Raw genomic sequence first — 288358 nt, 5'->3', positions numbered from 1 at the left:
GTTATGTTAATCACCATACATTACATCATTCGTTTTTGATGTAGTGTTCCATGATTCATTGTTTGCGCATAACACCCAGTGCTCCACGCAGAACGTGCCAGAAGAGGGTTATGTTTAAGCTGGACCTGAAAAGAGAATAAATTTTCTTAGAATAGATTTTCCAGGTTGGCGCAAGACAAAATTTGGAAATTATTTGGCATATTCCAGGACCAGAGCTTTGAATGAGGGACAAGAGCGCAAGTCCGATAGGAGGAAAAGTAGCTGGAAGGTAAACTACCAGGGCCTGGAACGTTCTGTTGTGGTGTTTAAGACTACACATAAACTTGAAGGTTTTTGAGTTGCAGAATCCTAGAGACAGGTTCAGATTATTATTAATATCATGTATTATTTATTATTTGTATTCATTATGAAGAAATCAGTATGAAGGATGAATTAGAAGGGGGGAGGCATTTAAAGGCTGTTATAACAGCTCAGGGGAAAAGTCGTGACAGTCTAAAGTAAGGAGTTGCAGAGAAGAGGGAAAGGAGAGGTAGGATGATGACAGGGGAGTAAGGGTCTGACGTAGCTAAGAGTCTGTCGGCAACTGTGCTGATGGTGATGTTGTTTCCCGATGTCAAGAACACATGAGGAAGGGGCGCCTGGGTGGCTCAGTCGGCTGGGCATCTGCCTTTGGCTCGGGTCGTGGTCCCCAGGTCGTGGGATCGAGCCCCGCATCTGGCTCCCTGCTCAGCGGGAAGCCTTCTTCTCCCTCCCCTCTTTGCTCATGCTCTGTGTCGCCATCTCTGTCTCTCTCTCAAATAAATAAATAAAATCTTTATATTAAAAAAAAAAGAATACATGAGGAAGGGCAGGATCAGTTTAACCTCGGAAATGTTGAGCTTAAGGATGTCTTTTGGACGCTTTGCCAGAAAGAGGCGATTGATGCCCCAGAAGATATCAGAGCAGAAGAAATGGGATGTGTCAATAATGCTTCCTCGTTAATGAGATGATCAAGGTTGATTTTCTAAGATGTTTACAGTCAACATAATATATGGAAATAGAACCACCTCAGATCGATAGGGAAAGATGAATTACTTAATAAATAGCGCTGGTGAAATTGGCTGGCTATTCAGTAAAAAAAAAAAAAAGACACCCCATCTCACACAGTACACAAAAATAAATCCCAAATGACGTAAATGTGGAGCTGAAAATCTAAAACAGTCAGAAAAATATTTAGGTGAGGAATATGTATGTATCTAAGTATACACACAAACGTATATGTATATGTATGTAGACATAGATATACATAAACACACTTATATCTAAATTTATTTCCATTCCTCTGTCTATTTATTGATCTGTGAGCTTATACCACTACCTCTAATACCACTTCAACACCACACTGTTCATTCTTGTTCCTCCAGTTCCTTATTTCTAATTCTCTTATACAACAGTAAGAAGCCTGGCTCCCATTATTTTTAACATATTTATTTATCCAGTGAACTCCCTGTATGTTGGCTGCCCCTTTCCCTGAATAGAGTCCTTCCCATCCTCCTTGGGCTCTGACACCCCACACCAGACAACCCACCTGAATAATGCTCTGTGTCATCTAGGACTGGATTGTTCAGAAGGGGAAAGAGAAGAGGAAGAGGAAGGGAAAATAAGAGAAGGAGAAGGCGCTTCTGTTCTTTGTCTATTAAGGATGTATCAGTGGGGTTCACCTTGGCAATTTAGATGCCATACAAAAAATATACACCTTGCAGCATCACAGCGTGGCCCGGCATAACCCAGACACTCCAACCATGGCTTTTTGTTGTTGTTTTCAGAACACATGTCCAAGTGATCTGTTTTGAATGGGACACTACCCTGAAGTGATAGATTAAATTATCAACGTATTGCCCATTGGCTACAACAGAAAATAAGAAAATAAATACCAATTTTTGCCAAATCTACCATTACATATATGATGGATTCCATTCCATTCAACTACCATTCATCACACACTTGCTGTGCTTAAAGTATTCTGGGGGAAAATAAGGACATATTTCCCAGGCCATCAGTGATGTCCAGAAGTTTACCATCTCACGGGGGAAATGAAACACAGAGACTTAAAGCAGATAGATAACACAAATCAAAACTAGCAGTTCAACACAATACTGGCACAAGCTGGTGCCAAATGCCCGATTCTCACAGATCCAAGTGGATGAAGACATAATTCCTGCAAGCCTGTCTTATCTAGGGCTGGGCCCCAACAGAATTAGCCTACCCTGGTTGGTCAGTTTGAAGAGTCACTCTTAGTGAGAGGGAGACAGCCCGTAAGGGCAAGGATTCTTTCAAAGGACATTTTATCCTAACCACTTCTTCCCACCAGCCGAATAAAAATTGCTACTGTCCCATATTATACACAGAACCATCTGCAAATCCTAATGGATCATTGCCCCATTCCCGAATAGAACACAGTGTATGATCCCAAGGCCCCCCAGCATTCAGACTCCAAATGAGAGCATCGCCAGGAAAAATGCACGTGAAACTCTGACAGCCTCCTTTTTCATTTTGTTACATAAGTCATAGAAATTTTTTTTTAGAAATGATACACAGGCAAAAGAGCAAACATCACCCACCATAGTCTTACAAGTTTTAGAACAAATACTTCCAGAAATTTCTTTCTACCTATTTGTATAACCTCAGGTAAGCTATATAATCAATGGCTGTGTGTCAGTTTTCTTACCTGTAAGACAAAAAGAAAATAATAATAATAATATTATCCACCCCATGGAGTGATTGAGGGCAAAACATGAGTTAATATACACAAAGTATTTAGAATAGTAATGGTGCATAGTAAGATCTAGAAGGGTAATATCTATATCTAACATTTGTCCATCTAGATTCAGCTATATATTTTTATAAGGTGGGGAGGAAATATTCACATTTCTTTGTAGCTTGCTTTTTTCATTTAATGATACAGCATGAGCTTCTTCCCTCATGTGACAGTTTTAAAGACTGTTAGATAACTTGAGTGATTTTCCAAAAATGAAAAGTAGTGTAGGGAATGGGTGCTGGTCCTGCAAGGGTATTTGTTCAAGGTGATGAGCGAGACTAGAGCAAGGCTTGAACTGAATACTTCTTGGAACTACAGGTTTGGAAGCGCTTCTTGGATATAATCTCAGATCCTGACCGCTGAGCACAACCTCGAAGCCTCTCTTGCTCAATAATTTTCAGAATGTTGTTATGGTTTAAAGAGTGAAGCCATGTCTCCCCCAACAAAACAAAACCTTCTGTGGAATTCTACCCAGGAAGTGAAACAATTCTAAAACAACCATAAAACATAAATTGAGTTTGTAAGTTCAAGTGTATAATGTTTGCTTGTTGTAAAGTTTATTGGTAGGATCATTAAGGCTGTCTGGGAGAAGCTGGAACTCCAAAGACATGGGTGATAACTACAGTCTTATGTCAACATCAGGTTCCATGAAATGGGAGAAAACGTTTGTGAACTCTTGCAGCCCCGGTGCCACAACACCCTTGTCTTACAGACAAGAAAATGAAAGCCTGGAGTTATCGCATCCTGCTTGGGCTTTTAATACTAAAAATAACACATAAGAGGGCGCCTGGGTGGCTCAGTCGTTGGGTGTCTGCCTTCGGCTCGGGTCCTGATCCCAGGGTCCTGGGATGGAGCCCCGCATCGGGCTCCCTGCTCGGCGGGAAGCCTGCTTCTCCCTCTCCCCCTCCCCCTGCTTGTGTTCCCTCTCTCGCTGTGTCTCTCTCTGTTAAATAAATAAACAAAATCTTTAAAAAAAAAGGAACACATAAGGTAAATAAAGTTTAAAAAAAGGTTTTAAAATCATAAATAAGTAAAATAATCTGGTAACAGGATGAAAATATTTTACTGAAGAAAGGGTCTGGAACAGTTAAATGTATGACCCACAAAATACAGTTCTTTTGAATTTAAATGATTGCCATATAGTTCTCCAATTAATAAAAACAGAAACGGTCAGTTAACGAGGCTGCTGTCTTTACTGTTTTGTATTGTCCTCGTAGCTTGTAAGCCCTGAACTGTGCTGACTACGTAGTTTGTATTTTATTCCATTAGTGGATGTAAAGATTTACTGATTATCTCTAATAATTAAATTATGCATTTCAACTTAGGAATCAGCCGTGGGATTATGTAGGGGATGAGTATTTCTGGCAGAGAGAACAGCAACCGGAGAGCTGGCTGCTGGAAGGGAGAAGTGGTCTCTTCCCTCTGGGGTCACCACGCTGGGATGACGCAAGCTGGACGCGCTCCGGCCACCTCCTCCCTTTCCCACTCCTGATTCCCTAGCTCCCACCTCCTCTGCCATCAGAAAGAATAAGGCAAATACCCAGAAGAAAGCTGAAGGATGGAGAGGGAAATAAAGATGCAGGGCCGGCACCTGACAGTTCTTTCTGACTCTCAGGCATCTGGGGCCAACTGCTTCCTGGTCTTCCTGGTTAGAGTGCCCCCTTTTTGCTCAAGGTCATTTGAGTCCAGTTTCTGTCTCTCGCCCAAAGAATTCTGACAATTACAGCAGGTCGAAGAGGGAAAAGGAAAGTCAGTTGACAGGGACACACCCGGGGTTAACACTGACACGCCCAGGGCTCCCTGCGGAACTCTTCCCACCACTAGAAACGGAGCTATGTGGGCCACCGGAGATGTCAGTTTCCCCCACGAAGAAACTTACTATTTGTAAATGTTTCAGTGACCACCCACACTCGCTGCCTTGCCTCCAGCGGAGGTGTGCCGATAAACTAGATTCGAGAAGGGGGCGTGGGGTAGGGGGGAGATGCTGCTTTGTAGCTCAGGCAGTTTCTGTTCTATAAATTCTCCCCCAGGGCAGACTAAGCTACCTGAGGCTTGACAACCAGCTAGCAAAATTCCTGACTATGAGAGGGATAGGGCAGCACACCACTGCTTCCCTGTCTTTTTCTTCAGGCGCTGTCTCTCCTCACCCTTCCCTGCTGGTCTCAATTTCCCTCCCTCTCCACCACGTATTTACCCAGTTTCACCTAGGATTTCCTACCGACCTCTGAATCTCACCAACATTTTCAATCTGTCCCATACCAACAGCCAAGGTTACTGGAAAGAACAGAGGCTTTGGAGTCAGATTTAGATTCGTGGCCTTGAGTAAGTTACATAATTACGTTGAACCTCTGTATCCTAATCTATGAAGTGATAAAAAAAAAAAAAAACCGCCACCAACAACAATGCCTCCCTCATAAGGGATATCAGGAGGACTATACGACACAATTGAGCTAAGAAATGTCAAGTTAGAGCTTTTGTCTTTCCCTTTTGTCACCGCCTTCAGAGGAAGTACAACCCTGCCGCCCACCTGTGCCCCCAGCACATCCCCAGGTGTTAGTTCTCACTGCTTGGCAGAGCAGGTATCTCTCCCAACACTCAGAGAGCTCCTCGATTGCCGGGCTTTTGTCTTACTCATCTTCCTACCCCAGATCCTAGCCCGGTGTCTGGAACATGGAAGATGCCCAATACATAGCAAAGGAACGCCGTCTTTCTTACCCACTTCCTATTTGGTCGCAAGAAGGGCTAGGACAGAAAGGATTGGGCCGGAGAAGGAAACGGGAGGAAGAGGTTTGGGGACACTGGAGACTCGCTGGTCTGGATGTGGGCCACCAGCGCAGCAGTTGGGCCAGGGTGGGAAGGATCGCAAGGAGAGCCGATTAGTTAGCATATGGATCACCGAGCTTTCTCACTGGCCCAGCTTGTTAGTCGGCTTGGTACACAATGCTGAGCAGAGCCCAGGGGAAAGATAATTCACTCCACAACATTCGCTCTTCCTTCCTCTCTTGTTTATCTTCGTTGCTGGGGTGCTCATGTCATATCTTTCAGTTTCTTTCACTGAATGCCTTTTTGGTTTAAATCTTTAAGTTATTTTTTCTTTCCTGTCCTGGAGATACGTGAACCAGAGCCAATAAAGTAAGAGCTCTCCTTTTCCTTCACAGCTCTGAAAGCTTTACATAAGTGTTTCTTCACTTCTATTTTATGGCCAGGACCAGATGCAGAAGTGCTAAAATATTTTGATAAGAGCTGTCCTGGCAGTACTTCTTGCTTTTACAGCTATCCAGAGGGAGAGAAATAGCTAGGAAGTCAGCCCACAGAGAGGAGAGAGAGAAGCTATGAAATGTCTCTACGGACCGAGATTCTCAATTAGTTTCCAAGATCAGTTGGATGAGGAGAGAAAGAAAACGTGTAGGCCATATCACTGTCTAAATGAAAAACAGCATGTCAGTTTGAAGGCCATAATAATCCCTAATGTTTATGGGGGTGGGTCCCTTTGAAGTTTAGAAAACGTTCTTACATACGAACCGATATTCTGAGACCTCACGAGTTGCACTCATGCTCTCCGACCACATAGTCCCTATAAGGTAGGAACCATTCACATCCTCATGGAAACGTTGCAGCTAAGTCCCAGAGAGGTTAAGTGACTTGCCCAGAGTCACGTCGCTGAACAGCGGTGATGCTGGAATTTAACCACTGTGCTTGACTGCCTCCGGTGTTTTCTGCAGGGAAGGGGGCAGAGGTGCAGGGAGGTCCAGGGAGCCGCAGAGGGTCACGTAGAGCCACATCACTGGGCTTCAGTTCTGGCATTCCCCACTCTGCCATGGAGTCACTGCCTCACTCTGAGCCAAGCATTTGCCTCATATTCTTTTCCACCTTATAGCTTTCCCTTCATTCTGCCCATTCTTTTGTTTCTCTCCATTCCACCTCACTGTGCCCTCTCTGTGTCCTTTGGGGAGGGGGCTCTGCTTTTATCCCTCCTGCTGGGTTCCACATAGGTGACTGGGTTTCACCTGATGCGCCTGACCCCGGTCCACCTGCATGCAAACATTAACTCACTTATATTCCCCACCACAAACCTGGAAAGCAGATGCGATGATTATCTTCATTTTACAGATGAGAAAACCAAGTCACCTTACTTGCCCAAGGTCACACAGCTGGTTGGGAAAGAGCCAAGATTCTCGGCTGGGCAGTCTGGCTTTAAAGCCCCATCCTCAGTCATTTGACTCTAGCTGCCTCTCATTCGGGCCTTGACTGTACCTCTCTCTCTGTCCTTCAGGATACGTTCTTAGCCAGCTTTGCCCAGATGTGGTGCTGTGGCAAGCATAGTTCTCCACTCTTTTCAGTCTGCCATGTGAATTTAGACAGCGTGGGCTGGGACCCTGGGAAGGGACTTTGGAGAAAGGAATTTCTATAGGCTACAGCTGAGATGAACTTAAAACTCAGGTTTTCTGAGCCTCTGAGCCTGGGTTTCTATTTATTTATCAGTTGGTTTGTTCATCAGCCTGATGCTGCCTGCTACCTGCTTGAGGAATAGCAGCAGAAACTAAACAATTAGGCTACTTAAAGGATGGGTTCATAGCGACGAAATAAACTATTTAGTGAATAGGCCATGATATGTTTGCAACCAGAGAAAACATGTCACTTTCCAAAGGGAGAGAGGGGTTCAGCCTGAAGGTTACTCTTCTTGGTATCCCCCCTACCAAAAGCCTGGCACATAGCAGGTGCTCAATAAATGTTTATTGAATGGAATTAAAAAGCAAACATTCACTACTTATCAATTCTACATTCACCCCAGGAGAGAAAAGAATGAATGTGATGTTATGCTCTATTAAGTGCAGAGATGAAAACAAATACCATGTCAAGGTTGGTAATTAAGGATGTGAGGACTCTGAAATAAAGCCTCTCCACGATGGAGAATTGCTTGCCAAGCACTTTCTATATCAAGGGGTACTATGACAATACCGCAGAATAGCCCAGAGCCTTCCTATTATCATTCCAACTTGTCCAAAAACAGAGAACAAAAAAACCCCAGGAAAAGACACAAGTAGTCATTCATTATAACTGATCTCAATTTAAAGTTTGGTTTTTTGGGGGAGGGGATGGGGTGGGTGATATATAATATCCCTGTCCTTCCCACGGACAGAACCAGTTGTGTACGAGGGGTCAGAGAGAGGTAAATCAAAAACATTACCTTTATTATCCATAAAGAAGGAATTTAGAGAAGGTAGTTTAAATCAGTTAGCAAGTGTGCTTGCGAGTACTCTGCCCCAGATTAAGCTTACTACCACCCTGCTACGGCAGACTTGCTTGAAGCTGAACAGCCTCAAACCTCTGCTAGAGGGGGCCTGCCCCTTAAAACCTGATGGCATGGCAGATGTAGGAGGCTCCATACATGCTCGCTACAGGCATGCGGATCCAAGGGAAGGACGGCATAAGCACGCCCAGTTTGGTCTTCCAAATAGAAAGTCACTCCGCTTTTCCTGGAAGAGGTAAGGAAAGGGCTGGAATGAGAGTCTTGGAATGTTCTGTGTGGTCTCTCCACACAGAAGAGCAGGGAGTAATTGTTCCTTCCAACACATGACATGTTTTACAGCAGATGTAGTCCAGTGCCAATAACTTGTAAGTCATTTGAATTATACCTTTTAGCAATGATTTACTGAGTCCTGTGCCAGGCACTATATTAAAAGCTTTACAAATGCATTGGCTCATTTGATCCTGAAAATTACCCTGCAAGGGAAAACAGTTTGGCATCTCCTCAGTGAGTTAAACTTGGAATTCCCATATGACCCAGGGATTCCACTCCTGGGTACACACCCCCAAAGAACTGGAAACAGGTGTTTAAACAAAACCTTGCCCGCCCGTGTTCAGAGCAACACTATTCACAATAGCCAAAAGATGGAAACCACGCAAATGTACATCAACAGGTGAGCAGTTAAATAACATGTGGTATATTACAGCAGAATATTACTCAGCCAGCCATAACAAGCAACGGAGTGTTGACACATGCTACAGCATGGATAAATCTTGAACACATTATGCTAAGTGAAAGAAGCCAGGCACAAAAGGCCACAATTGCGTGATTCCAGTCCTATGAAATATCCAGAATAGGTGAATCCATAGAGACAGAAAGCTGATTCCTGGTCACCTGGGGCTGGGAGGAGAAGAGAATGGGACTGACCACTTAATGGGGACAGGTTGCCTTCTGGGGTGATGAAAAGTCCTATAACTAGATAGTGGTAATGGTGGCATGACTCTATGAACTTAACGCCACTGAATAGTGTACTTTAAAATGGTTAAAATGGGGGGCACCTGGGTGGCTCAGTCATTAAGCATCTGCCTTCGGCTCAGGTCATGGTCCCGGGGTCCTGGGATCAAGCCCCGCATCGGGCTCCCTGCCAGGCGGGAAGCCTGCTTCTCCCTCTCCTACTCCCCCTGCTTGTGTTCCATCTCTCGCTATGTCTCTGTCAAATAAATAAATAAAATCTTTAAAAAATAATAATAAAAAAATAAAATGGTTAAAATGGTAAATTTGTTATGTTATTTTACCAAAATGAAATATAATCCTGGAAGGTAGGTATCATTATCCCAATTTTACAGATAAAAAGACTGAAGGTCTAAGCAAGATCAACAACATTACTATCAGACAGGGCATGGATCTAAGTTTTGTGTGGTCTAAATATTTTGCAATTTGGGGATCTTTATTTAAGAAAAATAATATAAAATTATTATGACAAAATTGTTAGGGTCCCTCCAAATTTTCTTGCAAAGGGTCTTTGCAATGGAGGAATCTGAAGCTTAGGTCTTATTAACTCCAAGCTAAGTTCACATCTGCTGTTAGGAGATAGAATTGGAAAATGAAAAAATATTAAAACCTGTAACTCCATTTTCAGTAACAGCAAAAATATACAATACTCAGGAGTAAATTTAACCAAAGATGTGCAAGACCTCTACAGTGGAAATTACAAAACATTGCTGAGAGAAATTTAAAAAGACCTAAATAAATGGATAGATATACCATGTTTATGAATTGGAAGACTCAGTATTGGTAAGATGTCAATTCTTTCCATATTGGTCTATAGATTCAAAGCAGTTTGGATCATAATCCTACCAGGGTTTTTGGTAGACCTTCTCAAACCCACTCTCCCATTTATGTGCAAACAACCAAGAGGGCCCAAAGAAATACAGAGAAAGAACAAGAGTTGGAGGACTTGCATTGGCTTCAAGATTTACTTTAAAGCTATGCTCTCAAGACAGTGTGCTGTGAGGAGAGACAAATCAATCAATCAAAGAAACTGAATAGAGTGCCCAAGAATAGACCATTTATACATGCAAATGATTTTCAACCAAGGCACTAAAACAATCCAATGGGGACAGAAAAATGTTTTCAGGAAATGGTGTTGGAACAACTGGATATCTAAGTGGAAAAGTAAGTGGATAGAGCTCGAATTTGACCCTGGGTCTGTCTGCTCTTTATACTTCCCTTCACCACATCTGTGTTTCTTCCCACCCTTGCCTTGTCCTTGGCTTCCCTACCCTCTCTGGCCACCGTCTTCAGAGAGGTGAATCTAAAGGTTGAGATATTGGAGCAGCCGAAGAAGTCACAGTGTCAACTGTTTGCTGGGGAGATTGGAGGAGTGGGGTCTGGACCGTGAAGTTTGCCTGCCTGAGGTCTGGAGGTGCCCGGGACTCTACTGCCCGTTGTCAGAGAGGAAGGTGAGAAGTCTGTCGGAGGGGTAAACTAGAAAAGTCACAGTACCTTTCCACTGTCCGTGGAGCAATCAAAACCTGCTATCAGAGGTCACCTGGGGTCACCTGGAAAGAATGCTGAACTTGCCTTCAGAATTCTCAGGTTCTGATCCATCTCTGCCTCTCGATGACTGTGGGTGTGTCACTCTCACCTCTCCAGTCCTTAATTTCCTCATTGGAAAAAAGGCGAGGGGACAATAAATACCCGCTCTGCCTTCCCCACGGGGTTGCTCTTAAGTTCAAATGAAGTATCCCTCGAAAACTATGAAATATTTCACGCATACATTTTATCGCAGCTCCGTGTGTACTTTTTGCAAACTGAAATGAATAACAATATTAACTTATCTGTTTTAATATCAAATTTTACCTATCAAGTTTATTCTGTAATTATTTTTCTTGTCCCTTTTGTGTTTACAAGAGATATCGAACATGCTACTAATGATTCAAGATTGTCTCATTCATGCAGCTTGAGACAGAGATACCTGGGTTTTTGAAATGTCATTTCATTTCTTTCATTCAATGAGTTTTTAAAATGTTCACTCACTCATTCATTCCTTTTATTCAACAAGTTCTTATTGAGTGCCTACTATGTGCACACTGAATTAATTTTTTTAAAGATTTTATGTATTTATTTGAGAGACAGAGAGAGAGACTGAGAGAACAGGTGGGAGGAGGAGCAGAGGGAGAAGCGGACTCCCGGCAGAGTCTGGGACCCTGGGACCATGACCCGAGCCGAAGGCAGACGCTTAACCAACTGAGCCACCCAGGCACCCGAACGCTGTATTAAGTGCAAGGGATTCAATGGGTAAAAAGAGATATGAACTCTGTCCACAGAAAGCAGTCTGATGAGGCTGCAGACACACGCTTAAAGAGCCGATTATGGTATACTGTCATTGCTACTATCAAGGAGCTGTTTACCAGGTACTGCACTGTGGGAGAAGCTTCTAAGCCTGTGGGTATCAACAGTCTTCACAGAGAAGGTGATGTTCTAAGTTGGGACTTGTAGGGGGAAAAAAGACTTTCCCAGGGCAAGTCCCGTCTTGAGTAGGTGGTGAAGGTATCAGAGTCCAGGGAGGCAGCCCGTCCCAAGGCACAAGGCAGCAGGTCCTGTGGGAGAATTGCAAGAGAGTGTACCACGCATGGAGTTTCAAGTTAGAATGAATGGGTGTGGCCAGAGAAGAGCCTGGAGAGCTGGCAGGACCCAGGCCCCCCAGGGCCTTGTAAGTCACACAGGGCAGTTTAGTGTTTGTCCTGTGGACATCAGGGTCCTAGGAGGTTTCTAAGCGGTAGAATACTAAGAGAGCGCTGTGTTTTAGAAGTGAGCAGGCGGAGGTAGTCACATGAATGGGAAGGCAAAGAATGCCGTCATTCCGACGATCTGAACAAGGCTCAGGGTGATAAGACTGGCCAAGAGGAAACAGATTTGAGACTTATTTAAGAGGCAGAACCCATAGGATTTAGCAATTGAATGTAATGCATGAGAGAGAGAAACTCCACTCTATCCCCTTCTTAGTGACATGGCCTTGGGCACAGTGCCTGACCTTTCCAATTCTCACTCTCTTCATTTAGAAAATGGGGAGTCATAATACCTAACTCATGGGTATTGAATGACATCTGTGGGCTGGGTGAGCCTTAAAAGGGCTCCCTGTAAAAGCACCAATCACAGGGCCTTACACAAAGCTGATTTTCCACAAATACTGGTTTTCTTTCTCACTTCCTTTTCTTCTCCTTGGGCCATCGTGCAGAAAGGCTCTTCTCAACTATGAAGATTGGCTCTGAGAGATACTCATGCTGGACACCAAGAGCGAAGAACGTCTGGGGTTTGAGGCTTTGGGGGGAGAGCATGCCTTCCCACCATACATCTCAGAGTTTTCACAATAAAGCACCTTCTAGGCTCAATGGATCATGTCTTGGCCCCTGTGGCAATTTTCGTATTCTTAAGCTAGCTGAGGAAGCAACTGGAATTTCCTGGTAAGTCTCTGGAAGTCCCAAATGAGGCATGACAGTGTGGACCATGTACTCTGGGTCCTCACTCCAGACCTCTGTGATACAAGGCCGTGGGAGCTGGGACCCTACAGCTCTCCTAGTTTCCAAAAGGGTTCTGGGTCTCTCCCTACTCCAGCTTGGGGCAAATGAAGGACGCTAGAATTTCCCTGTACCCCAGCATAAGATCTTGGTACTCACCATTTAAAGACTCCACACTTTTCTCATTTTCCTACTGTGATAGACGCTACCGGGACCTTGAACATGATGACTTTAGGAAACTATTCCAATCCTCCTTTTTCCTCGGTTGAGTACAAACGGAAAAATCTGCAATTTCTTCCTCCCAGTGTCCTGGCTGGATGACCAGGTGGCTTTAGAGAAAGCCGCACCTGAAGATGGACAAGCTGCCATGTGACGCATCCCTAGGAAGCAGACTCTGGAGAAAGTAAGCTGACTACAAAGCTTCAGGCTGTCGAGGCCTGCAGTCTACAGAGGCTAAGCTATTTAAGAATTTAAGAGCTTTCTTAAATTAAATGTCTCCTTTATTTCTGACTGGCATTTCCTGGGTGTTATTGCTGAAAAGGAGAGTCTTGTGGGTAACGCATGATGTTCTTATACATGAATAATAATTAACCACCTCCCGCTTCCATGGGCACTACCTGATCAGGATTTATGCCACTCTTTTTAAAAACTAGAGCTGGTCTGAAATTTTTCCTTTGTCAACCCATTTCCCTTTACTAGGCAGATTAGCACTACAGACCACTCAGCTCCTGAGCTCCTGGGAATCTTATTAAGACACACCAGGGCGAAGTCATTAATGATCTGTCTGCAGAAAACCTAAGCTCTGCTTCGCAACCCTGGTGTCTTCCCTTGTGCTAGGTTCTCGTCTAATGGCGTGAAATCATGGCCTCAACTTGGAGGGATATGGAGTTCTCCCACAGCGACTCTGGGCTGAGGGGCAGTTCAGTCTCCCGAATGGCATCTCTGGAGCAGGGACGCCTGGGGACACTGCCCCTTCTAGATAATTCCAGGGGGCTGCAGGACGGGGAATCATGATTAAATCAGGAACAGTGAAAGATGGTAGCAGTCCTTAGCCTGCGACTCAGCACCCAGCCCACAGATGTCATCAGAAAAAGTAAGTCTGTGGTCTTATAGGAGATGTAATTCAGGGTAGGACTAGGAGCCAAGTTATAATTATTATAATAAAAATTCACACACAATGAATTCTTAATTATCTGATAATGAAGTTCAAGGGAGGACACCAGAAATTGCAGAGCAGAGATAATCCAAAAAGCTCATTTCGGATACATGTTCTTTTTCTTTTTTTTTTAAAGATTTTATTTATTATTTATTCATGAGAGACAGAGAGAGAGAGAGAGAGAGAGAGAAGCAGAAGGAGAAGCAGGCTCCCCGCTGAGCAGGGAGCCCGATGCGGGACTCGATCCCAGGACCCTGGGATCATGACCTGAGCCGAAGGCAGATGCTTAACCATCTGAGCCACCCAGGCACCCTCAGATACATGTTCTTTTTCATCTAACATTTATGCAGAGAGGTGAATTTACCCTGTAATGAGAATAATTCATGTTTATCCTCCCAAGGAAAAAACTTTTGTAACTGTGAAGGGTGATGGATGGTAACTAGACTCATTGTGGGGATCATTTCATAGTGTATCCAAGTATGGAACCATTATGTTGTACACCTGAAACTAATATAACGTTATATGTCAATTACACCTCAATTAAAAAAATCATGTTTATGTATGGCCCTTTCACATACATCTCGGTGGTTTTCAAGGATGTTTTCAGCAGCAGATACATAGTTTCAAACAAAATCTCCCTTGGCAGCTCAGTATTTACAGCCGATAAACAGCCGATAAAAGTGGAGCTTATGGAAATAAGTCAATCAGAGAAAGACACGTATCATATGACCTCACTGATATGAGGAATTCTTAATCTCAGGAAACAAACTGAGGGTTGCTGGAGTGGTGGGGGGTGGGAGGGATGGGGTGGCTGGGTGATGGGCATTGGGGAGGGTATGTGCTACGGTGAGCGCTGTGAATTGTGCAAGACTGTTGAATCACAGACCTGTGCCTCTGAAACAAATAATACAGTATATGTTTAAAAAAAAGAAGAAGAAGAAGAAGATAGCAGGAGGGGAAGAATGAAGGAGGGGAAATCGGAGGGGGAGACGAACCATGAGAGACGATGGACTCTGAAAAACAAACTGAAGATTCTAGTGGGTAGGGGGGTGGGGGGATGGGTTAGCCTGGTGATGGGTATTAAAGAGGGCACATTCTGCGTGGAGCACCGGGTATTATGCACAAACAATGACTCATGGAACACTACATCAAAAACTAGTGATGTAATGTATGGTGATTAACATAACAATAAAATTTTTTTTAAAAAGTGGAGCTTATGTGTGTGTGTGGGGGGGTCAGAGCCCTGTCCCTGTAGGTTAAGTCCCATCCTCCCACCCCCTTGTACCTGTGGCCTCCGAGGGAGCACTGTGAAAGCCCAGAGTCCTGAAGAACACAATTTGAAAAACACCACAGACATTCGCTCTTGACTCTCATGTGCCTTGTGAGGTAGCAGGTCAGGAATTAATATTCTTATTTTACAGAAAAGCACGGGTTCAGGAAAGCTGTGTCACCCAGGTGGTACCCAGTGGTGCTGGGACTTGAACTCAATCTTCTGATGCCAAATTTAATACTCTTTTAACTAAACCTTAAACCCTTTGCTCTTTGCTCACTTTTCCAGTGAGTGTCTCCTCATGTGGGAGACACCAGGAGAAGAAAATTCACCAAAGCAGAATAAGGGATAAGATAGATGCGATCAGTTAAATAGAGAACCTTCCATATTTGTTGAGTTGTCCTTTCTCTTCCAGAAGTGACAAATCAACCACAGTCTGATGACGAGAGTCAGGTTGGAATGAGAGCTGTTCTCTGTTTCACTGATCACCTTTAGTGATTGGAATTTCAATTTCTTAATAATTTCTGTCACTGCTTGGCTGTGTCTAAATATTTAGGCAGGTCTGTGCAGAGTGGATTTGCCTGTCTGATGTGTTACATATATTTTTGTATTCTGATTGTCAGTCAGTGAGGAAACCACGCCACAGAAAACAGATGTGATCTGACAGTTGCCAAGTGTGGCTCTCCCTTTTTCCAGCAGACCCTGAGCCTCTCAAAGGCAAGACTGGATTCTGCCTTTGGACCACAGTCTCCTGGAGAACTTGACCACCTGCCCATTTACCTTCCATATTCATTTTCTGTGCGGTCTTAGGCACACGAATTACATTCCCAAACTCTGGTGATTCTTGATTCTATATCCCAATCCTAACCGCTCAAGTTCCAGACTACATTTTTTTCTTTCTTTCTTTCTTTCTTTCTTTCTTTCTTTCTTTCTTTCTTTCTTTCTTTCTTTCTTTCTTTCTTTCAGAGAGAAAGAATGTGCCAGTGCATGAGCAGGGGTGGGGGGGAGGGAAGGGGCAGAGGGAGAAGGAGAGTGAGAATCTTAAGCAGCCTCCACACCCAACACAGAGACGCAGGGCTCAATCCCACGACCCTGAGATCACGACCCGAGCCAAAATCAAGAGTCAGATGCTTAACTGACTGAGCCACCCAGGCAGCCCTCCAGACTACATTTCTAATTACCCACTGGACATGTGTAATTGAAAGCATCCATATTTGCATATTTGAAATTAAACTAATTTCTAATTAGAACGTGCCCTCTGAATTTCCTATCTTGGGTAATGCTGCTACCACTCACCTCCAAACAAAACCAGAATACTCCATTTTCTTGAAACCTTCCCTTCCTTCACCATTCAGTAACAAGGCAAGTCATTCAGATTCAACATTTTTAATATCTCCTGTCTCTCACTCCCCTCTTCCCATCCTAATTCCCACAGTCTGGTTCAGTACTTCAGCCTGACTGTTGTAATAGTTTAATGGGTGTTTCTCCAATTAGCCTAATTGGTCTCTTTCTTTCTCTTCTGATTCATCCTTGATGCTGCCTTTCTATGATTAACTTCCTATAAAGGCTTGCTCGGTCCATCCCTGATCCATCTGGCCAGGCTCACCTCCCAACACAGCCCATTCTTCTCTCTCCCTCAACCGCCGCATCCAACCAGGCAGAAGTTCCTCCTGTCATTCTATGAAAGGTACCTCATAACCACCCCTGCTTTTCTGCCAAGAGAGCACCAAGCCTCCTCATTCTCTGCCTGCCCTGCTGAAATCATCGGGGACTGCAACTGAGCACAATGCCCCCGGTCTACATTCGTGGGTGCCTTTTAGCATAGCAGTATATTTGTCTACCTTAGAAAACTTTCCAAAGAAAAGGTTTTTTTTTCTTCTCTATTACATTTTGTTACATTCGTAATGACAGAATACAATAAATAAAATAAAGAATATACTAAATATTCTAAGTATACTGAAATACGTGTGTATATATTTGGTTTTCTGGATAATATTTAACTTTTTGAGCCAATAACTTGACTCATTCATTTTTGGTGCAGGAGTATTTTTAGGAGTGGCTCTTGCATATTAAGGCTCCCGTAGCTTTGTTTACCAAAGAATGTCTTTATTAAATCCTCACATTTTAAATGGGATTCTTTGGCTCTAGTAAGAAGTTCTTTTGAATTCCTTGAAAATAATATTGCATTGACTTCTTGATTTCAGTGTCACAATTGAGAAAGCTGATGTCAAACTAACTCATGAACTTTCTACATGCTTATAAAATTGGTTCTGTGAATTTGAAGTTATTGCATTTACACTATAAATCCTCGATGATTTTTTTTTTGTTCATCCTTTTCACACTGGACTAGGCTTTCAGTCAGAAAAAGTATTTGTTTATTTTAGTCTAAAATCTTTTACCTTCATAAATTTAGGTCATTATTTCTTCATACCTCATATCAATTATCTCTTGCTACAAACATAATAAATGACCCCCAATATAATGGCACAAAAGAGCAGCAATGATTTCTTGTTGAGTGTGTGAGTTGGCTGGGTGTTCTTCTGTTGGGCATGCTCATGTGGGTGCTTTCAGCTGTCCAAAGTTCAAAAATAACAGAAGTAAAGCCAATGAGTCACCGAAGCAATAATTAGCGAAAGTTTATAGTGCACAGATCAAAAAAAAAAACCAGTTTACAAACCAGGAGCACTCAAGCCAAAACGTGGAATGAGGCTCAGGGTGATAAAGCAGCTTTTACAGTGAGAAAGTGATGACTATTCTTCACAGTGATTGGTTATAATATAAGAATTTTCTGAAATGATGGAGAATTGGTCAATGATTACCTCCTATCGACCTTGGGAAACATAGTAAGATTTGCTTCTGATTTTCAGGGGCAGAAGCCAGAAATGACCCAGGTCAAGTTAACCTTGTAAAATAGCTAAATTAAGCTTTGCTTGTATGGCTAAATGGGTTTCATGTGCTCAGGCAATTTTCAAGGCTGGTCTCCATTTGTTTTTGATGTTAACCCGGCGGAACAGGAGCTGGGCTCCTCTGGACAGCTGGGGTGACTGGGCCTCACGTTGGGACAGACATCTTTCACGCTCAAGGGGGCTACACGGGGCTGCCTCACATGGTCAGGGCAGTGTGCACAGTGCTCCCTAAGTCTCCGCCCACTTCAAATTTACTGATGTCCCGTTAGTCAACGTAAGTCACGTGATCATATTTGTCCCGACCTCCCGACCCCAAGGCCCCTGTACTCACATGTCTGCTGGCTTCCTGTTTATTGAGATCCCAGGGGTCAAAGTGAGGCACGCGATCAAGCTCATTGTGAGAGGGTATAGACTGTTGTGGGAGCTGTGGCCCGAGGGGGCCATGGTGTTACAACCCGCCACATCTCCCTCTGAGCAGTTTTTTTTCCTTTCCTTCTGGAACTCCTTTTATATGGATGTTAAAACTTCTATGTCAAGCTTTCTTTACTCTTACCTTTTCTAATATATTTTTCTTCCCTTTTTTTTTTTCCCAACACCTTGGGAGATAGTTCCTTACCCTCATCTTTTGCTCACTAATTCAAATTTGTCTCTACTCTGTTATTTATCTCTTGGATTGAGTTCCTTAGTTAAACAGTTATGTTTTTCCTACCTGGCATTTTTACTTGAGCTCTAAACAAAAATTATCATATTCACTTCATGTTAGCAATATCCTCTTTGAGAGTATATATCGTCCTTACTTCAATCGCTTTTCTCTGTCTACCCCATGTAGCATGGGTAACTCAGTGGATCCCCTTTCTTTTATTAGTGGTCACGCTTCTCCGCTATCTGGCATTTTTCTCATGATTTTTTTATCTTTTTTTATTTTCATTCCATGTAGGTGTCAGCTACTTGGCTGTTTGTGTGCCCTTATAGGTGGGAAGAAGCCTAAAGTCAGCCTCTTCGTTTGTGTCATTCCTGCTGAATTAGCAGAGGATGGAGAAAGCTCCCCAGGGAGGAGAATCAACGGATCCGAGTCCGGGGTTGGCCATCCTTGACGGCTGCCTCCTCATACGATGACCTCGTGCCCCTGTCCTCACTGTTTTCTCTTAGGAGTTTTACTCCCTTGGCAGGAAAGCAAGAAGAAGGAACTCCCCAGTCTAACCTCTGTTTCTGTGGCCATCTCTTCAGTCCTCCTCACGTCAGGCTTCCGACGCACATAATGCTAATAGACCAACCCTCTGTTGGCCGGGGGGATTCTATTTTCCGGTCTTGCAATAATGTCGGGGCAGGTAATGATCTATCCCGGGCACTTCTCTTTTTAAATCTTTTAGAAATCTTTCTCCCTTTTGGCTATCCCTGTGAAGAGGAGCTGGCCACGTGCCAACTACCAAGCACTAAGTGGGACCCGTGTAGACCCTTCACAGTCTCAGCTGGGCCTGTTGGGCTTCAACACCTTTGTGAAACCCCTCCTTTCCAGGGTGAGTCCTTATTAGTAATCTCTAGGTTCTCTGGCTCTTAGAACTGTCTTCCTTCTGCTGCCTTCTGGTCTGGCGGCCTGCTTCTTGTTTGTTTGTTATCTTAGTTATTGTCTTTATTTCTGTTGGGGGCAATCAGAGAGATTAAAATGCACGATTCATAGCCACCATCTTGCCTCTATTCCTCCATCGAGCTCCACCTTTTAATCTCATCGACAGGGCAATTTTCTGACACACTAAACTAATTAGACTCTTTGTCAGCTCAAATACATTCAAGAGCTTTCTTTCCGTGATTGGACAACACCCCAAATCCCTGAGGCCCTCCACTGTCCCGAGTCCCTTTCTTATGCAACTTTGTCACCTCACACATAGCCCTCTCTTACTTGAAGAACAGATGAGGCTCCTTCCTGCCTCTGCCCCTGCCCCTGCTCAGAATGTTTCCCTAACCCAGAATCTCTCAGCCTTCCCCTCCAGCTATTTGAATCTTCACCATTCTCCAGGAACCGGTTCAAGTCTTATCTTCCCCAAGATTTCCCCTCCCGGGCCTCTCCTCCTTCAACATCTCATCACTGTAAACAGTTACATCTATTGAGTACTTATATTTAAGTGCCAGGCACCAGGCCTGCCAAATGCTTTCCATACATCCATTATCTTAGTTAATCCTATGACAACCCTGTGAGATGCTACAATTACTACCCCATCCTAAGAAAACTGGAACTTGAGGGAGGCTGAATATAACATGCACAAGGTCCCATGGTCAGTGGCGGAATTGGGATTTGAAGGCACTTTGTGTCCTCAGAGATTATACTCTTAATCATTTTGCTACACAGGTGTCAGAGACGGCTACGACTAACTTTATGGTGAACATCCTTCTAGACATTTCTTTTTCTGTCTTTCTCTTTCTAGAGATACAGACATATGTGCCCTTCTCTCTCTCTCCCTCCCTCTCTCTCTCATACAGACACACACACACACACACACACGTAGTTAGAAAAAGGTTTTGCATAAATTTTATATAAAATGTGCATAAACCACTCCCTGGATTCTTAAAGCTATTAGCGATAGAATCAGGAGCAGTCCTGTCTAGTTTTGCCTTCCAAATAGATTTTAAATTCCTCGGTAGCTTTTTGCTTCTCCGTTATCTCCCTTCACTACAATTAATCAATACTGAGCAGGTGCTTTATAAATGCTTGTTGACTGACTAAACCAAGAAAGGATATAACAGAAAAAGGCTCATTTGCAGATAGAGTTACCAATATATTGTCACGAGGGCCTAAGAGATGGAGAGAAATGCCTGCATCTCCTTCTGGTTGCACACTTCTGGGTGACTTTAGGCAAGACCCTTAGTCAGGGAGGTAAAGCAGTGAGGCTCCTGTCTCCGCAGCCATGAAGGAAGGCCAGGCATACCCATCATGGTCATCAGACCCCCTTCCACGGAGCGAGGTTCAGAGGAAAAGCGAGGTAACATCTCTCAACCACTCAGAGCTTCCCTCAGAAGCTGGACCACACATGGACCGAGGATAATTGCTGGGGGGAGGCGGGGGGCAGGAACTGGAGAGCTGGTCCTTGTGCTCACCCAGCAGGATGTGAAAAATTCAGCTGGGTTCTTTTTATAGTTTCAATCATCCCTGGTAATGAAGATTCTGCAATTAGAACTCAGCTGGCTGTTGTGTTGGGGATGTGTGAGGCCGAACAGAATCCTGGGTCTGCGGGAGGGCAGGCCTGTTTGTCAGGAAGGCTTGACGGCACCGCTGGGAACAAGAGATGTGATGTAAGGACAGGAGCTATTTTTACAGACCATTTTCTAGCCATAATCACTCCTTAAATAAGTTCCACTTGGGCATTACATTTTATTTAGACTACATTCAGCTCCACCACATTCAGCTCTCAATTATCGGTACAAATGGAGGGGAGTATTAACACAGATAATAGAAAACAGCGACACTGCATTTATTTAAGCCACCGCTAATTTGGAATTTATGATCATTTCACCTGGGCTTGATTAGCGTTGACTTGTGTGTATTCTATGAAGAGAGGATTTGTTGAAAAATATTCAAGGTGGCTTAGCCTATTTAAGAGGACATACTGTTTTCAAATACTTGAGAATAATAAGTCAATTTGGATGAAGCGCTTACTCTGTCCTAGGCACTGCGCTAAACCCTTTACATAGATTATTATCCATAATCCTCTTAGACACCTTCTTAGGTAGGTACTATTATCAGCCCCATTATGGAGGTAAGGAGATGGGCCTCTTGCCTGAGGCCATAGAGCCAGGAAGGGGCAGATCCTGGCTCCAAACCCAGCCAAACTCTACTCAGCTCCTCCTGCTCTCAAGTGTGAAATGATAAGATGGTTAGAAGCCAGGCTTCTCTAATTGCAAAACAACTCGGGTCACCTCTGCGTGGCATTGCCTTTCACAGCTGGAACTACCATCCCTGCTTTTTCAATCTCTTTGCAGTCCAGGGTGAGGGGGAAGCATCAGTTTCTTGCCAAATTATGAAATGCCTTGCTCATTCCTTGCTTGTGTACACAGCTCCCGCTTAGTTCCCTCTTGAATTTGAAACACTCATTCAAACTCCTACACTATGACAACCATCCCATCTCCCTAAATTGTATTATAAAAACAGAAAATACATCTGCTCCAATTGACATTTCTGTGCCGATGAACGTATCTGGTGAGCCCCAAGCTGCAGCTAGCTGTTCCAGCCCCGAGTCTGTGCCTGGTTGGTGCTGATTCCATCTTTACCTTCCCCGGCATGCACCCTAGGGTCATTGTAGGATGTACACCTGCCACGTGTGGGGGAGTGGAGGCCCCATGGAAATAAGGAAAAGAAAAGCACAGAAAACTTAATCCTTCTCAATGCTCCAGTAGGCATAGGAAACACTGTTCTATTTTTCTTAAAGATTTATTTATTTATTTATTTATTTGAGAGAGAGAATGAGAGAGAGAGAGAGAGAGAGAGAGCACATGAGATGGGGGAGGGTCAGAGGGAGAAGCAGACTCCCTGCTGAGCAGGGAGCCCGATGCGGGACTCCATCCCGGGACTTCAGGATCATGACCTGAGCAGAAGGCAGTCGCTCAACCAACTGAGCCACCCAGGCACCCAACACTGTTCTATTTTATACTTTTTAGAGGACGGGTCATATGCATTGGCCCTTTCATGGAAATGGGAACTTAATGCTTTTTTTTATTTCTTAGTTTTTATTTTTTTTAAGATTTTATTTATTCATTTATTTGACAGAGAGAATGAGAGAGCACAAGCCGAGGGAATAGTAGAGGGAGAGGAAGAGGCAGGGTCCCCGCCAAGTGGGGAGCCTGATGCGGGGCTCGAGCCCAGGACCCTGGGATGATGACCTGAGCTGAAGGCAGATACTTAACCATCTGAGCCACCCAGGCACTCTGGAACTTAATTCTATGGATATATGCTATGCCGATAAAATGTGCCATTATTCTAGATCATGCATAACCATCACAAAAGAGGAATGAACACACACATAGTGCCCATAATTAATGTATTGGAAAACCTCATTCTCCTGGTACCCTAAGTCTGAAAGTCAACAGTCACCATATGAAATTCTGATTATGTTTGTAGCTATGACGATGCAACGAGCCTTACTTAATGGCAACATGGTCCATCATCCTAAAAGGTCATGAGCAGGTGATGCCCACTTCAGAAGATTAGACTGGAGAAAGCAGATGAAGCTGACTTAGAGATTCAAGTGGGTCCTACTAAAATAAGACAAGATTTGGGATGCTTTGTAAAATCCAATTCACTAATACTCCCCCCCCCCCCACACACACACATACACATTTTATTAAAGATAAGAAAATATTTTCAAGAAAAGCTACTTTGGCCTTAGATTGAATATTTAGCTTTGCAGAAAGGCTGCTATGTAACCACAGGAAAAGAGATGTTAATTGTGTTTGTTGAGATGGTGAACTCAGCCCTCCATACAGATTATCCAAATAAATCTTTAATCTCTGGTAGATTTGCTGCATGTTCCTTCAGTCCTACTACATTCCACAGATACGAAACATAAAATACGAATTGATTTTAATTCCAACAGACCTATGGTGGGGAAAAAAAATCTGTATTAAAAAACCACTGATCACATTCTAAGGACAACTATCCAAAGCCCTAATTTTGAGATCATCTGCTGTTTTGGATGCTATGTGCCAATGCTCACTGCCATTTGTGTGGATAATCAAGAGCTGACTGTCAATAAATGATGCATGATAAATATTAGCACACACATATGCTGGAGTTGGGTCATCATGAATATGTTTGCCTGGCTTCACTCCAGTTAAGTCAAGTGGGTTGGGTGAGTTCGTGCCTCACTGGACATGGCAGTGGATGAATCTGGAGTTTGACTTAAACCTACATTAGGGGGTGGAAGGCCAGGACGTGAAGGATGGTCTGAAAATGTAAGTTGAGGGGGACAGGTTAGGAGCAAGAACCTAATCAAACTGTGCTGGAAAGAAAGGGTTGCCAGCGGTGAAAGGTAACGTCAAGGACTGTGCAGAGCTGCCACCAGCCCATATGGCAGCATTTGGGGAATTAGGAAAAGATGTGCCTCTGGGTGTATGCAACCTGGCACCAGGGTTCACAGCTAGGCAAGCACACCTCAGGTTGGATTTTGGCCCCCACATGTCCCCTGGGGTAGGTACTTGTGTTCAGGATATAGCCTGTACAACCATAGAAGGTTGCCCTGGAGTCAAGAGGAAGAGCCTGGAAAGATCCTCTGGGAGATGGTCAGGGAGCAATATATACTTAGCATTAAAAAATAGATGGAAAGAGGGGCACCTGAGTGGCTCACTCGTTAAGCGTCTGCCTTCGGCTTAGGTCATGATCCCAGGGTCCTGGGATCGAGTCCCGCATCGGGCTCCCTGCTCGGCGGGAAGCCTGCTTCTCCCTCTCCCACTCCCCCTGCTTGTGTTCCCTCTCTCGCTGTGTCTCTCTCTCTCTGTCAAATAAATAAATAAAATCTTAAAAAGAAATAGATGGAAAGAAATAAAAGGAAAAATCTCTATTGCCCCCCCACACAAAGGAAACCACTGTTGAGGCTTTCTTGAAGATCCTAGAAAAAAAATTATGAATGTACTAGTCCATATATATACACACCTATATTCACATATTGTATTTACATAAAGTGTTCCTATTGTACATACTTTCCGCACCTTGTTTTTTTCACCTAATGTATTTTGAAGTGATTTCGTATCACCGTAAATTAACCAAATTCTTTCTTCTCGCTGGCTAGATGGTATCACATTCCATAGATATAATCTAGTTTATTTGACCAGTCTTTTCTTATTGGCTATTTAGATTCTTTCTGAGCTCTTATGATTCTGATACTTCAGTAAGTGTCGTTTATGTCTTTCTTGGTACATTGCTCCAGGCAGGAGAATGAAATAGAATCAGTGCCATGTCCAATTCAGGGTCCTGGGACCCAAAAGCCCAGCAGGGCATCTGGCAGACACATCTCTCGCCTTCTGCGAACTTGGCTACTGATGGCTGCTGATGCTAAATAGGCTCTGGGGGTGAGAAGGAGGTGGGCAGGGCATTGGAAAGGCGTATTTTGCTTCTTGTGGGTCTGACACACACTGCAGCCCCTTCTAAAGAGATCCATAGGGTGGTACATGAATTTGCCCCCGGAGTGCCCACCAACTGTGAGCTGGGGAAAAGCCTCCTTTACATTTTACCGCCGGATGGATGATAAAGCAGGTGAATTTGCCAGAATAGCCTTCTGAGGAATACAGACCTTGAGGAGCAGCCATGGATCCAGCTCTACTTGGCAGACTTATTTCCAAGAAATGGGTCTTCTGAGGATTTCTCTCTGTGGTTACAATCCATTTCAGAACTTCTGTGCTCTGTTTATACTTTCTGTGAAGAGTGGCTCAGTGGGCTGAATTATACTGAATTATGCCTGGCTCTGCTTTCAGATTCCCTAAAATGAGAAATTGAGGAAGAAGGTACATTAATGACCTTCCTTCTTCCTGAAGGTCCAATCAAATGATAGGAAAGCAATCTGCATAGTAATTGCAACACTTCTCCAAGTGAATCCCTCTGCCCCAGTGGAGGAGAAGAGCACGGAAGTCTTATCTATAATGAAATTCAGACCCATCAGCTTCTAAATCACGAGAAGGTTAATTCAGCCCGCGCGATCACAATCAAAGGTGGTATAATATACTGGTCACGGGACAATTCACGTTGTTCTCAACAGCAGACGGCAACAGGAAGTAAGCTGTCACGTGGACAAGGCTTGTGCTGACAGAGACCTTAATCTAGGACTGCTGGGTCAGTACTTTATGAAGGTACCACTGACCATTCTGAATTATAAATGGAAGCATTGCCTTTTCCATTGTCTGAGCAGAAAATATAATGGCCAGAGTCCTTGCCTTGAACCCTCAAACCAAAGGATCACAAGACTGATGGATACTAATATAGTTAATGGATCATCCTTTAAGAGAGTTAGAAGTGTTTGGGGGGAGATGTGCATATCCCTAAGCTTTTTTTTTTTTTTTTTAAGATTTTATTCATTTGTTTGCCAGAGAGAGAGAGAGAGCACAAGCAGGGGGAGTGGCAGGCAGAGGGAGAAGCAGGCTCCCGGCTGAGCAAGAAGCCTGATACGGGACTCGATCGGATCATGACCCGAGCCGAAGGTAGATGCTTAACTGACTAAGCCGCCCAGGTGTCCCATATCCCTACCCTTTTGAGAGTATCCACCTACAAACCTCCAGTCGGGGATGCCGAGTGGGTTTATTCATTCTCTTCTCTTGACTTAGCATAGCATTTCTCATGCTCTTATTGGTAGTGCTCATGAACTTAAATGAAGTCTTTCCTTTCTGTGGTTAAGTAATATTTACCTTTTAAAGATTAAATAAATCTTCCCTCTCCTCAGGGCTCTGATGGTAACCAAAATTGAGACCTGGAGTCTATGGCCTGCCAGCGTGTGGCAGGATTCCTCGGCCCCAGGTCACCCCCACCCCTGGAGCCCACTTCCCTCCCCATTGCCGGGCTATCTCCAGCTCTGGCCAAGGCCAGCAAATCAACAAAGTCCTGGCTGGTGCTTCTGCACATTGTCCAGCTCGGGTCTTCAAACAAGAAGTCAGGTTTTTTTTTTCCTTTTCTGTTCACCTCTAACAAGTGCTCCAGCTCCAGCCATATTGCCAAGAATGGCTTCCTTCCCAGAGCCTCAGCTCAACTCTTGTCTTTGTTGGGCTCAAGGTTCTGCGCGGTCCTCGTGCCGGGCCTTGTCACCACAAGCGGTGTCATGTGTGTGAGGTGAGCCCATAAGCAAGTGCTGAGTGGGAGGTAGCCAATGATCACCGCTGGTGCCACATGAACTAAGCCACGTGCACATAGGAGTCTGCTGCTGGATGGCGTGCACTTCAACGCTGGATTTCACCTGCCACCCTGTATTGTTTTATTTTGGTGTGCAGGTGTGTGTGCATGGTTCTGTAACAACTAACTACAAATGTGGTGCCTCAAGGCCATAGTAATTAATTTTAACATTGTTTTGGAGCTGGATATCAAGGCGCTGGCGGGGCCACACTCCCTCCGAAGGCTCTATGGAAGAACCTGCTCCTTGCTTCTTTCGGCTCTTGGTGGCTACCGCCATTCCTTGGTTTGTAGCTGCATCCCTCCCACTTTCAAGGCCAGCATCTTCAAATCTCTCTCTGTTATGTCATCATCACCTTCCCCTCCGTGTGTCTAATCTTCCCCATCCTCCCTGTAGGAGGGTATGTGTGTGAAGATACATGTGATTACAGTCAGGACCCACCCAAAGAATCCAGGAGAATCTCCTCTCAAGATCCTAAATTTAGCCACACCTTGCAAAGACCCTTTTTCCAAATAAGGTAATAATGCAGGCTCTAGGGATCCGGACCTGATATCTTTGGGGGAATCATTCAGCCTACTACGCAGGTTTCTTCTCTATATTTCCTGTGTTGCTGTGTGTATACACAACAGGTGCTTTATAAATACTTCTTTCACTGAATCAACCTTTCACTGGAACGAGCCCCAGAAGTGTGAAAGAGAAGCCCATGCGAACTCACTGGACAGAACCTCACACCAGCTTTCCCTCTTCAGGAGGAAGGAAAGCAACATGCATTTATGTGAGGCTCTGCCCTGGGCTTTCTCCATACTCTGAGTCCCTGAACTCTCACTCTAGCCTCTGCCCCCGACTGGAGTGAACCTCAAAAGAAGGAATGGCAAGAGAATGAGCTAATTAAGTAAACGAGGAAGTCGGAAGGTGGCTTGGGTCGTTTTTCTCCGGCTGAGAAGGTAGAGGATAAAATCAAAGCCTTTGAGAAAAGGACTTGAACTCTGATTCACATTCGTGCTGTGCAGCCACCTGTCAAGGCACATGAATAGTCACAGGGAAGGATGGGCACAGGAAGTCCCATGGGCACAAGAACCTCTGAGCATGATGGTCATGGGCATAGAGTGCACGTCTGCAATCAGGCCCCTCCACCGGTTTCCTCTCAATGACCAATTAAGAACTCCACTTTTGCTGTGAGTCTGGGACAGCTTCTGGACCTTTAGCCTTCTGCTGTGTAGTCGATACGTTCATAAGTCAACAGAACGCACTTGAACCTCCCCCAGGGGAGAGAAACTGGCTTTGGCTTTAGAAGGTACAGAAAAGTCCAAGGAGAATCTGAAATTTGGGGCTGGAGGAAGAAAATGTTTAGGCTCAGGGAAAGATTGGGAATAACAAGAACGCAGAGCTACTGGACGACAAGGAGGAGGGAGAGTTACCAGACGGAGAGGAGAGGAGAGTAATATGTTGCCTGAGGACACAAGGAAAGTTGGGCACACAAAGACAACCATTCAGACTGCAAGGTAGCCAAGTGGAGAGAATTGTTGTCTGTTCTTCAGTTTCAAGCAGAATTACCTTCATGATAAGAAGACTCTCTGGACCCCTTCACACAATGTTTCCTCCACCTCCGGATTTGGCATGGAACTGCGCTCTCTCCTGACATATACTTGGATTCCTATGGTCTCCTGAATAGAGGCTGAGACTTTTTCTGAGCCCCATGTACCCTAGAGCTGGAAGATGGGTGGTCAGTCCTGTCCCAGTACCCTATGCTCCTTCTAGACCAGAACTACTCTATATTCATGCCATTTGGCTATTGTTCTCCACCATTCCTTACCACTACCCCCACCAGAACCTTGAAGACTACCTCAAATTCACTGAAAACTTCAGCAGCTGGCTTAATTTCTTTCTCTCTTCTCCAAACTCCGCCATCTTCCTAGATGATGTCCTTGTGGAAAACCCATCTCAGACCTGAGCGGGCCACTGATTCTGCTCCCACCAGAGTCACTTGTGACCCGGCTATCACACCCAATGGTGACTTCTGAGGCCTTAACTAGCTTTTTCTGTCTCTGGCATCGGACCTTGTGGGCCATTCCCGCCTCTGAAAGTCTCTTCCTGTGGTTTCCCTACCACTGCTCTTTGGATGCCTTCACCTCCGTCATGAGCTTTCTTTCTGTAAGTCTTGGTAATCCTCTAGTTCTCTCATCACACTACTTTGTACCTGTCTGTGGATGATTTCATCCACTCCCATGGTTTCAGTTACTATCACTACACTTGAGTCCCAGATATCTCTCTCCAGCCCAGCTCCCTCCCTTGAGCCCGGGACCCATTTACTGAACATTTGTGTCTGTGTATCCTTCCGGTTTCAATATATTCAAACTGAACTCACTGTCTACCACCCCAACATAGCTTTAATCCTGTATTACTATTTTTTTATTGATTTATGTATACTCATTAGCATCACTATGAGTTCTTGAATTCATGATTCTTATCACTATTTTTAAAAACAAACTTTTAGGGCACCTGGGAGGCTCAGTTGGTTAAGCAGCTGACTCTTGATTTTGGCTCAGGTCGTGTCCTCAGGGTCATGAGATCGAGCTCCATGTCAGGCTCTGCACTCAGTGGGGAGTCTGCTGGAGGATTCTCTCTCTGCCCACCCCCCACTCTCTCTCTCTCTCTCTCTCTCTCTCTCTCAAATAAATAAATAAATCTTTTTTTTTAAAGATAAACTTTTTATTGACGCCTAAGATATGTACAGAAAACTTGACAAACCCTGACTGTGCATCTTGATGAATTATCACCACGTGCACACACTCATGTAATCATCCAGGTCTAGAAGTGAAACACTCATCAGTATCTCAAGGGCCCACCCTATACACTTTCCCAACCACTAACTCCTGCCTAAAGATAACGAGTATATTGATACCTAACATCATAAATTAGTTTCATCTGTTTTTTTAACTTTATAAAAATATAGTATATATTCTTTTGTGTCTGGCTTCTTTTGCTTAACATCAGTTTGTGAGGTTCATTGAAGTAATTGCTCTAGTGTAGTTCACTTGTTTTCATTCCCGTATAGTCCTCCATTCTGTAAATATGCCATAATTAATTTGTCCATTCTACAACTGATTGACGTTTGGGCCGTTACTAGATTGAAAATATCATGGATAATGCTACAGTGAACATTCTAGTGCATACGTTTTGGCACATATGCCTCTGAAAGCTTCTGTCCTAGAGTCTGTCATTTCAGTATAATTAATAACATCAAATCCATGAATCACATTAGTACATTAGCAAAGTCAAAATTCAAAAAGCTGTTAATGTGTTGCAATAACCGGCCAAAACTAATTAAGTTAAATGTAACAGGGATAAATTGTAAAGTTTTACATTTAGCTTTAATGAATGTATCCTTAAAGCACATTATCAGTTAAAATTGAAAAAGATCTAAATACCAATAATATGTAAATGGTTAACTAAGTTATTATTTATCTTCTCAATGGAATACTAAATATTATCCTCAAATGAAAATTTTGAAGGTTTTTTAAGCACTGGAAAATTATTTCTTATACATAAAAAACACAAATGTGCACATATATTATGATTACTACTCAGAATAATTATACATCTATGTGGCAAAACCTTGGGAAAATGTTTAAATGCTAGATTGGTAAGATTAGAGATTAAATTTACTTTCGAAATTCCTTTTAATATTTTTATGGCGATATTTCAGTGAAAATTAAGAATAGATATTTTAAAGATTACTGGACGTGTCTGGGCCGGGGCAGGGAAACAGAGACAGGAAAATGAGGTACATCATTTTCTCTAGCCCATTTGGGGATAAAAATGCACCAATCTTGTAGGTCATTATGAAGGTTAAAAATGGTAAGAGCCCAATAAACATTGGAGAATTCCCTTCTTGCTGGCCCTGGGGAGGCTGTGAAGGGCAGTATGAGTATGATGCAGGAAGAGTCCACGGACTAAGCATCATGGGCAAGATGTGAGGGGCACGCCATGATAGGAACTTTTCCTTTCCTAGTGAACGCCAAACCAATCAATCAACAAACCCTCTTGGTAGCATGAAAGTTGTGGGGAAAGGGCAGCCTCACAAGAGTGTGGAAGATGCCTGTTCAAAGCAGAAATGATTGCGGTTCCCACTGGACCAGCTGGAGAGCAGGTCAGTTGCCCGGGGACAGTAAGCAAGGGGCATGCTAGGAACAGAGTGTGTCCAGTTGGCAGAGGCTCTGTTGACTGGCACTCTCCATGTATCGCTTGAGTTTCTCCCCTGCCAACTGTAAATTTGTGGAGCAAGGACATCCACTCCCAAACAGACATTCTAGGAGACTGTTAGCCCTGATAATTTATAACGTATGGATTTAAGGTTTGCTACATGTTTTCTCTACAATGAAACCCTTTTCTGTAAGTTACACTAATAGAATGTGTAATGCGGTTGGGCAAGACACCACTAGCCCCATCTAGTAGCAAGTCTCCTCAGTGTTTGCTCTAGGATGGTGATCATCCTTAAACTGAAGACCTCTCTTAAGAGAGAGATCTCCATGACTTTGGACTTGAACAATTCTACTTCTGATCTTGCTGTATTAATTTCTATCTCTGCCCAGTAAGTCTGCATATTCACTCATGTGTGTGTGTATAATATAACAAACATACAGAAAGCTTTAAAAATAAAGATATAATTTAACAATGTGTAAAATGAATCCTTGTGAAACCTACCAGTGAAAAGACATAGAGCATTACTGACACTCTAAAAACCTTTCCTGATTGTTACCCCTCCCTCCCCTCAGGGCTAAATACTTCCTTCATTTTTGTAGTCTCTACTTCTTTTTTTTTTTTAAAGATTTTATTTACTTATTTGAGAGAGAATGAGATAGAGAGAGAGAGAGCGCATGAGGGGGGGAGGGTCAGAGGGAGAAGCAGACTCCCCGCTGAGCAGGGGGCCCGATACGGGACTCGATCCCGGGACTCCAGGATCATGACCTGAGCCGAAGGCAGTCGCTTAACCAACTGAGCCACCCAGGCGCCCTAGTCTTTACTTCTTTACTTTTCCTTATAGTTTTACCACTAAAAATTGTTTAATTTTTCCTTTAAAAATGTTTATATAAACTCCATCATACAGTATGTGTCTTGTACCATTTGGCTCTTTTCACTCAATATTGTCTTTAAGATTTGTCTTCTATGTGTCATGTAGCTCTACTTCCCCCCCCCCATCTCTCATGGTATAGTATTTCATAGTATGAATATAACACAGTTTCTTGTTTACTCCACTCTTAATAGACATTTAGGTTCTTTCCAGTTTGGAGCTATTCTTCAATACTGCTATGAACATTCATAAACATGGATATTGGTGCATATAAGCATATGTTTTATGGGGACATATAACTTGGAGGGGAATTGCTGGGTCATAAATTACGCATATCTTCTATTTTGCTAGATGATGTCAATCTGCTTTCCATAGTAATTGTGCCAATTTACACTTCTACCGTCAGGGTATCAGAGTTCTTGATGTTCAATATCTTTGCCTCACTTGGTGTAGGCTCTCTAGTGAGCATGTAGTGGGATATCAGTGTGATTTTAGTGTACATTTCCCAGCTAACTAATGAGGTCGGGTACCCTTTTTATGTTTGTCTCTTTGGGTTTCTCTTTTATGGGGTGTGCCTGTTCACATCTTCTGGCCATTTCCCTTGTGTGTTATCTGTTTTTGTTTTTTATTTTTACATTTGTAGGAATTCTTTATATACTCTGGATATGAACCCCTTGTTGATTAGACTCATTGCAAAATGTTCCTACTTTGAGATTTGCCTCTCTGTCTTTCAGTGGTACACTTTAATGAATGGAAGTTCTTAGCACAGTCAACTTTTTTTTTTTAATCGCAAATGCTTTGGTACCATGTGTAAGAAATCTTTGCTGTTCCCTAAATCATAAAGATATTTTCTAATATTATCTGTTAGCCTTATTGTTTTGGTTTTTCCCATTTGATCTATGATCCAGCTGGAAATGATTTCTGTGTATAGTTTATTGATCGCTTTTAAAATGATTCTTCTATCTTTTGGTGAAACTGAGCTTCTGCACCCTTGGTTCTACATACTCCAAATTTGAGGCTAATCAAGATGTCACGTCTACAAAATACCTAGACAGTGAAGTGATATACCAGGTCCTTTTAAATGCCAAAAAGAATGTATACATATAGTACAATTTACATGTGCAATACATGCATGAATATAAAAAATAACAGTGATGAATATCTACCAAGAATAGAAAAAGGTATCCCTTTGCAAGAAGACAGAGATATGATGGTGAAAGTGAGTATGCTTTTTTTTTTTAAAGATTTTATTATTTTTCAACAGAGAGAGAGAGACAGTGAGAGAGGGAACACAAGCAGGAGGAGTGGGAGAGGGAGAAGCTGGCTTTCCGCGGAGCAGGGAGCATGATGTGGGGCTCCATCCCAGGACCCTGGGATCATGACCTGAGCTGAAGGCAGACGCTTAACAACTGAGCCACCCAGGCGCCCCGGTGACTATGTTTTGAGAGAATACAAAAGACAAGAACTATAAAGGACTGGCTATTGACGAAAGTCAGTGTCTAAGGGAGCCTGGATGGTTCAGTTGGTTAAACGTCTTACTCGTGATTTCAGCTCAGATCATGATATCATGGGTCATGAGGCTGAGCCCCACATCAGGCTCTGTGCTCAGTGTGGAGTCTGCTTGGGATTCTCACTCTCCATCTCCCTCTGCCACTCCCCCCACTCATGCAAACACACACACACTCTCTCTCTCTCTCTCTCTCTCAAATAAATAAATAAATCTTTAAAAAAAGAAGAAGTCAGTGTCTAATAGTTGGTCTAATAGTTATTGACAGAAGTCAGGCACAGTGCATGTCTATTGCTTCTTCTGTCTAGAACAATAGCCCTCTTCTAAAAGCCTTATTAGAATTCTGAGATCAGAGTCTTGTTGGTCTTGTTCATCACTCTGTGTTCTTCACATTTGTCCAGTGCCTAGCACAGCAGAAACACCCAGTACTATCTGTTGAATGAACGAAATACTCTTTCTAATACCATGGATCCAAATGGGAGCTTTCATCTTTTCACAGATGACCTACATAGCCTTCATGATGACTCCTGTTGCATGCTAACTATGCACTAGGCAAGATGCTAAATGATTGGCTTTTATCATCTCATTTATTCCTGGAAATCACCTGACAATGCAGGAACTATCATTGCCCCCATTTTATAGACAAAGAAACCAAAGTCACAGAGCAAGTTAAATAAGTAGCATAGGTAGAACTGTAAGTGTGGAAGTTGGAATTTGAAGCCAAATCATCAGACCATGGAGTTTATGCTTTTAATCTCTCCATTAAATTGCCATAGTGACTGATTCAAGCATGACCTCCTAACACTCCCAGCTGAACCAGGAATAATTTTTGGTTGCTTACCTTGTGGCAGGTACTACATAAAATTCTGTACATATTTTATCTCATTTAATCATCACATAAAGCCTATAAAATAGATGCCGTTATTATCCTCATTTTACAGATAAGGCAACTGAGGTAAAAGAGCTGAAATAACTTGCCCAAGATCGTACAGCTAGGAGGCAAGGGAGTCAATGTCTGGACCTCTTCCCTACCATGCTATCAGCCTCTAAGATCCTATGGCCCTTGTCTCAGAAAGGAACACCCCAACATGCAATGCCAGTCAGAGCCCTTCTTCAGGACTTTTGAACATTTCCCAAGCAGAGACTATTCCTTTCTGCAGGGGGAAGACGTGAGGCTACAAGCCAGGACTGGCCAAGCCCCATGGGGTGGCAGATCCTATCTGCCGTAGAAGAGAGTAAGCTGACTGACAGAAAATAACACACAAGAGAAAGAGGGAGAGTCCTGCCAGCTCGTTCACCTCTCTCCAGCTCTTCCCTTTGTGATGAGAGCTTTCCAAGAAATTACTCCCTTCACTCCTTTTTGTTCTGCCTAAGCCAATGCCATCTGGGTTCTTGTCTCTAGCAACCAGAACAGTCTTAGCTAATAGAGAAGGTCATGGTGCTCTCCCAAGTGTGCTAACGTTTATGAAAAAGCATCAAAGCACTTTGGAGTGTAACACAAACTCCATTTCCTGGCTTTCCATTCGACGTTTGAATGAGGATGAGGACTTTCATGAAAGTGCCCCCTCGGAGTTTATAGATGAACAATAAATCTGATCTTGTTTTGTCCAATGCTGCAAAATCTTTCCAGTGAAGGGGTTGGCCTGATGTATGCTCTTCTAAACTAAGTATGTTTTTCTACCTGCTAATCCAATATGTAAAAATGCAGACTCTTTGCAATGGAGAGCTCCTCTGGGCAAAATCGTCATAAGTCCTAGACTCCCACAAACAGATATTATCATTGTATTTCTTCATGGGTTTTGAGGCTATACCATCTTTCTAGCGCTCTGAGTCTCAGTCTTCTTATCTACAAACTGAAGGGTTTGGACTGCACGGGATCTTTAGGACCTTTGGGGTCCTTTTCCAACTTTGAGCTTAGGGATTGAAACTGAGTCTTAAACAATAGCCCAGGAGGGATTGGTCATTTGCTTCGTGGGCTCTGGTGTTGGCTTCGGTGAGATAACACACTGTCATTTCATACTGTGAAGGTCTCTCTTTCTTAGTTCACCTCTTTGATGTCTGGCATTGCATTTCCCCGAGGGTGTTCTGCAGGTTGGAACACTAGTCCTTGGGATGCTCCTTAATAAAGGACTCAATGATCAAAAACTATACGTCCCCTCCCCCTCAAGGATTCCCAGTGGACATCAACAACTTAAAGGCCCAGGGAAATTTTGTAGTGAAGAAACCTGTGTAACTTACTTCACCCTACTTAAGATTTAAATGCACCTTGACGTCACATTTAGGAAGTGCTGATTTAACTAACATCTTCCCTCTAGGTCTATACAGTAGAGTAGCTATCAGGACTGTCTTGGTGTGAGCATATTTGAAATGTAATAATGTTATCTTTAACAATCCCACTCCCAGGCCGTAGCTTTTTGTGAATTGAAAAGTGATCGTACGGAGCTTATGATTTGATTTGATTATGAGCTCCCATCATATTACTGCTTTCCCTGAACTCTAAATGGCTATAAAGATTCCCCTCAGTTGACCAGAAGAGGGAAGCAGAGGACCTGGGATGGCATCTCAGGCCCCTGTGGTGACTTGGGAACAAACACCTAAGATAAGGCAGCTACAGTCTAGAAGCTTGCCTGGAGAGCACCATCTCCCAAGCAGAGTGACCCATTCACATTTCGACCATATCACCTGCAGAACATGAGGTCCTGCGGTTGGAGGCCATCATCCCAAGCCAATATGAATTTCCCAGAGCTCCCACAGGAGACAGGTTGGGGAGCTCCTGGAGACCATCAGGAAAAGACTGATGGAGACAGCCGAAATCAGTGAAGCACGGCCAGCGAAGAGGCGGATCTGGGATCAGAGTAACAATTCTCAAGAGCAGGGCCTCCTCACAGTTGTGTGTTTGCTCCCTCTGATCCCTATGAGCAGCTACGGCTCAGCTGGCTCAGAGTCCAGCAGTCACCTGCCACGGCATTAGCCACAAATGGTCACAAAATGGCAAATCTATTATCACCTATGTTGCTTGTTCAGGTGACATGGTATTCCCTTGGGGGGTAGTATTGGGGTTGGGCCCAAGGTTCCAAACCCCAGACCCATTCTTCCCACAGCTGTGTGCCCTCGCCCATGGGGTCCACAATAGAGACATTTTCAGAGGACAAGGCCAGGAAAACATGTGCATTTTATTATGGTATTTTGGCCTCAAACACCGTGCTAGGTCATTGAGATGCTGAGAGTAACCACTGAAGGATTCTTTTCATCTAACCTAAAGGTGAAACTCTACCTTAAAAGTAGACCAAATGAACTCCTCAGCATCTTTTCCCTTAAGTTTATACCTCTTCACATATACCTTTCTTCGACTTCTATACTTTAACTTTCTGATGGCAAGAAAAGATGAATCCAAGGAAAAGCATATCAAGGAGAAGAGAAAGAAATGAGTTTCTTCTAAAGCTCTGGAATACAGATGGCATAAATTACTGACTACAACCCTTCCCGGCACATCGGAGGTACGAATGAGAAATTCCCAAGACGTACATTCAAGAGAGGGATGTGGCCAATACAATACCTATGAACTTGACTCATCCTCATTACCTTTTTATCACTCTCTGCCTTCGATGTGTGGGTGGGAATTAATGGAGGGGGAGTGAGGTAAGGAAAATGGAGTGGGAAACACAGAGGAAGCCATTTTCTTCTCTTTTCTCCTCCCACTCGTCTCTTCTTCTCTTTCTTTCTACCTTATTCCCATTCATCAGAGTCCCTAATTTTAAACTTGAGGATCATTGTGTTGAAATGTCAACAGCCATGCTCTGTTCTCTTTTACTTTCTGCTTCTCATTTCTTGGTGGTTCTAGAAGAATGAGAATCACTTGATGTGTGGCATTACTTTATGATGTGACCTCTTTTCTCCCCCCAACCTGGGGAACCCAGGAATACATGAGCCCTGCCCTTCCAGTGTGCCTTCCTACTATTAGTTTCATAAGGGACTTCCCTGCAAAGCAAGGAACAGTAGCAGATACAAATCAATAGCTAGGTCAGCACCTGATAATCGTCAGTGCAGGGTTTTCTGGTAAAAGATAAGCTTGGGTACATGGCTTCAGCTTTGATGTCTGTGTGGGATCTTTTACTTCTCTTCGGTTTGAAATCTTAGGCACGTTGGTAGATAGAGAAATCCAGGCTCTACAAGGAGAACTAAACTCACTTACCCTCCTAGCACTGTGTTGAGGAAGAGATAAAACTTCTTCTGTCTGCTTATCCCAGGAAGATAGGAAGCAGAAAGTGTAAGAACAGAGCATGGGGGCTGACATGTCAACATAGTGGCCCTTGCTAATAATTGGGGACCAGTCAAAACTTGGACTGTGACCAGTCAGTGTACAGATACTCTTCCCTCAAGTTGGGGAGATCGGGGAGCCCTACAGGGAGTGTGAACAGAGGCAGAATCTCCTTCATATATGAAAAGGAAATTTCCTATACAGTTTTAATATCTGAAAAGGAGTCATTATAGATTTTTGAATCCTAAGAAGGAAACCAATATCGTGCATTGAACATCTATCATGCTTTACATTGTGCAAGGAAGTTTCCTCCTAAATAAAGCTTTCTTTATTTGCAAGTAACAAAAACCAATGCTAACCTATTTAGCAGAAGAGGACTTTATTTAAAGGATACTGGATAATTCCTAGAATTGCTAGCCAGAATGAGCAAGCGGGCTCAGATACTCAGTAGTCAAAATCAATTCCAAAATTCAAATTATCTCATCTTTGGCTAGGGGAAGACTGTTCAAGTTAATTCTTGAGTCCTTTGAAATGATAACTTCGATAACTTCTTTGCTACCTGGGACGACAAGATATTTTATGCCAGCTTTTACATTTCCTTTGTCAGGCCTGGAATCGGACATTCTTTAAGGAGTTCTGATTCATTTTGATAGGAAATCGTATTTAGTATAATCTGAGCACTAGTGGTCTCATTACTAGTGGATTGGTCTTTGTTTCTAGACTTTTAGACAGACAGATATGGAATACATATTTATGCAACACAGCTATTACATTGTACAAAATATCGATAATATATTAAAATAATATTAATTATAAATTATGAATATAAAAATACATTAGCTCATACTGATAGTTTCATTCAAATCCAGGACCACAGAGTTTTTATTTAGCTTTATTCATCTTACATCCATGTCTCCTTTTTCCCATATCATAAATTTCAATTTTCATGGGTACCTCTTACGGACTGAATTGTGTCCCTCCCAAACTTACATGTTGAAGCTCTGACCTCAATGTGATATATTTGGAGATAGGAACTTTAGGGATATAACTAAGGTTAAGTGAGGTCACAAGAGTGGCACCTTAATCTGAAAGGACTGGGGTCCTCATAAGAAGAGTAGAAGACAGAAGATTCTCTCTCTCTCTCTCTCTCTCTCCCCACCTCTCTCTCTCTCTTTATGCGCACAGAGGCAAGGCCATGTGAAGACACAGGACGATGGCAGCTGTCTCCAAGCCAAGAAGAGAAATCACCAGAAACCAACCTAATGGCACCTTGATTTTGGACTTCTTAGGAAGATAAATTTCTATTGTTAAGCCGCCCAGGCTATGGTATTTTGTTATGGCAGACTTGCAGGCTAATACCGTACCATAGTCACTCATTTGTTTTATCTCACAATGTACACACAATAATATACCATTGTTACCACTACTAATCTGATTATTGTAAATAGTTTAAAAAGTCTTTATGTAATTTTTTTATCCTTAGTGACTAGTCAAGTCACTTTGACTAGTTTCTTTCCATGTGGTTATGCCACCATTTATTTATTTAGAAAGATTTTATTTATCTACTTGAGAGAGAGAACAGGAGGGAGGAGCAGAGGCAGAGGGAGAAGGGGATTCCCCACTGAGCAGGGAGCCCGATGCGGGACTCGATCCCAGGACCCCGGGATCATGACCTGAGCCGAAGGCAGAGGCTTAACCAACTGAGCCACCCAGGAGGCCCAGTTATGCCACCATTTAAATACAAGTTAGAATTGTTTGCTTTTCCTTTTCACTCTTAGGGATTGCTTTTTAAATTGTTCAATTTGTTTCATAATTATGTAAAATATTACATGATTCTAAAGTCAAATCTGCAAAGCATGTTCTATTTATAGAATTCTATCATTAACATCCATATGCCCAATTACAACTCTGTTTTTTCAGAAGATTTAGAATATGTTTAGGTGGACATATAGCAAACTCTGTCACACCAATAATTTGTGTTTTCCCTCTACTTTTAATTTTTCCTCTTTTTCTTTTGTGTTTTATAATTTATGAAAATCTGTTTAGGGGCACCTGGGTGGCTCAGTCGGTTAAACGTCTGCCTTTGGCTCATGTCATGATCTCAGGGTCCCGGGATCGAGCCCCACATCGGGCTCTCTGCTTGGCAGGACTCTGCTTCTCCCTCTGTGCTCACTCCCTCCCTCTCTCTCCCTCTCTCTCAAATAAATTTTAAAAAATATTTTTTAAATGTGTTTAGCTGTAGACGTATATTTTTCATCACACTGAAGACTTAGCATGCTTCTAGAATCTAAGGTTTATGTTTTTATCAATTCTGAAAATTTCACAATAATTTTCTCTTCAAAAATTTCTTCTTTGTCATTTTCTTTAATCTTTCCTTTTGGAGATAAATTGCTCCTTCTCAGTATATCTTTCCTGATTCTTCTTTTTTATATTTTTTATCCCTTTATCACTTTGTGTTACATTCCGGTTCATTTCCCCAGATTTCCCTTACTTCTTCAGTTGTGTTTAAATCTGTTATTTAATTTTTTTTCCTCTGAATTTTAATTCCAATTACTAGGATTTCTCTTATATAGAAGTTCCTGTAAAAATCTACCTCCTTTTATCTCTTAATTATTTAGAAATATGTATTTTATACAACTTCAGGTTGTACTTTTGCCTAAAATTTGCAAGACTGCGTATCCTACTATTTATTTAGTTTATTGACTTTCGTAAGTAGTGGATGACCTTTTCACATGGTATTTTTTTTTTTTTTTGGTCACACTGTAATTTTGTGTTGTAAGCTGATCTTTAATGGGGGATATTTTCCCCCCTTGGGCCTTCTTTGTGCTCTGGATCGGGGGTTGGCATGCTTTTTCTGCAAAGAGACAGACAATATATACAGTAGCCCCCTTTATTCACAGAGTATATGTTCCAAGACACCCAGTCGATGCCTGAAACCATGGATAGTACTGAACCCTGTTTTTTCCTATACATACACGCTTACCTATGATAAAGTTTAATTTATAAATTAGGCACAGTAAAGGATTAATACAATACAATACAATAATAATAAAATAGAACAATTATAGCAAATACTGTAATAAAAGTTATGTGAATGTGGTCTCTCTCTTTCAAATATCTTATTGTATTGTACTCACCCTTCTTGTGATGAGATAGGATGGTAAAATGCCTACCGATGAGATGAAGTGAGGTGAATGGCATAGGCATTAGGCTGCTATTGACCTTCTGAATACCTCAGAAGGATCACTTGCCTCCAGACCATGATTAACTGTGGGTAACTGAAGCCGCGGAAAATGAAACGGTGGATGGGGGTGGGGGCGACTGCATTTCAGTCTTTATAGATCACATACAGACATAAATTCTCTCTCTCTCCTTCTCCCCCTCCCCGACCTCCTCTTCCTTAACAAGCAAGTCATACAAAAACAGGATATGGGCAGTATTTGGCCCCTAGGCCTTAGTGTGCCAACTCCCACAATTAATGTTGGAAGAGTGTGCTTCCATCTACTGAGGGTCCCAGGGATTTGCTAGCGCCAGACAAGTTTTACATTAATTTCTTGACTTGGGGATGCTTACACCTTCTGGGGAATATACATTTGGACTCCACATTCATGCAAAGTACACTCATGCAAAGGCTCCATATTTTGGTTTCTACAGGAAGAATTTTTCCTTTAATCAGAGTTCTAGGCAGATTCAAATTTCCTTATCACTTTTCTGGTCCAGAGAATGAAGTGTTTTTTGTTCCTAGTCCACTGGTGGGGGAGATGGGTGCACACCCTTCAAGGTCCCAATTTTATGCAATGGTCTTAGTCATAGCCTCCCATCTTATGCGGGACCCAAACCATTATCTTATCCCTTAATGGACAAAAAAATGCTGATTTTTGACCATTGGAGCCAATATTGGGATTTGATACCTCTCACCCTCATCTCCTAAGTCATTACTACATTAGCTTATAATTCTGGCTTTAAGTTCCTTCCTTGTTTATGTACCTAGTTTTTTCTTTCTTTGGAGCCCTACTATTATTTTAATTGTATGTATCATATATTATCCACCGTTTCTCCATGTTGAGTGAAGCAAGAGGTCCAAGTTAGCTTATTCTCCCAAGTTGCCAGCATAACTTGTAATCAGAAAGAGTGTTGAATTTTACCAAAAGCCTTCCTTCATCCACTGTGATTATAAAATAGGTCTTACTCACTGAAAAAGATGTGTCATATTATATTAACTTTTTTTCTACTTCTAAGTTATTCTTTCATTTCTGCAATAAAGGTTTTTGGGCTGTGATGCATGAGGCATTTAACATACTGTGAATTCAACTTGGTAGGTTCATGATTCCAGATGCATAAATACAATTGCTCTAAAGTTTGATATCTCTCCTTTTTCTTTCTTTCTTTCTTTTTTGGGGGGAAGGGTTCAGATTTTGTATTACAGCTGTCTTAATTCTGTTAAAAAAATTGGGTAACTTTCTTTTTTCTTTTCTTTTCTTTTTTTTTTTTTTTTGCTGGTGAGAGAGAGAGTGCGGGCACAAAGCGGGGCAGAAGGAGAAGGAGAGAGAGAATCTTAAGCAGACTCCATGCTAAGCACAGGGAGTCTGTCGCAGAGCTCAATTCACAACTCCAAGAACATGACCTGAGCAGAAATCAAGAGTCTGATGCTTAACCAGCTGAGCCACCTGGGAGCCCCGGGTGACTTTCTTTTTTTTTTTTTTTTAAAGATTTTATTTATTTATTTGTCAGAGAGAGAAAGAGCACAAACAGGGGGAGCAGCAGGCAGAGGGAGAAGCAGGTTCCCTGCCGAGCAAGGAGCCCAATGTGGGACTCAATCCCAGGACGTTGGGACCATGACCTGAGCCAAAGGCAGACGCTCAACTGACTGAGTCACCCAGGCATCCCGCCAGGGGACTTACTATATTTATTTTTATATCTATGTCTGAAAACAATTCTTGATTAGATGTTTATCTTTTATACTTTTCCTCCAAAACAATAAATTTTAGATTTTAAAAAATAAATCTTGCTATTTTTTTTGTTTTTGTTTTCATATTAGTTATTTTGGTTGTTATTTTTATTTTTCCTTTCTCTTTTTTAAAGAATTTTCTTACCCTTATTCTAACTTCTTGAATTGAATTAACAATTCAATTATTTCCACTCTTTCTTCAATTATTAGAATATTTAGAGTTATCAGTTTTTGCATTTGTTGCATCCAATTCTCTAACAAACAGTGGAGGTTGTCTCTCTGCTGGAATGTTCTTTTCCCACATCCTCATGTGGTGAATTCTTCCTGATGTTCAGATCTCAACTTAAATGCCATCTCAAGGAGGTCAACCAAAAGTACTCCCACCCCCATGCCAGTCACATTATTCTGTTTTATCTTTATTAAAGCAAGTGTCACCCTCTGATATTTTCTTGCTTTACTGATGTACCATTTATTAGCTGTCTTCCCCTACTCTAGTGGTAGAATGTAAGACCATGAGAACAGAGTTTGTCTTTTCAGTGCTATATATCCTGCTGTTAGAACAATGCCTAGCATCCAGTAGTATTTATTGTATGAATGCATTAAAAGTGTTCTCATTTCATCATTTCAAAAATAGCCTAGTATAATGTTATATGTCAATTATACCTCAATTAAAATTTTTTAAAATTTTTTATAATTATTAAATTTTTAAGCAATGTTTATTTCATTTTGTCATGGTAACTGTTTGGAAGTTTGCCCTCTGCCTCATGTAGATGGTTTATTTGCTTATTTAATTTCTAGTTTTATTATTTTCTTATATGATAAAATGGCTCAGATAAATTTTATACTTTGAAACTTACTGAGTTCATCTTTGTGTCTTATTTATGATCACTGATTTGTAAATGTTCCTCAGAAGCTTAAAAAGATGGCATATTTTCTCTTTGTAAAAAAAAAAATTCTATCTATGATCCGGATTTATTTATGTTTTTGACAGTTTTTGTTTATTTCAGCTGTCAACATTTGAGATACATTGTGTTTAAAAGTCTCCTAAAAATATTGTATTTCAAGCATTTTTTTTCTGACGTTTCTAACATACTTTGTTATTGTCACAGAAAGTTTCCAGTGGTTAGATCTTTGTTGTAGATTGTACCTTTGTTTAAAGGTATAAAATGTTTTTCTTTGACCCGTTTAATGCTTTTTGACATGAAGTCTATTAGTCTGAAATAAGCCACCCCCTGCTCTCTTTTTGTTTGTTTGTTTGAAGAGAGACTCTGGGAAACTCTGATGGCTCCCAGAGCTCCTTTCTTAATGTGCCACAAAAGGTTAAAATAATACCCTAAGGGCCAGCTGAATTTGAAGGAGAATTTAACGCACTGCATGTTTGAAATGTTTCTCTTTTAGGAAAAAGAGAGCATATATATCAAATTCTCCAGAAGTGCTGGAATTACAACTTTACCAGAACCAGAAATTGCATACCTGTCGACCAGTTTAGCGATGTCCCACCTTTGATGTCTTGAGGTCCCAAGACTACCTGGCCTTCCAGGACAAGATGGCACCCTCCGTGCCGCTCCTGACACTCGGAGGATCAGAGGGCCAGTACAGGGTGAACGGACCATCACATTTTATGGAAAGCACGTTGTTTCCAAGGGAATCTGGGAAAAAATTGCAAAATCTGTACTTTTAGCAAGGATGGCACCTCGTTTGCCTGGAGCAATGGAGAAAAAAATAAATATTATTAATGCCATTAACAAGGAACTAACACACTCCTTCTACCTCCCAAAGGCAGTTTGCCTTGAGTCCTCACCAAAACATGCTGTCCTGGCAACGGGGCAGCCTCACCCTACTTCTAAAGACCCCACAGCTGGGAAACCCAACCTACAACTTTCTGATGTGAAAACTGGTACATGTTTGACGTCTTTTGTCCGGAGAAAAAAGGAAAATTTGTGTCCATCCTGGTCAGAAGATGAAATACTTTGTGCCTGAAATGTCAACAATGACATTCACTTCTTTGAAAACAATGATTTTAGTATGGAAAGAGTTACGAAATGTTTATTATTTACTATTTAAAAAAAAAAAAAACTGCCTCCAAAGTGATTGCCCTTGGGATTCACCCTGGACTATGTAGTTGACTCTTTTGTGAATATGTCCCCGGAGATGACTGTGTTTGGCAATGGCCGGGTAGGTTCCTAAATAGAGCTCAGAAAGCAGGGTATGGAAGGGGTAAGGTGTGTGAAGGCCCCTGGTGTCTATTTCCCGAGACTCCCTCGCTTGGTTTGGTTGGCAGTGGTTGAGACATCCTCATCTACTCCCACCTAGACCTAGTTCTGGTACTGAGACGTGGGAGTGCAAGATTCTTGAGAAAGTTTATGATGCTCTTGCAGTGAGGCAGAGCCCAGCAAAGGCATCATGCTCCATGATACGAAACCAAAAATAATGTCCAGCTTTGGTTGCATGTCACCTGGATATGGTGGCCAAATAAGAAGTAAGCAATGATGGGGTAGCAGAGCTCGGGCTGAATGACAGGAGAACTGTGTGTGAGTCCCTGTCCCCGCACTGTCACTGACTTACCATAGGCCACTTTTCATTTCGTGAAAAATGGGCCTGAGCAGAGCAGGGAAGCACCTCACTCCTCAAGAGCCTTCTGTAAGTAGAGGAGAAAAATGTGCTAGTTTGTGACGTGTTAGGAGCTGTCTAGAAGCAAAATACAGTGTAAAAAAAAAAAGAAAAAAGACAAAACAGTACAACTGAGCTATAGTGCAAACTGTGATCTGCCACCAGATGCCCCTTCCCTTTCAATGAGGGGCTGGCTGTCCCCGCTGCTGGGAATGTTGTTGGCAGATGACCCTCAGCTGCTCCCCTATAGAGAGCCTCCCCACCCAGGAGAGCCCTGTCTCAGGGTGGCCCACATCCCAAGACCGATCAGGAGGGGATATAAAGTTCGTGCCGTTTTGCTCCATCCCAGGAAACCCTGAAGTTCAGTCCAGAGCTTCTGGAGGAATCCTTGGAGGCCTTCACTGAGACAGCACAGCCAGACCACTTTCAGGGTGAGCCCAACTCCAACATGAGCCATGCAGAGTAGGAGGGAATGGTTTTTTTCATTTTCTCTTTCTCCAGAAATTCAAACAGATCCTGAGTATAGGTACACCTGACTTTAAGAAAAACCCGTTTTTGAAAGTGTGGATTTTTTTTTTTAAGTCAAATTGAAGGGCAATTTTAACAATAGCTACCATTAATTTAGCATTTAAAATGTGTCAGATCCTGCTAAGTGCTTTCTATCCATTAGCTCATCTGATTCTCAGAACAATCTTCTGAGGTAGATACTAATATTAGTTTCATCTTTAGAGCTGTGGGGAACTCAGTTTAGAAAGGTTAAGTAATTTTCCCAAGTTCACATCTAGGAAGCGGTGGATTCAAACTTAATTCTGTCTGACTCCAAAAACCCGGCTAATTAACAAGCACGCAATACCACCTCTTGAAACTATGCTACGGCATGTTTCCCTGTAATTCCTGTAAATAATAAATTCTTTTCTGGCACTGAGAAGAGAATTGGGTTTGCAAAAAGAACTGGGGTGGGGGAGGAGATATACTATGTTTTCTAGAAACAAGGGACACTAGGCACTGCATAAATACTAAACATTTTTTCTTGATCTGTCTCTTCCATGTCCATGAAAAGAACTGGAAATAGAAAAAGAAACATTTCTCACTACTTAAATACATCGGGAATTTATGAACTATTCAGGATAGTAGTGTCCACAGAACCATGCCTCTTGAAAATAGACCTCCATCTGCTGCCCAAGAGGTAGGGCGCTATCTGTAATTTCAATGATCTCTTTGGTTTATGCAGGCAGTGTTAAGCAAAAATAACTTTTAGTGCATTTTTTTTTTTAACCTCTTCAGAAGAGAGAAGGGAGATCATTCTCTCAAGGCCATTTTCGGTGTTTCAGTCCCTCCTGCCTCAGCCCCGCTCCTCCGTTGTGGGTGATGCCCTTGGAAGCCCTACTAGCTTCCACAGCTGTCGTGTGCACCGAAGAACCCATCTCCGACCCTTCAGGAAGCAGAAGCTTCCTGGTGAAGCACAAAGGCACCAGGACCCCCTTAAACCAAGGCCCTCGGTCAGGTTATCATGTCTTGTTCTCAGTTCCTTCCCAACCTTGCTGGGAATGTAACAACCGACGCACTAGTTGGCAGCGTTCCAAAGAGTTGTCAACCCCCTTCAAAGCCTTACGTTCCCCGTCAGGCACTGCAGGCCAGATCTCAATCTCAACCACATCATTCACGTATGCCTGACTGGCTGAGAAAGACCAGAACAAAATTCTCGCAGGTCACAGGCCACATTCTTGTATCTGATAATCTGAGCTGTTCCTGGAAGAACATTCATCTCCCAGACCAAACACCCCTGGCCTCGTAGTTGAGGCCATGCTCTCCTCCGTGCACGCTCATAACCCCTGGCCAGGACCTGGCACCTTCCGAGACTCTCCAGGGTCGTTCGAGCCGCCTGCTGCCTCCATTCTTTCCATCCGTGCAGCCCCCCAGGATAGGTCAGTGTGCCGTGGTACCTTAACACAGAGTGCTCAGCAGAGACGGTTCAGCCATGGAGGATGCTGTTCCAGAAGCTGGCCGTGAGGGATGATGAGGGCTGGCTCTGCTTTAGAGCTTTCTGGGTGGAGCTCTAAGGACCTTCAGGTCTTCATGATTTAGTGGTATAATAATGGCAGTGCTAGCTTTGATCGAGTATTGATTATGTGCCTGGCAGCATTCTAAGTGCTTCAGCTACATTATGTCACTTAGTCTCCCAGAAAAGCTGTGAGATTAGACCGACGTTACCCTCGCTTTATGGATGAGGGGACTGAAGGTGGGAGAGGTGCCTTGCCCAAGGGCACAGACAGGGACTGAGCCAGGATCCCCTCTGGTCTGTCTGTCTGCCTTCGACCCCCTGCTAGGCTGCAGATGCTGTCCAGGGGCTGGACTGCGGTCAGTCTGTCAACGTTTTAAAAGACATTTAAAAAGGTAAGCCAGTATTTAACATGCAAGTGATTTCAGTTAGAAACATAGACAAAATTCTAGTATCTCTTTAAAAATAGATATGTTCCGTGGGGCGCCTGGGTGGCTTAGTCGTTGGGCGTCTGCCTTCGGCTCGAGTCGTGATCTCAGGGTCCTGGGATCGAGCCCCGCATCGGGCTCCCTGCTCCGCGGGGAAGCCTGCTTCTCCCTCTCCCACTCCCCCTGCTTGTGTTCCCTCTCTCGCTGTGTCTCTCTCTGTCAAATGGATAAATCTTTAAAAAAAAAAAATCAAATTAAAAAAAAGAAAATAAAAAATAAAAATAGATATGTTCCAGAATATTGGGCCCTTGGTCCCAAAGGCTCCCACCTCCTGGCGGTGAGCATGAGGTGGCTCATTAGGGGATCCCGGTGTCCTCAGTTTTCAGAGAACCTAGCACAGCAGGCTAATTCTGTTTGACACGCCTGCCTGCCTTCCATGTGCCCCTGGCTGGCCTGGTCCCGCTCTCCAGTCCTGTAGTCCAGGATTTGGGGCTGACCCTGTACTGCCTTGGAAACAGAATTTGGGGCTAACACTTGTGTTTCTGGCTGGTGAGGGACACAGAACCCAAGTGTAAGCTGGTGATGGTTTGGAGCAACAAGACAGGTAACTAACTGGTTTACGGTTCATTCCAAAGTCACTTCATCTCCGGGTGGGGGGGCGGCGGGGGGAATGGCAGATGAAGGGGCGGCTTGGAAAATGCTGGGAAGTGGCTTTGGACCTGGAACTCACTCCAAGTTCCGTGCTCCGCCGCAAGCGACTTGGGTGAGGCACCCTGAGCTCCTTCTCTGCACCGAGAGTGAAGGAGAGAGTGAAGTCGGCCAGTTGGAAGGCAGATGCCAGCTCTAAAACTCTCCTGAGCTCCTGTTTGCAAGTCCGATTTTTCCCCTGAGAGGGACTGACTCTGGGAGGTGGACGAGTCTTTGTCAATTGCCCTCCACAGCTACAAAGGAACAGATAAGGAGCCAACAGCCCTGGCTGGCCAAGATTCAGAGCAGCCGCGAGGGGGGGCCGGGCCTGGGGTCACTGCGTCTGTTTCAGGGGCCAAATTCCTTTATTTTGTTTGGGGGTCATATCGAGGCTTGGTTCTTTATTTAGCAAGCCATAGTAACAAGCCTTGCACCCAGCCCTTGCCGGGGCAAACATCTCAACCCCAAACAATCTCACTGGGAACTCTGTTAGGGAGAATTTCACAATCTTGTAGTGCATCCAGAGGAAACTGGAGGAGCTGCATTGTTTTCTGCACTCCCTCGCTTTAAAGCACAGACCTTACCACGACAAAGCGAACCTGTTTCTCGAATTAGAGGAGCCATGAAAATAAATATCCAAAAGACTTGCCCTAGAGGAAATCAAGGTCTAAGTCAAGAGATCAGGCACGGGTCCAAGAAAAACCCTCGTAGTTCGTTTTGCCGCTCTGCTGTTTCGTACCTCTGTGGGTTTCATCATTCCCTCAGGCCCGTCACCCTCTGTGAGTATAAGATTTGCTGGGGTCTTAGAGTAAGACTTATTTTCTCTTTGGCAAAGGCAGTATGTACAATCTGAAGTTTAGTTGCTTGTGTGAAAATCTAATCTCAACTATGACTTCCTAGTATCCCCCAAGCCTGGGCAGGTTTGAGGGTGGGTGTGAGGACCTGTAGGAGAGAGCTGGATACCAACAGAGGATCTTTTGAGCCCCCTCTGAGGAAGCCAAGTCGACCCGGACTGAGCCTACGGGCTTGATCTTCTAGAACTTGCCTCCATATCTGGGGTTAGCTGCGTGTGCCACTTGCGCGGGAGCAGGGGGTCTCCTAGAGCAGGCATCTCAACCTTGACTGTGCATACACATCAGTGTTAAATGCAGATTTGAGTCAGAAGATCTGGGGCATAGGGGCAGCCATGAGGCCAGGGCAAACCAGCCAGGGTGGTCCTAGTAGCACTAGTTCTCCGGAGAGGGTGCTGGGGGCTCTTCCCGCAGCACATGGTGGCGTTGAGGTGAAATCAGGCTCTATTGAGCTCTGGGGCTGCAGAGTGGGGATTGGGGTGGGGAAGGGGGAGGGAGGGGGGGCATCGTGGAGGCCTGGCGGGCAGCACACACTTGCGAGCAAAGGAGCAGCTCACAGTCCCATGCCTTGCCTCGGGACTTAGGGGATAAGCTAAGGACCGGCTGTTTATTTCTAAGCCTCAGATTCTTTTAGGACCAACTGATGAAATTTCTTCCTAAGATCAGAAACACCGGGGATGGAAGAAACCTAAGGTCATCCTGTATGAGAACCCCCCATTCCTGCCCTTCAGTCTCCCTAGCTCATCTTGCCCTGCAGTCCAGCAACAGCCAGCACGTCGGGGGCAGTTCCTCCCTGCCTCCTGACCAGGAACTGTACCCTTGAATTGAAAGAAAAGTGACCTTTCTGCAGCTTTCTTCCATCTGTTGTCTCTTCCGTAGAGAATGTTGACTTCCCCGCCCCCAACCCCTTTCTCCACCCAACCTTGCTGAGTGCTTTTGGGCAACTCTCCTGCTCTTTCTATGCCTCTGCCTTCTCTGCCTGTCTGATAGAATTCCTGGCAAGATCAAATACAATTATTATGTGGAAGCGCTTTGAACAAGTAGATTGGCCCTAGAACATAACGAATCATGGTAGCTCTTGGTTTGTTTGGCTGGCTAGTTCTCCCCCTTGACACCCTGTTGTCATGTCTACCTTCCAGCTCCAAATCCTACAACAAGCCCCGTGTCTATCCTTCTTCTTTTTCTTCTTTTTCTCCTTCTCCTCCCACTCCTCCCTCCTTCTGTTAAAATGCCAAGATTTATCTGGGCAAATGGTCACCCAGATAACGGCCACATCTCCCAGTGCCCCTTGCAGCTAGGAGGGACATAGGATTACATTGCTGCTACTGGACAGTGAGTGAATAACATCAGTACCACATCAGCACATTCTGTGCCCCACTCTCTCCTCCTGTGTGGGAAATGGCAGCAACCACAGCGGCCACCTTAAACCAAAGGTGGGAGCCACCACTGAGGTTGGAAGAGCTGTCCCAGCGCCTATACGTCTGAAGACCTTAGGGAACGGTGCTGTACGTCTGTTCCGCATCGCCAGCCTATCCGCAGACACTTCCAACAGGAACATTCAACTTCTGTCTTGTTTGAGCCACTGTATTTTTGGAACTCTTTGCAGGACACTTAAGCCCATGACCTAACTCATGTATCCGGAGTTCACCCCCTTGGCATGTCTTTAGCTTAGCTCAGGACCACAGAAGCATTTCCTGTTTGTCATCGTCTACAGATAGTTCCAACATGAGGTTCTCTTGAGTGATTTTCCAGTTTAAGGGTATCATGATCCTTCTCTGGCCGATGTTTCTCTTCCACCCCTCCTTCTCTGCTCACTTGCTTCTTCTTTCCTGGTTCAGGTGCTCTAAATATCTGGAGGAGAATAGAAGTCAAAGAGTCATGGGTTTTTTTTTTTTTTTTTTTTTTTTTGCCAGGTCACAGCGCCTCAGGGCAGGCGGGCGGGCTAGGAGAAAAAAGGGATGTGAATGAGATTCTGAGATTAAGAGGAAGACCTTAATTACCTGCAGCTTGACTAATCACAGCTCTCTATTACTGAGAATCTTCTACCACATCTTTAGAAAGAAGAAAACTGCAACCAAATAAGGTGTCACGACGGATTCACTCGAAAAATCAATTTCCGAAGTCTGCGACAGAGTATCAGCCCACTGGCTACTCTCTCGACGGCATCCGGATACAGCCAGGTGTGATGGGATGGGTAGCTCTCATAATGGGCCTGAGGCTGTCCTTTCAAACCTGCTCTACTTCTCCTTTATCAAAGTGGACGCTTTCATAGTAAGGGCAAAGGGACTAAAATGTCCATTTTAAGGAACATATGCTAAAGAAATATTCTACAATGTGCAAAGCTACAGGCATAAGGATGTTCTTTTTGGTGTTGTTTGCATCAGTAATAAAATTGGAAACAACATAACAGGCAGCAATAGGAAGAGGATGGAATAAAAAATATATAGCTTATCGGGGCGCCTGGCCGGCTCCATCGTTAAGCGTCTGCCTTCAGCTCAGGTCAGGAACCCGGGGTCGTGGGATTGAGCCCCGTATTGGGCTTCCTGCTCGGCGGGGAAGCCTGCTTCTCCCTCTCCCACTCCCCCTGCTTGTGTTCCCTCTCTCGCTGTGTCTCTCTCTGTCAAATAAATAAGTAAAATCTTTAAAAAAAAAAAAAAAGACTTTCTCTCCCTCTCCCTCTGCTCCTCCCCGCCCCCACACCCGTGCATGTGCACGTGCTCGCTCGCTCTTTCTCAAAAATAAATAAATCTTTAAAAATATATATATATAGCTTATCATATGATAGAAGGAAAAGGTAGCCACTTCAAAGGAGATAGGTCTGAATGGATCGATCTGCAAAAATGTACCTGATATTTTGTTAGCAAGATGATTGTATTTTTTACAAAAATGAACGACTGGTGCTTATATATATTTTTTCATATGCTTAGAAAAATAGTCTGGAAGGTTACAAATGAAATGATTAACAATGGTTGCCTCTGGGAAGTAGAAGTAAGAGAGATGGGGGTAGATTTTCATATTTTATTCTATAGAATTCTATATTGTTTGACATTTTTTTATAATCGTAGGAATCCACTGTGAGGCAGGGATCATCTTATCCTGCTGATTGCCCTTTGATGAATAAAATATAGGAGCAATCAACAATAATAATATTAACAGGTATGTGCTAGGCACTGTCCTTTGGACTTTACATATGTAAGTCTATCAAATTTTTGTAAATATGCTATGAAATAAGTACCATTACCATTTCCATTTTACTGATGGGCAGACAGAAGCACAGAGAGGGTAAGCAAGCTGCCCAAGGTAACCAAGTGATGGAACTGGGGGTGCATCCAGGCTGTTCGGCTCCAGAGACTGCTCTCACTCCTGTTGTACATTGATTAATTGGTGGAATGAATGAATGAATGAATGAATGAATGCTAAAAGTAAAAAAAAAAAAAAAAAACTTTTTCTGGCTCAGTTTTCGATAAGTAGAAGAATCAATGAACCAGTAAAGCTCATTTCCAGAGCATTCTGCTTAATCAAGGTTCTACAATTTATCTTTCACTGCAAGGTAATGGGCTGTTTATACTCAGAACCTTCCAATGCTGAAAAGACACTGATGTTAACAGTTGTTGATGAGTGGCTGGAAAAGGCTGAACATTTTAATTTAAAGTAAGTGAAAGAATTAATTGCCGGCAAATTAAAAGTCTTCATCTGCCATTTCTCTGGCTCCTTGGTCTTCCTCCTTCCACCCAGAACAATAACAAGGGCGTTGCTGAGTACAGGGGTGGCAGGCTGGTGTTTCTTTTGTAAGCCGCCTGGTTTTGCAGCTTGTGCTTACAACTGGGGACCTGGAAATGTGATAATGAATTCTGCACTCCAGAAGCACCTCAATTCCTTGAGGGGTGGTTGGGACTCCTCCCTGCGGGAAAAAGGCTAAAGTGTAGACAGTGAGTTCCTGCAACAGAGGAAGTAGATTTCATCCCGTTTATATCCTCAGCAGCTGGAAGAGTGCCCGGCACATCGTAGGAGCTTTGCATAGGACCGGCTATCAGCACTGTCAGATCCATAGACATTTTGATGGTATAGAAGTCCTACGAAGAACAACAAACACTCCTCAATTGACATAGTGTTTTCTAAATTTACAAATTACATTCATTCAGCAAATAGGTACTAAGCATGTACTATGCGCAGAGCCCTGTGGGAGATACAGGTGAATGCAAAATCGTCCCAGTCTTCAAGAAGCTTATAGTAGAGTCTGAGAGATATATGCACTGTGTCAGCACCGTGACTTTAGAATAAGGAGAAGAATTTTGTAAATCTGAAGTCAAGGAAAAACAGCATTTCTCTCTCTCTCTCTCTTTTTCTCACACTCCCTTCCTCCCTCCCCGCGTCCGCCTGTCCCCAATCTTAGCTATTATACAGGCGTCATTGTGTGGGTTATGCAATTTGCAAGCGTGCCTAAACTGAAGTTTTGTGGCACAAGGAGAACAAATAGAACCATTTCCCTAGGACAATCGAATGTGGTTTCCAGGCAGAGTGGAGGCTGATTGGTGCACAATCGAGATGAGGGTAAGTTTGCACATGAGCCAGGCACTCTCCCAGCTGCCGAAGTTACAAAAGGGAGGAAACCTACGTCCTCTGTTCCAGGAACCCACAGTGTACACTTTAGCCTTTTTCCCCAGTGGGGGAGCCCCAGCAGTCCCTTAAGAAATCGAGGTGCTTCTGGAATAAAGAATTCTTTCCCACATTTCCAGGTCCCAGGTGTGTAAGCACAAGCTGCAAAACCAGGCGGCTTGCAAAAGAAACACCAGCCCGCCCGCCACACTTGTACTCAGCAACGCCCTTGTTATTGTTCTGGGTGGAGGGCGGAAGACCAGGGAGCAGAGAAATGGCCGATGAAGACTTTTAGTCCGCCGGCAATCAATTCTTTCGCTTACTTGAAATCTCTTCCGTGGGAAGTCAGAAGAAAATCCCACAGGAAAAAGACATACCAACCTGTTTGATGGGCCACATGATCTATTTGGGGGAGAGGAAAGGAGAGGAGTGCTTAAATGAACAATCGTGCTGGCTACCTGATCCTTAGCAGTCTTATAGAAAAGGGTATAGAGCAGTGAGTAACTAAGACTCATAACCGCGGTGGAATTAAAAAGGTACTTGGCCCAAATTTGGACTACACACACCTCTGTCTTTCTCAGAGTGGATGCGCACAAGTGCCGAAGTCCTGAACTACAACAAGCCAAGGATATTGCAATTCTCCATTTGTTTCTGATCAGAAATCATAACACCTCGTCGAATATTTCTGATGAATGTTTGAGGTTTGGGGAAGACGGAATAGCGCAGTGGTAAGAAGAGCAGATGTTGGTGTCAGGCTACCAGTGTTCCACGTGCATCGTCTGTGTTACTGTGGATAAGGAGACCCTATGTGGACAGTAAGAAAGTCAAAGAGGACTGTCGTTAAGCTTAAATGAGATAACAGGTGTGAAATACGTGGTACATCACAAGCACTCAATAATTGCTAGCTATTATCATGTTCCATAGGAACAGCAAGAAGTAAAGTGTGCAGAACCCGAGTTTGCCAAGTGTTTTCACATGCGTGTTCTGGGGTGAAGCATGGTTCTTAAGAGTCAAACTTCTGGGGGCGCCTGGGTGGCTCAGACGGTTGGGCGTCTGCCTTCGGCTCCGGTCATGGTCCCGGGGTCCTGGGATCGAGCCCCGCATCGGGCTCCTGCTTGGCGGGGAGCCTGCTTCTCCCTCTCCCGCTCCCCCTGCTTGTGTTCCCTCTCTCGCTGTGTGTCTCTCTCTGTCAAATAAATAAATAAAATCTTAAAAAAAAAAAAAAAGAGTCAAACTTCTGGGATCATACAGACGTGAGCTCAAATACTGGTTTCCTTCTCACCAACTTTCCAAACACAGGCAACTCAGTTAACCTCTGAGCCTCAGTTTCTTCATCTATAAAGTGGGATAGTAGTGGTATGTGAGGAATATAAGAGAGTAGTGAAGGTGAAATTAAATAATGTAGATAAGTTGTTTAGCACATATTAAGTGCTCGGTAAGTGTTAGCAATTATTTATGATCCTATTTCTCCTCCTAACAGCTCTAGTATGAGGAACCTAAAACTCTGTATGTCAGAATTTCTCATGTTTAGCTGGAAGCATTCCAGAACAGGACTGAGATCACACTCCAGTGCAAGCAGAGCGCCTGGCTGAGAACATTTTCCAGTGGTGACATAAGGGAGGTGTTTCAGAAAAATGAGTTAGAGGCTTCAAAGAGACACACCCTGTACCTGAGCCAGGAACGATGATTCTAGCCCCAGAAGCCTTAAAGCCAACAAAGGAAATCTGAAGGGAGGAGTCCATCTGGATCTGGCGCAGTGCTACAGTGACCCCTTCACCTCCCTAAACGGGGTCTTTACAGTGGACATTCTCTTCTGGTCTTAGCTCTGGTTATCAGGAGTAAAGGGTGGAGAGGTCACGATAGGTCTTGATGTGCCCGGAAGGTTTTTGGCTGTCCTCGGAACTCTGCGGATGTGCTTCAAATTGAAGAGCATGCGGAACGTGGACTCATCAGGGTGGGGCCGTCTAGGCACTCTTGGATGAGCCCCCACGATGCTGCAGAACCAGGTGACTCCCCTCTGAGATCTGCTGAGTCAGAGAAGATTGTCTCCTTGCAGGCGCCGGTAGCAATTGTGGCAACAGACACGAAGGGACAGAATTCTATTTCCATTGAGCCCATCCTCCTGTTCACCTTCTCTTTTCCCTCCAGTTACCTCCTAACTCACACTTCCTCAGACCCCGCAGTCTTCCTCTACAGAGATGCCTACTCACTCAACTCTATTTTTGAGTTCTGTGTATGCGACCTAGATGAGTGTCTACACGTGTTGATGTATAGTGTCTAGCCCCATGTGCTTGTTAATATGCGTATCCGTGTGGTCTTAAACCAAAGTCATGAAGCCAAACCTAAAGGAAACATGCTGGTTTGCTGAACTAAGGCAAATCTGAAGATTAAATTCTTCTTAGAAGAAAATAGCTTGGTTTGGTTTAAGACAAGCAATAGAATTTTTCCAAAAATCAATCTTGTAAATAGATAATACATTTGTATAAATATATATACATCAATGTCGTGTTCTGGCCTTGTCCTCAATGGATCCAGTTCCATCCCACCTCTCCAAACTGGTAACCATGTCAATATTTCCTGTGCATTCTTCCAGAGATTTTAAATACATGCACAAGCAAATACAAATTTACAATGCATTCTCTTCCTTTCTACACAAATGAGAGCATGCTCTACATATTATGTAGAGCTTACTTTTTTTTTTTTTTCACTTCAGAATCCATTTTGGAAATCTTTTAACTCAATTCACAAGAAGTGCCCTCATTCTCTTTTTACAACTACACAGTATTCCACCGTATGGATGTACCATGGTAGATATAACCAGTCCCCTATTGGTGGACATTTAGGTTGTTGCCAATTTCTTGCGATAGCAAACAGTACTGCAATGAATAACCAGTTCTGATGGTTATTACTAAATTGCAGTAAATTACTAAATTACTAATTGCCCACCTACGGGTGGCACCAACTGAAGTTTGCAAGAGCAGCATAAGAGAATGCCCATTTCCCCTTTCCTTGCTAATACCAGACATAAATACACTTAGATTTTTACTAAGTTGATAGTGAAAAATGGTATTTCATTGTATTTTGAACTTGTGCTTCTCCTAAAATATGAAGGACATTAAACTTTGTGAAATGAGTACCAAATAATTCACTCCCAATTTGTTATCTGTAGTTTTACTTTGTTCAAGAAGTTTTTTGCTAAGCAAAGTTTTTTATTTTTATGAAATTTAATTCTTAAATATTTTACTTTGTGCCTTCTAGATTTTGTATCATAGTTAAAAAGGTCTTCTCTAGTCTAAATTTATACAGGAACTTTCCTTTTAGGATTTATTTTTTTTCATTCAATATTTGATTCATTTGGAATGGATCCTAGTATAATGCATTTCACAAATTCAGTGTGAACCTGAAGGACAAGGAAGGAAGTCAGAAGGATGTTCCCATGTGGGCTGAAGGCTGGAATCAAAAACATCCAGAAGATTCTCATAGATTTGTCATGTTTTTCATGTGTCCCTGCCCTTCCAACCACAGTTCTTTGGCCCAGAGGTGAGTATCTCACCCAATACAGGTCAATCCAAGCCCTCCTTAGGCATATTTGAACTTGGGAACAGAACAAGAATCAGGCAGTTCTTGGTGGAGATAGCCATCAAAGGTAAACCCTGGGACTTCCACAGACCAGGCTTCCTTCCACATGAGGTAGCAAAGTAGTAGTGAAAGAGTAAAATTAACACAGAGGAAAAGGGCAGAGATGATGGAATACTGCTCAGCAATAAAAAGGAATAAACAATAGATATACACAACAGCATGAACGAACCTGAGTGAAAGAAGCTAGACAGAAATAAGAACCTACTATAGGATTCCATTCACACAAAACTCTTAAAAACGTAAACCAATCTAGAGTGACAGAACTTAGATCAGTCAATGCCAGGAAGAGGAGGGGGAGGAGAGGCAGAATGGGGTGGGAGAGAGGAATTACAAAGAGGCCTACAAAAAACTGGAGAGTGATGGATATGTTACTATTTTAATTGCAGTGATGTTTCCATGGGTGGGTACATATTTCAAAACGTTTCAAATAGTACACTGTACACTTGTACAGTTCATTCTGCCAATGATACCTCAACAAGGGTGTTTTTTAAAAAGCAGAGAGGAGAGGAAAAATTAACACAGAAAGAAGCAGAGAGTAAGTGTAGGAGGGAGGGAAAACAAAAGAAAGAATGAATTTAGATAGTATCTAGTTCTCCTGTTGGAAATGCTCAGCTGCTTTCCAGTTTGCTATCTTAACCCACACTTGTATTCTTGGGGTAATATATTTATCACTTGGCCCAAGTTGAGTTTCTATGCTCTGCAGACAGAATAATAGAACCACACCCTCCTTCTTCCTGAGAAATAACTCAAAGATTCCACTTTGGCGATTTTCTTCCTTACCTTTCACATCCAATTTAGCACCAAGTACAACCAATTCCACCTGCGAGCATTTCTTGACTTGTTCTCTCCCATTTCCCCTTTGACTCTCGACCTGCTGAGAGTCGAAGCTCTCATTCTCCAGTTAGACTCTTCAGGTCTCTCAACTAGGCTCTATCCTCCATATTGTTTCCAAAGTTGCATATTCAAAGCCTAGATCTGATCCTTCCACCACCACCACCCCCCCTTCTTAAAACGGTAGCATCAACAACTGGTGATGACTTACCATGTTGCCCACTGCAGCTCCCAGCCTGGCCCCAGTGTCCCCCTCCGGCGCACCTCGGCCGGTCCCCACTTCCTGGCAGGCAGCCAACTCCAGTGCCACCAGGCATATTTGCCCTTGAGTGCTCTTTTCCTGTTTGCCCACCTGACAAACCTCTAACAGACTTAAAGTCTGACTCAAACGTTACCTTTTTCTAGCTTTATTTGGCTGCCTCAGGCTGAATTAATTGCTCCTTCATCTGTGTTCCCATAGCTCTTATCACCTCTGCTGTGGTGATTGATGAGTCTGTCCTTCCCAGAAGATGATAAACTTCTAAAGAGCAGGAAATATGTCTTACCCATCTTTATAAACCCAGGAACTAGCCCAATTCACAGAGTTGTAGCAGGTGCTTAATTAATGCCTTTTAATTGGTTTAAATTGAGGGAATCAAAATAAATCGGTGGTTTTCAAGTCTTTTTGCACACTCCCCAATACATCGCTTACGAAAAACAAAACATTACAAGGAATCTCAATTTATAATTTGGATAAAGGTGGAAGTGATCTGGTTGAAGAGTAAATTAATGAGTTTGATCCTGAGGCTATTTTGGCATTCAAGTTTTCTTTCTATCTGCATTCACGCATAAGAGATTTGCTTTTCTGCCACCTTCCCCTATCTCTACATCTTTTCCACCACCGGATGAAGACTCCGCTGCCCTCTCTAGAAGTATCCCTGACCCTCCTGTATCACAAAAAGACCTCCAAAAGACAACTCCCCTGTGTTACCAGGTGCCCCTGCTCAACAGCTTTCCTAGGCCATAACAAATTCCCAATTGTGGCGGCTTGCGGGAGGAAGATGTTTTTGGACAATGAGATTCCTAACCACAAAGAAAATTCTTACAGAGAGGCCTCTCGCTATTCGCTCAGATTACTAGGCTAGTTTCCAAAAAGTTACATGAAAGAATAAGTGCATCTCCAAAGTGCCAAGGAGTCTGGGAATTAAGCCATTTCTGTTGGGTCATCTCCCATTTATTCTTCCGGCATGTAGAGTCTTAATTTAAAATTTTGAGTCTCTGGTCTTTTATTTCCAGAATTTCAATTTATAGAGTTGATTCTCATACCATATCGGTCTAGTATTATCTAAAGAGTTTCCATGTTTTAATCCCCCCCTCCACAGTTTTATAAACAAAGCTGGTTCAACATGAAAACCAATAGGCTACAGTTGGAACCCAGAGGAAGCATTCAGAACATTTGTGGCATACAGAATTTATGGTAAAGATAAAACTGAAGCAATTTCATTGTTTGTAGGCAAAGTAATGGCATTGGACCAGATGATCTCTGAGGGTTCCTCCAACCTGTGAGTTTATGACTTCTGGACAGATGAGAACAACGGCACAGGTTTCAAGTGAACTGTGTTAAGAAATGAATTGTTCATTGCACAACAAATAGCATGCAAGGGCAATAAATCTCAGAAAGAACATTTTGAAAATTATCTTCTGCCTCGTTATACATAGTTTCATTTTTGTCTTACTTTTCTTACCTCCTAAGAAATGCCACTCGTATGAGGTTTCAACTGTGATTCAGCAAATGGTATGTGTCTTTGTGATATCTCCCACACCCCGGGATAGAGGCCCCAGGATCTAGAGCCATTTTGCAAGGTCAATAGGACTAAATTAAGAGAGGAAAGGACTTTTTCAGCTGCTTAAAAATGTGAAGAAAGAGGGTATTTCAAAAGTGGATATGTTGGTAAGAATTCAAAATCCATTTGCCCAAACCATTACATGGCTGGTTTTACTAGGCTAAACCCCAAAAGCTATTTAACCCAAAATATAATATAAAAGGACCATTAACAGCCTCATTTTGATATACTTGGCCTCATTTATAGAATTTATAGAATCATTTTCTTAGGGAAAAAAAAAAACCCATCCTGTATTCCCTGCTGCAACACCATGGACATATCTCCCTTGGGCCAGCAGTTGAAACAGACCTGCTGCAGTGGGGACAATTGTGGTGGTGGTGGTGCCGCCAGCCACCCACAGTTCATTCAAGCTTTACATCTGCCTAAGAGAAGGCCAAGTTGATCCAAACGAGGGAACAAGGAAAAGTTATCTAGAAGGGTGGACTTGTGAATGTCAACTCTCCCCATTCTTACTGTTTAAATTATTCTGTAAATCGAATATTCACAACAGACTGCTTGTCTTTGCTTTAATTCACAATCCTGTTTTGTGACCATGATTGAGAACTTAGAAGGTTTTTTTTTTTTGCTCTTTGTTATAATTAGCAAAGGGTTTTATGTACCTTGATTATAATAAATTTGTCTTTGAATTTCATTATAATACCTAAACCGATCGTTATCACAAATGGATGTCAGTATTTGGCTGTCAGTATTTTTCTTCTAGGAGAAATGAATGATACACATTTTTTGAATTAGTATGTTGTGGGTTTCTTTCTTAACTACTTGAAGAGAAAAAAACACACAGTGATAAAGTGTATTTTGAACCAAACACGAGCTCAATCATTCATTCAACAAACATTTATTGAGTACCGACTATTGGGCTGAATCCTCTGGAGTATACTAAGATGAATAAATCACATTTCCTGCATTCATGGAACTTATGAATTACAGCAAATAGAATAGATAAATAAATAGCCCTGGCTAAAGGTAAAATGAATAAGTATTTTAAGAGATGACAGTTCTTTGGGCAATAAAAGAGAGGGAAAGGATATTCAACTGAGACAAGAGAAGTTTCTTGGAGAAATTGGGTGCATAAATTGATCCTTGTTGGAGAATCAAGACCCAAAAAGTGATGAGAGGGGACCCCAAGGAGGAGGGAACGGAAAACCACTGATGGCTCTAGAAAGGGGAAGTGTCATGGGTGAGCTGAGTGGTTTAGAAAACAGACAGACACTAGCTCAACAAGGATTGCAGTGATTCAAATGAACTTTACATGCCTGAACCATATGAAACTGGTGTGAACAGAGCACACAGATTCGAGAAATGCTAAGGAAGCCAAGTCAACAAGCCTTGGGGCTCCTTTAGAGACAAGTGGAAACACAGATTCGGAAATCAGTACAGGTAATCACTGAAATTATAGAATAGTGGTTCTCAAGCTTATTAAGCAGAAGAATTACCCAGAAAGCTTACTTAATGCAGGTTTCTGGCTCTGTCCTGTGGATGTAGAAATTGAGTAAGATTTAAGTTTGGGCTCAGGATCTGTGTTCTTAAGTAGCATCCCAGATAATTTGGATGCATGTGGTGCACTGATCACACATGAGAAAACAGTGCTATGGACTTAGGGACTTCCGAGAGAGTGTACAAAGAACAAAAGGTGGCCGAGGATGGCTATTTAAGGGAATGAGGGAGAGAATCTTCCCACAGGAGCTCCTACCATGTGCCACATGTTTCTCCATGTCCTGGGATCAAAGATCTTGCCCTCTTGGAGCTTCTAAAGTAAAAGAATACATACACAGAAATAAAATGGCTTTAAATAGAGCCATGGAGAAAATAAAGCAGAAGAAGGGCTAGAGAGTGATGAGGTTTGGGGGAGTGAAGGGAGGCGGAAAGGATAGTGTGGGAAGCACTTTTTGATTGAATAAGGAAAAGCTCTCAGAAAGTGACATTTGAGTGGAAAGCTGGGAAGAGAAGGGGCCATAAGAAGCTCTGGGAGGAGGGGCGCCTGGGTGGCTCAGTTGTTACATGTCTGCCTTCGGCTCAGGTCGTGATCCCAGGGTCTTGGGATCGAGCCCCACATCGCGGGCTCCCTGCTCAGCCAGGAGCCTGCTTCTCCCTCTCCCACTCCCCCTGCTTGTGTTTCCTCTCTAGCTGTCTTTCTCTCTCTGTCAAATAAATAAAATCTTTAAAAACAAGAAAAGAAGCTATGGAAGGAGAGCACTGCAGGCACATGTGTCAAGCTTAGGATGTGTAAGGCAGATGTGTCAGGATTAGGAGTTGGAAGCAGCTTGGTGTGTTCAGAGAATGGCTGCAGGACCAGGATGCAACGGGGCTGGCGCAGAGGGAGTTAGTGGAGGAATGGTACGAGATGAGGACAGAGAAGCCAGCAGGAGCCAAGTCATGCCCTTGTAGACCAAGGCAAGGATTTTGGAGTTTAAGGTATGTGGTGAATTCCCTGGAAGTTTCGAATAGGAGAATGGCAGCATCTGACTTGCTTTCTGGAAGGCTCACGTTGCTTTTGCCGTGAAGTGTAGAGAGCAGGTGTGGAGGCGAGAGCCCAGTGAGGAGGCTACTGAAGGGGTCCAGGTGGTGGTTATGGTGGTTGGGACATGGATGGTGGTGGCAGAGATGAAGGCAAACCTGACATATGTCATGAAGGTAGAAATGACATAATTTGCTGATGGATTAGCTGCGAGATCTGAAGGAAATTTCTAGGTGTTTTTGCTTGGTTTTTGGTAGAAGGAACAATTAAACATTTAAGAGATGAGGACGACATAGTATGAAAGCAAAAGGGAAGGGGGCTGCCAGGTCTCTTTGGTTTTGGTATCCCTAATGCCTTGAACCATGATGACACACAGTAAGAGCCTAACGAATGTTTCTTGAATGAGGGGCACCTGGGTGGCTCAGTAAGTTGAGCGTCTGACTCTTGGTTTCAGCTCAGGTCATGATCTCAGGGTCATGAGATAGAGCTCAGCATCAGGCTCAGTGCTTAGTGCAGAGTCTGCTGGAGATTCTCTTTCCCTCTCCCTCTACCCCTCCCCCCCCGAAATAAATAAATAAATAAATAAATAAATAAATAAATAAATAAATAAAATCTTCTTTAAAAAGTATTTCTTGAATTACCAAAAGACTCAACGCTGTAGAATAGCTAAGAAGGTGAGGATCAGAAAAAGCCATCAGATGGGATAATTAAGAGGTTGCTGGGAGGAAGGGCAGAGGGTGGGTAATTAACATAGAGGAAGTTGCATTTTGGGGGCCAGGAAATCACAGCGGATGGAGGCAATCGGGAAGGTCAACGGTGGAGAACGGACATTGGTAGGGCTGAGCCAATACAGATGACAGAAAGGAGGAGCTTGTGCCTTGGGTGGTACCAAGACAGTTGAATAATGACTGACATCTGAAAGAAGTGCCATTATTACGTGTTAAATGATTCTTTTTCAATCTCGTCTCGGGATGTGTGTGAGTATGTGTAGATGAGTGTTCATGCTCACAGAGTTGTGGGGGTTTGGATTCACAAGAGTAGCATCTGTTAGGAGGAAAGCATGCTCATATCTACAGGGATATATAGTTGTGCCAGCAAATTGCAGTTACTTAAACAACTTTCTCCCTCATTCCCTTCCTCCCCTCCTCCCGTCCCTCTCTTCTTCCTTCTCTCTTTCCTTCCTTTCTCTCATTCTTTGATGCAGGTTTTATTTTATTTTAAAGATTTTATCTGGGGTGCCTGGGTGGCACAGTCAGTTAAGCATCTGCCTTGGGCTCAGGTCATGATCCCGGGGTCCTGGTATCGAGTCCCGCATCGGGCTCCCAGCTCAGCAGAGAGCCTGCTTCTCCCTCTCTCTCTGCCTGCCTCTCTGCCTACTTGGGCTCTCTATCTCTCTGTCAAATAAATAAATAAAATCTAGAGAGAAACAGCGGGAGAGGGAACATAGCAGGGGGAGTAGGAGAGAGAGAACAGGCTTCCCGTGGAGCAAGGAGCCCGAAGCGGGACTCGATCCCAGGACCCCGAGATCATGACCTGAGCCGAAGGCCGACGCTCAACCGCCTAAGCCACCCAGGCACCCCAAATGCAGGTTTTTAAAGACCTTGAATCGATGAGCTGAGAAACTCCCTTGAAAAAAAGATTCTAATTTAAATATTCTGGTAATCAAGAACGGAATAAAGGAATTCTGACCAATGTCATACCTTAACAAATTAGAGGGGACATTATCTTTCCAACCTGAATTTGTGATGTAAAGTGTATTTCCAAAGAGCCTGAAGCTACTTTCTAACTGATATGTTGGTGGACTGCCCTTCTCACAAGTGTGTTTCTGGGTGGAGGTGAGCCTTACGTTCCCTCCCATCTGTGCCCTCTTTGAACTATTTTGGTCAGAAAACGTGGTGGTGAAAGGCTTGCCGCATACCAACCAACAGCATCCATTATCACTTGATGGATAGAATCCTAAAGAAGTAGTTCAATATGTGTAACATTTAATCTTTTTCAGAGTGGTCCATGAAATTAGTTTTAAGCATCTCATAAAACAGGGACACATTCCAAGTTTGTGTTGTTATAAGATTATCTTTAAATAAAATATCAGAAAGACGTTTTATCTTGACATAACAAACTACCTTCCGCCCATTATTTTAATACAATTTCCTGAATTTCAGTACATGCCATACCTAATAGAGTAATAATTTCTAAGCAGTCAATCTGCCTGTTCTTTCCAGACTTAGGATAGCACAGCTAATACCACGCCAGAGTAATGCCCTGCCTGTTTTTAATGACCTTGAGCCAACTAGCTAAGATCCTCCTTTGGAAAGCAGTTCTAATTTAAATACCCTGTTAATCAAGAAGGGCGTATTTACATTTAATTTAGAAAGTTCTTACCAACCTTAAATCACAGTTTTTGACTATAGACACAGCCCCTTCGGGGGTGGGAGGGAGGGGTTGGAAATGTATAGAAGCACTTTTGGTTGTCAGGATGACTGGGAGATGCTATTGTCACTAGTCACCTCCAATCTCCGGAAGGCCCCTACCAGGCAGTTTCAGTCCTGCATATATTTGTGTGTTATTCCTTCTTCCTGCAATGATCTGCCCCATCCCTGCATCAACTATATATGTGTGTTTATTATTGACTATTTGTGCAACCATTATCACTACCTAGTTCCAGAACATTTCCATCACCCCAAGAGGAAACCCTGTGCCTATGAAACAGTTACTCCCCATTTCCAATCACCAGCCCCATCCTCTGGAAACCACTAAGCTTTCTGTCTTTATAGATTGCCTATTTTAGATATTTCTTTTGATGAAATCACACAATCTGTTACCTTTGTGTCTGGCTTCATTCACTTGGCATTATGTTTTCAAGGTTCATCCACGTTGCAGAATGTATCAGCACATCATTTCATTTTATGGGTAAATCATATTCCACTATATGGATATACGGTATTTTGTTTATCCATTCACCTGTAGAGGCACATTTGTGTTGTTTCCACATTTTTGGCTCTTGTGAATAGTGCTAGTATGAATATTTGTGTTCAGGTTTTGTTTCCACCTATTATCAATTTGGGGGGTTATACACCCAGGAGTGGAATTGCTGAACCATAGGGTGATTTGATGTTTAACAATGGATTGAGCATCTTCTAAGAAATCCCCTCTGAAGTCTTCCTGGACCTGTCTGTTCCCTTAACCCAACTTATCCTTCCCTCTGTGTATGACCACTGTTGCCAATGTATGCACCTCTCCCTGGCACCTGAACTTCAGTTTAACAATCTTATATTTCCTGCCTCCTGCTAGTAGATTATAAACTCCTGAGGGCAGAACCCAGGTCTTATTTTTCTTTGTATTGCTTACTGCCACTCCATTTATTTTTGGTGAATTATAAGCTCTTGGTCTTTGCTGGGAAAATGACTGTTTTCTGGGTGCAGAAAAAACTCAGCTTCCAACAGGGTGACTTTTCATTTGGAGAACCAAGAACTTTAGATGCTATGTAGTAGTAATTGCTGTTTTTAACTGTAATTGCTTGGGCTGTGCTGGCACACCCAGGTTGCTATTATATTTATTTAGGCAAAGAAAGAAAGGGCGTATGTGTGTATATGCGTGTATATGCGTGGGGAAGAAGAGGCTGTATTTTTGATGTTGCAGCTTTTTGACAGTAAGCTACATTTGCAGAATCTGTCTACCAGCCAATGACCTCAACTGATGTAGGAGGAACTTCTCAGAACTTCATCTTTGAACAAGTCTGAATTGCTGGGCTCCTCCACTGTTATGCTGATATCTGAAAATGCTGTGTTTTTTAAGTCATAGGTCTGCCTAGAGCTACTAGCATTTTTGGCAATCTTGCAGAATCACAAGGGTTTTAATTAAATAGCTTTCAAAGTAGCTTTACTTAATGGGTCATAGGACAAAATGTTGAATTAACACAAAGTATTTCCTAATGGAGTGAAAACAAATGGGGGGTGGCTTCTCATGTGAGCTTCCTGTAATTGGAACCACCAATCAGAAGTGTCACATGAGGGCTCCCTAATGGAATACTTTTTGTCTCTGAATCAACATTCAACATTAAATGCTGAAAAAGGGTTGACTTTCCAAGTGCAAAAGCACTGAGGGTCAGACAGAGGCATGGCATGGCTTCTTCTTACTAAGAACATGTAATCTAGCTGGAGAGGTGAGAAATAGACACATAAAAGATAATTAGCAAGTTAGGTAACATGTAGGAGCTACAGGAGCAATATAAACACTTGGCAATATTAAGCAAGGCAGGGGGGTAAGGAGAGATGCTACTTGAGCAGTCCATGAAGTGTGGAGAAGTGCTTAAGATAGGCAGAGAGGTTGTGTGTTCCAAATGAAGAGCATGATGCATGTCAAGAGCATGCAATGGCTAAGGACCGCCAAGCAAATTAGTCTTAAATGGAGCAGGATAGGGAATAAGGGGACACAGGAATGGCGTGGGTACACTGGGAATCAGATTAAAAAGAGCCTTGAAAATAAAAATAAGTTTAGACTTTATCCTGGAGGGATTGAGAAGCAGTTTGGGCTTCTGAGCAGGAGAGTGACACATTGACAGTTATATTTACAGAAAATAATCTATATTTTAGGTATAAAACCTAGGTATAAAAGCCTAGGTTTTAACCTACGAGGTTTTATAGACTGGCTTAAAGGGAGAAAATAATGGAAAAGAGAAATAAGTCAAGAGACTCTTGAAATAGTCCAGCCAAGAACTGAGAATTTGAACTAGAGCAGTGGCAACGGGGGTATGAAGAAGGGTGTGAGTAGGAGGTAGATTCATAAATAAAATTGGGGGGGCACCTGGGTGGCTCAGATGGTTAAGCGTCTGCCGTCGGCTCAGGTCATGATCCCGGGGTCCTGGGATCGAGCCCCACATCAGGTTCCTGGCTCAGCGGGGAGCCTGCTTCTCCCTCTGCCTCTCTCCCTGCTCATGCTCTCTCTCTCTCTCTCTCTCTGTCTCTCTTTCTCTTTCTGTATCTCTGTGTCTCAAATGAATTAAATAAATAAATAAATAAATAAATAAATAAATAAATAAAATTGGGTTCTCTTTTGTTTAGACAGACATTAAAAAGTGTTTGTTTTATGTTTAATTTATCTATTCCTATTTTATAATGTCCACACACCACTCTGTTGGAAATCAGGACCTCTTTAGCTGATGAAGGAGATCAGAAAATGACACCCTAAAATATGCCACTTTGGCTTAAGGATTATTTTGAGCTGAAGGCAATTAAAACATTGCAGACACAGAAGGAACTCTCTGCCCTCCCCTTACTGCCTAAAAGGAGGGGATAAATTTTCCTTTGCAAAGGAAGCACAAATTTCCATTCATAAAGATGTTTCCCTTTCTAGCACCAGGAAGAGGAGAATACTTTTTTTTTTTTAAAGATTTTATTTATTTATTCATGAGAGACAGAGAGAGAGAGAGAAGGAGAGGGAGAAGCAGGCTCCCAAGGAGCAGGGAGCCCGATACGGGACTCGATCCCAGGACCCTGGGATCATGATCTGAGCCGAAGGCAGACGCTTAACCATCTGAGCCACCCAGGAACCCAGAGGAGAATACTTTTAATCACTGGAGATGACTCTTATCACTGGAGACAGCACTAACTTCAATCTTCATAACAAACCTTACTGAGTAAACAGCCTTTATCTACCATGCAGTTCCTAGTTAACTTCCCACAATTTACTGCGCCTAGAAGCCCAAACTGCCCCCTTCTTTCCTTTGTCTAGTCACTTCTCCACCATTTATCACCCTTTGTTAAAGTGGTATATAAACCCCAGGGTCTAACCTGTTCTTTGGATTTTCACTTCTTTTCTGGAAAGCCCCATGGGCAGACTAAATAAACCTTTCTCCTGTTAATCTGTCTTTTTGTCATTTTAATTTGCAGGCTCTGTGAACAGAATCTAAGAGGGTAGAGGAAGTTTTTTTTTTTTTTGTCCCCTAACACTGACGGTTCAATGATGCCCTTGAACAACTGACCAATAATCAGTCATGTGACCTCTTTTATTTATAGTCTGATGCCAAATCTCAGGTGGATTTTAAGTGCTGCCTGACAATCTGAATACATTTCTCTAGTAAATTTACTGGAGTGTGAGCTCTCAGTAGGCAAGGATTTCTGTTCTGCTCACTGGTCTACTGCAAGAGCCTAGAACAGAGCCTGGTACATAGCATGTACAGTGAATGTTATGGACAAGTATTTCGCACTTTCTTCCCTTTTCAAAGACCTCAGACCCTTTCACTACAATTCACACTGAGCTTTTTAGTTCACTGAGGAAAGAGAATTGGGGCACCTGGGTGGCTCAGTTGGTTAAGCATCTGCCTTCGGTTCAGGTCATGATCTCGGGGTCCTGGGATCGAGCCCCGCATCGGGCTCCCTGCTCAGCAGGGGAGTCTGTTTCTCCCTCTCCCTCTGCCCCTGCTCGTGCTCTTTCTCTCATTCACTCTCTCTCTCTCAGATAAATAAATAAAATCTTAAAAAAGAAAATAGAATTAATCTGAAGAGAATATCCACATACTCCTACAGTGAAGGCAGCCACCCCCTTTTAAACTTACCCATATTTGTTCCTTTCCACTATCACAAAGGACAGTTTTTCCCAGCTTCTACCCAAGGCTGACTCTTCCAACTGTACATGGTATCCTGGCCCCTTGGATAGATTTTGCTCCTGCAGTTGGCTCTTCTCTCTCCTACATCACCAGTTTTTCCTCTCAACTGGAGGATTCCCAGCAGCATTCAGACTGGGTTAGGAGAAAGCTCTGAGCAGAAAAGCAAAGAGAGGCTTTGGACTTGCACAGCACAGTCCAACAAAACTGCCTTTAGGTGGCCTGCAGGCACCCAAATCATCTGCTGAAGGACCTGACTACAGTTTTTCTAATGCATAATTTTGTACATGACAATTAGCAGGTGTTAAATAAATATTCACTGAGGAATGGATAATATCTCCCATCTTAAATTGTCCCTCTTTTGGCTATAATCCCTCCAATTACCACCCCATTCCTCTTCATTTTTATGGCCAAAACAACAAGAGCATTGTGTATATACGTGCTGTCTCCATTTCCTATCCTCTTTGTCTCTCTTGATCTCACTCCAACCCTACCTTCATCTCTACCATTCTACTGCAATTTTGAGATCGCTAACGACCTCCATTTTGCCAAATTCAAGTCTTAGACCTCATCTTACCTGACCTGTCAAGCAATCATTTGACCCGGGGAATCATGCCTCCTTCCCTTTTCCTCATTGGCCCTTCTTTCTCAATCACATTTGCTGGTTCCTACTCAGCAATCAATTTTGGAGTGTTCCTGCTTCTGCCTTCAGACGTCTCTTTTCTATCATACTGGCTCCCATACTTTATAGCCTATCTATATGCCAATGACTAAAATTTATATCCAGGCCCCAAATTTGAGACTCATGTATTCAACATCTCCTCTTGGATTTCAAATAGACATTTCTTTTTCTCTCTCTTTTTTCTTTTAAATGTTAGGTGCATAGAAATGAATTAACCGTAACCTTTGGTTGATGACACACTCATTTTTGGTCAATGTTTTTGGCCTTCTTTAACATTTTTTTATTAATTGTTTTAAATAATATAATAAATACCTATGAATTCACAGCCCGATACAGAATATAGAATGTTGACAACAATGTAAAACATACTCCATGGTCTTCCTCTCTCCCATCCCTGTACTGCCCCACTCCCATTGAACCCCTTCTCACCATCTCCCTCGCTATAATTGTCCCATACACCATCAGCTGTCTCCTGGACTTACACAGTAGTCTTCGAACCAATCTCTGGGCTTCTTCTTTTGCATCCCGCTCCCAGCCCCAGCCAATCAATTCCTTTTGTTGTATCTGGGGTGATTCTTCATGGTCAGCTCACATAAAGTCTCTCTTTATAACTCCCAGTGGCTTCCCATCTCATGCAGGATAAAATCCCAAATCCTTACAATGAATTAAGAGGACCTGTTTGACCTGACCCTTGGTTCTCAACTGCTATCATCCTCCTCACTGTTCCTTTGGCTTAAAGTCTTGGAAGTTGCTGTTCCGACTGCCTAGAGTAGTCTTTCCCAAAATATCTTGTCCCTCCCTCTTATTTTATTCAGGTTGTTGCTCACCAGTTACTCCTCAGTTTTCATTAGGAACAGTATTCCTCATCCACTTCCCAAGTCATTTTTCAACTCCCTTATTCTACTCAGGACACCCTTTAACCTCTTATATGCATATTTGTTTATTGTCTGTCTTGTCTCCGTAGAGTGAATGCTCCATGAGGGCAGGGGCCTGGTCATGTTCACCACTCTAATCCCACTACCTAGAACAATATCTGGCACTTGTTATAGGCTGGGGTCCCTGGAAAGCAGACTCGGAGATAGGTTTTGGTGTGCATGACTTCTATTAGGGAGTATCCTTGGGATGAACAACTATAAAAGGGAAGAGAAAGAAACATGATTGGTCAGAGGGAGAAGCTGGGCGATGATACAGTCTTCATGAAGGCCTTAGCCAACCCCACAGGAAACTCTCAAGCTGGGATGGCCTTTCAGAGTTGTACCAAATTGGGGTGCCAAGCCTGGGCCTTTGTAGGCCCGTGTAGATGAGTTGTTACGGGGGTTGCCCTAGGAAGGGGGCATGACCTTGGAGGAAGGGTTCTCTTTAGCTAGGCAATTGAGTCGTGGGCTGACAGCTGAGTGTTTCCTGCCAGCAACACTCCCAGGGGCTGGGGAAATAATTCCTTCATTTCTGAAGATCTGGGTGGCATATCACAATACCCACTATAGCACTCAATAAGTTGAACAAATAATTATTGAGATCCAAGAAGAGAACAGATGGGGTGAGGGTCCATGACATGCAAAAAAAGGAAAGAAAGGAAAACCAGGTCAGTGAATCCTCATGCCTAAAGTCCCCCATTTGCCTACTCTGGGGAAGGCCCTGTGCTGGTGCTCTGTGGGATATAATGTCATAAAACAACGTTCCTCCTGCCCTTGAGAAAGAGAATGAAAAAAAGCACAAACATCCATGGCACCAAGCAGTGTATTTTAACGTCCATGTGTAGCACAAACTAGTGCTCATAGTGGGAAAAGAGGAGGAGGGTAACAGATGTAATGAGCATGACTAGTGTAACCTTACAGATGAAAAGCCTGAGCACAGAAAGATGAAAGGACTTCCGCAGGGTCATGCAGCAGATCAGTGTCAGAAGTAAAACCTAACGATAAACGCATAGCCCCCGTGCCCCTTAAACGACTGCCTAAATATTTGGCCAGAGCTCCTTATGTGTTGCCTGCTTCCCCCTTCTTTAATTAATACAATGGGAGTCACTGGCCAACCCAGTTGCGGGGTCAAGCGGACACTCTCCCCCAACTGTTACCACTGCAAAGAGGAACGACATCACTTGAGTCAGCTTGGGGTCGGTTTTCCTGTAGCTCCTGAATGGCAAGCAGAGAAATAAACTATGGGCATTATTGTTGGGGTAAGAGAACAATTTACAAGGCTCCAGCAGAGGTCATTAGCCTTGGCTGTGATGGAAAAAAGAAAATACTCTACGGTGGTGATTTCGGAGAGTGACAAATAGTGACTTGAAACCATGGTTTCAGCTTGAGGTTCCAAGGTGGCTTTGTGTTTTCCCTCAAGTTAACCAATTTCCATTTGCCTGATCTAATCAACCTGAATAGCAACCTGCCAAACTGCCCTCTATTGGATTATACTCCTGCTTGCAAAGCCGGAGGGTGCCTGTTTACCCAAACCCTTGTCAACCCTTGTTGTCAAACCCTTGTACTGTTGCCAAGCTGACAGATGAAAATAGCATCTCACTGTAGTTTTAATCTGAATTGATCTTATTATAAATGAGTTGAAGCAGGTATTTTAAAAGGCTATTTGTATTTTATTTACTATAAACCATATGTTCATATCCTTTGCCCCTTTTCCACTGGGTAGTTGAACTTCTACATTTATAATAAGGAAATTTCTGTAAGGAATAATTTAGAAATAGAGGCCCTTCATTTGTAGTATGAGTTGCAAATAACCTTCTCAATTTGTCATTTGCCTTTTGATCTTGCTTATAGCATCAGTTGTGTGTGTGTGTGTGTGTGTGTGTGTGTGTGTGTGTGTAAGAAACCATCCCAAAACATATTGGCTTAACACAACAGGCATTTATTTACTCATAATGTTATGGTCTGGCCTCAGCTGAGACCACTGATGTCTGTTCCATGAGGTGTCAGCTGGGTTCACCTATGCTTTAAAGTCACCCAGTGGTTGATGGCCTTGATCATAGGTCTGGTGGTTAACTGTCAGTAGAGATAATGGAGATCACTAGTCATTCAGCAGGCTAACCTAGTATTCATGCTGGTCACAGGTTCTAAAACATAGCAAGAGAGCAAGCACCAATGCCCAGGTATTTTTAAGTTTCTGCTTTTGTCACATTTGTTATTGTCCCAATGGTCAGAGCAAGTAACATGGCTAAGGCTAGAGTCAGGGGAGGAAAGCAATACCCAGGGGTGTGAATAAAGGGAAGAAATCTGGGGCACCTAGGTGGCACAGTCAATTAAGTGTCCAAATCTTGGTTTCGGCTCAGGTCCTGATCTCAGTGTTGTGGGATCAAGCCCCATGTCAGGGTCCATGCTCACTGTGGCGTCTGCTTGATATTCTCTCTCCCTCTTCCTCTGCCCCACCACTTGTGCTCTGTCTCTCTCTGTCTCTAAAATAAAATATAATAAATCTTTAAAAATAGGGGCTCCTGGGTGGCTCAGTCGGTTAAGCATCTGCCTTTGGCTCAGGTCATGATCCCAGGGTCCTGGGATCGAGCCCCGCGATGGGCTCCCTGCTCAGCGGGGAGCCTGCCTTTCCCTCTCCCTTCGTTCCTCTCCCCTTGCCCCCTCTCCCTGCTCATTCTCTCTCTCTCTCTCTTTCTTTCTCTCTCATAAATAAATACAATCTTTAAAAAATAATAATACAGCTTTAAAAATAAATAAAAGGAAGAAATTTGTGGCCATTTTGCAAATGATCTACCACACTTACGGGATTTGTTTGTTTGGGGTTTTGGTTCTTTATCTTGGTGTTACTATTTGTCAGTTTGTTTTTCTATACAGTTTTTAATTTTTATATAATACAATTTCATGGATTCTGAATCTTGAGTCATAGGTAGAAAGCCCTTCCCCACTTTAAGATTATAAAGGTAATTCCTATTTTCTTCTTTTATGACTTCATTCTTTACATTTAAACTTTGATTCATTTGAAATTTATCCTTGTGTTTACTCCACATTTTTACATATTATATACATATACATATATATATTTTTTTAAGAGAGAGAGTGTAAGTGGGGGTGAGGGGGAGAGGGAGAGAGAGAATCTCAAGCAGGCTCCACGCCCGTGTGGAGCTCAACATAGGGCTTGATCTCACAATCCTGAGATGGTGACCTTAGCCAAAATCAAGAGTTGGATGTTTAACTGACTGAGCCACCCAGGGCCCCCACGTTTATATTCTTAACTAACAAAGAGTCCTCCTTAATTTGGATGTTTGTTGTATCAGTCAGGATAGAAAAAGTTATACCTAATTACAAACAAATCCTAATCTTAGTGGCTTTTAACAAGAAAAATTTATTTCATGCTACATGTCCATCAGGGTTTGGCATAAGCTCTGCTCCACATCAACTTTACTCTGGGGCCCAGACTGATGAACCATCCTCTATCTAGAACATTCCCAGTCTTGCACAGGAGCGAGACCATGAGCAAACACAGACTGCCCCCTCCAGCTTCCTCTTGGAAGTCACACACGTCCCTTCCACTCTCACTTCATTGGCTAAAACAAGTTGCACAACCAATCTTGATGCCAATGAGATCTTCCCCTGAGGAGGGACAGCAAATATTTGGGAACAACATTTACAACATTTCGGTCTTTCAAAATTGTCCTTTCTGCTAATATACAGCTCTGGAAAGAAACACACATGGAGCCTAAAGCAGCCTGGGGACCCCATCTTGCCAGCTAGTGCAGGAACATCACGGCTAGCCTGTGGCTATACCTGCCAGAGGCATTTGGTCCCCAGATCTTGTATCCTGCTCAGATCAGAGGGAACAAGTGTAGTCTAGAGCAACAAAGGACAGAAAGGGAGGACCAGTGGACTTCTCCTAGGGGACTGTCATAAGTTGAATTATGCCCCCTTAAAAGAAATATACTGGAGTACTAACCCCCACCCCCCAGTACCTCGGAATGTTACCTTATTCAGAGATGAGGTCTTTACAGAGATACTCAAGTTAAAATGAGCTCATTAGGATGAGTCCGGATCCAACATGACTGGTATCCTCACAAAATGGGAAATTTGGACACACACATGTACGGAGGGAAGATGACGTGAATGCACAGGGAAAAGCCAGCCATCCGCAAGCCAAGGAGGGAGGCTCGGAACAGACCCCTCCTTCAGAGCCCATGAAAGGAACTGACCCTGCCAACACCTTAGTGTCAGACTTCCGGCCTCCAGGACCATGAGATGGTAAGTGTCTGCTGCACGAGCCGCCCGGTTCTCGGTGATGGTGGCCCGAGCAAACACATACAGGGAACATCTTCAGTTGCTTGAGAGGGGCCTCCTGGATGCTCTTTTGAAAGGGTTTCTGGTGCCCCGGCAGATGAGCAGGAAAGAAACCGTGACCAGCTAGCAATGTTGTCCATGAACGTGGGGTGGGGAACAGTACTGAATTTAGACTCAGCTGGCCAGGAAATGCACCTGGGCTCCAGCACGTTGGGCCTTTGCCAGGAAAACGGGGCCTTTGCTGAAAGATGAGGAAGGGGGCACAGAGACCTAGCACAGCATCCGCGGCGGTACTGGTCCCTAGCCTGCCTGGCGAGAAAACAATCGGCCCTTTACTAATAAGACAGCACTAGCCACTAACAAGAGAAAGCCCAAGTCTCAAACAAAATGATAGCTCCTTAATATTTTACCAGATGTCAGCATCCCCTTCAATTATCCTTTTTGAAGTTTGCTATATTAAGACTGCATTGTCTGCTCTCCCCAGCTCTGTGGAACATTATGAGATCTCTTCACCTCCAGCAGAGTATCATAAGATTCCAAAGCCCTGCTAACCGCAAGGTGTCTGTCAGAACAGGTCTTAGAGTGTACTGGTGTATAAGAGAAAGCCTGAAATAGGCATCAATAGGCCCAGAGGTGTGGGCGTAAGAGTGGCTTTGGGCAGCTGAGGGCCCCTCTTTATTTCTCTCCTGATGGCACATTCAACCACAAACTTCTGTATGTTAAACCTGCAGTATCAGTGCGTGTGTGCGTGTGTGTGTGTGTGTGTGTGTCTGTGTGTGTGTGTGTGAGAGACATGACTCAGCATACCAGGTGCTCCATGGAACACCACTCCAATTTGGAAGCAAGATACTGTTTTTGCTATTGACATCAGGGTTGACTCCACAGGACCCGGAAGTAGTAACCACAGTGAGATGACATCTGAAGGGACTCCTGAGGTAGCGATCACCAGAAAGAAACATGGAGCAGAACAAAACGAAAGACATCAGCCTATTGCTGATATAACAAACCACCCTCCAAACTGTGGCTTGAAACAACAACCATTTTATTTGTTCATGATTATGGGGGTCAGTAATTTGGGCTGGGCTCAGCTGGGTGATTCTTCTAGTCACCCAAGGTCATTCTCGTGGCGGTAGCCAGCTGGCGGGTCTATGGGGGCCTGGTTGACGTAGGGAATGTCAGCTGGTTTGGCTTTCCTCTGTTCCACAGGCTTTATCACAAGTTGGCAGAAGAGTCCTCAGCAGCCAGAGAAGGCAAGTGCAGATGCATTAGCCCTTCTCAGGCCTCTGCTTATATCACACTTGCTAATGTCCCGGTGGCCAAGCCCAGAGCCGGTGTGGGACGGGATTGCACAAGGGCTTAGATCCACGAAGCCATGATTCCTTGGGGGTCTTTCACTGTAAGAATCTTCCACACTTTGCTTTTCTGAGAACTTTGTAAAAGGTGCAGAGATTCTCCAAGCTAAAATTTGCAGACAGCTGGAGCTTCTGCTGTAGAAGGTAGTGGTATCTTTATTACTCTCATTACTGTGATCCCATCTATACACACAGGCGAGTGGGCCTGGGGAAACTCAAATTATGGACCTTGGTCAAATCCCTTAATCTCTGAGCCTCAGTTTCCCATTTGTAAATCTCACCCCATAGGGTTATGGTAAGGATCGCGTGAGCTCATGGCCTTTCTGGAAAGTACAAAGCCATCGGTGGGTCTTCTATCAGCCAGGAGAAACTTTAAGCTGGTGCCCAGGGAAATGTGCAGATACTCAATGAGAAAAGAGAGTTCTGAGAGACTGGGCTGTTTAACGAATTTTTTAAAAAATTCATAAGAAGACCTTTTGGTTCAAGAGACATTAAGTTGATCTCGGTCTCTGTGTCTCTCAAGATCGACAAGGAGAAAACTGCTTTTGTCTTTGTTTCACACATCTGCTTTCCTTTTGTGCTAATTCTAAATTGTTCCTCTATCTCAAATGCAAGCAACGTGTTCTCTCCTGCTCCGAATAGTGTTGCTCCAGCTCCCAAGACATCTCCTCCAGAAAGGGTTTGATGGATCGCACCCCAAGTTGATCCCTGCTCACCCATCCATCAAACATTACCACATCCTTTTTATGTGTCTGGCACAGTGCTAGGACCCAGCGACACAAAGATGAATGAGGCATAGTTTTTATCCCTGAGCTGCTCACAGACTAGCGATGAGATAGATGCATAAACAGGAAATAGCACTATCATTCTGTGCTGTGAAAGAAAAACGTGCATTTTTTCAACAAACATGTAATGATCTCTTACGCGGTGCATGCCTAATACCGGGGTGAAATGCAAAAAATGACTCAGATGCCTTTTCTATTTTTAAGGGGCATCTAGTGCAGGAGTCAGTCAAGTCAACAGTCACAATTCTGGAACATAGATGCAGGCACGAGGCTCACATGGGAGCCCCGAGCCTGGCACCTGCCAGATTGAAGCAGTCGGGGAAAGTTTCCCATAGAATTTCTATCAAACAAGAAAAAGCAGGGGGTGGATTCCAGGCAGACAGAGCAGCGTGCACAAAGGCAGAGTGGCTTGGGGGAAAGTGGCATTTTGGAGAAACCCAAAGCAACTCAGCATGCTTGGTATGCAGAGTGAGCAGGGGGAAGGTGAGAGCAAAGTAGCAAAGTCTGGAGAGGTGGGCAGAGGCCAGACGCCAGGTACTGGGGCACCATTGATCATTTTAACCCGGCAAGTGGTCCAGTTGGATTTGCATTTTAGAAAGATCATTCTAGCAGAGGTGGGTAGATCGCCACATACAGGGGTAGTCTGGGGATAAGACAGTGACAATTAAGAGACTGTTTAAAATTCACTTCAAATGGGAAATTATGAGGGATTGAATTTCGGTAATGCAACTGAGGACAGAGAGAAAGGGGTAGACAGGAAGCCATAAAGCAGTGTTATAGGCTGAATTGTGTTCTCCCCTGAAAAAATTCATGTGTTGACATCCTAACCTCTGGTACCTCAAAATGTGACTATTTGGGGAGAAGGTCTTTAAAGACGTGATGAAGTTAAAGGTCATTAGGATGAGCTCGAATCCTATACGATTGTTGCACTTGTAAGATTAGAACACGGAGACTTACAGGAGGAAGACCACGTGAAGACCCAGGGAGAGGACAGCTCTCCATAAACCAAGGAGAGTGGCCTCAGAAGAAACCAATCCTGCTGATACAGTGTCTCAGTTTCCAGCCTCCAGAATTATGAGATAATAAATTTCTATTGTTTCAGCCACCCCATCTGTAGTACTTCACTATGGCAACCCGAGCAAATGAATACAGAGAGGAAGACTCGGGAGACCTGTGGGGGAGATGGATGTAGGGGCTGAGGGAAGAGAGGAGAGGGTGGCTTTCAGGTTTCTGACTTGGCCACCTGGCAGGTGATGCCGCTGCTTTCCAAGAGGTATAACTCAGGAGGAGCAGTGGAGTAGGAGATGGAAGATGGTGCATTCGAGCTTGGCCATGTTGGGTTCCAGCTGGGACGTGTTCATGGTCCCTGTAGAACAATGAGTGGAGATGCCCACTAAGCACCTGGACGTGTGGGGCTGGAGCTCACACAGGAGCCGGGGGGGGCGGGGATACAGACGATGGCATCTTCAGACACAGGGGCAGTTGAAGCAGAGGACAGCCAAGGGCCCCCCAGGAACACGTGTGCTCTGAGAAGAGGAGGCCGAGGCCAGAATCACAGAGAACCCCACCGCTTATAGGAGAAGTGCAGAAAGATGGCCTGGGCATAGGACAGAGCAATAGGCTTAGGCATTTCTCAGAGAAGAAAACGTCAAGAGAGGCTCTTGAATCCTGGAGAGATCAATGTCTCAAAGTCTCTGTCTCTCTCTCTTTCACACGCGCGCACACACACACACACACACACACACCCCACGCATACAAATTTATGTTGTTCTACTGTCTTGCAATACTGGTCTGTTGCTTTGCAATGATTTTCCCATTATTTTATGTGCGTTGCTTTTCAGGTTTTAGAGTCAGAAGCGGAGCAATGTCTCTCTACTTCTCCAGAGGCAGCAGAATGCCTTCGGCTCTAGGCCCCTGCCTGTTAGTGCTTGCCCTTGTGGCTGGGGGGCTCCTCCAGCCATCCCCCAAACAGAAGCTGCCCCTTGGTCACTTTCTCTCTCCCGCAGCGGCATTTCAGTGGGCCCTCTTGCTTTTTCCGGCATGGCCTTCTTAGCGCATCCTGTAGTGATGATGGGTGACTGGAGGACACAGACGCAGTGGCCCTGCTCCAGGGTGTTTGAGGTGAGGCGGCTCTTTTTAAGGCTTTTTGAGGAGTCGGGCAGAAAACTTGTGCCTTCGGGGTGGGGTCAGTTGTATAGGAATTGTGGAAATCACTGCTCCCACTTGCCCCAGCCGCCCAGACCCGGGAAACGCCGGGTAGCTCAGGCACTTCCTAGGTCCCAGGTGTTCCTTTTACTTCCTCTGGGGAAAGGGAAGGCACATGGACCCCCTCTCATGGACTCCTCACTCCAATCAAGATGCCTTGAAGAAAGGTAATTTGCCCAGAGTTGCATGATCAATTAAGAACTCAGGAGGTGGGGGCGCCTGGCGGTTTAGTCGGAAGAGCACAACTCCTGATCTCGGGGTCGTGAGTTCAAGCCCCACGTGGGGTGTAGAGATTACTAAAAATAAATAAGAACCCAGAATGTGGACCTGGCTCTGGGTGACTCTAAAGATCTCTCCACTGCTAAACGACCGTCTCCCCTGTTGTCTCCCCCACCCCCACCTGGTTCTGCCTTCCTGTCCTGGCATCCTCCATGTTTGTTTCAGTAGCCCACCCACCAACATGGGAATCACGCTGCTGAAATCCTGGGGCGCTTTAACCCGAAATCAACAGTCAGGCAGGCTGGATGGATGTTTACCCTCCAGGGCCCTCCTCTGGGGTGGGGTACGGAGGGTATGGACGAAGCAATAGGACGAGAGCAAGAGAAAGAGCTTTACGCCTGAAGAACTTCCTGCCTCCTTGGAAATCTGAGTGCTGGGTAAAATGTCAGAGATCAGTTTTACCCACCCACTCACCCGACAGCACTGGCTTCTGGGGAATGCCAGTCAGTGTGTCTCAGGGGTGTGAAAGTCATGGTGGGGTGGGCAGGTGTCCCCCTTTCGCTGAGAAGAAGCCTGAAGAGGTCTGCCCACTGGGCTGGGCTGTCTCAGGGGCCCAGGGCCAGTTCCAGCCTCGGTGACAAACTCAGCACTCTTGTCATCTGGGCTCACAGCCCTCCTGCGGTCCCTCGGCATAGGGGGAGGGACCCCACCCCCGAGATACCACACCGGTGGTGACCAGCGTCTGTCTGAGCATCCACTGCCCCCAGCGGGGGCGACTCCAGCCTCCCCGCTTCCTGGCGCACGCCCTGACACCTTGAGCTGTTCCAGGCCTTTCTTATTTGGAGATTAAATCGCCATCCCTGCTGCTGCCTTCCAGAGTCAGGAGGAAAAGACGTGCGCTGCATCCAGACCCTGAAGCAAGCCCTTCCCCCGCCCCGCCCCCCCCCCCCCCCCCCCCCCCCCGCCGGGCCGCTGTGGCCTCCCGCCCTCTGGCCTGGTCGAGGCCCTGAAAGGCAGCTCTGCTAGCCCGGCCTCCCCGGCTGGCTGGGAGCCGACAGCCTCAGTGCCTGCGGGGACTTCTGCCCGGCAGCCCTTCTTCCTCATACCTGAGCCGGCCGCCGCCGCCTCACTCCCGGCCCGAGCACCCTATTTAAGGCCGGCCGGCCGGCGGGCGCTGGCTGTAAGTCACGGCGCCGGGAGGGCGGCGGCAGCTCCGCGTCCCCCAGCACCCAACACGCCGCGGGAAGGGACCCTTCCCCTCGCCATGGCTTCCCTGGGCCAGATCATCTTCTGGAGGTAGTGTACTCTTCCCTAGCTTGGCCGGTGAAGGGAACAGGGGTGAGGGCTTTGGGGGGCGCCAAGCAGGGCGGCACGGAGCTGCGCGCTGGGAATGGAAGGCACCAGTGACTGATGATGAGTGGGATTGCAGGGGAGCCCCGCTATACGGTCCCCTGGGATGAAGCAGGTGAGCCCGCTCTGACCCTTCTCTAGGGGTGTGACTTCCCAGTACTGCTGCGGAACCCACACCAACACCCGCCCTCCACCCCCAGCTCCAGGAGGGGGTCCTTCGTTCTCCTGGGGGCTCCCTGGAGAGGAGACCCCTGCGGCTGCTGCCGAGAAAGCAGGGATTTGCTAAGCGCCCCCCGCCCCAGTCTGCTCACCCTGGGGGCTGGGGCGGAGCAGGGAAGGACACAGGAAGAAAGAGCTTGGGAGGCTCAAATGCAGAAGGCAAGTAGAGCTGACAGGACACAGGGCCCGGGGCTGAGAGGAGGGGCGCCCATACATGAAGAAAGAAGAAAGCCCAGCCCTTACATTTTGCTCCTCTCACTTAGCTGCCTCTAGTTAACCTCTTTTCCCCTCAGGACATCACTTCCCTTTCTGCAAAGAAAGAGATGGAAAGTGAAGGAAGGGTTTTCCCCGAGAGGGTTGGTGATTCGATGTCGGTCACAACTCATGATGGTGTTTAGGAAGACAGGAAGGCTGGTACCTGTCGGTTCTAGGGGTTGTTCGCGAGACCAATCCCCTTAATTTCTAGGTGTCATTTCCGCGGAGGGGAAAAGAAGGGCGAGAAGGAGGAAAAGAAAGCTCAGCTTAACAGTGAAGTTTGTCAAGAGGCTGAGGGAACGTTGCTTCCCAGGGGCAGCCTGGAAAATTCTCTCCCTTCAAACAAAATGACAGCTCCCTCCCTTGTGTCCATCTGGAATAACTAGTCCTGCAGCAGGGGTTAGGGGGGTGGGGGGGGCCCTGTGTGGCCAGTAAAGGTGTTGGGCAGCACTCCCCTTCCGACAAGGACACTGCTCCCAGGAGAAGCAGCAGGTAGAGGGGGGTATGCACGGGGGTTTCCTGCCCTGCAAGAACGCCCCAGGAAGCGCCAACGTCAGAGGAACTGGTGTTTTGCCAGCACCTTCTATCTCCATGCCCTGGGCTAGGTGCCATACAGAAGTCTCCTTTAATCCTCGCCAGAGCCTGTGAGAGTTCATTATCACCTCAGAGAAGTTAAGTCCTGCGCTCAAGGCCACACAGCGTGCAGGGGGCAGGGCAGCGTTTAAATCCACTCTACCTAACTCTGAAACCCAAGCTCTCTCCTCTGGGCCAGGCTTGCGCCCCCTCCACCCCCGTCCCTGACCTGCCTGTCCCAGCTCCCCCCGCCCCCCCATTCCTCCATTCTGGTTCCATAGATCTGGAACACTCATGCAACAGAAGTGATTCTGTTGTCCCAAAGATGGATGTGTGGGCTTTCTAATAATACATTACAACCAGCCCGACTGGTTTGGTGGGAGGATTAGCAGGAAGTGGGTGTTCAAAATGCATATTCCCCCACCCTTTAGAGACCAAATGGAATCCACAGAGGCTCCTCTCCTTGGCCCCAGCATGCCTCATTTGCTATTCATGCTCTGCAGTTGCAAAAGCAGTGACAAGGCACAGAACAGCAGAGCTTTTGTGACAAAGAGACCACCGGGAAGAGGGTCAATGGGAAGAGGGTCAATGGGCGGGCTGGGTGGGAAGCAGGGTCTGGAGAATCCATCCCAGGGAACCATGGGAGCCCACCTGGGGGAACCCTGTGTCCACTCTTGGCCCTAACAAACCTTCTTTCTTTGCCATAATTGTCTTAATTCATAATAATTCCTTTTATTGAGGCGATCATGACCGTTGGTGATGTGGGAGAGCTTATGAGAGGGCCTGCCCATCCTCCGCAGGTCTGGTTGGTGGTGGATTACTTTCTTAAATAATTACCAGAGAGCTTAATACCTTCGAATCTCATGCTCAAAGATGCATGCCACTCAGGGATGGAATACCGATGTGCGGTTTCTACTATGTCTGACCTCCTTGGGATATTTAAGTACTGTGTGATCCGGATTTTCCTCCCCTCCTCCCATTATAGCTGTCAACAGGAGCAGCATTTGCCCATGGAACATTTGTTGAGTACCTGCTAGGAGTCCAAGGGCAGAAAAGTCATGACCCCTGCTCAACGAGGTTACGTTCTGGTCAACAACATTAACTGAGTACCTATTACATGCTGGGCATTGGACTAGGCACTGGGGCAAAAGCAGCTAAGACAGTGATGAGATTATAGCCTAATGAGGGAGAAGGACTCCCAAACAGATCATTCCAACCTGCTCTTCATAGGTCAAGAGATAATAAGAGCAGGAGGCAACAACAACACTTCCCTAACCTAAGGCTTTGGGGAAGGTTTCCTGAGCCAGGCGATGGCTGGATGGCTGGGTTAGGTCTTGAAGGATGAGTTAGTGTGATCCAGGTGAAGAGGGGTGGGAAGGACAGCCTATGCAGAAGAAAGAATAGAAGAGAACTCATAAACCAGCATGGGGTGTTGGAAAGCTACACGCTACTCTCCTATCATCATCGGAGTATGAGGCATGAGGGAGGGAGCAGGATGGGGCAGGAGAAGCAGAGCCAGGTCCTGCTAGGACTTACCTACCAGGCTCTAAGTTAGGAATTTGTTGTTGTGACAAGGAGCCAATGAAGGCTCTCAAGCAGGGGAAGCTTGGTGGTTTCCATCTTAGGTGGGTTACTCCTGAGGTAGCATGGAGGTTGGATATGAGGGCATTGAGCCTGGAGGCCAGGAGAAACAGTAGGGTAACAGTTGCGCTCAGAAGTATAAGGAATAACGAGGACCTGAAGTAGAGAATGATGGCGGGGATCTAGAGGGGAAAATCAATTCCAGAAACGTTTAGAACTGAAAATCAGTAATATATGATAAATCAATAGAAGGGGAGGGAGGGTGGTGCAGAGTAGATGAGGCAAAGGAAGGAGCCTAGAATGCCCCATGTTTCTGCATTGGACAGAGTGAATAGGGAAGAGTGAGGAGAGATGGGAGTTAGTTAACTCTGGTACATGATGCATTTGAGGTTCCCCTGGGACTTCCAGTCGGAGATGCTCAACAGGCAGTGGAAGGCATGAGGCTGAAACCGGGAGAAGTCAGGCCTGGAGACAGCAATTGAGAGTCATTGACCCATAGGCAGGGAATGATCACTTGGGATGTCTTCGAAGGAAAGCACATAGGGCGCCTGGGTGGCTCAGTTGGTTAAGCGACTGCCTTCGGCTCAGGTCATGATCCTGGAGTCCCGGGATCGAGTCCCACATCGGGCTCCCTGCTCGGCGGGGAGTCTGCTTCTCCCTCTGACCCTCTTCCCTCTCGTGCTCTCTATCTCTCATTCTCTCTCTCTAATAAATAAATAAAATCTTTAAAAAAAAAAAAAAGGAAAGCACATAGAGAGGGGCAAGGAGGCAGGGATGGGAAGCCAAAGAAAACCACCTTTCAAGGGTGGGCAGAGGAAGATGAGTCAAAGAAAGATCTGGGAGTACATGGTGGAAGAGGTAGGAAGAGAGCAGGATAGACAAGTCTCAGGGATGTCAACAGAGCAAAGTTTCAGAGAGGTCCCCGGGCTGGAAGGGATGTCATTCAGAGGCTCAGTAAGGTCTGGTGCTGATAGAGAGATCCACTCCGGATAAAAATATGGCCTATGCAGCGTTTCAGCTGGCATTGTCCAGAAAATGAAGAGAACATACTGCCAAGGAGACCCTGCACCCAAATGAGGCCAAGAAGGGACAGGGATGGCTCTGAGTCCAGCCTGAAGAAGGGCTCATGGGTGCACAGTCAGCAGAGAACACCAGACAGCTGTAACATCTGGTAGCTCTCCTTCCTGGAAACAGAGACACAACCATAGCAGAAATGAGGCCCAGCTCACACAGATTTCACATTTTTATTCTGCTTTCCCTCCCTTCATCCCCGTCTCCCCCGCTTCCTTCTTTCCTTCCTTCCTTTTCTCTGGATCCTTCATCTATTCTTATTCTGACTCTTCTATCTGAAGTGAGTTCTTTGGAGCATTTGAGACTGGGGGAAATCACCAGCTACAGTGGGATTAATGAAGATATGTCAAAGGAAGGAAATTACTGGGTGGAGAAAGAACAGGCATCTTTTTACCAGAAGAAGGTACATGACACACAAAATGAGGGAGGCTAGAACAAGAGCAGCTCAAGGAGCTTTGCTCTGCAGTCTTGGCTTCCCATTGTCGCATGTTTTCAAGCTGGTGGCTGGCTCAAACATACCGGACATTAATGGCCAGAGAAGACAGTGCTTGGCAACACAATGCAAGTTTGCCTGATGAGAAAAATCACGAAAGGGCTGGCGTGGAGAGGATCTCAGCACAGGTCATGATGATACTTGAAACCCCACTGAGGTATGAGATGGGCCCAACTTTCAGACTCTCTGAGCCTACAAAATCTAAGGCTTCAGGGCCCATCCCCCATGAACAGGACAGGAAGTTAGAAAATGAGATAAAACTGCACATTAGAAGAAAGACTTAAACAGGTGGCACCTGTGTTCCTGCCCCTATCAGAAGTACATCATCTTCTGAGCCTGGCACTTTTTCCCCATTTCCACCTCTTACGATGCCACTCCTCTCTTTGAACATTCAGCTCAAATGGTGTTTCCGCTTTGAAGTCTTCCTGGATCTTTCTGGTTGCAATCAATTGCTCCTTTTATGTTCGTGGTTGGCCATGTTGATGGATTTCTGTTCCTGGTGTCCATCTGTTTCCCTCTGTAGAGTTAGCCCCCTGAGGGTCTGGCCTTTGTCTTGTTCACTGTTGTATGAAGGCCGTGTAGCACCATGTCTACATATCTGCGCTCTCGGATCAGACTGTCTGGATTCAAATCCTCCTGCCACCTTGAACACGTATCCCACTGGAATTAGTCTAATTAGCCTCTGTGAGCCTCAATTTCCCTATCTGTAAGATGGGGTGACAGTAGTACCCAACTCCTAGGGTTATGTGAATGACATGTGATGATTATATGTCTGGCATACCCTGAGAACTCTATAAATGTTAGCTATTGCTAGAGTCATTACTTGCAATTCTACAATGCCCAGTACATGACTAGTTCTCTGTAAGAACTTATTAACCTCAACTCCATGACCCCACTGACCCTCCTGTCCCTTGAATAGATGTTCTCGTGAGACTATACTTTGGACAAATTGCCAGTGGGGTCTCCTAAGGACCGTTAACTCTAACAACACTCTGGAGAATAATCAGAGTTTTCTAGATTCTTGTTTAAAAAAAAAAAAAATCAAGTCCACCTCACCGTCTATTGTTTATGTGTCCGACACATAATCGGTCTCTCAACCAGAGAATGACTATGGTTTAGAATAAATGTCTGGCTCTGCCAGTATCAAGCATGAAAACAAATGAGGTGAGCTGGGGAGATCCTTGTGTATACAAGCTCAGCACGTAGATCTTACTGATGAAGCACTTTTGACATCAAGAGCCACAACCTCCAGGGGGCAGCTGGAGCTATGGAGACCTGACCAAGCCCTAAGGTAATGGTTAACTAGCTAAACCACCCCACACTCCTAATTATCTCCATTTCACAGATGCAAATGTTGAGGCAAGATGACTTGCTCAGTGTCTCCTAGCCAGCCAGTGGCCGGAACCAACTAGTTCCCACCTAGACCGCCATATTGACTGTTACTGGAAAAGTATCTTTCTAATCAGCTCTGCCTCATCTCCTGCCACTTGAAGAAAAAAACCCATCTCATCTCTGGCAAAACTCACTTCCTCTGGGACAAGTGACTGCCAGGGTTCTTAACCATGGAGGAGGGAGCTGTCCCCAGAACAGGCTGGAGCCTGTGGATTATCCACTCCCGGTTCGTGTTATTTCAAGTAGCACACAGCTACCTGAGCTCTAGATGAGTGAGCTGAGGAAGAAAAAGTGATTAAATTTCAGTGAGAATTACATACTTTCAGAACTTGAAAATTCAGACATTCATTGCTGAGAATGAAAATAAATAGTGTGACTTGCCCAAGGGTTATGCAGTTTTAAAAAGTGGGTACAACCGAGGTCTGTCAATAATCCTATATTGTTCAGTGTCCCTAGTGTTGGATGGCAGTCAACCATGATTTACCCAAACAACAAGGCTCCCTCAATTGGAGAGACCAAAGCTTCCTCCACATTTACCTTTGACATATAAAGAAGTGGAAATGATGTTGGTACTAGAATTAAGCTGACGTGTGTTCATATTCCAGCTCTCCATATTCCTAGCTGGGTGACCTCAAGTACGTTACTTAACCCCTCTGTGTCTTCATTTCCTCCCCAGTCAATTGGGGTTAATAACACTACCTACCTCATAGAGTTGTTGTCGAGACTAAATGAGATAACACACAAGAGAGGTTGAGAGCGGCACCTGGCAGGGTTAGCGCTTTATGTAGGAGTTACTCTTATTCAGTTATTGCCTCCCACTGTTTTTACAGAATAACAAAGTGATTTGGAGGGAGGGAGAGGAAGGACAAGTCCAACAGTGGCAGCTCGGGTTAAGAGACCTCAGCGCCTGAAGTCTGAATTGTTCTGGGGTTTCAGTCAACTGGAGATAGCTTCTTTTCTAGTCCCTGTTTGGTGAGATATGGGAACAATCTTGGCCACTGGAGGGGCAACACACCCTACAACACTCCAAGCCAGTCTCCTGAGGGCAGCGGCAATAGCCCCACCTGGGCCTGTTAGAAATGCAGATTATTTCTGGTACCGCCCCCCACCAAGACCCACTGAATCACAGCCTGGGGGTGGGGCCCGGCAATGTGTATTAACAAGCCATCCAGGAGATGCTGATGTGCTCTCAAGTTCCAGAAGCTCTGTAATAGCGTTCTCTCTGCACTCTTGATTCCTCGGGGAAAGCACGAGGATTTAATCCAGACAGAGATAGATTTCACCCGGGATCATTTATCATCCCACAGTTCTCCTTAAGAAATGTTCTATAGAGGGACAGATGGGCCTTGATGAAAACAAAGGGAAAACATGAAGTTTCTGCAGGTAAGAAACCCAGGTCATATTTCTCTTTATATTAGCTTCCCGCAATCCCAAACCATCTGCCTGGAATGTTTCAGATTTACTAGCCCATCACTTCCAAATGTATTCCTACTACTCCCAGCACAGCAGTAATGGGAGGAAGGGCAGACAGTTTCCCCTCTTTCTTTTTCCGCGATTTAGAATGAAAAATTTCGTAGAATAAAAACCATGAAAGATTTGAGAAAGGGAGAGAACATCCGTACAATTTAGGGGTATTGAATTGTCTCTTTTAGCTCCCTAAGGGCTCCTCATTGTGCTCCCTCCCACCTCCCCCACCCAAAATGGCCATTTCATACCTCTCTTCTCTTCAGTCCCCCCCACCCCCCTCCCACACACACCTCCCGCCCCAGTCTCAGATGATTTTCCTGCTATATCCTTCGCTGAGAAAATAGGAGTCAGCAGACAAGTACTCCTTCATCTTTCCGCTTCCAAAACTACCTGCTATACTCACCTGTACCCTTTTTCTCTGCCTCCCTTCCTGGTACGGAGGATGAGTCCAGCTCCTATCAAAGAGCAACCCCTCTGTGCCCTGGATCCATGGGATCCATTCGATCTCGCCTGCTCCTCGAAAATGCTTCTACCAGCCAGCATCCGCCGTCCTCCCTCCGCTCATCTTGTATCCCCGTCACATGCAGCCCACAGTCAGTGTTTGCTATCTTCAAGGGGAAAACCTCTCGAAGCTTTATAGCCTCTCCAGCAGCACCACCCCCACCCCTCGGCCCCCGTGCCCCCATGTCTCTTTTCCCTTCTCAGCAAACTTGCCGAGACAGAGCTGTCTGGAGTTACTGATGTGAGATTTGCGGCATCGTGGAGGGAGTACAATGTGGTTCCTAGCACAGACTGGAGCCAGGCTGCCACTTTCTAGCCATGTGGCCTTGGGCAGGTTATTTATTCTCTCTGTGCCTGGGTTCCTCATCCGTAAAATGAGGATGATGTGAGAATCTGCATAATAAGACTGTGAGAATTGTGTGAATTAATACATATAAAGCACTTAGCGGACCCTTATTGTAAACCATGATTTTGTCCCCACTCTACCAAGATATTGCTCCTGTCACTGCCAAACCTAATGTTGACTTCTGTGTTCCTATTTTCACAACAGCGTTCAACGCATATGTCCCACTACCTACTTCTTGATCTCTTTCCTTGGTTTCCATGATACACTCTCCCGATTCCACCCCCCTTCCCCTGTGATACTGGTATGATCTCTTGGGGTTCACCTCTGCTTCTCTATGCCTGGCCCTGGTTTGAGGATAGCTACACCCTCCTCTGCTGCCCCGTATACAACTGGAAACCAACCAGGTCTTCCTCTGGGGAACCTGCTCTGCTATGAGGCCCTTCATTCATTTCCTATATTTGATGATTGGTTCTACTCTGCTAAAAAGCTTCAAGGTCCAGGAACAAAATATAACAGTATAGGGACAATTATCCTTTAAAGGGGCTGGCATAAGCTTCAGGGCTGGGACGGAGTCCCATAAGGATGCCAGGGTAAGTTGTGTACTAGCAGGTGCGGTGTGGGAGGATGGCCATATTGGGCCACGCTTCTTGGAAACAGCCTCGGGGCCTAGCAGGATTCCCCCATCTGCCTGCCTCTCATTCTGCTCAACCCATTATCCTGTCGCATCAGAGCATCATGGAGTCCAAGCAGCATGCACGATTCAAATACCTAATAATCTCTGTGTTTAAGTGCCTGAGACAGTGGTTCCCAAAATGAGACCAACGGACACTGATACTGCAACAAAATTTTCCCCAGAAGAGTTCGGTAGTCAAGCAAATTTGGAAGTGTTGAATATTCTTAGGTTGTACCATATGAAATTGTCAATGTTCACTTGTTTTCGACCTACAGAAATGGTAATTTCAAAAGGTTCAACCTAAAATGTACTCTTCTGGGACATTCACTTAGGCATGGTAGCATATTAAAGTCCTAAAGGTAAAGAAATTTGTTTGATTGTGATTGATGCAATGTTAGGAAAATGTAATCCTTTTTACAGTAGTACTTATTAATAAACATCAGGACACACTTCAGGAATCTAGGGGCCCGAGTAATTAGGAAAGAACAGAAGTCATGAATAGAAAAAAGCACATTACCGTGGGAGCCGGGGAGCAGCATCGGGGACTGAGCAAATGCACGGGAGGAAAAGAGCAGGCTGGTATTTTCCGTCCTGGGAATGCCCGCCCATCTTTGATAGCCAGAGTCATATTTTCCAGACCTTCCCCTTATACAGTAATTCTTCCCTGATTAACCTTCTTCCAAATAGACTTTTTTGTAACTGACTTCTGCCCTTTTCTCCCGCATAAAGTATAGGGAGGATTCATGGGGGACATCAACAGCTCGCCCCATGTTCCTCAAATGAGAGATACTAAATAAGCATGGGTATTATGTTGACTGCCCTCTCATTATTATAATTATTAATTAGGTTATCTTTTCCGGGTATTAGCATCATCCCAGTTCATAGGTGCTCATCTAATATGCTTACAGCTGTGAGGTGAGCTCAGCTCATCTGGATGCAGGGAGGAGTCTCAGCCCTGATGTCCTCAGGGACCATCTCACATGTGCTCTGTGAAGAACGTGGGCACGTGGCCAGGTCTGCATTTGTTGCTCTCCAGGCACCGGAGGCGAATGTCCATGACAGAGAATGAAATTGTTGGACAGGGTCGATTCAGGTAGAAGAGAGTGAGACACGGGGCTCGGCCAGGACTAAATCCTCAGTGCTTTCACCCTTCCCACCCCCCATCCCACGGTCTGGAATTCTTCCCCTGAGAGAGCCTTTAACAGGCTTCTCCGTCATTCATATGCAACCTAATGGCCATCACTGTGACAGACCCTCTGTGCACCCACTAGGCATTTTGACAATTTCTGTCAGCCTCTGTAGTCATCTAGCAGGTGTGAGGTGCAGAGAGGTATTATCTAATACTCTGGGGAAGTGCGGGGTGAGAGTTGATAGGTATGGTGTCGCTTCCCTATGAGAGCAGAGAGTTCATTAAAGTTGTTAATTGTAGCCTGGCGGGACTTAAGTGACATCAAATGGGGCCCTGGCAGTTTTGTGTCCTGCGATGGAAGACACTGCCCAGAGTGGGCATGCTTACAAAAGAAATGCTTCGCCTGCCAGGGGCATTGCTACAAACACACTCAATTGCCAGGAAGGGTAAAAACAAGCCTTTTTGATTTCTCAGGATGTAAGTGAAAACAAAGCCTTTGACTTAGGGATGCTGAAAGCGTGAACACGGATAAGCCTTGAGCAGGCCACATCATCTTTCAGATCCTCACATCTCATGTGTCTTCTACCCGTAAAAGTCAAATGATCTTCATGATATTTGGAGAGCTCTGAGAGCCGCGGGAAGGGAAGGGGCGTGGACATTGCTACTTCTCTTCAGCTGCATGCTAGCTGGGAAGAGGGTAGAACTTGGAACCACAGGGGTCTGACTCAACTTCCCTTTCCAAATCTATATTGTGTAATAGGCCAGTCACTTAATTTCTCCTGTTAAGCAAGGACAACAAATGGACCTCCCAAAACCGCCCTGAGGATCAAAGGTGATTAGGCACAGTTGATGATCATGGCAGTGACATTGACAGCAACACAAAGCTCTCTTGCGTTACTTGACATGTCTACATCTTTAATTAGAAGCGGTCTCACCCATTTGAAGAAGATAACTTTTAAAAAGCACCAAGACCCATACACTGTGGACTTTAAAATAGGCAGAAGTATCAAAAGCAATGGTCATACATGTCCTATCATCTGTTTCCCTTTGGGTCCAGCTTTCAAAGAGTCTGTCCGTGTTAGGGATGTAGCCCCACATTTTGGATCTCTCAGACAACAACTTATATCAATTCTGGTGTTGGCCTTCTTGTAGGGTTACCTTACAGTCCCACAACCTTATAATCAAGGCCTCCAGTATTGGGTTCTTCCTGTGTCAATACGGTTCTACAAGTTCTGCATACATTACTGATTAATTTAACAAATATTTATTGATCATCTCTTTTGTACCTGGCACCAGAGATCCTAGGGTTTCAGTCACGTACCAGGTGTAGGGCCTAACATCATTCAGAGTACAGATGAGAAGAGGCAGATAAATAAGCACATAATTATAATACAGTATGCTATATGCCACTGCAGGCCAGTTTCCGAATGCTTTGAAATCAACTTCTAATCCAGCATTGGTGATTAGAGAGACCTTTTGAAGGAGGTGGCTTCTGAGTGGGAATTAGTGAGGCAAGGAGAAGTGGGAAGAACATCCAGGCAAAGGGCAAGACCTATGAGGTGGGGCAGGATGTGAAGATGAGTGGGAAGGCAGAGCAGGGACCAGAGTGGCATCAGGAGAGACCAGCATGGACTAGATTTAACCTTCTCAACAACTGAAGGGGCGCCTGGGTGGCTCAGTCAGTTGAGCATCTGCCTTTGGCTCAGGTCACGATTCCAGGGTCCTGGGATCGAGTCCCACATTGGCCTTGCTTGGTGGGAGTGTGCTTCTCCCTCTGCCTGCTGCCCCCCCGCTCGTCTTCTCTCTCTCTCTCTCTAATAAATATGTAAAATTAAAAAAAAATTGAAAATGTTGGCTTTCATCCCCCGGTTTTGCAGCTGAGTAAATTAAGGCTTAGGGTGCTGTGAGAAAGTGAAGGGAGATGTCCGGGGGAAAGACTAGAAGATGTGCAAAACCAGCAGAGGAGATCAAATCACTTTTGAGAACGATTTTCAAATGAGTGAGGAGAGATGATGAGGTCAGGAAGCCTTTGGTTAAAGGCAGGACTCTGTGAGGCCCGTTGCTTATACTTTCTGCAAGGGATCATAAATTTCACTACTTCACCACGATCACAACTGTTGAATATAATACATGCAAAGGGAATCGAAAATAGAGTCTAGATCTATCTGCCTCCAAAGTCTATACCCTTTCCTAGTTTAGAAAGAAATTTATTGTATTTTATTTTTAATGCTAAGAATAAGTGGTTGCAGCAGCTGGGGAAGTCGGGGTGCCCGGACTGGTGGCAAGGTGACTCTTACGAGGTCAGTCTCTTTAGGTCCAAAGGCTTGATGACTATACTGTGTCAAGAGCCCAGCTCCCCAGGAGCCTCAGTGCCAAGACCCCAAATGCCATGTTCCACTGCCTTTCTTTAAAAGCCCTTCGAAGTAAAACTGTAAGTGTCAGCAAAGGGGGATATTGGTACGAGAAGGAGGTGTTTTGATACCGCAAAGCTATCAGGTCCTTGGCCCTTTTGAGGCACCAGAAGGACTTTTTTCCTTAAAGAGGTCCCCCAAAACCTCTGTGCTTAAACTGTATGAGAAGACTAAAATTTTGAAAGCTTTTGCGGCACCTGGCTGGCTCTGTGAGAGGAGCATGTGACTCTTGATCTTGGGGTTGTGGGTTCAAGTCCCACACTGGGTGTAGAGATTACTTAAAAATAAAATCTTGAAAGCAAACAAACTTTGAAAGCTTTTGACCATGACCAAAGCTGGAAGAGAGAAAAAGATAAATCTGGCTGTTTTCTCATATTTCCAGGTTGATATTTTCTCATAGCCAAATTCCTAGATCAACAAAATGCTCAACTTCCATAGATTTAGCAAATAGGTAATTATAGTTGCCCTAATACTGACCCCAATATATTCCATTTCTTCTAATAAAGGTATTATCTGAATGTAAATGCTAATTTTCCGAGGCAGAAAATATGGGGCTTACAAGAGAATCTGTTTAATATGTGTATAGAGGATCCTGCTAGCTTCCCCGTTTCCTACCCTTAAGGCAAGTACAGTTGTAAAGAGGTGAGTTGCAAGATGGTGGGCTTTCACTGGCATTCCCCAAAGGTGCCAAACTGTGAAGGAAGTGTTTTTCATTTATCCGAAAATTCTGGGGGCTCCTGGTGCTGCCCACCTGGGCCTCCTGGAACTGAGGTTGTTCTCGAACCATCATGTTGGGCAGGTGTGAACAGTCTATCACGTTATGAACACTTCTGCTTACTTAAGACGAAGACAAACCAGTTCTGTATGACTTCTAGTCCGTATGCACTGGGTCCTGGCTCTGGCTCTGACTCTGACAGTGTAAACCACTGACCCCCTGTTTTAACTGTTTCTGTTTTAACGGCATCACGTTGAAAGAAGCCTGTTCACCCGCCATCTAAAAGACAGGTCAAACCTAAAGAAAATAGTGTTTTCTTTGCAAAATGTGTTTTCCTTATTTGTTTACATATGCAAAGTGGGATTAGTGTGGAAACTTTGGGAAATACAGGAGAGCACAAAAGAAAAAAATATCAAAATCTTTATCATCCTTAGCTGAGGGATAATCACCATTACTATGTCCTTCCAGTTTTTCCCTCGGTATTCATATTTAATAAATGATATCATACAGTGTACATTATCTTAGATACTTTCAGGACGCCTAGGTGGCTCAGTGGGTGGAGTGTCTGACTCTTGATCTCGGGGTTGTGAGTTCGAGCCCCATGTTGGGTGTGGAGATTATGTAAAGAAAATAAAATCTTAAAAAAGAAACTACTTTCTATTCGCTGGCTTTGGGAACATGTTTCATATAAATAAATATTCTTGGGTGATGTGATTCTTTATGACTACATAATACTGCCTCTAAAATGAACCTTAATTCACTCACTCAGTTCTCTGTTCTTGGACATGTAGGCTGCTTTCAGTGAGTTGCCCACAATTACTATGTTAATTTTAACTAACCCTGTAGTTGCCATCCTTGGGAGGGCGTCCCTTTGGTTCTTTAGAATGAGTTCTTGGAAGTAGAATTACTGGATGGAAGCTTACTAGGTACATTGTAAGCCTTCTGATGTGCGTGGACAAATTGTCCCCCTCTCCTCACCCTATAGTTTGCACCCACTCACACCCCTACCAGCCATCTAGACTTCTGAAAATAATAGTGTCTGCCTAGGCCTTTTCCAGGACTAGCACTAACCCCTTGCCAAAGTTTCGATAAAGAAAATGGCAAATTTTGTATCTAACGTTCCCACTTTTTCCCATTTCCAAGGCTTTCTTTTTCATGCCTTAGCCTCCTTAATTTACCCACCATCCCTACTCTCAGTAAAGTAACTAATACACTCATTTACACCCAGGTCTCAGGGACTAACGAGATAAAATATTATACTACACATTTTAATCAGTAACAAAACCAAAGGGCTAAATTTCTTATAGGATTTCACTTGATTATCAAGCTACTGATGGGAGAGATTGTGGCGTAGAGAAAGTCCCAGAGGTAGTAAAACAGAGGGTCAGCTCTTCCCCTTACTCCCAGGGCTGCCCTTTGCCGAGTCTCTTATATGGAGTGACAGAGGAAACAATGAAATATTCACAGCCCCTTCCTTCTCTACCCAACCCCTCAGGAAAATCTTGGGTGTTTTCTGCTAAATCTCCCCACCCTCCTGCTCATAATGATGAATTCAATGGAATAAACCAAGCAGAGAACACTGCGAAAGGTCTAAGAGGAGAGAGGATTTGCTGGTGAGAATGGACTTAAAGTTATGGGGAGAAGAAACCAGGGAGTGGACTTCAGGGAGAGTTTTGGGGAAATTTCAAGAAGGAAAAGCTTGGGTAAGCTCATAAGAAGGATAGAAGTTGCAAAGGAGGATTTTTGGGGTTGGTATTTCTTTGATAGTGGCACTGTCAAAAACTAGACCACAGGATATCTGGGCTTTCCATAGGTTATAATGAGATCATGTCTTTAGATCCACCTGGGTGGCTCAGTCAGTTAAGTGTCCGACTCTTGATCTCAACTCAGGTCTTGATCTCAGGGTTATGAGATCGAGCCCCGTGTGAGGCTCCATGGGGAGCCTACTTAAAAAAAAAAAAAATCACGTCTCTGGAGCTAGACAATACTTATGCATAACAATGAGGAGCTGATTTCTAAATGTGTATTTATATTTAGCTACTCATTTTAATTATTCATATAAAATCTTTCCAAAAAGGTTATTTGAGGAGAGATAACCCTGAAATAAAATATGGACTGCCATTCAGTTGGGCTGCCTCGTGGACATATTTTGGCTCAGTAGAAGAAGAATACGTTCCAAAATCAGATCAGCTCAGTTTGGTATTTATCAAATGCCTAGGATGAGTCAGGCACTATGTCTGACAGGGGAATAAATGTGACTGATAGATTGATTCAGCATGACCAGTAGGTTCTAATCAAAGCAAAATTTTATTTTTCTCTCTCTCTCTGACCTTTTAAAGTGCATTCAGTAGGGAAATACATGACAAAACTTCCGAAGGCTCCGATGAAAACTTGGCCTTCTCCTCAGCTCCGGTCCCGGGAAGGTGCACTTCTCACATGACTCAACGCTCAGGTCCCCTCCCCCTGGTGGACTCGCCATGACTTGAGGATATCTGGCCTGTTGGACAAACTCATGTATTCCTTGCCTCATACAAGGGCAAATGACCTCCAAATGCAGCCCTGTGTTCCTTCTGCCCCCCATCCCCCCCACCTGAACCCCGGTCTCCGTCTCTTTCTCTCTCACTGACCTGTTCTAGACCATATTAAATGTCTCCAGTATGATTTAAGGTCTAGCACATGGTGTCACAACACACGCCAACTTTGTGCTTTGTGCATCAGTGATGGGGAGGAGTTATATTCTCAGAAACAACCTCACAAATCTTCTCTCCCTACTCTGAGCCCCTGTTGTAACCTTCATCTGATTGAGGTGTCTCGAAATCATGGGCCTGGCTGTCAAAGATCCCCTTTTAAAAATCTGCACAGTGGCATGGGATCTTGCTTTGGTATGCAGCATCTATTGTATCTTGGAACCCCAGCTGAAATTTTAAAGTTAAGAACCTATTACGCAAAAAGGAAAAGGGACAGTGCCTGTTATTGAGAAGTTTGGAGGAGACCAGGGGAGACACAAATGTGTAAACAGATCATTTCAATTTGATGTGACAAGCATCGGGATAGAAACATATACTGGGGACAGCGAGGACCCGGAGACAGCTTCTGATACATATTGTCGCCGCTTTCCCTCAAACATTATCCGGAGGAAGGCCATACGCAGAAGAATGAGGAGTCCATGTGGTTTACAAAGGAGCTCAAAGAATATGGTGTCTTCCTGGGAACTTCATGCTTCAGAACAAAAGCTACTGAGGTGCCCCCTCGTTGCCCAAGTGCCTGGGGAAATGGAGAGATTACAGGTGTGGGGAATAGTGTATAATTGGTTAACGTGGGTAGGAAAAGGGTCTTTTTCTAAATATTTGAAAGGAGGCCCGGAAATCTTAGCAGCCAAATAGTAATCCTCTCTGAATCTGCCTCGAGAATGTACAGACACAGGGCAGGTTCTGGGGCCAGGGCGACTCCGAAGCATGTCACTGTGTGTCCCCGGCTCCGTGGCATCCGTGAACTCAGAGGACACATCTGCCCAAACACAGCCCCGGCTATTAGGAGTGGAAAGGGAAAGTAAGGGGCCCTGTCCACTAGAGCTGCCTTCTCATTCTCTGCATGTTACCTCCCCTCCAATTTCCTTCTTTTCCTTTGCAATAAATAGCTCATTGCACTTTCTCAGCCCGCATCCCCAACCCAAAACCTGGCCTTATGCAACTGTCAGGAAAATACTGAACGGCTAAGAATGAGCTTGCTCCTCTAAGACTGCTGAGGCAGGGGACAAGCGTGCTGTGACCAGTTAGGGCCTCAGCTGAACTTTATGTTGCCGAGCCCAGAACCCTAGAGATGTCCCACCCAGCTGTCCAAACAGGTCCAATCCTCTTCCCACACGGAGAGGAACCTACCATGGCCACACGTCCAACAGGCCTGTTATACTTTTAGTTATGTTACCTATTGTCCCTCCGAGCCATTGACAGAGCCCAGAAAGTCAAGTAGTTATGCATCGAAACTACCCCTTTCAGACCCCTCACACATGTCAAACCACTGTTCCCATTTTTGGAAGGATCACTCCCCCCAACCAGAGACCATTTTGGAGTAGTGAAGCAGCATTTCATGCCCAGGGGATCCCCCACCCTGTTAAAGTCTGACTCCTCTGGCAGGCCCTGGAAACCTCCTTTGGGAGAATGGGGCTGGCTTTCACTGGGTAGTAGGAAACCTGGCCGGATGGAGAGGTTCCAACATCCCCAACAGTCATCCCTGCCTCTTGTCTTCTGGGCCCCCAGTCTGTGTTGCCCCATCCCCATGGCCATCCTGGGTTTCTCAGCTCTGGTGGCCACCAGAACTTGACTGAAATATGATAGATCATTTCTGTCCTTGGTTTGGGTAAGATATGCCTAGAAAAGGGGGGAAAAACTAAGAGGCCACTGTAAATATGAAACTAACAAGGCTAGTTTCTTATCCTGACTTCTGAAATCTAAGTCAAGATAGATGTGGCTGGGGCAGCTTTAAGAACTTTGGCATTACTTCCTTTTCTCATCTCCATCCAGCCTAGCGAGAAACAAAGCTAATCAGTTTCTAGACCAAGGGAAAATCGGAGAGGCATTTCCCCCAGGCCTGGTAGGATTCTTGGTCCTCGACAGAATCTGCTTCTAACTGTCTCTGCAGGAGACCTTCCTCTCCTGATTCCACCCTCCACCTCTTTGGCCTGGAGAACAACACAGTTTGTATCCACCATCACCCTGCTTCTTCGCACTGGAGAACAACACAGTTTGTAACCACCATCACCCTGCTTCTTCGCATGGACCTTGGCCTCTTGGGAGAGGAAAGGAATATAATATTTTTAGAGCCTTTGCTACATACCAGGCATTATCCTACAGGTGTTATATACACAATGAAGAAAGGCACCAAGTAAAGAAGGTAGTTCCCTCCCTGGCCTTCAACTATTTCTCCCTCGAGTTCAGAGCATTAGAAAGATGAGAGTGGTACCCACTAATGCCCCACCAACCCGCAGGTAATCCAAAGTACAAAAAAATACGAAACCTTAACACTCACATACAAAAAAACGTATACATGAGTTAAAATTAAAACCACTTGCCTCCAGTTTCCCTGATTGGAGGACAAACTGAAACTTAACTTCGATCTCTGGTCCCATTGTGAGTGTTGGTCAGGGGTGGGAGGGACAGGTTGCCATTTCAGCTGTGCTAATGCCACAAGGTCATGCTCATGAAGAGCCCAGGGCTGCCTGGGCTTTAGGTGCTGCCCAATAAAGTTTGCTTTCGCCCATCTCTTGAAGTTCTGAAAGCTTGGACCCCTGGACAGCAAAGCTCTGTCTGTCACTTGTTTCTTTAACTTGTTCAATATTGCCTGAAACAAATTTTCTGGATGACCATTAAGACTGAGTCCTCCCCGTAGCGGAGGTATAAATCTTACTTTTCAGTTCTTGTAGCATCATCTAGTAGTCTGTCAACTGGGCATGAAGCCTTCATGTTGGGTGTCGTATTCCCTCTGTATCATATCTTGTGTAACACCTGCTGGGCACTAGAACTATACTTCATATCTTGCATTTCCTGTTCTCTTAGCACTCTGAAGATACCATTCCATCATTTTTTTCTGACATCCCTTGTGACTTTAGAAAGCAAGCTATTAGTTTGTGATTCCTTTCTGGGTAATTTGTCTTTTCTCTCTGACCGTTTTTAAGATCGTTTTGGTCTTTGCTCATCAGCTGCGTTATGGAATGTCTTGTAGCTTTCATTTACCCTGCTTGAGATTCACTGAGCTTCCTGAATCTGAAAATTGGGATCTTTCATAAATACTAAAAAATACTCGGTCTTTTTCTCTTCGGCTATTGCCTCTCTCTCTCTCTCTCTCTCTCTCTCTCTCTCATTCTTTACCTCTGATATATATTAAAATTTCTCATTTTGGCCTTGGTGTGTCATACCCTCTTTTTCATATTTTTCATCTCTTTGTTTCTCTATACCGCATCATGTGTAATTCTTCAGCTCTTACTTCTGCTTAACCGAGTCTTCCTTCCAGTTGTATACAGTTGTAACTGAACTTGTCCCAGAACTTTAAGTTTTGATGATTTATTTTCCATTTCTAGATGTTCTGTTTGGTTGTCTTTCAAACCTTTATCCGGTCAGATTGAGTCTTTTGCTCCTTCCTCAAGCTTTCCATTCTCTCCTTCCTTCATTTGAACACATTGAAAAGTCTTATTTTATATTCTGTACTCCATGGTTTCAGTATCTGAAGTCTTTTTGTTCCAGATCTGCTGCTTGCTTCTACCAATTCTTGTTCACGGTACCTTTTTCCTTGTGATTTTTTATTATGAGCTTATATAGTCCGGGAAATTTGACCTGCTGAAATCCGTTGAGGCTTGGATTGAGAGTGTATGTCTTCAGAGAAGGTTTGCTTTTGCTTCTATGAGGCATTGGCCCATTAGCAATGAGGAACCCTTTCCACTTGATTCTTAGTTTAGGTTCCTTTGGAGCCAGAGGCCTTGTGAAATCAGGCCTCAGACCTGTGTGACAACTGGCTGGTATACACACCATCTCAGGGTAGTGCTGCCTTCTCTTCCCCTGAAACCAAGACCAAATGAGGTGGTCGCCCTTTGGAGGAGTGGGGGGTCCTGGATTATGTGAGTCTCTAATTCAGAGTCCGCAGCTTGCGTGGTCCCTCAGCTTTGCCTCCGTCTTCAGCACAGCTCTTAAGATGGAAGCTTTTGGCCACGAGACAACATAGAAACCACTACGTGCTGCTCCTACCTGTCTGGATTCATGAGTCTCTTTCATTTTAGCCTCTGCCAACCTCTCCTACACTCTTGCCAGCAAAACCAGTGTTCAAAAAACGTGTGTGCGGTTTTTGGTTTGATTCAGCATGTAGAGCATTTTTAAAGCAGGATTGTTATTTTTTAAAGGATATTTATATCCACTGTTGCTGGAAATTTAAATTTTCCATTCCCCAATGAGTTCCTTTTTCTTGTAGAGGGACACCTCTATTTTGTAAATCACTGGTGGAGAGAAATGACTGAAAGGACCCAAGTTTAACAAGTCATCAAACACAGCAGTGATCAATTAATTCCATCTCCAGGTTCAGGTCCCGTCTCCCCACCCCCACTTCTGCCAACTAGGTCTTCTCCTATTTCCTGCCCTCCCAGGCAGTGTGTTAGAATTCGTGGCACCGGGGCGCCTGGGTGGCTCAGTCGGTTAAGCGACTGCCTTCGGCTCAGGTCATGATCCCAGGGTCCTGGGATCGAGCCCCGCATCGGGCTCCCTCCTCCGTCCGCGGGAGGCCCGCTTCTCCCTCTCCCCCTCCCCCTGCTTGTGTTCCCTCTCTCACTGTCTCTCTCTCTGTCAAATAAATAAAATCTTAAAAAAAAAAAAAAGAATTCGTGGCACCAGCAAGATTTCATAGACCCTAATTTTTAAAAAGATTATCTTCCTTTAGAGAGGAATATAAATGATAATTTCTCCCATAAAAGGCTGCTCGAAAGTTAAGACTGCATTAGTTTCCCTTAGTAACACAGCATGGATATTTGATTTATTCATTAATTCAACAACTTTTAAATACTACACGCTCGATTCTTTGAGGGAAGCCTTCTCTAAGGCGAAGCATTTATTTAACAAACATTTATTAAATCCCTACCATGTTCTAAGAACTGGGAGAATAGCAGGAATAAAACACGGAGGCAAGAAACAGCCTGGCATCTTTAGGGGCCCAGAGCGGTTTAGAAGAGTTGCAACACGGAGGTAGGGGGCCAGGTGTGGGGCAAGAAATGGAATGAAGTGTCCAACATTTATGTAAATTCTTCTTGAGCTTGTATTTGTGTTCAAACTGTTTAAACTTTCCAGAATTCATATACATTCTTTACCTTTTATGCTCAAATCAATGTTTTATATTTAGATTTAAATTTTAAGCTTTTACTAAAATACGGTATTTGAATATGTAGAAGTCTACATCAGACGATAAAACAGAAATTTTGTGTTTCCTCGTAGCCCTGTAACTGATTAATTCCTGGGTTAGTGCCAAACCCTGGGCCAGCCATGGGTTACGCTCACAGAGGATTTTCATTTTTTTTAAATTCAATTAATTAACATATAATGTATTACTGGTTTCAGAGGTAGAGGTAAGTGATTCATCAGTCTTATATAATACCCAGTGCTCATTACATCACCTTCTGTCCTTAATGTCTATCACCCAGTTACTCCATCCCGCCACCACCACCCCCCCCCCCCCCGCCCCTCCAGCAACCCTCAGTTTGTTTCCTAGAGTTAAGAGTCTCTCATGGTTTGTCTCCCTCTCTGGTTTCGTCTTGTTTTATTTTGTTCTTCTCTTCGCCTGTGTTCCTCTGTTTTGTTTCTTAAATTCCACGTAGCAGTGAGATCATATGAGAGTTGTCTTTCTCTCACAGAGGAGTTTAACTCAAGGATGGACCCGAGGACAGGGTGTGTCTCCACTCCCATCCTTGGTGTGAGCAGCCCAGGCCTTGTGGCTGAGGAGCGTGGCTCCAGCAGGCCGGGCCCTCAAGGAACGGGCCAGGCTGTCTAACTGCCGCACGTCCATCCTCCCGAGCTTCCTTCAGCCACACCTGCAGAACCGTGCCCACGTCTACACAATGAGAATGTGGGTCCTAGCAGGTGAGGTTTCGTGGTGGACCTCGGGGTCGGACTTTAGGAAGATGGAACAACATATCCCTTTTGATTTCCGGGATACACTGGTCTGCTTGTCACTGGGGAGCTTTCCTGCTATGACTGAGATACAGTGAATGACAGACGCCTTGGGGGGTACAAATATGACATTGTATCCCATTTCAGAACACAGAGGCGTCAGGCCGCCTGACAGGTATATGTGCTCCAGTAAAGATCTGAGGGTGACAGATAGACTTGTTTCCAGCTTTCTTAATGAATAAACAATGAGCTGATCCCAGGACTAGGCTTTCTGAGAGAAGACAGCCCAAGCACTTCTCTGAATCTCTTCTGTGACAGCGTGGCTTTCCTGAAGGCAAGAAAGGAATGAAAAGTCGCCACAGTCACTGTGGCTTTCGGGTGTTGCAAAGGTAATCTAGACTCCAGGTCATTTGCTCCGTGGGCCATCCATCTGCCAGAGCCCAGGTCACCATGACTGATGGGGAGAAAGGCTTATGGGAAATGTACTCGCCCCAGAGGGAGACTGCCCTGTCCTCCCCCATCCCCCTTCTCAGTTCCATCTCCTGTGTCCTAGCCCCCATCCTAAACCACAGTGCCTGGCCCTGCTCCCCTCTCTCGGGCCCTGCCCCCTGCAGTTCCCCTTCCCGCCTCACCCCCTGAAATCCTCTAAGGAAAGAGAAAGGAGAGCTCGCTCTGGGCTGGGCCTTCAGGAAAGGTGTCAGAGACAAGGCAGAGCTGAGCCAGGCTTTGAATGGGGCCTGCCTTGCATAGCCAGAGAAGTGGGAGAAGAATGTGATAGGCAGAGGGCAACAGAGGGCAATGCACAGATCAGTGTGCTAAGAATTCACAGCTCCAGAAGGGAAGAAGGGTCACATAGATAATATGGGGCCTTTCATGATGGTCTCAGATTCTAAGCAAAATTTGAACTTTGATCTACAAGCAATGAGAAGCCACTTAAATTGAAGGATACTGAGAAGGGCTAAAAATAAGAATTAACGTTAATAATTTAAGAACAATAACTAATATCTATACAAAGCGTAGTTTGTTTCTGTGACCCTAACAGCGATCCTGTGGAGATGGTAGTGCTTAATGTGGACCTAGGTATAGGATGTATTGCAGCGTCGCTCAATTATACAAGCCCCCTGCTCCCATCAAGTCTTCGTTAGGAAAAGAACGCCAGGTTCTCTGTGGAGTTGATAAGGCGAGAGGTACAGCGGCACCTTTTCTTTGTTCCATCCATTCTAGAAATGACCAGGCTATCACCGAGCAGTGCTCCTGCCCTCCCCTGGACCGGGCTGGAGCACTGGGAAGGAGGCCATGCATGCAAGAAGAGCAGCCAAAAAAACCACGACCCGTCATGACAAGGATGTGCTTATTAGCGGCCCAACTTCACTGCAGGTGCCGTGAGCGCCCCTGGAAATCTCTCCCAGGCTTTGGTTTGGAAGACTTACAATTAGGCTGTTTCAGTTGAGCCCACCAGACTGCTCAAGGGCTACCGGCTTTTTCTAACATTATAGACACTTTGTGGGAGGTTCATAAACTGTCTGCAGTGTGTTTGTTATTAAACACAATGGGATCGGTTATATGGCTGGAGACATCTTCTGGAAACGTTTTTCTTTTCTCTGCAGTGAGAATAGGGAGGAATGGGAAACACAGGTATGATTAGGGAAAGACTAGCAATCAACCTTATATTGACTTTTGTCTCACTCTGCTTGCGCCACTGGAAAACAGTGTGCACAAGGCTGATGAAATGCTAATGTGTGCTTCATGGGCAATCAGGGGGCAGTTATAAATAGAGCGGGCCGAAGAATAAAATAGAATGGTTTGCTGCAAACTCAAATATTGTTTAGGGAAGGGTGTCTGTCTGTTCACGTTCTGTATTTTTCCACCTGTTACTACTCCGTTTTTTGGCTTTCCTTCCAGAATCTCAAACCAAAGATACCACCTAGAGAGGTGAACTTCTTCCATCTATGGAAGATTGGGCATGGTGTCTGTCCAGAGGTTACAACTGCACAAAACATGAGCCTAGAACTGACTTGAACCCCGGGGTTTAGAAAACTTTGGATTTATATAATAACATACAGTGTGATAATTAAGGCCATGGGTGATGGAGTATTAGACCCAAGTCTAATCCTGCTATAATTCAGTCATCTAGGGGTGAGCTCTTGGATGAGTTCCTTAACACTAAAAAGAAAGATAATAGTACCCATCTCGTAGGGTCGTTGTGGGGATTAAGTGAGATAAATGAGGCCATGCACTCGGGAAGTATGAGCTATCATTGTTAATGTTATTAATAAAGGCTTCAGGAGGCACAAACAGAGTGCACAACTGAGGCAAGGGTAGGGCCAGAGCAAATCCTGAGAAACATTGAATTATGGAATCCTTTCACTTTTTGAAAGCTCTTCCAACCCCTATCTGGTGCCCCCAAACTTCCTTCCCCACTTCTGTCCCTAAGTAGTTACTCAGCCTCTGCTTGTGGGCACATGTCCTGTGACAGGAAACTCTGCAGTCTCAGGCCAGGATCAGGGAGCTCTGCGGGAAAGTTTCTCTGTATACCGAATCTCAATCTCACCCCCTAGAACTTTGACCTATTGCCTTTGTTTCTTCCAGAGTGATCGAGAATAGGCCCATATGGCACCTTTCAATTTCTGACATGGTCGTCACTACATCTCGACTCCTCTAAATTAAATGACCCCGGTTCCTTCAACTCCTCTTCAAAAGCAATGTCTTCTAATCACAACAGCAATATGCTGGTCCCACTTCCCTTAGATCAGTGGTTCTCAACTGGAGTGACATGTCTAGAGACATTTTAGGTTGTCACAAGAAGGGCAGGATGACTGTCGGCATCAAAAAGATAGAGGTCAGGGATGCTGCTAAAGATCCTACAATGCACAGCAGCGAAGAATTATCTGGCCCAGATGGTCAATAGGGCTGAGCCGGAGAAACCCTGTCCTAAACAAACACGTGCATCAGTGTTCTTCTTAAAGTGCAGGCCAAAAACGCACACAGACAAGTGTCCGCCATTTTACTGTCATGACTCTTGGATAAACTTAGCCTAAGACTCTGGTAGTTGGTGGCTAGTGGCTAGTTGAAGCCCCCTTTCCTGTGTTGCTGCTAGCCCAGAGATGGCCCTCGTGGGGACCCCATGCCCACTCAGAAGTCACTCATCACGAATGGCACTCTCTGCTGCTGAGCCCAGAGGCAGCCTTGTGATCTTCTCCAACGCAATATCTGAGGCCATTACTATAGATCATTCAGAAGAAGCTGGCATGAGAGATACAATCCATTTGCTGGTCGTGTCTCCCTGGTTTTGTGGCATTGAGGCCCAGGTAGGTTGTAATCCTGGGGCCTGTGCTCTGGAGGACCCCCATAATACCATGTCATGATTCTTGGTGGCATCTTGAAGGAAGACAGGGTGCCTCAACCTGATACTCAAAAGAACCCAGGGATCTCCCATACAGTTGTCTAAAATGTCTTTCCCAAACAGAAAGCCATGCTGTCCACCACCGTGAGAGCAGTGTGAACAGGGCGGGGCTGCCCAGAAGGGCGCCCCCCACCCCACACCCACTGCTGAAGCTCCATGTAGCAGTCTCTTCTTTGCCAATTGCTTCCTGGCCTTCCATTTACCACTCACAAATGCTCATGCTCGCAGTTCCCTAGATCAATACTGGCCTTGATTTTACGAATATAAAGAGATAAAGCAGGGGACTGTAGAGATGGGGGAAAAGTGTTTGGGGAGACAATAATCCAAGCCTCTCAGAAACTTAAAACCTGTACTGATCGATGTCTAGAAAATAGATAATTTTACCTTAAAGCCCAATGCTCTGTTCCGCATAGTATTTAAAAATAATTCCTTTTCACCTTTGGTGGGGGGAAAAAAGAGAGAAACGTTTTGGATAGGCTGAAATAAATGTCTTCAATTTCAGTGTTCTTTATAAACTCAGTCGCTTGGTTAGTTTATGAACAAAGTAATATGTTCAATTTATTCAAATATTTACTTGATTTACTCAAATATTCTGGCTGGTATATTTAATTTAAAAGTATAATTTATTCAGATTAATCGTATGTGTGTTAACATAATCTACTTTTCAGAGTCTTAATCATTTATCATTTATTCAAGTGGAGGTAAGCTGATGATCTTAAGGAATGTGGCATCTCTCGGTTCTGTCAGTATTTGAGAAGGAGGCAGAAATTAAAGAACATAGAAACCATTAATGTCTGGATAAAACAAAGAGCACTTTATGTCTTCCAGAATGAGTGCTCTACACACTGCGTAGCAGATCCAGAAAGCCCTTGTTTTTGGAAACGGAGCTAGAGCAGATATGCAGGAGTGGGGATGAGGGGAGCCCTCTGAACTTGTGGCCTCTTGCCACATGGGGATTTTGTGGCTTGGTGTGGCTTTCAGGTTTGTTTGGCGCTTTTATTTTTTATGTTTTTAATTTTAAATAAATACCTGCCCTTGGAGCTCGCTCCCCAAAGAAGCACATCCTAGGCTCCCCTCCCCAGGTACCCACCTTTCCAGAAAATTCACTGGCTCACAGCACCCTCAATCAGTGTCTGCTCAATCATTTCTGTGCACTTTTAATAGCCCCTGAAGCAGCTTCTGGCCCTACTGAGCTGCCCACTTCGGCTGTCAGAGTTATCTCCCCACATACCAAGTAGTATTTCTGTTAGTAGATCAATTACGAAGTCACCTAGGTTGTGAGTGGTCTGCCCCTAACCCTGTTTTTCCCCATAAGCCTTGCTCCTGTGTTGTGTGATTTGGTACAGTGTGCGCTTTTCTGGAACACACATACCATGTCTTCCCAGAAACGCCTAATTTCTTTCAAGGCAGTGGCAGCAGAAGCAAAAAGCCATGTGAGAGAACTACCATCCTCGGGTAGTCCATACTACATGTTTGGCAGAATACAAGTCTGTCCCCTGCAAGGCTCTGAGTCCTGCAGCCCTTGAAAGCCCCTTCTCCCAGCCCAGAGCCCTGAGCATGATGCTTGGGTCCTGATCCTGTCCATGCAGCAGAAATGCCACTTTTCTTTGGGTTTCTGCCTTAGAGAGCATGTAGCCGCATGAATTGGCCGAATATATTTCTCAGTGAAGCCTTTCTCTTTACTTTATTTGAAATTTGTTCGTGGAAATACACTTTGATTCTCCCTGTTTCTCTGAGACTTAAAATACACCCTACTCCCTAGAATTCCTGTGAGAATTTGTTCCTCTCTTTACTGAAGCCCTGACCACACGTGTCTTGTGTTATTACAGTGTGTGTGTGTCTGTGTATGTTGTATGTGCATGTGTGTGTGTGTTTTACCTCAGTTACACTATAAGCTCCTTGAGGGGGTGGTGCCTGGGTGGCTCAGTCGGTTAAGCATCTGCCTTCGGCTCAGGTCATGGTCCCGGGGTCCTGGGGTCGAGTCCCACGTCAGGTTCTTGGCTCGGTGGGGAGTCGGCTTCTCCCTCTCCCTCTGCCCCTCCCCCCTGCTCATTCCCTCTCTCTCTTTCTCTCTCTCCAATAAATAAAGTCTTTAAAAAAGAAAGTCTCCTCGAGGGCAGGCACTTCATCTCTACAATGTCCTCCCAGCAATATCTTCCACACAGTAAATACTTAATAAGTGTTTCCTAAATGAACAAATCCTCCAAAAGCATTAGTTTTCATCTGGGCCCCTTTGTAAGGAGTGTCTAATAAACGTGCAATGTGAATTCCAATGCAGTGGTTAAAAGACAGCTTTGCATTAAAAATTTCCTGCAGCATCGTTATCGGAAATTATGCTGGAAAAGTAAAAACCAAAAAGCGATGTAAGAACACCTTATGTGACTATTTCATTCAACTTTTTAAAAAATTAATAAGCAGCAGGCAGGAACTAGGTAATTTGTCTGCTCTGAGAGTTCCTGCTTCTCTCTCCGAGGCTCTGGAGGGTGAGCTATTTCCCAAGGGATCAGCAGCTCCGAAGCAAACCTCGAGGTGACTGCCGCTTAGCGAAATCGCTGATAGCCAGGAGGGTTCTGCTTCCACAACTGGAGGAACATGTGGGTCTGTGGGTGACGGAGCTGGGCTCGGCCACTCTGATGGGTACACACAAGCCCCACTGTCCCCTTCTTGTCGGTGAGCGGCCAGGTATCCGTTCCGTGTCTTTGCTTTTCCTGAGAGAGGGCCTAGGAAGGCATAAGGGAGGGCCTGTGGCCGGGGGAGGGGGCGTCTGCAATGCTTCGAGGGGAAATGTGCGGAGTGGCAAAGACTGGGGAGAAGGCAAGGTACCCCCTTTGAAAGGTCATGGGGGCCACATCAAAGAGTGAATCTCCCATGGGGGAGATGACAGGGTGCTCAAAGTTTGAAGCAGAGGACTATGATGACTCCATTACAGTCTGGTAATCATTCTTACAAAGAGCTCAGTAGCTGAGCCGCGGGGCTCACCCCCACACCGGCTCCCATGGGCACCACCAAGGAAACATACATTCTAACCAGGAAGCAGTTTGGTTACATCACCGCAGCAGAAAAATAAGAACCGAATAGCTAGGATTTACTGAAGCTTCCCGGGTGCCATGCACTATTCGAAGTGATTTTACAAATCACCTAACTCGTGGTAATGCTGCGGTAACTCATTTAATCTGAACAAGAAGGAACGGGAACCTGAAGTCACACATCTAGAGGCGCTGGCGCCGGGGCTCAAACCCACGCGGGCTCGGTCCAGGAGCCACGCTCGGGACCTCAGCATGTCTACTGTCCCCCTCATCACCCCAGCTCCCGCTTGCCACTGGGTTGTCTCCCCTCGGCCGCTCCTGTATGGAAATCCCAGACTGCAAACAGGGGAAACTGTGAGGAGGGCACTAGAAAGATGCTGGGGAGACACAGTGGTGACCGGGGACAGTGAAGACAGAAATGAAGAGGTGTGAGAGAAATGAAGGAGCTGCTCAGCAGGACTCGATAAAGGAGAAAATGCTCGTTAGACACCAGCCCGGAGCCTGGTGCATGGTATTTTTGATGTATCAAAATACTATAATGTTCCTATTATTACCAGTTGGGCTAGTCCCCAGGATTAAGTCATAGCTTTTCTTTTTTTCTTTAAGATTTTATTTATTTATCTGTCAGAGAGAGAGAGAGAGCGCGCAAGCAGGAGGCGTGGGAGGCAGAAGGAGAAACAGGCTCCCTGGGCCCTGGGATCATGACCTGAGCCGAAGGCAGACGCTTAACGACTGAGCCACCCAGGCGCCCCAAGTCATAGCTTTTAATAACAAAGGTACAACAAAGAGCTGCAGGTAAACTTTTTTATGGTAAAAAGCAATATGTGAATGGCCCTTTATGGATTATGCCACCCACCGCTATCTACTCTGATCTGAAAACAACCCTTTTATATTCCTTTGCTGGGCCAGGCGCTGTAACAAAGACCCACTGACTGGGTGGCCTAACCAGAAGAAATGTGCTCTCGCACAGCTCCAGGGACGAGCACTCCCCTCGTCGGCAGGGTCACTTCCTTCGGAGGGTGAGGGGGAGTCTGCTCCAGGCCTCCCTGCCAGCTCCTGGTGGTTTGTGCTCCATCTTTGATGTTCCTGGGCGTATAATCTCTGCTTTCATCTTCATGTAGTGTTTTCCCTGGGTGTGTGTGCATGTCTGTGGCTAAATTTCCCCTTTTTATAAGGCCACCAGTCCTATTGGACTAGGGGTTCACCCTACTCCGGTATGACCTCATCGAACGAATTACATCTACAAAGATCCTATTTCCAAATCAAGGGACATTCTGAAGGACTCAGGGTTTGGACTTCAAAATGTAAATTTGGGGGGGGGGCGGACACAACCCCTAACACCCTTAGAGCAGGTAAAGCAGAAATTACTCTTATTCCCATTTTAAAGATAAAGAAACCGAGTCTCAGAGACATGAAGTAATGGAAGGTAAGTGAGACCCCGGGTCCCAAAGTCAAGTCCGCTCTCTGGCTCAGCAGTCCGTGCCTCTTGCTGAGATTGTGTAGCTGTTCTGCCACACTTGGAGCAGTGAGAACCAAGGCTGTCCCGAGGCGTAGAGAGAGGGGGAAGTGGTCAAATGTGGTCTCCTCTTAGAATCAATGGCAGATACCCAATTATTAGAAGCATCATTTGGCTTATTCACTTGCTGCCCCTACAGCTGCACCTCACGAGGGCCTGACCTCCAGGGAAACTGTTGACTCAAATGGTTTCTTGTACGTCTGTTGTTTCTCTCCGGTGGGCCCATCCCTGAGCCAAGGGGAGCTGGGTACAATGAGCCTATTCAGGGCAGAAAGGCAAACGTCCCGCTTCCTTGTTCTCTCTGTGGCACCATTCTTTGCCTCCCTGTGCCTCTCTTTTGTCCTGCTCTTGAGTAACATCAGTGTGGGCGTGGGGACTGTGTGAATTGCCAGCAGGGAGAGAGTGTGGCCCAGGACACCTGCCTGATGACTTGTGCACAAGGGCGGGCAGCAATGGGCTAGCTTCCCAGGAGCCGCTCTGCCAACACACCAGCGCCGACCTGGGCCTTCTGTTCCACCTGAGTCACTCTCAGCAGCTAAAGCTGGCGCCCCTCAAGGAGGCTGTGGGGAGTAGACGAGTGCAGATTCCAGAGACAGATTCCATTCCCAGCTCGGCCACTGACCAACAATGTGCACTGAGGGAAGATGCTTAATCTCCCTGTGTCATTTCCTCATCTGTAAAATGCGGATGATAAATGTGTTTACCTCGTAAGATTATTGAATAGATAAATGATATAATCCATAAATGGTGCCTAGAACATGTCTGCCAAGTAATTCTAGCACTCAGCAAATGTAAACAGTACTTCCTTATTTTTTCCCCCAAATGTCATTTGTTAATCTGTTCACTGAAGAAGGGCAGGGATACATCTCAAGAAGCTAACCACGGTTGTGTCTGGATGATGGAATTGCAGGTTATTTTATTGTCCTTTTTTAAACTTATTTGTGGTTTCTAAACTTTCTGTAAGAAATACGTATTATTTTTTTTAAGATTTTATTTATTTGACACAGAGAGAGAGCACAGCAGAGGGGAGCGGCAGAGGGAAAGGGAGAAGCAGGCTCCCCACGGAGCAGGGAGCCCGATGTGGGGCTCAATCCCAGGACCCCGGGATCATGACCTGAGCCGAAGGCAGACGCTTAACGACTGAGCCGCCCAGGCGCCCCCCTGTATTACTTTCTTAATAAGAGAAAACAAACTCCCACTGAGGATCTACAGGGTTTGGGGAACTAGGGACGAGTGGGTACAGGCATGACCATTGTCCTTAGTGTAGTGTGAAGTCTATGGAAGGAGACAAGACAGGTAGATCCATGATGGGCATTGACGCTCTGTGTGGGCTGAGTAGGGGACCCGTCCCCCTCAAGTCGCACCTAGCACTCCAGAGATGTCATCAGTTTTGCCCCAGCCGTCTTTGTACGGGGTCTTTCCCGATCTGGAAATAGGACAGTGAGATGATACACGACGTCAGATAAAGGGGTCACTCCTTTCATCTCTCCCAGCACCCGGGGAGATGGGGATTGTTGAGATCCCTGCCTAAGGCACCTCTTTCTAGCAGAGGGTTTACGGTGCGGACAGAGGTCAAGATGCTTTCAGTAGCACCTCCGACAAACGACACACGCGAACCCCGGTCGCTAGGCAGCATGTCAAGTGAAATGAAGAGTAATTTCCTGTTTCTCTATCTCTCCATAGCATTATTAGCATCATCATTATTTTGGCTGGAGCCATTGCCCTTATCATCGGTTTTGGTATTTCAGGTATGTGATTTCTCGCGTTACCGTGACCCACTCACCCCTCGCCGTTCCGGCCTGACCACTCCATGGGGCCAAATGGAAAGAGTGCAGAAAAATATCAGAGTAGAACACTGGTTCTTCTGCTTATTGGCTCTGCTCTCTTCGCCTTAGTCTTTCCACCCCCCTGGGCCTCGGTTTCCTCAGGTATAGGGCCGGGAGATAATGTCCATGTCACCAGGTAGTTGAGAGAACCAAACGGGCGTCCAAGGGAAAGGGCTGTGGCTGAGCCACTCTACCAGGGCTTGGCCTGGGGGACTCCTGCTCAGTGAAGCTTCTGCTGAAGTGTTCAAGCATATGCGGTCTTTGCACACTGGGGTCTTAGGGAAAGAGAATACTGGTTGTGACCAGTGGAGGGAACAGGTGCCACTATACGTGGAGGGTGAGTCTCCGAGCACAGCTGATGTCAGTTGCAGGAAGAGTCTTGTCTTTCCTCTTCTGTGTGGACCACGTCTTGGAAGCATCTGTTGTGGAGGCACCTTAAGTAAGACATTGAGTGAGGTAGGCCAGCAGCTGTCTTCTCTGAGGCAAACATGTCTGCTCCATTTCCCTTAAACCGCCTGACTCCAGCCAACATTTCTATTTTAACTTAGCCCGTGGCCAAAGCTGTCCCTTTGCGACTTTAGTTTTTATAGTTCCAGCTGCCTTTTCTCTCTGTCCCTCTCCCCTGGCGTGGGTGTGCTGCCACCAAATCGTGGTCACAAGGCCTAAATGAAGAAAACCCATGGTAGATGCGTTTGCCTCGAAAAGGCATTAGCCCCCTTCCTCACTTTCTTTATCAAAAATAGGTATTTCGGGGCACCTGGTTGGCTCGTGAGTCTTGATCTCGGGGTGGTAAGTTTGAGCCCCACGCTGGGTGTAGAGATTACTTTAAAAAATGAAATCTTTAAAAAAAAGTTATTTTGTCTTTCATCCATTTTTCAATTGGATTATCTGTCTTTCTCTTTTTGATTTGTAGGAATTCTTTATATGTTTTGGATGCAGTTTGGTTATATGCATTGTAAAGTCTCTTCTACTCTATGGCTTTTTCACTCTCTTAGTGATGTCTTTCAATGAGCAGAAGCTCTTAATTTCAATCTAGTCCATTCTATCCATCTTTTCCGTTATACTAGAGCTTTTTATAACCTATTTGGTTAAGAAGTGTTTGTCTATCCCAAGGTTATGAAGATGTTTTTCTAGGTTATCTTACAGAAGGCTTATTGTTTTACCTTTCACATTTATATCTATTAAGCATCCAGAAGTAATTTTGGGTATGGTGCAAGATAGTGGTCAAGATTCACATGTTCCACGTGGCTCTCCAGTTGACCTAGCGCCATTTTTAAAACCACTGCCCTTCCCCCACTGCTCATCAGGTGTCATTTTTATCAGAAATCAAGTATCTAAATGTGTATGGATCTGTTTCTGAATGTACTTGCCTGTTTCATGCTAATATCCCTTTATAATTCATTTTCTTTCTTATGTTATCTCTTTACCTATTCCTAATCTTGGGCACTGTGTGTGTGTGTGTGTGTGTGTGTGTGTGTGTGTGTGTGTGTGTCTCCTCTTAAAGCAGGTTTATGAGGTCAACAGTAGTTTTGAAAGAACCAGGTCTACGTTTGATTTTTACTTTCTCTGATTGTTTTCCTATTAATTTTGGCTTTTATCTTTTTTAATGTCCCTCTCTCTGCTTTGTTTGCTGTCTTAATTCTTTTTCCTAAGATCTTAAAACTAAGCACTTTGGAAAAGAGTATGTCAAAGAAGGCAAAAAATAGCTTTTAGTAGATACCGTCATTCAGTTTTCCAAAACGATTTACCAATTTACTCTTCACCAGAGGTGTATGAGAGATCCGGTGCTCCGTGTCCTCACCAACACTCGATATTGTGGAATCTTGTTGTGGCTTTAATTTCTATTTCCCGGTGACTGAGGAGAGGGAGTACATGTCCATACGAGAAACATAATGTAGAGTGACAGAGCCAGACACAAAACAGTACATTCTGTATAATTCCTTGTATATATAGTTCAAAAACAGGCAAATGAATCTCTGCTATTAGAAAGGCAGGGGAAGGGGCGGGTAGCCATTAGGAGCATGAGGGGACTTCTGGGGGATAATAAAGTCCTAGTTCTTGGTGTGGGTGGTAATTACGTGGGATGAAATCGTGGTAATTCTTCAAACTGCACAGTTACGATGTGTACATTTTTATGTATGTATGTTATACTTTAATAACTCCTATTTATACACACATATGACATATATATTATAAAACGTGTACGTATATTTTTGGAAATACAGTATTAATAAAGCAAATATTTTGGGCTAACTTTTAAAGATACCAGTGCATACATTTCGGTGCCTTCCTCACTAATGCTTAATTAATTCTTCCTTAGTTATAATTTACCCTATTCTGGATCTTATATACTACCTTGAATTAAAAACCTAGTGCCTGTCCTTCACTCTAAATCTTAGTGACTAACCTTTTTGGGCATAGGGCTAAATGGCTTGGCATCAGAGCCCCTCTGGAATTATGTCTTGCTTGTCAGGGGCTTTGACTAGCCTTGCAAGAATGTTCATATTGTCCCAGCTTCCCTGGGAAAGTCAACACTTTGCCACTCACACTTTTTCCTGTTGAGTAACTACGGTGACCTCAGGTACTTAGCTCAGTTCCCTGAAAAGGGTACTCCCTAAGTGTTTTTTGAATGGACAAGTGAAGGGATGCGTGGAGAGGCAAATACATAGATAAAAGCTAGTCTATTCAGTTCAGCAATCTCCACTAATAATATCAAAACCCTACCACCAATGAAGAGGTTTTCTGCCTCCTTCCTATTTCATGGGGTAAGAGCTGGTTGTTTTGGATAAAATGGGCTGTTTATTAATTTAACACTCATTAGTTGGTTTTTTCTCAATTGCTTTTATTAAAAAGACCATAACCCTTACCTGAGGGCATCATATTATCACACTTCAGATAAATTCAATAAAACGTTAGCTGGCTTAATACATAAGGCAGTGAAATTAAGGGAATGCCATTATGTAAGTGATGGTGATGGGGTATCTTTTGAATCCTTCGTATGTACTTCACTGTACTAAATAACTCGGCATACATTATCTGATTTACTACTCACAACAAATAGGAGATAAGCATTATTACTACATCCTGATAAGTACTCACCCAAGGTTGCACACGTCTAGCAGGTGGGACAGTAGTTCCAAGCCCTGGTAATTTGCTTCCCAGAACCCACCTCCTCCCTGCTACCCTGTGCTGATAGTAACATTCATACCGAGTTGTGGCAGAGAAGGATGTTTTCTGATTTGCACTATTTTCTTTTTTTTTTTAAAGATTTTTATTTATTTATTTAATTGACAGAGAGAGAGAGAGAGAGATAGTGTGAGAGGGAACACAAGCAGTGGGAGTGGGAGAGGGAGAAGCAGGCTTCTGGCTGAGCAGGGAACCTGATGCGGGGCTCAATCCCAGGACCCTGGGATCATGACCTGAGCCGAAGGCAGTTGCTTAACCAACTGAGCCACCCAGGCACCCCGCACTATTTTCTGATAGGTATTATTCCTGAGACCACAGCTTTTAAAGGCATAGAGCTATTCCTAAATACAGAAAGCAATTCAATTTCTTTGAAAGTCCCTTCAGGCCATATATGCCACCTCCTCATAACCATCCAACTCCTTATGAGTACAAAATATGGATGCCATAAAACATAAAATGCATTTGAGGTGGACTGTTTGAGAGGATCCCATTAACCCCTGCTTATAGGACAGCATTTGTGGATGACCCTTCGAGAAGGGGGGAGATATGTGGAAAGACCCGTGACCCTATTTAGCCCAGTCCTTGTGCTATCACTCACTCAGCGCATGACCTCAAACGGCTCTGTGTAAGGGAAGAGTTTAGGAATCTGACAGAGACATTCTAATCTCAGGTCTGACACTACCTGTATGTCCTTTGGGACATAACTAACTTTCCAGAAATAGTTTCCTTGCTGGTAAAATAGTCAGAGCCGTTGTGGGAATTAAATGAGAAAAGTGTTTGTGAAGTACCTGGCACATGAGCATAGAAAATGGCTGCCATTGTTATTTATATTGGCAGCATCCGTGCCATTAATAATAATTTGTGATTATTAATGCATTTGTATAGCACTTCCTAAAACTTGTGCAATTTTCCACTGGCCACACCACGGCCCACTTCCTTTGAAGTTAGAGAGGCCGGGGCAGGAGGCCTCAGGACACTGCCTCATAATAGATGCTGCATCTTTGGACCCTGGATAAGCCAACCAGGCATGTGCTTATGGCACCAAAACAGAAGACTGAACAGATTGTTTGAAGAGTGTTTGAGAGAGAGAGAGAGAGAGTTTTTTTTTAAATTGTAATCATCTGAGAAACAGCTGTTGGCCTTTCTTACTTTTGTTTTGTGGTTTTCAGTTGTTTTCATTTTTACGTAAGGTGGGGATACCAATCTCTATGTATCTCAACCTGCCCATGGATATCAGCAGAATGTGGTGGAGAGAGCACAGGCTTAGTTCCAGACAAGACCGTGCTCAACACTGGCTTCGCGACCTGCTAGATACGGGGCTGTAGGCCGCGCTTTGCTCCCATGGAGCCTCTTTATCCTCATTTATGAAATGGGTATCATGGTAATTCTTACCTCTCATGGTTCTTACCAGGCTTAGAACGAGTCACTCTAACTGAAGCACTTAGTAAAGTGTTCCTCTCTGCCTGCTGCTCTGATCTGCAGTCTTTCCAAATGATTCTAGTTCATAATGGTCATCGATACCATTAAGACCACTAATACGTGGCAAGTCAGGTACTGTGGTAAGCTCTTTACCTGTGTAGTATCATTTAGGCCTTTCAGGGACCAACTGAGGGAGCCTCTAACTATCACTAACATCTTCATTTTATAGATGAAAAAAAAAATGATGAAATAAAGCAGTTAGAAAACGTGCCCAAAGTCACATACCCAGGCAGTGATACAACTGAAACTCGAACCCAGACCGCCTGGCACCTGTTCTCAAACACCAGCTGCTTCCCACATTGTTCCTTCCTCGAGCCCGGCCCAGCATCCTTCCTAATTTCTTCTCGCGGAAGCAACTATTACCCCCAAACCTGCTCTCTTCTCGGGCATGAATGGCACTCATATTGGAGCCAGCTTAAGCCTATGTGTTACCACCGTTAAGCCTTGTGCTATGGTGTCTATCTAGATGCCTGGCCTCCAGCAGGTGCTGAGTGGCCACTGCTGAACGCCTCCAGTATGTTCTCTAGGCCGCTGGAACATACAGAACTTGTCTTACGGAACTTCTGACTTAGAGAAGAAAGTTCATTTTCCACGTTAAATTCAGCGCCACTGGGACATTCCAGATTCATAATCTCTGTGAAGAATTCTTGCTTTGGTTACCTGTAACCTCACTTTTCCAAGAGATTTCTGCTCCTACTACACAGGGCAATTGAATGGCGCTCAGCCCCTGTGAAAACAGAAACACTCTGGATTTTGGCTTGCTCCTCTTTTCCCATGCAAACCAGAGCTGTCATAGTAATTAGCCCTCAAGGGCTAGAGAATATATTTTCAGTAAGTAGCTGGGTCTTCCGACTTTAAAGTTCAAATCTGTGCCTGTTTCAATTAACAGAATTCTCTGTCAAGAGATAACTGCCTTGAACCCACCTCCTAGAGCCTTTTTTTTTTTTTTTTTTTAAGATTTTGTTTCTTTATTTGACAGAAAGAGACACAGTGAGAGAGGGAACACAAGCAGGGGGAGTGGGAGAGGGAGAAGCAGGCTTCTGGCTGAGCAGGGAGAGGCTCCACGCGGGGCTCGATCCCAGGACCCTGGGACCATGACCTGAGCCAAAGGCAGAAGCTTAACGACTGAGCCACCCAGGCGCCCCTCCTAGAGCCCTTTTGCCCTTTGGCTCACCAAATCACCCAAGAGCCACTGGTGGTTAAGAGGCCTGGAGAATCCTACCAGGCCAGATCGTGTTTCCTAGAACATAGCTCTTTGAGCCAATATTTGTTTGCAAGTTTGAATACAGATATCTTTTTTTTTTTTTGAGAAGCAATTTTATATGCTGTTGCTTGCTAATTACATTTCATTTAATCACTTTTGATCATCATTTATGCACCTAACAAGCATTTATTGATTGCTTTCTGGGTGCAAAGCAATGGTGAGGTCCTCCTGGTTTTCTTTTATTCCTCCTTTTGATTTGATAATGGAGGGGAGGATTTAATAGACATTATACTCCTTCCATCTGCCACATCTTTAATGCAACCTTAAATGGGCTAGAGTCTGCTGCAGGTCCCTGGGGCACTCCACACTTGCCTACTTTCAATCACTAAATTCTCTAAAAGATATGTCAGCAAGTTCTCTACCTTTGGGCTCAGGGCCAACACATTAAAATTAATTCAGTAGCAAAATTACCAAACTAAGATATGTCATTACCATTTCATTGCCCCCATAAACTGTGTTAATCATGTATTTTTTCCGAAAAGTAATTTTTCAATTCAACTTTAATGGCACTTTATAAACTACAATCAAACTTATTCTTGCTCTAACACAGTTACATTTGCTCCATGATTTTATTGGGACTGTCTGTATTTTCATTGCCTTCTTTTTCACTGGCTCACATTTCCCCAAAATTTAGATGTGATAATCCCGCCGAATGTTCCTTACTCCTACAGTCATTTTGGATAGAACCGTTATCTCAAATAGTGCTTTGATTTCTACTGATCTCCATTCATTCATTCATTCATTTATTCATTCACTCAACAAATACTATTTTTCTTTGTAGAAATGTAGCAGTAGGCACTTGTCTTACTTTGCTCAGGCTGCCATAACAAAATATCGTAGACTCGGTGGCTTAAAACACAGAAATTTATTTTCTCACATTTTTGGAGGCTGGAAAGTCCTCCCCAGGCTTCAGGTAGCCCCATCTCTAAGGCTACCATCAGTGACCCTCTATATGGCCTGTTGAACAGAGGCGGTGGCCCCCATTCTTTGAAACCAAGAAGGTTTCAAGGAGCCCTGATGATCTCTGAATCACCTTCAGGGTTATTCTTCCCTTTCCTGGAAGAATGGCACACATTTATGGCTGAATAGCTCTATTGTCCTGTCCTGCAGGATCTAAGAAATCTGACAGCCTTCCTTCATTTTGTCTCATTTCTTCTAACCCCTTTAGTTTTTCTGTCCCCTGCTGGTGGTGTTGCTGCTGGTATAATCCCCATCTCTATTCCTGGCTTCTGCTGAGCTGGTTGCTTAAGCCCAGGAGTAGCACCTATATCTCCTTGTCAAATGGCTGTACAGCCATACCCTGAGTGTTCTCTTCAGAACAGATTTCTCATTTTTGGCAATACGGATAGGCTGAGAATTTCCCAAATCTTCAAGTTATGGTTCTTTTTTTTTTAAGATTTATTTATTTACTTACTTATTTAGAGAGAGAGAGCAGGGTGTGGGGGAGAAGCAAAGGGAGAGGGAGAGAAATCCTCTAGCAGACTCCCCTCTGAGCCCAGAGCCTGACACAGGGCTCGATCCCAGGACCTTGAGATCATGACGTGAGCCAAAACCAAGAGTCAGCTGGTTAACTGACTGAGCCACCCAGGCATCCCTGGTTCTTTTTTATTTAACAATTCCTTCTTCAATTCATCTCTCTCCTTTCCCACACTTTACTATAAGCAGTCAGGAGTAACCAAGATACTCCTTCCAACCGTTGCTAGACATCTCCTCAGCTAAATATCTAATTCCGTCACTTGTAAATTCAACCTTCCACAAAATACTAGAACATAGTTCAGCCAAGTTCTTTGCCATTTTATAACAGAATGGCCTTTCCTCCAGTTCCCAATAATATGTTCCTCATTTCCACCGGAGACCTCACCAGAATCACCCTTAACATCCCTATCCCTAGCATGCACCTTAAAACTTTTCCAGCCCCTACCCATTACCCAGTTCCAAAGCTTCTTCCACATGCTTAGGTATCTATTACACCAGCAGCCCCCTTCTCAGTACCGAAATTTGTATTAGTCGGGGTTATCCAGAGAAACAGAACCAACAGGATTTTGCATGAGTGTGTGTGTGTGTGTGTGTGTGTGTGTGTGTGTGTGTGTGTGTGTGTGTGTGTGTGACAAGAGAGAGACAGAGAGAGACTTAGAAAGAATTGGCTCACATGATTATGGAGGCTGAGAATCCCAAGATCTGTTGTCAGCAAGTTGGAGACCCAGATGGTTTAGTTCCAATCTGAGTCCAAAGGCTTGAGAACCAGGAAAGCTAAGGGTGTAGTTCCAGTCCCCAAGCTGGCAGGCTCAAGATCCAAGAAGACAGTGTTTCAGTTCTAGTCCAAAGGCAGGAAAAGACTAATGCCCCAGCTGAAAGTGGTCGGGTGGTAGGAGCTCCCTCTTACTCAGGCTTTTTGTTCTATTCAGGTCTTCCACTGATTGGATGAGTCCCCCCCCCCAACCCCCGCCCCATATCAAGGACGGTGATCTGCTTTACTCAGTCTCCTGACTCACATGTTAATCTTATCCAGACATATCCCCACAGATACCTCGGAATGTTTGACCAAATGTCTGGGCATCCCATGGCCCAGTCAAGTTGACAAATACAATGAACCATCGTAGCATTATAGGACTCACAAAAATCATTAAGACAGTTTCTGTCCTTGAAAAGCTTACAAATTTGTGCCAGGGCCAGACTAGACACAAGGTGGAAGGAGACAGCTGCTATAATAAAGGCAAGGGAAAGTGTTATGGGAGAGTAGAGAACCTATTAATTTTGTCTTGGCAGATCAAAAGAAGGTTTCATGCAAGGGCTGCCATCTGAACAGCCTTGAATATAAGTAGAATTTGGATAACTGGTGCTAAAGGAGAAGAGAGAACTATAAATTTTAGGTGCAAGATGAACAGGGGATGTGAAGATGCATAATATAGTTGTATAACCAGCACTAGCCTGGAATGTCTTGGATATTAGTCTGTCAAGTAAAAACAACTGAAAAGCAAATTAAATCTTTAAAGCATGTTCAAGAAAATGCCAAGGCAGGGGATGGGGTGTGCTGCACTCATATTACACAGCAAAACTTCATACTATCCTCTTTCATGATTTCTCTCCCAAATCTCGCACATAATTCTCTCCCAAATCTCTCCACCATGCATAGCAGCTGCTCCCAAGTCTCTCCTCTCTCACACTTTAAAGCCCCCAAAACATCCTCCCAAGCCAGCCCATGTACAGGTTTTCTTTCCGCTGCCTCTTTTTTAACCGATAATTTTTCTCCCATCAGTAACTCTTTGTTCTTTCTAATATAAATCCATCTGGCTTAGCTTCTCCAGCTCTGTCCCTCGTCCATTACCTTCACCTACTTTCCAAAGGCCTAGGAGCCAATTAGTTCCAATCCCTAAGAGGCTAGAAGAGGTGAAACGTCAAGATATCCTTGTGTTCATAATGTTTATCTCTGAAATCTGAAAAATAGCATGTACGCTTTGCTTATGTATCTTTCCAGTGAACGCAGAAAATCAATAAATCACTTGATATACATAAACAGTAGAGACTATGAAAGGACGTGGTAGGAAATGAGGCTGGAAAGGTAGCAATAAGAGCTAATGCCTAGGGTGCATTCACTATGTGCCATGCAGTATTTGCACCAACCAAGTAGCATTTAGCTTTGAAGGCCATGCTAGTGTGTCTGAATTTTAGTCCACAGCCCTTGGGAACCATGGAAGATTAGTGATTATAAAACTGACATGTCCAGATTGTATTTTAAGGTCTACCTATAAGATTAATGCAATTTTACAAAATAGATTGGATGGAGGCAAAGATCAGAGGCAAGAATAGCAATAAGGAAGCTAAGAAGTACAGCTGAGAAGTGCTCAGGACCCATCAATTTGGATTTTTTGGGTCGTAAGAAAGAGAGGTTTGTGCAGACTGTTTTAATATAAAGTGTCTGTGTAAAGAATACTCCGAGATCGGGACAGGAACTAGGCTTGAAAACCCTCAGGATCTAAGACAGCTCTAGGGATGGAGGACTCTTCCTCTTTCTCTCTCATGTTCTCTCCCTCACACTTCTTTCTAACTGCTCCATTCTCCTCTTGGGCTCAAATACCCCTCCTCCCCTTCACTTCACATCCAATCACAGAAGGAGCCTCTCAAGAAGATTTGGTTAATTAAATCACCCCTATAGGCATCCCCAGCCAGCAGCCTCCAGTGAGGAACGAACAGTTGGCCAATCCTTCACAGACTGCCCAGGCCATCCAGTGGGCAAGTGGGGGGAGAGGCCGTGGACACGGCTGGCATCATAATTAATATTTCTACTGGTGGTATGTTTGGAGAGGAGGGGGTGCCTTCTAACTTAAGCCAAAAAGTTAATTTAATAAGTACCATTCTTCATTTTACCGTTGCTCGCAACTATAACCTTGACCAAGGCACTTATCTCTTCTCTGCTTTGGTTTCTTCATCATTCAAATGGAGATACAAGTAACAGTACTCTAGAATTTAGCATTCTTCCAAATTGCTAGCCACATTTAGTTAACATGAGGTTTCACTTCTGGGCCCCTTCTGGTTAACTAAGAATAACAATACCTTATGTGTGTAATTACAGTTTGCAAATCAAGTTCACATCCATTTGATTTGATCCTCACAAGAACCCTTTAAGGTAGGTAAGACAGATATTACCTCCATTTTTCTGAGACCCAGAGAGGTTACATGACTTATTCAAGGTCACACAGCTATCAAGTGACAAAGCCAGGACTTGAATTCTCATCTTCAGTCTCCAAGATCAGTATGTTCTCCTCTTGGTGCCTCTCAAGGGTTTGGTTGCTTGTTCTCAAGGAGCAGATCTGCTGTAGACTCAAGCCTCCTGTCTTCCTGTTCTTTCTATTCTTATGTCTTCTTCTTCTTCTTCTTCTTTTTTTTTAATGCCTCTCCTGTTCTCCTATATTTCTAATTTATTACAGAAGTCTCTGTTTTGCCTTTGGTAATGAAGGGTTTGGTTCTAGACATTCGACAACTTCCCTGGGCACTGACCCTTGCTTCCTGAATTGCAGGGAGACACTCCATTACAGTCACCACTCTGACCTCAGCTGGAAACATCGGGGAGGATGGAATCCTAAGCTGCACTTTTGAACCTGACATCAAGCTTTCTGATATCGTGATACAGTGGCTGAAGGAAGGTGTTATAGGCTTGGTACATGAGTTCAAAGAAGGCAAAGACGACCTGTCAGACCAAGATGAAATGTTCAGAGGCCGGACAGCAGTGTTTGCTGATCAAGTAATAGGTGGCAATGCCTCTCTGAGGCTGAAAAACGTGCAACTCGCAGATGCTGGCACCTACAAATGTTACATCATCACCTCCAAAGGCAAGGGGAATGCCAACCTTGAGTATAAAACTGGAGGTGAGTTACTTTTGGCAAGGGGGAAAGAGAGCGCCCCACAGTATTTGGGGCTAAAGACCACAGGATGCTGCTGAAATATTTTATGTTCATGAGTGACCTGTAAGACAAAGACCATCCCGCCACCAGCCATCCTTGCTGTCCAAGACCCGCACCAACTCCAAAAATAGCCCCCCCTATAAGATTAAGTCTTAAAATCTTCTGTTCTGGACTCTACTCTTCTCTGGATTTTGAGGTATATTCCCTGAAATAGTTTGCCAAAATAAATGTGGTCTCTTTTATGGTAGCCTTTGTTGTTGCTAGTAAGAGAAACCCATGATCTGGCCTGAGATTTTTCTGTGCTAAGTAGGCTCTAGCCCAAGTCTGAAATCAGTCTCCAGAGACTCATGGCAGTGGAACCTATTTTAGGAGAAGTTCAAAGGGAACTAACCAAAAACAATAATGTTCTATAAACTCACTAATCCTCCCCCAGTGAAATCCCACCCTTCCTTATCAACTCAGCTTGGTGAATTTATGTATAAGAAACTCAGAGAGGTACTGTGAGGAGTAAAAAGATGATTAAGGAAACTAGATGATGGTCCCTCCTCTTGCAGAACTCACAGGACACAGCTTATAGAGTTGAGGGCTGGGGTGGAGATAAGAAAAATAGGTAGGTATCTATCATAATCAGTAAAGTTTATCAAATGTTTTAAGAGAAATACAGAGTGATTTGGGGATGCAGAGGGAGAGAGGGATCACATCCAAATGCATAGGGAGGGGAAGGGATAGGAGAGCCCCCATGGAGAATTTGGCATTTGAGAAAGGCCTTACAAAATAGGCAGAAAGTATCCTGAGGCCTCTGGCCTACACAAGTCTGCGCAGGCCTTCCTTGGACACTTTATAACATGTGTTTCTATTGGTGATCTAGAGCCAGACCTGGGCAAGTACTGGGGCCTGGGCAAGGCAAACTCACTGAGCCTCAGTTTCTTCATCTTAAAATGGGGACTAATAGGGTCATGTCAAAAGGACCCTGGAGCCAACTGAAAGGGCTTCCAATGACAAAGCTGGAACAATCTGAGCAACGAAACAAACGGCATAGTAGTAAATGAAAACTCCAAGTGTAAAATAAATACACATGAATCCATACTTCCATAAATATGAGGGAGATGACACAAATTTTCCTTACAGATGAATTCCAAATAACGTATTTAGATCTCCCCACTCCAGGAGGTGGAGCCTAGTACTTCCTCTTTTGACCACACTCAGGGTGTGTTTTCTTAGTGAAGTCCAACTTCCAGAGAAACCTGGCAAACACTGCCTCAGCGAGGTGATCAAAGTTAACATCATCAATGAGAAGTCATGTCAGTAGTATGCATTCTGATGTGATATGATGAGAAGGGCACTTTTCCTTCTGTGGCCTTCCTCACCAGAACCCATAGCTTCAATCTAATCATGAGAAAAACCCCAGACAAATTCCAGTAGAGGTGCACCCTACAAAATACCTGACCTGGACCACGCAAACTGTCAAGATCATGAAAAACATGGAAAGACTGAGAAACTGACACAGACCAGAGGAACCTAAGAGGACAAGCCAACTAAATGCAATATGGGATCCTGGGAAGAAAAAGAAGGACATTGGTGGAAAAACTGGTAAAATACAGATAAAATCTGGAGATGAGTTAATAGTTATATACCAAAGATGGTTTCTCAGTTTTGGCAAATGTACCATGGTTGTTTAAGATGTTAACATTAAGGAAAATGGTGAGGTGTATGCAAGAACTCTCCGTGTTACCTTGGCAATGTTTCTGTAAATCTAAAATTATTCCAAAATTAAAAACTTGTTTTTTAAATGGTGATAATAATAGAGATCCCTAGAATGGTTGTGAGGATCAAATGAAATAATGTCTGGAATTTGGTACCTGGCACGGAGTGCACCCTCCGCGGTGGTTCATTGTCATGTACGGTCAGCTCCTTACATCATCTCCCAGGAGCTCATTCCCTGCCTGCTGTGAGCAGATGAGTCTCATCTCCCCTGCTAGATGGAAGATTCTTTAAGGGCAAAGCAAGGTCTTTCCTTTCACTGCTCACTCAGTCCCAGCATACTCCCAGTCAAAGGAAAGTGCTAAATAAATTAATAACTTGGATCTTGCCATTTGGCATAATAAGCATTTTATAGTCAAAAGTCCAGGCCTTAACATTTTTCCACAAATGTTTCAATGCCTGGATATTAGCGGAAGCTAGTCTTAATTTCAAAATTCATTTACCTCCCCAATAAGGAGGATTATCTTAGAAGAAAAAAAATGGCTGTCTCTACCCCTGGATACCAGGGCTGGAGAGTCTCCACCCAAGCAAAATCCAAACCCCCATGATGACAAGGCCCGTGTATGGAATTTCTGTGGGTGACAGGTGAATGCTGTTTGTTCCTTCTCCCTCTCCCTCCCCACCCTAACTTTATCCTCCAGGCGGAAAAATAAATAAAATCCAAGAGACTTCACAGGTGCCTGAGAAAATGTCCAAAATCCTTAAGGAATAAACATTTTGTGATCAACTTTCTCCCTTATCTTTAAGGGTTGAACTGGAACTCCCCTTAGTTGGAGAAATCTATCTGTTATAACAATTATACCTAGAACTTAGGTCCTGGGAGTTTGTGATTTTGGCCAAAGGGTTGTACAAATCATTATGTGCATCTACAATACAATGGGCCATACACGGATGGCCTACTGGGGAAGTACTGAGTCACTTCAATGGTGGAAATGACTGTGTTTTTAAGACCTAGCACTTCAAAGACTATATTGTTTTATCTGTATGACCTTGACATCTGCCCCTCTTGACTTCCAACCCTGCAGCCTTCAGCATCCCAGAGGTGAATGTGGACTATAACGCCAGCTCAGAGAGCTTACGGTGTGAGGCTCCCCGATGGTTCCCCCAGCCTACAGTGGTCTGGGCATCCCAAGTTGACCAGGGAGCCAACTTCTCAGAAGTCTCCAATACCAGCTTTGAGCTGAACTCTGAGAATGTGACCATGAAGGTTGTGTCTGTACTCTACAATGTCACGATCAACAACACATACTCCTGTATGATTGAGAACAACATTGCCAAAGCCACGGGGGATATCAGAGTGACAGGTGGGTTTCTCCACGCTTTTTGCATGGGTTTATTGGGCTAAAATCAAATACAAATTAAAATCTAATTGGTTTAACAGACATATTATGTATCGGGTTATAGAAAGCTTGAGAGTTCTCTTCATGGAGAACTTGACCACAATTATAGTTGGGATTGCATTACATAAGAAGACTAATACAAAACAATATTTTATGGAATATAGGTCAAAAATCACAATGAGGCTTCATCTTGTACGCCTTCTCACTGACTGGGGGTAGTTGCCTGGAGAGCAGTATTTAGGATTCTGTGGTCCTAACTCAATAAGACTGTTTTGGTGAAACAATGAGGAAAATGACAATTATTGGATATCTTTGATCTATTCAGCTGGTGATCTATATCCCAAGCCCCCCAACCAAAACTAATTTGGTTCTAGCCTGCCTTTGAGAAGATTTTTCATCTGAAGACTAAAAGTCTTAGGGTCCAACTCCAGCTTAGTCTTATTCAACCCGTCTAGGACTGGCTCATGATCCCACTAATATTGGCCCAGGATTAGTCAGAAAGCTCTAGATTGAACTGGCCTCCCAGGCTAAAGAAACTAGGACTCAGAGCGGCCCAGCACCCTAGTTTCCCCACCTTAGTACATAAAAAAAACTAGGGTTGAGCTAGTGTCAAGAAAATGTACAGACTGGATTATGACTTTTAAGACCATCCCTACTGCAGCTGAATGAAATTCAATCTATAGTGGAAGGAGTATGTCAGGAGAACTGCTGTCTTATATCAAGCCCACAACCAGGTGGAATACCTTGTACAATTAAGTGCCTTATAAATGTTTGCTGAATTCATAAAAAAATATGAATAAATCATATTTTTTCAGCTTACTTTTTAATTTAAAAGTATATATATGAAAAGGCAACCTATGAAATGGGAGAAAGTATTTGCAAATCATATATCTGATATCCAGAATATATAAAGAACTCCTACAACTCAACAACAAAAAAAATCAAATAACCCGATTAAAAAATGGACAAAGGCCTTGAATAGACATTTCTCCGAGAAGATAAACAAATGGCCAACAAACATGAAAAGATGCTCAATATCACTAATCATCGGAGAAATGCAAATCCAAATCACAGTATCACCTCACAAGCATTAGGATAGCTAGTATTAAAGAATCTGGAAAATAACAAGTATTGGTGAGGGTGTGAAGAAATTGGAACACTTACATGTGTTGATGAGATTGTAAAATGGTGCAACTGCTCTGGAAAACAGTATGGGGATGCCTCAAAGAATTTTAAAAATAGAACTACCATATGATCTAACAATACCATTTCTGTGTATACATCCCAAAGAATTGAAAGCAAGTTCTTAAAGAGATATTTGTACACCCATGTTCATGGCAGCATGATTCACAATGGACAAGAGATGGAAGCAACCCAAAATGTCCCTAGCAGATGAATGAATAAACTAAATGTGGTATATTGGGGCGCCTGGGTGGCTCAGTTGCTTGTGTCCAGCTCTCCATTTCAGCTCAGGTCATGATCTCAGGGTTGTGAGATGGAGCCCCATGTCGGGCTCCGTGCCAGGTGTGGAACCTGCTTAAGATTCTCTCTCTCCCTCCCCCTCTGCCTCTCCCCACGATCCCCCACTCAGGCGTACTCTCTCTAAAAAAAAAAAGTGGTATATATATATATATACATATATATATACATACACACACACACACACACACACATATATATATATACACACAATGGAATACTATTCATCCTTTAAAAGGAAGGAAATTCACATGCTACAACATAAATAAATTTTCAGGCTATCATGCTAAGTGAAATAAGCCAGTTGTAGACAAATACTCTATGATTCTACTTATATGAGATATCTAAAGTAGTAGTCAAATTCACAGGAACAGAAAGTAGAATGGTGGTTACCAGCACTTTGTGGGGGAGGGAAAAGCAAAGAGAGTTGTTTAATGGGTATAGAGTTTCAGATTTGCAAAATGAAAAAGTTTTGGGAATCTGTTTCGTAATAATGTGAATACACCTAAAACTACTGAACTGTACATTTAAAAATGGTAAAGATGGTAAATTTTATGTTTTTTACCACCAAAAAAAATATCTAACAAACAAATCATACATATGAGAAAAAGAGAGCTCTTCCACCATCCTGAGGAACAAATTGGTGACAAGTGAATAGAATGCTCTTAGTTGGTTGTAACAGAAAACCAACTCAAAATAGCCTAAGCTAAACTGAGAATTTAATAAAAGAGTATTCAGGATAGCTCATGGAACCAAGAACAAAAAGAGTAATTTGTCTTCAGGCACTGCTGGAACCAGGAATTTAAACTCCACTGGGATTTTCAACTCCATAGTTTATTCTCTTGTTACTCTCTAATTTAGTTTCTCTTGTTTTAGTCTATAGGGCAGAATGTGATTCCCAAGAGTTCCTGGCTTTAAAAGTGTCTCTCACTCGACAGAGTAACCAGAGTGAGCCTTAATCCCACAGTCTTATTCTACATTCTCAGAAAGGCTCAACTTGCGTCAGTTGCCCACACATAGACCAATGACGCAGTACCTGATGGAAGGCCTTCCCTGAAGAAAAGGGGGAAATGAAGCATTGGGCATTTAGAAGGATGGGTGTTAACAATAGTATCTCAGTTCAGATCTCAATAAATATCTCCAAACTGGATAACTAAAGCCTTCCAATACAAAGGACAGTAACTGAATAAACCACAGATATTAAGCACACCTTTTATTCAGTGAGCAGATTCTTTTTCCCTACATGCTTGTTGAATACATCAGGACAAGTGTCCCAATGTATCAGTACTAAGACTAAATACAATATGGTAGCAAGACATAGCTCAAAATTCAGAAAATAACACAATTCCTTCTTGCCACGTACAAAGTAAGTACTCCGTACATGTTTTTAAACCACTGGATGCGATGGCAGAGTTTACATCCTGTGTTCTCTGACTCTGCTGCTAATTTAGGTTATTCATTCAACAAGTATCTATTGTGTGCCAAATATGTACAAAGCAATTTTTAAGTCCCATGAAATATGGAGGTGAGTAGCACAATAGCATAAATGTCATAAGAGGAATTAATTCCAGTGTAGATGTGGTGTCTAGGGGAAGGAATTGTTAATTATGACTGTGGCTCAGTAGACGAGGCAGAGTTGAAGCTGGGCTTTGAGGGAGAAGAAGAACGGTTTTGATAGAATAGGAAGGTATGAAGTCAGGAGCCTATGTCAATGGTCCGGGGGAGAAATGAGGAGGGCTTTCACTGGGGCAGTGGCAATGGAAAGGAAAGGGGAAGAATCAAAAGCTAATGAGAAAAATCATCTTGGTTACACAAATATGAAGGACAAGAGAAAGAGGAAGTCAAAACGGGTCTAATAGATCTACCCCAGTTGCTTAGGAGGTTAGTAATGCTATCAACCCAAAATTAAAACAGAAGAAGCAACATGAAGGTGAGGGTTTTGGAGATGTTGAGTTGAAAGTGCCCATTGTGCACATAAGTAGAGATGTCTAATGCATGGCACATTACCCAGCATGTGACAGCATTCTCCCCATAACCCTTAACCCTCCCCTACATGTTTCCTTCCATGAGAAAGGATTCCCCGCCAATGTAATCCTTCTAGCCTCTCTCGTCTCCCTCTTCCCCTTCGCCCCAGAGGAGGAGGAGTTAATTTACCTGATTAGGGACTTTTGTAGGAGAAGCTAGACACGAAGAGTTTGGCTCCTTCTTTTCCTTTTCTCTCTAGCCAACCCTCAGAAAGTGTGCTCCGCTGAGCCATCAGTTCTTCAGAAGCAGAACCCGCTCTTGCGGCAGGAAGCCTGCCCCAGTCTGGTGCTGCCCGTCACTGGGAAAGTCTGGGGGGCAGCCCATCTGCCTGCAGACAAAGCTTCATCTTTTATTATCAGACTTAACCAATGATAAAGGTGACATTTTGGTCTTCCAGTTGCCTCACTCGTTTTATCTGATCCTTTAATTGGTTCAGAACTCAGCTGGGGAAGAGGGTGTTCCTTACTGGACTCCTTTGAACCCCAACAGCAGGTGCTCAAACATATTTACTGAATAATTAAATTTTTAACTGACGTATACAGTGGCAACCATAAATCCAGATGTGGAACTCGGGCCAGAGCTCAGACTAAGGAGGTGGGTTTGGAGATGGTCAGATTAGTGGAAATAATGCTTATTGGGCTCGAGTGGGGTCCCTCTTGTCGTTGTTACAGGGGATACTTGAGTGCTTATTACGTGCCCGGTCCTGTTCTAAGTGTTTTACATCCTCAAAAGAACTCTATGAAGTCCATTATTATCTTAGCCTTATTTTCTGGGTGAAGAAACTGAGGCACGTATAGGTTGAGTAACCTGCCTAAAGTCACCCAGCTAGTAAGTGTCAAAGCTGAAACGAACTAAATGAGATTGGATTGTCTAGGAAGCAAACAGAGTAAAAGAAGAGTAATCTCATGTCTTCACTTCTACCTTTCTCGACTTCAAATGAGAACAATACTTTCGCATTGCTTTGTAGTGGTATGATGAAGCAAGTGACACAGAACCTGTAAAGGTCACTGCCTACAGGAAAAAAATGTGTCCGAAGCCAAGGACTGGCCATGACCGCTTATCCTATTCTTTCTTTGGTAAGCAATAACAGTCTCTTTATTGGTCTAGTTTTTCATTTGGCTGAGTGTTCACTGGCGTGGACAACAGAAAGGGACTTCCTTTGAAGAAAGAGAAAGCTCTGATTTTAAGCCAGTTACGGAGAGGTAGAGAATAGGGTACAAAATTGCCCCCAGATTGGGGTATAAGTTGTATTAGAATCAACTTGTTCTGTTTTTCAGATACCTTTCTTTGCCAGGCAGCCACGTGAAGAAGACATCCAGCTTTTCCTCTGTGACCCTGAACTTTTTTCTCTCCCTTTGCAGACTCTGAGATTAGAAGGCGGAGTCACCTACAGCTGCTGAACTCAAAGGCGTCCCTGGGTGTTTCTTCTTTCTTTGCCATCAGCTGGGTACTCCTGCCTCTCTCCCCTTACCTGATGCTAAAATAATGTGCCCTGGACACAGAGAAACACGCAAAGTCATTAGTACGACAGGTGAGATGAATCAAGAGTGGTGTGGGGATCGGATCTGTGTGTGCTTGCGTTCCCAACAAGAGTCAAGCAACCTCCAGCATCAGCCTCAGAAAGAAACATTTGATAATGCCAGGGCAGTGGGCACTCTTCCTGCTGGTCTTGTGAAAGGTAAATATGTGTGAACAAAGAGTGTAGATCTCATCGATATACTTCCAGCAAAAACAACTCTGCAATTCAAAGATTCGTGTAAATTCAAACGTCTTTTCATTGACCCAGTTATCCATCCACAAGACATAAAGACAAAGAGGAAGAGATGTTTAGCCCCGATAGTTCCTCTGGACTTCACTGCTACCTTACAAAGCCTCATGACATGCACATAATCACTCACACAGGTGACCTCCTCCTAGCCCCCCCAACAAAGCTCCTATTGACCAGAAGTTTGACAAATGACTCCCCAGCTAGCCCCGCCCCTGCTGAGACTTCTGTCACTTCAGTCCTCTGGCTCCCATTATTAGTAGGACATTGCTTTCTGGATATTCTTCTTGTATGGCATCTGTGTACAGCTGAGCTCATGAAGCTCCAATCAGCACTATCACATGACTCAGCGGCATCGCCACCAGCGCATCCAGGCTCGCAAACTTAGAGCTATTTCTGTCCCCGCTCTGTCCTTGACGTCCATTTGTCACTAAGCCCCAGAGCATTTTCCCTGGGTTGTCCCTCAGACTGACCCCCAACCCCAACAACCCCAGCCTCCACTGTTTCACACACCAGACTAGTTCTAAAACCTTAGACTTGCTCCTTCCTCTCCCTGTGTCCATCGATAGGAAATAAGATGCCAAAATAAAATGATTCCAGTGCTATTTTCATCACAGCATTCCTTTGCTCTGGAACTGAACGTGACTCTCTGGGCACTATTGTGTCAAAGTCAAAGTCCTCAGCCATGTGGTCACAGCTCTCAGAGTTTCTTCCCCTGTGCTTCCTGCTTCTCTCAGCTGCCTGCTCCTCTCTCTGGCCTTGCTCCCTCTCTCACTGCCCCTTTCTGGAAGTCTCCTCGACTCTGTGGCTATTCAAAGCCACCCTTCCTTCACCCATTTCAGTCAAGTGCTTCCCAGCTCATAGCCCACTTTCCTGATGGTCCCTTCGTTCCCCATCCCCTTGGCATGCATGAATAATTTATGATCTCTTACACTCTCAAGGCACATATATTCCTCGCCTAGATTGTTAAGTAGGGCAGGCAAAGATCTGTTGATCTGCTTTTCATTCTTTTCTCCTGTTCTCCAAACACAACAGTGCAGTGCACAAAAGGGATTCTTTGTAAGGAAACCCGCCCGGGCCCACCTCCACGGTTGACAGTGGAGGGAGATTTCCCTAAGGAAACTCTCTCTTGAGGATCTCACTAGTAGAAAAGGAACACACTTTCTTCTTTCCTTGATTAATTATGTGGGCATATTAACGATTAATATCCTGCAACTAGATAATCTAACCTATAAAGGATAGCTGATTCATCTTTATCTTGTATTTCCTTTGAGCAGTAATTTGCAGCCTTTTTTGAAAAGCCATGACATCCGTGTAAGGGACCATGTTCACATGCAGTATGCATAGGTTATATACAGTTACCTGATTACTACAGCTCCACCTCTTTCTCCCTACAACTACAGAGGCATAACCTTAAATCAATTTTTAAAAATAAATAAGTAGATCATTACTTGTGAAACCCATAAGGGACCGTGGGGAGGGTCATTGAAAAGATGTGAGTGACTGTCAGTTGACCCATGAGCTAGACCCGGGTGATCAGAGGCTCCTCACCTCCACCCCTGTCCTCGGGACGAGGGTCCCACTTGCCTGTCTCGCTCCCGGAGGCTGCTCTGAGGACATGGCCTTGAGATAATGATGTGGCGTTGAGAACACCTTGCACAGTGTATGTGACCGAACCTAGTGACGGCCCCTATATAAAATTTTAAGACTTGCAAGGATCTACTCGTCTTCTTGCTGCCCAGGACAAGCCTCATGTATAAGTGTCCTTTGCTCAGAGACTGCCACCCACCCACCTGGAGTGGTCTGCCTCTCCCTGCTCTACAAGGAAGGGGGCACGGTTTCAGACTATAACCAGGGAGCTCCCGGGAGCGTTGCGAACCAACGCTGAGCACAACATTTTAGGTCACACACATTCCTTGGTTGGACACTCAAGGGGAAACCGTCTTTCTACTTCTACCCAGAAGCCTGCTCCTAGCTCCTCTCTCAGTTCCTGTTTTCTCTAAGCACGATCCCCTTCCTGAAGAAGAGACTCAAGCCATCTTCTTTCCCCCAAGCAACCCACGGTAGCATGTGGTCTTTAGAGAACATCATCAAAATGCAGAAAAACGAGCCCATCTCTGAACAAGAGATACCCTCATACAGGGGCAGAGACAATTGGTTCTCCATAAAGGTTTGCTGAATCGTTGTAAGGACATCCTATTTCTGTCATTTTCAGAATCCCAGGAATCTGTAGAACTATTTCATCATAAGATATGACCGAGTTTTGTATTTCTGGGGGGAAATGAATTCATGTCTAGAAGTTTGGAATGAACAAATAAGATCAAGAAACAAACGAAAAAAAAAAAGTCAAAAGTAACCCACAGAAGACTCCAGTATGAACCAGATAAATCTATTTCCAAAGACCTATATTAAAAGCTGGGAACATAATTCATCTGAACTGGATATGTGTTAGGAGTAAGTCAATTGCAAGTGGAGACAAGTGGATCTCCGTACCTCAGGGACCTCCCCTTACAACCACCCCCCTCATCCAGGGAGTGAGGGGTGGGATATTGCCTCTCCCTTGTCTCTGAATCTTTGTATTGCTGTAATGTTGCTCTAAGTTCCCAGAAAATTTTGATTTGCAATACCTCCACATCTTATAATCCATAAGTTAAGCCACAGTGGATATAGTAAGAAGCTGCTAATAAACTGCCACTTCACAATTCAGAGGTGGCTGAATTTTAGTGTTGGGTCAACTAATTCACTTTTCGTTAGGATGCTTCCCAAAGTGCCTTGGAATCTCCTCCCACCTGACAAATGCTAAAGAAATGTGGGCAAGGTCATGATTTTAACTTAAAACATGCAGCTGGGAGACACTGGTTTTCCAAATTATCCAGACATCTTCTTTTTTAAACAAACAAATGCCATTTTATTTCTCAGATGACGTGCATCCTTAACTGGGCAGGAAAGGACCTCTCGTCATCACTGTATACAGCATTAGGTCAACACAAGTGTTTCAGGTTTCTCCTTTCTATCTTGCGTGGACAGTGATAACCTCAGCTTTCAACAGCACCTGGAGCAGTGGGACTCGACCGGGGTGATTTTTCACACCCCTCCCCACACACAGCGGACATCTGAAAATGTTTGGAGACAATTTTAGTTGTCACAATTCAGGGGAGAGAGGAGGGTGCTAATGTTATGGATAGGACCCCGGGATGCTGCTCAACATCCTGCAGTGTACAGGATTATCCACCCACAACAAAGAATTACCCAGCCCCAAATGTCAGTCCTAGAAGAGGATCTAGAGAAGAGGAAGTGGGGGGGAGATAAACAAAACCTGTTTGCTTCCTACGGAAAGGCACCATCCTCTGTTTCTCTGGCTGCTGTCTCAGCACAGAGAGTCAGAGCTCAGTTTCAGGCAAACAGGAATTCCTGATGGGGTTATAACTGGTGGGTTCCTTTCCCTTCCTTCTGCGGTACAAATTAGGTTCTGTGAGAGCTGCCTGAGGTCTATCTCAAGCTCTCTTGCTCCGAATTCAGATCTCAGGACCCTGCCTAGTCATAATTCCAATGAAGGCAACGAAAACACGTCCCCTCCATGAAACACACAGAGGCTTCTGAAAGCAGAATGGACCTTTGAAATGAGACCCTGAAGAATAAAGCTTTGATCGAAAAGAATGCTTTGTTCCCACACACACCCCCTTTCCATACTTTTCACTTGTTGACGTCTGCCTCCCTGACACTTTGGACCCACCATGACTGTACTACATTTTGTTATAGAAAACTCGATTTTTGAGCTCTGAGCATTCAAGAGAATGATTAAATGCACAATTTCCTATACTGTTGTCTGCCTGGTTTGTCAAAGCAAGTGAGCATAGGGAAGGTGGATAAAAAGCCATGGATCAAGTTCTAAAGATTGGCACCTAGCACCTAACAGGCCTTCAACGAATGTTTGTTGAATGAAGAGATAAACGAATAGGAGTGGCTGGGCCTGGTTTCTGAAGGAAACTCCATAGGCTTTGCCAAGCCTGCCATGTGTCCATCTGGGAAAGGTCTCAGTGGCTTGAGGCAGATAACATTTGGGAGTATACATACAGGTTGACAAACCCATTGCTCTAGTGTCAAAAAATCTGATGTTTACTATTTAGGAATTGTCAAATTCTCAAATCTTAGCGGTGAAGGACCTCAAAATCATCTTGCCTAGTCCTTTCACTTTTCAGATGAAGACCCAGAGGCCCAGGGTGAAGTGTGTGTCATGGCCTCAGGTTTATATGACTTGCCAAAAATTGCACTGATAGTTGGTAAAGGGATAAAAATCTATAGAAAATTTAATTGCCAAAGGGCAAATTCTCAGGGGACTTTCAGAACAACTCTTCCCTGCTGTATTTCCAGCTTGGTCCCAATTGGCCCTTTTACAAGAAGGGACCTCGGACTTTTACAAGAAGGGACCAATGCTGAACCAAATTGAAAAAGCAAACTGTGAGAGCATAAACATTCCCAACCCAGGTTAATTCTTTGGACTGGTCCATGAGCACACAGCAGATGTATTAGACAACAGTATCATATCAGCTAAAGTGAAAGAACCAGAATATCATGCACACCACAAACATTTGGGGAAGCTCAAACCTGGATGCCAAAGGCTAAAAAGTTTGAGAAGTGTTACGTATTTGACCGAACAAGTCAAATTTCAAGGTGAAGTATCAGCTCCCAGCTATCCCCAGGTTGTGTGAAGATTTGTTTTCCGTGCACAGTGACCTCAATCTGTGCATTATTAATCGGGGGAAAGGGTGCACACGGTTCACTATTGCATAATAAGGCTTCTGCTCGATGGCATCTATGGGATGCTTCGGTTCTGTGGATGAAACGGAATTCCCAATCTCCCTCCGGCTGGTGAAGCCTCCACACATCCAACCAGCTGTTCTAATTCAGACTGTCTTACCATGTGCCTGAGCTCCTGCTCCTTCTGACTTTGTTCTATTTCCTCCTTCATGTCAGTCATCTCCAGGAGTTTCAGTATGAAAACCATGAGTGAGAATTAACTGTCACAAAAACAGCCTTAGCTCTGCTCTCTCCTGTCTTTTTTTAAATTCTACCTACCCTCCAGCAAAAATTCTTTCCCCATGAAGCTGTTTCTGAGTTCTACATAACATGATTTTACTGTCTTTGGTCTATGCATGCAATTTAGCATGGTTTTCACTGCTGTGTACTTGGACTCCCCTGAAGATGATGACAAAATAAGGATGGGGGTCCAGGTAGGCAGCCCTTGGAAGTCTACTCTTAGAAGAGGGTCAAGCAGATACACCCAGGAAGCCTTGTTTCCTGATGGCGTTTGCTGGGACAAAGCAGTTAAATCGCAGCCTAGAAGGGGGCTCTGCACTTACCACTACAGGAGCCCCTGTGTCTACTGAAAGGTCTGGCTCGCCCAGAAAATGATATGTCTGTGGCTTCTCAAAGTCATAACTTGACCGTCAGCATTACCTTGTCTCTTCAGTTCAAATCTAACCGTCCTGCCTAAGGAGTGTCCTTAGCATTTTCAATCAGAAGATCCCTTACCCAAAACTCTAAACAACATTTCAAATAAGAACTTTATGAATACCTTGGTCCTATCTCCCTTCTTTAGAAGAAGCCAAAAGTGATGCTCAGTTAACCTAGCCTGTGAGCAGTTCATAGCAGAGTGACAGAATTTCCCTTCTCTTTGCCCTATGTGTTTGCAGTTACCAAATGTTATTTGTAACTACTCATGTGTCATTCTAGAGAGAACAATTTAGGTTTTGACAGACACAATTCCAGGACCTTATGGTACTTAATATGACTTTGATGAGTTGGTTCAGGTAGCCATAGAGGACTCCAGTGGTGGGTCCAGGCCTCACACCTAGGGTAGGTGAGACTAGAAGTATGACAGGGTTACAGCATACAGATAATAGCTTCTTTCGAGAGGCACTGGTGCCCCAGAAGAAGCCAAGCCACAGCCTGCTAAATGAGGATCTAGGAGAAAAATAATAATTGTCTTCAGTTTCCTCCCCCTTCCCTTTTATCCATTTTCTCCCACATGGCCCAATCAACCCTCCTCTAGGCCCTGAATACTCTCTGTATTTCCACCATTCTTTCTATTAACTGCCCCACCTCCCACTGCCCAAGAAAGAAAATGCTTCCTGGCACCTAGCTACACATGAGAAGGTAATTTATGGACTACCTTTTTCATTAGCTTAATGTCTTGCCCTCCCATGAAGGCAAGTCCTTACTTTATTGAAATCAAGCCGTGAGTGAAAATATCAAACAAAAATATTAAACTACTGAGAGCTACTTGGGATATCAAAGTGTAGACCAGTGATTCTCAGCAGGGAAGTCTGGGGGCAGGGGGTGGGTTTTTGTTTTTGTTTTTTTAACAATACAGACATCACTACCTCCTTCACATCACTGCAGTGAAGAATCACTGTGCGACATGACACGGATTTGAAGAGAATATGTTACCTTTATACACAGGGGACTATTGTGGAAGTCTTGAGGTCAACTGAGGCAAATAGCTACCTTTAGAGCAGGAAAGGAAATCGAGCGCCTCCCATGTGTCAGATGTCAGACGAGGTCTTTTTTCTCATTCAACCCTTATCCTATATGGCGGGTATCACCTTGCCCCATCACCATCACCATCACCATCACCATTTTACAGAGGAGAAAACAGGTCCTGAGATAGCTTAAGTAACTTATTTAAGATCACACAGCCAACAGGTTGAACCAGAATTCAAGCTCAAATCTATCATAACAACCCATACTATTTCTGAAAGAGCCTGGTCATGTGTAAAAGCGCTATCAGAGGCTTAAAATATTACATAAATATTGGCCATCATGTAATCATATGTATTAAAATATGAGGAGTCCTTGGGAGAGTTCAGCTTCGTTGCTCCTACAGGTTTGCAGCTATCTGTGAGGACGGCTCTTCTCCCTAGAGGAGACTGCAATACTGCCTCAGTTACACTTGGGGCCATTTCCCACCGCAGCCTCTCCCTGGGTCACCGAGGGGCTGCCGGTGGAATCGCAAGCCTCTCCCACCGGCTCTGGCAACACCACCTTGTTGTGTTCCCAACAGTCCTTCTGGGACTACCTCTGAGACTTCAGAAGAGGACTGTGATCTGCTGAAGTGAAGTCTTTTCCAGTTGATCCAAAATGTCTTCTGAGACCAGTTTATACGGTCATTCTTGTCCAGCCTCAAGTACACCTGGAAAGAACACATTTAATTACTGTAACTTCTCCCCTGGATCCACTAATGTTGAGCACTGGATCACACATGACCCCTTCTCCTCTGTCATGACCAACCGTACTGCTTCTATGTAATCAAATCTATCAGTTTTTCTACTTTTGTTTCTTCTTTTAGTACTTCTGTTTATGTATGTTTAAATATAAACTTCTGCACCCCTGGATTAGGTCAAGCTATTCATCTTTACATTATAATATTTCCATGTTTCTTTTTTAACATTTAAAACTTTACTCCAGGGGCTCCTGGGTGGCTCAGTCGGTTAAGCGTCTGCCTTCGGCTCAGGTCATGATCCCAGGGTCCTGGGATCGAGTCCCTCGTGGGGCTCCCTGCTCGGCGGGAAGCCTGCCTCTCCCTCTCCCGCTCCCCCTGCCACTCCCTGTGCTTGTGCTCATTCTCTCTGTGTCAATAAATAAGTAAATAAATATTTTTTAAAAATAAATAAATAAAACTTTACTCCATCTTAATTTTTGGTATAACCTGCGAGGTAAGGGAGTTAACCACTGTTTTTTCAAATTATTCTCCAATACTATTTATGAATTAATCCTTACCTCCACTAACTTTTTCAAATATTACATTGCATGTTTCTATATATACTTGTGTCTGTTCCTGAACTTTTGATAACCTTTGAGACCTACCATTTTAACAAGTCTATACAGGAAAGGAAAAAGAATAGTCATATGCAAATACAGCTTTCCCAGCTATTCCCTGGAGATGGGTAAGAAAGAGACCAAAACGGGGGGGGGGGGGGGGGGGGGGGATCAGAAATGAATAGTGAATGATCAGAAGGGACTTGTCAGTTCAATAAATAAACCCTTGTAAGAATTCGCCCTGGTGTAAAGGAAGGTGTTACTATTCTCCCTTAATGTAGTGAGCAAGGAGGAAGCATAATCAGGATGCCTATCAGAAAAGTGCTTGGCTCCATTTAATTCCTCTCCCCACCTCACCCATTTACAGCCAAAGTATTCTACTTACTTAACCTACCTTCAGGGTCAGGCCTGAGCATAGTCTGAACAGAGTTCCTGCTGTGGGCAAAAATTATATTGGGAGTCCCTGTCTCAATAGGACCTACTCCATTTGGTAACCGCAACTATTAAAGAGATAATTCACGAAAAGCAGTTACTACATTGCCTGGCTGTATGAGTTTGCTAAAAAACTGACATAACAAAATACCACAGACTTGGGGGCTTACACAACAGAAATTAATTTCCTCACAGTTCTGAAGGCTGGCAATCCAAGATCAAAGTGTCAGCAGCTTTCAGTTCTCCTGAGGCCTATCTTCATGGCTTGCAGATGGCACCTTCTCGCTGTGTGAAAAGGCACTAGCCTTTTCTCAGTACGTGTGCATCCCTGGTGTCTCTCCCTCTTCTTATAAGGACCAGTCATACTGGGTTAGGGCCCATTCATACGACTTCATTTAACCCTAATTATCTCTTTAAAGGCCCTATCTCCAAAGAGTCACATTCCGAGGTATACTGGGGGTTAGGACTTCAACGTATGAACTGGGGGGAGGGTACGCAATTCACACAATAACACTGGCATATATGAAGGAACTAATAAAAACAAGCTATTCTTAAGCACATGTGTTGGGCAAGCCAAATAAACATCGATGCAACCGTAACAGGAAACAGATAAACAACCTCGCTTTTTCCTCCTTTCTGACCAAGAATAGATGTCCAACGCTTGAAACAGCTGGGACACAACAGAAAGCCCGGTCCAAATAGCTACCTATTCCAACCAGGTCAGAGGATACTTAAAGGCTAGAGCACAATGGCTCAGCAGGTGGATGCTGCTAAGAGAACTGAATTGGCTAATGGCCTCCCCAAAACCATAGGTTACTATTTTAAATGTTACAAAAGACCATAGAGCATGAAAAGATGAAAAATAAAACCAGTGTGGGTCCAGCCTTCAAAGGAGGAGAACTGAGTGATAGGGGCAGTTTGGCTGCATGAGACTAAACTAAGCTGCTGAGTACTAAGCTGTCTGGGGGCTAGGGGGAGATCACAATCTTTTCTGTCCTGGGGCTCTCAGGACAGAAAATAGCCTTTTCCTTTTTTCTCTCCTTTTCACTAAAATCCTTTTTGCAGTCCTTGAAGATGGAAAATGGCTGTGTGCTGGCCAAAATCACGCAGAAGGGACACAAACACACTTACCCCTAGTGCTACATAATGTAAACGTAAAAGAGGGCCTATTTGGGGAAAAACCTCCCAAGCAGATTTTTTTTTCATTTGTTTGTATTTGTTACAACTTTTTAAAGCAGAAAGTGACTTGAGCACTACATTTCCACTCACAGAACTTGCTGAGTTACTTTTTGAACAGCTTTACAACATGCCTAAATAGGCTTAGAATTTCGCTACTCTAAACAACGCTCTTCTTTGGAAAACAAGCCCTATACATAGTTACTCCAGTTGGTTGGTTGGTTGGTTCAGTTGGTTCAGTTTAACTACTAGTTTCTAGAGGCCTGGTACATGCAGTTGATAACTACAGGGGATTGAAGATTTAAAAAGTAGATCCTAGACGGTGAGAGTCGTTTTAACCAATAGTTCTCTTTTAAACATCAAGGTATAGCTCAGAACACTTCAGTGACAAAAAAAAAATTTGGTCTTACTAAGGAATCCGCTTGGTAGCTAAACACTTTAGAGCACACGGTTCACGTTAGGTTACATACACCTCACAACAAATGTTACCTTGTCCAGTTACAAGGAGCCAGCATGGAACCGGGGAAGAAAAACTAGCTGGGCTTTAGGTCCTACACGTCACAGTAGCACACTCCGAAAAGAAAGAAATCTTATCTTCCCCTTAAGTAGTTACTGTCATGCCATACAGATTCTTAAAATGTTAACAAAAATAAAGAAAAACATCCTTGAAAATATATTATCAGAGGGAATGAAGATAAAGTATCGAATACATGTACAAGTAATGCTCAGCGGCGCTTAATCGACTTCCTCCACGCGGGACGTGTCATCGTCGCCCTCAAGGGGCGGCATCTCTTCGCTCACCGCGGCACTGCTGTCGTTGGCCGTGGGATCGTCTTCGTCAATACCGAGCCCGAGCTTGATCATCCTGTAGATCCGGTTAGCATGTGTCTGGGGATCTTCCAGACTGAAGCCAGAGGACAGGAGAGCAGTTTCGTAAAGCAGGATGACCAGATCTTTCACAGACTTGTCGTTCTTGTCGGCCTCTGCCTTCCGCCGTAAGGTCTCCGTGATGGAGTGGTCGGGGTTTATCTCCAGGTGCTTCTTCGCGGCCATGTAGCCCATGGTGGAGTTGTCTCTCAAGGCCTGGGCCTTCATGATCCTCTCCATATTTGCCGTCCAGCCGTATGTGCTTGTGACAATGCAGCACGGAGAGGTCACCAATCGGTTTGACACGACCACCTTTTCTACTTTTTTCTCCAAGATGTCCTTCATGATCTTGCACAGGTTTTCAAACTTTGTTTTTTTTCTCTTCCTCTTTCTTTTTCTCTTCTTCGTCTTCTGGAAGTTCCGAGCCCTCTTTGGTAACAGACACTAACGTCTTCCCCTCAAATTCCTTCAGCTGTTGGACACAGTACTCATCGATGGGCTCAATCACATAGATCACTTCCAAGCCATGCTTCCGAAGACGCTCCACGAAGGCCGAGTTTGCTACCGGATCCTTGGTCTCACCTGTGATGTAATAGATGTGTTTCTGGTTTTCCTTCATTCTGGTGCAATAGTCCTTGAGGGAAACCATCTCATCGCCAGAAGCAGACGTGTAGTATCATAACAGCTCAGAGAGCTTCTTTCGATTCTGAGAGTCTTCATGTATTCCCAGCTTGATGTTTTTCGAAAACTGCTCATAAAACTTCTTGTAGTTCTCTTTGTCTTCAGCCAGTTCGGTGAAGAGTTCCAAGCACTTTTTGACCAAGTTCTTTCTGATAACTTTTAAAATTTTGCTTTGCTGAAGCATCTCACGGGAAGTACTTAGAGGAAGATCCTCAGAGTCCACCACACCTCTAATGAAATTCAGGTACTCAGGAATTAGCTCCTCGCAGTTATCCATGATGAAAACTCTGCGAACATACAACTTAACGTTGTTCTTTTTCTTCCTGTTCTCGAATAGGTCAGAGGGAGCGCGTCTTGGCACAAAGAGAAGAGCTCTGAACTCCAACTGTCCTTCCACTGAAAAATGCTTCACTGCCAAGTGATCTTCCCAGTCATTGGTCAAGCTCTTATAAAATTCTCCATACTCTTCGTTGGTGATGTCGTCAGGGTTTCTGGTCCAAATAGGCTTCGTCTTGTTCAGTTCTTCCTGATCGATGTACTTCTCCTTGATCTTCTTCCTCCTCTTCTTGTCCCCGTCCCTCTCCTCCTCCTCCTCCTCCTCCTCCGAGCCGACGTCTTCTATCTCAGGCTTGTCATCGGGCTCCTTCTCTTCCTCTTCTCTTTCCTCCTCCTTCTCTTCCTTTACTTTAGCCTCATCATCACTGACCTCTTTGTCGTGTTCCTTCTCCACAAAGAGAGTAATGGGATAGCCAATAAACTGGGAGTGCTTCTTCACAATCTCTTTTATTCTCCTTTCCTCCAAGTACTCTGTCTGGTCTTCTTCCAGATGCAGGATAACCTTTGTTCCCCGACCCATAGGTTCACCTGTATCAGTCCTAACTGTGAACGATCCTCCTGCAGAAGACTCCCAGGCATACTGCTCATCACCGTTATGCTTGGTGATCACCGTCACTTTCTTGGCAACCAAGTAGGCAGAATAGAACCCAACACCAAACTGGCCAATCATAGAAATGTCTGCACCAGCCTGCAAAGCTTCCATGAATGCTTTGGTCCCAGACTTGGCGATAGTACCAAGGTTATTGATCAAATCGGCCTTGGTCATGCCAATGCCGGTATCCACGATGGTGAGGGTTCGATCTTGCTTGTTCGGAATGAGGTTAATGTGCAGCTCTTTCCCAGAGTCTAGCTTACTGGGATCGGTCAAGCTCTCGTATCTGATTTTGTCCAAAGCGTCCAACGAGTTGGAAATCAGCTCCCTGAGAAAGATCTCCTTATTCGAGTAGAAGGTGTTGATGATCAGGGACATCAACTGGGCGATCTCCGCCTGGAAGGCGAACGTCTCCACCTCCTCCTCCTCCTCCATCGGCTGGTCTGGGGTCTGGGTTTCCTCAGGCATCTTGGCTAAAGGACAGCACAGGCTCCGCGACGACGCAGCACCGGGACGCAGAAGCAACTTCCCAAGCAGATTTGAAGGAGCAGGGCGAGCCTCTGCGCTTCTGTAAAAGTGGCATGCTTAGACAGGGCATAGCTGCGCTAGACCTAGCAAAGGGAGAGAGAGTGTTAAGCTGACTCCACATAGAGTGCAGAGCCTGACATGTGGCTCGATCTCAGGACCCTGAGGTCACGACCCGAGCCAGAACCAAGGGTCAGCGGCTTAACCAACTGCGCCACCCAGGTGCCCCTGCAGGAGCCAGTATTAGGTCATTCTCCACCCAAGGGCTTTCAGGGCCCTCCAGATGCACATCTACTCAGTCAAGGAAAAGGAATATGTACCAGCCATTGTAGGGAGGGCAATCCCTGCTACATATAGATATCATTGGACTACTGGTCAGGTGAAATGGCAGCACCGAGTGGGACTGATTTTCTTTAAGAGCTCTTATATAGGTGTGGCCACACATAGGTGTGGTCTTTAAGAGCCAGGACTGTGCAGGACTCTTATTTTTTGCATTAGGGCCCAAACTGTGATTTAAAAACAAACCACAAAAACAAACAAACAAACAAACAAAAAACACCAACAAGAAAACCCTCTGGAGTTACACTGATAGAAAGGGCCGTGAACATGGGATCTCTAAATTTCTTTGTGTCATCTGAAGACCACCAACCGTCTCTTATCCCCAGGGCACAGACAGCCCTCTGAGTTCACTGAGGGATGAAGTCTTTTCCTTTGACTTTCCTCTCTGCTTCATGTGCTCAGTTGCTCCCTGGATGAATGGTGGTCCAAATTTTATCATTAACACTATGAAAATAGTAAAAATGTCTCAAACATCTATTGTAGAGCAGATGTAATTTACACCAAAGGAAGAAGGTCACTTTAGTCAAAAGATTGCAGACATTTTTGGTAGTTACCAAACAAAAATCTCATGATTCTCAAATTTTTATCTCCAGCCTTCATCACCCTCTCCCAGTCCAGACATGTTCCCAACTACTGACCGGGCACCTCCAACCGAAGCTACCTTATTCTAAACACATTCAAAACAAGCTCATTTTTCTGAGTTATACTATCTACTTAAGTCATCCACGTTAGAGCTTCCAGTCTTTGAAAGCTTTGATCCCAACTCCTAATTAATTGGTCAATTTTTATCAATTATACTGCCAAAATGCCTCTATATCCTTGTTCCACTGTTCTTTATCCTTACTGTTCCTTAGTTCAGTATTTTCTCTCAAGTGAACAATTGCCCAACCTCTAATCTTTCTGCCTCCGGTTCCATTTTGATTTTTGATCTGAGAACCATCCCTCTGAGACATGGTGGATGGGAATACAAGCTTGACCTCTCCTGAACAGGAGCGAAAAAGCACTAATTCCTTAGGTCCAACTCACAATAGAAGAGTGACAGAGCTGAGAAACAGAGGAACAAGTCTTTCCCCGTCAATGTGGCATGATGCTGTGGTTTGATCCAATGATTGTGGCAGAGTTCTACGCATTTTCTTGAGAGGAGACGGGAAGGAGATGTTCTTGATGGAAGATGGGAAGACAGAGGGAAAATGGCTACTCAACTGGGGGGGTTAAATTAGCCAAGAATCTATTAGGACTCAAAATAGGTGACCCTTAGTTTTCCTTGAGTAATATGCAAAAGAACTTGGGTATGTACACACTCCAAAAATTACAGGCAAATTTTAATTTTTGGAGAAAACAATTACTCCTCAATCTACCACCCTGATAATGACTACCATGTCTGTACATACCCTTCTAGCCTTTTCCCACTGCATACATATTTTACATAGCTGCAATCACAGCCTTTGTCTTGGGTAAATATATAGAATTATATACCTAAAGATGTGCTAAGTTAGAAAAACAATGGACCTGCGGCGCCTGGCTGGCTCAGTTGGAAGAGCATACCACTCTTGATCTCAGGGTCGTGAGTTCAAGCCCCACGCTGGGTTTAGAGATTACTAAAATCAATAAACCTAAAAAAAAAAAAAAAAAAAAAGGAAAGCAATTGACATTACCTAATCTCATGCATTTCACTTGAGGACTTTTCAATCTGGTGTATATCATTCATTAGAGAGTAGCTCCTAATGGTGAAGGGTGACGTTCGAGCCTGGTTTTACCTACACAGTTTTACACAAAAGGAAGGGTGCCGAATTTGGTAAAGTTCTAGCCATTTAATATCAGTGGACCTCGGATATGGGGAAGATGCCTAAAGTCTAGGAAATAAACAAGAGGATCTCTTACCTTCATAGCACACTCTGGCTCTTACTAGCAGCATCCTTAAAATGGGGTTAATAATACCTGCTTTCCAGGGCTTTTGTGAGGAATAAAGTATGTGAAATTACATTGTAAACCATTAAAAAATGACACAAATTTAAGGAAAAACTATTAGTATCACTCCTAAGTCTGTATCTCTCATTAAACTCCAAATTCCTTAAGAAACAACACCCTTACTTCCTATCTTTGTATCTCCCCGCTCCACCCCCCGGAATGCTATAATATAGAAGCAGAAACCGAGCTCTTCTGGAGCCAAGAGAAACAATTTTTCCCAGAATTGTCAGGGGCATCTCACCAAGAGTTTTACAGGGGTAATAATAGGGATCTGGGAGCTATTTTTAATATTTATAAAAGTCTAACCTGATATTATACTGTTATCAGCAGTAAAGCTTTACAAGCTAAACAAAACATCAGTGTTTTCCCTAATTTTTCTTGTTTTCCCTTGTAAGTGGAATTATATAAAACAAATATGCATCTCATAGAAAAATTAATTGTTGCTTTATTTAATAAATATTGTGTGAGGCCCTGTGGTAACTGCCAAGGAAAAAAAGATGAATAAAAGAAGTCATAATCCTTGCCTTTATGGAACTCACAATCCAGTGAGGACAGACAAGTTCACTGTGCAGGTATAATGTTATATGACAAGGGCAATAATAAGGACAATCACAATAAAGGGAATATATGCAGGACTGTTAACCTAGCCTTAAGTGGGGCTGGGTGGTCACAAAAGGCTTCCTGGAGGAAGTAAAACCTGAAAAGACTTCTGGGAGTTATCCAGGCAAAGGCTGGGTATAAAAGAAGAAAAGGAGGCCGCACAATATGTCCGGGCAGAGGGAGCAATATATGCCCAAGATTCAAGGTGACAGAAAACACGTCACCAAGAAATTATAGTTCAATAGGGCCCCAGTGTAGAATCAGGGTGTAGGAGTGGATAAACAGAAGGGTGGCATTTTACCCCTAATTTTATTTTGGAAAATTTTCAAACCTGGAAAGCACTTGGAAAAATAGTGTAATGAATATCTATATCCTTTGACCTTAATAATCCAGGGAGTGGCGGGGAGGGTTGGTGGGGAGAGGAAGAGATAGAATGAATGAATGAATGAATGAATGAATGAATGAGGCAAAATGGTAATAATTGGTGATCAACTGATGGTAGAGATTTCTAACACTCTTCTGATGCTCCCTCTGCCCCAGTCTGTAAATGTAAATCTTTCTACAGCTTCCCTCTATTTTTTTCTCCTCTCCCTCCTTGGGAAACTTTGAAGATTAACTGGTCATAAAAACATTCTGCTGTCATGTGAGGTGACTGTTACTGTCCTTTCTGGTCTGTGTTACTTTTAGGCTCTCTCTTAAAGCTGCAGGAATTTCTTGTCCAGATAAACCAGTATTTCTATGTGTTTCATAACCAAGCCCCTAAAGAATATTTTCAGACCTTTTTTTCCTAATTGCCTCTTCGGGTAACTTTAATATGCAGATATACTGTATATTTGGCTTTGTAATGTATGTGTGTGTGTGTTATATACATATGTATTATACATATTATGTATAAGTAATATATATGCTTTATACTTAAAAGAGTAAAATTTGGGGGGCACTCAGGTGGCTCAGTTGGTTAAGTGTCTGGCAAGTGTCTTGGTTTTGGCTCAGGTCATGATCTCAGGGTCTCGAGATTGAGCCCTGCGTTGGGCTCTGTGCTCGATGGTGAGTCTGCTTGAGATTCTCTTTCTCCCTGTGCCCCTGTCCCAGCCCTCCCCCACTCTCTCTCTCTAAGATAAATAAACAAACCTTAAAAAAAAAAAAACAAAAAGGGGCGCCTGGGTGGCTCAGTTGGTTAAGCGACTGCCTTCGGCTCAGGTCATGATCCAGGAGTCCCTGGATCGAGTCCCACATCGGGCTCCCTGCTTGGTGGAGAGTCTGCTTCTCCCTCTGACCCTCCCCCCTCTCATGTGCTTTCTCTCTCTCTCTCTCATTCTCTCTGTCTCAGATAAATTTAAAAAAACTTTAAAATAATAAATAAATAAATAAATAAATAAATAAATAAATAAAGGAGTAAGATATTTTCGTACTCTGAGAACCAATTTTTGCCCACTTATGGGCAATATCACTCCCACTGAGAAAGCATGAGATAAACTGATCTAACATAAAGAGGAATAAATCAGATTATAATAGAATGAACTCCCATTCCAACTAGTTTTTATAAACAATATTAATGTATTAGTCACTTATATAAAGTAAAGTAAGATAAATTCAAAGATTTCTAACAAAAATAAGTTAATTACTAAGGCTTTGTGTCAGATCTTCTACAAAAAACTTTTTATTACAAGCCACTTGGCCACAGACACCATATGTACTATGCTCCAGTGAACTTAGTACAGTGATAAAGGACTTAATTCGCCAACTGTCACCTTCCTGACAAAATGAATACCGTAAGTCTCTGTTGGGAAAGGTAGGGGAGGACCATGGCAATCTCACGTAGCTTGGGGGCAACAGAGAGGAACCAACCCAAAGCAGACAAGTCCTAGAGAAGGAGAATGCTCTTTATAGGAGGCAGCAAAACTTAGGCAGGTGTTGGAATGAGAAGGTTGTTTTGAAGATAAACTACCAACAACATCATTTTACCAAGGTCTACAGCAGTGCTGTTCAGTAGGAATTTAATGTAAGCAGTGTATACAATTTTATTTTAGAAGCCACATTACAAAAGTAAAAAGGAACGAGTAACAATAATTGCAATAATAGATTTTATTTAATAGATTTGTATTAAAATATTATCACTCTTAGATAAATAAACTGTAGTAGATTCATATATTGGAATAGCATCCAGTGCAAAAAAGAAATAAGCTATCGAACCATGAAAAAATGTGAAGGAACCTTAAATGTCTATTACTAAGTGAAAGGAGCCAATCTGAAAAGGCTACATACTGTATGATTCCAGCGATATGACCTTCTGGAAAGGACAAGATGATAGACAATAAAAAGACCAGGGGTCGGGGCGCCTGGGTGGCTCAGTTGGTTAAGTGACTGCCTTCGGCTCAGGTCATGATCCTGGAGTCCCGGGATCGAGTCCCACATCAGGCTCCCTCCCTGCTCAGCGGGGAGTCTGCTTCTCCCTCTGACCCTCTTCCCTCTCATGCTCTCTATCTCTCATTCTCTCTCTCAAATAAATAAATAAATAAATAAAATCTTAAAAAAAAAAAAAAAGACCAGGGGTTGCCAGGAGTTTGAGGAGAGGAAAAGGTGAGTAAGTAAAGCACTGGGGATTTTTAGGACAGTGAAACTACTCTGTGGGATACTATAATGATGGATACGTGTCATTATACATTTGTCAAAACCTATAGAATGTACAACACCAAGAGTGACCCTTAATGAAGACTATGGGTGATAATGACGTATCAATATCGGTTCAGTTATACCAAATGTAACTCCCTGGTGCAGGATGTTGATGGTAGGGAGGCTGTGCCTGTGTGAGGAGAGGGGACATATGAGAACTCTCTGCACTTTTTGCTCAGGTTTTTTTTAATAATGAAATTTTTTTTTAAGTTTTAGATTATTGTTTTTCTAGAGGTTTATTCTTTTTTTTAAAGAATTTATTTATTTATTTGTCAGAGAGAAAGAGGAAGAGAGCGAGCACAAGCAGGGGGAGCGGCAGGCAGAGGGAGAAGCAGGCTCCCTGCTGAGCAGGGAGCCCGATGCGGGGCTCGATCCCAGGACCCTGGGATCACGACCTGAGCTGAAGGTAGACGCTTAACTGACTGAGCCACCCAGGTGTCCTTCTGCTCAATTTTGATGTGAATCTAAAACTACTCTAAAAAATAAAGTCTGTATTTTAAAATATATATTTATAATATCTATCATTTTCAACATGCAATCAATATAAAACATTATTAATGAGATATTTTACCTTCCTTTTTGCATTACAAATCTTTTAAAACCCGCATGTATTTTACACTTACACCATTTCTAATTTGGATTAACCACATTTCAAGCGCTCAAAAGCCACATGTTGGACAGCTCAAGTCTAGAGCAGTGGCAGCACCAAGCCACACTGGATTCTTACATGATGTTTACATTGGCTATGCAAATACAGCTTCCCATCAAGCCTCTCAATCCTCTGTCCACCCTGATTGCCGATTGTGGCCTCTCAGCTCCTCTCATATAAACATTTAGGAGCGAGCCCTTTCCCCAGTCTAGCCCTCCAGATAGTCTCACTCCAGAGATTTTCCTGATGGGACTCTGTCTAAAAGAGAGGCACTGAATACTGAAGAATATAAGGCATTTATCACACCAGAGTTTCCTGAAAACACCATGTACTCCTCATTAATAAAAAGAGAAAAAGCTTTCAGGTCCTGCATACTGTGCAAAAGAAAAAAAGAAGAAGAAGAATTTATTAAAATGCAGTGCAGATTTAAATACTATCTAGAAAATAAGTACTTAAGAAAAAAAGAGTTGCTGTCAATATAGAAATAAATAACTTGGCTTTGCCTCAGTTGGTGGGGATTATATATATTTCTATGCAACTAGGAACATTATTTATTTATATTTCCTAGCCACATTCCTGGAACTAATGTATAGACTTCTCTATAAACCATGATATATTATAATCTACTCATGCTCTAAATGCTATTACAAAGATGTGGGTGCACTTCAGCTCAGAAAAGTTAGCTGTCATTTGAGTTAGAAAAGGCACTACATTAAATCATAGTCTGCCCTTGTATATTCATCATTTTCAGGTTCTATCACTCAGAGAAGTGAGACAAAAAGGCATTTATTTGCTTACCATTTTGAACAGCTCTTCCAAAAGACGGGAAAAGAAAAAAATCCTGAGGAAAAAACAGTGTGATATAACACAGGCTGCATACATATACATATTTATAGTCACAGAAATCATTATTAAATGCCCAGCTCCCACCTGAGTCCTTTTTAAAAGGAAGGAGGGAATTTTAAAATAAAACAAATAAAATTGGTATTTAACTGTGTATGGTATTTTTAAAATTAGGACTTCCACATGAAAAGTCAAAATATTTTCATTATAGCTAAACATTTTCAAATAGGTTCTTAATATACTCTTAATATATTAATAATATATATAATCTTAATATATTAAATTTAATAAAATGACATGATATCTAGGATTTGATGGAAAAATACTCCAACAAATAAAAATGATAATAAAAGTAAAAGTTGAAATAAAAATGACACTGAATGAGAGATACTTGGGAGGTTCATTATACTCTCTCCACTGTGTATAGCTTATATGTAAAATTTTCCAAATAAAAAAGTTCAAACTTGCTGGTAGTAAGTTTTAAAATATGTGGGTGTCTTTGACAAAAGAAATTGTTAACTGGTCATTTCTGATTCAGGGCGTGGCACAGGAGGTTTACTATTTACTTACATTCTTTTAAATTAGTCACATGTTTTTATCAAACATTATTTTCTCAATAAAAAATATCTATACACACACACACACACACACACACATTAGTGTTTTGTTAAGTGTAGAGCACTCTATACTTCCTGAAGAAACTGGTTATGCATTGATCTCTGCACCTAATTAGTTGTGGGTCCTTAAGCAAGTTACTTCTGAGCCTTATTAAGTAAGAATAACATTTAAATGAGAAAATACATTGAAAATACCCAGCACAGTGTCTGGCACAATATAGGTGTTTTGACTGTCAGTTTAAACAACATTTAATACATAGGGAGAACTAGATTTACTATGGAAATAGGTCCACCCCTAACATCTGAGGAGCCATGCGCGAAAGGAGAAAAAGAGTCATTTGCCCATATTGTTTTTCTCTTTCCACCCAATACAGGACACCCCTAACAAACCCCATCAAGCTCCACCACCCCCAACAGCTGCCCTTTGACCACTTCTAAGGCCGAAGTGGCGGGAGTGGACTGGGGCAAGGTAGTTAGTATTCCTTGTCCCCCGGGGTAGGGATGTGACTAGAGAGGGGCCTGAGTAGGTCCTTCCAAACCAAAGAGCCCAGAGCAGAGGACTCAGGTACCTGGACTAAAAGCTGTACTGATTAGAGACCAGGTGTTACACTGAACCACTCAACAAGAGTAGCAGTCAGAAGACATGGCTTCATGCCCCCAATTCTTCCAGAAACTTCATGTGACTTCAGGCCATGTCTTTACTTAGCTGTGCCTCAATTTTCTTATATATCCATCTAATAAATATTTATTGGGCTTCAACTTCGGGCCAGGCATGCATCTAGATACCATGAATACACAGAGAATACAATAGATAATAGTCCTTGCCTTCAAAGACTTACCATTCTGATAGGAAACAAGCCAAGAAGATATCTGGGGGCAAATGTACTCCAGACAAAGGGTCTCTTCTAAATCAAAATTTCCATGATTAATCTTGCAAGCTGACATGTTCATTAAATACAAATAACCAAAGAAGCCTAAGGGAAAAAATAGCATAAGTTTAATTATAATGCAGTATTATAGAGTGCAAAACATGTCTTTTTTCTTTTTTGACTTTTTAAAATTTATTTTTTTAAGATTTTATTTATTTAAGAGAGAGAGCACAAGAGCAAGTGAGCGAGCAAGCACAAGTAGGGGAGGGAGGGCAGAGGGAGAAGCAGGCTCCCCACTGAGCAGGGAGCCCACCATGGGGCTCGATCCCAGGACCCTGGGATCACAACCTGAGCTGAAGGCAGATGCTTAACCAACTGAGCCACCCAGAAGCCCCGGTTTTTATTTTTTTTATTTTTTTATTTTTTTGAGTGTCGTTGACACAATGTTATGTTAGTTTCGGGTACAACGTAGCCATTTGACAAGTTTAACCATCGCGCTGTGCTCACTGCAAGTGTAGTTACCATCTGTCACCATATAACACTATTACAATATCATTGACTACATTCCTTATGCTGTGCCTTTTATTCCTGTGACTTATTTCCTCCATGACTGGAAGCCTCTATCTCCGACTCCCCTTCACCCATTTTTTCTATCCCCCCACCCCCCGACCCTTCTGGCAATCACCAGTTTGTTCTCTGTGTGTACAGGTGTGATTCTGCTTTTTGTTTGTTTATTCATTTAAAACATGCCTTTTATTTGTTTTTTTAAAAGATTTTATTTATTTGTTTGTCAGAGAGAGGAGGGGATGTGGCAGGCAGAGCAGGTAGAGGGAGAAGCAGACCCCCCGCCGAGCAGGGAGCCCGATGCGGAACTCGATCCCAGCACCCTGGGATCATGACCTGAGCCGAAGGCAGACGCTTAACCGACTGAGCCACCCAGGCGTCCCTATCTCATGCCTTTTAATATCTGTTCTCTAATACACCAGTATGAGCATGCCACAACTGCTGCTCTAATTTTTTTTTTACTGCTGCTCTAATTTTAATCACAAGAATTATCACCATATGCAGTACAAAATCCAATCTCTAAATGTGCCATTTTCTTTATATTACTACCCAGTTTATGTATATTTTATGTGGAAGATAAATTTATATAAAAGATAATGTAATCACAAAGCATTTATCCACATTAATTTTTTAGTAAATACGTTAATATATCAGGCGCTTCATAAAGAATTTATGGCAAAAAAGGTTAATAATGAGCTTTATTATTTGACAAACATAAAAAAGGAATTCACAGAAAAAGATGAATAAAATGTGTAATAAATTACAGTCTAAGAATAGTTTATATTTATGCCAAACCAATTAAGATTGGGTGCAGCTTTCTGACTATACCAGCTCTGGAATGTTCAGGGTCAGGGCAGAGTATCTGGTCAGACAACTAGTGGTCAAGTGAGAAGAGCTAGAAGATCTTAAAGAAGACTGTGGAGAATTCTTTCTGAAAGGGTGGGTAGTTAAGTAATAATGGGACTTATGTGTCATTTAGTTCCAGTCTGACCTGAAAGAAGTTACACAAGCAGAGCTCCAAAGCTCCGATCATTCTAGCCATCTCATCCTACACCTTCTCGAGGTTGAAGAGTTGCCCACTTAACATAAAATATCAGTTCTAAGATAGAAGAAGTGTGCGCGGTCCAAGCTTTCTTAGTATAGCATTTTGTTGCAGCTACTTCCACTAGATGGCACTAAAGACTCTTTTAGGAATCAGGCACTTTAAAAAAAAAAAAAAGTCTGGGTGGGGCAGTAGAAGAAATGAGGTTACCTAGGCTGGCAGAGGTAGAGCTAAGGGAAGCCCCTACTAGAAGATAGCTTCCATGAAAGGAGGGATTTTTGCTTGTTCTACACAATGATCTATCCTGGCACACAGTCAAAAGCCCCTGCCCTCATTACTATTCTAGAGGGGGAGCAAGCCACGAAGACATTCTGGGAAAACACATTCCAGGGGCTTAAAGAATAGTTGACGAATAAATGAAGGTCTTGGAAGAGCCACTGAAGATCATGATCAGATTGGAGTTTCAGAAAGATCTCTGACAGGATTATACAGAATGGTTTGGAAACAGGGACACCAGTTAGTAATCCAAACAAAGTATAATAAGGACTTGAACTTGACTTGAAAACAAGAATAGTGGGGATGGATGGGAAGGAGTAAATTCAGAGATATGGTGTGGATAATAATGATAACAGTAAAAAGAGCCCCCCATACCAAACACAGGCTAATGCTCTAGAAACACCACCTCCAAATCTCACAACAATCAAGGGAAGATGAAGGTTTTTTTTTTTTAAATAGGGCTGAGGACCCTGGAAAATACCAATGTTTAAGAGCTGGGTGGGAGAAGTCATGCTTTCAAGGGGGAAAGAAAAGGAGTGGTTAGAGGGGCAGGAAGTGGAAGGAAATTCAAGAATAGTGTTATGGCAACCAAGGGAGGAGAAAGTTTTGAGCAGAAGCTTGTCAATGTCACAAGCAGGGGTGAGTGGCTGGTTCAGTTGGTAGAGCCACTTGGTGTGACTCTTGATCTCCAGGTTGTGAATTCCAGAATTTCAGTTGTTATCGAACAGAATTTGCTATAGTATTATTTTGTTTTAAGTACGTTCTGTGACCACCGTGGGGCTGGAATTCAGTGAGGTTTAAGGTAGGTGGGCCTAAAGATGATGGGGACACATGTGGGTGCAGATTTAGAATTGAGAGTTGTGACCAAAGCTCAGGGCAGAAAGTGTGGATCTGGGAATCATCTGTGTAAGAGAGCAGGTAGAGAGAGAAATAGGGTATAAAGAGGATGGAGGGGAACCAGTGAGGAAGGAGAGTGTGAGACGCAGCCCAAGAGATCAGAAGGCCAGGAGAGTAGAGCATTTCGGAAGTCAAGTAGGAAGCAAGTCTGAAGGATGAGGAAGTAGGTAACAATAGTGAATGCTAAACAGACTGTATATTGAGAAAAGGCCAGTGACTTCGTCACTGGTAATCTACAAGAGAAAAGCCTCAGTAGAAAGAAGAGTTGGAAGTTAGTTTATGTGAGGGAGGAAAAAAATGGGTGATGATGGTGACGAACACAGAAAGTGGGACTACTCTTTTGAGAAATGTAGGGGTGAGAGTCACAAAAGTCAGTAAGTGGAAAGCCAGCTCAGTCAAGGGAGGATTCGCTTCCCCCTTTAGGACCTGATCATAACTCTTAACAGAAAGAACATGCTGGTCACGGAGTGATTGAAAATGTAGGAGCAGCAAGGTTTTGAAGAGCCAGGAGAGGTTGGAATAAAGAGCAAAGGTGTTGAGGAACAGAAGAAAGGCAGTCAGGATGGGTATGAGAGGAGGTGTGACAAACCATAGATTGGGGGGGGTGGTGTAGAAGGGCAGGGGCAGAGGGAGATCCCCGGCAGCCAGACTTGATCCCACAACCCTGAGATCATGACCTGAGCCAAAATCAAGAGTCAGATGTTTAACCCACTGAGCCACCCAGGCACCTGATAAACCGTAGATGTTTAAGTAGAAAGTGAGGGAGTTCTCCAGATAGCCTTGCTTTTCTAAACACTCAATTAAAGGCACTTACCTGCCGAGTATATAAGTGATTAGATGCTTAAGAAGCTAAGAAAGGAAGGGCGCCTGGGTGGCTCAGTTGGTTAAGCGACTGCCTTCGGCTCAGGTCATGATCCTGGAGTCCCTGTATTGAGTCCCGCATCGGGCTCCCTGCTCGGCGGGGAGTCTGCTTCTCCCTCTGACCCTCCCCCCCTCATGTGCTCTCTCTCTCTCAAATAAATAAATAAAACCTTTCAAAAAAAAAAGAAGAAGAAGCTAAGAAAGGAAAGGGAGGTTAGGGTGGAATCTTAAACATGGCATCATAAGACAGGAGTTCAAGTCTCAGACGTGTTACCGTGGGTTGCCCACCAGATCTCTCTGAGACTCCGTAGTCCTCATAGAGTTGTTAAAAGATTAAGTGAAATAATGCACATGTAACGTATAAAGCACTTCTTAAACAAGAGAAACTTGGAACACCTACCATGGGAAATGTGATAGAACATGAATAAGAAATGAAGCAAAGCATCACCAAGCGTCAGGTGAAGTTCAGAGCAAGAATATATAGCAAACACAAGTCTGCACAGTTTTTGCAACTTACTCCAGCACACCAGAGTGTAACAAACAGATTCTGAGTCAGAGAAGGTGAGGAAAAGAAGAAGCTGAAGAAATCTAGGTAAGGATTATTTTAAGACCTTTGTAGGCATATTTATTTTTGGAAATCACATGTAATTTTTATATAAAAGTGGCATTTGGGGATGCCTGGTGGCTGTCAGTTGGGCGGCCAACTCTTGACTTTGGCTGGGGTCGTGATCTCGGGGTCCTGGGATCGAGCCCCACGTTGGGCTCGGTGCTTGGCGCGGAGTCGGCTTGAGAATTCTCTCTCTCTCTCTTTCCCTCTGCCCCTCCCCCCACTTTGCTCTTGCATGCTCACTCGCTCGCTCTCATAAATAAATAAATCTTAAAAATAAATTTAAAAAAAGCGGCATTTGACTCATTAACATGTTATATTTTGGAAATGGCCAAACACTTCAATTTCTAAAAATTTTTATAGTTTTCCTATTTTAGGGTCAAATTTTATTTTGTTTGGTGTTTCAGATTTCCCTATTTTTGTAAGCTTAGGCTCCAGGCACTGTGCCTATGGCATGAGATGAGTAATGGAGACATCAATGAAAGAGCTGCTCATTGGGTCCAAATCAAGTAGGGAAGGTGATAAAACCAGCAGTGAGAGAACCAGGCATACGAGACAGGCTTAAAGCGACCGGAAATCATAGGAACAGTGGAGAGTAAGTGCCGGAGTCCAGCTCCAGCAGGGGAAGGGTCCTTGAAGGAAAGGACGGCCTCGGCGAGTGAGGAGACACGGACACAGGATCAGGTTGCAAGCGTCTCCCTCCCGATAGCCTCGGAGGGACAAATTTTTTTATTCCTTAGAATGTTTCCTTGCTTTTCCATTCTTTCATGTGATTTTATTTTTTACATTTTCTCGCAATCATTTCGGATTTAAAAAACAGCATGACCGTGCGAGACACAGCGTGACCTATAAAGGTTATCTAAAGTTTATTCTTTCTCCAAAGGCAGCTTACCATGTGTGCACCCTATCTTATCAATGTACTTATTCCATTTCTGTATGTTTTCTTCTCTTGTCCTTGCTCCGTAGACACCACGGAGGATCACTCCTCTTAATCCTTTCCCAGAGGCTGTCAGATGATGCCCGCCCCCTTTTTCCCTTTAATCTTATACTATTTGTTCATGTCCTCATCATCAACTCCATTACAAGGAATGGGAGGAGGAGGGGCAAGGAAGTTAATCCTACACCAGGGCCTTGCCTCGAGGGGCATACCAAAGGTGGCCTCCTATTTTGTATACGACATAGGGAGGTCCCTGTACTGTAGGAATGTCGCGAGATTTTTCTTTCCTAGAATCCTAATGTTTCAGAGGTGCCTGAGGAATCTCATCAATCGGAATTCTTACTGGGCCTGGATCCAACAGCTCCCTTACAGATTGGAGGACATTGGGTATTTTTACTTCTTGGCCCATCGTCAACCTTTTTGGAATCGGTTTCATTATGATTGCTTGCATAGGCATAACTGAATTTATAAATCATTTTATCATGAAACCCCAGAATTGATTATAAAGATTGCCACAAATAAAATGAAAGGAAGTGGCAGGAGCCAGCTGTGGAGTCTCCTGATTTTTCAGGATTGTCCCTCATACGTGGACTTTGTCAAACAGCATGAGTAGCTTGGCTCGCGCCAGGTTAAGGAGCTAGAGTGTTACCATTTCTGGAAATTGTAGAGTTATCGGTCCCAGATCCCAGGTGTGGCAAAGCCCCCACAGGGCCGAATCAGGAGACTCCTGGTAAGGGTACTTGGAGGAGGAGACAAAAAAACTGTCCAGGCTGCCTGACGCGTTCATCTGCCCGATCCGTTTGTGAGCCCACAAAGGGTTCATCCCTCTATGACATCCTCCACTCCCACTGTGACCAGTCACAGGCCCTCCCCCATGACCAAAACGGCGGGACACACGTGCTCCGTTTCTGGTACACAGAACTGTAGAATTCTGGGTGACAAATCCTTAAGCCCTCAGGTCTTCCGCGCCCCTGGCCCCGAAGGGAAACAAGGGCTTCTCCAGCCCCGGCAAACCGCGAGCCGAGCTCCCCCAACGGCCAGCCCTCGGTTCAACAGTCCACCAGACGGGTCCCCGGAACCAGGGCCTCAGAGCCCTTAGTCCCGGGAAACGAAGCTCTCGTAGCCCGTGGCTAGGCCTGACGGATTCCTGAACTGAAATAAGCTGGGGAGGCCCAGAGGGGAACTCGCGGGATCCCACCGGCCGAGCAGAAACGTCCCCTGTTGTCACGTCCGAAGCCTCTCGGACGAGGAAGACGCCTCGTCCTACAACTCCCAGCAAGCTGTGCGCGGAGCTCGGGGCCCACTGACAGCGCCACCCACCAATGGGAAAGCCCAGTCTGAGTTCGTGGGCCCAATCCGAGGGCCCAAAGGAGGTCGTCCCCGGGGCGTATCAGCGCGGCTTTTTAAGGAGTCCTCTGGCCTCTCTGGTCGCTACAGCGACAGAGAGACACCGGAAGGGGGTGACGCCGGCTATACTATGCCGCTCACTCCCAGCCTCGGTCTTTTCCTCCCCTCTGCCCGAGCCCTCCGGCCACCCGACCACCCCCCCACCCCCCCGCCGTTAGCTTGGTCCCGCCCCCCCCCGTCGGAGTGGACTGGCGATTGGATGCTGGTGGTGTCACTCTGGTGGGAGGCGGGGCCCCCAGCGGCGAGGGCCGCCCTTCTCGGACGGTGATTGGACTCCCCTGAGTAGACTCGGACTGGGATTGGTGCGAGGAGGGGCCAGAGCCTTGTGGGCCGCGGTGTTGGGGAGGCGGTGGCCGTCCAGGAGCCGGCGGGAGGCATAGCTCCTTGGCCGGCCGTGTGACGTCCGCTCAGGGCCGGGTCGGGGGAAGGAGCGGGAGCCCCCCCCACCTCATCAGGCGGGGGCGGGGGTGGCGCTTGTCGCGTGTCGGACCGGGGCCAGTGGGGCGGGAGGCGGGAGGCGGGTGGTAGTGGAAGGAGTGAGAGGTGCAGGGGTCCGGGAGTTGGCGGCGGCAGGACCCATCAAGACTTAGACCTGGCAGCGCTTCCGGGGAGGAGGACTTGGGGGGCACAGGAGGGCGTGGGCGCGTCTGGTATGGGATGCCATGGAGAGGAGGGGGCCCTCCTAAGTAGATCTGTGGGTGGTTCCTTTGTCGATTCCTCTTCTACCATTTTAACCTTTGAATTGCCGAAGAGAGAGTCCCCATGGTCTCTGCTCAAATTCTGCAAACTTTTTCTTTGGGTGGGCTTAATCACCCACTACTTCATTATAGAGCTGCCCACCGCCTTTTGTGATACTGGGCACAAACGTGGGGAATATGTCAGAAAAGAGGAAGCCGCTGCTGGGCTTCGTGGGCAAACTCCCCAGTGGGACAGCGCTTGGGAACTCAGGCAAGACTCACTGCCCTTTGTGCATGGGGCTTTTCAAAGCCCCCAGGCTCTTGCCTTGTTTGCACACAGTTTGTACCACGTGTCTGGAGCAGCTGGAACCCTTCTCAATAGTGGACATCAGAGGGGGAGACTCTGACACAAGCTCTGAGGGGTCAATATTCCAGGAACTCAAGCCTCCCAGTCTGCAGCTGCAGATCGGCATCCTCTGTCCCGTATGTGATGCTCAGGTGGACCTGCCCATGGGTGGAGTGAAGGCTTTAACCATAGACCACCTGGCCATGAATGATGTGATGCTGGAGAGTCTTCAAGGGGAAGGCCAGGGCCTGGTGTGTGACCTGTGCAGCAACAGAGAAGTGGAGAAGAGATGTCAGACCTGCAAAGCCAATCTCTGTCACTTCTGCTGCCAGGCGCATAGGTAAAGTCGGGATCCCCACCCCCACCCCCCTCCTTGCAGCTTAAGAGCAGAATACAAAGAGGTGTCAAGCCAGAAATCCCTGGGTGAGGCAGATGGGAAGGAAAGCTCTCTCAAATGCCCTGTAAGGCCAAAGAGAGTATACGCTGTGATAAATACTCCAGAGTGGTAGTTAACTCCTGCAGCCTTACATAATACCCCGTAGAAGCAAAGGTTTGTGTAGCCCTTTTCAGTTTGCAAAGCACACTCACAGTTTCCTTGGATCATCAATCCTTTGTATGGTGAATAATTGTGGTGGGTGCTGGATAAACAGAGAAGAATGAATATAATAGCATAGCCCCTGGCCTTGATCGCATTTGATGCCTTGTAGCTCTTATAGAAAAGCAAGCACTGTTTTCACTCCCGTTTATTATTTGAGGAAACTGAAGCTCAGCAAAATGTGATTTGACAAGGTTCCACAGCTGGTAAGTAGTGTATAACAGAACCCAGGTTTTTTTGTTTTGTTTTTATTTATTTATTTGACAGAGACACAGCGAGAGGGAACACAAGCAGGGGGACCGAGCAGGGAGCCCCATGCGGGGCTCGATCCCAGGACCCTGGGACCATGACCTGAGGCCGAAGGCAGACGCCTAACGACCGAGCCACCCAGGCGCCCTCAGAACCTAGTTTTAAATCCAGGTCTTCTGACTGCATTCTGTGCTCTTTCTGGTAATCCATGCTGCCTTCCCAATATAAGGTGCTATTTGGCGGGGCCCCACCGCAGCCTTGACCTTGTACCCTAGAGTGACTCTGGAGCTTGGTGATGTGGGCCGATAGGTGCTCGTTGGGGTGCAGATTTATGTCTTTTTTGGCATTTGGTGAATAGCCAGTCACATGAATCACTCTTTGTCCCTTCTCTGCCCCCTCCCCCATTCCAGGACATCCGAATTTAAAATAGCCAAGATTTTGGATTTAGCTTAAAATAGTTTTTAAATTCTGCCCTCCATTTGGTTTCTGGTCTCACCAACAGAGCAAGTTACTCTTCAGTCTTCCTGTTTTTAACTTCTAGTTATGACTACCTTTGCTGCCAGCTAAACAGCTGACCCTGTTTTTTTCTACAGCCACTCTTCCGGTGCCAGAATAGGCATGCGAGCTCTGAGGTGGTCTCCTGCTACCGGGGGATCTCTCAACAGTCACTGGGTTTCCTAGGGATTCCCCTGAATCTCTAGAGGGCTACAGAAAAGGGGAATTAGCGGAGAGCTGTGATCCTACTGACCATTGATTTCAGTCTTTCTAATGCCGATGACTCTTGGGGAAAATTCTTAGCTTGCTGCTTTGGGTGATGCAATCTCTGGTCAAAGGAAATGCTTTACCAAAATCTCAAGTGAAAGTGGAGGGAGACTCTGTCGGGGCCAGCTGGACACTTTTTAATTGCCGGGGGTTTATTGCTGTGCCACGCAGCACAGTTTCTGTCTCTTGGTGCTGGATTCCCACCATGCTCTCACCTCTAGCTTGCTGAAGGAGTAGGCCGTGCCTCTTGTCTCAACTTGCCAAACTAACGCTTCAGAGAAAGTTCCAGGCTGTAGCCTTCGTGTTGCAGCCTTTGGCAAAGTCCCGTCCCAGGCCCGAGAGCCATAGTCTACAATCATTTTATTCAAGGTAGTAGCTTTTTCAAGTAGGTGTTATTCCCTCCCCATACAGATGAGGAGGAACTGGAATCCGAGAGGATCGCATAGTTAAGAGGTCAGAGCAAGGGACTGAACTCAGATCTCTTTGACTTCCGAGCCATGCACTGAAAACTGCCAAGATCGTTTCCCAACCGAATCGTCCCCTAATTTCCTGTCCCTGACTCTGTCCCCAGGCGGCAGAAGAAGACAACTTACCATACGATGGTGGACCGAAAAGACTTAAAAGGCTGCAGCAGGATCGGGAAGCCCGTTTTGTGTCCTGTGCACCCTGCAGAGGACCTGAGGCTGTTCTGTGAGCTCTGCGACCAGCCCGTGTGCCAGGACTGCGTGGTGGGGGCGCACCGGGAGCACCCCTGTGACTTCACGAGCAATGTTATCCACAAGCATGGGGACTCAGTGCGGGAGCTCCTCAGAGGCACCCAGCCCCACGTGGAGGCGTTGGAGGAAGCCCTCGCACAGATCAAAGGGATGAAGAGCGCCCTCCAGGCGCAGGTGGGGGCTGTGGCCGCTGACGTGCGAACATTCTCTGAGGGCTACATCAAGGCCATTGAGGAGCACCGGGACAAGCTGCTGAAGCAGCTGGAAGACATACGGGTCCAGAAGGAAAACTCCCTACAGCTACAGAAGGCCCAGCTAGAGCAGCTGCTAGCTGACATGCGGACTGGTGTGGAGTTCACAGAGCACCTGCTGACCAGTGGCTCAGACTTGGAGATCCTCATCACCAAGGGGGTGGTAGTAGAACGGCTCACAAAGCTGAACAAAGTCGAATGTAGTATCCATCCTGGAGTAAACGATAAGATATGCTTCTCTCCTCAGCAGAAAGCAGGCCGGTGCCGTGGCTATGAAGTTTATGGGGCCATCAGTACCAAAGAGGTCGATCCAGCCAAATGTGTCCTTCAAGGAGAAGGTAGGAGGCATTTCCTGCTGGCCTTGAGAGGGCAGTGGACGGGGACATGGTGTTTAAAGAGGTGTGGCTCTTTTAGCTGGGGCCTTCATCCAGCTAGGAAGAGTTTCCTACCGACCAGTTTACCGCGGGAGAGAGCCATATGATCTAAAGGACAGTGACCCCCTCCCTTGCCCTTTCTTTCTGTTTCGTTCTGGCCAGGGTGCAGTTAGTACTCATACAGGGGTGAGGCTTGACCCTTTTCCAGCTGAGCAAAGTAGTAACTAGCAAGGATCTCAAAGGAGCATGCTGTGTCTATCAGATGATCGAGCAGAGGCAGTGCCCAAAGACGATACCAGGATAGGCCGGGGTGAAATCCTGCCTGCCTGTAGAGGAGCATGGCAGGGCCCCAGAGGGCTTGGATCATTCCGAAGAGAGTTTCAGAGGAGTGAGGAAGACAAGGTTAGAGCGTACTTTCTTCTGTGCCCTTCTTGGTTTATGTAAGCCACATCTTGACATTTAAAAGATAAGGCATTTCATTCGGTAGGGGGAGAAACAATTTCCTTTGGCCCTTCTGTTCCTAAAGGAGGCAGTTATTCAAACATAGATATGTCAGAGATCAGTCCTGATGGGCAGACTGTACCGTAGATGCAGCCTGCCTCCGGCACGGGAATTCTTAGCCTTTTGGAGGTCATAGATCCCTTTGAGAATGATCTCTCCCCAAGAACATCCACTAATTTGGGCACCCCACTTCTGGAGATTCTTTGATCCCCCGTAAGCCTCTCCAGAGACCACATGGTAGTTCATGAGCCCCAAGTGAAGAAGCCCCGTTGCATCTGCTGGCCCAGAGGCTGCACCTACTGAATATTTCCCTGGCAGCTTGGCTCAAGTGCTGAAGGGTCTGGTCTGATCAGCTGTACCCCCTGCCCATTCCAGCATGATCTGCATCTCAGAGAGGGTAGCTTTGGGCTTATGAACTTCCCTCACAGGGTCTAGAGGTTTTCGGCTCTGAATATGTAGGTCTGTCCTGCGTATTTTCAGAGCTCCCTTTAGGGCTGCAGTTAAGGTTCAGGATCCTGTGTGATCCAAGAGCAGCAACTGGCTGAGAGACAGCCAGGCTCGCCAGGAGGGACTCCCAGGAGGTATGCTCTGGGGGCCAGAGCAGGAAGAGAAGAGAAAGGGAGCAGGGCGATTACTGTAAACAGGAAGCATGACCTTTTGCTCTAAAGGGAAGCAGCAAGATGGTGTCTGATCTGGGGATGCAGTCACCCTGGCTGGCCTTTGAGGTGAGGACTGAGTGTTTATCTTCCGCAGATCTCCACCGGGCCCAGGAGAAACAGACAGCCTCTTTCACCCTGCTGTGTAAGGATGCGGCAGGAGAGAGCATGGGCCGGGGAGGAGACGGCGTGCAAGTCGCGGTCATCCCTAAAGATAAGAAAGACAGGTGTGTATTACACAGCCAGGTGTCAAGGGTAATAAGCAGTGACAAAACTGGACACTTGAGGCCCCTTTGCAGTTGGGGAGGTGTACCTGGAGTAGTTACATCCTACGCCCCGCCCCCCAGCTGCTATTAAAAAATGTGATATGACCAGCTGGAGATGTGTTTTCTTGCGCGGGTTTTATGCCAATACTCCACTCTCTCCCAAAGGTCTGCTCCGCCCCTCCGCTTGTCTGAAAAATACTCTTATGTTAGACCGAATGGGCCCCTTCTCAAAATTCAGCCCCACTTTGCTACTCCACTGGGCTGGGAGTATATTCATGTGTCTCTGAAATCAGAGGACGAAGGAGAGCCAGAGGGTACAGCAAGCCCATCAGAGAGGACACAGGAGCTCGTTCAAGGAATCCCTCTGTACACCACATTAAATCAGCATTTACGTTGCTTCCCTTCTGTTATAAAATTAATTTCCGAGACCAATGGAAGGACGTCCTGCTTGGGGGACATTTCAAGTGAACGTTGGGGGGAATGGTGTAGGGTTCACACCTCAAGCGGTGGGCGGCCCCAGCAGGCCTGTGAGTGAGTGGTTTTCTGAACCCCATCTGCATTCAGTCCGGTCAGAGCGCTGGTGCACGATAACCAGGATGGGACATACCGCGTCTCCTACACCCCCAAGGAGCCTGGTGTCTATACCGTGTTGGTCTGCATCAAAGAGCAGCACGTGCAGGTGAGTGGGACCTGTGCCTGTCCTCCCTGGCCGCCTTTGTCCCCGCTTCCTCTGGCTTCTGCCGTCTCAGGATGTGGAGACATGTCTCGTGGGATCAGCTGTACGAAGGGATTGAATAGGATCCTCTTTCGTCCTTCTCTTCACTTGAGAAATAAGCCACATTTTGCTGGTGACCATAACTCTGTGCCTGTTCTTCCTCCTGGCTGGTTGGGCTTGTATTTTATCATTCTCCCCTTTGGAGAATTCTTAATTTGGGAAAGATACCTTCTTCCCAGGGGGCATTCCGCCAGGGGACAAGCATACACATTCAAGCAATACCCTCCAGCTTGGGATTGTTCAGACTGTGACCAGACGGACTGGAACTTACTGGAACACAATTTGGGAGAGTTATGCCCTCTCCCCTCAACTGACCAGTCATCTATCCACCTGATCATCTGCCCTCGTAACTCTTTCGCCTGTTTCCACATGTGCTTAGCTCTTACCAGGGTTACTGCACCACCACCCCCCACCCCAGACAAGGATAACACTTTTCTGGTCTAGAGATTCGGTATTTTTTTTTTTAAATCGGTCAATACTCAGGAGGTCCGACGGAATCTCGAGTAGTCACAGATTTTCCCCAACCCAGAAAGCAACACTGACAGGGATGATAAAGTACCATAGTGTCATGATGTGTCAGGCTTGTGATGTGTGCAGGAAGGAAGACTCCTGTTCAGCTCCACTGACTGCCTGTCTAATTACATTGGCCGGAGTGGGCTGTGTCCCTCTGCATACATTCTTAGGCCTTTCTTCCAGGCTGCTTGGGCCTAGGGATCATCGCGCAATTCGACTGAGAAACAAACGTGCTGAGGTACACAGTCCCTGTAGAGCAAAACCAGAACTTGAACCCATTTCTTTGAACTCCCGAGTTGTTTTTAAAATGGATCGTAAACTCTTGAAAGGAGGAGAGATCGAATGCGTGAAAGGCTTTTACGGTGCCAGACTCTCTGTTTTGTGCTTCGGCAGACTGTGTGCTTCTCAGTCAGGGACAGGCCCATAAGCTACACTTACGAGATACTGACTATGTAACATAGGACAGGAAGCGGAGAACGGAAGTTGTCCTGGAAGGAGAGGGGCGGGTGGGAGAGTTTCGAATTTGAGGATTATTAGCCACGCGCTCTTCACCTTTCTGCCTGTATCCTCACGGGCCGAGACTAAGTGGATGGGGACACAGAAACATCCGGGGAGGGGGGGAGTGAGACTCAGTATGTGAGGGAAGGAGGTGTGTGACTGAGACATTGGAGAAGGGATGGCCCTGCCCTGTGGTTGCCGCGCTCTGCTAACGAGCCCCGAGACTCTTCCGGAGCGGAGAAGATGGTGACACCAGTGACACGAAACACAGCTTGGGTTTATTCGTGTATCAGGCGGGCTCCGTGCTAGAGGGGCCGCACAGATTCCTTCACTCTCACGCATTTGTATCTGGCGCCACACAGCTGAGCGCCCAGCTGTCACTGTCCCCTCGTCCGTTTCCCTCTGCTGTCCTCGTTTCTCCGGGGCCAGGCCCTGTGACTGACACTGCGTTTAAGCACATGGGATGCTCAGCACATCCCTGTTGACTCATAAATGTGCTGTTCTTTGCTCTTGGTCTGAACACTGAAGGGCTCGCCATTCACCGTGACCGTGAGGAAGAGGCATCGGCCACACCCGGGCGTGTTTCAGGGCTGCACGTTCTGCTCCAGCGGAGGCCAGAAGACTGCTCACTGTGGAGGCACCATGCCAGGTGAGGGGACACTCGAAAGTCTCCCAGCAATGGGGGTCACTACCGCACAGCCACTAGGTTTAGGAGATTCAGACTTAGGCTTTCTTTCTGGGAATATAATCCATGCATATCAGTACACCACAGTTCTAAAAGTTTCACTTTAAAGCTTTTTTGTTCTGAAAAGTGAGATAGTAAGCTTAAAAGTTCTGATCCAGTTCACCAGTCTTATGAGCCCTGTGCTTCTCCCCGGGACGCTCGATGTCCATGTGTACCCTCTCCAACAGCCTGGCAGTGTAAAAAAATCCAAACGCACTCTGTTCCTTTTAAAACCTTAAAGAAATTCCAAGCAAGTCAGGGATGGGGAAGTGGGTGATTAAATCAGTTGACCAGGTCTGGCTCTTTTTGGGGGAAGGAGGGTCGACTTAGGCAGGAGATCTGATTTTTTTTTTTTTTTTTTTTAAGTAGGCGCCACTCCAAGCATAGAGCCCAACGTGGGGCTTAAACTCACGACCCTGAGATCAAGACCTGAGCTGAGATCAAGAGTCAGACGCTTAACCGACTGAGCCACCCAGGTGCCCCTCTAATTATTTTTTAAAAAATATTCTTTTGTGTTCCTACTCCGATGGTGAGCCTTAAGATAGGCTCGTGCATGGGGCGCCTGGGTGGCTCAGTCGTTAAGCGTCTGCCTTCGGCTCAGGTCATGGTCCCAGGGTCCTGGGATCGAGCCCCGCACCGGGCTCCCTGCTCCGCGGGAAGCCTGCCTCTCCCTCTCCCACTCCCCCTGCTTGTGTTCCCTCTCTCGCTGTGTCTCTCTGTCAAATAAATAAAATCTTAAAAAAAAAAAAAAAGATAGGCTCATGCACCCTTTTGCATAAACACTTTAGGAACTACCTTCTTTATTTCAGCCACTCTACCCTTCTCTTTTATTTCAATTATTTTTCCGTTAAAACCCAAAACAGTTCATCTCCTTGAGTTAGCAGAATGTTAAAACAACACTCTTCCCAGAACTTCAGCGAGTCTTAATTGAGTTGCTGTCTTCAGTCCTTGGGAGTCCTCCTCCTACAGAGGCACCAGATAGCTTGTTTCTCTCGCCGGGTTTTTATTACATGTTTTTACATCCATGACTCTAAGTGTTGCCAGAAACGTTAGTTTCCATGGTAAACTGCTGGACTTCATTCTTAATGTTTGTCTTCTGTCTCCTCTTGGTACCACACAGGGGGGTACCTAGGCTGCGGCCATGGACACAAAGGCCACCTGGGTCGCCCGCACTGGTCCTGCTGTGGGAAGTTTGCCGAGAAGTCAGAATGCACGTGGACAGGTGGGCAGAACGCACCAAGGAGTCTACTCAGAACCGTGGCACTCTGATGCCTTCCTGGGTACGTGCCCAGCCCGTTTAGCTGCAGCCAGTACAACTTCCAATTACCAGAGGACCCCAGACCTTGATTAATTCTGAAGAAACAGATAGAATTAAAAACGAAGTGCCTTATCTTATACTCTCAATTTCCAGTCTTTTCTTGTGAGTCACTCACTGATGGTATGTACGGACGGTTGAGCACCAGACACCACGTTTCTCTTCATGATGGTTGGCAGGGTTCATTCTACACTGAGGCTCCCTTCTCTTGTGCAGGAACAGAGCGATCTACGCTGTTGGAACTTAGGGATCATGGGGGGAGTTCAGTTCCTGACTTTTGGATATGTAACTCGTTTATTTCTCCCTGAGCCACATGTTTGCTGTTTCCCTCAAAGAATTAAAAACTGCTTTTCATCATATCTACTTTTTGCTAGCACACTTTAAATGGATTATAATGGGATCTTGTTGTTTTGGTGGGGGTCCCCGGCTTGACCCCTAGGCCACGTTCATCTCATACTCGCCAGCCTAGATTACTGTTTGGTCAAGGGCATACAAGTAGTAAGTAAATAAAGGGGAACAGTGTTGAAATACCGCCTCAGAAATTTGTTACAGGTCTACTCTTGCCAGGCACTCTAGATACTTTCATCCTCCTCACGTCTCCCAACCCTCTGTTACTTAGAGAGGAGTCTTCACTTCTGTCTGTAAAGCTAGAAAGTTCAGTAGAAGCTCTAGAGTCCTAGAGTGTGCCTGCTTAGCTGTTGAGCCTGAAAGGAACTCTGGGAAGAGGCAGCACGCAGCCCTGGTGCCTCATCCCTGCCAAGGGCTTCACTGTATATAGTTGGTGTATTCTTCTGGGACTATTGATTTCAGTGTGTATTAGATATCATTACTGAAATCTGCATTGCAAGGGCCATTAAGAAGCAGGTGACCCATTTGAGCAGTGAATTGGGTCAGGCAAAGGAAGTGAAGTAAGCAGACAAAACACGGACTGTCGGGTCATCATGGGATACATTTCTTTCCTCCTTAGGGCTGATAGATGTGGGCTCCATCATTGCCATAAATCCTAAGATACTCACTGTATTCCCACCCTTTTCTGGGAAGATTCCCTTCGGTGCTCTCTAACCCAAATCTGATCTTCCCAGAAGACAGTGATGGCTCTGCGAGCCTCTCAAAATGTTAGCTACTTGCTCCTCCTCACTCCTTATAACCGCTGGGCCCCAAGTCAGGTAGGTGTCCTGTTAGCTCATCATTGCTGCTTTAGGATCGGCATTTCTCAGCCAGGAGCGGTCTTTCCCGACAAGGGACATTTAGTCAAGTCTTAGAGACATTTTTCCTTGTACAACTGGAGGCTGGTGCTACATCTATTGTGTAGAAGTCTGGAATGCTGCTCAGCTCAGGACAGCCTTCTGCAACAGGGAATTACCCAGTCCAAAATACTCACCGTGCTGCTGTTGGGAAACCCTGTTCCGGACCATTAACTCTCTCTTTTTTCAAAAAATGGCCAGCCTTGGGCCTCATGCCTTTCTACAACTTGTTGCCCCTCTGTGGTTCAGCCATCTACACAGCCCCGCCTCAGAACCCTCATTCCTTGAAGATTTTGGCCTGAGCTTGCTGCCACGGCAGAACCATGCCTCTTGGTCTCAGAGTAATTCAATATCCACATAGGCTTCTTAATTCCGTGACCAATTCTCTGCTCCTTTTCCCCTACCTTAGCCGTACAGTCAGTCATCCCCTAGAGCTGGCTAGATTCCAACTGTACCCTCTGCATCCTTTCCATTTCAAGCATCCCATGACCACAAGCTCCCATCTCTCCAGCTCACCCATGATAATAACCCAACTCTCTTCCTGGAACCCACAATGCAGTGATTCCCCCACCTTCTCGTGGCTCCCCTCACGCCCCCATGTGCTTGCCTTCATTCTCTCTCAGCTTAGATTCTACAGACCATCAATATAATCACTCTCTTGCATGTGGTCTCCCTGTCATTCTCGAAAAAACCCCCAATTGGATCCATCTCTCCATCTAACCCGACCGGATGATCCTGGAGAAAAACGAGAGCACAAGAACTTGGCCTCACTTGAAATCTACAACCACTAATGTCAGTGGGCTCGTAGCATTGCTTAGTTGTCTGACAACCTCTCTCTCTTCAGCTGGTTCCCCTGCTCTGCCAGACAAATTATTTCGTACTTTCTTCCCAAACTCCCTTTTCCACCCAGCTTTCCCTCCCCACTTAGGACCTTGCTTTGTATTTCACCAAGAAAATAAAAGGATTCAGAAGAGAATTCTCCTACCTTCTCACCACATCTACAAATCTGCCTATATGCTTATCAAAAGCAAACCTCAGGGGCCGCCTGGGTGGCTCAGTGGGTTAAGCATCTGCCTTCGGCTCAGGTCCTGATCCCAGGGTCCTGGGATCGAGCCCCGCATCGGGCTCCCTGCTCCGCGGGGAGTCTGCTTCCCCTCTGCTTGTGCTCTCTCTCTCGCTCTCTCACTCACCGTCTCAAGTAAATAAAATCTCAAAACAAAACAAAAAACAAACCTCTATGCTTGTATGCTAGACAGCGTTGCAGCTCCACGACCCAGGAACATAGCTCCAGGAATTCCCTCAGGAACATGCTACAATATTCCCCCCTTTAAAAAAAAAAAAAAAACAAACAGATTTCCTTTGATTTTTGTACTAGTCTGCTCACACTGCCGTGACCAAATACCACACACCGTGGGGCTCCAACAACAGAAATTTCTCTCAGTTCTGGAGGCTGGAAGTCCAAGGTGAAGGTTTCTCTTGAGGCCCCTCTCTTGGCTTCCAGGTGGCTGCTCCCTCCTGTGTCCTCACATGGCCTTGCCTCCGTGTAGACACATCCCTGGTATCTCTTTCTCTTCTTACAAGGACACCGGTCCTACTGAGTTAGGGCCCACACTTCTGACCTCATTGGACCTCAGTTATCTCCTTAAAAGCCCTGTCTCACACTGGGGATTAGGGCTTCAGTCTATGAATTTGGGGGGAACAAAATTCAGTCCATAACATGTTTCATCCCTCTGACAACCACTCCATTTTCGGCTTCCCTTTAAAAAACTTCAAAAATAATTGCTATCTCTACTTCTCCTTGCATCCTCTTAGATCAAACCCAATCAGCCTTTCTTCCTCACCACTCCTCTGCTCATCAAGGTCCCCGGGAATGTCCACATTATGGAACCCAATGATCAGTTCCTGATGTTTCCATCAACCACATTTAACACAGCTGATCACTTTCCCCTCCTTGGAACATTCCCTTTGCTTGGTTCGCATGGCATCACTCTCCATTCTGTCTCACTGACTTCTCCTGACTCTTCATCTTTGCTAGTCCCTTCTCATCTCCCCTGGTCCCACATGTTGGACAGCCCTAAGGATCCGTTCTTGCATCTCTTTGTCCTCCGCCCTCCCTAGATGATCTCCTCCTCTCTTGACTCTAAATACCATTTAGACACTGAAAACTCCTACGTTTACCTCCCGCTCCAAATTCCAACAGCTTAACACCTCCACTTGGAGGCATTCCAGGCACCTCAAATTTCAGATGTCCACAACAGAACTCTCCGTTTCCCATTCTCACTTCCCACCTGCCTACACTAGCAAACTGCTTCTCCTGCAGTCTGTTCCACCTCTTGAAGAGGAAAGTCCAAATCCATTCTTAAAGGTGGTGGAGTCAATGGCCTGGCAAACGTGCTTGACTCCCCTCTCACGCACCACATCCAATCCATGGGTGAGTCCGTTTGGCTTTCCCTTCAAAATACATCTGCCGAGCACTGCTTTCCACCTCCATGGCCACTATCCTGGTGTAAGACACCAAGATTTCTCCCCTGCCTCCTAGATGGTCTCCCTGCTGCCACCCTTCCCTCCCCACCCCCCCCCGCCGCCGTGGCCTTTTCTCCCCTCAGGAGTCAGAGAGGTCCACCTCAGATCATGTCATTCTGCCGCTCAACACCCAACATCTTCCCATCATACTCAGACCAAAGCCAGTGTTTACGTCGGCATGTAAGAGCCTGTACCCCAGCTCCCTGTTCTCTCATTTCCTCCCCCTCACCCCAGTCACTCATTCCAGCCCAGCCTGCCTGCCTGGGGCTCCGCAAACTCTGCACATACTCCGTAGCAGTTATGATCACTGCCCTGCCATCTGGAATGTTCTTCCCACAGATATTTAACGATTGATTCTCTTTCTCCTCAGGTTTCGGCTCCTACGTCAATCATCATCTTATGGGAGAGGTCCCTAACTACCCTGTGTAAAATAGCAACTCCCCACCCTAGGGCTCCGCATCACCCCCACTCGGCTTCGTCACCGTCTCACATACATATTCTATTTGTTTAATGTTTGTTCTCTCATATTGACTGTCAGCTCCATGAAGGCAGGGACTTGACATTTATTGACCACATTGTCCCCATGTTCCTGGCACATAGTAGAGGCTTAATCAATGTTTTGTTGAATAAAAAAAAGATATAATTTAGTACAACTTTTAGTTTGGATCTCCTTGGTGTCTGTTTCTATAAGCCAGACTTTCCTTCCCCCCCAAATGCCAATAGTTGTCATTTAACCAAATACTACTTGGAAAAAAAAAAAAAAATCTCAGCCTTCTGTCAAACCTGCTGGATAAATTGTACACACTTTAGGGACCAGCCTTGAATTTTCCAATTACCTCAGACATCCAGGGAATTGCTTTGCCGTGAAGAAGCTTATTGTACTGCATCATTTATTCCCTTGTGTCTTTTAATGAATCAGACTTCAGAACTGAGGATTAAAAGCTTTTCATTTATTTCAGTTGGAAAAGGGTTTTGGTAATTGCAGAACTCTACTGTAGATGAAGCTTAATTGCAACAGAAAATTCTGTCAGACATCCAGGTTCTGGCGCATGTCCTAGCCTTGAAGCAGTATTCACAGTAGCAATTCCGTGACAAACATTGAGATAGTTGGTGGGGGAGGAGGGGGTAGGCTGTCATTGGCCTGCCATACGATGGCGTCTAAATTCAATTCGACTGTCCTGCCAGCTGACAGGCCCTGCAAAGTTAAGAGTGATCTGCAGAGCCCCAGACTCCCGAAGTGAGGGGAAAAAAAAGAGATCCGAGGGTTTAGGAATTGTCCCCGGTGTCGTAAAATGCTTCAGAAATCACCCTGGAGTCGTGAGCACTGAAGCATCAGCAAGGTGCAGCATTACGGTGTAAGTTTTATCTCCCGTGTTACAGGTAAGACAAAAGAGCCACAGATTACCGCCTCCGTCCTCTGGGAGGTCGTCACAGCATAAACACCTTGGCTGTCTTGGGTGACAAACACACACACACACACACACACACACACACACACACCGGTCAGCCCGCCCACTCTAATCTCTGAGATGCAATCCTCACTCAGCTTCACTCCTGGGGATGCAGGCCTGCTAAGTTCGTCCCAAGAGGGCGCTGGGTGAAGTGACCGCTAATGGAAGCAGGATATAGAAAGAGACATTTCACTCTGCCTTGTTAGCATCTACATACGGACTTCAATTCCCTCACCGCTTTCCCAGTCTTCCCTAACTAGTTCTTGTTCTAGCTCCTTGCTCTAAGCCCTCCCAGCGACCACAGCACCTGACACCACTGTCCCTCCACAGCCGTCCAGGATGGGATTAATGCGCGTCTCCCCTGTAAGCCTCAGGGAGGACAGGGATGGTTTCGGGTTTTGCTTTTACCCTTTTGCTTGCAGTGCCCAGCAGTGCCCGGCACACTTAATATAGATTTTTGAACTGAGGTACAAATGATTTGGCAGTGGAAGTCTTCTCCCCATCCTACCTTGCATACATCAGCTCTACCTACCCTCAGATTAGCTAAGGATTCTGGGTAAAAGGACTCAAGCCAGGAGAGAGGTCGTGTAGCCGTGGGTCTGTCTGCCCGGTTCCCTCCGTAGGGGTGAGGCTCTTCCTCACTTCCATCTCCATCCCCACCTACTGACTCTTAGGGTACTTGGTGCTCTAACTGACCCTAATTTCATTTTTATTTCTGAAAACATTTTCATCTAGGTTACGTGCTTAGGAATTCTAAGTTCCTATTATAGTTCTTTGTGCTGGCAGCTATGCTTTTTAGATCCTTTCTGTCCTTTCTTAGGACAAGACGCTAGACAGCAAATAGCAGTCTAATATCCCACTTTGTAGACCCAGTTCTCTCGAGGCATCACGGTCAGCATCACGATTCCAGACGACCGCAGAGCTCACACCGAGCACTGGTGGCTCCATGACTATACTACTCGTACGGAAGAGTCCAGCTCCACCTTTGAGCCCTGCCGAAAGCCACTTCTGTGGGCAACGGAGACAACCAGCGAGTAAACAAGCCTGTGGTCATACACAGCCGTTCTACGTCACACACACAGCTGCTAGAGAAAGGGTCATATTCCACAGAGATGCCATCCTACCTGCTACTGTTCATAACGATTGCATGGCAACAGGAGTCCTTGGCGGGATTTTTAACGGGTTCAGGATTCCGTCCCGCCATGGCATGCACCAAATGCCCTTTTCTGATCAACACTGCGAAAGAGAAGTCAAACGGTAAAGCTGCCATGAACACAAATCCATCACATGAGAAATCCCTGGTATGTTGGGTGCTCCACGGTGTGGCACTTCGGCGACAGATGCTCGCTGTCTGGCTTTCAGCGGCACCCACGCTCCTGTCTTACTCCCATCTGCCCAGACCCGGTCCCACAGCGGTAACACTAGCACTTGTACGGAGCCTTCACGGCTTATAAAGCCTCCATGAGATCCTTTCGTCCTCGCCCGAGTCTGGTCAGGGAGGCAGGCAGCCGTACGACAATCCGGCACATCGGGAGGGCTGGTTGGCACTGGCAGAGTCCGATCACTCATGTGGGATGCTGCCCGTTGCTCATGGGGCCAAGGACTCACCATGTCCTGCCCCGGCCTTCAGAAATGGACTCCCAGTAACTAAGATGAATGCGAGCCTGAGAGACACCAGAGCGCCACTTACAGTAATTCACGAGAAATTTCTGCCCCAGGACTAGGATTTAAGAATGCCATGGTTTGGTACGTCCTGTCCCACTGAAACAATGGTTCCAACTTTTTCTGCATCCGCCACACCTCACTCTCATCTCACTGGTGTAGGAACACTTACCCAAGACAATTAGGTGGCTCTGCTAGGTGAGAATCAAAACAAGGAGCACTAGATATACTGTTTAAGGTGCCAGAAGGAATCTTAAAGAGATTACATGTCAGTGGGCTAGCAAAGGGCTTCACCTCCCACCCCTGACTCAAGGACACCCCTAATATTTCCATCTAAGACAACTACCATCCTTTCTCACAGAAATTAGCAGATGTGTTTTGGAAAGGATTGCTAATGGGAAGAAGGAAATAGGAACAGTTTCCCAAAGTAACGAGTCTCAAGAGTTTGTATTAGAGTACCAACTGCTATCTGAACAACCCCAAAATCTCAGGGGCTTAAAGAAATATTATTTATGTGATACAGCCATGTGGGTGAGCAGGGGTGAGAAGGGAGGCACACATGCAGAAGGCTTTGTTCCAGTCATTCGGGAACTGAGGCTTACTAGTTTGCCTAAAGAGTCCGTGGCCCAAAAGTAGGTTAAGAATCCCTGATCTAGTGGCTTGTCTAGGGCCTCGTAGGCTTCCATCAGCTCCTTGGCATCTAGTGGGCCGATGAGGGAAGAAACAGTGTGATGAATCACTCATAAAGTTGGAGAGGAGGTAAGAAATTACTTACATCACCTCTCTCCTCGTTCCATTGACTAGAACTCAGTGATATGGACCCATGTAACTGCAGTGAACACTGGGAAATGTAGTCTTTCCGGGTGCCCAGGAAGAAAAGGAAATGGAGGTTCGCAAACACACAACATCTCTGCTACATTGTCAAGCACACATTTATTGGATTATACCAACCATAATACAGGTACTAAATGATACAATACTAAATGAGAGAATGAAACATGCTACCAATCTGTAAATTTGTAAAAATGCAAATACAGGCATACCTTGGATATTGCAGGTTCAGTTCCACACAATACAGCGAATATCACAGTGAGTCAAATGAATCTCACGATCTCCCAGTGCATATAAAAATCGTATTCACATTATACTGTTGTCTATTAAGTGTGTAACAGCAGTATGTCTAAAAAACAATATTATATCTTAATTAAAAAATCTTTTATTGCTGGGGCACCTGGGTGGCTCAGTCGGTTGGGCGTCCGACTCTTGGTTTTGGCTTGGGTCGTGATCTCAGGGTTGTGGGATCAAGCCCCGCATTGGGCTCCACGCTCAGCGTGGAGTCTGCTTAAAAGTCTCTCCCTCTCCCTCTGCCCCTCACCCCGTTCACGTGTGTTCTCTCTCTAAACAAATAAACACCTTTTTTGAAAAAAGAATCTTTCATTGCTAAAATTGCTAACCATCGTCTGAGCTTCCAGCAAGTCAGTGGAGGGTCTTGCCTCAATGTCGATGGTTGTTGACTGGTCAGGGGGTTGGCTGCGGTAATTTCTTAAACTAAGATGACAGTGAAGTTTGCCACATCGATGGACACTTCCTTTCATGAATGATTTCTCTGTAGCACGGAATACACACCACGGAGCTTCTTTCAAAATTACAGTCAATCCTCTCAAACCCCCCCGCTGCTGTATCAACGAAGTTTATGTGATATTCTAAATCCTCCGTCATCATTTCCACAATCTTCACAGTGTCTTCACCAGGGGTAGGGTCCATCGCAAGAATCCACGGTCTCGGCTCATCCCTCAGTTCCTCAGCTATTCAAGTGTTACCATAAGATCACAGCAATTCAAATAGAACAATGACGAAAAAGCCGCAAACACTGTGAAAATTACCAAAATGGTACATGGCCATGAAGTGAGCAAATGCTGTTGCAAGAAATGCAGTATCTACAAGGTGCAATGAAGAGAGGTCTGCCTCTACTGAAAAAATGCCCAGTAGTAAACTTTATTTCAGAGGCAGCACATGACACTCTAGCAACAGGAAGCGATGGAACCCCACGAAGTGAAACGATACCCAATACCGGATGGCACGAGGGCACCCATACCAGACGTCTGTTCTGGGACCAAGCAGCTCCTTGCTCTGATGCCGGTGCGGCAGAACGGTGTGGCCGGAGACAGCTGCAGAGGCTTGGCCTCGGGGTCCTCTCTCTGCCCTGCCCAGAGACACGTTAAAAGGAGCAGCCTCACTGGCAGGAGAGAGGGAGAGCCGGCGTTGGAAAGGGCAGGAACACTGGTCCCCCATTGAGCTGAGAAGAACAAGGCAATGGAGGGCTTTTTGAGCTTTCACTGAAGCTCCCCCGGTGTCATTTTCCAAAGTTATCTAACTCTAAGGCATGTTCTTTTTTTCTGAAGTCATTCCTTGGTTTCTAAGTCACCCTTTAATAAGGCGACTGATTCACCTGACTGATGAACCAAGTGGTTAACGTGATCACTGGCGCCCAATTCCGGGGGTAAGATGGCGCCACCTTCTGCGGAGGGCCTAGGGCTTGCCAGTGAAATGAGAAGCCGAGGAGGGCTCAGAGGTCCATGTGCAGGTCACTGTTCCAGACCCTATCGCAAACCCGCCGCTGCACCACCCTGAGCCCTAGAAACAGGAAGTTAGATGCCAAAAAGGACTTTGAGGTCAGCCAAAGTCAGCTTCTTGACGGTTTTGCCAGATCCTGATAGGACCTGTTTAGCCAAAGTTTTCTTCTTCTCTTGGAGGTGTAAGATCTTCTCTTCCACTGTTCCCTCACAAATAAATCTAAAAAAAAAAAAAAACCAGATTAAGCAAATAATCAGAAACCCAAAACAGCGTATTTAATAACATATTCAAACTTCTATTTATGCTTTAGTTTTTACATGAGATTTCTTCCTTTACTTAAGTTGTCTTAGGTTTGGTTAAAAACTCCATGTTTACGAGATCCAAACAACCTTGACTAAATATGTGCCTGTTTAAAATGATGCAACTCCAATTACTTTTCTTTTTTTTTCTGAAGCTAAGGTAACTGGAAACATGCCAAAATAGGCAAACGATATCCCTATCCAAGAAAGTGCAGAGATCCAGCTTTCACCCAAAAAGCTCAACCCTGATCAAGTCAGAAGGCCTTAAAGCTTATCAAGTTCCTGCCAGGTGTATGTGTGCTGGTCTAAGTACAATGTCTTATTTCTTGGCTAATTCACAGTGAAAACAGGTTTCACCACCTGAAGAAATGACACTGTTGTCATTGCCTCATTCAGCAAGCACTGACTAAGCATTTACAATATGCCATGTGCAGTGCTGGGTCTAAGGATGGAGAGATGCATACAGTCCAGTCTTGTGCTCTCAAAAGGAACACAGGAAGAGAGGCATGAAAATAAGCAACCATACAAGCTGGAAAGTGCTATAGACATATGCCCAGTGTGCACAAAGAGTAAAAGGAAACATCTGCAGTGTTCGGGGAAGGCTCTAGTGAAGGCTGAACTCGTAATGTGTGGCTTGTGGGATGAGCAAGGGTTTGCCAGACAGAACAGAGGGAGGGCGTCCCAGGGAACAGGAATGTGGAAAAATCAGGGCCGGGTTTAGAACACGGTTATGTCGGAGGAAGATCAGGTGGTCCAGTCTGGCCAGAACATAAGTCAAAAGGACTCCACCATGTTGCAGAGCAATGGCAGAAGCTCCAGAGGATGGTGGGGGCCAGACTGTGAGTGGCTTTGCATATCATGGTAAGAAATTTAGATTTGGAAGAGGAAGGTGGCAGTGTAGACGGGAAGGAGGAGATTGTAAGAGACATTTAGAAAATAAAATGAATGGACTTGGTATGTGAAAAGGGAGTAAAGGGAAGGAACCTAGTCTGTGGCTCTAGGACTGGATACAGGGATACTATTTACATAGTTGCGAAATTCCCAAGCCTCGTGAGATAGGAGGCGGTATCTCACTTCAGTCTGTGACATTCTGAGTTCCTGGAACATGTCACAGTACTTGCTCCACAGTGAATGCTCAACAGGTGTTAGATTTAGGAGCTGAAGGAGACGAATGCACGAGTGAATGAATAATGGTTATGTGCACACACGGATTCAGAGAGTCAGCAGGGATTTGGGTATCTAGATCTGATGCTGGAGACCTCGGGGAGGAAGGTTCAGACTTTGGACTTCCTGGAGTAGACAGACCTACTAAGGGAGGTGCATACAGAGTGAGGTGAGAGCTCATGACAGGGAAACCAGCATGATCTCTGCAACTGGCCAACTGGAATTCACGGATGGCCCGAAACAAGAGTGGTTTCAGTGGAGCCACAGGGGCGAAAGGCTGAGGAATGAATACGAGAGGTAATCAAGTCAAGACGGTCATTGATTTCTAAATCTTCAGGAAACCTGGCCCTGAAAAGGAAGGAGAAAAAGAGGTCCGTTGCTACAGTGGATTGTAGCATTAGAAAGGGACATTCTACAAAATCGCTGGCTAGTGCTCTTCAAAAATGTCAATGTCATAAAACACAAAGAAAAGACTGAGGTAGTGTCCCAAATTAAAGGAGACAGAAGAGTCATGAGAACTCAAGGCTACGCAGGCTCTAGGATTTTCCTTTGCTGTGAGGGACCTCAATGGGACAAGTGGCAAAATGGAATAAAGTCCACAGCTCAGATAACAGCATTGTACCAGTGTTAACGTTCTGATTTTGAGCACTTTACTGTGGTTGTATAAGAGAATGTCCCTATTTTACGGAAATGCACCTTGAAGTATTTAAGGGTAAAGGAGCACCACGGCTGCACCTGACTCTCAAATGGTCCAGAAAAAAGTCTACACGCACACATACACATGGTATAGCATAGGAGCAGTTTTTAGTATTATTTTTACAAATAAGATTTTTGGGGGGACATTATTCTTTTAAGAACTCTTACATTCTTCTCTACATGTCTGAAATTATGTCAACCTAAAAGTTAAAAACAAAAAATTAGTAAATAAAGGGTGGGGAGGATGGTACCTTCCCTAGCCCTAACACACAAGCCTTTTCTTCTCTTGCAGGCACCAACCCCAAGGTCATCCCCAAATCGCTCATGTTCCCTTCTGGACTGTGAGCACCAAGGAGGTGGGCCTCGGGAGCATCCACTAGTCAAGTGATCACCAAATACTTTACGGTCTGTTAAATCACCTCCCAAGAAAGACTTGCACAAAAGGAAAGCTTGTGAAGGGACCTAAGTCCCGGGATGCCTTTACTTACTTGTGCACGACAACATCTTTCTGCTGCCCGACTCGGTAAATTCGGTCACAGGCCTGGTCTTCAAGTGATGGATTCCTATGAGAAAAGAGGCAAGGCTCAAAGGTGCTGACACCCCAGACTGGGTGGGCAAAAGTCTCCTGGGCAGAGTCTTTACTCCCCTTTACTCCCTTTTCACATACCAAGTCCATTCATTTTACTTCCTAAATGTCTCTTAAAACCTGCAGCTGTTTCTGGATGGCTCTGCAGCTACAAACATGGTGGTCATGGTTTAAAGGGTTGAAAAAATCCAAAAAAAAAAAAAACCCACAGTGAAGAATATGTGACAGGGACCTATGTGGCCTGCAAGGTCTAAAACAGTTACCATCTGGCCTAAAATATTTAGAGAGAGTTTGCAAATCCCTGTCCTCGGCTACACTGGCTCCAGAAAGGTTAGTGTCAGATACCTTCTTGCCCTTGAATGAGAAACTGAGCACCACCATCAGCTGACAACTTTTAAGTAACACAGGTGAACCAGTGCTCCAATCTGGTCACTAATTAGTTGGATGAATTTGGGCAAGTCACCTCACCTCAGTCCTCTGTACTTTAGATTCCTGCTTGGAAATGTGAGGGCTGCCTAATGATAGGGAACACCTTTCTCCTTTTTTTTTTTTTTTTTTTTTGGGTAAAGATTTATTTCTTTATGTGTGTGAGAGAGAGAGAGAGAGAGAGAGAACAAGCTGGGAGGGGGGTGCAGAGGGAGAGGGAGAAGCAGACTCCCACTGAGCAGAGAGCCTGCTGCGGGACTCGATCCCAGGACCCTGGGACCATGACCTGAGCCGAAGGCAGACACTTAACCGACTGAGCCACCCAGGCGTCCCAGAACACCTTTTTCAACTTTAATATTCCGGGATTCAACTGAAGAAACTTAATTTCTCTCCTTCTTTATAGAAGCTATCAACTCCAAACTAGTTTCTCATCTTACCTTCTTAAAATCTTGGACAACATATCTCCACTTCAGAAAACAGCGTTCCTTTATTTTTTTAAGATTTTAACGTAATCTCCACACCCAACAGGGGTCTCGAACCCACAAGCCTGAGAGCAAGAGTTGCACGCCCTCCCTACCGACTGAGCCAGCCAGGCGCCCCCAGAAATCAGCATTTAACTCCCACTCTGCTTTCCTCCCTCAAACGTATCAGGGAGCCCTAAGACCTAAACACATTCTCCCGGCAGATGATACAGGATGGTCTGTGTGTGTCAATCTGGGCCGCCTGGAGAATCAGACAAATGTGTGGCAATCTCTGCTTGGCATAATTGGAAAACCCCAAACTGAGACTAATTATGACATTTTTCTCCTACCAACACACAAACTCATTTATTTCCAGGAAATCTGCGGTTAGGCTCCCAATGTTGACACTATGTGCATGGCCAAGGGCCTTGTGTTAAGTGCATTCCTAACATAACTAGAAAATTCCTTCTCCTTTTCCTTTTGGAGTAAAGTTTCTCCGTCTTTTCCAGGGTTGAGATTTCCTTGGACATCTACAAATGGCATGAAATACGGTATTCTGAAGAGGTAAAACTGAGTGATGTAGCTCTTAGCCACAAGAAAAAGCCTTCTTCCCAGTTTCCATGGAAACAGATGTAAGATTAACAATAAGGTGAATGCTATTTTAAGCAGTCATTTGAAGCCTTGCTTGCTCAGGAATTCAGGGCCATCAACAGCCCCACACCCTATATAGACCAGGACCTGTAAACACGTATGCAGGAGAGGCATCCGCATAATACAAAAAGAGCATCCTTACCATACGCAGTCAGGCCCCATCACCCCTCTGCCCCACACCCCCACCGCTGCTATGCTAGGACAATGCAAGAAAAATCCAGAGTCATTACCAGTGCATATCCAGAAGAAAAAGGTGGTTTCCTCCAGTCAGGTTTAGACCCACACCTCCAGCCGAAAGAGAGATTAGCATAACCTTCAAAAGAAAGCACAGCATTCCCTTTATACAGATCTGATCTCCTAATACATCTCTCCCTCCGTCTCAGGTTCAAGGCCAAGATCAATACAGATAAGTACCATGTTCCCATCAAAGTTCCCTCCGCTGTCAAAAAAAACTCTGAGATGCAGTCTCCTGCGCCTCACCTTTAAGAAAACTCTCACTTCCTATTTTTCTGTGACTCAACCCCAAAACACGAACTGTCTGCCTGCTAAAATACACAAACGCTACAATTTAGAGCACTGGGGTTGGGGCGGGGTGGGGGGAGTGCCTGGCTCAACGAACTTTCCAGTAACCAGAGTCTGTCCACTCCCTCGGTCTCTGCACCCCCACCCCCTGCCGTTGCTGCTCTTCCTGGCCCCCACCCCCAGGCGAACAGTGTTTTCCACCTTCTTGCTGCCCCTCCAAGTCTCCCCACACTTCCTCATATCAAACTCCCACCTACCCTTCAAGGCTTGCCTCCCCGACAAAGATCGCTTGAGCCAACCAGCTCTGCTCTTGCTCTGCTTTTCGCCCTCATACTGCCTTCTCTTTAAAATATCTGCACTCTTCGATACGCTCCCCCATAAATGTCTAATAAATTAAAAGCACATGGAGGGATCAAGGCAACGAATGTGTTTAGACTGCGCTGCTACACGGCAGTACTCGCTGTGTAACTGAGAACAAGGTGATCTCAATGACAGATGACAGAGCTCTGGTGTGACCGGCTCGTACCTGGGGGCCCCTGGAGCTGTTAAAGGCCTCCACCAAGTCCATTCTCTGTTTGGGGTTGACAGAGCCATTGATGGTGGCGTAAGTCAGGCCATGCTTCCTGAGGTGGCCCGCTACAACCTGCAGCATGCTGGTCCACTGGGAGACCACGACACTGGAAGGAAGGATAACACAAAACGTCAACCCCCGGAACAGATGATGCAGACCAGGAAAGGCCTTCTGTCCCCTGCGGGGCAGAGGCACATGCCTGGGTCACATTTTAAGGTGAGGATGCTTCCAGTTGTTTTTCGTACCCAGAGTGTAATCCGTCTCATGCTAAATGACGTCACAATAAAGTGGTGGCCGGCCTAAAATAAGGACCACAGCCTCTTATTATCTGGAGATCTGTGGTCCTGCAGGAAAGGGCTATATGGGCCGCCCTCCCTTTGGCAGCCACAACAAGCCACTGGGACGTCTCTACCCCCACACCCCCTGCTATGTTTTAATTAGGGTGGTTGAGTTTTTGAAATCAAAACATTCCACATATACAAACGCAGATCCATAACACACATGTAAGGATAACAAATAATGAATGGATCCACGCACCCAGCTCAAGAACATTCCCAGCACCGCGGGGCTCCCTCTCCAATACCACACCTCGCCCTGCCTTTTGCACCTGTCACTCCCTTGCTTTTCTTTAGCTGCTTCTCTACTTTTAAACACTTCTCCAGATGCTTAGCTCACTCTGATCCTCTAGGGACTTCCTTCTCAATCAATGCCATAAATATGTTAACTAGAAATCAGAGAGAATGTGCGCTGTAACCTCAGTGCTTTCTGCTAAGGAGGATTCAAGGTCCTGGATTTCTAAAAAGCCGAGATTTAGAACTATCAGCAATATCAAAGTTTCTTGATTCATCACAAACAATACTTGGACAACAAAATAACACATTTACCTCTTTTGGGACCCTGCATTTCTTCGGATTGCCTCCAATTCCACCAACAGAGACGAAATCTGGGAAATGTTATTTAGTATAACGTAAGTGGTAAGAAAATTCGCTTTTCTCCATCACCCCTCACATGAACTCCTGAAGTGTCTTCTCTGCCTCTGGTCTGACCCCACTCTAGGCCACTCTCCTCTCTGCAGCCCCGGGGCTACTTCTAAAATGCCAGTCTGTCATTTTCCTCCCCTGGCAGGAGGGCCTTCCCACTGAGGATCGAGCCCAAGCTCCTGCCAATGACCTACCAGCTCCACGCTGCTCCAGCCTCAGCTGCTGTCTCCAGCTTCCTAGCTCACTACCCCCCCCTCAAATGGTGTTCCCGTCATACCCAAGTTCCTCCTCCGCTAAGCCATGCTTTGTCTCATCTTCGTCCACTCTCTCCCTCTGCCTAGAACACCCTTCCATGTCAGATCGACGTCACTCCTGGAGGTCCTCACTAACCCCAAAGTATGGGTTAGGTGCCCACTGCCTACCTGCTACTCAGGCTCCTTTGGTTCCTATTATCGCGGCCTTTTTCGCACTACCCACTGTGTATCAGTTATCTCTTGCTATCATGACCTGAGGTGCTCCAAGGAAGCAGAGCCAACACATGACTGCTTCGTTTCTGGTTCGTGCCCCTAGCGTCCAGCGCGTAGGCAGACCAGAGAAGGTACTATCCTAACATTTGCAGAAACAGAAAGTGAAAGAGCTTTACCCAGTTTAGGGCCTGCTCCACAGGCTGTTGAAGAAGAGGGCCCGCCCAGTCTGAGCGATACTTGCTAAGGCTTCCCCCAAAAGCTCTCTGGGCATTTATCAAACCCCCTCAGAGCACATTTGAGTCCACAGGGAACGGTTGGTAAGAACACATGAGCACGAGCTGGGAGAGCAGCTGGATTCATCCCTCCCAATTGCTAATGCAAATGACCTTTTGGAAGCCTCTACGGGCCCTGGAGTTCATCCCCAGGATGGTGGAGGAGGAAGGAAAGGACCAGCAATCAGGAGATGAAGAGAGCTCTTCTGCTGTACCCCTTCGGGACTCATGGTGAAGAGCGCGGATGCCTCATTGCTGAAACAGGGGGCTGCCCCAGATGAACCCTGAGGTGCCCTCCGTGCTTATGTCCCGCACTGCCCTGTTCGAGTGCTCACCTCCAGAGGCCCCCACCACCCGTGAGGCTGCCTTCTCAACAAATGTGCTGGACAGGAAGTGAGGACGGACCATTCTGGACCATTCTGAATTCACAGGGAGAAAGAAAGCAGGTACATGAAGCACCTGGTGTCTTGGCGACTTGGGTTGTGTTAAGTGCTTGGACTGCCACACGAAAAAGCTGGCCATGGGGATTTTGAGAATACTTTCAGTGAAAGAGCCGGACTCACGGTCCATGAGCTGGGGTCAAATTCCAGGAACATTCTGCATGAGTTTAGGTGTGTGCTGCCAAAACTCCCTTCCCTGCGCGAAAGAACCTTAAATGGTTTGAACCACTATTAACGGGCTCACATTAAAAAGCCCTGTGAATAAATATCACCCAAGTATTAGATGAGGCACACAAATTATGAGGACTCTAAGTTTTAACCCAGTAGTTAACTCTAAAGGTGCTACAACGACATGAAGTTTGTCCACATACGGTGTTCTTCCTAGGTTTCTCTCAGTTACTAGTGGTAAAGACCTCAGTAATATTTTGAAAATTTAATTAAAGTAATTCTTAAGTAACACCATTCCATTGGCAGTGACCTCATTTCTAGTTACATTAAAAAAAAAAAAAAAAAAAAAAGCGCCTCTGAAGAGAGGTTGAGGCTGGGAACGGCAGCTTCACACAGCAGCTGAGAGAGCCTAGCCCCACTCTCAGGGTACACAGACTAATGGCGTATACTCCAAACCAGCCAACAGAAAGGCAGGACTCAAGTTACAGCACACTTCAGCCTTCCCCTACTACAACGCTTCAGCCTTGAAAAGCTTTAATGAAAATAGAACAAAATGACTAACGAAGATAGAAGGCAATTTAGGAAATAATACTCACAGATGGATGCCTTTCAACAAGTCCAAGCAATTGGCACTCAGATGTATTACACAGTCTCTGGGGTCAAGCCTTTGCTGTTTTTCTTTAAAGCTTTCCCGCAACAAATTCCTCATTCACTGAGGCCCTGTTGCTGGTGTAAACCTGATAAGCAACTTTCCCAGCGATCCATGATAGACAATCTGCCTTGCTGCCGGGGCTGGCCCAAATCACTCTCTGAAAGCCCACTATGTAATAAGACTCGTTTTATTCGTGAAATAACATGAGAATTTAAGGCTGGAAGGGGGAATTGCACCAGCTCAAATCTCACAGTTCTAGCCCTGTCATGCACCGGCTGTACACGCTTGGACAAACGTGTTGCACTCACACACGGAAAATGTGTGAGGACATCCAAGTTTTTCTATCAGAACAGAGGTGACAAAAGTACCTTGCTGCTCGCTCTTGTGTTCTCAAAAAGCTCTGCTTTGAACTGTTCACCATTAAGGGAAATGAGGGGAGACGACTCCATGTCACAGAGTTCAGACAACGTCATAGCACTGAGCTCCTCTTCCAGAGAAAGGGCAAGGCCCTCACTTTTCAGTTCTGCGGGGTCCAGGGCCTGAAGAGAATACAGGAAGGGGGCAGGGGGGCAGGTGGGCAGTTGAGGCAGCAAGACACGTTATTTGCCAATGAAGTGCGAACTGTTTAACATTTCACACAGCAAAATGTCTTGTAATTCATCGTATCTCCTCAGAGAAACTGATTAAAATATAATCTTGCAAGTTTTTCACCAGATGAAAGATAAATCAAATGATGGAACTTCTGAGAGATTTGCCAGACAGATTACATGATCATCCTGTTTTCCCAAGCTAAAGCAGTACAGTTAATTAAGCTACTGATAATCAAAACACATTACCACAGCTCCTCAAAACGAGTTAACAGGCTCATCTTAATTATGGATGTGCCTCTATCCAACGCAAAGGCAACTTTTCCAATTGCGTAAGTTCCAATTGAGTTTTCATGACTAGCCTTAAAAGCCCCAATACTGCCTGAAGGCAGAAAAAACTAGTAGCTAAATTGGCTTTATGACATCCTAAAATACCAAAGTATTTATGAACGGTTTAACAAAACGACATTTTCCATTCTAAAATAAAGTTTATTTACAAAAACAAAAACAATAAAAGCTGTTCTCAACCCTGTGGGAATTAGCTCAAGATCAATAAAAACTAATATAAAGTAAAATAAAGAAGCTTCCTCTTCTCTGCCCCAACCAGAACACAGAGACACCCCAAAACACCATTCCCCTTGACCGGACAGGCTGGACCCCAGTTACAGAGGACTGAAATGGACCTGGCAGCCACTGTGGGGGAGCGCACGAAGGGTTCTTCTTACCGATTTCAGGAGAGACAGGTGACAGCAACACTGGCGAAGTCTCAGCAACTGGGTCAACAGTACGTGGGGGGTGCTGGATCTCTGCGAGTCTGCCACCCCCCGGGGCCCAGCAAACTCCTGGGCCACTTCCACGAAGGAACACAAACCACAGGAAACAGGACAGGGTTTAAAACAGAAATATGGGGAAGAATCACAAACTGAAAAGAGGCCGTTTTGACCTTCTCTGATCTGCGATTCAATAATATAGCTCTAACTGACCTCTCTATCAAGGAAGCCAAACGAAATAGTGGTCTTCTTTACGGGCCTAGTTGCGTTTTAATAACTCGGATTTCAAGAGTAACTTACAAGAAGTTTAGATCACCAGGTCTGGCGATGGCAGATCAGCTTATTTTACTTTGGTCTGAGGTTCCTAGCTAAGGTCAAGTCTCTGATACCAAGCATTCCTAACGTCCCGTAGCCGTAATTTTACCAGATCTAAATCCACATCTTCGTTACTTGTATGTACCTCTGAGTGTCCACCGCTTACCTTTACTGAATGGATTATCAGGGCTTCTTCCAGATTGGTTGCCCCCACCTTCACACCCTTTTAGATAGGATCGCAGAGCTGACCTGCCTCAGATCAAGAGAAAATGCACATGTAATGTTTGCTAAGACCAAAGAGGTTTACCAGGGGTCACTGCTTAACTGTGTTTGCAGTAGGATCTTGACTAAGACTTATTAAATAAAGTCAGGCTCATGGCAAGCACTGGCCAAAGGTAATGGAAAGTAATTATTCTAAAAGCCGAATCATTTTTTAATTGTCAATAAACATATTAATAGTACAAATACCATGTTTGATGACAACTTACTATTAACTTATAACACATTATTGTAATGTTAATTAGTATTGGTTTATATTTATCAATAAATACAATAATATTACATTAGGTTTACAAAGAGAAAAAAAAATATTCACATTGGAAGTGAGAAGTACCAAGTGGGAGAGGGTAAATCTGGAATTTCAGGAAGGACAAGAGGCTTAGAGAAAGTACAAAGAACATGTGACAAGAAGGATTATAGAGCAGTTTGTTGTTTTAAGTTCCAATGAGATGCTGAGTCGCAAGTCAAAGGTCAAAGAGATGTTCTTTCCCAATATGGCCCCACAGGACCAGACACACCTGGTGTACAGCGACCACACTGTTTGGCTTCTACACCAGGAAGCCAATGAAGAACAGATTCAGTGTGTATACAAGACAGAGATACGCCAGGGAGCGGGTGAGGAGAAAGGGGCATTCAAAAACCAAAACAAACAAACAAACAAACAAACAGAAGAAGGAACGTGGACATCCAAGTCATCAATAACACTATAAATGTAGTCTGAGGAAACCTGACCCTTAAATCACTCCCAAGCAAGGACAGGAATCACACAACAATAAATGTGAGGTGCTTCCTCACTGCACACACCTTGATCTTGCCAAAAGAACACTGTAAACATTCTCTTCATCTTCAGAAAGCTTTAAATGGTGCACTTGAAATTTACGCTGGGGCAGCATCACCTGGAGGAGTAGAAGAAATCAGCTGGTGAACTCAGACAAATGACCTGGGCATTACAGAGCACATTCCCCACAGCGGACACTGGAAACCTAGTCAAGCCCTGGACAGCTCTCCCACCTGCCTTAAAAACAGGATGGCTGTGACACATGGTCACTTAGGGCCCCCTCACAGGGAGATGGGACACTCAGAGGCTCCCGAGCAAAGCAGATGCCTATTCAAGCCAAACTGAGGACATGTCAGTCTCCTTCCCTGGCCTCCCCCAGGGACAAGTATAAACGAGATTACCAAGGGCTGGCCTGTGGAGTCCAGCTGGTCTTTTGTTCTCCTCAGCAAAAGGCTCTTGGTTAAAATATTTAACCGTTCTCCTCCCTTCTTTGAACCATTGTCAACCTGGCTCTTCCACAGCTGGAAATCATCGAATGGAGAGCAACGGAGAAATCTTTTTTTGTTGAGGAAGAAGACAGAGAGTAGGAAAGAAGAATTGGAGAATGGTTCAAGGAGTAAATAAGGGTCCAAGGAAACACAGGAGATGAGAAACAAATCCAAGTTTTCTGTTACATCCGTCATTCATTTTTTAACAGTGAATTTCATAGCAAAGCTCTGCAAGACACATCAAAAGAATCTAAGTTGGTAACAAAATCACATTACAAAATGTGAATTTTCCCATTAACAATATCTGTATCGTCACAACAGGACATATAACCAATAGCTGGAATTTATTCCTAAAGCTTCAAAGGCCGGCAAAGAAATTCCATATCCTCTTATGGGCTTACTTGAATAAAAGCAAGGGCTTTAAAATCAGCATTCTTTTCTGTTTGCTTCGAATAAATAGTAGGCCTGACCCTAGGCCATATGCCTTAAAACAGAAAAAGCCCAAGACATTCACCGTACCGAAGAAAGAGGACTTTTGTTTCACTTTAATCCATCCTATATTTTTCCATATATAGGGGCTGGATGTAATCACAGTCCTGTATCTGCCAGTCCATCAACTGATTATCTTCTCATAAATATGAATTCTTTTGCCCTTTAAAGGTCGAGAAGCTTGCCATCCACTACACGAGATAATCTGGCACACTCTGGAGGTTTGTCATGATAAGGAATAATGATGAAGGGTTAACTGACTCGGTTCACATTTACATAATGCTGAGGAGTTCTACTCACTTGAGCAGTGAATACATGTCCAACAAGGTGTTCTGAATGGGGGTTCCAGTGACAGCCCAACGGGCCTGGGCTTGGAGCCTGCACACAGCCATGGAAGTCTGCACTCGCGGGTTCCTCACACAGTGAGCTTCATCCAATATGATTCGAGCCCAGACTATTCGAAGCAAAGGCGTTTTTGCACTATCCTGGAAGAAACCCAAGCGACATCATCAAAAGTATGGGAAAATGTACATGTCTTCAAGAAGAGATGGGGAAATAATGAACAAGTATTGAGAATCCACGCTTTCCGTCCAGTTTAGGGCTTAGATCAGGTATACTGAAATGAGAATGAAGCTGAAGAAACCAAAAGTGGAGACTCTCAGTGGGTAGAAACAAGTCGACTCGAGAACCCCAATCTTGGAGTTTAAGATGCTTAAGAGTAGGGGCGCCTGGGTGGTGCAGTTGGTTAAGCCTCTGACTCTTGGTTTCCGCTCAGGTTGTGATCTCAGGGTTATGAGATCAAGCTCCACATCAGGAGTCTGCCTGAAATCCTCTCTCCCTCTGCCCCTCCTGCTCCTGCTCAAGCACTCTCTCTCTCTCTCTCTCTCTCAAATAAATAAATAAATCCTTAATTTAAAAAAAAAAGACACTTAGGGGCGCCTGGGTGGCTCGGCCGTTAAGTGTCTGCCTTCGGCTCAGGTCATGATCCCGGGGTCCTGGGATCGAACCTCACATCGGGCTCCCTGCTCAATGGGAGGCCTGCTTCTCCCTCTCCCACTCCCACTCCCCCGGCTTGTGTTCCTGCTCTTGCTATCTCTCTGTCAAATAAATGAAATCTTAAGAAATAAAAAAATTAAAACTAAAACAAAAAAAAGGACACTTAAGAGTAAAATCTTTTAACTGGAGTTTTCAAATTAAAACTCAAAAGTGAGCAACAGCCGTGGGTCAGGACTGCGCTAGGTGTCGAGCCTGGAAATTCGCTCGTTTCAATAAAGTATTTACTAAATTGACAAAAATTCACTAAAAATTTACTGCAAGTCTACTTTTATAACGTAAGACGCAAAATCAGACATAAAGGACAGTTCCTAGCCTTAAGGAGCTCACAATGTAGCGGGAAGAAAAACAAGCAGAAAGCTTAAATACAGTATGATGTTTATATACTATGTCCCACTGGATAATCCGATACATGCTGGAGGACCCTAGTCCGTGTTGTTCACTGCTGTATCCCTAATACCTGAAATAGCAGGTGGCGCATAGTACTCAGTACTGGCTCAGCGTGTGGAGGGCTATGATATGAGTAAGCACAAGGTGCTAGGAGGGGCATTTAACCAAAGGATTAAAGGATTCTTGAAGCAGGTGAAAAAAAAACAAAACAAATTCACCTGGAAAAGGCATGGAGGCAAAGCCTTCCATTCAGAGAGAATGCAAAGGCCAGCAGCATGACAGAGCAGGGCAGGTACACGTCCCCTGGTACTGCCACGCACTGCCACAGGGAGGCCTGGGGCGTAGGGGACGAGACACGCGCAAGCAGGGTGAGGTCATAAAAAGCCTCAGACCTCATGGAACGGAACTACGGTTTTATCCTGAAAGCAATGAGGAACCACTGAGGAATCTGAACAGTTCATTATCAACAAGAAGTCAGGGTTGGTCTGACCAGAGAAGCATTCGAGAGATTTCCCCAAAAACGGAGATTGGACGAAAAATGAGAACATGCAAAAGATTCGTTCTGGGAACGGCACTATATTTTCAGGAGAAAAACGCCCCACGGTAACTGGGCAATAAAGCCTTACACTGAGTAACTGAGACGACCCCGGACGCCCTAGCAAACACCCAGAGTTTTCACCCGGTTAGCGTTTAGCCTCGAGCCCCTTTGTGGCCTCATTGTTTGCAACCTCTTTTCCCTGGGAGGCTGAAGAGAGGCAGGCAATCATAGGCTTCAACACAAAAATACTCGTACTAAAATATTAGTCTTCTCATTAAATATAAAAAATATCCGAGGAGTATACCCGGAAGACTCTGAGATAAACACTGCAACCGGTGGGGCTTCCCACGGTCATGGGACAAGCACCACTACTACCGCAACGTCCTTAACATTCATTCTACACAACAACGGAATATTGTGCCAAACCTCAACCTTTATCCCCGACGAACGTCTGTCTAGACTAAAAGGGAAGGAAGAGGGGAAAGAACTTTCCATCTCCACAGGTGGAATGTTCAGGCCATTCCTGACCTCACAGGAAGGTACCTCTGCTGTGTGTGATGTGGTAGAAAGACTCGGGTAGATAATGAGGTGCGGCTCGCAGACTCACCTTCCCCACACCGGGGTTTGCACCGGGGATCACCCCCTCTTCTTTCTGTGTGGGAATCTCCTTGGCCAGAAGGTTATAGGTAGTGATCACGACGTCATAGGTAGAGAGGCTGCACCGACAGGACACAAGGCAAACAGTAAGCAATCCCTCCAAGACTGACAGGGGAGCTGGAGGTGATCCCTTTATAAAAATGCCTGCACTGGAGGGACAGTCGGCAGAACTCATTAATTCATGTCCTTAATCCACACATACATAGTTTGGGAGAGGGAAATTTTACTCACTTGCCTTACGTCTGATCATTTTTATAGTCTGCTTACTACAGCTAAACGGCCTCCCTGTTCCCATCCCATGAGTCAGAGAGAAAAATCTCTGGCTGGAGTCATATAAAGCTGGAAAGGATCTGGCAACGACAGAAGTAGGGCAGGGCTGGGAATTAACATTTAGTGATGATTTGAGAGCTAGATTGATGCTGAAGTCCCAGGGAAGTAAGAAACCCTCAAAGCATTGTTCATCTAGATCTGATCTTTTGCTTTATCATTCTATAACGGATTTCTGAAAACCCATTAATCCAGCCTTGACATCTGGGTAAAATAAACATTCTGTATGCTTTGAGTTTACCTTGCCTATATACCCTTCACGTGTAAAGATTCTTAACAAAAAGCACAAATCTTTTTTCCAACGAAACTTAACACTGTGCATCTGGGAGAAGGTCCAGAAATACTTTTTTGATAAAAATGATGCGCCCAATTCAGAGGGAGCACCGTCTACACATTGACTCAGCATCATACAGAGAAGGATTAAGAATGATTCTAATCAGTCAACGAGTTTATTCTGAATACCAAACCAGGTATGACTGAAGTGCCAATCAAGTAAGGTGCAATGTATTTCTAATAACTATCCAGAACAGGGGCATCTGGGTGGCTCAGTCGGTTATGCATCTGCCTTCGGCTCGGGTCATGATCTCAGGGGCCTGGGATCGAGCCCTTAGTCGGGCTCCCTGCTCAGTGGGGAGTCTGCCTCCCCCTCTCCTTTTGCCCCTGCCCCCTGCTCGTTCTCACTCTCTCAAATAAATAAATAAATAAAGTCTTTAAAAAAAACTATCTAGAACAAAGGCCAGCCACTGACAGTACTCTGCTGGAGAAGGCACACAGGCCTGTCACTGATGCCCTGACACCTTCAGTCTGCTAAAGCGACCCTCACTCGTGAGAGTGGGTGTAAGACTGAGGGACCCCAATTTCGCAACTCACCCCTGAAAGACTACTGCTCTGTTCTTTAGGAGATGAAATATCCAATATGACAGGTTGGGGGGATTATTTAGAAGCAGAAACAACTGTCTTCTTGACTAGATCAGCAAATATTCAACCCAGACCATCTCATCACAATTAGGAACAAAAAACAATTCCTTTAGGGGCGTCCAGCTGGCTCAGTCGGTGGAGCATGTGACCCTCGATCTTGGGGATGGAAGTTCGAGCCCTACGTTGGGTGTAGAGATTACATAAAAATAAAATCTTAAAAACCAAAAAAATCCTTTAAAACCAAAAGGCAAAGACTAGGACTAAAATTACCATCTGGGGAAACATTTTCCTCCCACCTTCCTGATCCTACCCCCTCAGGAATTCAACTAGGTCTAATCCTAAACTCTTGAATCGAAAACTTCTTAGAGGGGCACCTGGGGGGCTCAGTCGTTAAGCGTCCGCCTTCGGCTCAGGTCAGTGGGATCGAGCCCCACATCGGGCTCCCTGCTCCGCGAGAGGCCTGCTTCTCCCTCTCCCGCTCCCCCTGCTTATGTTCTCTCTCTCGCTGTGTCTCTGTCAAATAAATAAATAAAATCTTAAAAAAAAAAAAGAAAACTTCTTAGATGGTTCCTATATGAAAAACACAGCCAGTCTATACCAACTAATCATTAACATTCTACCAAGATGCTCTGTAAGGCTAGGCTGGTTGCATTCACACGAACGGAAAAAGAACATGAAATTGGAATCAGAAATTCAACAAGAATGAAATAACCATGGCAGACCGTCACGTGCCAGGGCTCCCTAGCTGACAGCTCGGGCATCTCAGGCTACCTCACACGGCAGCTCTTGTTGAGGATGGTAACAAGGATACAGCAAAAGAACACCACTGTCTTCAAAGATGCATCCCTTAGCACAGGTGAAGGATGCTGGGTGACGACAGTGCCTTCGGTCTTCACACGTTATCATTAGTCCCGACTACGTGAGCGCTCAGGGAGAAGAGGGAAGGCCAATACGGCCACTCAAGCCAAGAGGCTGAGGGCTCTCACCGCCTGCCGTATTTCCGCACTTACACTTTTGCACGCTGATCCCGACTGGGCCCATGATAGAGATAGACTCTTAGCGTGTTGTTGCTCACACGTTTCATCACCTCGTTTTTCCAGTGATGAATCAGGGAGGCAGGACAGACGATCAGCGTTCCATGGGAAGTGAACTCACAGGAGTCTTGAGGGGAAAAAAATCAACACCTCATGGCTCTCATCAAACAGTCTTTAACTCCTTAAAGGTACCTCCCCTTCTTCTTGACTTTTATTCCTTCAATCACTATTTTTAACAAACTGCTGCTCCTATTTCCACACACAGCATAGAATAGAATGGGAAATGAAAGGGGTGGGTCTTTTAACTCAAAACACTTCTTTATTATCCCCTGTACAAAGGTCAGACAGAGAGAGTGGCTAAAGAGGGAAAGGGCGCAGTATGGGGTCTCAGTCTAAAAAAAACCAATGTGTTTCCACAGTGGTCAAGAGGTAGAAGCGAGATCATTTCCTACCTCGTCCTGACTTGATTTGTTACAGGGGAGTGTTATTACTTTTTTCTGAAAAGCATAACTTAATTACATCCCCATTACAATATAAGTACAAAACCCCTAAGACAGGCAAAAATTACGGGGGAGCCGGTTAGTGACGGAGTACTCGTACCACTGCTCCTCCTCCCGCAACTCTTTGCTCTGCACGCAGCAGGTCACTGCTGCACCCGGAGGCACAGGGCCCAGCTGCCACCGTGCTCAGGAGAGGCCTGGGGAGCGGACAGCCAGATCTGCACCTGGCCTACCAACTGAGTCATGTGCTTGCATACCTGGCAACTCACGCGTGATGTGGGGTTGCCGACACGTTACATGTAGGACCTTTAAAGTACCTGGGCAGTTATTTTACCCTAACAACAGAGGTTGTGGTGAGACAGAGATTGTCTAGAATTGGGAAACTTACGGAATTTTAGAAAACTTAGAAACAGCTTCTGCTATGGTGGCTAAAATCGGAGGTTGGGACAGACCTTCCTTAAAAAAATTACTAATTTGGCCCAACCCTGTACCTGTGTCCTCAATGTTAACAAAAATCTTCATCAGAGCCATTCCAGAGCCTTGGCTTTCTCTATACACTTTTTTCTAATCGCAGGTCAGGCTAAGTTTATAGCAAAAGGGGAAACGATCACTGGTGATGAGCAGATTCAGCATCAGAAATGATGCCACAGGACAGAGTCTAACATTGGTTTTCTAATAAATTAATGACATATGACCAGAACTATTCTCTCATCGCTTAAACATGTCCACTCTCTGCTGGCTCAGACAATTCAGGAAATAAGAGGCTATGAGGGCATTTGTATACCATCTCTGGAAAGCCAAGTCAATGCCGTGTTTTTGTCCTCTTGTTTGCTCTTCTCTTGATTCTTCTGGGTCAGGATGAGTGCAATCATTGTCAGGGTCTTCCCTAATCCCATATCATCCGCTGGAAAAGGAAAACCAAAGTCAGAGAGTTTATCACTTAAGGCAAAGAATCACCTCCACTTCAAGAGAAGAAACCACAGGCAGACCTTGGCCCTTACTTACTGCTGCTGGTCTAGGCACTATTCTTTCCGACCCTAACAAATCCTCGACTCTGTGTACGAAGAGGAACCCTGGCCCCTGCTCCTCATTTTCCAGATCAAAGACATTTACTGTGACTTTTGCAAAACTTAAAGCTTATTATTTAGACCTTGTTCTAGTGTTCACGTTGTATTGTTACTTATCTAGTGCATTCCCTGGCATCAGTCTCAGTTTGGTGATACTGCCCAGTTTTTTAATTTTTCACTCCCCCAAAGCAGAAAGAGCCAGTAGATGGAGTTAATTCAAAACAGTCCTCCATTCCCTTAACTTGTTCATCAAAGAGGGGCATAAACTAACATTTCTCAGGTACTGTCATTGTGCCGATCACTGAACTTCCCTCATTGAATTTCCTATTTGTACCCTATAAAATATTCTCATCCTCACTGTAACAGTTTCAATAATCATTCTGACATAAGCAGAAGTAAAATTTCACAGCGTGGATTCTGGTTCAAATTCTGGCCCTGTGACTATGCAGATAAGGAGTTAACACAGCTGGCCTCACCACCATCCTCGGGAAGGCCTGCTGACAGGGTTGGCCCTGGACTGGCACCTGGGAACTCCAATTCAAGCAGGGTTCCCGTCACTTTCAGAACTTCTAAGAGTGGCTCACTGTGCCTACACTGTGTGCACAAACACTATGGTTTATGCTGAACATCTGCTTTCCTTTTGGAAGCCTGGCATTTCAGGACCGACCAGGCCTGAAGCCGCCACTGTGAGCAGCTCCCAGTAAACACCTGGGGCCCAAACTCCCCCGCTTGGCAACATCTTCCATGTGTGACTTCACTGCGAAAGGCCTCTGGAAGCTTCCACCTGGTGTCCCCTGAACTTTGTCCCGTGGGCCTTTTCCCTTTGCAGATTTCAACTTACAACACATCAGAATAATTTTATGTTTTTATTTTGTTAATAAATCCTAGCCATGAGTATGACTATATGCTGTGCATCCTCCTCGCAAATCATCGACCCTGGAGGTGGTCCTGGGGAGTCCCGTCACGGCCACTCACTAGCCATTGTGGCCATCTGTCATGTTTTCTAGAAGCTGAGCACCTTGGAAAATTTTAGTTCGATGAGTCTCCAAAGCAGAACACAGAACACTGGCTTTCTAGGGTTCCCTGCACCTAAGGCCCTGGCAGTGTGCCTTGGCTCTGGAGAACACACATACTCACACAAGAGCTCAATTCAGATGCAAGCAACTTGAGAAAAGAGGCTCCCTGTGAAATCCTTTTTCAGGATTTCAGGAAGCAGGAAGGGGTGGAGACAGGAGTCTCTGACTTTGGGGTGGCCACACTTTCCTTTAGAGTCTGATGGAGCAAAGCAGCCATGACAGTTCCCACAAGACACTCAGGTTCTTACTTGGCTTTGGCCTTGCTCCTAGACGTCTGGCCTCCAGCCTGGCTCTCCACCCCTCCCAGAGACTCTCTGTGCCACCAGAGAATGAACTCACCCTCTGCTTAATTAGCCACAGTCAGGTTCTACCGCCTGCAGCCACGACCTGACCGATCCTACAGCTCTATACTCGACTATGTTGCTTTACCATCCTGCACCTCAGTTTCGTCATCTGTACAAGGGGGGGCAGCGGAGTGCCCATCCCAGAGCTGTTGACAGGATCAAATGAAACAATACGCATGGTGGCTCTTAACATAACACCAGACTCACCGAGAATTCCTCCGTGTGGCTTCTGACTTTCCCGCCAGAGCAACCAGGCCAATGCCTGCTTCTGGTGCAGTAGCAAAGGGACCTGGCAAAGGGAAGAACCAAAAGCTGAGTATAAATTCCTCAGGAGGGGCTGGATCCTGATTACACGGACTCCACGCTCTCCTCTCCTCTTTTCCATAAGCGATCCTCCCAATATTCCAGCTGTCATGCGGCTGCTCACGGCACCTCGGAGGTCCTGGATTCCACCTCCCACCCAGGGCGACCGTATGTCCTGTCCGGGACAGACTTGCCCCTACTGGCCAGCACGTCTATCAGGAGCGTCCCTCAAGTGAGAGTCTCGTTCTGTCTGCTTTAATCAGCCAGGCAGTTTCTACGGCTTGCAACCAAGACCTCTGACCGGCCCCCTTCATTTCACTGATGAACCATCCCGATGGTTCTTCCTCATTCTCTCTTAAATGCGACTCTCCTCTCTGTAGGCAATGTCCCCATCTGCACCGTGAGTCATAAATTTCAACAGCCCCTTGACGGACACCCCCTTCCAGTCTTTTCTTACTCATCTTGTACCCCGTGACAAAAACAATCTTCAGAAAACACCCGGCTCACGATTCTATGTGATTTCATCCCATCTCCTGAGCGAGGCTATCTGAGCTGCTTCCCTGTGCCAGGTTGTACTGCAAGGGAGGCCCCCGCTCAGGGATGGTCACCTGCTCCCCATCTTCACTGGCAAGTCCTACTTGCGACCTCTTCTCTCTAACTGGAGTGTTTGGCTTTACCCTCTCTACTACCTTCGGGCTTGCAACTTTGTGAAGGCCCAGGGTAGGCAGGCAACAAAGAATTCTTTACCTACGGTGACTTTTCCCCTATTCTGAATTCCTTCTGTACGTTGTATACCATCTGTGGTCCGTTACAGTGCACGTTTTACCTTTGTATTTTCGTCATTTTCTAGGTGTTTCATATATGTTGTAGATGCACTTCCCCCCAACTAGTTAAGAGCAGTAAGTCCTTTGCATCCTGTGGCACCTACCGAAGCTCAATAAATGGGTCTTCTATTGCTATCGACCTACAGAATTTTGTGGCTTTATGAAAAAAAAGCAGGTTTTGTACCTTCTTCTCAGTGCTAAACAGGAGAAGAAAATACTAGAAGGGAAGCCATGAAAGCATTATCTGTGGGAAAGATCCATCAGGAGGGCAGCCCCCCAGGGTCTCCTGGTCCGCGGTGCAGGGACACTCTTGGAGCGCAGTCTGCACCATGAGCCTCCCCTGGCTCACCTTCAGCCCAGCTGGATCCTCTGCCACGACTGTCTCACCGGGCCGAGACTCAAGTGACGCGTGCAGCTCATCAATGGCTTTACTTATGATTTTCCACGTAGAGTGAGGGCCGTCTTGTTTCGTAGGACCTGCGTACAGACAGGTGGTATCTAAAGGGGTCACAAATGCTCCACCCTGGCTAACGCTGCAAACCGGCAATTTACATTTTGCCAGGTAACCGATCTGCACGGACTACAAATTCTCGCCCCTAGATTTTCCTTCCTCGCAGGCTCCTCTAGCCCCATTTCCCATTTGTTTAACCACACGCTTACCATAATAAAGGGCAAAGTAACAGAAAGTGTAATAAAAAGAGAACTTGTTGTATTTTTGGTAGGCTTTTTTTTCTCCAGTTTCAAAGAGGGGGCAGAGGAAAAGGTAATGCCATCATTATTTTAGGAAGAAAAGATCCTTGGGGCTGGGTGCAAAGAAGGGAAGCCAGCAACAGGGAAGGCTGGGCTAGGTTAAATCCCTGGATGTTTAGGTAGACAGGGAGACAGCCCCTGATGTGCACCTCACACGCTGACCACACTGTACCAGGATTTTGAGAGAGCGAGCATGCACGTACGTGCGAGTGTGCAAAGCAGGGGGGGAGCAGAGGGAGAGGCACAAGCAGACTTCCCACTGAGCACAGAGCCCAACGCAGGTCTTGATCTCATGACCCTGAGATCACGGCCTGAGCTGAAATCAAGAGTCAGATGCTTAACCGACTGAGCCACCCAGGCGCCCCGAAACAAAGGCATTTTCTGTTCCTTTTTAGGCTGGCCTCAGCTGCAACCGGCACCGAATCTATTTCTTACCCCCTGTTCACTATCACTCTTCCACTTTCTCCCTTTCCTTCCTTTTTCTGTTTCCTTGCTTCTTTCCTTTTCCCGTTCTAGTTCTCTAGTGCTCCTCAGCTGGTAGAAAACGGGCCTTCGTTTTTCCAGCCACTGCCAGCCAACCGGACCAGTGAGCTCGGGTTCCGTCTCCTGATCAGCAAACCAACCCGTCCTAGGACATACGATCTTTATTTGCAGTTACTTCTGAACCACAGTTTTCTGGAAAGATCAGGATGGAAACTCATTTAAATAGGGTGTCACTGCTCTCGGTGGGTCTTTGGTCATCAGCTTGACTTCTGTCACTTCTCTGCTCTGCCTTAACACATGCGGTGCAAACGTACCCGCTGGTCTGCCTACCTCATCGTGGTGTAAGTTTAAGTTTTCATTCACAAACATTTAAGAGATGATTCCCATGTGCCGGCCACTGGATTGACTGATTACGGCCCGTGAACAAGGCAGGCACAGAAATCTAAACACCGTGCAAAGCTCAGCTGAGCATCACAATCTGTATCATACGGGCAACTTACAACTCCAGAACGGCTTTTCCCTTCACATGGGCAGAAACATCTCCTAGGCAGCATTTACCTTGTAGGGGTAGCTATTCACACCAGGGCCGGGCCCTTGAATCTTACCTCCATAGCACCCACTGGGTCCCTCAGCAGCTACAGGGCAGGCAGCCTTCAGTCCTTGAGAACCCAGAGGGTGGAGACCCTGACCCTGCAGGGGCTGGGGAGGCACCAAGTGAGGGGGGTCAGTGGTACTGTTGGTGAAGCTTCTCTCTTGCGGTACTGGAGTGTTACTCTTCTCATTAGTGTCTGCTCAGGAAAAAAAAAAAAAAAAAAAAACAAGGAAAGAACAGGTTACAGTTCAGGAAAGCAAAGGAATTATATGTGTGAGAGGGGGTTAAAAGCGGGTGGGATCACTACCACTCCAACAAGCTGGGGAAGACCTCAAGAGCACAGAACTGAAAAGTTCTTAAACGATGGGAAAGAGTTGAGTCCACAGGAAATGAAGGAAGTTTTTATACAGCACAAGTGTTAATTTTGAAAAGCTCCGAAGTAGATAATCAAATGGAAAGGTGAATGATCAACATATTCTTTATTGAAAGGGCTTCTCGAATGTCTCTTTTCAAGTTCCTGCAAACCCCGAGTTCTGGGGCGTAACCCACCTTACCTGGCTCTGTGGTGAGGGCAAGAGCACCAAGGGCTTCCTCCAACTCCTGAATTTGCTGGAGCAACTTCTGACCCTTGTCTGGAAGAGCCTGGATATTCACCGATCTCAGTGTGCTCTGAAAAACAGATCCTGTAAGATGACCTCCTGCCTCAAGTTGTTAGAAAGACAGTTTCAGATTAAAGTAGCCTAAAATGTGAAAACTCTGAAATTAGCATCCTTTAAGTATATGTGTGAAAACCAGGGTTTGGTTTGGTTTTGTTTTAAACCTGATGGATTGACTAACCCTGAAAATATAAACCCAGGAAAAGACAGAACCTAAATATCCACCCACAAAACCTTTCTCACGTTGACATGTCTGACTTGCTCGTGGCCCCCAGCAAGCAATGCTCTGACCTTAAAAACAAAGCATGTGGTAGGTCAGTAGTTACCTTCTTTTGCTTCAGTTGTGTTGTGAGGTACACATGTTGGGCTGCTGGGTCTGAAGGCTCCACCTTCCTGGAAACACCCGAGGCAGGAGATGGTTTTCTTTGCACACTCTGACCAGGGAACGGGAGGTTCTCCTCCTTGTGTGAGTCTGGAGTCGAGTCAAAGAGCAAGGGAGGCTCAGAGGAAGTGAAAACGGCATTATTCTCCTCACGGTCGCCATGGCTGGAGGCTGCTTCCGGCCTCTGTCCCAGGGAGCGCCCTGTGGCCGGTGGTGCAGGCCCGTCCCCGGGCTCCGATTGTCGAGTGGTCTGCGAGCCTGGCTCGTCCCTTGCCTTTGTTTCTCTCGCCTCCCGGCTCTTGGGGTGCTCTTTGCTGACGTGTTCCCCTTTCCGGGGCTTGCTTATTGGGTTCTGACTGTGAATAATTCCAGGCAAAGGCTTGGTTTCCTTTTCCCTCAGAGGCTCTGATTTTTTTTGGACAGGCTGACTCTCAACATGTGATTTCTCCTGAAGAAACCCAGATGGTTTCCTCAGCCCCTCACCACGGCACTGCTTGGATTTAACCTCAGAAAGGTTTCTTGTGTGCGTCCCTTCGTTCTCCTTTGCTTCACACTGAAACTCTGTCTTCTCCCCTTGCAGCTGCTCTTGAGGTGCAGGTTGTTTTTTCTTTACCTCCAGGCCAGATGAGAGATCTTGCTTCGTCCAGCAGTTGGGTTCAGGCTTCCATTCCTTCTTTTGATCCAAGAGCACATCTCCCTTTTCCTTTTCCTTCTTATCATTCATCTTTTCCTCAGCTTTGCCTTTGGTGAACTGTTTCCAGAGAGACGGTTCTTGATTCTTGTCCAGGACCTTGAATGGGTTTCTCTGCTGGGTGCAAAGATAATGAAGAGGCTCAGGGGCCTGCTGAGACTTGTTGGTTACAGAATGCTCTTTGGAATGAGGCTCCTAAAAGACAAAGAAAATAAGCTTAATATAAAACATTAATGCAAGCATCATATCTAGAATGCCCTTTTTTCAGAGGAAATGGAAACAGTAGTCCAATATTTCTGAACATTCCTGGGATCGTTTCTGCCTCTAGGATAGAGTAGGTACCCAACTCACAAAGTAGTAGTTTCTGAACAGTACTTTCAACGCTTGGTTCCTTCTCTGTCCAAGACCACTGATTTCCCGGGCCTCAAGGACAAGTAGTGATCAAACCAAGTGCTTTTGCAGTTGTAACAGCCACAATGTATACCTTTCACAAAAAATTACTCTCTCGAGATGAATTTATCCCCAAAAGTATACAGTGTCTTATGCTTGCTTTGAGTTTGGCTTTAGGGAGATTTCACTGTAGGAATCCAGTCATAAGTCCGAGCTACACCTCGACCAATGGAAGTCTTGCCGCTTCCCTGGGCTGAGCCCCTCATGCGCTGGGCATCTATCAGTCTCTCACGGTCTAGGAGCTTACAAATGACACCCTGCTTATACCAACATCAAGGAGATACCAGTCTATAAAAAGATGCTGAAGTCAGTCAAGTAAATCCCAATTTTTTCCTAAACAGAACAGTGACCACAATTAAGACCTTGAAAAATATTTAAGTGAAATAGGAGGCAAATAATTAAATCTCCACTATAACCAAATAGTCCCTTGAATTAGAAGACCCGATAGGTTGCTTAAAGAAAAGAACTATCTTTCACAGACAGTATGATGAAGACCAACCAGTTTATACTGGACTTCAAGGTCTTTTCGGGCAACACCACAGATTAAACAGTCTTAGCAGAGCAGGTTTGAAGACAGGAATAACTCCTACCTGCCATGGGATACTTCCGCACCATTGCTTCCCCGCCGCCTTACTTCTAATGCACTGGAAGAACAATCTAACGAAGTATAAAACACAAACAATCAAGGCTGTGGAAATCCATTACAACGAGATAAATTTCTTTTTCATCCAAAAAACATCTTGCAACGTTTTGGAAGGTCACTTGAAACCAATTACTCCTACATTTACATTTAAAAATTCTCTACTGCACGGGGTATGTATAAGGGCTAAGAAATGAAAGAAAAGAGGAGTCGTGGAAACAAAGATGTACACAGGCTTATTCTTTTTACTCTGCAAAGAATTACTAAAATAGAAACATGATCAGCAGTGGCTGCTAAAATCAGAAAAGGAGAGATAAGCAGACATTAGGTATCCCTGATGGGAAACCACGATACAACCTATATGGTAAAACAAAACAAAACTAAGCCAAACCAAAACAAAAACTAACCTGGTTCAGGTCAAACCCCCAGATTCAATTACCAATTTACAGAAAATACAAACAACAGGAACACACAGAGCTTGGCCACGGGGATGTGATCTGTAAAATCTTGACAGTGAGAAATGCTCTATGACAAACAACTGCCTTCCTTCAAAAAATAAATTACAAGGGGGGAAGAAAATGGAGAGAGAACTCCAGAGACTTCAAAGACATACCAGTCAATTGCAACTGTGAACTTTATTTATTGATTTAAACAAATACACAGAAAATTATTAAAAATAAACTACTGATGACATTGTGAAGCTCCTGGAAATCTGCACTCCAACTGGTTCAAAAGAGAGAGAATCCCTATCTCTTAGAGCCATACACTGAAACATTTACAGAGGAAATGATGTTACCTGGGATCTGTTTCAAAATATGGCAGGAGCTGGGGGGTGCAGTGGGTAGAGTACACACAGAACCAGACTGGCATGAGTTGGGAACTGTTGAAGCTCATATGCTGCATTATTCTATCTTGTCTACTTGTATGTATTTGCAATTTCCCATTTAAAAAAAAAAGATTGTATTCAGACATACATCCCAATCAATACAAGACTGCCCTTGCACCAGTAAACACAGCCTACACACCCACTACACAGAAATGGCTACGCTGCTCCATTCGCAAATGAAACCTCGCGGGCACGCTGGCGTCCCAGATTTTGCATGTGCTTCTCCCTCCATCCAAAGGATGTCCTCTTTACCCCCGTCTGCACACCGCTTGCCCATCACCAGTTGTCAAAGTCCTACATGACCCTCAACGTCCAGTTCGAGCCATACCTCCTTTGCAAGGTTTTCCCCCCATTCCCTTCCCCGTTCATCCACTGTATTATTTCTGTATTTCTGTTGTATTTAGTTGTATTACACTCGTATCTGCCTGTCTGCCCGACTATATTTTCAGCAACCGGAAGTCTAAAACCATATGTGAGCTCTTTATTTCCAACTATGTCTTGGCTTTTGTGCATAATTAAGTATCACAGAATTAAATAAGAGTGAGCTGATTCTTTCCTTACCCAAAATGATTCCTCAAACACATTTAATAATCAAAGAAGACCTTTCAAATATCATTTGACTTAATTGTTTAACTAGGTACTAAACTCAACCAAAAAGTATAAAATGGCCATTGAGAAGGACCCCCTCACGGTACCCTATATGCCCAGTTCCCATCCCTTCCAAGTGTCCATTCCTATTAGCTCTCTGTTTACCTTCCCAGAGATTTTTAAATGTATATTCAGATCAATATAAATACAGGAATCTTAATTTCCTTTTCCACACCAACAGATAGCATAGTACCCATACTACTAAATACCTTGCTTTTTTTTTTAACAATGTCTTCAAAATTTTTCTAGAAGAACATATAAAGGGTTTACACACACACACACACTTTTCCCCCCTACAGCTGCAGTTTCCCACTATTTAGAGTTCCATTATTTATTCATCCAGAACCCTCTTGATAGATAGTTTGGTTGTTTCCAATTCTGTGCTACTAAAAAGAATGTCACAATGAATCTTTATGTATCTGAAGAGTAACTGCTTATTTCTCATACTGTATACTAGGGCCTTCTCTGTTTTCTTGATCAATTACCTTCTGGATTTTATTTATTGCTGTTATTGAACTCATTCCGTTCCATTTTTACCAACATTAATCCTTTCTTTCTCCTTTCTTTCAGTTTAATTTCTTGCTCTTTTCTAACTTCTTAAATTAAGTCCCATGATATACAACATGAATCAAGACCAATCTGAGTCCCAATTCAAAATCATGTCACTATGTCACTACCTCACCTGGACACGTAAGCAAAGATAAGCCTCAAATGAACAAGTGTTCCATAAAAGTCAAACTAAAAAGAAAATAGGACCAGCCCTTCTCATACAAACTCACAATTTCCCCATTCAAGCTCACAATTTTCTGAAAAAATTTTTACTGGTCTCTTTAGTTTTTCTCACAGCAATAGGATATCATATTGAACATATGTAATAAAATTTCTGAGATGCTTAGAATGCATAACAATTCAAAGTACTGGCAACTAATAGGCCGTACCACTCCTTATCAAAGTGAATCAAGAATAAACTTCTGCTGTTATTTTAAGTGTATCAAGTACTTGAAATCTTCACTGACAAGAACATTTAATAAATCATGCTATTTGAAAGCCCAAGCCACTGCAGACTTTCAAAAGGGCAGGACTTGGAGACCAAGAAGGGAGAAAATAACACATGTATGATTTAACTACTGAGCGTGTACTATGTTCTAGGCACGCTGCTAAAAATGCTTGTACTTGTATTTTTATTAAAACCAATCTGGATGGGCCTCTCTGTTTTTAGGATAAAAAGTTTGTTATGTTTATTAAATTGCAAATCAGCAAAGAAAGCAATGGAAATATATTCTCAGAGAAATCAAATACTGATTCTGCTATGAAGAAGAGTGTAATTTCTGCAGTATATTCGTTATTTCCCAGGACGTAAGCAATAAACAATAATGAGGAACACAGCTAGAGGAAGCCAGACCTCTTCAATGCTTCACGAGAAGGCATATCCTCCCTTCTTCCTAAAGGCTGATCGTCCAACCCAGACTTACACTGTCAGGCACGTTCACTTCAGCCAGGCCAGGAGTCTCTCGGGCTCCAGAGTCATCCTCCGTTGGTTCGAATCCCAGCCTCACTACATAATCAGCTCTGAATCCTCAGATAACTTACTTGACTAGTCTTTGTGCCAGTTTCCTTTTCTCTAAAATGGCCAAAAAAAAAAAAAAAAAAGTACCTATCTTGTAAGATCACTGTGAGGACCACATGCATTAATACATGTAAAGATAAGGTTCAGACCAACGCCTGACCCATATTAAGGCCTTGCTAAGCAATAATAATCATTAGTTCACTCCCTCTGACCCTCTTGCTTATTCCTATAGCCATACTTCCGCTTATAGCCCAAGTACTTATCTTTTACTATATCCAAATGTTAAAGGTCATTCAAGGCCAAGCTCATGTCTCAACTCCTACACTATCTCAGTAACTTGCACCAGCATTAACCCCTTACTGCGGGTCTTACTAGATCACAGAAGCGCCTGCATTTGAACACATCCAATTTAATGCTACTACATGCAGATAGTGCTGGGCACCAGCCTTCCTGGTCTGACTCTTACCCCAGTGGTGTCAGAGCCCCTTAGGAATACAGGTTCCCTTGTTTATATGCGCCAGCACTAGAAAAACATAAAACTGGATTTCTAACTCATTCTCTTACATTAAAATTCAAGATGGAACGAAAACGCAAACGTAAAAAATGCAACTGTAAATGTTCTGGGTAAAAAAAGAGAGATGAATGTTTTTTTTTAATCCTAACGTGAAGAAGGCTTTTCTAAGTGGGACCTGAAGCCCTGCAGCTGAGAGGTAAAGGATTTAGTAATTCCGGCCACACAAAAGTTTTAAGCGTTCAGCTGCGGGAGCCACTGAGGGGCAGCAACATGGCTCTCTGCTACCCTACGGCCATGAAAAAAAAGGTTTAAACTTCCATATGGCAAAAATATCATTAGCAAAATTATAAGACAAAAGGCAAAGTGGGAAAAGTAATTGTGACACAGAGAGCTAATACCCTTCACAAACAAGGATTCCTTCCATTACATAGCACAGTGCATGATACTCTACAATATAAATACTCTACAAGATGTACTAACTTTATTGAGGGGGGCTCTTCATGGGGTGGTACGACTTGAGGTGCTTCTGCACAGGCCTGGCTTATACCCAAATTTCTATCATCTGCCCAGAAAATCATCACTGGGCTATATCATCTGCACCCCAATTTTACCCAGTAACCAACCACACAAAGGACTCCGCTAGACATGCAAAGATTCAAATGTTACTAAAAATATTTTTTTAAAAGATTTTATTTCTTTGAGAGAGAGGGCAGAGCAAGGCAGAGAGCGCAGGAGTGGGGGGGGGGGGGGGCAGAGGGAGAGGGTGAAGCAGATTCCCCACTAGGCAGGAGCCCAGGACCCTGGGATCATGACCCGAGCTGAAGGCAGCTGCTTAGCCGACTGAACCACCCAGGCGCCCTTAAAAATAAAATATTTTGAACATCCCACAACAACCAGTTTTTTAAAGAACTCAAACTTGTTTTACCTAGTTATAGATAAAAGAATACATCCATCTATTTTGATTCTCTATCCTTGAGAAGTTCAAAGACAAAGGAGAGGAGGGGAAACGGGAGGGGAGCAAACAAGAACTCAGGAAGCTCAGTGACAACGTAAACCAAGGTGTGTGTGCCACATCGTTCAAGTCAGGGCACGAGTTCATCCCTCTCGTTCTACGTTGAGTGACTGTTCTTTTACTGTCCCTAAACAGAGGGCCAAGGCTGAAGGGTCAGTCAAATGCTGGTGAGTGGCACCATCTGGCGTTTAAGTTAGAGAACTGCATGCAAATGCACCTACATGCCAAGGAATGAAAAACGGGCATCTTAGCCTCACCGGGGCTTACACCTCCTTCCCATTACTCTGCTGCACCTGTCTCCTAGTTGGGTTAAGCTTCAAACATACTGGAATTAAGTCAAAGATGTGAAGTACTTTAAGTTCAGTTTTCAGAAGAAAAGGTTTTATTCCCTGAGGTCATTCTCCAGAGTACAGGGGTTCTGGCTAAATGCCCTAACTGTCTGCTAAGGAAGTCGTCTACTGGCGTACCTACTTCTGTTAAAATTTCCAGTCTGTACTACCAGTCAGGGTACTTGTTTGTTTTTTGTTTTTTATTTATTGTGTGTTGTATAACTGTATTTTATTTGTCCTAAAACAACCTTTTAAAACCTCCAGTAAGTACCTCCTTGTAATGATGTTCTAGACGTGGGCTAAAAGAAAAACATTTGCATACTTTACTTTCCTATTTTATTTCTTTTTGCAGGGGGCGGAGGGAGACAGAGACTCTTAAGCAGGCTCCACACCTAGCCAAAAGCCCGACGCAGGGCTCAATCTCACAACTCTGAGATCATGACCTGAGCCAAAATCAAGTTGGACGCTTAATGGACTGAGCCATCCAGGTACCCCTTTACTTTTCTATTTTATTTATTTTTTATTTATTTATTTTTAAAGATTTTACTTATTTATTTGACAGAGAGAGACAAAGCGAGAGCAGGAACACAAGCAGCGGGAGTGGGAGAGGGAGAAGCAGGCTTCCCCCCGAGGAGGGAGCCCGATGTGGGACTCGACCCCAGGACCCTGGGATCATGACCTGAGCCGAAGGCAGACGCCCAACGACTGAGCCACCAGGTGCTCTTACTTTTCTATTTTAAAATCATGATCAACTCTCAGCCTCATCTCCCTAGTATGAAGAATGTTTGTGGTAAATTCTCAAAATTCCATCTTGAGCCTAGACCTTTCTTTGGAGCTGCACTCACTTCTCTAGCTGGTTTCATATATACCTAAGACATGATCAGTTCAAAGCTGTCTGTGTTGGCCACACATCCCAAACCTCCATATATGTTACCTTTCTTTCCTTGTCTTGCTTAATGGTAAACTCATCACCCATAAACCCCAACTTAACAACCATTTACTGAGCACTCACAGCGAGCCAAACGCCAGACCGTGTGCATCAGACCCATGACCTCACCAAATCCTCACAACCCAGGGAAGTCAGGACTGCCGGGGTCACTATTCCTGAGGGGAAAATGAGGGGGACAGGTACATGCTTAAATGCCCCACCAGAAAGTTGTCTTACTGATTTTCTTTCAGCAAGTTTTCCACAACCTAAGTCCACCCAACTCCACTGCCAATGCCTCAATCCAAGCACACCTTTCACTTAGAGACTAAAGTGGATTCATCTAGAACCAGCTAGACCATGGTCTGAATCCCAGCAATGCCACTGCACAACCCTGGGACCTGCTTCCTTTCCTAACCTCTCTAAATGTTAGTTGCCTCATCTTCCTGTCACAGAAGAGACTACAGCAGTAAGCAATACTGACTATGCCATTTATGAGACATTTAATGGCACTTCTGTATCAGCAGTGTCCTTGCCTCCACCATCTTCCTTTCTAATCAACCGTCTTCAGAGCTCCTCTTTTATTAATGCAAATTGGACCAAACATTCTTCAGTGGCTTCCTACAACCCAGAACAGTCTTCCCATAAGGTAGAGGGCCCCCCACCAGCAGCGCATAAATGGTTTTAGGTGTCAGGAGATCCTGACTTCATGCTCTAGAGGCTTACAAGCCTCACTGTACTAACAAAAAAAAAACAGTCAAAAAGTGAAAATTTCAGAGTGCCTGCGTGGCCCAGTTGGTTGATCATCTGACTCTTGGTTTTGGCTCAGGTCACGATCTCAGGGTCATGAGATTGAGCCCCGTGTGGGGCTCCGTGCTCAGCAGGGAGTCTGCTTGAAGTGTCTCTCTCTCTCTGCCCCTCCCCCTACTCTCTCTCTCTCAGATAAACAAATAAATCTTTTTAAAAAAAGGGAACAATTTGGGTGCCTGGGTGGCTCAGATGGTTAAGCGTCTACCCTCGGCTCAGGTCATGATCCCAGGGTCCTGGGATTGAGTCCCACATTGGGCTCCCTGCTCAGTGGGAGCCTGCTTCTCCCTCTGCCTCTCTCTGTCTGTCTCTCATGAATAAATAAATAAAATCTTAAAAAAAAAAGTGAACAATTTAAAAATACCATTTACAATAGCATCAAAAACCGTAACACTCTCTTAGGACTAAATTTAACAAAAAGGGTAGAGTACTCACTCTACAATGAAAACTATTCAACAATGCTGGAAAAAAAGAAAGCCATAAATACACTATGCTCATAGACTGGAAAATCAACATTAATGTCAGTTCTTCCCAAAAGGATCTATACAGATTCAGTGTAATACCAACAAGTTTTTCTAAGGAAATTTAGAAGTCGATGCTATATTTTATATGCAAATGACCCAGAATAGCCAATCTTGAAAAAGAAGAATGTTGGAAGACTTGTACTATCTTACCTGATTGTGTCAGGATAGGCAAAAGGGCCAAAAGAACAATTGGCAAGTTCAAAAAAAAAGATCCATAACATGGTAATCACTGATTTTTTACGAAGTGCCAAGCATTTCCATGGGGAGAGGAAAGTCTTCCAAAACGGTGCTAAGACAACTGACTAATATTCTATTCAGTAATATATGGAAAAATAAATGACCTACTCCTATCTCATAAGATAACAAAAATTAATTTGAAGTAGATCACAGACTAAACAGAAAAGCCATTAGGAAAACAAACAACTATAAAACCTCTAGAAGAAACCCTTGGAGAAATCTGTGATCTTGGGGCAGGCAAAGATTTCTCAGAGAGAACACACAAAGAACAAAGGACAAAAAAATGATAAACTGGACTTTATAAAAATGAGAAATTTCTACTTTTCAAAAGGGAGTTAAGAAAATGAAAACCAAAGACTTGGAGAAAATATTCATTATATATGTATTTGCCAAAGAACTTGTATAGGGAATATATAAAGAACTCTTCGAATTCAATAATAAAAAGACAACACAATTTTTAAAGTAGGCAAAAATCCCCCAAAGTTACACTTTATGATACCACTGATATAACATTTCTGAAATGACAAACTTTAGAAACGCAAATGAGATTCCTGGTTGCCAGAGATGACGTGGAGGGAGTGGGAGGCAGGGTAGAGGAATTCAGTGGTGAAGGAACTGTCCCATATCTTGACTGTGGTAGGTACATACAAAAAAACTACACATGGTAACTGTATAGAACTAAATCTACACACACACACACACACACACACACACACACACACACACACACACACACACACACATTAGTACAAGGAAAACTATCTTCACAAATAAGATCAGTGGACTGAATCAATATCCTAATTGTAATATATACTATTTACATACACTTAGCAAAATGTTACCATTAGGTAAAGTCTACAGGGGTCTTTTTGTAGTATTTCTTACAAATGCATGAGAATCTACAATTACCTCAATAAAATTTTCAATGAAAAAAATGGGCAAAAGATTTAAACAGATACTTCACCAGAGAAGATATATAGATGACAAATAAGCAGGACAGACTGTGATATTCACAGAATGGAATTCAACTCAGCAATAATGAAGAATTACTGATACACACAACCACATGGATGAATTTCATAGATATTGTTACAAAAAAGAAGCCAGACATAAAAGAATGAATCAAAACAGTGGTTGCCTTTGGTAGAAGGGGGTCCAATGGCACTTAATGGGGTTAAGAGAAATATTTCTGTATTTTGACTAAGGCTTGGTTATATCAATTTCTCAAACTCAACTACTGAACACTTAAAATCTATGCATCTTACTGTCTCCACAACTCAATTAAGAAAAACAGCAGAATTGGTATTTAAGTGACATGTGAAGATGGCACTGAAATGCCAATATGGGGGGGTGGGGGGATTGATCTAGAATATATACATTCTGAACTGCACAGAATATCATATAACGACCATCATACCTGGCCCCTGCCTTCCTGGCCAGCCTTATCTTCTGAAATCTCTACTCAAACACATGCTAAATTACTACCAAACCAAATGCTTGCAATTCCTGGTTACTTCCTAACTCTGTACCCTAATGCAGGGTATTGATCTGTTAAATGTGACCCCTTTCTTGCCCCTAGTGAATTCCTACTTACCTTTGAATACTCCTGACAAATATCACCTGCCACCTATGTAGATTTCCCTGCCTTACCTCTGAGTTTTCATAAAAAAAAAAGGGAAACTAACATTTATTGAGTGCTTAAATACTTTAGACATTTTTAGACATTACTTCATTCTACTACGAGAATGGAAAAGTTGACAAATCACTGCAAGTTAATGACTGCTGGTGGGCTGACATTACTGGCTACTGAAGAGCGGGAGAGGGAGGAAGGTAGAGCAGTTGATCCTGAAATTAACCAGATTCTCAAATTAACCAGTTGCTCTGCAGTGAGGGAGTGACAGCTCAGAAGGCATTCAATACATACAGAAATCCTCTTTGTTAAAAATCATTTTTACAGAATAGTCAATTCTAGGAAAACACATCTGGCTGTAAGTCTTCCAGGGAAAGAAAGAAGCAAATACACGTAGATGTTCCTTTTGGACACTTACCTATATTCTTCCTTGCCTGGTGGTAGAAGCAAACCCTGAAGCCCTACTACACAGTCCTCATGCAATAAACAATGAGAAACAGGAATACTAGAGGGGAGGGAAAAAAAAAGGAAATTTTGTTTTAGGAGACAACAGAAATTAACGTTCTAAAATTAAATCCAAACTATGGACTCTATTTATTTATTTTTGAGAGAATATGTGTGTGCGTGTGAGCGCACACACAAGGGGGTAGGGCAGCGGGAGAGAGAGGGAGAACCTCAAGCAGGCCCGGCACTCGATCACGACCCTGAGAGCATGACCTGAGCCAAAATCAACAGCCCAACGTTTAACTAACTGAACCACCCACGCACCCCTAAACTATGGGTTTTAAACGTAAGAATGCATGTATGACCTCCACTGGGTTTGTTAATCCCACACATTTGTACATCTATGCACATTCCTCTGGGGAAAGGCTCCACAGCTTTCATTTTTTTCCCCACTCCCCCAAAGACAGGATGACAATAAATACGCCTTTCTCCTGATGACTCAAAAGTTCAAAACGATACTGTTCTGCAACCTCTACATTGTGAGACCCCCCCCCCCTCCCGGCCCCGGGAACAGCTAAAGTATCTAAGACTGGCTGTGAATTCTCCACAGGTTCTTCCATCATCCCTTTTCCTATAACAATCTGTTTAGGAGCAGGATCTCCTAACATGCTTCATGCCTGGCATAAGTTTTTTAACTCTTCTTTTCCAATTTATTATGACAGAATGTATATATAACATTTGAGGCTACATAGTTTTGAGTGAAGACCTAAAGTACTCTCATATGATGTGTGGCACTTGTTTCTTCCTTTGTTTTGCTTATATCCTGGTTGCCAGACATATCCCAAATTGGTCAAGTTTATCAAATAACTATACATTGTACTAGTTTGACAGCAGTGCATTTGCATAAATGGTATTCTATATAAGGATTTGCTTTTCTTTTTTTAATTTTATTTTCAAATAACCTCTATACCCAACATGGGGCCCGAACTCACAACCCCGAGATCACGTGCTCCACCAACTAAGCCAGCCAGGCGCCCCAAAGGTATGTTTCTTTTAACATAAAGCTGAGTCCTATGCTACCATTAACGCTTAGTTCCTACAGATCTGAACATGCTTCCATGTTTCATGAAACTTGAGCTAGGTACGGAACCTAAGAAACTCAGTATAGAAATTAGAAATAAATAGTAAATCCTGACTTGATGGTATGTTGCTGATAGCTTAACTGGTTTGTCCCTTCTATCTTAAGATTTGACACTGCTTTTTTCAAAATCATTTCGTATTTAACTTAACTGGATCCTGGTAATTTCTTTCCAATAAAAGGACAACTTATTAGAGGGCTAAGAAAGTATTTTCTCTAAAAATTTATTTGCCAAATCTGAAAACAGATACAAATTCCTTCACTTAGCTTCAAAGCACAACAAAGGCAGAAATCATCTAAATCATGTAAGGGAAACAAAAGTTAATATACACATGTTAAAAAATACTTTATTTTCTAGTATTGATATCCACTTTGTGCCTTACATCAGATGGAGAAAATTCATGTTTCTCTACCAAATTCTGTAGAGAGCAGGAAAATGTTTAATGTGATAAAGTTTAAAAATTCACATAGGCTGTGGACCTTATTAATAATTTATGACAACAGTATTAACTTTTCTCACTTGAAGAAGATGCTTAACATTTCTGGGTCCCAGCTTCCAATTTTGTAAAACCAGAATGTTGATCAGATATCTGATTTTCTATCCAAAGCTAATGATGTAATGTATGGTGATTAATATAACATAATAATAACAATTTTAAAAAGATATCTTATTTTCTTTCAGCATTAATCCTAAAGTAACCTGTTGCTTTGGATTATCAATTTTACACCTTAAATGCAGAGTATCCTTTTTTTTGAGAGAGAGAGAGTGAGAGACAGCGGGCACAAGGGGGTGGGGGGCAGAGAGAGAGAGAGAGAGAGAGAATCTTAAGCAGGCTCTACACCCAGTGCGCAGTCCCAAGCGGGGCTCTATCTCAGGACCCTAAAATCATGACCCCAGCGGAAATCAAGAGTCAGATGCTTAACCAGCTGAGCTACTCAGGTGCCACCAGAGAATCCTCTTTTTAAAAGGAGTTGATAATCTGACCACCAGCGAGTTTTAACCTCAAACATTTAAAAATAAGTTCGGCCTGAAACTAGTGCAAAACAGGGGCCAATTATTTTCTACTATGTCTGTATGTCCTCACTTAGCAAGGAGAGGCAATGTCCTAGCAGAAGGGCTGGCAAGCAAGAAGAAACCCAGAGCTGGAAAGGACCAGAAGGTTCCGGTTGTAGTTGACCCTCCACTTTACAGGTGGGCGAAATGGAGGCCCAGAGAGGGTGAGTAAGCTGCCCAGGGCCAAACAGCAAAAGCAGGAACGGAGCGCCTCCTGAACACGCCACGCTGCCCTGGGATCACCAACTACTTAAAGGCCCCGGCTGCACACACCAGGGTCCCCACCTCTCCTAGTGCCAGTGGCGCCGGGCGGAGGGGAGCTGGCGGTGGCAGGCAGTCATGCCCATCTCGAGACTTACTCGGCTGCCAGCACGAAGCTGCAGGTGTTAGCCGGGCACACATAGAAGCTCTTTCCTTTATTCGGGCCATCGCGGACGCCGGTCTTGAGAAAACACACGATCCCTGAAGACAGGAGGTTGACAATGATTACGCCAAACTACACTGACAAACCCCGGGAGCCCCTAAAACACCCGGACCCCTTACCGTGCTCGGAGCACCTAACCGCTTCCATGGGCGCTCCAGTCTGCAATTGCACCGAGCCCGCCCCCAACGCCCGCTTCCGCCTTTTACTCCGCCCTCCTCGCTCAGGAGTCAATCAGCATCCACCTTCTGCAGGCTCAACCCCCATAATTCACCGCGCGGGGCCCTAACCCGCCACCTTGGCGGGCGCCCTGAGTTTAAGTAGCGGGGCGTGGCTGAAGCTGGCAGGGCCTTTTGGAGGGGGGCTGGGCGTTCCCGGCGACGGGCTTTCCGGGGGAGGGGCTTCGCTCGGCTGGTGCGGGGAGAGGAAGGGGTGAGGCTGAGGCCGGGGGCGACCGCAGCTTATAATTGAGACCCAGAGGCGGCTCTAGAGGGAGCTTGCCTCACAACTGCAGAGGGGAGCTCTGCAAGGAAGGCTCCTTTCTCCCCGCGGCAGACGGCGCCCGGAGCCTCGCGGTCGTCCCCGAGCCGGGGCCTGGGGCACGATCCCTGCGGAGGCGAGGTCGGGAGAAGCTGCTGCCCGTGAACTGGCAGGGCTGGGGCGCGGTGGTGTGCGGGCTCCTGGGCGCGTCCCTCCAAGTTGCGCGGTGAAACGAAGAGTCTCGGGGAGAGCAGGCACGAAGAGCTCTGCAGGGAACCACCCCCTCCCACCCCTCCCAGCGATCCGTTAAGTTTGCATTGCGCTTTAGATTTCACAGAGTGCGCACACATCCATGTCTCTCTTGTCTCGACAGCCTGGTGAGATGGGCAGCGTTATAAGGAAGACTCCGAGGTTCATAGAAATTTGAGCGACTCAACCAAGGTCACAGAATGAGTGAGTGGGCGATCCACCGACAGGTGCCCGGGGGACTGCGCAGCTGCTTCCTGTGTGTACTGAATGTTCTCTAGGCCCTCTTAGTGCAGGAACCCTGAGTGGTACGAGTCAAAGTGGAAACAGCAGGGAAGAAATAGATAACCTTTGATGAAAGGTACTCTGTATATTTTGTATACAAACTTGTCCTATTAGTATGCTTTTGTAATGTTAAAAATCGAGGCTCAAGTTAAAGAAAGGGAACTGTATTTGAAATGGTAATCAGAGCTATTAGCAAAAAGGGAGGACTAGAAATCAGAGACGTAATGCAACAGAGATGGATTCATATTACAGTAATTGAGGACCATATGCCCGGACATATGGTGTGGCACATGCCACTGTTCTTATGGACAGTGGGACAGAAAATCTGTAATGTCTAGGAAATCTGGGTTATATGATAAATGTAAGTGGAGGGGGGACGGGAGGCAGTGAACAAACCTGAGGGGAGACAAACCTGAGGGATCATGATTAATTAAACAAGTACTTATTAAATAGCTTTTTGTGTGCCCATTGTGAACAAGGTGCTCAAGAAATACAGAATTTGTTTATTCATGCACAAAGTTTGAAATAATTATTCTAACCACAAGGATCTTAGTATATGAAGGAGGCTGAGTTAGCACATATTGAACACTTAAATAACAAAGTAAAATAGTATTTAAATGTCAAGATGAGTGGAGTTAGTAAATGCCATAAGGCTAGATAAAGGTGTGTTTGGAACCAAAGTAGAAGTAGTTTACACATAACTACCTCTCTGAAACACCTATAGACAAATTTAGAGATAAGGCAGGAACAAAAAGCAAATAAATAAATAGAGAAATTTTCATTATACCCAGATTATAATTCTTTCATTGAGAGGTTTTTGTGTACATATCTACTAGATGCTGTATAGGGAGAAGTAGACCGTGAGTACTGGATCTGCAGGATGAGGAGCATGGTAATTTAATTATTTCTTGAATAAATAACCTCTTTGAAACAAGACAAAATCAAAAGGGCCTCTGAAATATCCCACTGAAGAAGAAGCTCTTCCTCTGCAGGATCTAAGGCAGTGTTTCAGTTCCAACCCCACGTTAAGTGTGCACAGCCAAATTACAGAAAGGGGGAATATTTCTTCCATTAACTTGGGATATGCCAGATCAAAATGTTAAGGCTCCAGGCAGTTTATCCCACCTAACCATATCTATAAGAGTGAGAAAACAAATAAGTTGGTCCTTGGGTGAAAGGTGGCCATAATATTGGCATAAACTGTAATGAATTATATAATATACGCTTTTCAAAATATACATTAGTGCATGTGTGTTAACTTTTATTCTTAACTTATTTGTTTAATTTATATTCTAATCAGCCTGCAGACCCCTGGAGAGAATGTGTTTCATTGACCTCTATTTGGAGTAAAGTTGAGAGTTTTACTTTGTCTCCCTTTAAAGCTTGATTTATTCAAAAGGTATGCCTAGGCGAGGTTCTAGAGCTAGATGGTTTAAATCCACAGGTTAAAGATCCAGTAAATTCTTTACCTATGGGGCTGGTCAAATGTAAAGTATATGACAGAATTGTTCTAAAACTGAATTGTGGTAATGGCTATATAACTGTATGCAGTTACCAACACTCGGGCAACTGTGTATGTTAGGGAATTCTATGTACTATCTAAATTATCCCTCAATAAAGCTGTTAAAAACAAACAAAAAACTTAATATATGAGTCATGCCAGAACATCTGCCTGGAAAATAAAAGCTGAGATCATCTCGATATTTTGACATCCCAAGGAAATAGAGTGGGTGAAGGAGTAAAATGGTAGACACTCTTTAGCTTCAGATAGTGTGGCTCCTTATGCAGCCTGGTTCTCTGACCTATGGAATAAAATCTCAAGTGATGTAAACACTCATTTGAATTCTTGGGGAAATGAAAGAATTCTGTTTCCTCTGGTCAGCATTGTGCTGGTTGGCATATGTTGAGCATGCCAGGCACCTGTAAGATACTGGCAGTGAGAGGATCGGCTACAGCAGTCACCCCTTGACATCCTTGTCAGTCTGTATCGTTTAGAAATAATCACTGAGGGGCGCCTGGGTGGCTCAGTCAGTTATGCGTCTGCCTTTGGCTCGGTTCATGATCCCAGGCTCCCTATCGGGTGGGGAGTCTACTTCTCCCTCTCCCTCTGCCCCTCCCCCTACTCATGCTCTGTCTCTGTCTCCCTCTCAAATAAATAAATAAAATCTTAAAAAAAAAAATCAGTGATTCCAAGTTATTTGTAAAATTCCAGCTTCTGTGAAGCCTTTGGCTTTACTCAGTATTTAAATAAATTGTTCAAATGTGTTTTTCCAATCGGCTGATAATTCTAAGAAATATATTTTGTTTTCTTTTTTTTTTTAAGACACATTTATTCAGCGTCATGATCAGACTATTAATTTAGCAATCAACAGCATGGGTGCAAAAAAAAAAATCTACATTAAAACCCTTTGTTGGAATGCTTTACACTTTCCACAGAACAGAAACTAAAATAACCTGTTTTACAATTAGTCACAAATACAATCCTCGAATTTTTTGCCCATACACATGAGTATTGTCTAAAACATGTCTTCTTTGTAGCAGCTAGGCTACAAAGCTGTCCTTGGCTGAGTTCACAAATCTGTTGTAACCTGTGGCTTCCCTGTCACTTCTCTGGCTCTCCTCTCCTGCTAAGCTTTGTTTCCTGGCCGTAATTAAAACCTGCCACTGCCGTAGCTACTGCTGCTGCAGGAACCACCATAGCCACCTTGGTTTCGTGGTTTGGCAAAGTATTGGCCTCCACCACCATAGGGGCCAGAGCTTCTCTCTCCAAAATTTCCTCCTTTCATGGGTCCAAAATTTGAGGATTGATTGTTGTAATTGCCAAAATCATTGTAGCTTCCGCCACCTCCAAAGCTGCTTCCATCATGACCAAATCCATTATAGCCATCCCCACTGCCACCATATCCACCACCTCGACTGCCACCAAAGCCACCTCGCCCACTGAAGTTCCCTCCACGACCAAAGTTGTCATTCCCACCAAAACCACCTCCACGACCACCACCAAAGTTTCCAGAACCACTTCGACCTCTTTGGCTGGATGAAGCACTAGCCATCTCTTGCTTAGATAGGGCTTCCCTTACTTCACAGTTGTGGCCATTCACAGTATGGTAGTTTTGAATGACCATCTTGTCCACAGAGTCATGGTCATCAAATGTTACAAAAGCAAAAACCTCTCTTTTTGCCACTGCCTCGGTCAGTCATGATCTCGATCACTTCAATTTTCCCATACTGTTCAAAATAATCTCTTAGATGATGTTCTTCAGTGTCTTCTTTAATGCCACCAACAAAAATCTTTTTCACAGTTAAGTGGGCACCAGGTCTTTGAGAATCTTCTCTTGAGACAGCCCTCTTTGGTTCCACAACTCTTCCATCCACCTTGTGTGGCCTTGCGTTCATGGCTGCATCCACCTCCTCCACAGTGGCATACCTGACAAACCCAAAGCCTCTGGAGCGCTTGGTGTTTGGATCTGTCATTACCCCACAGTCCGTAAGCATTCCCCATTGCTCAGAATGGCTCTTCAGACTCTCATCGGTTGTTTCAAAGCTCAAACCTCCGATGAAGAGCTTCCGCAGCTGTTCAGGTTCTTTGGGAGACCCTGACTTAGATATGACGGCGGTGGGAGGGGAGACTTTAACGATGCTTACTCTGCGGCGTCCACGGGCAGAAAGCATATTTTATTTTCTGAACTTCTATCTTTCAGGGTTTTTGCTTAATTGTTTTGGGGGTGGGGTGGGAAGAAGTAACTACTTCGAAATGTCAGATTTTTGCCCAGGAGGCACATGATTACTGGTGGCAACCATTGCAGCCTACTGTTTTCTGAAGTGTATTCTGAAATAAGTGTTTTTACATACATTTACACACTTGGTTCTCACACCGACCTTGGCAGTGGATGGTCTTTTATAGAGTAGAAGACCAAAGTTCAGAGTAGTTAGGAACTTACCCCAGTGCCGTGCTCCTAACCGCTATCTTACAGAGAGCCTCTGCTTGAACTTTGGGGCCACTTAGGGCTCACAGAGGAATCTTGTTCGGGCTCAAAGTCACAAAGCTGACGCCAAGCAGATCAGGGGCTGGAAGGTATTTTTTGAGATTCCCAGTCCAGTTTTTGTCACTACAGTAGTTTTTGGAAGCATAAATGATTCAGCGATCCATTCAGATATTTAACCTACACACAGCCCAGCATTGAGATATTTGTGGTATACAGACATGGCTCAACAAATCCGAGGTTTAAAAAGAAGCAAGTCGAGTGGTGCCATTTTATAAATGATCACGAGGTGGCGGCATAGGAACATAAAAACCAAACACAAGGCCCTCCTCTTCTGCTGTTTTTGTTTGAGGATATGTAACAGTGACTCAATTTCCTTTCATATTGTGCCTTTCAAAGATATGACCATTTTAAATTCATCCTTTGACATAGGTACCGTCAGGATGATATTATGTTGAGGATAAATCTGGTTATCAATTTGAAAAGCCAAGAGACTACAAATTCTTTTGTTGCATATTTCTTATTAGGTTCCAAATTTCACTCATCTTAAAAGTGTCCCCAAAATGGTTCAAAGCGCCCCCTCCTTCATCTACTTTGTGTGTGTGTGTGTGTGTGTGTGTGTGTGTGTGTGTGTTTGGTAAGTGTACAATTCAATACTTTTTCAGTAAACTTATATATAAAAGTTGTGCAGCCATCACCATAATCCAGTTTTAGAACGTTTCTATCACCCCCAACACGTCCCTCAAAACTGTGCATAGTAATCCTCACTAACACTCCCGACCAAGCAACCACTGATCTGTCTGTCTTTATAAATCTGCCTTTTCTGGACATTTCACATAAATGGAGCATACAGCATGTAATCTATAGCGTCTGTCTTCCTCCATGAAGCACAATGCTTTTGAGGTTCCTCCATGTTGTAGCATGTATCCATATTTTATTCTTTTTATTGTGGGAGAGTATTCCGTTGTATTCATTCATCACCCGATAAACATTTGGGTTGTTTTCCCTTTTTGGTTATTAGGAATAACGTTGTTATGAACATTAACTAGTATTTGTGTGGACATTTGTTTTCATTCCTCTCAGGTACATACCGATGGGTGGAATTTCTGGTCGTGTGCTAAATTTAGGTTTCACTTTTTAAGAAATTGCCAAACTGTTTTCCAAAGTGGCTGAACCACTTTATTTTCTCCTGAGTAGGGTATAAATGTTCCAGCCTCGCACATCCTCACCAACTCTTGTTATTGTCTGCCCTTTTTTTATGATAGTCATTTTCCTAGTTGTGAAGTGGTATCTCCTTTGGGTTTTAATTTGCATTTCCTAATGACTTTTGAGGTTGAGCTCCTTTTCATGTGCTTATGAGCCATCATCTTCCTCTTTTTCAGTGGTCTTGAAAGGCTTTTTCCTTTAAAGTTTGGATGGAACTTAAACTAAAACCTAGGTAAAAATGACATCAATCATTATTAATCCAAGGAGATCAAAGGAAGAGTTATAGTTTATATAATGTTAAGTAACACAATTACATATACTATGATCACAGTCATGTGAAAAATGGTTAACTACAACAAGCTATTAACCTTTTTTTTTTTTGAGAGAGAGAGAGAAAGAGAACCCCTGAGCGTGCACAGGATGGGGGGAGGGGCAGAGGGAGAGGGAGCAACAGAATCTTGGGCAGGATCCACGGCCAGCACAGGATTGCATGAAGGGCTCCACGCAGGGCTTGAAGGGGGATGAAGGTGGGGGGGGAGTAGGGGTGCTGGATCTCAGGACCCTAAAATCATGACCTGAGCTGAAACCAAGAATCAGATGCTTAACCGACTGAGCCACCCGGGTGCCCCACAACAAACTATTAACATTTAAGACTATATATGGTACAGTTCCATTCCTATGGCTCTGAGACGTTGGGTTGGGAGATGGGTGCGATTTTTATTTTGTGCAACTCACATGTGTTACTCTTAGGATTGAAAAAAAAAATCCAAATGTGTTTACATTAAAAGCAGATACACAGGAAAAAATGAGGGAATGACCCAAGCAATAATCGTGCTTATTTAAGATGGTAGGATTATTGGTGTATCTTTTCTTTTTTTCCCATTTTTCTGTACAGCCTGTAATGCTGTTAACCTGTTAGCGGAAAAGCAGTTGGAGGACGCACATCTCCACACCTCTACCACAGCGCCTCTTAAAAACTCCTTCACTTCTCAGTCCCTCTGGTTAGTCCTGACCTTCCTATAATCCCTCCTTTCCTTTAGTTTCTTTTTTCCTTCCGTCCACTTTTTGGTATCTCGCTTCAAACCTTATAGCAAGATTATCTTTGCCCCGATTTCCTTAATTCTATACTAGTTATTTTGCTTAATTCCAACCTTTATCCTCAACCCAGATTCCAAATATCATTAGAAAGCAAGGACACTTCTTACTTGTTCCCTAAAACCCTTGCTGCTTCACAAGTTACAGACACCCTAGTCTCAGGACCTCCATGACTATGCCCTGGTGTCACCCTGAGTTGTGTTTCTTCACAAATAACAAATGGCACTAGGGTAGATTGCAGGTTCTCAAGCAGAGAACGAAGAATCCACTTTGAAGACTTTTGCCATGAAGTTTTGAGGCTCCCCAGGTGCTGAGATCTTCAGCAGCAAACTCCGGCAGAGTTCTGGCTAGTTCCCCCTCCATTTCCTTGCTGAGTTAACCTAGGGACTGGAGAGAACAAGTCTCTGTTTTCCGCTGCTATTCTTCTGTACTTGAATGGTCTTACAGAACTCACCAACCTTTTAAAAACACAAATCGGATTCCATTACTTTTTGCCTAAAATGCTTCAGTGGCTCTCCACTGAATTTAGAAAAAAGTTTAAATCCTCATCCTAGCTCACGGGGGGGGGGGGGGGGGGGGGGGGGCATGTGACCTTGGCCCTGTCTGCTTCTCTCTCTCTCTCACCTTCTGCCATTCTCCTCCACGCCCCCTGTGTTCCAGCCATCCTGACCAGCACTCCTTGCCTCACTGTGCCTGGCTTTGTCTTAGGTTAAGGCTGTTGTTCATGTTGTACTTTCTGCCTGGAATGTTTTCCTAGTTCTTTCAAAGTCTTAGCCCCCTAGGTCTTCAGGTCTCAGCTGAAGTATCACCTCAGTGAGAGTTTCCGTGACTACTTAATCTTAAGGAGATCCTTCCTTGCTCTTCTCTCCTTCAGCACCCTGTTTGCGCTGTGCATAACATTTAGTTAGCTTGTTACTGTTTCCTGCTGTTGATGGTCTGTCTCTTCCTCATAGATTATATACGTAGGTGCCAAGAGAGCAGGGACTGGTTCCGTTGTGCTCACCACAGTACGTAGAAATTCAATACATATCTGGTAAATGAAATAAACTAAACCATACAGCGGAAGGGACCTAGAGGCACCTAGCATGCCCGCCCAATCCCCTCTCACATCATCCCTAATGGATTCGGCATAGGAACTTTGGGTCACAGCAAATTCTTTATTAGAATATCTAAAAATGGCAGTTAATTCTCATGTATATGGAGGAGGACACTGTCTTTCTGTCTGAAGCTTCCACTTACTTGTAATCTGGAGTTACGCATCATACACTTAATTCTTTTCAATGTCACTTTCAAATATCTGAATACGGCTCTCTCATCCTCCGCACGTCCTCAGAGAGTCTCCTCCAACTGCTGCAATCATTTCTCTTCCCTTCGGACCCCCTTTCCAGCACTTTTCAATGAATGTTTGATTCAGTTGAGGCATCGCAAATAGAATTCAATATGAAGAATCCTGTGGGATAATGATCTCCTTTATTTTAGATATGATCACGATACACATGCAATATAAAGCGGCAAAAAAATTTCTCTCTCCTCTCTAACAAATGTCATGCTAGTAATTCATATCAAGTGTGCAATCAACCAGAACCACTGCTTTCATTTTTCATGCATGAACTTGCATCTCTTTTACCTGGCGCATCTAATTGCCTGAACTTAACTCTGGGTTCTATCTTTCATCCTGTTAGTGTGGCTCCATCATTCTAACCTGTCCAGATCTCTTTGAATCTTGCTCCTGTCAGCTGACCTATTAGTGCTATCTCCTGACTCCGTGTCAACGGAACACTTGACAAGCCCACTCCCTTGGACGCCCTCTGAGTCGCCAGGAGAAGTGCTGAACCAGGCAGAGCACCTCGGCACCACCTGGAGAGCTCTCCTCTGGGTAAACACGGTGCCCGAGGCGTCAGGATTTGGGGGGGTGGTCCTTCGGTCCCGCACCGAGCGCCAGGCTGTTCCTTCCAGTTTGAGTGCCTTGCTGCAGCTCGCGCATGCTCCCTCCCTGTCCGTTGACAACCAGCTTGCAAAGCAGAGCGGAAGAGGAAGTGAGGTTAACGTGGGCGATTTTTTTCTTGGTGCGCAGCACAGGAAGCGGCCTGGAAGCTGCAGGGGCATGTGGTTCTTTGGGATGTAGGCCCTTGCCTGGCGCCAGGCTAATGATTCATTCAGCCACACCATCTCCTGTCTGGTCGACTTGCCTGACAACATCTGTCACTTCTCACTTCTTATCTAATCTGCCACCTCCCTCCTGGTTCTCTCTCCAGCTTTCCATGCATTTGGATGAGGGCCAGCCGGTTCTAGGTGAGGGATCTGTTCCCGTCCAACAATGAGAAGAAGGAGAGTTAATAACTCTTTTGATGAAGATCTGAGGTGGCCTTCCTGGGTAGCCCAGGGCAGCCCCTTCAAAAGATGGAGCTCTTCCTAGCTCTTCACTTCTCCATTAGAGCTTTCCCACCCTCCCTTTCCTGGACCGACTTCCACCTTACTCTAAGCAGAAGTCCTCCACACAGCAGACAGAGCTTCTCGCCCTCCCCGGTAGCCGGGAGACAGAGAGGCCTGGCCTCTGGGCCGAGTGGCTTGCTGCCTCTCCTGCCTCTGGAAGTTTCTTCCTGTAAGCAGGCAGCCTCCTTCCTTCTCCCAGTCAGCGGGTTCCTTCAGACCCTGCTGGTGCCAGTTCTGGGGATGGGCTCGATCCACCTGAGCCCCAGAGAAGAGCTTGGGTGGGGCCGGGGCTGTAAGGTTGTGCTTTCTGTGGTTTGTTGGCTTTTATTTCTGTTTTTTCACTCGAATGCTAATTGCCAGATTCTTCTCTCCCATTCTTCTTTTTCTCCCACTTTCCCCACTACCCCTCCTGCCAAGCCTCAACACTTGTCCTTCAGTCCAGGGGAGACAAACACCACATTAAAGAGGGGCTGTGGAGAGGACTCACCTAGGTTCTGTGTATGCCCGCCCGGAGCTCTGCATCCAGGTTTAAGCAATCCCTTTCCATCCTCAGGCGTTTTTTCAGGATGACCCAAGTCCTGCCCCGTTCTTTTTTTTTTAATTGTTATGTTAATCACCATATATTACATCATTAGTTTTTGATGTAGTGTTCCATGATTCATTGTTTGTGCATAACACCCAGTGCTCCATGCAGAACATGCCCTCTTTAATACCCATCACCAGGCTAACCCATTCCCCCACCCTCCGCCCCTCGAGAACCCTCAGTTTGTTTTTCAGAGTCCATAGTCTCTCATGGTTCTTCTCCCCCTCTGATTTACTCCCCTTCACTCTTCCCCTCCTGCTATCTTCTTCTTTTTCTTTTTTCTTAACATATGTTGCATTATTTGTTTCAGAAGTACAGATCTGTGATTCGACAGTCTTGCACAATTCACAGCGCTCACCGTAGCACATACCCTCCCCAATGTCTATCACCCAGCCACCCCATCCCTCCCACCCCCCCACCACTCCAGCAACCCTCAATTTGTTTCCTGAGATTAAGAATTCCTCATATCAGTGAGGTCATATGATATATGTCTTTCTCTGATTGACTTATTCCACTCAGCATAACACCCTCCAGTTCCATCCATGTCATTGCAAATGGCAAGATCTCATTCCTTTTGATGGCTGCATAATATTCCGTGTGTATATCTACCACATCTTCCTTATCCATTCATCTGTCGATGGACATCTTGGCTCTTTCCACAGTTTGGCTATTGTGGACATTGCTGCTATAAACATTGGGGTGCACGTGCCCCTTTGGATCCCTACATTTGTATCTTTGTGGTAAATACCCAGTAGTGCAATTGCTGGATCCTATGGTAGCTCTATTTTCAACTGTTTGAGGAACCTCCATACTGTTTTCCAGAGGGGTTGCACCAGCTTGCATTCCCACCAACAGTGTAGGAGGGTTCCCCTTTCTCCGCATCCCCGCCAACATCTGTCGTTTCCTGACTTGTTCATTTTAGCCATTCTGACTGGTGTGAGGTGGTATCTCATTGAGGTTTTGATTTGGATTTCCCTGATGCCGAGCGATGTTGAGCACTTTTTCATGTGTCTGTTGGCCATTTGGATGTCTTCTTTGGAAAAATGTCCGTTCATGTCTTCTGCCCATTTCTGGATTGGATTATTTGTTCTTTGGGTGTTGAGTTTGATAAGTTCTTTATAGATTTTGGATACTAGCCCTTTATCTGATATGTCATTTGCAAATATCTTCTCCCATTCTGTCGGTTGTCTTTTGGTTTTGTGGACGGTTTCTTTTGCTGTGCAAAAGCTTTTTATCTTGATGAAATCCCAATAGTTCATTTTTGCCCTTGCTTCCCTTGCCTTTGGCGATGTTTCTAGGAAGAAGTTGCTGTGGCTGAGGTCGAAGAGGTTGCTACTTGTGTTCTCCTTTAGGATTTTGATGGACTCCCGTCTCACGTGTAGGTCTTTCAACCATTTGGAGTCTATTTTTGTGTGTGGTATAAGGAAATGGTCCAGTTTCATTCTTCTGCATGTGGCTGTCCAATTTTCCCAACACCATTTGTTGAAGAGACTGTCTTTTTGCCATTGGACATTCTTTCCTGCTTTGTCAAAGATTAGTTGACCATAGAGTTGAGGGTCCATTTCTGGGCTCTCAATTCTGTTCCATTGATCTATGTGTCTGTTTTTGTGCCAGTACCATACTGTCTTGATGATGACAGCTTTGTAATAGAGCTGGAAGTCCGGAATTGTGATGCCGCCACCTTTGCTTTTCTTTTTCAATATTCCTCTGGCTATTCGGGGTCTCTTCTGGTTCCATACAAATTTTAGGATTATTTGTTCCATTTCTTTGAAAAAAGTGGGTGGTATTTTGATGGGGATTGCATTGAATGTGTAGATTGCTCTAGGTAGCATTGACATCTTCACAATGTTGGTTCTCCCAACCCATGAGCGTGGAACGTTTTTCCATTTCTTCTTCAATTTCTTTCATGAGTATTTTATAGTTTTCTGAGTACAGATCCTTTGCCTCTTTGGTGAAATTTATTCCTAGGTATCTTATGGTTTTGGGTGCAATTGTAAATGGGATTGACTCCTTGATTTGTCTCTCTTATGTCTTGTTGTTGGTGTATAGGAATGCCACTGATTTCTGTGCATCGATTTTATATCCTGCCACTTTACTGAATTCCTGTATGAGTTCTAGCAGTTTTGGGGTGGAGTCTTTTGGGTTTTCCACATACAGTATCATATCATCTGCAAAGAGTGAGAGTTTGACTTCCTCTTTGCCAATTTGGATGCCTTTGATTTCTTTTTGTTGTCTGATTGCTGTGGCTAGGACTTCTAATACTATGTTGAATAGCTGTGGTGAGAGTGGACATCCCTGCCGCGTTCCTGACCTTAGGGGAAAAGCTCTCAGCTTTTCCCCATTGACAATGATATTCGCTGTAGGTTTTTCATAGATGGCTTTTATGATATTGCGGTATGTACCCTCTATCCCTATACTCTGAAGAGTTTTGATCAAGAAAGGATGCTGTACTTTGTCCAATGCTTTTTCTGCATCTATTGAGAGGATCATAGGATTCTTGTTCTTTCTTTTGTTAATGTATTGTATCACGTTGATGGATTTGTGGATGTTGAACCATCCTTGCAGCCCAGGGATAAATCCCACTTGATCGTGGTGAATAATCCTTTTAATGTACTGTTGGATCCTATTGGCTAGTATTTTGGTGAGAATTTTTGCATCCATGTTCATCAAGGATATTGGTCTGTAATTCTCCTTTTTGATGGGGTCTTTGTCTGGTTTTGGGATCAAGTTAATGCTGGCCTCATAAAATGAGTTTGGAAGTTTTCCTTCCATTTCTATTTTTTGGAACAGTTTCAGGAGAATAGGTATTAATTCTTCTTTAAATGGCTGATAGAATTCCCCTGGGAAGCCATCTGGCCCTGGGCTTTTGTTTGTTGGGAGATTTTGGATGACTGCTTCAATTCCCTTAGTGGCTATAGGTCTGTTCAGGTTTTCTATTTCTTCCTGGTTCAATTTTGGTAGTTGATACATCTCTAGGAATGCACCCATTTCTTCCAGGTTATCTAATTTGTTGGCATAGAGTGGCTCATAATATGTTCTTATAATTTTTTGTATTTCTTTGGTGTTGGTTGTGATCTCTTCTCTTTCATTCATGATTTTGTTGACTTGGGTCATTTCTCTTTTCTTTTTGATAAGTCTGGCCAGGGGTTTATCAATCTTATTAATTCTTTCAAAGAACCAGTTCCTAGTTTCGTTGATCTGTTCTACTGTTCTTTTGGTTTCTATTTCATTGATTTCTGCTCTCATCTTTATTATTTCTCTTCTCCTGCTGGGTTTAGGCTTTATTTGCTGTTCTTTCTCCAGCTCCTTTAGGTGTAGGGTTAGGTTGTATATTTGAGACCTTTCTTGTTTCTTGAGAAAGGCTTGTATTGCTCTATACTTTCCTCTCAGGACTGCCTTTGCTGTATCCCAAAGATTTTGAACAGTTGTGTTTTCATTTTCATTGGTTTCCATGAATTTTTTTTAATTCTTCTTTAATTTCCTGGTTGACCCATTCATTCTTTAGTAGGATGCTCTTTAGCCTCCATGCATTTGAGTTCTTTCCGACTTTCCTCTTGTGATTGAGTTCTAGTTTCAAAGCATTGTGGTCTGAAAATATGCAGGGAATAATCCCAATCTTTTGGTACCGGTTGAGACCTGATTTGTGACCTAGGATGTGATCTATTCTGGAGAATGTTCCATGGGCACTAGAGAAGAATGTGTATTCCGTTGCTTTGGGATGGAATGTTCTGAATATGTCTGTGAAGTCCATTTGGTCCACTGTGTCATTTAAAGTCTTTATTTCCTTGTTGATCTTTTGCTTAGATGATCTGTCCATTTCAGTCAGGGGGGTGTTAAAGTCCCCCACTATTATTGTATTGTTGTCAATGTGTTTCTTCGCTTTTGTTATTAATTGCCTTATATAATTGGCTGCTCCCATGTTTGGGGCATAGATGTTTACAATTGTTAGATCTTCTTGGTGGATAGACCCTTTAAGTAGGATATAGTGTCCTTCCTCATCTCTTATTACAGTCTTTGTTTTAAAATCTAATTTGTCTGATATAAGGATTGCCACCCCAGCTTTCTTTTGGTGTCCATGAGCATGGTCAATGGTTTTCCGCCCCCTCACTTTCAATGTGGGGGTGTCTTTGGGTTTAAAATGAGTCTCTTGCAGACAGCATATCGATGGGTCTTGTTTTTTAATCCAATCTGATAGCCTGTGTCTTTTGATTGGGGCATTTAGCCCATTTACATTCAGGGTAACTATTGAAAGGTAGGAATTTAGTGCCATTGTATTGCCTGTAAGGTGACTGTTACTGTATATTGTTTGTGTTCCTTTCTGATCTATGCTGCTTTTAGGCTCTCTCTTTGCTTAGAGGACCCCTTTCAATATTTCTTGGAGGGCTGGTTTCGTGTTTGCAAATTCCTTTAGTTTTTGTTTGTTCTGGAAGCTTTTTATCTCTCCTTCTATTTTCAATGACAGCCTAGCTGGATATAGTATTCTTGGCTGCATATTTTTCTCGTTTAGTGCTCTGAAGATATCTTGCCAGTCCTTTCTGGCCTGCCAGGTCTCTGTGGATAGGTCTGTTGCCAATCTAATGTTTCTACCATTGTAGGTTACATATCTCTTCTCCCGAGCTGCTTTCAGGATTTTCTCTTTGTCTCTGAGACTCGTAAGTTTTACTATTAGATGTCGGGGTGTTGACCTATTATTATTGATTTTGAGAGGGGTTCTCTGTGCCTCCTGGATTTTGATGCCTGTTTCCTTCCTCACATTAGGGAAGTTCTCTGCTATTATTTGCTCCAATATACCTTCTGCCCCCCTCTCTCTTTCTTCTTCTTCTGGGATCCCAATTATTCTAATGTTGTTTCATCTTATCGTATCGCTTATCTCTCGAATTCTGCCCTCGTGATCCTGTAGTTGTTTATCTCTCTTTTTTGCAGCCTCTTTATTTTCCATCATTTGGTCTTCTATATCGCTGATTATCTCTTCTGCCTCATTTATCCTAGCAGTTAGTGCCCCCATTTTTGATTGCACCTCATCAATAGCCTTTTTGATTTCGACTTGGTTAGATTTCAGTTCTTTTATTTCTCCAGAAAGGGTTTTTCTAATAACTTCTGTGCTTTTCTCAAGCCCAGCTAGTATCTTTAAAGTCATGATTCTGAACTCTAGGTCCGACATCGTACTAATGTCCGTATTGAGTAGGTCCCTGGCTGACGGTACTATCTCTTGTTCTTTTTGCTGAGGTGATTTTTTTCGTCTTGCCATTTTGTCCAGAGGAGAATAGATGAATGAAAGAACAAAATGCTAACAGGTTAACAACGTCCCCAGCAAATATACTGTATACAAATCAGAAAAGACCTGAAACCAGGGGAAAAGAAAGGGAAAGAAAGAAAAAAGAAAGAGAAAAAAAAAAGATAAAAACAAAAACAGAACAATACAAAAAAAAAGCAGAATATGATCAAATATGATCAGGCTAGTGCATAGATCAGTGCCACACACTAGATTTTGGGCGTATTTTGGTCTGTTAGAAAAACGTGCCTCCTAAAATTTTAAAGGAAGAAAGACATATATGTACAAAATAAGGGTTGATACAATGAAGGGATGGAAGATGACTGTAAAGATGAAAATTATAAAAGATTTTATAAAAGGAATTGATAAGATAGGTTGTTTGAAAAAAGAAAGAAGAAGATTTAAAAAAAAAAAAAGAAAAAAAGGGAGAGAATGTGATCAGGCAGGAGACTAGAACAAAGCCATACACTGGAGATTTAGGGTATATTTTGATCTGTTAGAAGAAACTGTATCTCAAAATTTTAAAGAGAGAACAACTTATATATATATGCCCAAAATAGGGGTAACTACTATGAAGGGATAAAATATGACTCTAAAAATGAAAAATAAAAAATGTTTTTTTTTTTAAAAAGGGATTGATAAGATGTTGGTTGAAAAAGGGAAGAAGAAAAATTAAAAAAAAAAACAGTTTAAAAAATTAACTTTGATGAACTAATGAATCATGGTTAAAAAAAAGCCATGAATTCTATGTGCCGTATTCCCCTAGCACTGGAGTTCTCCTGTTCTCTCTCCTTGATCGGTAAACTTGGTCTTGGCTTGCTGGCTGTTCGTGCTGATCTTCTGGGGGAGGGGCCTGTTGCCGTGGTTCCCAAATGTCTTTGCCGGAGGCGGAATTGCCCCGCCCTTGTCGGTCCGGGCTAAGAAAGCTGCTCGGGTTTGCTCTCAGGAGCTTTTGTTCCCTGCAAGCTCTCGGTACAGCTTTGGAGGACCAGGGCGAAAATGGTGGCCTCCCAATCTCCACCTGGAGGAGCTGAGAACTCGGGGCCCCGCTCCTCAGTGCGCCCCCAGAGAAAAGCATTCAGTCACTCCCGTCTCCCTGGTCTCCGGCCGCACTCCGTGCTCACCCGGCCTGTGATCGAGCGTTTCTATCTCTGGCCCGACCCCGTGTGGAGTCTCCAAACCCAGCAGATCCCTGCGGTGCACTTCCGCGCCACTCCTCCCGGGGGAGGAAGGGGAGTCTCCCCGGATCTGCCGCTTGTTGGGTCCCTGCTGGAGGAGCAGTGGCCCGACTGGGCCACGGATCACAGTTTATGGCAACCCCGAGCTGAGAGCCCACACCTCGGCTCCGTCTCTGCAGCTGGCTTCCCCGCTCCGATACCTGGGAGCTCTGCTGCATTCAGGCACCCCCGGTCTTTCTGTGACCCCGAGGGTCCTGAGACCACACTGTCCCGCGAGGGTTCCACCCCCCGCTTAGCCACTGCAGCGACGTCCCTCAGCCGAGCCAACCTCTAAAAGTTCCGATTTTGTGCTCCGCGGCTCTATCACTTGCCAGAAGCGGCCGGCGGAGGCCCCCTCCCCCGCCGTCTATCCTCCCGAATATCGCCTCGGATTCACTTCTCCGCACGTCCTACCTTCCAGAAAGTGGTCGCTTCTCTGTTCAGAGAGTTGTTGCTACTCTCCTCTTCGATCTCCTGTTGAGTTCGTAGGTGTTCAGAATGGTTTGATCCCTATTCAGCTGAATTCCTGAGACCAGACGAAATCCAGGTCTCCTGCTCCTCCGCCATCTTGCTCCCCTGCCCCGTTCTTAATTGCCTACGTCTGACAGGAGAGCTGGAGCATGGCTGAGTGGTAGGTGGGGAAATTCTGCCCACTTGAGCGCCTTTGCTGTTAAGCTGTATACCCTACCCAAGTGTGTGCATGTACAATAAAAAATACCAAATAACTTACTCCCTCTGAACCATGCTAACAGGCATGAAGACCCCAGGTACGGAGCAAACCACAGGTCAACTCATTAATTACACTGTAAATTCTTCTGTGGACTAAATTGAGTCTTCCCAAATTCATGTGATGAAGCTCTACTTCCCAGTGTGATGGTATTTGGAGGTGGGGCCACTGGGAGATAATTAGGTGAATTTGTGTCCTGAGGATGAGGCCCTCATGACAGGATTAGTGCCCTTCTAAGAGACATCAGAGAAACTCTCTTCCTCTGTGTGCGTGTTTTTCTCTCTGTTTCTCTTTCTCTGTCATATGAGGACATAGCAAGAAGTTGGCAGTCTACAAGCTGGGAAGAGAGCACTTGCCAGTTGGCTGGCATCTTGATCTGGGACTTTTAGTCTCCAGAAGTGTGAGAAACTAAAGTTCTGTTGTTTAAGCCACCCAGGCTATGGTATTTTGTTATGGCAGCCTGTGCTGACTAAAACAAATTCCCAAGCTAATTATTTGCTACCTACCATAACATTTGTTTTCCAAATGTGCCATTTGCACTCAAATCTACATGCAAATTGAATTAGCTAATTAATACAGGTATAAAATACCAGGATAGGAGTCTCTGGTGACTCCATTCCCCATTAATTCCCATATATTTATATATCTTCACTTGGAACTCCTGGATTAAACTACCCTGGCTCTTCATTTAACTATAAAGCACTCAGACAATTTTATCCAAATGTTCCTCTGTCCACATTGCCTTGATATGCTGACTCTTTCCTGCAACTTCATACTTATCCTTCTCTAAATTAGGCTCTTGGGCTGTGGACGCAAACAATGATCCTGTTTTGTAGCAAAGCCCAGCTTGCATTTCAGGTCCATACCCTGTTTCTGTCCACTATCATCTTAAGAATTAGAATGTCAAATGTAGGTATCTTGTTTCCTTCTTAGGGGTAGAAAGGATTAGAATGTCCAGCTTGTCAATGATGATAACGGTGATACCTAACATTCATGAATTCTAACTCCTGTACGTGCAAATCTCATTGAACCCTTCCAACAGACTCTATGAAGTAATGGGCATCACCTCCTTGTGTGCACAAGGGAAGTGGGGCAAAGGGAGATTAACTGGCAAAGATGACAGAGCCAGTGATGGATGTCAGGATTTGCATGCAGGCAGTCTAAATCTGGAGCTCACCTTCCTGACTATTAAGAAACCAGATGTATTCATTGGGCATACTATCTAAAAGGAGCCAAGAGTCAAAGTGGAGAACCCTAAGAGGGAGTAGTTTAGCAGCCTCAATTTTATCTCGCTGCCTCTTACTTCCCACAAGGGCCCATGTGCTGATGATTTCTTTTGCATGAAAGGATATCACAGTCCCCATTTAGCCGCTGTTGCCAGTTGGGAAGTCTCTTGGTTTACTGGGTTTGAATGACCCATCGTTAATACTACACTGAATACCTTCCTTGGATCACGAAAAGTTTCAAGTGAGGAATTTGGACCTGAAACTTAGACTTTAGAATTTGGTATGTGTTTGTTAGGACCCGGCTTTGAACAGAGCCAGCAACCCTTCTTCAATATCGAAGCTAAGGCCAGCCACTTCAGAGTCCTGTACCACTGCTCCAGCTTTGCTTTAATAGTGACGGTTTTTACGCAGCATCCCCATTTGTCAGTTCTAGGACTAGAAGGTATCTGGCCCACATGACATCAATGCCATCTTATTGGGCTGGTCCCATCTTGGGTTTGGGAACGGAAGATCTTCAAAGAATTTTCTGCCGCCAGCAGGGTGGTACAAATAGCTGCCATCAGACCATTAAACAATACAAAGATTCCCTAAAGACAGACTCTAGAACTTGCAGCATTTGCCTTCAGTCATGGGAGCCCATAACAAAAACATGCATTGGGTTAAATGGACATCTGTGGGAACCAGGGCAGAGTGCAAAAGGATCCCCTGTTTTCTAGTCCAAATTCATTTCCCCTTTTTAGAGCAAATTGGCACTTAGCATGTGACAAAGCAAGCACCTATATTTTTTCTGACCCAATGGTCCTCCTGTTCTACCTTGTGTGTACAGATCTTTGCTCGAAATGCGATGGTAGAGTCTTTAAAACTAGAGGGAGCATACTGTGATAGGGAGACTGTTGCTTTTGGAGTTAATGCACCTGAGTTTAAATGCTAGCTCTGCCGCTCATCCTTAAGGCATGATACTTAACTGCTTTTTCCTGGTTTATGGTTTAATCTCAGCTTCACAAGTTCGTCATAAAGATCCAGTTCTCATGACTCGTGATGGCTGCTCAATATAGTGAACATCAACTCCTTTCTCATTTCCTCTTAGAGAGAGTGGATGATGTCCATTGTTTCTGCATCCCTAGCTCCTAGCGTACGTCTTGGCATATGCGGAATATCAGAAAATGTTTGTGGAATAAATAAATCTTATGTCCCTCCATATTAAAATCCCTCACTCTGCATTGGTCATCTAGTTGGTTCTCAAATACTTTTTTTTAAAGATTTTATTTGTGAGAGAGAGAGAGAGAGAGGGAGCAGGGGAAGCAGCAGGCCGAGAGAGAAGCAGAGTCCCTGCTGAGCAAGGAGCCCGACTCGATACTCCATCCCAGGTCCCTGGGATCATGACCTGAGCCAAAGGCAGACACTTCACCGACTGAGCCACCCAGGTGTCCCACTTTTTGAAAGAGAGATGTTGTAGTTACTTACACACAGTAAGTTATTTAAGTTATATATTATTATATATATAAGTTGTATGTTATTTACATAAATTGCTCAATCTGAAGAAAGTAGCTTAGTAAATTTTTACATAGGTATACACCCATGAAACCACTATCTAGCTCAAGATAATAAACATTTCAGTTGTCCCAGAAGGTTCTTCATGCTACTTCCTAGTCAATACTCCCTCTGCCAGGGGAAAAGATTATTCTGACTTCGGTCACCATAGATTCATTTTGCTCATTCTTGGACTTCAAATAAACGGACTCATATAGTGCATATCCTTTCGTGCCTGGCTTCTTTCACTGAAAAAGTTGCTCTGCTATTCATCCATGGTGTCATGTATGTCAGTAGTTTGTTCATTTTTATTACTGTGTAGTATTCCACAGTATAAATAAATTCTGTATCCATTCACGTATTGATGGACAATGGGGTTGTTGCCAGGTTTTAGCAATGATGGATAAAGCTGTAAGTATTCTTATATATGTCTTTTGGTGGATATAGGTATTCATTTCTCTTGGGGAATGCAAGGAGCAGAATTGCTAGGTCATAAGGCAGGTATATGTTTGACTTTATCAAAAACTACCGAACTGTTTTACAAAATAGTTGAACAGATTTACACTGCCACCAGCAACATGTTAAGTTCTGGTAACTCTAAATTTTTACCTGTGTTGGGTATTTGATATTGTCTTTTACATTTTAATTATCTTGATGATAGAGGTATCTCATTGGTGTCTTAATCTGCAGTTTGCTGATGAATGATGATGTTGAGCATCTTTTCAGATGCTGTGGCCATGGAGGTGCACTACTCAAATCTCCCTTTAGGAGAACCTTCTGCAGCAAACAGAGCTGACTGACAGCGTCCAGCAGCTAGACCTTCATATCTGTCACCATGCTCATGCTGATGCCACATTTTCCCAGGGCTGCTTCCAGTCAAAGACTAAGCATGGCAAGGATACTAGAGCTAGGCCATTTCTGCCCAGGGGGGCACTCCTCCAACAGCCAACCTTTGCTCAAGAGACTCCCATCAGCTTGGTCCAGATGATCTCAAAATTAAACTGAGTCTAAAGTTCTTCCTCCATAATCCTTCTTCCTTCCCTGTTTCCTTTTATAGATGTCAAACCTGCACCCCAGTCCCTAGCTCTCCTTACCTTCCCCTGCCCCACCCCCTCTTCCTTCATAGGCATTTCCCTCAGTAGACCCCTTGCACATCTCATCCCATCTTGGCATATGCTTCCTGAAGCCTGAACTATATATGATTACTGAATGTTCCAATAATTCTCTTTTGTAAAATCCCTGTTCAAGTCTTTTGCCTATTTTTAAATTGAGTTTCAGGCTCCTCCCCTTTTTGAAAAAAATGGATTTATAGGAGTTCTGTATATATTCTGGATGCAAGTCTTTGTTAGATATGTTTTGTGACTATCTACCCCCCATCCATGGCTCGTGTAATTACTTAATTAATGATGTCTTTGATGAACAAAGGTTTTATTTTAGTGATGTCCAGTTAATTTTTTTCTTTTGTAGTATAAAATGTGAGGTAGATGTCAAGGTTCATTTTTTTCATATGATTATCCAATTGTATCAGTACCATTTATTAGAAGAAGGATTTCCCCACTGCAATGGTACCTAGAATGGAAATTAGGTAAATGTACATATGTAGGTGTATTTCTGGACTCTATTCTCTTCCACTGGTTTCCTTGTTTATACTTGTACCTATAGCACACTGGGTTGTTTTTTTTTAAATACCATCACATTTTATTTATTTATTTTTAAAGTAATCTCCCAACATGGGGCTCATACTCACCACCCTGAGATTAGGAGTCACATGCTCCACTGACTGAGCCAGCCAGGTGCCCCTATAACACACTGTTTTAACTATTATAGCTTCATAGACGGTCCTGGAACTTGAGAGTGTAATTCCTCCAACTTTTTCTTTTTAAATACTTTCTAACCTAGATTATTTGTATTTTTATTTATTAGAGTGAGGTAGCCAATTTCTAAAATTACCTGGGATTTTTTTTATTATGTTATGTTAATCACCATACATTACATCATTAGTTTTTGATGTAGTGTTCCATGATTCATTGTTTGTGCATAACACCCAGTGCTCCATGCAGTATGTGCCCTCTTTAATACCCATCACCAGGCTAACCCAACCTCCCACACCCCTCCCCTCTAGAACTCTCAGTTTGTTTTTCAGAGTCCATAGTCTCTCATGGTTCGTCTCCCCCTCCAATTTCCCCCCCTTCATTCTTCCCCTCCTGCTTTCTTCTTTTTTTTTTTAACATATAATATATTATTTGCTTCAGAGGTACAGATCTATGATTCAACAGTCTTGCACAATTCACAGTGCTCACCATAGCACATACCCCACCCAGTGTCTATCACCCAGCCACCCCATCCCTCCCACCCCCCACCACTCCAGCAACCCTCAGTTTGTTTCCTGAGATTAAGAATTCCTCGTATCAGTGAGGTCATGTGATACATGTCTCTCTCTGATTGACTTATTTCGCTCAGCATAATACCCTCCAGTTCCATCCACGTCACTGCAAATGGCAAAATTTCATTCTTTTTGATGGCTGCATAATATTCCATTGTATATATCTACCACATCTTCTTTACCCATTCAGCTGTTGATGGACATCTCAGCTCTTTCCAGTTTGGCTATTGTGGACATTGCTACTATAAACATCGGGGTGCACATACCCCTTTGGATCCCTACATTTGTATCTTTGGGGTAAATACCCAGTAGTGCAATTGCTGGATCATAGGGTAGCTCTATTTTCAACTTTTTGAGGAACCTCCATACTCTTTTCCAGAGTGGCTGCACCAGCTTGCATTCCCACCAGCAGTGGAGGAGGGTTCCCCTTTCTCCACAACTAAAATTACCGGGGATTTTGATTAGGATTCCATTAAATCAGGGTTTCTTATCCTCAACACTATTGAAATTTCTGGCCAGGCAATTCTTTGCTGTGGGGACAGGTGTCTGTCCTGTGCACTGGAGGATGGTTAGCAGCATCCCTGGACTCTACCCACCAGGTGCCAGTAGCAACCCCCTACCTCAGGCTGTGCCACACAAAATATGTGTCCATAAATTGCCCAGTGTCCTTTGGAGAGCACAACTGCCATGCCCTCCCTCCCCCACTGATAACCACTGCATCAACTCTATAGAACAATTTGCAGAAAATGGACATCTTAACAGTACTGAGACTTTCAATCCACGAAAATGGACTATCGCTCCATATAAAATGGAAGCACACATTTTCAACACCCTGTACCATTGTGACCTTAAAAGCATAATGAATTTGGGTTTTCATTTACTGGTTAACTTATGACATATGAACTTATTCATACCTCCTATCCAAAGTGGTCTTCCATCTCAGCAAATGGTTTAATGTGATAATTATGCTTCTAGTCAAAATATCTCTGTTTGAAAGTCAGAACCGATCCAAAAGGAGCCTTGGATTTAAAGATGACAAGGTAGAAACTCCAAATATCTAACAAGCAAATTAAACATAAAAGCAAGCATCAAAAAGATAAGGTAAGGGCGCCTGGCTGGTCAGTCAAAGGAGCATGTGACTCTTGATCTTGGGGTTGTGAGTTCAAGTCCCACACTGAGTATAGAGATACCTTAAAAACAAAACCTTAAAAAAAAAAGATAAGGCAGGGGCGCCTGGGTGGCTCAGTCGGTTAAGCATCTGCCTTGGGTTCAGGTCATGATCTCAGGGTCCTGGGATCGAGCCCCATGCGAGCCCCGCATGGGGCTCCCTGCTCAGCAGGGAGTCGGCTTCTCCCTCTCCTTCTACCCCTCCCCCTGCTTGTGCTCTCTCTCCCTCTCTCCTGCTCTCACACACTCTCTCTCAAATAAATAAATAAATTTTTGTTTTAAAGATAAGTCAAACGGAAAGCCAGCTAAGTGAAAAGATATAACTCTCTTACCTCTACAATTACCAATAGAAAATTAGGCTAACAAATATTTATTAAACAGAAGAAGACTCTCATAACATGTTGTCATTGTACTTAACAAATATACATTAGTTACCTCTATGAGCTTAATGTAATACTTGAAACATCCTGATAATTCGGTTCAGTCCTCAAACCTCACAAAATTGGTTTTATCCTTGTTACACACATTAGGAAAATGGAGGTTATTTCCTGAGGCTGGCTGCCCTGCTTTGCCTTGATACTGCCCCAGCCCTCACTCAACCCCTACCCATCCATCTATGTTGCTGGATTTTCAATTCTCCTAAAGGAGAGCTGCTCCTTCCCTGCTAAATAACATTCAATGGCTCACCATTGTCCATCAAATAAAGTCAAAGTTTTTGTGCATGTTCAAGATCTGTTCTCTTGTCCCTCCTCACTCCAACCTTTCCATATTTAATCTCTCTCATTGCTCCATAATTCTGACACTTAAATCAAACCAAAGCTATTCTACACACTTTTCATGGAGCTACCTCTCCCCACAGATTACTGTTTATCCCAACTTCTCCTGTCAAAATATTTCCTGACTTTGAAGCCTAGTTCAGATGACATCTCCTTTGTGAAGCTGTCTCTGATTTCTCAATTGCCATAGCACTTTACTACATTAGGGGTAAAAATTAATAGCCAACATAACAGAAGTCCCAGCTGAGCCTACGGGGAATGTAAACTTCCCTGGACCTGTCTGATGAGTGGGCGGACTCCCCAGAAGTAAAATTTGCATGACTCAACTGCAGGGGAGACAGGGGTCTGAGATGAAGATGTACTAACAGGTTCCCAGGGGTTGAGCATGGGAAATGAAAAACAGCATGACGTCTCTCTCCCAGACTGGGCCCAGACTCGCTGGTGTCTGGACCCTGTCGAGCAAGGAGGTACTGGGCAAAAGTTAAAGGGCCTGTTTTCACAATCTTTGGAGACATGGGGGCACAAGCAATTTTGGATTCATTTGCAATCCAGAGTGTGACATCAGGACAAAATAAGAGGTGTTTTTCCTTGCTTACCAATGAACACTGTCCAGCGTTGATACGTTATATGCTCCAGCATCCTGGCTGCAGTGGGAGCCCGTAGAGCTGAACAGAGTAGCAGGAAACCATGTGGGAGGGGACTAGTTCATAAGTTCATGTGAACTCCCAGAATCCTATAGCATCCCCAGAAGTACTTGAAGAACGCTTTACAGATGGCCAAGACCCCATGTAAGTAGCTTGGGGGCGAAAGTCTATAGAATTTTATTATTGTTGATTTAATTTCATTTATGTGCACAGACAGATGAGGCCTGAAAAAAAACTTGGTTATGCCCACATTCACTTATGACTTGAAACGGTTTAAAACTTACCCCATATAAGTATCTGATTCCATGCTCATAACCATGTGAGGTGGATATTATCATCACTAGATGTCCCCCATTGCTGTGACTTTGAGCACAGTGTCTACCATGGGAAGAGCCTAGGATTGGTTGCCAGCAGACCTAAATTGGAGCTCTTGCTCTTCTACATGTGGCTAGGTGATCCTGGAGCAACCCAACCCCTCTAAGCGTCCCTGTCTTTTCTGCAGGACAGGAATAACAATCCCTTTTACATGGGGGTGCACTGAAACTCTGAGATGATGAACAACTTCTGTGCAATCATAAGATAGAATTATGGCACTTGACTTTCTACTTTCTTGTTTTGCCGTATATCAGCTGTTCCCCATACATGTCTTCCTAGACTAAAAAGAACAAAAACAGCCTATTCATGCCTCATACACCTCCACGTCATCTCGTCCTGCACTGAGCAGGAGTACCTCCAGGGTGCTGAATTTTCCATCTCTAGGAAGAGTGCAGCAGAGGATTCAAACTTCGCAATGGCTTGGACCAGACCCCAATCTGGAGAGCCTCAGATTATTCTTCAATTAATCAGGTATATAAGAGATACCAATACAATAGGTCAAGGGTCCCAGGAACGCAGTGCATGGTTAAGACAGAACATTAGCCACTAAAACAGAGCAGGGTTGGAAACCTTTTTCTGTAAAGGGCCAGATAGTAAACATTTTAGGCACACATTCTCCATGGCAACTACTCATCTCTGCTGTTTTATGAAGACAGCAGCCTGAGGTAATATGCAGGCAAACGGAATGGCTGTCTTCCAACAATTCATATTTTAAAAAACGGGTGGTGGGCTGTGTTTGGCCTGTGGGCCATAGGTAGCCAACTCCCGAGACAGGTTTGTTCAGTTGCCAAGGAGGACTGAAAACCCAAGACGCTGAAAGGAAAACCAGGTGCTGACAGAGAATGGAAAAGTTTAAATCGGTGAATAAAAGTGAAGTTCTCCACTAAGTGTTAGAGAGTAAAACGGGACAAGCACAGCATTGGAAAGAGAAGAGGTTTCACGGGAAACATCGACCGACTTGGGTGAACACAAATTTTATTCAGTTCAGAAACGAGAAAAGACGACCTTGGGGTTTAGCTGCCTAAAAATTCACGACGGGCCAAATAGTACAAAACGGCTTCTTAGGATGCCTGGTGTGCTGAGGAGCCCAGCAGCCAGAAGGGACAAGCTGATGACCCCAGGGGAATGGAACTGCATCCGGCTGGGTCCCCACTGGATCCCTCACACCAATCCCGGGGCTGGGCACGAGGTGTTCCCTGGGGAGTAATCTAATCGTTCCCAAGCTCGGCTCTGGGCGACGCACTTGGACATTTCAGTGTCTGCTCTGTGCCATGTCTGGGCCGGATTCAAACAGGAAGAAGTGGCCGGCGAGCTCTGAGCCAAAAGGGCCAGACCCAGGTGAGGAGAGAGGGACGGGGTCAGGGGAAAGAGGACCCCAGGCAGGGGGCAGCACCAGAATCCACTCTGATTATCTGACGGGGCTCGATTCTGCTCCCTTTCCCTTTAAAATCCTAATTAAAATACAGGTTTGGGAGGGGGAGGGAAGGCAGGGGACATCATACTTTCTAACAAGTCTTACCTTTAGCTTTGTTTTCTGAAAAATATGCCACCCTACCTGAGAAGAGACTAATATATTGACACATTTAAGGAAACACTTGGGATATTTTAAATGAGCCTATAAAGGGAGATGAGCGGAAGGGACCTATAGCTCTACACTGGGAGTTCTCATAGCCACCGATGCTCCCCCTGCAAAGGAACTAATTATGTTTGGAGAGACGTGTGTGTGCTTGGTAAAATAATTAAAAATAAATTGCTCTCCTTGGAAATGCAAATTAGCAAGTGCTAAAGCAACCCTGTTGGTCACGCAGATAACAAATAGATGCATCTTCTCAAGTCTGTTAGGTGGTACTGATTGATTTCCAATTCTGGCTACAACAGGGCCCCAGCAGCTTTTGAAACAAAGATGAGGAGGCCTCAGGCCCAGTGGGAATACCTGTTACACCCTGGGGGCCAGTTGTTGAAAGCCTTAAGCCATGACACTCCCCAACCATCCCCCTCCCCCAACCGTTCCTGGCTGAGAACAGGGGACCCTGAGGAACCAGACTTGACCCGCTGCTTCCCCTGAGCTCCTAGCCCCTGCTGGGGGAAGACAGGACAGGGGCTCTGTTCCTCCTCCTTCCCCAAAGAACCACCACAATGCCCTGTGCTACTACCTAATGCTGTCAGGTCAAAGAAAATAAAGCATTGGCTCAGAGCCAGGACCCAGATGGATCTTTTGGAGTGGGGAGGAAGGGGAGGTATGAGGCCTTGGGGGCTGATTAGAGCACTGTTGTTAAAAAAAAAAAAAAAAGTTCTCCCTTAAGCAATGACCTAATGCTAATAGAGAAAAGAAAGAGAAAGGAAAAAAGGAAGGAAGGAAGGAAAAGGGAAACGTAAAGGTAAAGAAAAAAGAAAGAAACTCAGACTACAAAATGCTTTACAATTTCATCAAAGGGCCAAAACGGATCAGGCACCCTCTTCGCAGAGCTTGTTCTTGAGTAGCATTTATAGATGGGATGAGGGACAGATGGGATTTCTACTTTGAAGGAAGTCATGCTCACGTTGGGAAGCAGATCGGATGTGAACGAAGAGCATATCCCCAACATCTTTTTGCCTTGCTGACATCAGGCCCCTTCCTACACCTCTTATCTGGGAGCAAAAGATGAAGCTAGAGCCAGTGTGACTGGACCACTCGGAGTGCTCTCCCGGGAGTCAGTGACATAAGGGAGGAGAGAGTAGAGGGCATTCTCACCCTGGGCTTCGCCATCCGATCTCACCGAATACCCAAGACGCTGTGTGAGGGAGGTTCTCTCCTTACAGACAGGGACCCTGAACCTCTGTGAGGTACAGCCAGTGAAAAACAGGGTAAATCATCTAGCTCCTGGGAAGTTGCAAGGGGTAGATGAGGGTAATACAACGAAGAAACACTTAGCAGTGTGGGGCCCCACATAGGCGCTCAATAAATACTCCCTCTGATTCCTAGGTAACTTGCCTAAGGCCACAGACTCCAGGAAGGACGGGATCAGGATTCATTCACATTCACATGCCGCTCAGTCTGATTCCAAAGCCCGCACTTTCCCCAAGCTGCTGGAAGCTCTCCGGATTCAATGGTCTTCCTCTTCCTCTTCCCTCCGGTTTGTTGTCCAGTCACCAGCCCCTTTCAAGTTCACCCAGAGAGCCTTTTCGTTCTGTGCTTTTAGACTCAGGGCTGACAACTTCCTGGCCTTGTGGTACCAGCAGAGGAGGGAAATGGACAGAAGAATCAACAGAATGCAGGGGAGGACCAATAGAAAATAGAGTAAAGATGTTGATGAGCAGATCCTGGAAGGAAATGTGGGCTCTGCAATGAAAAGGAGAACAATAAAGAAGATAATCAGTCTCCAACTTACCTGCACGAATCAACGATAAACCCGTGCGGGATTTACTGTGACAGGCAAATACAGGTAAAAACCACGGGGCCAAAGAGCAGTGGGCCCTTTAAATCACATGTGGGCAGGAAAAGGGGGCAGCGGTGGGGAGAAGTCAAGTCCAGGATGGTGCTTTTCCAGCCTCGCTGCCTTCACCCAGCAAGTTCCAACCACTGGGGTTCCAATGACCTACTTAAAACCAACAGCCGCGAAGAAAAAACAAAAAAGAAAACCTCTCCTTTAATCTTCTAGCCTCAGAAAAGAGATCTATAATTCAGCCCTCGTTCTCAACTCTGTAGCCGGTCCTGAATTTTTAACGGAGTTATTCCCACTGCGGCTTCTTACGGGCGGGTGTGCACCCTCCCACAGTGCGCACAACACGTGCGCGTGCGCACCCTCCCACAGCGCGCTGTCCTTACACGACAGCACCCACAGTGAGCAGCTCCAGCCCTTCCTGATTGTCCAGATGGGTCTCCCCTGGGCCCCCTCCTTGAGCTCCTTTCCTGTGTTGCTCTCACATTTGCCTCCATCCGGCACACTCTCTGCACCCTAATCCTCCGGGCCCTTCTGACGCAGCTCAGATGACCCGCCTCTTACCCAGGGTCATCCGACCTGCCTCCGGGCACAGTCCTCCCGGATCCTCTTCTCACACACCCCTTGGTGTAGACCTCTTTTGTTCCCTTTTAACCATCTCCTTGGTTTCATCACAGTTACTTGAGTATACCTCATAGTGTCATTTGTTTCCATGTCCCCTGCAGTGCCCCGCACATGTGCGTGACAACTGTGGCTGATCTTAATGGAATCGGACTGACTGCAAGCACATGGGCAGAGGATACTATATAAAGGCAGCCTGAAGCACATGACTGCGAGGCAGCTGCAGCCCGTGGGGAAGCACCATCAGCCACGCAGACATGCAGAGCACGCACACGCTGCCCCAAAGTGGTTCCCCGCCACGTGCACAGGGAGGCAAAGGGACTGGACTGCAAACACCCCAGATTCCAGGAAGCAGCGCCGAGTCACTAGTCAAAGGACCGGCTTTACAGACTGTCCATGCAAAAAGACACACGCTTAGAGAGACACCAACTACTAAATGTAGTCTTCCAACTACATGTATTTATGACAGGGTATTTGAAACCAGGGCTCTTCCAAAAAATCGGATGCTAATAGTAGCTGTGCTTTTATTGGAAAATTGTAATGACATAAGCAATTTCTTCTTCAAAGGTGAAGTTATAGGATTCATGGGATTATAGACTCTTAGAGATGTAAACAGCTTTAGAGGTCATTTCTACCAACCTCTGCTGCAAGAATTCTGTTTTTGGCATTGCTGATGCATCTTGCACCTTGAAGAACGTCTCTCTGTTGGAAGTCAAGAAAGAATCTGAACATTTGTCCAACTCCTGCATTGTGAACTCCTGAAGGACAGGGCCTATGTCTTACGCATCTTTTTATCTTGTCCAGCACTTGGTCCATGGGTCATCAATGGAAACTGATGAATGAATTAATTGCATGAGTAAATGACACCCACAGGAACCTAGGGGTGGCTGCCATCATGTTGCACAGAGTAAAGATCATCACTGAACATTAGGCTGGCAGCTCTCAGGACTCACAAATTGCTACAGGGGTTTGTGGCCTGGATTTTCTCTGGTCTCATTTATATTCTCCAGCCTAGATTTGGTTTTTGTTTTTGAAAGGGTGGGCAATGATAAAGCTAGACTTTTAATTCTTTATCACCCCCTCTCTCCATATCCTACCTGACCCCTTTCTCCAAGGCCCTGCTTGACTACGATAATTCTCCCAGCTCTTATCTGAATATATGTGAAGGCATGTGGATAAGGAGAAGGTATAGATGGAGATGCTGAAAGAGAATGGAGCCGTAGGGAACGGTGGGTAGAAGTCCTGGCTTTGACACTTCACACTACTCAGACACAGGGTAGTGATTGACTACCATCTCCAAGAGAGCTGGGTTCACATTCTGGCTCTTTAACTTACTGTTACCGACATTAGACAAGTTACTTATCCTCAATAATGATTAGTTTCCTCATTGATCAAATGGGGATAATTTCTAGAGGTGTGATGAGATAATGCACAATAAAGTATTTAACAGAGTGCCCAGTGCATTTGTTGAGTCAGCAAGAAATAAATATTAGTTGGAATGCTAGTGAGAACGTTAGGAAAAATCATAGGCAACTTTCTTTCAAGAGATGGGACAGAAAATAGGGCTGGACCAACTGATTCCCCACCCAGGGGCCACACGCTTGGCCATGTTCTTCCACAGGCCAAGACTCTCCCTTAAATCTCTGGTCCCTCTGTCTCCACTACTGGGTGACAATCCACTGGGAGTCTAATGACTACTTATTAGGATACTCTGACTTCCCTTCCCAGTCATGGGTGGCAGAGAATTGGAAGGTGAGAGTCCACCTCGGTCTCACCATTGTTAGATGATGGTGTGATCATGAGGAGATGGGGCTGGCACATAGAAGGGGGAAAGAAATCTGGTACTTGGCTTTTTTTTGCCACTGAGACTCTAACCTTCAGCACGAAAGGACTGCCAGAGGGCTTGACTATCTTAATGGGGAGGAGGCTGCTCTGTTTGGAGCAATCTGCCATCAAAGGATTCACAGTGCCGAATTGGCCAACAGCTAGCAACTCTCAGCTCCAGTGCTTCTAAATTACCTCTCCTGGGAGGTCAGTGTTTGCTCTAGATCCCACGATCACCATTTCCCACCATCTGCCTCTCACCCATATCTGGATTAGAATTAGTGACATTCAAAACCATTAAGGTTTGGCATTTTGAATCAATCCGAGTAAGTGCCCAATGCTCAAAGTACAAGGTCTACAAGACAGAGCCAAAAATGTAATGAGAACACTTCATCACGAGGTTTAGTTTATAATGCGCTTCCACCCACAGCCAAACACGCCATGAGGAGCATTCCTTTTTGATATCACCTCATAAATACTGACTTCAGTGGAAGAAAGATACAGGATAACAAGGGGGGCTACCAACTCCTCCCCCACCCCCACCAAAACTTTGGCAACTGACTGTGCCAAGTGTGGCCACGTGAGAGAGTTGGCTCCTGCCAAGCAATAAAAGTAGGGTTAAGGAACCTGATACGAGTACATCCCAGAATGAGTGATGCCTGATAGCATCCTGTTTCATTTGAAGACTCAAGCTTGCTCATTCTTTCATCAAGCATTTGTTGAATACTATGTGCCGGAGACTTTGTTGGAGGTACTGGGGTAGCATAGTTAAATTCTATGGTCTCTCCAGAAACTTCAGTGTGGTAGGGGCACATGTCTCCTTTGAAGGCTCGCTCTCTAAGTATATCCTTCCCAAAAAGAAGTTGGGGAGTAGTAATAAACACCATACAATTACAACTAATCCAGTCCCCAGGAAGCCGTACAGTCTTGCCTATTAATTAATCACAGTGAATTCTCTAGAATAAGACATTTATGTCTGGGCTCTGAGGGTGAGGTAAAAAGACGAAGGTATCCCTAGCCCCTACCTTGGTGTAGTCATAGATAAGGAAGTAAGATGGAGAAGAAGATGCAAGGTCCATTCCCTCAGGGAAATTCCTAATTTTTCTGCCTTCATTTGAACCACAGGCTCCACAGTTTTATTAGGTAGTCCTAAACGAACCCAACCTGAAATTGCCACATAGGGGTGGTGGAAAACCACTGGAGAAGTGAGAATTGCTAGCACATTATATCTGATCTGGACTTTATTAATACACAGAGCAGGTCCTTATGAGGAGTATGATTATGCTGTGACTCCATTAAGTCCTTGAGCATCTCTATGTGCCAGGTACTGTGCTGTGCTGGGAATGAGACACTCAGTCTTTGCCTGCTCAGAATGTACAGTCTGGCAGTGCTTATGGATGTTAGACAAGTGTAATGACTAAGAGAACAAGGTAAGTCACTGAGAAGGTGGCGGTTAAGTTGGGAGGTGAAGGATTCATAGATGTTGATCAGAGAAAGATGACATGGAAGAGCATTCCAGACAGGAGGTGGTCTATGTTGATGCAAGGTGTTGGACTGCTGGTCTACCCTCTTCTAATCTTCCCCTTCGTCCTCGCCACTGCCTCTTTCCCCTCCAGAATGTAAACGTGCTCAAGTCTCTACCACCTCCAAACCAAAACAGAACAAAGTAAAACTTGACTGACACCTCTCGCCACTTGTTATTTTCTCTCTTGTCTTTACCTCAAAGCTCTTGAAAGCATAATCTGTATTTGCTGTGTCCACTTCCTCACCGTGGTCTGACTTTTTCATTACTTGTCTGCAATTGCCCAACAGTGTGAAATCCAATTGATATTTTCCGATTCTTATTTTAATTGACCTCTTTGCAGTAGTTGGGTCTGTGGCTTTCCCTTCCTTCTTGATACCTTCTCTGCTTTTGATTTCTATGATACCACCAAACCCTGGTTTTCATCCTACCTCTTGGCTACTCCTTTCATTCTCCTTCACAGGCTCCTCTTCTGCACTCCCCTGATCAACAGTGATATATCTCAGGAGTCCATTGTTGGGCACCATTATTGACTATAAGTTGATGCCTTCTAATCTACAACTCTGGCAAAGATCTCACTTGGAAGTCCCGATGTCTGTTGGGTAGATCTCTTTGGATAATTCACACATACTCCAAACTCAATTCCAGCCCAGCTTATTCAAAATTGAACTAAATTCCCCATTCAGGCCTTTCTCCTATATCCACCCATGCTAGAAATTTGATATTCATCTTTGATTCTCCACTTCTGCTCATGCACCCTCCACATATATCTAATCAGTGTCTAACTCCTGAAGATGACACCTCCTAACACTGAATTCCCGCCCTTCTCTCAGCCCTCATGTGCACTGCCTTAATTCAGGCCTTCATCTTGTCTTACCTGGGTTCCTACTATCAATTTCAGATAGTTCTCCCTACTCTGTGTCTGCCTCCCTTCCAGTTCATCTTTAACACAGCTCCCAATGGGGGCTTTCTAAAATGCAAATCTCATGATGTCCCTCCCCTGCCTGAACTTGTTTGCTGACACTCCATAATGTTCATGAATAAGTTCACCACCCCCTTTGAGATCTGGACCCTCCCCATCTCACTAACTTCATCTCTTGCCCTTGCGCCACAGCTTTTACGATCATCTTGCATAGTCTTCCCTTTTCCTAAAATATGTTCTCTTCCTTTTCATAGGCTGCATACCCTGAGGAACTTCCCAGATCTCCTTCACACCCAGCCCTGCCTCTGTTCCTTCATCTGAGGCTACTTCTTTGATGACCCCTATCATTTTGGACTTCATGTCCCCCATCAGAATCTGAGCTCTTAGGGAAAAGACTCTGTAATGCATGTTTTTGTGTCCTCAGATCCTCACATAGTTACTTACTGAACAACGTAAAATATTTTGTCACATATATGGATATATCCACGTGTGTGTGTGTGTGTGTGTGTGTGTGTGTGTGTGTGTGTGTAACATGTTTGGAGGCATAATGGAAAAGAGAGTTAACATTTCTTGTGCACTTACAATATTCCAGGGACTATGTTAGATAATTTATACACATTTGTATAATGATCCTCACTTTATGAGTAAGCTGAGGTTCACAGAGGTTAAATAACAGGCTATGATTTCATAGCTCGTAGGTAGGTGACAGGGCTGTGATTTGAGCCTAGGCTTGTCTGATTCCAAACCCTGGAATTTTTCATCCCGCCCCCCCCCACTGCCTCTGCAACTCTGCAACTACCAGAAAGGAACAGTCAGGTAGAGGAAGCAAGATACTATAATTGAGGATTTACTTGGGAACCCTTAACTGTGTTAATAATGAAAACCCTCAGCTTATCATAGCACAGGCTTTCAAGCTTCTTCGACTGTAAAGAATACAAAGATCACCCAATTTTTGATGTTTTCTTTCCAGAGTTCATCTTTTTTAAAACGTTTCACCTGATTTATAAGGATTCCACAAAGATTAACCGTACATGTATGCTGTGAAGGATCTCATCTTTCTCAGAGGAAATGTGCTTTTTAGTCACAGAATAGGTACGTTTTACACTTGTTATCTATTTATTCTGCTACCAAAAAACTGCTGATGCTACAGGGCCTCCTGGGAATTCCAGTGAGAAAATATGTATGGAATGTGCTCAGGGTTGTGGGACTTCCCATAATGACTGGAATAGAAGAAAAGCTGATAGGAAGAAAAATTCTCTCTGGACACTTGGGAGAAAATTTCTGATGAAGAATGGTCAGGGGAAGAAGATGATGGAGCCCCAGGGAACACATCAGATAACTCTGGCTTCCATTCTAGAAGCCTGGTCAGGGCTGGGATGCAACTAACCCTACTTCAGAGAAGTTGCCACCATGCTGGGCAGTACCCTTTCTCCCCCGCTAAGGAGCGTCACCAAAGCTAGCTGGTGTTTTAGGAATGTTATCTTTCATTGATCCATCTTACCCTTCCTGGTGTGGGGCTCCGAGACCACATCTCTGCGTCTTCAGTGTCCCTTTCCCAGTTCAGTTTATAGCTCAACCTCTCACCCTCACCTTAAACCTCACCAGAAAGGAGCGGCTCAGCGATGAGCTGGCTACATCAGCCAGCGCACTGATCACCAGGGAAGATTTACGGGTCTGGCTGGAGAAATTGCTGCTTTCATTAACAAATGCTTCATGAATGCCTATTACATGCTTGGCCCTGGATTGGCTGGAACGATGCTCCTCTCCTTCACAACCACCTGTTCCACATCCCTCCTCAAGCTGTGCACTCAGCTGAGTAGGATGGCCTTCCCACACAGAGAATGGCCATGCTCTGGCCAAGGTCTTTCAGTAGCTACCCTCCTTGCTGGACCCCGTAAACAGGTTCTATAGGGCACACTTCCTCCTTCAATGCCTTGCAAGCTGCCATGAGGAGAGGCAACCAAATGACTATCATTATCAAAATCCTGCTCATTTGTTGAACATATAGAGTGAGAAGAAGCTTGGCACTTACGTATTGAGAAAGATTTCGTTCTGTTTTTGAGGTGGGGAGTGTTTAGATGTAGTTGACTTTAGTTCAACCAACTGAAACCTAAAGTCACCAGGCCCCCCCATCCCTCATTCCGACTCCCACTGCAGATCTGAGCCTTCTGAGACTGGAGAATCAGCCAAGGGGTAAGGATGTCTGCTGCGAGCATTATTTTGTTCTTTAAAGGGATAAGATGTTGATGGCTTTTTTTTTGTTTGTTTGTTTGGGAGGGGAATGGGGGAAGCAGGTCAGATGCCCCTGACATTTAAATGTCTATGCCAAAACCTCACGTAGACCTTGTCTGTCCAAATGAGAAATGGAAATTACGACTGAGAGAAATGACAGAGTCACTCTCTTTAGGGAATCCGTAAATGCTTTCAGCAAAACATAGCTGAGAGGGAAAGCACAAGAAGGGAGACAAAGATTCTCCTGACCACGAGCCAGGACAGATTAGCCCCTCGTTACCTGAAGGCAGCACCGTGAGCATCATATGCTGTGACTCATCTGATGCTTGGTTGACCCACTTGCTTGGACTGCCATGCAGCTGCCACTCTGTCACCCTGCACCAGTAGAGCCCAGCATCCTCCATCTCTACCCGATGAAGCTTCAGGACAAAGTCTGTAGGGGATGAACGGTAACAGTGCAGATGGCTCCTGAGCCCCTCTTCACCATACTCCAACAAGCCATCATGCTGCAAGTGCACCAGCATCTTCCTTCCAGAATTTTCCCTGTTCTGGTACCACATCACAGAGAACAGGGAAGCTGAGCTGCCAGAACTCTCCAGGCTGCAGTGGATGGCCACTTCTCCATGCTCAGTAGCATTTTCTGTCTTGTACCCTTTGGAAACACGTACCTTACTTCCTAGGAAATAAAATGTCAATAAATTAAAGACAAATCTAGATTTTTAGATTGGATACCTCCTCTGAAAAATCTAGTTCTCACTGAGGAGATGCCATCTTAAAATCCTAAGACATCAGGTCTTTCATCTGTAACATTTTTTCCTTGACCGCCATCCTTCTTCCATATTTGCTAGAACATTCTGCGCTATGAATCAAACCAACCATTTTCCTTCTTCAGCCCTACCTCTTGTCTGCTGAAAACCTGCCCCTGAAACCACCCAGGTTCAATGGGCACTCTGCCCTGCTGCTTTTACCCCTCCCTGGTCAACTTTTTCTTCTACTTCCCAGAGGGATCATTCAAAACTTCCAACCATCCCCTCAAGCTGGGTATTGCACCACTGCCCCTCATTCCTAGCAAATTACCCTCCTCCCATATGCCCAGATATCATCTCAGTTCTAGATGAAAGGAAAGAGGAGGCTATCCGAGAGACTGAATATTTTCATACAAGTGTTAGAATACCACTCAAGGAGAGACTTTAAATTATCGGATTAGACTAAGTTTTTTTTTTATTATGTTCAGTTAGCCAACTTATCATTAGTTTTTGATGTAGTGTTCAACGATTCACCAGTTGACTAAGTTTTAAACAGATTTTGACATTTACTTTTTTAAAAAGTTCCCCTCCTAACTAGCAGGTGAGAACTTTGAATGAAGTCCAGAGTAGTTACAAACAAAATAAAGAAATTATACTATACACTAAATTTTCAACTCTACCACAAACACATTTATTAATCTATCTTTAAAAGAATAACTTTGCGGTGCCTGGATGGCTCAGTTGGTTAAGCATCTGCCTTCAGCTCAGGTCATGATCCCAGGGTCTCCCTGCGTAGCAGGGAGTCTGCTTCTCTCTCTCCCTCTGCCCTTCCCCCTGTTCGTGCTCTCTCTCTCAAATAAATAAATAAATAAATAAATAAATAAATAAATAAATAACTATCTTTTAAAAAATTAAAAATAAATAAAAGAATAACTTTGATCCTGGATTTGTTGTTGTTGTTACTCTCTCCTTCTCTTCATGGCAAAGTATGTGAAATATTAGTTTATATGATACTGTCTCTGTTTCCTCAACTCAAATTCCTCCCTACTTGACTGCAATCAGCCTTCCAATTCCAACACCATGCTCTGGCCAAGATCCTCAGTATGGGCCTAATTTCCCAGCTCAAGACACTCTCATTTTGTTGTCCTCTCTGTGGGTTTTGTCCCTGAAGTCTATTTTTTCTTGAAGTCCTCTCCTCTTTTGATTTCAGAGAAAATGTCTCTCCTACAATTCTGACCACTCCTTCTCAGTATCTTTCTCTGGGACCTCTTCCTTAAATCATACCCTACACCAGGGTGCACAGCTGGCCACCCCCAGCCAGCCACACCCCACCCACAGCTGTTTTGTTTGACACCCTCAGAATCTGAAAAGAGTTTGGATTAGTAGCGTACATTCTCAAATCGAGCAATGTCACACAAAAAAGATTTTAGGCACTTCTTGATAGACTAAAAGATCAGACAACACTGAACCCACATTTCTGGATGGAAAGTGTTTGCTAGCTTGAGCTAAGGAGTGGCTGCCTCCTTAAAGGGATGTGCATACACTGTCGAGATTTGGCTTGGGCAACTGGGACAAAGGGCTGCTAGCCACATAGATGGAGAGTGCAGAAGTATGCATGAGTCTTGTGGAATGGCAAGGATGATAATGCAGTTTGGGACATGCTGAGTGTAAGGGTCTCAGGGGCTTCCAAGTAGAAATGTATAACAGGCAGTTGGGTTGAAAGACCTGGAGCTAAGTGTAAAGACTTAGAGCAATTTCATCAAAGGTGGTAGTTGAAACCAAGGCAGAATTTAAGAAGTTCTGAAGAGGGCAGAGAATAATAAGACAAAGGGGTCCAGGATCTGTCCCTGAGGAACACCCACATTTAGCAGGAAGAAGAAGTGCCTGAAGAATGTGAAGAAGGGGAACCAGAGCAGCAGGAAGAGATTCTTATGCTAAGTTACTGTTTTGCTCTGCTGCCCCCAACAGATTGTAAGCTCCTTAAGGCAAGAGCTGTGCCTTATTTCTCTTTGTATCTCTAATTGTCTAATACACGGCGATGTTCATTATAATCTTATTTTTTTTTAAAAGATTTTATTTATTTATTTGAGAGAGAGAGAATGAGAGAGAGAGAGCACATCAGAGGGGATAGGGTCAGAGGGAGAAGCAGACTCCCTGCCGAGCAGGGAGCCCGATGCGGGACTCGATCCTGGGACTCCAGGATCATGACCTGAGCCGAAGGCAGTGGCCTAACCAACTGAGCCACCCAGGCGCCCATTATAATCTTATTTTTGGATGTTACATAGAAAATAAAATTTTAAGCACCAAACTAGATTAACGTATTTGCATTGTGCTGTTGGATCTCAGCCAGTTCTCAAACCTTAGCTGTGACATTCATTTAATTTTAATCAACATTGGAGGTGACCTAAATAATACCCAGAGATCTAATCAACCCTGCCCACATTTAAACTGCAGCACTCCTAGACCAATGCAAATGGATGGAACCTCTATTACATTTTTAAAGATCTCTTGAGGAAGAGGAGACTCCCTCAGTAAGCCATTCCAACAGTTAACTACTCTTATTCACCTTATGTTTAGGCAGCCAAATGTTGAAAAGCAATTTCTCCACACATCCCTATAGAGTTGTACAGTTTCTGTTCACAGTGGGAGAAATATGCTTTGTATTACTCTTTCTTTGCCAAATTACAGTAGAGCCCCACTGGAATGACACAGCTTGTTATTACAGAGATCTAGAGATACGACACCCAGGGTAGCTCCATAGACCAGGCTGCCAGTCTGATAAGCAAACCAATCCATGGGATCTTGTTCCCATCCAAGCTCCTCAAAGCCTCAGATTGATTCACCTTAAGTGACACCCGCCTCCTCTGCTGGGCTACTAGGTCCTGCATTCGTTGTGTAGGTGGACACTATTCCTATGACCCTGGGTCATATTTCTACTTTCACATATCCACTCCAAAGAAGAGCTGCCCCAGAGAAGTTTGCAATCCTACAGAAAGACATGTGAGGATACACTTGCGAGGTTTACCTGTGGACCTGAGTTTCAATTCTGTCAGACCTGACTTCTTTTCTCCAAGCTTGAGCCAAGTGCCATTTGTAGACAAGAGCCATTCCTCCACAGCGCAGTGGTATTTGCCCTGATCACTGTCTTCCATGTTCAAAACATGTAGCTGAAACAAGTCTTGGGAAACTTTTTCGGGGTAGAATTTTTGTTTTCTCCGTAGGGTGTGAAATTCATCCCCATATTTTACAACATTGTTTTTGTCTATTTGCAGGATCTTCAGCCAGGTTGCTTTAGTGGAACTGGGAGAGAAGTACCAAATGACAGCTAATTGAAGGTCTCCAGTGGACCGGGACAAGATGCTACATTCTATGTTGGTGTTGGAGTTGATGAGGATCTCTTGGACTTGACTGCTTGAGTTCACTTGTAGCTTGCTTTCTAAATTAAAAGAATGGTGACAGTGACTTTTTTATTTCGCTAGAAAATAGAATTTTAAGGTAGAAGGGACATTAGAGGTCAACTAGGCACGAGGCAATGTCTCCTACATCCATTGGATGTGTGAATTCCTTCCCCAGCAGCCCCACTAACTGCCCACTGAGCCTCTGAACAGCTCACCAACTGACAAAGCAGCCCATTCCATCTTTGGACATCTCTGCCACTAGAGAATTTTTTCTGATGTCAAGTGGGATTTTACCACTCCCTACCTTCCAGTCACTGGTCCTGGTTCTACCCTTACCCGGCAGAGTGGGATAGGGAACATGGGGCAGGATGGAGTGTCATACAGAAAACCAATCTCTTCCACATGATAATGCCTCACTGTCAAAGCATAGACTTCTTCTCTTCTGTCACATTTCATAAATCAAAGTGAGAGAAAGTGGCCCTATTAATGCTTTGTCTGTGTGCTCACTCTCTGGAATACTCCTGGATTCACAATTCGCTGACATGTCCTTGTTTGTATCTGCCTTCAAACATGGGTAAGCAAAAGGAAGTTGTACGTGGGCTACTAAAATTGCATGTCTCTTTGCAGCCAGTCAACTGTGGGAATCTTATACAGATATGGAGTCAACTAACCTTTTACTCCAGAAGCTTTTCTGCTCTGTCAGGAAGATGAATGGTACAACCTGCCTTCCAAACCTTATTCTAACTTCTTGCTGATATCATTAATTCTATTTTTGTAACTGCTCCTTAAAGTTGCTGGTAGGTCCCTTTCCTCTTCCTTCAGCAAATATGTATCAAGCACACATTGTGTTATGTGCCAGACCATTCCTGGCTCTGTGGATACCTCCCATCAGTGGGTTCACAGTCTAGAGGGAGAAACTAGTACAGGCACAGAGGCCTACAAGTTACAAGACTGTATCAGCCAAGTGTGACAGAGGTATGCAGAAGTGGCTGTCCGAGCACAGGGTAGGACCTCTAACTCAAATATGGGAGTAGGGGGAGGCTTCCTGGAGCAGAGATCTTGAAGCTAAGTCTTAAGAGTTAATAGGAATTTGTCTGGTGGAGAGGAGGTTAAAGAGTTCCACACAAAACCCATGACTTGAACAAAGACTGGAAGTGAGAGAGAACACAGAGTATTTGAGGGCTTGCAAGTAGTTCAGCGTGGCCAGAGCTCAAATTCAAGATGGAAAGTGGAAGATGACACTGGAAAGACATAAATGTGCCAGGTTATAAAGGATCTTGCAGGCTGTGCTATGGGAGTTTGGATGAGGTGGATATGGAGGTGTTGTGGTTTCTCACCTTGCCCACTGGTGGATCGTGAGGACATGGAGAACAGTGTAGGAGGAGTAGATTTGGAAGAATAAGAATAGTGCATTTATGTTTGGACTTACTGAGTGTAGATATGCCTTGGAGATAATTGTATAACGAGTCTGGAGATGAAAAGAGAAGTCTTTCAGGATAATGGATTTGAGCGTTGTCAGTATATAGGTTGAACCAGGGGGAGGAATAAGCCCACTTCAGGAGACTGTATGGAATGAGAAGAGAGCAAGCTAAGGCTGAAATGCAAAGGAATGGATCTGTGAAGGAGGAGAATTCTGCAAAAGAGAATGAGAAGAAACAGAGTGTTAGGAAAGAAACCAAGAAAATCTTGCGTCATGAGGCCAAGGAAAAAGGAAGTTTCAAGAAGAAAGGATTGGGTCAACAATTTTAAATACCATGGGAAGGACAAGGCAATTAAGACATGAGTTAATCAACAAGGAGATTGTTACAATTACCGAAAATGTCACTCAGCAGCAGAAAGAATAATGGCTGCTACCATGTCTGAGCATCTGCTTGATGCGTCAGGCACTGTCCTAGGCACATTACATATGTCACCACAGTGCAGGACAGCAATTTAGGGATGAAGTCCCTAGACTTGGACAGATTGAGTGATTTGCCCAAAGCTAAGCCACTCGCCAGTGCCTGTCAGGTAGAAATGACTTCAAAGGCTCTTAAACACAATGTCTTTAGAGAATGGAAGTCATAGAAGAAGATACGTGACCCAGCAGGACTTTGCCCAGGTTGTGTCTCTGCTCTTACACCAACTGATGAGGTAAATTATATTTGACTATAATCAGATATTCTCTCTTATACATTAACATGTTAAACCGAGAGGATAAATGTATTCTAATGGAATTGACATTATCCTTACCAGTAGGGGAGACATTCCAAACATTTAATGACTAGTAAAGCACGGGCAGTGACCAATCCGAAGAATGCCTCCCTCCCTACAGGAGCTGGTCCGAGAAGCCCCCTGTTGTGCCATGTGGTAATTTTCAGTTGCTGGGTGGTGGGGACTTTTGGGAAGAGGGGGAAGGGGCATGGAGCAACAGTTGTTAGTAGTCAGTGTGGAAGTATGTCAGTGTTTTAACAACCAGTATGGCTGTCCCATGCGTACTAACTTCATGTTAGCCTGGCCATCGGTTTTACATGGCGTTAACTTATACAGTCAAAACATGGGGGAAGGTATGTTATATTTTAATTCTATAATTTACCCAAAATAGGAGAAATGTGTTCATTTGTTTTTAAAGCAGGGATTACTTTCCAGTGGTGTTTACCTGGTAAAGTGATGGCTATCATCAGTGAGTGAGAGACGGCAGAAGCCCTCACGGGGCCGCTTGTGCATAGGGAATTTCTGACGTAAACTTCTACTTTACACTGATAAACTCCTGCTTCTTCCTCAGTGGCATCATGAATTAGGAGTTGAGAATGAAACGAGGACTGTAAAACTTTTGTCTTCTTTTGGAACTGAGATAGGAAATCCCCCCACTCAATAGTGCCATTATGGGTGATTCGAACAAGCGGATGAAAGACTTGAGATCTTGCTGGTTGGAAGAGCCATGTCATGGTGAGTGGCACCCTGAGGTTGGCATAGTCAGCCTCCACTATGCAGGACAGGCCAAAGGTCTTGGCTAATTCCACTTTGGGTTGACGGCTCATCAGCTTAACCCATAAACTTGACTCTGTGGGCAGAAATAAATGGGAAACACCATTGCCAATATGTTTATCAAATCAAAGTTTTCCTACTGACCACCTCTTCACATGGAGCCATGCATTCATACACTGGGAGCATCAACTATCTGGGGCTCAGAGTTGACTCACAGTACGGTCTGTCCTGAATTCTGTCCTCAAATTTTCCAAAGTTGATCCTCTTCTAAGAGCGTTCCCAGCAGTGACAACAAACAGGAAGTGTTTCTCCAGCCTGCTGCTTAGACAGCTGCTACTGAGTGGGTGGAGTGCTCTCCCCTCCCTACCCCCGCCGCCCCCCCCCCCACCAGTGGCTGGTCTCCCCTTATTTCCACTCATGGGCTCAGCATCACTCTTTTGCACAGGCTTGAAGAGACTCTGCAAGCCCAGGGCTGCAGCTCTAGAAGCCTGGATGTACGAGGCTCAGCTCCACTGGGCACAGGTCCTCTATATGTCTACTCCAGCTCATAGGCTTTCACGTTTAGTTTTGACTAACAACCGACAAGTGGCACCCTACGGATGATCCTTATAAAGATGAGTAAACTTTAGAGATTGGCTGACAGACCTGGCAGCCAGAGACTATGCTCTGTGTCCTGGGGTGTACGTTCTACAACGAGGGGGTTTGGGTCGACACACAATCAAATTCCACTGCTTCCCACTGCCCAGGAAGGTACCGTTGATATATGTAAGTTTAGAACAGGATTTCTTTGACCTTTACCCAGAGATTTGACAGTGACGGCCAACTTCTGAGTCCAGCTCCGCCCTCTGGCCTGGTTCCGGGTGCCCTCAGACACTCTGCACTCATACATGCCACTGTCTGTGGTGCTGGTGGAGCTGATCTCCAGCTGGAAGGTAGCCCAGTCCGTTTTCTCCAGCCTTGTGGAGCCCTGGTTATTGAGTTCCTTGTAGGAGGCCCCCAGCTGCACGGTGCCATCCTGCTGCATGCCAGCCACCAACTCTGGCTGCTTCTGGCCTTGTGGAAGATGCCACCATTCCACAGACAAGGGACTCTCAGCCCCATCTGCCTTGCAGAGAAGGGTTAATGCCTCTCCTTCCCACACGGCTTGCTGCTGGTTCTTGGTAGCTAAGACCACATTTCTTGCTGTGGATTACAGATTTGAGAGGGAAAAAAAAAGTATTTCAAGTCAATGAAAATTTTTCTAAAACATGGTGAAATCTCTTTAATTAGGCCTTGACTAGTTTGTGACAAATCAGATTGGGCTGTTGACTGCTCTTACCACCCCCGGAAAAGAGATTTGCTAAACACTTACATAGTGGGAACAAGACAGCAGAAAGACTATCAGGTGAACTTATTTACACTTAATTTATAATTTGCCCTTATTTTTAGTGATTTGTTAAATCAGCCCTTCATTAAGAACATCTAGTTGGGAAAGCATCTGGTAATATTTTGTTAGATTAATTAGGGTGGGTGTATAACCCTGAAAATAATGAAACTGTGTTTATTTAAATTTTTAGTTTTTTGGAATTTTATCTTTCACAGATCAAAATGATATTCCTCTGCCTACTTATCTTTCCCTAATTAGTATGTGTTTTGAACAGGAAAGGAGTATTGGTAATTAGATTTCTGTTCAAAAACTACCATTGGGGCACCCGGCTGGCTCAGTCCATAGAGCATGCAACTCTTGATCTCAGGGTCATGAGTTCGAGGCCCATGTTGGTTGTAGAGTTTATTTAAACAACAACAACAAACAAAATACCAACATTAAAAACAATTACTTGGGGGAAAATACACATATAGATATATTTCTCTTTTTCAAATCACATATTCATATATATATAAACACACTATTGGTTGAAGAGAGATCCTACTTATATCTGAACTATAATGTTAAACTACAAAATATAAATCTGGCTCCCAGATGGGAAATTCAAGATATGTAGAAACGCAAACATTCATTCAACAGATACTTCCTGTGCAAGGCTTTGTCCTGGGTGCTTTGTGGGCAAAGCAAAGACACCTCCATAGCTCAGGCATCTCACGTTTAAGGCCAACGTCCTGGGAGTCAGAATTTATCTTGGGCAACACAGTTGTCCTCCCTGACCCTTGATTTTCTTTCCTGTATATACGAACATAATAATGGCACCAACCTTATTGCATTGTTGGGATGAGTAAAAGTGGTACATGCCAAAGGGCTTAGCCTGGCTGGCAAGGGAAAGTACCCAGTACATGGGAGTTATTAGCATTGGTTGTAATGATAGGTACTTAGTGAAAGTGAGGTAGTTCAAAGCCAAGAGAGAAAACAAAATGAAATTGGGATGAGAAATCTAAATAAGATCTAAATGAATTTGCAAATTGTTCTTCCCTGCTGAGGAAGGAGTTGAGCCTTCTCCTGCTCTATGTATATTATGTATATAATAAGTTACAAAGGCAGAATGAAGCTTGATGTTCACAAGTAACTTTAATACATGTATTTAATATTTTAATTATCTAATAATACTATTAAATAATTCAATAATTCTTATTTAATAATTAAATAATTATTAGTTAAATAATATTTAATATTATACATCTATATCTGTATCTACATATGTAAACTTGCTTCCAGATTTTGGGGAGTGGAGGCAGGATTATACTTCAAGTTCTTTTCAAGTTAAAAATAGACTCATAACTGAAGTTGAGAAAATAAAGAGGAAATTATTGCTCATAATCTCACTACTTGAATATAACCATTATGGTTAGTTTCAACTAACATCAGTTTTTGTTTTTTTTAAAGAAAAAAATGAGGTTTCCTTAGTTCATTACAGTCCTTACTGCCTTTGGTAAGAAGTAATAATCTTATCAAGTGTGTGTAAGTTACACATTCACAGTGGTAGTGAGTAACCTCTTCTGTTTAAAATATTCATAAAATATGAATTTCATGATAAAACTCTGCTCATACTTTGGTTTGACTTTCAAAACTGAATGCTCAACAGGATCCTTAATAAATTTGCTAATAGCTTTTTCTGTTTCCACATATCAGGCCCAGTTTGGACTCCAGCCTACCCAATGAACTATTTTTAGCTTTGGAAGACCACCCTACTGATAGGCTTATGATCTGTGGGTCACAAAGCACACCTTCAGTTCCCTTTGGCACAGATTCCCATATGCTGAATTTAAGAAAGGTTTACAGATATGTTTCAGCAGAGACTGAGATGAATGAAGCAAAGATTTAGCTCTGTGTAAATATGTAAACCCGCCTACACAGTTCTTCCTGAATCCTAGAAAGTTAGACCAAATGTTTAGTGTGAAAACTAACATCAGCACACTTCCTGGCGTGCCGCTCTGGGCCAAAGTTTGTGTGTCTTCATTGCTGGCAAATGGGGTGCCAGAGAAGAGCATGAAAGGGAAATCTATCTATCTTTGGAGATGCTGCCAGTGAGCAAGTGAAACAAGGGTATCTTTATTTTTAGTTGGGTTTTGTTTTGTGCTCTTGGGCAGTTAATCTTTCTAGACTTTGAATATAATACCCGGACCAGAGCATCCTAATATTAGTTGTAGATTTGTCTGTTCTCTCTTCAAACAAAAAGCATTGAGTGTTCAAACATGTTTAAGGTCATCCAACCTTCATAAACTTGAAACGAGAGCTGAGTGGCCTTCCACTTTCATGCCCATAGATACTCAGACCCGTTTGGACAGGCACATCACATTACAGCCAAATGCAGGGAATAGAGTCTGCCTGCTATCATTTACCTCTTCATTCCTTATTCTGAGTCATGCTTTGATGCAGAATTAAGACATACTACCATTCCCTGTATCAGGTTAAGATACTAGAGGATGGACAAAAGGCATCTGAAAGATGTTTGGGGGCAGGGGCCATAATGTAGGTGTTTGATCCCCAGGAAGGAGGCAAAGCGTCATTCTTTCCTCTTACCATACTCACACCACACAGACAACAAAGAGAAGATAGAGGGTTTCATTAACGCACGTGTTTTCTGTTCGGAGAAAAACCCAACGTGCAAAAACGAGGACTGATCGCAAATAGAATCAAAGGATCTAAGACAGCAAGAAGGGACCTCCGGACAATCTAGTCGTATGTAATTATTTTATATTTGAGGAAGCTGAGATTTAAAGAAGTTAAATGTTGTGTCTGTGGTCACAGCCCATTTAACGGCCCCGGAATAAGACTTAAGTCTTCAGCTAGTTTGGTTGCTTTTCTTTACTCCACCTCAGAGTGATCTGACTGACACCCGACTCTTCAGGGGAAGTCCACTGTGTCCAGGGAGGCAGCCTGTACTCACAAAGGAGGGAAGCGGAGGGCAGCCCAGGCATGTCTGGTTCTGACTTCACGTACCTGCTGGTTTCCTCAGATGCACATGGCTGTCTGGTGACTGCTTGCTCTGAAGCACCTGCCAGGAGCCCATCTGAGCTCTTGCCATCTCCGCCACAGCACATCTGTAGGCGCCTTCATCCTCGGGGCCCGCAGAGAAGATCTTGAGAGAGAAAGCCTTGGGGGTTAACTTTGAAACCTGGAGCTGTCCTTGACTTGCTCTCTGTCTGTAGTCTCCCTTCAGGTCCAGAACACCCCCAGCATCCATGCGGGCCATCTCATTACCATTGAAGAACCAAACGCCCTGAAGCTGTGGGTCCCGGCCACTGCCTACGACCAGGCAGACCAGTTCTAAGGATTTCCCTGTAGTAAACGTGCTCTCAGCTGAAATGTTGACTTGAAAATCTCTCACTAGGAAACAAAAGCAACGCAGGTATTTAGAGAAGCCACAGCAACTGTCCTTTCGGGACCACGGAGAGATAATACCCCCTGTAAGGATAGTACGGGGATTGAATTTCATGTGGGAGTTGAGCTCTGAGGTCAGCCAAAGAAATGCCTAGAATCAAAAATGTCCTTGACTATTCCTTCAATCATTCAGAAAGAACAGTATACATAGCTTTCTGAATGCAATCCTATTAAGCAAGACGTACGCATAGAAGTATAAAGTATACAGTAGTTTATCTTTTTTGAAAAAAAAATATAAAATATTTTATAATATGTTGAACTGCTGTAAGTTGTGATGCTTTGTTCTCTTTTTTTGGCTGAGAATATCCAGTGGAATTTTCCTAAGTTAAAGCACATGTGATGTGATGTAGAACTAGTCCACAGCTAACATAACACCTAACAATGAAAAGCTGAAAGTTTTTCCTCTAAGATCGGTAAAAGACAAAGACATCCACTCTCACCACTTCTATCTGACATAGTATTGGAAGCCCTAGTCAGAGCACTTAGTCAGGAAAAAATAAATAAAGGGCATTCAAGTCAGAAAAATGAAGTAAAATAATCTGTTTGCAGATGACATGATCTTATATATAGAAACCCCAAAAGACTCCACCAAAAACCTGTTAAAACTAATGTTTGCAGTAAAGTTGCAGGATACAAAATCAACATACAAAAAAAAAATCAGTTCCATTTCTATACACTAGCAACACAGTATTGGAAAAAGACATTAAGAAAATTTCTACAGATGGCCAATAAATACAATGAAAAGATGCTCAACATCACTCACCATCAGGGAAATGCAAATTAAAACTGTAATGAGATATCACCTCACACCTGCCAGAATGGCTATTCTCAAAAAGACAAGAAATACCAAGTGTTGGAGAGGATGTGGCAACAAGGGAACACTTTTACACTGCCAATAAGAATGTAAATTGGTGCAGGCAATATTGAAAAGAATATAGAGATTTCTCAGAAAATTAAAAATAGGGTGCCTGAGTGGCTCAATAGGTTAATGGCCAACTTTTGGTTTCGATTCAGGTCCGATCTCGGGGTCACCCGCATCAGACTCAGTGCTCAGCACGGAGTCTGCTTGTCCCTCTCCCTCCCCCTCTGCTCCTCTCCATGAGCTCTCTCTCCTTGTCTCTCTCCTAAATAAATAAATAAAATCTTTTTAAAAATTAAAAATACAATTACCATATGATCCAGCTATTCCACTTCTGGGTATTTATTCAAAGAACACAAAAATACCAAGAAGATATATGCACCCCCAAGGTCATTGCAGCATTATTTATAATAGTCAACATGTGGAAACAACCTAAGTGTCTATCAATGGATGAATGGATAAAGAAAATGTGGTACACACACACACACACACACACACACACACACACACACACACACACACACACAGAGGAATACTACTTAGCCGTCAAAAAGAAAGAAATCTTGCCATTTGCAACAACATGGATGAACCTTGAGGGTTTTATTCTAAGTGAAATAAATCAGACAGAGAAAGACAAATATCACATGATTTCACTTATATGTGGACTCTAAAAACCAAAACAAATGAACAAACAAAACAAAAATAAACTCATAGAGACAGAGAACAGATTTGTGGTTCCCAGAGGGAAAGGGGGTTGGGGAGTGGGCAAAATGGGTGAAGGGGCTCAACTGTATGGTGATGGATTGTAACTAGACTTATAGTGGTGATCACTTGTAGTATACATAAGTATCGAATTATAGTGTGGCACACCTGAAACTACATAATGTCATACACTAATTTTATCTCAATTAAAAATAACCTCATTTGCAATAATGTCAAAAAGAAGAAAATACTTAGGAATAAACCTAACCAAGGAGGTGAAAGACATGTGCACTGAAAACTGTAAAATATTGATGAAAGAAATTAAAGATACAAATAAATGGAAAGATAGCCTGTGTTCATGGGTTGGAAGAATTAATAACACATGTTGGTGAGGATGTGGAGAAATGGTTGTGGAGGACATGCACTGTTAGGGGGAAGGTAACATTATAGAAATGGTGTGGACAACCTAAGTGTCCACCGATGGATAGACAAATGAAGAAAAAAAATATATATATACACACACACACACTATATTTTATGTGTGTATATATATGTGTATATATATACACACACGCACACTGAAATATTATTCAGCCATGAGAGAAAAGGAAATCCTGCCATTTTCAACACCATGGATCACCCTGGAGGACATTTGGTAAGTGAAATAAGCCAGACACAGAAAGATACTGCAGGGGCTCATTTATATGTGGCATCTAAGACTGCTGAACTCATAAAAGCAGAGAGTAGAATGGTGGTTGTCAGGATCTGCGGGGGTGGGGTAGATATTGATCAAAGGGTACAGAGTTTCCATACGCAAGGTTAAGTTTTATAGATCTAATGTATAGCGTGGGGACTGCAGTTAATAATACTGTGTTGCATACTTGAAATTTGCTGAGAATAGAGATCTTAAGTGTTCTCACCATACACACATGCACACCCCTGCCACACATAAAAAGTAACAATGTGAGATGATGAATATGTTAATTAGTTTGACTGTGGTAATCTTTTCAAAATGCATATGTGTATCAAAACATGTACACCTTAAATATATACAATTTTTGTCAAATAAATAAGTAAAAATAAAGATTGTTTTACATAAAAAATTGGTCTCAAAGAGAGAAAAAAAGCACATGTGATGTGCCCTCACAGAACTCACTGAGTGTAACTTGGACACTTAAGACAAATAGGACAGTTTCTTAATGAAATAAAATAATACTCCTCCTAAAGAAGAGAAGGAAGGAAGGAAGGAAGGGAGGGAGGGAGGGAGGGAGGGAGGGAAGGGAAGGAAGGAAGTCTTCAATGATCCACCATTGGATCACTGCTTTTAGCATGGATACATATGTTTTTCTCAACCCCTTCCTATTGGACCATAGCCTACATAGAGAAACCAGGAATGACAGCTGAGGCTTCCTGTTTGCTTTGATGAAAATGCCAATGGATCATGAAGAGTAACAGCATCCCAAGCAGGAAATGGGGTCAGGTGGACGGAAATCCTGGCAGTGACTAAGATAAGGCTCCACATTGGAAACTGGAGCTACTCTGAGGCCCTGGGGGTCTGTGGTGTGGGGGCTTTGGAGAGACACACCTGCTTCGAGCACTAGCCCCACCTCTACCAGCATTTTGTATGTCTGAGATTCAGGTTTCCTTGTTTTAAAAATGGGGAGTCAACCACTTGCCCCATAGGGTGAGGACTAAATTAGATAATATAGATAAAGTAGATGATATAGATAAAAATGCTTACACAGGGCTTGGCAAGGATGGTAACAAAACCATTTTCGTGCATGACTTGTGGCATCTATCTAAACATTCAACAGATCTTATCCCATAGAAAACATGCTGTAGACAGACCCAACACCAAATGTCCCTCTTCTTATTTACGCTTCCCAGATGCCGAAACCAAAATGTATTCAAAACTTTCTAAATGTTTTTTCTTTTTAGACACAACAAAAGATTAGAAAAAAACCAAAAAGATATCCCATAAATACCCACTACCAACATACTCATGAATTTCTTGAGAAGATCATTACCTGTTGGTTGGATCCTCAGAGCTGTTTGAGCTGTCCGCTTTCTTGTGATTAAAGTCCAGGTTTCATCTGGATCCTGAATCCATTCAGTTGCCTCACAGAACAGCTGGCCTTGATCTGAGGGCTGGAGCCTCCCTATGGACAGCCTGAAGGTGGCGACCCCAAGCTTGCTGAGCTGGACGTCACCAGCCGCAAACCTCTCTGTATATGAGGGCCCAGGGATCAACATGAAATCTTTGGAGAGGGAAATAATCTTGGTAGTTTGGTTTCTTTCTCCATCCTGCATCAGGTACCAGGTGACAGAGAGGTGGGTATGCTGAGCTGTGGCTTTGGATGCTTCACAGGTAAGTTCTAATGATTCGCCTTCCTCCTTACAGAGAGTCTGGGGACTCATGGTGGCAGAGAGGGTATCTGGAATAACTGGAAGCAAAGGAATGATGGTAACTGACTGGTCCAGGAACCTGTCGGACAAGCCTGCTTGGATGAAGATGGCGCCCTGACCCACCATCCGTAAAGCACTTACTTTCAGTTGTTTTTCCACCAGCCATATGCTTTCCCTATTGCCAAGGGGAACATTGGCATCTGTATACACAGTCTGTGGAACTTGGCAAAACTAATGGCTCAGTGATGTATTGACCCCAACTTTACATTTTTAGCATAGGCTGTGACCAATTTAGCTACTCAGACACAGAGTATTTAAAAGGGAAGAGCACTGGGAGCTAGAAGACCTAGATTCTGATCCTAAATCTGTCCCTATTTGACTACAGGAATTGGAGCGAGTCACTTCACCTCCTTACGCCTTAACCTGCTTCTTTGTAAAGTTCTGAAATAATCTCTTAAAATCATTCAGAGCCAAAATGCAACCCTTACCAAAGTTTTGATAACCATCCTACTACCCTATCATTGTATTCTTCCTCAGAGGAAATCACACAGCCTAAGCTTATGGGAAAGCAACACTTGGATTCAATCAGTGAAGGTTTATGGAGCAGATACTCGGTGCTAGCCACGGGGCTAGGGGCTGAGATAACTATTCTCCTGGAGCTGGAGGTGTGGAAGGAGTCATATAAGTAGCCAAATACCACATACACTGGGTGAGTGCTAATAATAGCAATGTGAATAGAGCATCAAGAGGAAACAAAGATGGGAATACAGCCCGAGACAGGACGGATTTCACAGAAGAGGTAAGACCTAAACTGGGTCTACAAGTATATGTGGGAGTTGGCTAGACTGAAAAAGGGGTGCTAAGATATTCTAGGCAAAAGGGGCAAAATGGTAATTGCAAAGACTATGAACCTTTCTGTCTATGTGAATATGCTAGAGATTAGTAGTTTGGGAATATCCATTTCCAAGTGAATGACTTACCACTTGATCATATTAACTCCAGCTCTCTTACCACGTTAACGTCCTGCCTCCAAGAAGAGATATGACATGGGGAGAACTCCCAGAGTTTTGTCTGATGCTGTTACTACGATCGCCCGGTGGCTAGCTTTGGACAAGGCCTTCGGAAGACCACATGCTATCTAAAGCCTGGCGGCAAAGTTGGCGGCAAAGATGATCTGAGAGTTTTAGAGAAGGGGAGATACCCATTTGTGACCCAACTGCAAGATATCCAGAGGGCTTCCAGGGCTCTCTTGCCAAAGCAAGGACATGATGCGAAGCCATTTCACATGGCACAAGGCATTGTCATGGTGGGGCTCTGGCTTCTGAGGGGCTGGCAGGCACAGCTTACCAATTAGCCTAGTCTTCGCGCTGTAATTGCCGTAGTATCTTTCATCCGTGTTGGGTGTGTGACACTCATACTCGCCAGAATCCTTTGGCTGGAGCTCTGAGATGTGCAGGAAGACTGAGTTGCCCCGGACCCTCTCCACGTAGATCCCCCTGCTTCGCACCCGCTGTGCGTACACCGCGTAAGAGAAGGTGGCATCCTTGGTGCTCACAATCTGGACTTCTTGGGTCGGGGCTTTGGGCAGGTAAACAGACCACTGGAAATGCTGCTCAGCAGGTCCCTGGTGGCCAGTGACATTGCAGCCAATGCTGATGGGGTAGCCTGCAGCCCGAAACAGCGGTCCTTTCTGGACGGTCACTTCTCTCTGGCCAAGGCTGAGCTTAGCTTGCAAGGAGGAGAAAGAAAGAAAGGGGAATAAAAATAGATTAGCATGGGCGCCTGGGTGGCTCGGTCGTTAAGCGTCTGCCTTCGGCTCAGGTCACGATCCCAGGGTGCTGGGATCGAGCCCCGCATCGGGCTCCCTGCTCAGCAGGAAGCCTGCTTCTCCCTCTCCCACTCCCCGTGCTTGTGTTCCCTCTCTCGCTGTTGAAAAAATAAATAAAATCTTTAAAAAAAAAATAGATTAGTGCTCCAGTCCCCAGTGTGCCACCTTATTGCAACGCCCTGTATTAGAGTTCTAGTAAATGAGATCACAGGGTATTAACTATAATCAACTCAAATGTTCATACACCTCCTTCAGGCTGAGGAGCGGTGGAATGGCTTGATGAGTTCACTGGTCTTTCATAACTTCAACTTCCATAGTAATTCTTAGTCGCTTAAAAAAAAAAAGGTTAGCTTCAACAGTATGATGACTATTATAACTGATAACACTTAGTGCCCTGTGTTATCTAAGGGCACTTATTTTAAAGTCAATACGATGCATGATAATTCACCTTTTACATTATTTTGTGGGAAAAGTCAGCAAATTCTTCCTTCCGACTCTCACTCCTGGCTCCCTGTCAGGCTGTTCCCTCCGAGATTGCTGGAGAAGGAAAATCTACCCACACCACCCATGGTGCCACACTTTCTCTGTCTTGCTAGCTGGTTGGAACTATTTGTAGCTCCTGGCCAGGTCTGATGCAGGACTAGCTAAAATTAGCAGCTGAAGAGGCAGCGGCACTTCCTTTCTACACTGTGGAGGGTTTTTTGTTTTGTCATTTTTTAAAGTGCCACTACAGCTTTATTAAAAAGGCTTCGTAAAAGACGGCCTGTCAAGTCCGCCAGGATCTGGGCTCAGAGTCACTTCAGTTCTTCTCCGACCAAAGGCATTCAGTTGGGACGACTACGGAGTGTTTCCTGTTGAGACAGATCTCAAGTATTCGGTTTGCAAGAGAAAACATTCTCAAATGGCAACATTTTCTTTTGACATGCATGTGTTCAAAATCAGACATTTTGCAGAAATGAAAAATGCATGTGTTTATGGATTAGGCTAATATTCAAGGCTAGTTTGTGTTACATAAAGAGCAAAGAGCAAATGACAGAGATGCCCAAGGGTGAGCCCGATCTTTCACTAGGGGCCTGGGGCCCAGTGGAAGGGGAAGAGGAGGGGAAAGACATCAGAAGAGTCCCATGGGGAGCAATTGCTGGTATTGTGGAATGACCAGAATAGAGCTCAGAAGAAGGTATGGAAGAAGGCCCCTGGGTGGTTCAGTCGGTTAAATGTCTGCCTTGGACTCAGGTCATGATCCAGGGCTCCTAGGATCAAGTCCCGAGTCAGGCTCCCTGCTCAGCGGGGAGTCTGCTTCTCCCTCACCCTCTGCCCCTTCCCCTGCTTGTGCTCTCTCTCTCTTTCTCTCAAATAAATGAATAAAAATCCTTAAAAAAAAAAGAAGGTATGGAAGAAGCAGAGTATCTGCTGAATTTTGCAAATCCACAAGAAGAGCAAGTAAAGGAGACTAGAGTGGAAAAAAGTGAGAGAAAGTCTCTCTTTCTCATGATAAGGCCAAGGAGAGGAATTTTGGAATGGAAACAATTCCAATAGAAGGGGGCTACAAAAAAAAAGGGGGGGAGAAAGGGCGAGTGGTCATTCGAGGCAGTCCACCAAAAATTGCCTATTGAATGCTTCATGCAAAACTGGAAAACAAACATCCCACCAACCACACACATTTCCAGTAATAATTAAAATATACCAATTTATTCGTAAATCCCAGTTAATGTGATATATTGATATTATGCTCTTCTAATAAATACTGAGGAATATGTAGGAAAAATGTAACTTATTAATTACCAATTATTCCACAGAGACAACTTAAAACATTGCCAGCAATGCCAGTTAGACTCAGACATATATCTGAGAGAAATGTGCGCACTGGGCACCAGGCTATATATGGAAGAATACCCACGACAGTACTGTTTGTCGCAGCCCCATCTTGAGACCACCCATATGTCCATCAGCAAGAACAGACACACTGTGGCACATCCATAAAATGAGATATTATACATAAAGGAAAGTGAAAGAATTGCAACTGGTTGTAATGTGGATGACTGTGTTTAATGAAAGATGCAGTATGTGGAGAATCTTTTCGACGCTCTACAGAATGATTCCCGTCTTTATCAAATTTAAAAACAGGCAAAACCACACTGTATTGTCTAGTAAATGCAAACAGAAGACCACTTAAAAAAAAAGAAAAGCTAAGAAGTGGTTATAATGGGAGTCAGGACAGTGATTGTGGCGGGAAGGGCTGTAATCGGGAGGGGGCTCAAGGCACAGTGGCTGGGTACTTCTAGAGTCCTAGCAGTCTTCTGTTTCTTGACCTGGATAGTGACGACATGGTTTTTACTCTCCTTCTGCCCCTCCCCCGCTGCTCTCTCTCTCTAAATAAATGAATAAATAAAATCTTAAAAAAAATAGAAATAAGGGTATCAGGAAGAGACCGTTGTGTTCAAGAGTAAGGGAGGAGATATTGTGTTTGATTTTGAAAATACTAAATTTGAATACCATAAATTAAACAGGAAGTATATCCAGCAAACATTAGGAAATAATATTTAAATATACATATATTTGTACTTTGACGTCTACTCAACCCTTTGAAAATCTTTGTAATCTAATCCTTTTGAGAAGTCTGTGATACTCCCACATTTAGCAATGTCAAACTTGTAAATGGTTGAGCCTGACTTGAACCTAGATTTGCAAATGTGAAATCCCTGGCTGTCTCCATTGCTTCCCACTGCTTCCTGTGAATGCCTGTTTATAACCACGGAAGGTTCTGGGCCATGGGTGCAGATTAGGTCTGTTACAGAGCTGGGCAGTGTTAGGGAATACAAGGAGGAGAGCTAAAGAGAGATTACTGGAGGTTCTCTGTATTTAGGGGATAGGATGAGGAACACACCTAGGGAAGGAAGAGCGAGGGAGATAGGAGAGCTGCCAGGATGTAGTAGCTTAGAAACCAAAGGAGGAAAACATGATCCACAAAAGGGCTTGTCTGGGGGCGCCTGGGTGGCTCAGTCGGTTAAGCGTCTGCCTTCAGCTCAGGGTCCTGGGATCGAGGCCCACATTGGGCTCTTGCTCAGTGGGGGAGCCTGCTTCTCCTTGTCTGTGCCCCGCTTGTGCTCTCTCTCTCTCTCTTTCTCTGTCAAATAAATAAATAAGTAATCTTTTTTTTTTTTTTAAAGGTCTTGTCTGTTTGCTGACAGCTGCTGTGAGGGTAAGGACCCTAAAGTCAGGGGACAGTCCTTTAAGTTTGATGAGGAGATCTTCGCAAAAGAGATTTCAATAGAGCAGAGGCCGTGGATTTCAAGGGTAAGAAGGGCAGGTAGCGATGGCAGGAGACGGAGACCACTTCAGGAAGCTTTGTGGAGCCGGGAAGCAGAAGATGAGGGTGGCAGCTGGCAAGTGTAGCTCACAGGGGAGCAGGAGCAGGGGCCGGCTGGACATGCTTAAGGGCAGAGGAGCTGCAGAGGGGAGAGGTAGATGACGCCCGAGAGGGTCATGAACGGAGGAAGGTCCTAGTAGAGGCATGAGGTCATGAACCTGAGGGGGAAGGTACTGCTTGCTCAGAAAAGTGCTGCAACGGCGTAGAAGTTTCATAGGTATTTTTGATGCGGAAAGAAATGGTTGACAGAGGTCAACTCAAATGGCTATGCATTGGGACCAGACGCTGAAGCATCTTTTATAAAGATATTCTCTGTGGGAGATGTTGTACCTACCTCTCCTCCTCCTCCGGAGTACAATACTTCAGAGGGCTGTTCTGTTGCTTTCTCTTCTAACAGACAGAGGGTTAGAACCCTTTGCATAGCAGCTCAAATTCTCACTGACTGATGGACACACAGCTGGGCCCTAACACACCATACTGGGGCTACTACTTTTGAAATCCAAACAGTTCTCTGATGATACTAGCTTTTTTTCAGAAAGATCACTGGGATTGCCGAATTTACCACTACAGTATTATTTAAATGGAAGCTGTTAGGTTGGATCATATAAAATGGCCCATAATTGACCATTTTTTAAAAAGATTTATCTATTTTGACAGAGAGAGAGAGAGAGAGAGAGAGAGAGCATAAGCAGATGGAGGGGCAGAGGGAGAAGCAGACTCCCCGCCGAGCAGGGAGCCTGACGCAGGACTTGATCCCAGGACCCTGGGATCATGACCTGAGCCAAAAGCAGATGCTTACTGAGCCACCCAGGCACCCCAACAATTGACCATTTTTGATACACAAAAACAGCAACTTCGAATGATTCCACATTAGACAAAACCTCTCTGCTGGAGAATATCAAACACAATAAGCAACATCTCTTTCCTTACATGTACAAAAACCCTAGGCCCTTGAAGGCGGAGAGAGCTTCCAACCAAAAACATTTTCTTCTATGAAAACAGTCTCAGTAAGATAAAAAAAAAAAAATGGGTCCCTCCCTAGCACCCTCCCACATTAATGGTTTTTATATGTAGGGCAGCTAGTCAGGGTGAGGGGTGACGGATCTAGATCAGGGAGACAAAGCTGAGTGTTAAGTCCAAGAGCTCATTCACCAGTAACATTAACTCATCGAGTGCCATGTTCTAACAGAACTAATCAGTCTTTATGTTTATTAAAAAAATTAATTCGGACAAAGTATACCTTTGCTAAACAATGCAACCAATCAGTTGATCGACATTTAATCTCCTCCCTTATTTATAATTTTCCCTCCATAGTTGTCAGGACAAATAGCAGGCTTCCAAAGTTCTTTCGAGTTGCTTCCTGATTTATATGCCCTTCACATAAAAACCGTGGTTCTATACAAAATGAGTGCTTTAGAGTGAGTCAGAACTTAGAAGCAATAAATACATGCCCCAGTTTGGATAATTGTTTATGTGGGTTAAGGAAAAGCTTCCAGCTTCCCTTTTTTGAACCTGGTTACTACTTGCCTTCACCCCAGGCTTCCAGCCTGCTCACCAGAATTTAAAAGAAAAAGCGTGTGAAGGAGAGAATTTGCAATGTCTGACTTGTTGCACAATGTACACCCTGTTTTCCCCTCTACACAAGCCAAACACACAGTCCAAATACACAAAGCATGTCTACTTAAGAATCACACTCTAAATAAATAAATAAAATTTAAAAATAAATAATCACATTCAACAGCTGAACAGGACAAATAGGAATGTGCCAGCCACCAATACGCCCAGCCATTAATACTTGCGAAGCCAGTCTGGTGGCCACCCATCACCCAGCAGCTAACCGATCCTCGTAACTAGCCCTGCAGGCCACCTCTCACCCCATCAGGCCCCAGATCTGATCCCTACCTCACACAATCTAACATCTGCTGAGACATGAACCCGGTTCAGTTCAAGCCAATGTTTATGAAGCACGCCATTGTGCTGAAGGCTGTCACTTCTTCATGCGTTAGCCGCAGGTCTGGCCACACTGCTGATTAAGTTCACTTAGTTCCCCTACCATTCCAGTCACTCAAGTACCCACACGAGCTCAACCTAGTCTCTACAGCAGTTCTTAACCAGGGTCCACACGCAGGATTAAAGGGTCCATACACTCATGTGAAAAAAACCCCTACATGTTTATTTTCACTAGTCTTAATGAAAATTTAGCATTTCCTCCAGTCATGAAGGTAGACAACAAACCTAGATATGTTCACATCACATTATAGTTGTTGCAGATATCTTGAAATATGATTCATACTCATTACTGCTTTGAAGTTTGGTGGTTAACAGACCATCTCTAGATCTTGTGATGGAATCCGTAAAGAAGCCAATAAATGACTATATCACCATTTAAAACGATGCTGATAATTGCATTTCAGTATGATGGATTTCCCCCATAATCCTACGCATTTTATTTTAGGCATTTAAAAAATTATTCAAAGGTGAGATCTATAGGCCTCATCGGATGCTAAAGGAACCCATAGCACAAAAATGTACCTGCTACCTGCTCTGGAATGATTCCATTTCCAGCCAAGGTCACCTGTTCCCCTGTCTACTTCCAAATCTCCCCTTCCTCCACCCTGTTATAATATGTTTAAGTGCTCCTGGGCCAGCTAAGACCCTCCGTGTGACCTTCAGTAGAGCCCCGTGAATCTTTTGGCCCTTTCTAAGTCCCTCGGATGGATTCCCACTTCAGCTCCCAGGGATGTCCAGCACCTTCTTTTAGCTTCGCCTCAAACTACTAAGTGCTCTCATCACTTTCCCTTCCGTCCAGCCACATCCCCAAGGCAAACACAACAGACAAGACGTAAGGTCACCTCTCAGTCTGGCGAGCTGAGCCCTCACTCGCTCCAGGGATGGGTTAGCCCAGGAGGATAAGTGAAGTCGGGAAAGCACAGACAAATGTGAACATCGGTGGGTCCAGGTTCACAGACTCAGCCAAGCACTGCACCTCCCTGGAACTCAAGGACGCCATGGTAAACCAGGAAACCATTACCGGTAAGTCAAAAATTAGTGCCTACAACTGAGATGTGTGGCACAATTTTTGCCTGTAAATACCAAACTGTCCTCCTCTGCCGCCCAGCAGCCTCCTGTTGACTAGCTCCTGGGACAAAAGAGACATGCAGAATTATGACACTTACTCAGAAAGAGAAAGAAAGATGCCACATGTGGGATGTGTGCCATTTGGCCCAGTACAGACCTTTCCTCGTGGTGTCACTGAAGTTGCTCAGACACGGAGTGACAAACGCTGTGCTCTCTCTACAAAGGTAAAGAGGAAGCAATGGTGTGGTTTGCAGAGCACTGGGAAACACAGATGGCTAGCAAAGACAAAACCATTTGCGTCATACGGTTCTTTGCTAATCACTTGAATCTGGGTGAGAAAAGTGAGTGATATTCATGGGTAAGTAAGTGTATACAGATAAAAATGAGAAAAGGTGAGTCTCATCCTGGCTAAGTGTGCATCATTAGGTCATCACAGGGGAATGTAGGTAAACCAAATAAATACAAAAATCAAGCAGAAATGTTCTCTTCTTAGCCCTTTCCTCTCCCAAGAGGGAAGGACTAAGAAAGGCAGAAAGGGCCCCTGGAAAACACGAACATGGGGAGACACAAGGTGGTGGTAGTGGCGACAGTCTCGTAAGCCAGGCTGCCTGGGTTTGCATGCAGATTCTATTTTCAATAGCTGTGTGACCTTACAAAAGTTACTGACCCTCCTCTGTATAATGGAGATGCTAACAGTATGTACCCCATCAGATTGCTGTGTGGGTTGAATGAACTCATTCACGTCAAGCACTTAGAATGATATCTGGTACATGGTAAGTGCTCAGTGAATTTCAACAGCCATCATGTGACATTTAAGTGAGTCTTCATCTGCCCAAGATGGGCCTGGCACCAAGGATGGCGAGTAAATACCTAAATCTAACAGGTGGCACTGAACCCAGGCCAACTTAATCCTGCTTAATCCTGGAAGACAAGATCATATAAGGAGGGGCTCCCCGAAGATATTAGTTCCTCAGGTCAAGGCTACATCTAGATAGGCCAGTAATAAACACGTGTGCTTCGGGCCAGAGTTGCAGGCAGATTCCTGCTCCATCCATCCACCCAACCATTTTTTAGTACTTCTATGTTCTGGGTGCTTTGGTAAATTCTGCAGGTATGAAGATATTAACAGCCCAGTCTTTGTTCTCAGGAAACTTCCACTTAGTCAGATAACCACAATGCAATGTTGCAAGCACAACCGTCAATGTAGCCCCTAAATGGAGTGAGAAAGGTTGGTGGGCAGGAGGGAAGGTCAGGATGGGCTGGGCCGGGCCAAATGAGACAACTAGGGAGGAAGAGGGGCAGGTACAGCTGGCGGAGAAGCAGCCTAGTGCGAGTAATGATGCACCAGCCACGCCTTCCTGTTTGAGTAAAGTTTGAGGCTGGTATGAAGGGAGCAGTGTCTATAGGGGTAGGCTGGGGCAAATCTTACTGCACCATGAATGCCAGGCCTAGGACTTTGGCCTTTATCCCACAGACAAGGGGAGATTTTGAGGTCTTCTTCTTCTCCTTCTTTTTCTTCTTTAGGAGGAGAATGGCCTGATTGGGTTTTCCTTTTGAATTGGATTCCATGTTGTGTATTGCTAACTGGTTGAAAGATGAGGGAGGGAAGCAAGGTTAGAAGCAGGAAGGCCAGTGACGGGATTTTTGCAGTTTTCCATATAAGCAATGATGAGGTCCTGAATTAGAGCATTTAAAATATTGCAGAGGAATAGCTAGAGATGCATTTGGAATTAGAGGGTAGCCTCTGATCTTAGGATCTTCTGTCTGGGATGGTGGAGCATGGTGGAGGCGAGCAGGAGCACGACTGGCTCTCACACAAGGTAAGTTAGGTGAGGTCGCCTAGAACAAATACAGATAAAGAGGTACGGACATTTGAAGGCAGGAGAGAGCACAGCTGATTCAAGGTGAATGGGAAATCAGGCCAATCTTCAGGGGAAAGGTAACATTTTAAGACAGGATTTACTTTCCCAGTGGCCACCTAGTAGGGTAACATTCCACAAATTCAGGTCTGGAAGCCTCTAACTTCTACCCCTCTTTAAGTTTTCACTTTCTCCCCCTCTGGATTTATTTAGTAGTAGCGATGATATCTAAAAATTAACACTCCACGGTCAGTCAAACTACACATGTTAATGTCTTTAGTGAAAAGCTCTGTACTTCCCTTTTCAAGGTACTATGCAAGGGTTTAGCTTAATAAACAACCGTAGATAAGAAACAGTAGTCAGTCGGCATGAGCTCCTAACCACATGGGCCTCTCCACAACACTTGAGTGCCCTCACAACATGGCGGCTGGCTTCTCCCAGATTGAATGATCCAAGAGAGACAGACCAAGGAGAAGATGCAGTGCCTTTTATGGACTAGTCTCAAAGTGACACATTATCACTTCCACCCTATTCTATTCATTAAAAGTGAATCACTAAGTCCAGCCCACACTCAAGGGGAGGGAAACTAGGCTGTGCCTTTTGAAAGGAGGAGTGTCAAGAATTCGTGGATATATTTTAAAGCCACCACAAACCTACACCTACGTTTAAACAATTTTTAACATTTTTCTATATGTGCTTTATCATACGTGTGTGTGAATATGCATTTGTTAGAGAGAAAGGAAGGAAGGAAGAGAGAAAGAGAGAGAGAAGAGAGGGAGGAAGGGAGAGAAGGGGAGGGGAGAGGAAGGAAGGAAGGAAGAGTAACCAAATAAGGGAGCCTGTGTTGAGTATCTAATTTATGGCTTAAACAAGAAATATCCTAAGAGTTAATAGGCTGTAGGGGCTACTGCAGGCAGGGAGCAGCTATAGGTCATTCAGAAAAGGCTGGTTTTAAGTAGGTCCTTGGGGATCTGGTCTGATTCAAATAGGCAGAGGAGGGCGGGAAGGAAATTCCAGTAGGGAGAAATGAAATGTACAAAGATACGGAGGCACGGATGTGCAGGTTATATTCAGGGAACAATTAAAGGGTAGTTTACCTTGAATGGGCATTGCAAACTACCTCCCCAGGCTGTTGACTATAATATCAGTGGGGCTTGAAGTACAGTAATTTGTCCATCATTCCAGTTGGAGAAATCATGGGTCATCTCCGGGCACCAAAATTTTAGGCAAATATACCCTATCAGTTAGTTATTGCTGTAACAGCAAACATTCATTTTTGTTCACAAGCCTGTGGGTCACCTGTCCTGGAACAGCCTTGGCTTGGATCCCTCTCCCATCCCTCCAATAGGCTAGCCTGAGCAGGTTTTCGCCATGATGTCAGGGGTCCGAGAGAACTCGTGGGAACACAACAGCACTTTTTACAGCTTCTCTTTTTCTCATGGCCGCTAACACCTCATAGATCAAAGCAAGTCACATGGCCAAGTCCAAATGCAAGAGACGGATTAACAGGCTCCATCTTTTCAGTGAGGGGAACTGCAAAGTGACAGGGCAAAAGGAGAAGTAAAGAACTAGAACCACCGATGCAGTTAATTTGCGGGCAATCATGCACTTTTGAAAAGAGAATTCTTTGAGAGGTGAGCACTGACCACAGAGATGATCATTGCCAATCATACATAGTATCGGCATTCCCGAAATACATTCAACCAAATAAATCTTATACAACTTCTCATTTCTAGCTGTTGCCAAAAAAAAAAAAAATTTTTTTTTCTCTCTTTCCATTTTAAGTGGCTCCATTTCTGCCAGAATTAACATTAACAGAGTGATGTCGTTTCTTTTCTGGAGCAAAAAAAGAAAAAAAGAAAAAAAAAAGCAGTTTTCTGTTGTCAGGGGGGAAAAAAGAAGAAAGAAAAAATAGAGCCAGAAAGAGAGTGTTATTCTATTACCTTGGGAATCACTGCATTGTAATTGTATCAGCTGAAAAGAATGTAAAAACACACTTCCTGAGTCGGATGGAGGGAGAGAGCCAGGAATGGACAAAGCGACACAGGAATGTACTAAAGAAAAAATTCTGTTCCAGTTCCTGGAAGATTAATAAAAAATAATTTTTTTTTTTTTCAGATTTGACATGCACAAATATTCCACAGAAATCCCAGGTATTGTGGCCTCCTCTCTGAAGCATGCGGGCCCAAAACTATTTCGACAGGGACATTTTCACATAGGCAATTTTATAGGAGAGCTCCCATCACCATGTGACAGGTATTAGAAATCCCATTTTACAGATGAGGAAACTGAGGCTCAGAGGAATCACCTGGCCCAGATTGTATGGCTAAGAAATGGCTGTCCTCTTGTTCTTGGCTTGGTGCTTTTATTTTATTTTTTAAATTTTAATTCCAGTATAGTTAACAGTGTTATATTAGTTTCAGGTATACAATATAGCTTTTCAACAATTCCCCACATCACCCAGTGCTTACCATGATAGGTGCACTTCTTAATCCCCATCCACCCACCCACTTCCCCTCTGGTAACCATCAGTGTGTTCTCTATAGTTCAGAGTCTATTTCTTGGTTTGTCTCTTTTTTCCCTTTATTTTGTTTCTTAAATTCCACATGAGTGAAATCTTATGGTATTTGTCTTTCTCTGACTTATTTCGCTTAGCATTATACCCACTAGAGCCATCCATCCTGTTGCAAATGGCAAGATTTCTTTCTCTTTCATGGCTGAGTGATATTCCATGGTATATACATACCACATCTTCTTTATCCTTTCATCTGTCAATGGACAACTTGGGCTGCTTCCGTAATTCAGCTTGATGCAAATGATGCTGCAGTAAACATAGGAATGCACATACATTTCTGAATTCGTGTTTTGGTATTCTTTGGGTAAACACCCAGCAGTGGAATTACTAGATCATAGGGCAATTCTATTTTTAACTTTTGAGGAAACTCCAGTTTTCCACAGTGGCCGCGCCAGTTTGCGTTCCCACCAACAGTGCACGAGGGTTTCCCTTTCTCCACGTCCTCACCAACACTTGTTTCTTGTGTTGTTGATTTTAGCCATTCTGACAAGCGTGAGGTGATAGTTCTCTTGCCATTCTACCTTCTAGCTTGCCATTCATGATTTCAGAAGACAGAATGTGTGTGGGATACAGTGCGACTGGAGGATGGTAAAGAAAACCCCCAAGGGGTCAGCAGGAAGCTGGGCATGATTCCCCCTGCTTGAGCTCTTACAATTCAGGTTAAATTGAGGGTCACTCCGCAAGTGCTGAACTTCCCAACATACAGGAAGCCCAGGGACTGAGCCTACATTCATGGAACATCAAGCAGTGACCCCACAGGAAGGGATCGCCGTGACCTCAGTCAACACCCTTGTGGAACAGAGGAAGAAACAGGCCTTGAGCGGGCCCAGCTGCGAGCTGGCCCTGGGCTGTGACCTTGCCCCTGAGCTGTGACCTTGCCCCCATAATGGAGAATGGTACCTAGATCTCTTCCCACTTGCCCAGTTCCACCAAGAGCTGACAGCTAATTAACCTAGGCTGAAGAGCTTTTCAGGGCAACCCCTCCTATCTGTGGGGGAAAGCCTGAACTGAACTTCTGTGGGCAGAGGCAAAAGCCAGGGCGTTGGGTGGGGATAGGGGTGGGGGTAGAAGACGGGGGGGGGGCGGGGGGGAATAGGGGGCGCTAGCAGAAGAGAAAGAGCAACGGAAGGGATTCCTAGGCCAGCTGCTGTTTCCAAATATTCCCTTGGTAAGGGCTATTCCTTAAATTTCCTACCAGGGATTAAGTGACAGCCAGCCCCGATTTTTCAAAAAGGGAGTGGAGGGGGGTACCTGGCCGGCTCAGTCGGCAGAGCATACGACTCTTGATCTCGGGGTTGTGAGTTCCAGCCCCAAGTTAGGGGTAGAGTTAACTTCTAGAAAAACACAGAGTGGGGCTCAGAGTATGTCCCAAAGAGAGGAAAAAAGGAGGAGGGGAGACAGGAAGCTGGCTTTGTCTGGGCTCTGGGTCCCTCCTCCTCCCTTAGATACAGGTGCCCATAAAGAAGCTCAGGTGTTTCTGACCCTACTAAATAGCCCCATTTTTACCCTAGTTTCGTACTATCTTGTCTTTCCTCCCCTCTTCAAACTTCTGACGGTTTCCCAGTGTCCTGTATTCTGTTTGATTTCCTAAACTCACCCCTTCGACCCACTGCAGTCGGGGGTGGTTGCGCACAAACACCCACGGTCACACAGTGGACACGGCTCGGTTCTCCCTTTCATGGCGCCGGGTGTGTGCACCCGCCAGCAAACGTGCTTGGAGTTCTTTCCATCCTCCTCTGATGGCACTCTCTCCAGGATCTTCCCTCAGCCCCGTGGGCCCCTTCTCACTGGATCCTCCTCCCAGCCACCCCCAACACCATGGTCTTCTCCTGGGCTCTCAGCAGCCCTTTGCTGCTCCCGCGGCTCTCATCCGCCATCTGTATGCTGACAACCACAGATACACTTCCAGCCCCACCTTCTCCCTTCGGTGCCAGACCAGCCACCTAGCTGGTGTAGAACATCTCCATCTGAAGGTCCCCCGGGAAACTCCAACTGGAGTCTGACGCTGAAATCCTTGTCTTCTCTCTCATTGGTGGTGTCCATCGTGGTTGGATACACCCATATCCACCCAGACCCAGGCTTGGCCTCCACGCTCCACATCCACTTCTTGCTCAAATCTTGTATGAACTCATCCTACCTGTTGCTGTCACAACCAAGGGCCTCGATTTTTCCGCTGGACTAATGCAGTTCATCTTCTGGCTTTGCCTGCACAACCTACTCCCCGCTACCAGAATGATCTAACATGTCAACATTGCCACGCATTCTCCTGATTAAAGCGTTTCAGGGGCTCCCCAGATATTTCTAGAAGATCAAGTCCAAACTCCTTGACGATCTTTACAAGCTGGCCCTTGCAAACTCTCCCACCACCTCACCCTTCAGACACAGAACCATTTGTACTTTTGCTGTGTCCTACCATCATTTCCCTCCCTCCATGTGCAAAAGCTATCCCCTCTGCTTCGAACCTTACCCCCTCCCTACCTGGTAAATGCCTGTTCGTTCAGGAAACTTAAAATCTAGGTTTGTAGATTGTATAATTTTTATACGATAATAACAGGAATTATTTACATGCCTCCCTCTCCTCCAAGACCATAAATTTCATAATGACAGGGTCCAGTGCTTACTCATCTTTCTATCTGTTCAAATACTTGCTGAATGTTTAAAATATCCAGACACTTTAGCTGGTCTGTACTGATTTAGAATATGCACAGTTGTCTCCCCACCTTGGCCACAGCTTCACTTTGTGCAGTCAACCTGGCCTTTTGGAAGCAGATGATCCTCTTTCTGTCATGCCATCACGAGGTCAAGAGCAGCCTAACGCTACGTCCCCATGTTTACGTCATTCACCTCACTTCACCTCATCACGTAGGCATGGTACCATCTAATGTCATCACAAGAAGGGTGAGTACAGGACAATGAGATATTTTGAGAGAGAAAAACCACATTTGCTCGTTTTATTGCATATTGTTATAATTGTTCTATTTTATTAGTAATTATTGTTAACCTCTTACTGTGCCCAATTTATAAGTTAAACTGCGTATAGCTACTTACAGGGAAAAAAAAATAGTAAATACAGGATTTGGTCCTATCTGGGATTCATGCATCCACTGGGGGTCCTGGAACGTGTCCTCTGCAGGTAAGGGGAGGGCCTAGTGTGCAGACTTTGAAGTGAGAAAGGTCTGGGTTCAAATCTTCCTTCATTTGGGTTCAAATTAATGTCTGTCTTAAATCTCCTTATCTCTGAGAATTGGAACTGTAACTGTAGGAACTCCATTATCTGAGATAATCAGAGCTGTTAATCAATTAACAGAAAATGTCAGGTGAAGCTGAGAACTGTAGAAAGATTCCTGTGTATCTTACACAGGGTCGTCTCACCTCAACCAACACACTCATTCGCTCATCTCTGGACATAAGCCCAGGTCTTTCCTTTGGGTATGGGTCTGCTGTCCCGAGCCTCCTGTCCTGTCCCTTCATAAACCAAACCTATCATGTCTTGTCTAAAACTTTCAGCTTTGACTGCTTTCACATGAAGTAAGAATTTAGGATTTCTTTCAAATGAAGTGAGAATTTAACAAACATCTGTGAAGCCAACAAAGTATAGAATCTTTCCATATTGTGGTTTGTCCCCCATCAGTTGTTAATAGTTTCGCCTGGACCTACTGACAATGATTTTTTTTTTTTTTTTTAAAGCAATCTGCCGGGCGCCTGGGTGGTTCAGTCGGTTAAGCTTCTGCCTTCGGCTCAGGGCATGCTCCCAGGGTCCTGGGATTGAGAACCTGCTCAGCGGGGAGCCTGCTTAACCCTCTCCCTCTCCCTCTGCTGCCCCCTCTACTTGTGATCTCTCTGTCAAATAAATAAAAATCTTTAAAAAAATAAATAAATAAAGCAATTTGCCTCTGTTGAGTCTTTCCAGAGACTTCATCTTACATTTACCAACACTTGGTTGGGAAGCGGAGCTGGGGACACAAGCCACCCACACGGGGTCAGCAGGTAGCTTCCTCTGTACCCGTGCTCCCCAGGGTCGTTCTGATGGAAGGTGTAGTGTCAAGTGCACTCACACAAAGGAAGTCAAGTCACAAGATTTTTTACTTACACCTCCCAGCAACAGGGGCGGGGGGCGGGGGGGGGCAACAAGCTGAGGTAAGGGTAGCCCTCCATACTAGGTCACGAGGGAGCAGGAGACAGACAGCAGGGTAGCAAGCACCTATTACTTTGAAGGAGCTTGGGGTGGAGGTCACTAACTTCTCTAGGGCTTGACCCTAAGTGGTTATTTTAAAAGGTACCCAAGGAAAAGCAAAGCAGGAACTTACGGCAGGATTCCTCAACTTCGGTCCCTAGATAAGCATCCAAATTCTGGGCGGGAGAAGCATTGTCACCTGTAAAATGCTTAGGCATCTCCTCACAAGACCTCTTTCTTTGGCACTCAAATTTCCTTGGTGTACATACTATGGAACGAATTTATACAATCACAGGAACAGCCCTGGCGGCAAATACACAGAGAGGACTCAGGCGAATACCAGCTCGGCGGGTGGAGCTCAGGTGTGCCCGAGCAGTCGACACGCCCCAGGTGGCGAGCATATTAATCATGTCATTCTGTATTGTTTTCTGAGGCTTTGCTATCTAGGGCCTCACTGATCCCAGGGACTGCTCCTCCCGGAGCTAGCCAGTTCCTAGAGAGGAACTGATTCATCGTGAGCCTGCCTTCCACGTACAAAGCCACCGATCCAGAGCCCGCATCCCTGCTACCTTCTCCCCCTGGTGCTCCCACTCAGGACCACTATCCCCTGCCCTGCTCACCCCAGGACCAGGTCCCAGAAAACTAGGGACAACCCCTGCACCCCACAGCCCACTGAAATGATCCAAACGAATCATCCCTAAGCCTGTGGACCCTGACTTGCCTGTTCTTCCCGTGAAAACCACAATAAAGGCTGTTGCCCATGCTTCTCCCTCCCTCTGCCTCCCAGTGGCCCCTCGCCTTCCCCGTGTGGCCTCCCAGACTGTGGCATGGTGTGCCCCCTCCTCTTGGGATCTGTGAGAACACACTATCTTTTCAGTGGCAGTCATCTCTTGTTCTGCTATCCCTGTATTACCTACTAACAAAACCTGTATTTTAAAAAACAGGGTGCCACACGCACTGGGCTGTGGGTCCGAGGAGATGAGTAGCTTCTCTCTGGAAGATCCAGCTACATGGAGAGCAGTTAAGAGCCTCTGCTGGAGCCACCCTGGGATGACTTGAGGCACTGAACCCGCCCCATGGCATGTTGTATTAATCCCGGTGTTAGCTCTTGCCGTAATTAGGCCCTGGGGTGGGGGTGGGGGCAGGGGCGGGGGCGGGGGCATGGCAGGCAATGGTCCCTGCCCTCACGCCACTTTGAGGCTCCCAGAGCATTTGTCAGGGGACCCATGCCTAGCCTAGAGGGGCAGAAAAGGCTTCCTGGGCCCTGAAGGAGAAGTACGAGCTAAACATGCAGGAAGAGGTATCTAAGCAAACAGTATGTGCCACGGCCTGTAGACGCCTAATTAAGCGGCAAGCTCCCTGTGCTGATCAGCCCAATGCCGAGGCTCACAGTAGGTTGTGTAAGCAAATTTTCGATTTGTTTTTAATTTAAACCGAGGCAGGAACAGTGATGGGCCATTTCCCACAGCAGAGCACTAATTGTGCATTGACAGACTGCGTGTACCTTCTACATGTCCGGAACTGCCAATCTCTCCGCCAGGTTAGGAACTAGGACACAGCCCCAGCCCCTGAAGACCTCACCATGAGAGATGCTCCCTGCCCAGGACACACACGGGGCCCGCAGGGGAGGGGGGGGGGCGGGAGGGCAGCAGGGAGTCGGGGTTCTCAGCGTTCTCTCCAGTCTGGGCTCCAGAAGCCGGTGGCGTGGGAAGGAGCACCGTTTTTACATCACAGGGGCTGGCACCTTCTGGACCGGTTTGGCTCCAGACTGGGTCATGAGTCAGAAGCGCCGTTGTGCTTGTCACAATACGGTCACAGAACCTTGTGTTTGTTTCCTCATCTACAGACAGGAACAACATCTAACTTCCCCCTTTCATGACAAGAGACCCGAAAGGTCATGAGAATTCACCAAAGAACCAGGGGACCTTGCTAGGCAACAGGACCCTGGCCCTCAGCCTTCCGCCTGGCGGGGATCCAGTGTGGATCCTGTTAAACCCACTTCTTTTATCTTGGGGGAAGACCTCTAGTGCTATCACAGCATTCAGAGAGCCTGGAAGGTGCTGGAGGTGCCCCTGGAAATTCAGCCACAGCCCCTCACACAGAGATGAAAGGGCAAGGAGACCAAGATCAAGTTCCTCACACAACTTCAATTTAAATTAAACTTCCTTTAATGAAATAAAAAACAAACGGTGCATTGCATAATATTTGTGGTCACAGTATAAAACAATACAATTGGTTCGTATAACATCGGATATGGACAAAAATACACAAGACCCTTTCTTTGTCTACGTAAAATCCGGCAGATCCTTATGTGCCACGCTCAGACAGACAGAAAGTCACCTTTTTTTCTCCTAGTGATCTGCACACAATATTTATCACTGAGAATTTGCTCAAACAACAGAGAACTTACCCAAATCCTAGTTCCCTTCTTCCTCTGTTGTCATCGGTGAGGCTAAAAAAAAAAAAAGTTTTCTGAAAGTAGCAAGTTGTGTAGTATTGCTTATTATTCCTGCCAAAAAGGCTCAGTCTTTGGCTCACAGATGTCAGTGACAAAATCATGGCTGCAGGCAGTCTGCAAAACAAGAAGCAAGAGCCGCCGGGGAAAACAGACAAGGGTCTGGGCAGGAGGGGCGTCCTTTGCCAGGATCTTGGGGGAAAGCCACATGGGTAGGGAGGGGGAGAAAAAACACACAAATAAATAAATGCCTAAATTAAGATTTAAGTCCAGTTGGTGAGTCAGGGTTCCACCGTCCCATGGAAAAAAATCTGAAAAGTTGTTAAAAAGTCAGAGTTTGCATTTTTTTCTTTTTTCTTTTTTTAAAAAGTGAAAAGTGTATGTAAACATTACAAAGTAAACAATTTAAAGTAATTTCGAGGCTTCTATCTGAACATAGCTCAGGCTCTTTCTGGGGATATTTTTGTGATTAGAAAAAAACCCAAACTTTTGATAAAGTTTCTTTTTGTTAAGAAGTGCAATTTCATCTGGGTGAATTGTGGCTAGGTTCTTCTTCCACTCGTATGAGTGCTTCCGGCGGGAACCCCTTCCAGAAGAGCACTGTGTGGGGAGCCCTATTTGGTACAGCTAAAGAGTGTATCTCACACTTTTAAAGGGACACACATTCCAGGCCAGTTTCTGTCTCTGGAAGGCATGTGGTCCCTGGGACAAGACCCTGGGATTTCTTCCTCCTCTGGACCAGCTCCTCTAGGCGACTTGCAGTAGGGCCCAATGATCAGAGGGTGGGGTTGGGGTCAATGCCTGAACACCCCCAGCCTTGAGCTACAACAGAGTTCGAAAGGAGAAGGTACAGCGTGAGCACATGTTACTTCTCCTGCCGAGTGTCTGCTGTGACCCCTCCCTGGTCTCACATCAACCTGGGGCCACCTGGTCACACGTACAGCTAAGTACCCTTTCCTCTACCAAGAAGGGCCTGCACTACAA

General features: G+C 44.5%; 4 protein-coding genes, 2 long non-coding RNA genes and 1 pseudogene across 15 annotated transcripts; 3 read left to right on the top strand and 4 right to left on the bottom strand.

Moving 5' to 3' along the window:
- Positions 1-48891: 48891 nt before the first annotated feature.
- LOC113912593 lies at positions 48892-54779 on the top strand. The gene is made up of 4 exons (XR_003516898.2): positions 48892-49039; positions 51025-51291; positions 52177-52267; positions 54289-54779. It is a non-coding gene; the product is annotated as an uncharacterized LOC113912593 (long non-coding RNA).
- A 25860-nt stretch (positions 54780-80639) lies between these two features.
- VTCN1 (V-set domain containing T cell activation inhibitor 1) lies at positions 80640-135665 on the top strand. Of its 3 annotated transcripts, none has more exons than XM_027617003.2 (6): positions 80640-80877; positions 112022-112086; positions 123109-123456; positions 126279-126557; positions 131459-131628; positions 135382-135665. In XM_027617003.2, exons 1-5 carry the CDS (start codon positions 80846-80848, stop codon positions 131581-131583), a joined length of 849 nt encoding a protein of 282 aa, XP_027472804.1. In that variant the 5' UTR covers positions 80640-80845; the 3' UTR covers positions 131584-131628; positions 135382-135665. The 3 variants fall into 3 exon arrangements, with proteins under 3 accessions (XP_027472804.1, XP_027472803.1, XP_027472805.1); XM_027617002.2 differs by having other exon boundaries at positions 134782-135665; XM_027617004.2 differs by lacking the exons at positions 112022-112086; positions 135382-135665 and having other exon boundaries at positions 80641-80877; positions 131459-131607.
- LOC113935202 lies at positions 134869-158875 on the bottom strand. 2 transcript variants are annotated; one of them, XR_004820032.1, is made up of 5 exons: positions 158681-158875; positions 152818-152952; positions 151317-151359; positions 138907-139054; positions 134869-134975 (listed from the first exon to the last, which is right to left on the bottom strand). It is a non-coding gene; the product is annotated as an uncharacterized LOC113935202 (long non-coding RNA). The 2 variants fall into 2 exon arrangements; XR_003523958.2 differs by having other exon boundaries at positions 134957-134975; positions 138941-139054; positions 158681-158874.
- LOC113935155 lies at positions 141552-144316 on the bottom strand (annotated as a pseudogene). The gene has a single exon (XR_003523918.2). The product of XR_003523918.2 is annotated as a heat shock protein HSP 90-alpha-like (transcript).
- An 879-nt stretch (positions 158876-159754) lies between the features above and the next one.
- TRIM45 (tripartite motif containing 45) lies at positions 159755-172969 on the top strand. Of its 4 annotated transcripts, none has more exons than XM_027616498.2 (8): positions 159755-160801; positions 161251-161262; positions 162639-163372; positions 164663-164792; positions 165396-165510; positions 167146-167266; positions 168462-168621; positions 172794-172969. In XM_027616498.2, exons 1-7 carry the CDS (start codon positions 160314-160316, stop codon positions 168608-168610), a joined length of 1749 nt encoding a protein of 582 aa, XP_027472299.2. In that variant the 5' UTR covers positions 159755-160313; the 3' UTR covers positions 168611-168621; positions 172794-172969. The 4 variants fall into 4 exon arrangements, with proteins under 4 accessions (XP_027472299.2, XP_027472381.2, XP_027472228.2 ...); XM_027616580.2 differs by lacking the exon at positions 172794-172969 and adding an exon at positions 168753-168916; XM_027616427.2 differs by lacking the exon at positions 172794-172969 and having other exon boundaries at positions 168462-168916.
- Positions 172970-176842: 3873 nt separating this feature from the next.
- On the bottom strand, positions 176843-216154 carry TTF2 (transcription termination factor 2). 2 transcript variants are annotated; one of them, XM_027567832.2, is made up of 23 exons: positions 216105-216154; positions 215921-216023; positions 213344-213430; positions 203797-203863; positions 202010-202951; positions 201582-201696; positions 201041-201223; positions 199552-199679; positions 198283-198364; positions 196373-196492; positions 195065-195215; positions 192760-192868; positions 190472-190656; positions 189596-189749; positions 189221-189312; positions 188304-188386; positions 187778-187902; positions 186834-187004; positions 184371-184429; positions 183442-183592; positions 182624-182706; positions 180758-180832; positions 176843-178329 (listed from the first exon to the last, which is right to left on the bottom strand). In XM_027567832.2, exons 1-23 carry the CDS (start codon positions 216130-216132, stop codon positions 178185-178187), a joined length of 3438 nt encoding a protein of 1145 aa, XP_027423633.2. In that variant the 5' UTR covers positions 216133-216154; the 3' UTR covers positions 176843-178184. The 2 variants fall into 2 exon arrangements, with proteins under 2 accessions (XP_027423633.2, XP_027423634.2); XM_027567833.2 differs by lacking the exons at positions 203797-203863; positions 216105-216154 and having other exon boundaries at positions 215921-215968.
- Positions 216155-242568: 26414 nt separating this feature from the next.
- Positions 242569-276509, bottom strand: CD101 (CD101 molecule). 2 transcript variants are annotated; one of them, XM_027578456.1, is made up of 9 exons: positions 276410-276509; positions 269386-269766; positions 267660-268076; positions 263631-264017; positions 260057-260440; positions 258930-259334; positions 255922-256332; positions 252431-252826; positions 242569-244929 (listed from the first exon to the last, which is right to left on the bottom strand). In XM_027578456.1, the coding sequence occupies exons 1-9, from the start codon at positions 276450-276452 to the stop codon at positions 244694-244696; spliced, it is 3060 nt and encodes a 1019-aa protein (XP_027434257.1). In that variant the 5' UTR covers positions 276453-276509; the 3' UTR covers positions 242569-244693. The 2 variants fall into 2 exon arrangements, with proteins under 2 accessions (XP_027434257.1, XP_027434264.1); XM_027578463.1 differs by lacking the exon at positions 242569-244929 and adding an exon at positions 246351-246482.
- Positions 276510-288358: the final 11849 nt, after the last annotated feature.

The sequence above is a fragment of the Zalophus californianus genome, chromosome 4 (assembly GCF_009762305.2).
Source record: "Zalophus californianus isolate mZalCal1 chromosome 4, mZalCal1.pri.v2, whole genome shotgun sequence".
NCBI classification, from domain to species: domain Eukaryota; kingdom Metazoa; phylum Chordata; class Mammalia; order Carnivora; family Otariidae; genus Zalophus; species Zalophus californianus.
Note: the sequence above shows the minus strand (reverse complement) of the source record. Positions and strands in the feature narration are given on the sequence as shown.

Excerpts from the sequence above, each read along its gene's own strand:
- TTF2 (XM_027567832.2), bottom strand. The coding sequence starts at position 216,132 with ATGGAAGCGGTTAGGTGCTCCGAGCACG. Across the intron at positions 199,680-201,040 it reads ACCCAGTGGGTGCTATGGAG|GTCCTACGAAACAAGACGGC; the intron begins GTAAGATTCAAG and ends GTCTGTACGCAG. Across the intron at positions 187,005-187,777 it reads ACCTGTCTCTCCTGAAATCG|GCCCTGGACCCCGCAGAACT; the intron begins GTAAGAAGAACC and ends TATTCTCTTCAG.
- CD101 (XM_027578456.1), bottom strand. The coding sequence starts at position 276,452 with ATGGCACACATCCCACATGTGGCATCTTTCTTTCTCTTTCTGA. Across the intron at positions 264,018-267,659 it reads TCTGAGGATCCAACCAACAG|TGAGAGATTTTCAAGTCAAC; the intron begins GTAATGATCTTC and ends TTTGTTTCCTAG. Across the intron at positions 244,930-252,430 it reads GCTCACGGTGCTGCCTTCAG|AGCCCACATTTCCTTCCAGG; the intron begins GTAACGAGGGGC and ends TTTTCATTGCAG.
- TRIM45 (XM_027616498.2), top strand. The coding sequence starts at position 160,314 with ATGTCAGAAAAGAGGAAGCCGCTGCTGGGCTTCGTGGGCAAACTCCCC. Across the intron at positions 164,793-165,395 it reads CCTAAAGATAAGAAAGACAG|TCCGGTCAGAGCGCTGGTGC; the intron begins GTGTGTATTACA and ends ATCTGCATTCAG. Across the intron at positions 167,267-168,461 it reads CTGTGGAGGCACCATGCCAG|GGGGGTACCTAGGCTGCGGC; the intron begins GTGAGGGGACAC and ends GGTACCACACAG.
- VTCN1 (XM_027617003.2), top strand. The coding sequence starts at position 80,846 with ATGGCTTCCCTGGGCCAGATCATCTTCTGGAG. Across the intron at positions 112,087-123,108 it reads CATCGGTTTTGGTATTTCAG|GGAGACACTCCATTACAGTC; the intron begins GTATGTGATTTC and ends CCTGAATTGCAG. Across the intron at positions 126,558-131,458 it reads GGGGGATATCAGAGTGACAG|ACTCTGAGATTAGAAGGCGG; the intron begins GTGGGTTTCTCC and ends CTCCCTTTGCAG.